Source organism: Aulonocara sp. 'chitande type north' Nkhata Bay, linkage group LG5, assembly GCF_057382095.1.
Source record: "Aulonocara sp. 'chitande type north' Nkhata Bay isolate Kocher_YH1m ecotype deep benthic linkage group LG5, A_spYH_male_GT1.1, whole genome shotgun sequence".
Taxonomy (NCBI): Eukaryota; Metazoa; Chordata; class Actinopteri; order Cichliformes; family Cichlidae; genus Aulonocara; species Aulonocara sp. 'chitande type north' Nkhata Bay.
In genome coordinates, this window is record NC_141348.1 from 16,138,230 (window position 1) to 16,412,700 (window position 274,471).

General features: G+C 40.8%; 2 protein-coding genes and 2 long non-coding RNA genes across 8 annotated transcripts; 3 read left to right on the forward strand and 1 right to left on the reverse strand.

Moving 5' to 3' along the window:
• The first annotated feature begins 1,126 nt into the window (after window positions 1-1,126).
• On the forward strand, window positions 1,127-39,117 carry tafa4b (TAFA chemokine like family member 4b). 2 transcript variants are annotated; one of them, XM_086291660.1, is made up of 6 exons: window positions 1,127-1,605; window positions 13,294-13,456; window positions 14,350-14,465; window positions 24,896-25,051; window positions 35,588-35,712; window positions 37,850-39,117. In XM_086291660.1, the coding sequence occupies exons 2-6, from the start codon at window positions 13,377-13,379 to the stop codon at window positions 37,859-37,861; spliced, it is 489 nt and encodes a 162-aa protein (XP_086147786.1). In that variant the 5' UTR covers window positions 1,127-1,605; window positions 13,294-13,376; the 3' UTR covers window positions 37,862-39,117. The 2 variants fall into 2 exon arrangements, with proteins under 2 accessions (XP_086147786.1, XP_086147785.1); XM_086291659.1 differs by lacking the exon at window positions 37,850-39,117 and having other exon boundaries at window positions 35,588-36,698.
• An 8,791-nt stretch (window positions 39,118-47,908) lies between these two features.
• LOC147330113 (uncharacterized) lies at window positions 47,909-48,553 on the forward strand. Its single transcript, XR_015129228.1, has 2 exons — window positions 47,909-48,186; window positions 48,284-48,553. It is a non-coding gene; the product is annotated as an uncharacterized LOC147330113 (long non-coding RNA).
• A 3,042-nt stretch (window positions 48,554-51,595) lies between these two features.
• LOC147330114 (uncharacterized) lies at window positions 51,596-98,211 on the forward strand. Its single transcript, XR_015129068.1, has 3 exons — window positions 51,596-52,187; window positions 52,292-52,442; window positions 98,018-98,211. It is a non-coding gene; the product is annotated as an uncharacterized LOC147330114 (long non-coding RNA).
• tafa1b (TAFA chemokine like family member 1b) lies at window positions 65,466-192,041 on the reverse strand. 4 transcript variants are annotated; one of them, XR_015129066.1, is made up of 6 exons: window positions 191,224-192,040; window positions 189,057-189,193; window positions 91,416-91,556; window positions 74,973-75,097; window positions 72,587-72,678; window positions 65,476-67,666 (listed from the first exon to the last, which is right to left on the reverse strand). XR_015129066.1 is itself a non-coding variant. In XM_086291661.1 (5 exons), the coding sequence occupies exons 2-5, from the start codon at window positions 189,178-189,180 to the stop codon at window positions 67,649-67,651; spliced, it is 408 nt and encodes a 135-aa protein (XP_086147787.1). In that variant the 5' UTR covers window positions 189,181-189,193; window positions 191,224-192,041; the 3' UTR covers window positions 65,474-67,648. The 4 variants fall into 4 exon arrangements, 1 of the variants encoding a protein (XP_086147787.1); XR_015129067.1 differs by lacking the exon at window positions 65,476-67,666 and adding an exon at window positions 67,679-71,392 and having other exon boundaries at window positions 191,224-192,041; XR_015129065.1 differs by having other exon boundaries at window positions 65,466-67,666; window positions 72,587-75,097; window positions 191,224-192,041.
• Window positions 192,042-274,471: the final 82,430 nt, after the last annotated feature.

The following is a 274,471-nucleotide window of genomic DNA, read 5'->3' on the forward strand; positions in this document are numbered from 1 at the left end:
TGTCGCGCAACAATGCTGGCAACAAGAAGACAAGGAAGACATCTGAGTCTGTCTGATAGCCCTTACTTTTGGGTCGTTAGCAGGCATCCACATCCCCAAAGTCTTAACGACTGCAAATGCAGCGCAAAGCAATCAATCGCCATCAACACACAAGAATATTCTGGGGATGGAATAATTGATAGGCTGTCTCCTGGTGCGTAACGGAGAGGCTGCGGTGATTAAATTCTGTTTAACATCTTGGTGGGTGAAAGGGAGGTGGTGATAGTGGGTAGTTTTACATCATCCGCGTGCATATCCGAGCAAGGAACCTATAAGTATTGACATCCACACACTGTTTGTAACATGAGCGAAGTGTTGGGGCGAGGTGGGCTATTATTTGACGAGCACAGGTCAGCGATTTTTGCACAGTCGCGCACCTGTCAGTCACTCGGGAACAAAAGCAGACAATCCTACTCACACACACACACACACACACACACACACACACACACACACACACACACACACACACACACACACACACACACACACACACACACACACACACAAGGGTACACGAATAATGAAGTGGCGATAACTGAAGTGTGAATGTTCAGCTTGTGATCCCTACTAGGCAAATCCATAGAAATCATTGATGTGCATTGTACGTGTACTTCGTACCTTAACAGACACCGAAACTACTGATCGGCTTAAACAAACAAGCCAAAGTGGGAAAAATGATCTAAAATCCTTTTAGGTCGACATCACTGATTTCTCATTCAAATATGATTTGCAACTTGTGCCATATAGCTTATGTCCTGAAGAAATTTCAGGACTTAATATAACCTCAGCGTTTAAAAATTCTGGAAATCAAAAGTGAGATGGAACACCTTAAGATTAACTAATGGCAATCCAAAACCCCCACAAACCAAACCAAACCAAAAAAACAACCCACTGACGTGTGTCTCATCTCTCCTTGGACCTATACGTACGGTCCAGGCTACTTGTAAACTACATGACATCAGTGAGGAAGAAGGGGTGTACTAGGGAGCTGGTGAACTGGGCGGGCGCTGTTGCACGTGTTCTGAATGGGGAAGACGGGCTCGCATCGCATTTCTCAGGTCCAATCGATCCCTGCTCGGGAGGAGCGACGGGAGAGCAACTATCACTCCTATATCACTATACCATCACTCTCATCAGCATCTCCCCGGCGACTATAACGCCTCTGTGTGACAGACTCACATAACGAGATGAACTTGTGCGGAGTGTCATCAACCCGGTGTCGCTTTGGGGGAATTACGCACTTCTGATGACTTTCTCCTCAGTCTGGTTCTGAGATGGGACTCAACGAGATCATGGCAAGTTGGAGCACGTCCTTATTACGCGATCCCTGTCTTCTAGCCCGGTTTCGGAGGGTTGGCTCTGCGGAGTGGCAGCATATCTCCTCACTCATTCTTTAGCGTGTTTGTGCGCGGGTACCCGGACGGAAGACTTACTAGGATTGCCCTGTTTGGTGTGAAAACAAAACGCCTTGGAGTTGAAACAGAAAGTGGCAAAGCTCTACTATCGCCTCACCTGGACTCTGTACAGCTACCAAAGATCATGCCATCGCGGTTATAGATTTGGGTAAGATGTTTTACCCCCTTCTCTTTAGATTAAATTAGTATAATTCACGTTTAAGTTCTCTTTGTCTCCTTCATAACGCGCGGTCTGTAGGCTAAAGCGTAAAGGCTAGGGTCGGAGGAGGACTTTCTATGTGGAACATTTTTCTATGTCGAGCAGGGAGAGAAGAGGTGGCGACTGACTGGCAAACTGAAAGCAACTTTGCTGCTGTTTGGCTCAGAGCGCAGCGGACACGCTTTGCTGGGGAACGATGTGTTATTAACAGCGTAATTTTCATAGAAAACCTCGCCGATCTCCTGATCACTCATGTCTCCTCATTTTCATAGCTTTGCGTAAAAGAATGGAACACGCGACGAGCCCGTTCAAACGGCCGTCCGTCCTGTGATAATGTGCAGCGCGTGCCGTTAGAAAGATCGCGGAAAAATGAGGTGAGATTGATGCAGTGTTTCATCACTGTGAGGTTAAATAAGCGATCGGTTCCGCTTAGCACCTATTGAGTGCTCCGCCAGGCTGATCCGCTGACCAGACTCTTTTTGCTCGCCTTCTAATCTCTTTGCATGGATTGAGATCGGCTGGGAATAGCGGGGCGCGCGCAGCTCAGACGTAGAAGAGAGAAATGAAGTGCCGCCGGGTTCTCCAAGCAGATTGCGCACGGAGCCAAGGAGGTGTGTTGCAGAACCTAATGGCCACACTCTATTGGGCGTACACGCACAGAAGCGTCTCTCTCTCTCTCTCTCTCTCTCTTCTCTCCCTTTCTGTGTGTGTGTGTGTGTGTGTGTGTGTGCACTAGACAAAGACACACACACACACACACACACACACACACACACACACACACACACACACACACACACACACACACACACAGCCCGAGTGGGGAAAATTACTCGGTGCATGTTAATGGGCGCAGTAATGAGACCCAACCCCTATCGTGTTGTAATTGTTAGTCATCCTTGTCTCCACCCTCCCTCTCCCTTCCCTTCCCATCCCATCCCATCCCATCCCCTCCGCCCTCCCTCCCTCTCCCTCCCTTCGCGTGTATCCCTGCCCATCCTGTGGCTCGGCTCTGCAATTTGTACTGTATTGTGTAATTATTTCCCCATTGTTTTGAGTGCGCCGGTAGTGGCACTCCACAGAAAGCGGTGTCATTAGTGTGACAGGGCCGACAGGCGAGGGAGAGGGGAGCCTGGTGGAGGGGATCGGTCCGGAGACTTAATTCTCATTGACAGTCACATTAACACAGGAGCAGCACTCTTAATCCTGTGGAGATTACTCTCTCCAACCTGACTCCCTGTCACCCACCCATCCTCCAGGGGCTCACTTACTCACACGCTGTGACAAACACCTGTAAGAGGGTGGCACTCTGATATCTGTGCGTCTGTCTGCAGTGGATGGCTTCTCCTCTGTCTTTGTCAACCTTTTCCACCCTTCACCCCCTCTGCCTCTCTTCCTCCGCAGCCCCCCTCCAGATCCACGCACATACACAGTTTTCACACACACAATTTTATCATCCATACCCTTCCCTTTTCTCCCCCTTCCTCTTGTAGCAGGTCCCAGTGATGGGACAACAGGTATCCTCTGAAGACTATTCTGCTCTACATGTCTCAACAACCTCCTATCTACTTACCCCACAGAGAGCTGATTGGGATGACTGGATGGGAATGAGGTGGGAGGGATGGATTGTGTGCATTTGTGATTGTGCATGAGGACACAGCCAAGCAGAGAGGCCACGACAGCGAGGAGGAGGAAAGGGAGAGCAGGGGAGGCGAGAGAAATGAGCTGGAGAGACAGAAATGATGATGCAAGGGAAAGATGTGTATGTGCGAAAGGGAGAAACAGAAAGCCTATATGTGAAATGACGTGTGTCTGTAATAGCAGGAACTCTGCACAATGGCATCTTGTAAATCTGTGTACTTGTTTATGTGTGACGGAGGGGTGAACACTGCATATTTGAGATGATGATGATGATAATCTGTGCATGTGTGTAAAAGGTGTTGTGGGTGATATGTGAATAAGCAAGAATTAGACATGTAGGACTGATGAGGTGACAGCAGCGTGACAGATTGGAGCTCACCTCCACATGTACGCACACACACACACTGGCATAAACAGATTTCTGTGATAAGTGGATTCTTCCTGACTAAGAGGAGGAGGAGGACAAGGAGTGGTAGAAAAAAAAGACCAGAGAAGAAGACTAGAGAGGCATGTCACTGTCCATGTCACCGGGAGAGGGATAGGGGAAAGGACCCTCATTTGTAAATGACAATGTCCTGGACAGCTTTTCATTTCAGGCAGCTTCTGGGGATATTGAGTCAGAAAGCATGAATAGACGTCATGTAACAGCACTGGAAAATAATGCCGTCACTCATCGTCATGAAACCAGGCTCAGTGAAAGCAAGCTCTAAGAGGACTATTGTGTCTTCTCAAAAATATGAGATCCATGACTTTAATGGAGGAAGGAGCGACATTAGATCAATAAGTAAGAGTGTGGTATGCATCTCACTTTTGTTTCAACCACAAAACCACAAGTGGACAGAAGTCATGACCTGTGGTGAAAAAAAGAGTAAAGTTCAGCTGGTGCTTACAGGCCAGGGGGATAACATTTGATACATCATTAACTGTGAAAGGTGGCTTAGAGTAGAATGATATCCAGAGTGTATCTATCGGTTAATGAACGATACATCAATTCAATTCAATTCAATTCAGTATGTATAGTACCAAATCACAACCTCAAGGCACTTCATATTGTAAGGTAAAGACTCAACAACAATACAGAGAAAACCCGGGCAATCAAACAAATCCCTTTGAATTAGCACTTGGTGACAGTGGGAAGGAAACACTCCCTTTTAACAGAAAGAAACCTCCAGGAGCCATGCATCACACGCTTCACTGTACTTTCTAATAAAAATGACCTCAAACAAACATTTTATCAGATTATGAAAGCATTTTAAAGCATCTCATGTTTTAACGTTTTCTTTCACACAGCAATCATTTTCTCATAGTAGGCTCCAGCTGGTCCCGGCAGTAAAGATCTCTTGTTGGAGGGCCACAGTTGTTCTTTACCTTTCATCCTGTCCTTTGTCAGACAGTCAATCAGTTGAAGACAACAAGGCCTTGGCTTTTCTGTGTGGTGTCATAACACCAGCCCTCTGACTAAGTCTAGCAGGTCTTGCATAGACTGGTAGCTTACACCGCCACATGAAAACTCCTGCTGTCCAGCTCAAGAGAAATGGTGAAAGACATAGCCGTGTATTTCAAACTTCTCACTTGTCTTGAAAATAGTAATTTGACTAGGAGTTATTGGATTATTGTCCACTTTGTGTCAGGAGCTTTTAAAGAATCTGTCATGTACTACTGAGGGGTTATTTTTTTAAAACAGCTGTTTTGCTAGTATATTTTGGAGTAATTCATTTATGTTTTAATTTGAGTCACTTCCAATTGGAAGAGAGTTTCGAGAATGCCGTCATCCCTTTGCAAACACTGAAAATAACTCCACCTTACAGCCCTCAAGGTGATATTCTCTGTAGCTCCGACTCACTTTGACCATGACAAATCTCCCTAAGTGATAGTAATGATTGTAATTGAACAGGCACAGTTGCAACCCACAGTGCTCTATCTATCACCTTGGATGCAATATGCTGCTTCCACTTGTGTGTGTGTGTGCTTGGATTTTTTTTTGTGTCCATCTGTGTGTGTCTCTTTGAGAGACTGCGTGTCCCTGTTCGCGGCCCCTCTGGCAGCTGGCAGATGTGCTGTTAACTGTGAGCGACAGTGTGAGTGTGTGAGTGGGATTATGAAAAGCTCCCACTGTGCTGTGCTGCCCGGGTCCACTGTAAAGCCGCTGCGAAGAAGCCGTGTGGCGACGGCAGAGCCTGGGGCGGTCATCACAGCAGCCCTCAAACAACGCAACAGCTCGTGAGGGGGAAAGAGGGTTTCACCCCTGCGGGATTGGAGCTTTAAAAGGGAGAAGTTGTGAAGAAGAGGAAGGGATAAAAAAAACAAACAAAAAAACCCCCACAGAGTTGAAAGAGAGGAAGTGAGAGAGACGGCCTAATGCGGGAGCTGAATGGGATGCTGAAACTGAATGAGTGTATAAGAATTCAACAGGGAGGAGCATGATAGTCATGAGACGGTCAGAGGAATGTGTGTCTGTGTGTAGGGAGTAATGGGAGAGAGAGAGTAAATACCCCAAATCAATTCAACTTAACCGTAATTTGCTGTAAATCATGCATGAAGTGGAATTGTGCAAGCGTGCTATCTGTTGCCCATATTCCCCTGTATTGAACAATATATTATTTTTCCATCGGATCTGGGGCCCTCTAAAAAACATAGCACCATGGGTTCATTTAAAAATGTGTTTCCTCAAATGCATTTTGTGGACTCAGAGACAACAGCTAACTCATGCACAAGGACACTAATACATTTGTGCAATCTAAAATCCTCCTAAAGGGTTTTATGTGTGGTGCGAGCTTCCACATGGAATCACAGGCACTGGTGTAATTGCATTAAAAATTTCCTTTGTTGGTAGATCTGTCCCTGATATCTGTGTATGATCCTCACATAGAATTGCTTTGTGAGAGTGTGAGGAGGTTAAAGGCCCCGCCTGTCTCAGGGGAGCACAGTGATATGGTGTCATGCCCCGAAGACTCAGAGACAAATTAATTCACTTATTGACACTGCTGACACGTCTCAGTGACTTTGTAAAATGAACAATTGATCCCCCCCCCCCACACACACACACCTCTCTCATACTCTCGGCCTCTCTCTGTTTTCTCTGACTTCTTTTCCTCCTTTCATTCCTTCCACTCTGCTATTTCCACTGTCTACAACTCTTTTATCTGTAAGCTGCTTCCTTCCCCCTGCTTTCACCCTACACGCACCAACCTCTCTTTTTTAATTTGACTGGCCAATTGACAGCCATGGCACGTATGGTAATTAATATAATTACACACAAGCTGGTCATTAACAGGAGTGGGGACTGAAATAATCAAGATGTCACTTGTCTGCATATCTGAGTTTCAGTGGGGATGTGCTCAGACAGCAAGAGAGTGAGAAATAACGTGTGCGTTTGCACGAGTGTGAGGGAGAAGAAGGGGAAAGGGAATGTGCTCCTTTACCTGTGTGTGTGTTTGTGTGGGCATTTAATTAAAACAATTGTGTGAACGAATCTAGCAGCCCAGAGAGTGTTCAGAGAGTGTTTGTCCAGTGCTTTTTTCTGGGTCAAAGCAGTACGCACAACTAGAGGCCAAAAGCTCAAAGAAAATCAAAGCCAGCGCCACATCAAGGCTGTTTATTTTCCATTAATCATAATTTGGGCACAAAACAAAATGAATGGCTGCTGCTCTCAGGGGACTCTCTGTCAGGGCCCGGGTCTCCTTTTGTTTGGCTCCAGGCCGCCGTTCAATACCAGCAGCCACAGAAGAAGGGTCCAGTCAGAGTTAGCAATACACTGCAGCATGCACACTCTGCTCTTGACTCTTTCATTTTCTTATTCTTTGCACAGAAAGGTGAAGGGTTCTGTCACTTTATTACTACACTAGGTCATGCTGTGTCCTTCCTGCCTCACTGTGGTTAACCAGTTTTCTTCTTCATATAAGGCTTCTTCTATGGCTTGGGGAAAACAAGAAGTATATAACATATACTTACAATGAAAGCGTAAAGAAAGAGAAAACAGACAAGGAAATATGTACACAAGACTAAAAAGTTGCTTTCCACATCATGCTAAAACCATGCAGACACACTGAGTGCACGATTACTAATTTGGCACTGAAAAAACCGCGACCGTGAAAAGCTACTTCCTATTTGTTTCTGTGCACGACACGATGAGTAAAATGTGAAAACCTGCTATGCAATCATTCTAGCACGAAGGCAGATCAGTTGCGGAAATGGAGAACTTACTGAGCGAGCAGAGCAGTACATAAAGATTGTGCTTCACCCCCCTAAATCACAGTCTCTACTTGTTTTTTTCTTCTTCTTTATCACAAAAGCAAGCTATGGCTAGAATAAAAGAGGAGTAACAACAAGAGAGAAGCATCAATACTGCAGATACCTAGTTTGTCTCGAGTGGAAAGGGGGGAAGAAAAGCTGCCAAAATGGGTGTGGGTGTGTACAATCATCAAAAAGTGTCTCCTATTCTTTCCTCCTTTCCATCCATCTTCCACCGCTGAGGGACACTGACTTTTAATGGCCTTTTATTGCTTTATTAGGGTGCGGCAGATTTACTGCTGGACCGTGCCTCTGTCTGTCAGCAGCTCTGAGGAGGATTTCTCTGATCTATGTTGGCTCAAGCTGGCTGTCTAGGTTTTAAATGACAAACTGAGGAAACCAGGGAGTGGGCCTTGGCCACAGACTTGTTGTATTAGTGAGCTAATGTTTATTAGCCTGTTAGTGCCTACGCTTCATCCCCTTTTGTAAAACAACTAACAGCGTACTCCCTCTCCCTGCCGCCCAATTCAGTGGAAGAGGATGCTAAAACACTTTAATGACACTTGTTAGCAATGTGGGAACATGACAGGTACATTTAGCAACCTTAGAAGTGTGTCTGCTGAGTTAATCTAACTGTACAACAGGTGTGATCTGCATAGATGGGTGTATCAGTAAAACGGCATGTTTGTGAATGGGTGACATGTGTACACCAGCTTATGAGCGGCATCCAGACTCCCAGGAGTGGCTGGTCGCCTGCTGCAGCACATGAAACGTATAGTGGGACTCTGATCATTTCTGGCTTTTATCTATGGAAGTGAAGGAGTGGAAAACAGTGAGGGAGAGGAAGTAAGATAAGTGCTGAAAAGAAGGGGATGTAGAAGTTGGCAGAGAGAGAATGAGAGCGGAGCCAAAGAACAACCTTGGAAAACACACCAAAGAATAGAGACACAAAAATAGATTCACTCTCTAGCTTGCTGCACATACCGCTCTAAATACACGTATATTTCTTGGCCGCCGGATTCTGAGACGATAGTTTGTGCAACAAGGTGGGATTTAGACTTAAGTGCAGGCCGATCAATTGAGTCATAATGGTACCTCAGTGCCAAGGCCATTCTCTGAACTCTGCAGTCGATACCAGTGCCAGGCAATGGTCCCAAACTCAAACTGTTGCTTACAACTCTGTCTCTCCTCTCTCTCCGTCTCCTCACCTGGCCATTTCAGCAAATGTGGGGTTTTCCATTTAATTGCTTGCTGATTTATTGGAGGAAGAAATACAGTGGAGGAGGTGTGATGTTGCGGGTGGATGACAGTAAACAGATTCAGTGTTGCTCTGTATCTTTCAGGTGCCTTCTGACCCCCCCACCATAAAATATTTATAAGAATCATGTGCTATGACGTAGTATTAATCCTCAGCTGCTGTGTACCTCACACAGAGACCTAGTGCAGATTTTATTATGCAGTTATGCACACTGTCATACTGATTCTGCCAAAGACTATACTGAAACGCCTGTTCATAATATGTTAACAGTACAAAACAAACTAAAACAAAGTAATTTAGGATTTTAGGCATCAACTAAAAATTCTGTAGACGCTGTTGTTAATGTGAAAACAAAACATGCCTCAGTTCTGAAGATTTTCTGAAGGGTGGCCTGGATTTTATGCGTGCCCTTCATGTGTCTGACTCACATGCGTAATGTCTGACATTTTAAGATGTCTTCTTCATTATGAGTTGAAGCAGAGAGATTGTTGGGGTGTCATTAGAATTTGCAGTTGGGAGGTATTGAAAAAAGCAGAGATGCTGATCTGCACACTGAGGAGAGAAACGAAAAGGCACAAACGCACACACACACACATAGACACACACACATAGACACACATGCACGGAGGCAAGAATCCTTTGGCGAGCAAGGGTGAGGAGGAACAAACAAGAAGCAGGAAGAAAGTGAGCTGGGCAAAGGAGGACAGACAAATGCAAAAGGCTGTGCCATATGAATGCATACCGCAGTGTTAATTTAAGTTTGTACATTGTGCCTCACTGTGTGTAATAAAGTGCATTTGTGTGTGGGCACACACCAGCTCTATCTGCCCAGCGACCCAGAGGAAATGGCAAGGAGCACCATGCCGTATTGGTTTTAGAGCTGAAAGCAGACAAATATATAGAAGCAGAACATTACACATCCTAACTGAATGATAATACTGTGCATATCGGCAGAAATCTGAAACGCTTCACGTAAGATTCCACTGGGCTTTGTGCTTTTGCCCGTTTCATTTTCAATATCTTTCCGCCTTAGGGAGATGCACTTTGTTTTACACTGATATGCTTTTTGTCTGCTTGGTCTTTGTCTGGGCAGAGAAAATCAGCATACTGAGATGCTGGTGTGATGCTTGTGTGGTCTACAATCTTATTGTGTTGTTTTTTTGTGTGTTCACATTTATTGGAGTTCACCCAGAGACCACGTTCATGTATCCGGTAGCTCTACTTTTCTGTTTTCTTTGAATTTTGTATTCTATTTAAATAGTTTTAAATTCCAAATAAACCACTAAAATCCAATACTGAAAACCAATCTTGCCTAAGTAAAAAGAGTCTCATGAAATTGAAGATATTCCACAAAAAAAAAAAAAAGAAAAAATAATTTTTTTGTTAGATTCTGTTCAAGGTCCTTGTATTATCTATTTGCTGAAGAAACAGTACACAAAGCTCCTGCTAAATATGTAATTTGCAAGGATTATTTCTGAAAAGAATCACAAAGAAACAAAAACAAGACAAATAATATACTGTTTTTATGTAACTGATCACGAGGATCTGTCCATACATTATTTGGCTTGCAGTGATGTATGTGCAAGCTATTCATGTAGCTAATCAAATAAACATGCACATGTAATATAAATGTATATTTTATAAATATATTTTAAACCCATAAGACCCATTCAGATCTTACACAGTTAAAAAATGCATATTTATTTGTAATATTGATTGCACAGGGACAAAATGTTTATGATCTGACAGCAGTAAATATCTAGCATTTAAAATAAAGCCGCAATTGGCCCAATACAGCCAACATAACACAAACAGTCAAACCTAAACAACTATCATTGCCTCTCGCCGTGTAGTGTTGGGCAGACGAGCAGCATCTTCAGTCTTGGGGTAGTGTCAGAGGAAAGGCCTTGGGATCATAAAAAATTTAATGTGCAGTTCATAATGTGAGTCTATGCTCATTTAATTTTTATGTTAATTTCATCCTGCTTATTTTGATTGTGTTACTTTATGTGTTAGTGAAATGTGCTCAGCAGCAAGAACGCTCAGCTGTTGTTAGTTGCTGAGAATTCCTTCGTCCAAACCACCATGTTTAATGGATCGCCATCATCTTTTTGGTGGCTGGCGAGGCAAACATCAGCCTGTCAGTCAGTCGGATGGCTAAACTATCCCGTCAATAATCTGAAGCAGACTTCAACAGATACAAATCTCCTTCTTGTTTCTCATTCATTTTTAAAAGACATTATTTAATATTACAGAAAATTTCACAAAGCCTGCCTATGAACACTGGTACATACAAAGCAAGAGACACTGAAGCTATCAAATAATGGTATGGCGCCTGTTTTTTGCAGTTCTGCCGAGCCGCGACTTCCTGTGCTGCCCTGACAAATGATATAATCTGTGAGTGACAAACAGCACGGTGTCACGGTAAACCCTTCCTGCGGGAAGTGTCTTAGCCTTTTATTTCTGATGCACAGCAAACATCTTTCCTGATGAGGTCAGAGACTGTATGCGGTATAATACATGCAAGTATAATTTTGCAAGTTCACGGGTGCATGTTCGTGATTGTGCACGCGTGCGTGTAGAGCACGGGCAGATGATGCTGTTCGGATGCAGGGCACACAGGATGTATTTGTGGCAGAGGTAGGATCGTCTCATTGCATGACATTGCGTGTCAGTCCTGTGTGTGTTTTCTGCAAGGAGTGACACAACCCAGGCCTCAAGACCTTGCAGGCGCCTGGTGAGGGAGGATGTGGAAGTGATGATACAGAGGCAGCGATTATTTTAGAAAGAGTGAGGCTTGATGTTCTTAGATAAACTTGAGGATGTCGTTACACTGTTTGCTAAAGTGTGCATGTCCTTCCTGCCAAACAACAAGCTGATGATGACCAGCTGAGCCCCACGCACACGTCATCTTGCTTTAACATAATGTCACCAGAGACTTTGGCCTTTTACTGCAGTGTGTATGTTTGCTGATTCACACACTTATTCACAAATAGATACAAATAGATCTAGATATACAGTATATATAAGGTACATTTATTACACAGTTAAAAGGCTACAATCTGTGATCTGTGTGAGACACAATAAAGGTGACAGTATTGCTGTTACTGATGGCATATTTCACTGAGTCCCAGTGGGCTGCATCTGGAGACCACACACACACACACACATAAACACACATTCATACATATACACATGCACAACTGTGCTCTCTTAATGAGTGTTTCAGAGAACAAAGCTGATAAAAATGCATGCCATAACCCAGCCTTTAAAAAGGAATGTGAAATAGTCTTGCATGCAATTGTACAATCATGCAGTGTGCCTGATCCCTCCACACAGCGCACACAACTTGGATACTGTACTAGAAAAAAAAACAACAACCCAAAGACACACACATACATATACATAGACAGGAGTATAGATACTGTGATACAAATATAAATTGAAAACACACAAACAATATCTGTTTGTGTGTATCTGCCCTCTTCTCTCTAACCCATGCTGCTGCTGCCTTCAATGATAATTCAATAATAATAACTCATTCACATGATCTTTTGCTCGCTTTCACTGCCCAGCTACTTTCTCACTCTTGCCAAAGCAACCTCCTGTTTTCATGAGATTCATGCCCTTTGCTGTTTGCTTCTTTCCCACTAGGGGGCAGTGGTACTACATAGATGGCTGCAGGTGTGGAGGGAGTCCTATCTACTCGGGAAGTTTCTCAGCATGTTAGCGGACTGAGCTGCATATCAATGAGTTATGATGAATAATGAAGGTTCGAGGAGGGAGAGAACATTTTGTTATTAATGTGAATGTGTTGTCTTTCATTTAGATTGCAGAGTTTGTCCCTTTGTAAAGAGAGGTGTGTTGACACACTCTTATGGCGGGATGGTAATTTACTCAGTGTGTGGGTATGAGAGTGTGCAGACAGCAACATGCATCAGTAGCTGTCACTCAGCTGTAATTAGAAGGGCCTCTCTTGCTGTCCTTAGATAGGCTTTGAATTTACTTAGCAAACACTGTGTAAATGTGCTCTGTGTGTGTGTGTGTGTGTGTGTAGAGAGAGGGAGAGAGAAAAAGGCTGTGTTCATGGCTTGTTTGATCATCTGATTTGTTGCAAGAAAATGTTTTAGACTGCTTTTTTTTGGCATGTTTCTGTTAAACAGACCTATTTTCTACCCAGTTTAATTTTTAGTGTGTTACACATGCACGTTTTGAGTTTTTTGATTAGTGTATTTACGCACATGACAGAGTGTGAGGGTTTGTGAGGGAGAAGGGGAGAGACGTGTGATGTCTAGAGTGGGGATCACATTCAGCCTGGGGGTAGGTGAACCTATTGTAAACAATGGATCTGACAGAATCTGGGCCTTCACATCTCCGCCCCCTGTGCGTGCGGGTGTATGCTTGTTTGTGTGTGTAGACCTTCATGCAAGGCCATCCGAGGCCACCGAGGAACTCCAGGGCAGCCTGGCCTCTCTGACTGAGCATGTCTTTGTACCTCCTTTCTCCAGAGCCTTCTTCTGTTTGAGGTGAGGAAAAGGTGGAAGCAGGAGGAAGAAGAAAAGGAGGAGGTCATTTGAGGTGGTGCGCGTGAATGCAGCCATGGCCTGTAGCCGCTGTTCATAAAGAAGCCACACAGTGGAAGCGAGACCAAAGGAGACAGATGACCAACAGGTGAGATGGTGTCCCGCATCACCTACTGGCAAGTGAAACACATCTGGTGCTGCAACTAATTACTGTTCTGTGGTTTTTGTTAACTAAGTCATTGTTTTAACAATAAAACAGAGTAATTATATGACTTGACAAGTTCCTACAATTCAAGGTAACATGGTGAGACGCTTTCATTTTTTTCCCTTAAATTAACTGATAAATAATTAATCAGTAGATTAGATAAATGAATAACTTTATTTTTTTCCAGCAAATCCAAAGTTTACTCAGTGTAGCAGCTCAGATGTGAAAACCTGCCTAAGTTAAAAGCTTTAGATTTGGGTTGTTTACCACAAAAAAACAAACAAACAAACAAGAAATTGAAACAATTCACCTTTGGCCTTTTTGGACATGTTTAACAGTATTAACCAGCTAATCAAGAAGCAACAGCAGAAAAAAAGTCCAATCATTAACATAGTGATTAGTTTCAGCCTCTTACCATGTATTACTGTTTCTGGGTTACACATGTTTCTCTGCTCTAGCTCTTGTAAAGTCAGCCCTTTTGTAATTTGCAGCTCCAAGAAGAAAATTTGAAAACTTTATACTAACAGGATGCTTTTAGCACACAGGTCCCGCAGTTCCTATATCTAAGTCTTCCTGTAGTATGTAGGAAGGACATTTTTTGCAGGCCTAGTCTGTTCTCAAGCTTCTCATTGCTTCCTTTGACCTTTGACAGTTACCTCTCACATTGTTTCTGCTTCTTGGAAAAAACAATATTTTTTGTGTGCTCTGCTGTTGCCTCCTGTTTTTTTTTCTCTTCTTGTTTTGGGTACAGGTTGTGACCCCTCACGATGACCTTTTCCTCCTCTTCTCTTCCATTTGTGCCTCTTTTTGCTCCATTCCCTCTCTCTCTCTCTCAGGATGAAACTGAGGGGGAGGTCAGCTTGGCCTTGGCAGGTGGCCTTCCTTGTTGCCTTGGTGATGCTCTACGTTGACCCAGTGTCTGCTGGCAACCGTAACCATCGGGGACCGACAGGTACACCAGGTCTCGATCCAAGCTCCCCTTCCAACACCAAGAGAGGTTAATTACACTGTCACTTCAGAGGTGTAACACATGTTCCCTGAGCCTGTCGCTGACTGAGCCATCCACGTCCTGGAGGAGGGGGACGAGCGGGCACAATTTGCTCCGTTTCCCAGCATGACAGAATGTAATCTAGACAAGACCTCGTTTTAGTCTTGGATGCAAATACGTCTCTATTTGAGTGATCCAGCCTGTACAGATACAAATGGCACTTAAGCTGTCAGGGGCTGTCAACACAAATAGATCAGTGTGGGTGAGATCTGATCTATTCAGAGTGCAGACATGCAGCAATTCGGGGCCAACGCTGTGGTTCTCAAGAGGCCTGTTAGTGGTTTAGTGTTCGCAGTGCCATAAAACAGGGTGTATGCCTCACGCTGAAGAGACCCGTCGGCTCATGACTTCTAATCCTCAGGCTTATAATTGTCAATGCTCACATTAATATGCACAACTCTGCAGCGCCCGCTTAACTAGAAGAAGAAGATAGAGACCATGGCAAGCGCTGACTTAATTCAGGCCTGCGAGCTACATCTCTACTCTAGCTTTAATTTCCATAAGTCATGGAGACAAGCCACCCTAAGCAAAAAAAAATAAAAATGACCAACACAGTCTTATTAAAATTTCATTGAGGCTGACAACGGGGACAGTTGTGCTGAGTCACAGCATCTTGTGCTACAACTTGTTGGCGGCAACCTCCCCTGTCACCTCTTCCTCGCTCTTAATTATGACAATTTCTTTAATTATCTCAGTTTCTTCACTATTGCTGCTCGCGATTTGCAAGGTGACCTTTATATGCCACAGAAAATGCTACCAGCATCCAGTCTGTTCACTGGCTGATGGCATTAGTTTCCTTTAGACAGAGAGGAGGCTGCCTGCTTATGGCAGGGACACTACTAATTGCAGGCCTTGTGTGTTGTGAAGGTCAGCATCGGTGCCTGCCCTCTTCTTAGTTTCTTTCTCGCGGTAAAACAAGATGTCTTCCTCTGAAACTGACTCGTGCTTTTTATTTGAGGGTTTCCTCTAATTGCTGGAAGTTTAGGACTTTTCAGTGATGAATACAACATGACACTCATAATGCCGAGGCTGAGGAATAATTGGCTGTGTGTTATGAGGGCTGTAAAGATTTTCCAGAGGCAGTTTTACTGCTGTTTTGTTTTCCTGATCATTCAGACATTTGCTTGTTCCTTGCGGTTGTACCATTTGCTTCCACATGGTGGCTCTATAGGTCAAAAAATAGCCAGTGTTGGCTCTCGGGCAATCGGTATTTTTTCAATCAAGCAGACATAACACGACTAAGTGTTTTTAGAGGAAAGGAAGAACATAATCTCTGTAGCTCAGGTTAACAGCACAACGTGCAGATGATTCATTTGGCGCGGTTAGTAGCCGTCTTCTTTGCACACCTGCAAGACACACTCAGCACATGAGAAAGATCATCTAGCATAAGTCTTGCCTTCACAGCTCATTTCTCAGTTTGCCCCCTCATGAGCAGAACAAAGCTGTGTAGCAACACATACTTGAACACAGCTCCATTTTTTAATGCTATTCCTTTGGACACACACCATTTTTTCTTTTTCTTTCTTTTTTTAAAAAGGCAAATAGAGAAATTCATAAGCTGCATTACAGGAGCAGTAAATGTGATCCAAGACATACCAGTGTCATGTACTGTTGAAACATCAGCCTTTCTCAATGGTAAAGTCATTGTCTGCGCTCATACAGCAGTGCTTCGCAAAAATATCTGAAATTCTCTTTTCTTTTCTCGGTTGAATGCTTGAAATTAGATTATTTGAGATTAAATTCAATCACTGCCTTGCAGAACTGATATATTTCCATACACTCTTATCACAGCTTGTTATAGCACACTTAATCTGGGAACCCATCAGCTATTGCCTGATATGCAGATATCTGTTTACAGAGATTAGAGGGTGGTTGGCAAACCACACATTTTGTTCTTGTGGAACAGTTACTAATCTGGCAACCCATCATAAATCAATTTATAGCATGTTGATGGCTCTTCTTTGCCCACCCTGTTCATGCCAGGAGCCTCCTTTTAGCTTTAAACGGTCTCTGTTAGACTTAAACAAACATTACGCCACATCTGCATGTCCATCTCTTTGAGAATACTGCCTGTTTTTGCCTCCCCTTTAGGCTGTTTCTAAGATGACTCCTCAAAAAACATACCAGGCAAGGTCAAGGGAGTAGGATTTATTGGGGATACTTTTGTTCCACAGAAGCACCTGTTGTGATATTTAACATAAATCTGTGTTGGGCCTGGTGTGGACTTGTGAGACATTGATCCTGTCAGGATTGATGGGTGGTGCAGGCCTGGAGTAGAGAGGAGATGGAGCAAAGAAGGTTAAAGAGTGGGCTCAAAAAGCAGAAAATAGGAAGATATGGAAATTTAAAAAAATATAATTTTTGAGTATATTTTGTAAAGGAGAAGTTATGAGACCTGGTCTTGTGAGCTTGCTCTGTTGAAACTTAAAACTTGACCTGTGCGCTCTACCAGAGATAGTCAGTATGTCTTTGCTAAACTGGCATTGCTGCCTCTGACAGATTTGCTAGATACCTGGCCTTTTATAGCAATGTGCATGCTTGTCAGGTATTGACAAGGGATAGACACAGTTTTTTTTTTTTTGATAAATTGTACAGTGCTGCTGCTTGCCGGTGTCTGTCAGAATACATCAATCGCCTCGCTAACCCATCAGTTCAAGGGAGCTCCGTTTGCCGGCCGCCCGGCTCTCTCCCTTTCGCAGGAATAGAAGCGTTTAGCCTTGCCAAGTCTTTTCATCTCAGGCTCTATTTAACCAAGATGGCCATAACAGAATGATTTAAAGGCAGCACTATGACATTAGATACACTGTTATTGTATGTATATAGCTGGAAGCTGGCTGCTCACCACATGAATTTTAAGCAGATAAAGGGTGAGAAGCAGAGGCTGAATGGGAAGGTAAAGGGCTCAACTCTGAGGGCTCACAGTTGAGCTTCAGTTGTTAATACTCTTACTGATACTGTTCTGATGATCAGACTCCTTTTTTTGGTTCAACTTTATTTTGTTTCTTCTCAAATTATCCTCTGAAAATGTTCCTTTTAGTGGTAAAACTCAAAGCATGCAAATGCAAGCTAACAAGTTGGGCAACACAGGACAGCACCAAAAGAATTTGATGATAATGAAGGCAGAGAAACACATTTGTGCACATATCCACATGCCACCGGTGATATGGAACAATAGGTGAGGAACAAAGGGAACAGAAATGAAGTGATGAAGCTCTAAAAGCATGATAAGTTTTTTTTGTGCAGTTAGTTTCACAGCAGCAGGCTCGACTGTAGGGTGCAGGTGAACTACATGATTTCCTACACAACTGTTGTACTGTCGCTTTGAGTCCTGTGAAACAGACTTGGTTTTTATATATGAAAGAAGAATCAAACAATTAAAGTTTCATTATTTTACTTTACTTTTTACATCAGGATGCACTATATTTGGTTTCACTGAATAGCTCGCACTAAGAGTGGCTGTCAGATTCAGCCTTGTGAAAACAGGCTTTACGGGAGACTTTTTGTTGAACTCTAACCTATGGAAGCCCGTTTCCGCCACTAAATAAAAACAAAAAAGCTAGTATCCATAACTCTAAATTTCGAGTTATTTTCTCGAAATTTCGAGTTAGCTCTGCCAATCAAAAATATACGTGAATGAGGTCGCTTTCTTGTTACCCGGAAGCATATGGCGCAGAGGAACGCGCACTCAAAAACGGATCCCAACAAATTGGCGCTTTCGCGAGTACGTTTGCTGATAGTAACACCATGTGATTCAGCTAATAACACAGGGATTTCATCATTTGTGTAGCCAGGCTGAAAACACTCAGCAACCTGTGCATTCACGACTGGATGTAATACCGGTAGCTTAGCTGTAGCATTTGTAGCTGAGGGCTTCAGCTTCCGGGTAACAAGGAAATGACGTCATTCACGTAGATTACTGATTGGCAGCGCTAACTCGAAATTTCGAGTTACTTTTCTCAAAATTTTGAGTTTATAAATCGAAATTTTGAGTTAATAAATCGAAATTTTGAGTTAATATGTCGAAATTTCGAGAAAATAACTCGGAATTTTGAGAAAATAACTCGAAATTTTGAGTTATGGATCTGTTTTTTTTTTTTTTAGTGGCGGAAACGGACTTCCATACTAACCAGATTAAATATTGTAATAAGATTTTGGTGACACGTTGGAAGCATTGTGTGGATGAAACTGTACATGAAATGACCAAATGTGAGCTACATTTTAAATAAAATTTAAATATGGCATTAGGTCTCGCCCCTAATGGGAAGCCAAATTGCCACCTATGCCCTAAAATATGCAATTCTTTAAAAGCTATTTCACTTTTAATAGTATCATAAGCAGACAACATAAATGTATATGGGAACTGTATCATATATCACATTAGGGTCATTTTTTTCATGGTATTGTGCTGCATTCTCCAGAGTGAGAAAACTACAGTGGCCCTATGAGGCCAAATGGACTGCAATTTAAGAAAACACCAGCAATAAGAAAAACACTGCAAAAAAACACAATACACAACGGAAATAGGAAAAACAAGAACAGAAATAGGAAAAACGAAAACAGAATTAGGAAAAACAGATTTCCAAAAGCACAAGGGAAGTGTTTCTGGGGAGACAATAACCCGACGGACCAGTTGCAGGAACCAAAATATGCCAGGTAAGTGTGTTTTAATCTCATGATTCATGTAATACTGATGGCGGATTTTCAGGCTAATAGTTAGGCTAACACACTTCCCTCTCATCCTTTCTTTCCTGACAAAACCGATAGATCCTCCACTTCTTTTAAGTGTCTCCCAGCGCAATTCCTAGCATATTTTGGTTCCTGCAACTGGTCCGTCGGGTTATAGTCTCCGCAGAAACACTTCCCTTGTGCTTTTGGAAATCAGTTTTTTCCTATTTCCGTTTTTCCTATTTCCGTTGTGTTTTGAGCACTTTTGCAGCTTTTTTCTTATTGCTGGTGTTTTCTTAAGTTGCAGTCCGTCTGGCCTCTCAGAGCCACCGTAGCGAAAACAAAACTACTGCAGAAGTACTAAAAAATGCAGTTCCTAAACTGGCCACTTGAGGTCTGCTCCGAGAGCATGTCAATCCCCATAGAGTACCATGTTAAAGGGCTCAAATTGATAGCGTTCAGAAGCAGAAAACTAAACACTGGTTTTGAGCATACTCACTGTGCTCAGATGACTCAAATGCAGATTTCGACTGACAGGTGTGCCAACACAAGCCTGTTTAGGCTTCACTAATCCCACTTACTATTCTGATCCTCTTCATCATGTTTTGTACCATCTGGGGCATTTTGGAAGTATCTGCCAAACCATCCAAAAAATTTGTGCTTCAGTCTTGGTGCGTCAAATTCTAGTATTTTATTAGTTTGTTACTTAACGCTAATTAAGATAACTAAAGATAACTAAAATGCTAATTAGCAGATACATGAATCTGTGCAGTTTGATAACTTCTCACTTCACCCTCTGATCTAAATATGGTTAACACAAAATCAGTGTTGATTTTGACAGCAAATTTTCATCTATAGTTTTAGTCATTATTGAGGCAAATCCTAAATATCATGCAATACAGTGGAGTAAATCTGAAGTATGCTATACATATTTTCCTTGACATCAAATGTTTAATCTGTCCATGTGTCTACTCTTCTTTCGTCCCAATCGCTGACATTTTGTCACGTTTCTATGAGAAACAGGGAGCATTGGAACTCCCACTGTGGAGATCAAAGTGTGCGCATCTAATCTTATTGCACAAGGAGATTAATTCTGACTGACTCACTTCCAAACTTGTCCCGCCTTTTTACACAACTTAATTAGTTCTGATTGGATATTGTCTAGTAGTTTAGTTATTAGTTTTTTGCTTCGGTATCGTCTTGTTTTCGTCAGGAAAAGAGGTCATTGATGAAAACTATGGAGAAAATTATTAGTCAACAAAATTAACACTGCATTTTGAAGCTAACATGTTAACCATATTAACATTGTACCTTCAAAATGCAAAGTCTAGAATTTTGGCGGTTGACATCATTTATACACAGTCAGTATTTGCCAGCAGTGAAGTAGCCCAAACGGACTATTTTGCAGCTTTCTAATATGTTGTATTATTTAATTTTGTTTACTTTGTTACTGTTATTACTGTCTTGGAGCAACTATGATCACGTAATATCTTGTGGGATTGATAAAGTATTCTGATTCTGATTAAAGCACCAGCACCTGCCTCACCTTTCAGACCCAGAGACTGTGTGTGCATATGCTCATAAACTCACTGTCACTAGGGTTGCAAGCCTGTTGTTTTCTGGTTGAACTGGGCTTCTTTTGACATGTTCCTGCAGTCCGCTGGTTGGATTAGACCCATTGTGCATGAAAATTGCATTCATGTCTATAAAAAGCAAATGTTTTATTTTACCCAAATCCCACCAAACTGAATCCAAATCAACACGTTAAACCACACTATCACACTTACTGTGCACACACATGCACATAAACACTCCAAGTGAAATGCTCTGTCCTCATTTAGTTATATTACTCCCCACAAAGACTATATAGGAACACTGTATGATTAACATTACACTATGAGAGAGTGAGAATGAGAGTGTTTGCAATGATACCAAATAAAAGCTTTACTTTCTTGTTTCTGGGCAACAAGAGTGGGCGATGTTGAGTTGATTCCTCCAGCACAGTTGTGATGGATTTATATAGCACTTTTCTAGTCCTATTGACCACTCAGAGCACCAAAAGGACGCATCCTTTTAAAAAAGATTTTTTTGATAGAACCTTTTCCTACGACCCCCACTTATTGATTCATTAGAGGTGCTAAAGTTCAGTGTCGTGACCTAGAGCACTTCACATACAGACTGCAGGAGCCAGGGATTGAACTGCTTTCTGATTAGTGGATTGTACTACTTGCCTGCTGTATGGCTCCCAAACCTTTTACTGACTGAAGCATTTTTATGCTGAATGGTAGAACCACAGCCAGATCTAACTGCTGGCTACCATACATGCTTACAAACTTATCAGTGAATCAGCTCATCTTGTATAATATTTTCCAGAATTCAAAAATTCAAATTCAAATTCAAATTCAAATTTTATTTGTCACGTACACAGTCATACACAGTACGATATGTAGTGAAATGCTTGGACAACTGCTCGTGACCTAAAGAAAACAAAAAAGGAAAAGGCTATGAATAAGATAGGAAATAAATATGAAAAATTAAAAAGGGTAAATTTAACTAGGAAGGAATAAAATATAAATTAAGGTTAAAAATGAAATAACTGTACAACACAAATTAGAATGAAGGGTAAATTTAACTGGGAAGAATAAGATAAAGATAAATATATAAATTAAAGTTGAAAATAAAATAACTGTACAACAAAATACACAATACACAATATAGAACTATATAAGAATGTATGAAGAAATCTAAATCTAAATAAATATATACACAATAACAGCAGCTGTACAAGTATTAACCGGAAATGAAGAATATAGTGACCAGTGTTGTGCAAAACCAAAGTCCAGAAAGTCCAGTGTGTGTGTAAGAACCATATGTGTGGGTCAGTACTGTGTGGTGGTGTGATTGAAATTAGTTTATTATATTTAAAGGCTATTTTACACCTAAACACTGGACAGTTTTTGCTCCTACTGAAGCAAATCCCTTCACCATTATATAAAAACTGTATTTTATTTTTTTATTTTTATCTTTTTATTGTTACATTTTAGCCACATAATGTTTCACATCAACAAACCACAGGCAGTCTAAGCAAAAATATGTTTCGGTATGCAGTGTGTTGTGTTGCTCCTCGATGAACGCGACAGTGGCAACATCTAAAATACTCTGAAGTTGTTTAGAGTGTCCTTTAAACTGTCTATGAAAGAAAGCCTCTTAAAGCATTTACTTGAAGAGCACCTTGGTCTCTTTTTCTTCTTCTTCTTCATTAAGCTGCATATGTATACTTTAAGAAAACCCAGCAGAGGCTTTCTGTCTCCTGTCTTCCTTAAATAATGGAAATCACATTAAGAGAAGGATGTGGGCTGTTCTCATACCTTACATCAGCCTGAATTTGCCTCATTTGCATCCATTTATACTTCGTTGAGATTTTAATTAGGGTACGTGCCACGGACAGACAAAAAGAATGTGCATAAATGAAGCTGGGAAGGGTTTATCATCCACTGCTCAAACATACCCTCAAAGCTTTAAAGTTTTCAAACGTAAACATCTTCTGCCCAGTCCTGATATAGGCAATAAAGAGAGAAGGCCAGTGTACCTCCTGACCTCATTATGCCAGCGGAAGGCGAGCTGCTCTTTGTTCTCTCTGCTGCCTGTGACACTGCTTTCCCTCCTCCTGCTTGACTCTCTTCCTCTCTTTCCTCTCTCGTGCTAACAAGCTGCCTTTTTCCTGAGATAAGGCCAGCAGATTGAGCAGTCTTACTCAGTTCCAGTTCTGCAACAGCAGCAGAATAATTTCTTATTTATTTTGTACAGGCTATAAAATTGTGCTTGAATTAGATTTTCTTATTTTTACGCTGTTACTTTGAGCTTCAGTTGTGATTATTGCTGTTGTAACTATGACTTAATGTGTAGTTCTTGTCCATTTGACTTGTGCTGAGTTTGATCTTTTCTTGATTTTTATCATTAAACAGAGCCTATATATATGTTTGCGTGTGTCAGTGAGTGCATGTGCAGTGTGCACGGGTGTAATCCGGCAGCTGCTCCAGCCTCAGGAGAGCCCGAGACAGAGGAGTGAGGGAAATGAAAGTGGAGGGATGATAGCGGAGGGGCGCCCTCGGAGAGCCAGGGATCATTGATGGGGCTCTCTGGAGAAGAGAACAAACAAACTTTAAATCAGAAAGGATGAGAGGGGCCATGGCCTGCAGAAATGGAACCCTCTGCTGAGTGTGTGCGCTGTATGAGTGTGTGTGCTTGTGCACACTTTTGTGTCTGCCTGCAAAGCCCATTCAGCTTACCATGAAAAGTTTTGGAGTCTGGGTATAGTCACGTACATAAATGAAATCTGGGCTTATGGTACAGTATAACCAAGGTTTTTCCAGGGCTGTAAAGAGGCTTATAGGTAGTTATGTCGCCAGCAGGGTTTGCTGTGCTCTGGAAACGGTGCCAGAGACTCTCAAGAGTGCACAACAAGCTTTGAGAGGGAAGATAAGGCAGCTGGAATCCATTCAGAAGCCATAAGCAAAGCTTAGATTCACTAAACATTGTACCCAACAGTTTTGGTTGGCGCATTTTCCTTTAGGTAGGCACAAAAACCTTTCTGCTAAGGGATTCATGGGTTTATTCATGTGCTGAGGGGAATGTAACATTAACACAGACAGTGCGCATTACACACTTCTATGCATTACTATGTAACATAATTTACAAGTCATCCTTGCTGCCTTGTACATGTGACAGATCAAGTTAAAGTATAAATGGTTGCTCTCGTGAGCTTACTCCTAAAATGAAGATACAGTCACCTTTTAGTCCCTGAAGACTCTGAAAAGAAATCATGTGTGAGGGGGCAAGATGTTCAGAAGGAATTCAACAAAAAATACTGAAACACTCACACACATAGTACCACATTTTGCCACTGTGCAGAAAGCTTTGGGTTTGCGCTACAACCCCTCAGGTTCGTTTGCTGTCCGGAGAGTCTTATAATTAACCAGACCAATGCCTGCTGGGAAGTGAGAAGCTAATAAGAGACATTAGAGGTGGCTGGTTTGTTGGAGGTGTCAGGTAAAAACAATTATCCTCACATATATCATGACTTTAAGAAGCACACACAAATGCAAGGAACCAAACACACAGACAGACGTGCATGGAGATGGAATGATAAAAACAAAAATGCGGATGCAAACGTGACAGCGATTTCCTCTAACTAAATAAAGTGCACACGTCTCTGCTTAGATCAAGTGCCTTGTCTGAAAGGAGTCAAAAAGAAATGATTATTTTTTCATATGCTGTTTGCTTTTTTTAATTTCCCTCCATGCACACCATCACGAGAACAAGAGTCACCTCTGTGACAGAGTTAATGAGGGCGCTGGGCTGAGAATAAAAGCAAAATATCACTAAAAAGTGTTTACTTATGAATCAAAGACTGAGACCGGAATAAATCGAGGAGTTTAAACAAAAGTAAATTATTCAGCAGATCTGTTTAATCCTCAGAAAAGCTGGCCCGTATTTGATTGTTATTTGCGGCGCAAATGTGTTTGAATTTCGACTCGATTATTTTCAACAACAAATGCCAAAACACCAACAAAATCTCCCTTACAGTCGATGAATTTCAAGCAAATAATCCCCCCACCCTTTTTTCCCCTCCTTCTCTCTCTCTCTTTCTCTCTCTCTCTCTCTCACAGCATCATACCAAGTGAAGCAGGGGACATGTGAGGTGGTGGCGGTGCATCGCTGCTGTAATAAGAATAAGATTGAGGAGCGCTCTCAAACCGTCAAGTGTTCCTGTTTCCCGGGGCAGGTCGCTGGCACGACCAGAGCCAGACCCTCCTGTGTGGAAGGTAAAACTACGTGTGAGTGTTAGTGTGAGTGTGTATATCAGGCCAAGCGTCTCTTCCAGTGGTTCCTCATTTATACCAAACAAATCCCGATGTGAGAATCTCTTGAAATGAAGTAGAATTAGTGATTCTAGTGGAGCTGATCACCGACCAACAGCCTGAGTGGATGTTTGGGCTGAAAATCAGCCCCGTCTTCTAACAGCGCACAGGCCTGAATTTGTTGGGCATCGTTGCTTTGTGAAACACATAAACAAGTAGGGTGTGCTTTCGGTTTCTGTGTTTTGTGCATCATATTGCAGACATCTCCCCCACAACACTGCAGCAGAGTCTCTCCATTTCTGCCAGATCTTTTTGGTATCTGTTGGAAACCTTTGCGAGCGTGACTGGAATTCCAAATGAAGATTTTGCAGGTTTGGACAGTGCTTCGCTGCACAACATGTTTTTGTAATAATTGACACGCTGCTGAATCCGGCGGGGTCACGAAGGCTAAAAATGGTTTTAATTATCTTGCATCATTAAAGTTTCTACATGAAACTTCTCACCTAAAACAAATCATTACTAGATTCATTTTGGAGATATTAGAAACGTAAATAGATGAGTTTAAATTTGCTGCCAGGTTGGATTCTGTCTGAAAATGACTTTTTTTTAATGGCACACTGCTGCTGGATTGAAAATGTATTTTCAGTTTATTTCCCTATAATAGAAGGAGTGAGATTGAGAGTGAATTCACACCACTGTCTTTACTTAAATTAAGATAGGATGTTTACTGGAAAATGAATGTAAAGCACCTTTAAGTGGGTCTTGAGTAATAGGATTTTTAATGTGTTAAAGTAAACCTGGATATATCTCGGTCCTCTTTCACCAGCGGTTTGGGGTTCATTGCATCCCAAGGAGATAACATGAAAAGTTAAAGCCACTAATGCCGGTAATGTTTCTCCTTGCCTTGCTAATTCCCCCATGCTATATGAAAGGAGAATCAAAAATATGACATCAGATTGGATGATTAAGCTGCGGTTTTAAAGGAATGCTGGTATATGGGACAGCTTAACGTTTCATATCCAGTCAGGCCGCGCGAGTATTTGACAGATGGTGATAGAGAAAGTATTTTCTTTGCATGTTTTTATGGGTTCAGACAGAACATTTGGGTGATTAGCGAGAGGAACGTTTTTATAAACAAATAAAAGCATGACATCAAACCCTTATGTTGGTTATGATTTTCAAGTCAACAGTTAAATAAAAATGTTGGATTCTGAAAAACGACAACAACAAAAATATCATCAAGCTAATTAATCATCCACAGACTTTCGCTCAGATACACAAATGTGTCTGTTTATACATGCTGAGTGTGCGGCTAGTAGCGAAGATGGACAGACGAAAGCTGAGGGTCGTTTTCATAGACCTCTGTTGCACCCGTTTGTCCGCATCGAGAGCTGCTGCCCAGCAAGAAACAAGCAGTGTCACTGACCCCTATCATCCGCAGACGCTCCACTGAGATCAGACACACACACACTGTGTCAGCCAACCTCATCCAATCGCACTGTATTAGCCCCCTACCAGAAGAAAATACACAGTTGTTTAATACGTGAGCGGAGACACTACCTCTCCAAAGCATGAGGGTAATTCATACTGTTAACGTCACCTCGGGAAGGGGACTGGAAGCTGATTCCGCACTTGCAAACAAATAAGTAATGAATCTACACAAATAGAGTCTTTGATGTGAGATCTGTGGGCAAACTTGAAGTGATGTCTCTTTTTTTTCTGTTTCAGATTTGGAACTAGATCAGATTTCACAGCGTTTGGTTTATTTTCCATGAAAAATAGCGTATTAGCCCCATTATCACTCTAATGCTGTAAATTAATGATATGGTAATTAACAAGAAGGGTAAAAAACGAGCCAAAACAAATCTCATTCACCCCGGCTCGCTGTTTGTTGACGTCTATTGACAGACAGTGCAGCACACAAACAAGAACTACTCACAGTCATTTAGTTTGGCAAATAGCAACTTCTTATTAAAACGCACATTATTTTTGACACGTGGTTCCCAATCCTACAGCTGTGCTATTGCTACATACAATCGGCTTTAATACAACTTCCCATTTTCATTTGAGTCTTCGTTTTATCTGACTTTGCAAATGCCCGCACGCTTTCCACCTTTACTAGTCAGGGCTGTGCACACACTGCCAGTCTGTGCCAACCTCCAGGCACTGAGTTGCTATTGCTGCGCGTGACCAGTAGACGGTGCTTTCCCCATTGAAATAACTTTAGTAACAAGCATACCTGCTGGTTCATTTCAGCACCATTTTCACCCAATAAAAAAGTAGATTTGTTTTTTAACCTCTTTGATGAGTTCCAAGATGGGAACTATTGCTTGATAATGATAAAACCAGGCAACCATAGCAAAGATGATTGGCTTTGTAATGAAAGCCAGGATAAACAAGGAATCACGTGAAACTTTGCTAACCCTTCAGAGCAGGCACTGCACTGATTCCTTGCTTTTATTTGTTTACTTCAAAGACGTGGTCTCGTTTGCTAAAAGGAGGAGTGACACTAATGAGAACCTAATGCACTCTGCGTGTGATTGAGAGTTAGTGATGGATTCTTTTTGATGGTCTTAATCACTTTTTTCGACTCACACGCACGCACAGACTGCGCGGTTCTGCCGTCACACCGGTCACGAGGCTTTCTAATTTTCTATTCAGATCTCACCTCGGAGTCTCACCTCCTCTCACTTCCAAATCCAGTGCTCAGCAGCACTTATCTCATGAGTCAGGCTTGACCTCTGAGTTCACAGTTCCAAAAGATCTCACCTCATCCAGGGTTTTCTTACGCACACAAACACACCTCAGTGCACGCACACATCCACGCGTGCTTCTCTCTCCCCTTTTTTTGGCTGGAGCACTGATGGAAAGAGACAACCCCCTCTCAGCAGGTAGCCTTTGTAGAAAAGCCATAGTGTAAATGGAGTTACATTATTGATGCTGGCTGAAAGAGGAGTTAATGGTGAGAGGTCCCATTACTGGGCTGCTGCACTGCATGGTGGGATACGCTTTTTCAAGTGAACTCTATTCATCACAACAACCCTGAAACCCACTTCTGTATTGGCTTCTTTTCTTTTTCTTCTCTGTTGGAATTAGCGCTGGTGGCGTGTGAGAATAAAGGGTTTGTCCTGCAAAAAGTAAGGTCATTTGGAGAAGCCTAAATCTGCGCGTGAAGAGTTTGCAGAGGTAGAATTGTTAACCGGAAAAAAAATAGAAGTCAAGCAGTGAAGCTCTTTTCGGGCTAACGCTGTAGGAGAAATGCACCCTGTCCACTTCTGAGTGGCTCACATATATTTTATATTTATATATCCTAAAAAACAAACAAAACACAGGTCGATGTCAAGAAAAGAAGTGCAGTAGCAGAGTTATGTTATGGAAATGTTTTCCTTGGTGTCACAGTACGCTAATCTATCTTTGAAGGACAGGAACAAACTGTTGCAAATTGTGAACAGTAACAGCAGCTTAGCCCAGAGCCTCTTTATACCAGACAGCTACAGAGGATGACCAGTTCCATCGTGAATGCTGACGGCCACCCCTTATTTGACGAGGTTAGCAGTCCCTAAATGCAGGACAAAGCTGTAAAGAAACAGCTTTGTCCCATGTTGCTATTCTTTATCTGAATAAGTAATATCGGTTCCATTGATTTTTAATTTGTGATGTATTATGATATTGTTTTTAGCTTCTTGGCCTTTTTTAAAATTGTATTTATTAGTCTGAAGGTTTGCAGTTGGGGTTGTAGTGAAGCCTGGAGCCCTCTCTCTTTTCTCTCTTTTATTTTTCTCACCATGTGTTTGTGAATATTGTCCAGGGTCTGTGTTTGATGTCTGGTAGAAGGGTTGTCTGCTCTTTTAACTGCAAAACAAATATGCCTAGAGGTGCCAATAAAGGAACCTTGAACCTGAAGATTGACCAGATTCACTAGATGTAAAGGTCCCAATTGTGAACACTATCACACAGTGTGAATTTATTGATGTAAGCAGCAATTTTAACAATATGTCATAATAAATAAACAAACCTCTGCACTTGTATCATCAGAGTAGCACCGGCATCCATCTGATCTGCTTTCTCTGGAGTACACTTCTGTACAAAAGCAGAAAGTTGCTCATAAAGTGAACTGCATGTTTTTACGGTGATTTTTTTGGGTACCAGACAAAATGACTTTAAATCTTTTCACAGTCACTGTCATTAAAGTATGTTTGGCGGTGGGGAACGAGAGAGAGCACGGCGACCTGATAAAAACGGTGGCTGAGTGAATTTTGCTCGCTGTGTGATAGATATGGTGACAGCCAAACTGTGTTTCATTGCTGGGCCAAGAAATTTAGTTAAGTGTTTCAGCACACATCAACCTGCTGTTGTTTACAATAATATCTGCTCCTTAATGTCATGCTTTTGAAATTTTGCCAATCTGTTCTGGTGTATGTGCATAACCATAAACCGCGTGCAGTCTTTGCCTGACAGTTATACCAATGTGTTTTTCACTTTTTTGCTTCTTCTTCTTGTTTTTTGTCCACATACCTGGGTGTGCTGGCATGGATGTGCGAGCTGGGGCAATGGAGATAAAGTGTGTTAGTAAATCATTGTAGAAAGAGATGGATGCCGCTCTCCAACTGCTTCTGCACTTCAGGATCACTGAGTGGAACTGTTACAAAGCCTGGGAGCATTCATATATGTGGGTCCACCTCCAAACTGCCTATGGGTGTGTATGGGTTTGAGTACATGGAGGTGCATCATATTCCCTTTAAATAGTGATGACCTCGGAGCAAGGGCACAGGAATGCTCTGATTGTGCATTATAGCTTACACTTACTGCACATTTGGGACTGTATAGATGGACACATGAAAACCACATTACATCTATAGTGCTCAACAGACATGTGCGCACATATAAATGTGTAAGCACCCAGACACAGACACAAAGAAACCCTCCTCTGCTGTAGTGTATATATTCAGCTGCTCCATCGTGTGAGTTCAAGCAGTGCCTTTGTAAAGTATTAATGGGGATACACTCCCACAGACACATGCTGTGCGCACAGTGTGATAGGATGTCCTGGCTAACATCAAACAGGCTACAGCATAGTTACACAATTGGATAGGTAGTCATTAAATTAGTTTTGTTATATCAGAGGCTAATTGGTTACTTTAGATGAAAAGGTTAGGAGTCAGGGAAGTCCCTTTGAACTTGGTGACTTTTTTGCATTCAATGTGACAGATACATTTTTTGCCCACTGATGAACTGAGGACGAGGTGGGAAAAGGCTCAATCCATCAAAAAAAGGCTGTATGGATGAAAATGTACATTTTTTACTGTGGTACATCATAAAAGTAAAGGTCATGAGAATAATGAATAATGTACTATAATATAGCTAAACTATATTCATTACCATATCTCACCCTTAGAGGGTAGACCCTGAGTAGAGGTGCTACATTCAAAGCAGCCAGTTTAGGTGTTTGGGCATCTGACCAGCATGCTGCCTGAGTGCCTCTTGGTGAGGTGTTTTGGGCATGTCTAACTGTAGGGAGGCCCTAGGGTAGACCCAGGATATGCTACTGAGGTTGAGGAGGAAAAGAAAGAGAAATGATTTAGATTATGCATAACAGTTTTTTTGTCTTTTGAGAGTTCGATTGTGTTGACCTGGTAAAAATCAGAAATTAAAGCAGTGTTAGAAATCAGGTTTATATTTTTGGCATCGAGGTGAATGGAGGTGGTGTTTTTTTTTTTTCAGTCAACGCTTGTTAATTCACCTGCTAAGCTGGAGCACAGCATGCATTCTTGAAGTGCTAATTGGCAAGAATCAAGGCATTGCATACAATAACTGAGCAGCGTTGTGCCACAGGGATGTGAACAAAACATCTTTTTGCTTTCATGCAGTGGAGAAGGAGACCTGCAATTTCAACTTTGTCCACTTGATGTCACAAACATTACAATATCAATGCAAGCAGTGGCAGAGAAGGCATGAACAGAGGCGGCGCTGGGATGAATGCTCGTACGGCTGACATGCTTGTTTGCACACACAAAAATGAAAAAAGTGAAGCTGCAGCTGGCAGAATGCTGAGTGACATTTACCAGGTGTGTGCTAGATTGACATGTTGTGATCAGTAGCAGGCGAGCAAAAGCTGTAGGCACCCTCGTAGCATAAAGCATCCGCAGACCTTATTTCGACAACCCAGGAGACTCAATGAGAGCCAGGGGAATAACATACTGTAGCTCCAGTCCCTTCTGTTGCCTAATCACCTGCACCTTAAACAAAGCCCTGTCTAGACGTTTGCCCTCAGCTGATCCCATGCTGAAAGTTTGCAGGAGAACTTAAAAGGCATTCTGAGTGCAGCTTCTATAACGACTGCGAGTAACTGTGATGAAATGTATGCCTGAGCTGCAAACCTTTTTTTAATTAGCATGGGCACCTTTTGTGAATATAAATGTTGAGTCTTAATGAGACTGATGCAATTAGAGTACGTAGAGCTAAGGGGGAGTTCATGTGTTAAATGCATTTTTCCCTGAAAAAATGTCTTTCTGTTTGACGAACTTGGCAGTGATTCATTTTCACTGGTACTTGTTGAACATTATTGTGAAAAAATTACAGGCAAGACTGTGGAGACACAGTGGAAAGTCGTCATTGTCACTTTAGCTTAATAATTTTAAAAGCAACTCAGCTGATGATTGTTTTTCCACTTTGTTTTGTTTTGTAAGAGAGACTTTAACTGAGACCAAAGAACAACTGTTACATGAGTCACGAGTCATGTGGTATGAAGCAGCAAGCAGTAGGTACTTAATGTTGCTCCCTTATTTCCTGTGGAGCCCCCACATCGGCTGGATCTGCCTATTGCTCAGGTGCAGAATTTTGCCACAGATGTCCTTCCTGATACCCTTATGTGCTCGCTATGTCTCAGGCCTCAGTCACACAGGCTGAGAGACCTGTTGGCGACCATCTGGCAGCCGCTGATCATGAGGGGGAAAATGTGCACCTCCTGACTAGTTGTGGATCATTTCTTCGGGTTTTCCTGCCAGTCACTAGCATGAAATGGATCACAAAGATGTACATGATGCTGCACTGAAACGCCTGTTGCAAATGCTTTGGATGGCAGCAGATTCCCACCTTTGTTGTCTGTAGCTTGCATGGAAGACACTAACTTGTCTGTGAACACTTGCTAATTCCTCTCTGAGCTAAAATGAAACAGTGTGATGCAAACTGGAAACGGAGACCATTTGTCTTCAAAGTAAAAGTTGTCCTTATCGCTGCAACCAACACATCCCAAAAGGCACAGATTTTCTTCGAAGGAAAACATTCTCCACTGCTTGGTGAGTAGTTTGTGTCTGCAGACAAGTTGGCGTCTCCCATGCAAACTACTGGGTGACAATAGCAGTTCCAAGGAACTTTTCAGTTCAGCACCATATACACCTCTTTCACCAGTTCATGTGACCAATTTCAGGTTAGCAAATGCCAACAACCTCCAGCAACTGAATTTTTCCTTTTTTTCTGATGACCAGTAGCTACCAGGGTGGGTCACTGACAACTGTGTGGGGCTTTAGCATTTGATTTCAAAGTGACTGCCAGCAGCCATCATTTACTATTGACAACCAGGGGAATGCACATTTTTCCTGGTGGTTGCCAGATGCTAGCCGACGGGTCTCTAGGCCTGTGTGTTCTGAGCGCTAAGACAGCACACAGTCTTCCATAAATCCATCATGTATTGCTTATATGCTCTTTTTTGTTTGTTTTTGTACATAAAAGGCATATGTATATGCCATGCAGTTTGAGAGTTTTGATAGTGATAGTGGACGAAGTTGATTATTTTTGGACAGGTCGCTATTTAAGCCGGTTTCTGGTCTATGTGCTAAGTTAAACTAGCTGGAGGCTGTCTGTGGTTTCATATTTACTGTAGAGGCTCACGAGGGTCAGTAGTGTTAATATAAGTGGATTAGTGAACTATTCAAGATGACTATCTAAATCTTCTAAATGTAAATATTGAATTTCAGTCATTCAAACCGTTGCGCACCTGAAAAGCTTCCTACTGGCCTCTAAACTTCCTCCATCAGTACAGCGAGGAAAAATACGGCTCCAGTGGAGATAATTTCAGAACTAACTGGTGCACAGTATTGCTGTAATCTTTTTACCATTGACCTGTTGAGATCTCTGTCTGAATGCCGTCCAGTACTTGAATTATCCATGACATCACAGGCCACGTACAAACTCGTGTCCATTTTCTCACTTGACAGGCAGGTTCTTATGTGTCATGCCCCACCCTCCTAGTAATAGCATGAGATAAGGTGCAATAAACACTAACTCCATAATAGCACTCAAAGGCCATGCCTAGTAGCTCTATATAACACTCGAGCAGTACAAAGCACTGTCGTTGACACTGTAATGGCCACATTAACAATCATTACACAGCCATTGGTTTTTAGAACCGCTTACTGCCACTGAGCTCATGTATCATAACAATGTGTTCAACATTAGCCTCATCATAGCGGCGAGAGGTTTTTTTGTGTTGACTGGGCAGCTTCAAGTTAGCTTTCTGCTTCTCGCCAATTTCCACTCCGCCTCAATTTGCTACTCTCCTCTTCCTGTGTTTTCTTTGTTTGATCTGCTCCTTTCACCACTACAATCAGTGATAGTCATCCTCAAACGGCCTCTTTCCTTTGCACCCTTCACTCTGCCTCCCCGAGTTCCTCTCACTGCTCATTTCCTCACTACAAAGATGTTTTCTTGGTGAACAGCTATTATTTAGTCTTGTCTCCCTCCCTCCCGCCCTCCTCTCCCTCTTTCTCTTAGTGGCACTGTTTTCTTCTCCCAGAATGCTTGAGAGAATTGGCCCATGTTCTTTTGCATTATGCAGTTGAAAGTCAATTTTCCTCACAATACCAGCTTATCTCATTCATTTGTTGGAAACAGCAGATATGAAAAAAAATTCTTTCTAAACACCATCAGTCCAGCAGCTTAATGATGATGAAGTTGGGGAGATGGGATTCTTTTTTTCTTTCTGCATTCACCTTTGAGACTAAAGGATGGGCAGATGATGAGTTAGGAGAGCGGGGACTGAGTTATTCTCTCTTATTCTGTCTCTTGTCTACAAGGTGGGGTCAAATGATCTGTGAGATTTGAGTGCCAGCTGCTAAGATGGAGGAAACTTTAGCTTTTAATAGCGGATAAACTATAGCTCAGCCCAGACTGCATCCACTTTCCTACCTGTGCAACAGGATCCAGTAGCTCAAGACCATATTTACCAAGTCAGGTACATTTTCAGTCGTGTGAGGACATGCTTGAAAAACTATAATAACATGACATTCACAAAAACATAGATTCTGCACTGTATAGATGTGCAGTCAAATATGAGCGAATGTGCGGCATTGACCATGTTACCTCATTGTTCACCCACATGAGATATTATTGCATTAATATGAACCATGGCACTGGAACTAAGTGAATATGTCAGATGTCATACCGTTATTCTACATATAAAAGTGTCAAACCACGGCTGGAATGACGGTGGGAAAGTGTTTTACCTTAACGTGATCAGTTTTCATCCGAGACTACAATAAGAGAAGAAGGGTGCATCAAGCTTTGTTCACTGAAACACAGAAAAACAGCTTTTTAACAGACCCAGGAGTTGATAACAAAGAACCCAACGCCACAGCAGTTCTGTCAAAGCGGCAGCTCTCTGAAACATCATCATGCTGGGATGATTTGAGTTATTAGATTTGGTTCAAATATGTCCTTGACTGGATGCTGCCATTAATCAAAACTTAGGTAATTCTAATAATTAGAATTATTTCGTTTAATACGATTAGAACAAATATGAAATCTCCACAAGTGTTTTGTTTTTGTGATCCTGCATGCATATCCTGCCGTCCAAGTTTTTCTTAGTTTGAACAGAATAAAAGTTGTTGCAGTCGATAAATAAAACACAGCTTCTAATTGTTTGCTTTAGTACAAAGAGCTCTTTTTGCCCTACAAAAATCATACAGCACTTCAGAATCAGCATGTTGTCTTAAATAAATGAGCCTTTTTTTTATTGATAGAATTTCTTCTTCATAATCCTATTTTTCCCTTGGTCTTATGCAATATGAATAATGCTGGTTCCATTCACTTAATTTGTTTTGCTGATTTTGCATGTAACAAAAGGCAATTAAATGATAAGCAGAAATTTCATTTGAATTACAGGAAGTGACTGTCAGCTCCTCATGCAAATTCACACATCTGCACAAGAAGCAAAAAAAAAAAAAAAAACACAAACAAGTGAACATCAGCAGTGTTGCAGGAGGGAACTTTTCAACTCTTCTCATTCTACTTATGAATACAAAAAAACCCATTAATCTTTATTCACAGTGTGCTGTCCATGGTTCTGGTGGTTTCCAGTGATCAGTGTTAATTATTGCATGGTGTGCTGGTCACGTTGGTGTTGTAAATTTGCCTTATTCTAGCCTTTTGCTCTTCATGTCATATAATCCATTTACTAACCCTCCGTCTTTAATTTTCTCTCTGAACATCCGCTCACTACTCCAGCGTCCATTGTAGCCCAGAAGTGGTGGTGTCAAATGCAGCCATGTATGGATGGGGAGGAGTGTAAGGTCCTTCCTGACCTGACCGGTTGGTCCTGCAGCACTGGCAACAAAGTCAAAACCACCAAAGTAAGAAGAATGCATTTGTCTGTTTGTCTACACCTGCCTGCTCTCTCTCTCTCTCTCTGATGTGAAATCACTGATCAACGCTTCTCCTTTTCATGGATTTCTTACCTGTGTTTTTTGCGCTTCTGCACCGTGACCTACGTGCAGTGTGTAACTCTAATTATAGCGTAGCCTTTGAAATCTTTTCATCAGCGTGCTACAACAAAGCGTGTGAAATTATCGGTGCTCACATCAAAAAGTCCCACGAGAATCATGTGATGCCCAAAAAAAAAAAAAAAAAATACAAAAAAATGCATGTATTACCAACCTAACTAACATTTGATGTAGATAGATATGACCTTGATCTTCAATTCAATTGATTTGTTTTGTCTGTGAAACATCTTGCTTGAATTAGTGTTGAGTAAACAAACTTTCAACTTGATGACTCTTGCTAGTGTTCGTATTGTATACGCCAGTATATGAAAAGAAAAAACTCAGAAGGGCTTCCCAAGAAAATTAAAGTTGATCTTGTAAACAGAGATTGTTTGGATCTTCAAAATGCCCACAGAAGACCGCAGTCTAATTTAATCACTTATTTCAGAGATCATTATAAATTACAAAGAAAATACAGCGCTAATCAACAGGCAAGCCTCCAGGTGATTGTTTGTGGAGCTCCTGTAGCCGTATCTCTTCAGGTAAGACGAATCAAAAAGAACAAAAAACAAAAACAACCATCACAGTAAACCCGAGACCTCTGTACAGTCTACCCCACACAACCGCCATGTGATGTCGAGTAAACTGATGCTATTCATATGAGATAAATTGATTTAAATGAGGGCCCTTCATGGCCCTTTGTAATCTGCTGAAGTGTGAAAGTTAATTTGTGGGTCTGACGACCGGGCAGTGTGTGTGCATGCGCCAGAGTGCGTGCCGTGGGATGGAGCAGGTGTTTATTTACAGGTGAAATATAAAAAGAGAAACAGTTGGACGGGAAAGCGGCGCAGGCGCCATAAGACTAATTGCTCAAGAGATGGCATAACAGAACAACATCTGTCGCATTCATTAGAATGCATTATGGCTGGGGCCTTCCACAGAGGCTTCACAATTAAGAGTCGTAATTAAATTGGTGAGTGGGGTAGACTGAGGAACAGAGGCACTGCCGAGCTCAGTCACAGGCAGTGGAATTAATGACCCTGGGCCTAACACCAACTCTGGGACTGATAGGTGCAATTATCCCTGTTTTGTTGCACGTTGCCGTCTCTCTTCTTCTTCACTCCCGTCCTCTCCTTTTTGTCCCTCCTACCTTGTCTGATGAGGCCTTTAAGCTAACTGCATCAGTGGACATTAATTGTGAATTTGCAAGGTGCTTTGGGACTGGCGAGCAGTTACTTGGAGACTTGGTGGCAGATGTCACTGTAGATAGTTGCAATGAGACATCGATTCCTTGGCAACTGCTCACACGGCCCTGCTCTCTTACTTTCTCTGCAGCTCTGCTCTTTACACTGGGTCTCTCTTTATTCCTCTGACCTCCTTGTACCACCTCAGCATATTATTCACCATGATGATCAGTATATGTCAATCTTTCTTTCACTCCCACACGGCGTAGGTGTGTTGTAGAAAGATGCATAGATTGCCTGACTGAGGCATCATCATTTAACAAGAAACAGCAAAAACACCACACCATGAGATCTGTATTTTCATTCTTACTTAATGTAGTTTTATTTGCAGGAGTGGAACAAGCAGAATTAATATTTTATGCATGAACATATCTGGTCATTATACAGCATAAACACACACCGCACTGGGTTTGCTGGGAAACAAGTTCTTTACATCTGCAATTACACTCCTTCAGCTCTCTGTTCAAGTGTAAACAAACCATTGCAGCTCCAAGACATGTGAAATTCAGCTTAACCAGTTGAGACACTGTTGGTTCTTGCAATCAGACCACCGGCTAGACTGCCAACAAGCTCTTTTGGTCCAATGAAAAGGACACAGAGGCTGAAATACAAAGGAAATTGTTTGACTTTAAATATTCACCCCTGACATCCGATTGTCTCTTTCAAATAGAAACATTTGTTCAGCCACTGTGAAGCACTTCATGTGATTAGATGTCTCTGCGACCCTGATTCTCTTCTCTTCTCTCTCTTTTTTTTCTTTTTAGGTCACCCGATAGCAAGAGAGCCACCGAGCCATGAGGAAACATGAAGCTTTCCATGTGGAAAGGATGGATGACTCACACATATTGTATTTACTGTAAGATGCGGGAAAGGAAAGGACTGCTGTCAAGATATCCATCACAAAATAATGGGATCAAACGTACTCATCACAAACTATGTTCACTTGGCAACATGGAGCCACGTGTACAGCATATGTAATATGCTGGTTGTTGAGACCAATGGACTACAATCAGGGTACCAGTGGACAATAAGGCGACTCTTTTTTCCAATAATGAACAGTTTGGATTAATCAGAAACGTTTGATTTCAAACTCCAATTAAGCATTTCAAAGTATATATTTCAACAAAGCTTTCTGGGACGAGCGTAAGATGTGAACTAGAGGCGGCGCTGAGAGTGTTGCTGGACACGGTTCAGACCTGTTGAACATATACTGGAAACACTGGCGGCAGTCTGGATGGGTACATGAGAGTTAGCAGCTTATAACTAGCAAATAGCAAATTAGATTTAAACGGCTCTTGTGGGTCAAGTCACTACCACAAAGACTGTTTTGCGGGAGTCATTTTGCAGTTCTAATTAGGAATTGCAATAGGATCATAACAACATATTAAAAATTCATGTAAGATATTTGCACTAGTCGAAGCCGTTTGGGAATGTTTTGTTTTTCTAGATATCTCTCATCTTTTTGCTGTGGATGTCACATGAAACTGAAGGTGAGCATTTTGTAAAGTGTCTGACACTTGAAGTAGATAAATATGTATATCACACCTCACTCATTCTGAGTAGTTATTTGTTTAAAAAAAAAGGCTCAGACTGTCGAGCTTCACTTACATACAGCTTGGTACAATATGAACTATTAAAGTGTGATTCATCCGTCTCATTTTTTTGCCCAGAGAAATTTTCCAGGCTCGGCCTTCAGAGTTATATATCTTTGATCTGTTTTATTCGGTACTGCGACATCTCTTATTTTGACTGTTGAAAGGAGGACCATAAATGCTCAAACAAGTGTGACCTGTTCTAATGTTGTTATTTCTTTCTTCCTTCTTTTTTTTTTCCTTGCTGAAAATGTTTTCCAAATATTCTGGTTCTTAATCTTTAAAAGCACCACAGATACAAACCCACCGCACGATGAGGTTTCTTTTTAGCTTCTTTTTATTAGACGTGTTAGTTTTTTTGCACGCACGTTGCCTATCCGGTCGTTAAGTCTGACGTCACAAGCCGTGTCTGGGCCTAAACTCCGCTGCAGGTCCATATATCAAACGATCACTATGGCATTACTGAGAGTTGAAAAACTGTCTAAAGTCTTTCATCTTTAATAAAATGATCAGCGTTCTGCTCTACCAGGTGTAACAATTGAGTTTAACATCCAGGCATCCATGAAAACGGAATTTATGACATAAGTAAAGTAAGTAAGTAAAGTTTATTTATTAAGCGCTTTTCATAGACAGGTAGTCACAAAGCGCTGCACACAGAGATTAAAATAAACAATACGATAATTAGCAAATGCATGATATACACAATAGGCCTATAGAGTTTAAATGTAAATCAAAAATATAAAAATGTAAAAAAGCATTGGTCAACAGAAAGCTTGTTTAAACAGTAAAGTTTTTAACTGTTTTTAAAGGATTCCACAGAGTCAACCAAACGTAGTTGTAGAGGTAAACTGTTCCACAGACATTTGACAACGGAGTTAGAAGTTAGCAGGAAGTTAGCTCGCTAGCTTCTATCTAAATACGATATAGCATGTCCTGACTGCGGGGTTTTGGAAACAAATTAAAACGTACAGCTCTGTTATCACTTCCAACATAAATGAAGACAGAAAACTAAACAGCAGTGACGTTTGTAGGGTTACTGAAGTTGGGCTAGCTGGTATATAATGATGTGCTACGTGACCGCTAGCGACACAGCTATGTTAGCATAATATTAACAAGCTAACTTTTTTTCCACTCGATAAAAGTTAACATGAGTGTTCTCGGTGGTCAGGAACAAATGTAATCGCATGGCAGGATGCTGTAAAAGGACCAAACTTCAGCCAGGAGAACAACTGAGATAATCCATCCACAATACGAGGTTAGTCATTCATATACTGCTGCATGGGCTGGGCTGTAGTTACATCCTAAGGTTTTAAAACTGAGCTTAAATAAATGATTAGCGGTAATAAAAGCCGAGGGAGGTCAACAGGGATCACTGACTGTTTTAGGAGCTTTTTGAGACTAAATAGAAGAAAATACAAAACATTAAACATGTTAACAACACAAAAGCCATATTAAACGCAGACTACTTTAGGCCCGGAAGTAGGATTCGTCACGTCATCGACCGGATTGATTTTCTCCAGAATTACCCTCCGTATCAAAGCTTGGGTGAGACATACTGAAATAATTGCCACAGATAATGGCAGTTCAACATTTTGCAAACATGTTTTTTTTCTGTACAAGGCTCGATCATTACAGCCCTGAGTGCAGTAGCATTGCGCCCTGTACAAACATCATAAATCTCTCTATTATCTTTGTCCATTCTCCCCCATTCCACCCCCCCCCCCCTTTCTTTGAATCTTTCTCTCCTTCTCTTGTGCCCTCTCCTTCTCTCTTTTTTCCCACTGTAATGTCTCTGAAACAAATGATGGCACAGATGAAAGTTTTCACGCAATCTACCCCACGCACTGTATCTTAATTTCTCAGCTGTTCGGAGTAGTTTGCAGCTTTTTGCACTGATGCTTTCCAAATCATAACCCCGCCCCCCACCCTCCCCTCTTGTGGACACACAACCAAAAGAAAGTGTTTTTCAAACTGCATCATTCTGCCTCTCTGATTTGTGAATGTCTTGGGTTAGTGTGCCCAAGGGTGAGCCTGGTGGGGGCTGCTCCTCTGTGAATGAGAGCCTCTGCTTTCAGACATGCTGCCTTGTGAGCTATGATAAATTTGTGGGAGCTGAGCAGCTAACTCTCCGGCTCCAATGCCGAGCTCTGAGCCAGAGGGAGCTTGGGGACAGCAGGGCTACCGGTTGCAGGCAGTTCCACTCTCTCATTACTGAGAGGCCTGGATAGCACTGGGCTTCTCTCGGGAACACTGACATGGAATATTTTTAGGCTTACGATGCAGCACTGCAGTTAGGCCAGTCACACCAAACTGCCCTCTTTCCACGAGCAGCGTATCAGCAACAATGGTCCTTTGGAGAGGGAAATATGATGGCATCCTGTAACTGCATTCACGCTCAAGCAAAAACACCTACGTCCACATGAGCTCATTCTTTTTTAAACTTTTTTCCGTTTCATGCATATGCACACGGGCGTGGGAGAGCTGGAATTCGCAGAGAAATTGGCAAGCCTTAATTACAGCAACCAGAAGCTAATGGAAAGGTCTTGAGATCTGTGCAACATCAAACTATATGGTGGATCTGTTTCCCATTCGCCCCTCCTTCCCACTCTCTCTTTCCCTCCCTCAGAGAATTCATGTTCTGTAGATGAGCCTGGCGCCTTGCTCCCCTTCGTCCTACATGGCTCTCTGCAGCAGAATCAATATTTGAGGACTATTTGCGCCGCTCCCCGGTGGCTGGGGTTTGACGCTCCAGCTCCACCTTCAGTTTCAACTGTGTTTAGAAAGACAAAAAAAGAGCTGCCAGGGACAGATTCAAACCTCGTCCCAGGTCACCAGTATTTAACGAGAAAATCACCAGAGTGCACCGTATGTACTTTTACTATTGCTGTGCTGGACAACCAACTCTGCAGCAGAGAAGCCACACACTACTCTGCACAACACTCCACTTGTGCTAGTTTATAAGAAGTAAGTCTAAAAAACCCACTAAGAACCCTTGAGGTATCTTGGAAGAATTTATATTACCATTTTCACCTTTAATGATGCTACACTGAATGCAAATTTAGCAGACATCAATGTCTATGCAAGGCTATATACATTATCCATTCTTTGTTTTTAAAAAAAGCTTAAACCCTGCTTCCAAAACCTTTGTTGCTAGCTAGCTTTTAAAAAATGATGAAAGAAATGTATTCTATGTATAAACTGTGCTTGCATCACATTATCTAGTGTGAAAAATAATCTTGTTTTTAACTGGAAGGGGATGTGTCTTAGTGTGTCAGTGGGGGTCTAACCTCAAACACCCCGTTGAGACTGGAAGCTTTCATCTCCATGGGTTAGCAACTGGTGGGACCCAGAGGGTAGGATCCTTAGAAGCAAACAAGCAGCATGGAAGAAAAGACTGCAGAATATCATACTAATGAGAGGATAGATAGCTGGAGTAAAAATGGAAAACAGAAGAATGACAAGATACCTACAAGAGATAAAGAGGTACAGCTGTAGTGTTTTGAGAAGTGGGGGAGAGTCTGAGGAGACTTTTAAGTATTTATTTGTTCATGTGTGAAGTCTGGTTGGTCAGCTCCAGAGAGGATGCATACATCATCAAACCAAACACCAAAAAGTCCATCGTCACACTTGTTGAAAATTTGTGCAATCATTATCTAACGAGGGAGAAAAAAATGGATGAAAAGCTTTTGTCTTATTCATCATACTTTGTCAAGTCCAATTTGCATTAGCCTCTAGCCACGTCTGACAAATATGGGTTCAGGATTCATTTTACGTGAGAGCTGTAATCTTCAGATGAAGTGAGTCGGTGAGAGGCAGGTGAACTTGACTCGGTTGTAGGAAAAGAAGAGTTCGCTGTTGCAGGAGGAAGAGGCTGGAAAGCCTCGCTGTCTGAAAGTGACACTGATTTAATATAAGTCAGAGGCAGATTAGCAGATGAAGAAGATCTGATTGGTTTTATTGTTGCTGGATGGCACTCGCTGGTCTCGTCACTGTCACTTCAGATGGAACAAATCAACCCGGGCCAAAGTGTTTCCTTCAAGAGAGCAAATCATTTTAGCCCAAAACCATATTATTCACACCACATCTAATTGCATTCAGGCCTTTTATTATTGCTGAGCTCACTTGAGAGCACAATGCAGTAATTTGCCTTCATTTTGAATCATGGGGTAGGATGTTAGAATAGTGCAACAGCAATAGCCGTCACGTGGTTTTTATTGGCCACCACAGCTGGTTGGCTGTCAGGTGATGGTATGGGGATTAATTGCATTATCTCCAGTCTCTTACCCAGCATAGAAAATGTGACAAAACACCCTAACATAGCCCATTAAAATTCTATGAAACCAGGAAAAAAGAGAGGACAAACAATCAAAAGCGTCTTTAATATTCATTTTGTGGCAGGCCTGCGACTGGCCGATATTGACGGTGGAGTGAACGGGGGGAGACATTAACATCTTCTCCCTCGCTGCTTCCTTTCGCTGAGCCGTCCCTTGCTGCGTCGTCAAACTCACTTATCTCTCTGAAGCAATTAGCCACTGGAGGCTCCATTGACCTGAGCCTTTGTTAGACTAACGGGTTACATTAGCATGGCCGTAGCCTGGCAGGCTTGGCAATGCATGTGTCGTTGCCAGTGCGAGCAGCACTGATAAAGAGGGGCCCTGCAGTCTGTGGGTGTGTGTGCACAGGAGGATTAAGGAGCTATTATTAACATATTAACTGTCCATTACCATTTTGGCACTTATACTGAATACCTAGTATATGCACTCTGTATATATGTATACTATACACGTGTTTGCTGCAGTCCTGTTTACATAAGGAAGGTGTCTCATATCTGAGTCAATATGGTTTTCTCTGCATTTATGCTATGGCATTCAAAAAATTGAGAAGCTGAATGCAAAGCAACACTGATAATGTACACAGTAGATATCAGACTTCAACAATATGCGTCCTGATGCACAATATTCCATTGTATTTGCTGGCGTGAGGTGCATACATACAGTAGAAGTGACAGATTTAATTCTGCCTACTGACACTTTAAAATTCCTCAGATATGCACATGACAGTAAAAACACTGCTTGCTCTCTCAGCTGAACATATAACAATAGAGAGACCATGCACTTATTAATCAGAATGTTTTTTTGTATGTAATTTGTATAGTATATTTTTTTTTCTCTCATTTCTTTTCTAAATGTACTTGTATATTGTTCACATGTTGAAATAAATTACCAATCAATCAATCACTTAGCTGGGGAATATGGTATGGTAACAGTGCTATTTAAAGCTCACGTCTATTTTGTGAATATTGCATTTACTTTACTGTCACACTGTATGACTGCCAGCTCCAGACCATATAACAACAGAGGGTCCATATTTAGACAGCACATAAATATGCATTGAACTCTCTGATAAACAGCCAGCATTTACGTTAAGCAGAGAAATGGGCTACTACTGCTAGAGTGTTTGCACCAATGACAACAAAAGCTAAATTTGCAAGCATTATTCATAATTAATTATCATAGTGTGATACTCCTTCCTTATTTACCAAATTAATGGTTTGTTTTCCTGAGAAATGTCTCCTGTCTGGCATGTTGGGTGGAGAAACAGCATCCTCATAAATTTCCCTGGCAGGTGGGGCATGGAGAGAGTGATGAGACAGAACAAGGGAGGATCAAACACAAAGAAAACCATTAGTTCCACTGACTCGCTGCTGATTTTTACAACTTTAAAGTCATTCCTTGCAGAGACCTTGCAAATTCTACCATGCTGTGGTACTTGTCATGTAACGTGGAGTCAAGCTCATCCCCCAGCTAGCCACTCTTTGCTCTACAACCATGTGTAAAACAGTGGGTTTTTCCTTCATTCAACTTTATGCATCATTGAATTATGTAACAGTGGTTTTGTGTCCAAATTGTCAACTATAATGGATGTCTTCTCTTGTCATGTCATATTTTCGATTAGGCTTAAAGCAGCACTTTGCCGATGCTTCTCGTGTAGCCATTGTCAGCTTTTAGAAAGTACAGCTCCAACAGAGCGTTAAAATGAGGTTGTTGTTACACTCAGCTTATTTAACCCTTGTATGGTGTTCGGGTCTGTGAGACCCGTGTTCAGTTTTTTTCAAAAGAAAAATTAAACAATTAATTATTTTTTCACGTGTAAATGTGTTGTGTCTTTCCACTCACTCCACTTGATTATAACTGATTTATTTATAACATTTTATATAAAAGAAAAACGAGAAGCACATTAATTCATAAATGTGATCTAACAAAGGTAAAGGGAAAAAATTAACCATGTTTGCTGTTCACATGTCTTGTAATTGGGATGAAGTAAACATCTGTTGAGTAATTTAACATAAAATTGTTTGATAGTGTTAATTTGGAAAGCCAAAACTCTAGCGGGTCCACCAGACCCATGAACACTGGCTGAGTAACAAAAATACGAACACCACACAAGGGTTAAGAAGGAATTTCACTCTTAGCTGTAAGGTCTGGTGGGCAGACAGAATCTGATATAAGATGGGAAGCATCCGAGCATTAAGAAAACCTCATTCAAAATAAAGCTCGCACTTTTAATAAAACAAATCACCTCGAAAAATTGTTACGGCCCAAGCAGCAAAGGCATAGATAACACAGGAAAAATGTCTTCAAAAATGGGCTTTTTAAAATTTTTAACCCCCCAAAAAAGAAAGTTCAAAATATAATTAGCAGGGCCATAAAAGAGGTCAACTAAACGCAATGCTACTCAAAAAGTAACTTCCAGAAACTCAACCAAACAAACTAAACACATGTTAACTCACAAACTGACCTAAACACAAAGACACAAGAGGCACAAAATAACATAAGTAAACTAAAACACCCCAGTTTCTGAAATGCACTTGGTTGGTCCTGCTGAGCAGGCTTGTACTGTCAAAATCCTCAGCTCTTGGCCACGCCCTTTCACCCAGACAGGAAACAGCCACCTCCCCAAACCAGGAAAGATAGAAAATTTGTATAACAGAACACATTTTTATGATATCACTGTTAGGTTTAAGTAAAGACATTAACGAATAACATTATTGAAATAAGTGCAAGCCAAACTAATGAGATATAAGGTATGGACTGATTTTTTTCCCATGTGTGGCAGATGCCATCGCAATAATAATGAAATGTTAAATAAAAATCTTTTGATTTGCCCAGACACGAGTAGTAGATTTAAAAAAAAAAAAAAAAACAGTGACAAAAACAATATAATTGCAGCCTGCTTTGGAATTTGCATACCTGTATTATAAAGTTAGCTCTAAGTTAAGTGTGCAAGTGAGAAATAACTGAAAACAATAGGTGCTCAAATTTTACGCTGCGGTATAGAAGTAGACGCCACTTTATCATGTTATGTGTGTACAGAAAAAAAACTGTGAGAAAATTCATTGACATATAGGAGCTGCAGGCTTGCTAGAGGAGGTGGCGCTTTTTTCTTTTTTTCTTTTCGTATAATAAATTGCACTGAGAAACAATGCTGGTGCTTTCTGTCCACCAGCTATCCTGGTGCTCTGCAGAATGATTTTTAGACATATATTTTCAGAGTCTTCTGAGCGTAGCTGCGCATCTGCTGGGACTGGCAGCCAGATGCTGTGCCCTCAGCCAGACCTCAGCCCAGATGACAAGCTCCACAAGCCGTGATTGGCGTCTCTCATCGCGCTCTACCCTGTTCACCCTCATAGCTCAGGGCTTTCTGCCGCTCCGGCTGCCTCTGTGCCAGCCTGACAGATGCCCTGTCGGAGCAGATGTGAGTGGTGTGGAAGTGGTGGGGGATGGCAGAATAGAGCTAAATCACTGTGTAATCAACGTGTGTGGCTGGGAGGTGATGGGGGCTCAGCGAGCACGCAAACATTTACAATTGGCCAGGCAGTCCTTGTAAACAGGAGTGGTTGTACAAAAGAGGCAGGTTGAATAATTGATAGCATGTAAGAGGATCTGGCTTTGGGGGATTTTGGAGCATTGATTCTGGCTGAGAGGGAGTGAGAAGGGGAGAAAGTGAAAGGCTTTCCTGGTGCCAACCTGTATAAATGCTTCTCTCTTTCCCTTAGACCCCACCTCTGCGCTTGCCAGGTATAGTTTTTCGTGTCCGCCTCTGTCTTTTTGTAAAGCTTTTCTGTATGAAATAGTGGGTAGGCCCTCATGCCAGTGCCTGACAACAGCATAGCCAGAAACAAACAAAAGAGCAGATGGCGGCAATGAGCAAGAGTGAGAGTGAAAGAATAGAAAGAAATGATAGAATGAGAGGGATGCGGGACAATTTACAAAAGTGAGAGGGAAACAAATGGGACAACCAGGCCCAACAGCGCCAGTGAAGAGGTAGAGGGAATGCACAAAATATGAAAAAAGAAAACCCAAACACTACTAATATAAATGTGGGAGAGTTAACCTAGATGAAAACCCCAATAATCAGATTTTACACACAAAATCAAAAATACACGCACCACATACTGTGGTAACCCCTACATCTCACCAGCTGCGGGGCTCATAAAAAGAGCTGATATAAATAAATTCACCAGCTTGGTTTCAAGCCCTGCTCTTAGTCTGCCAGCAAGCACAAACACACAGGCATGCACAATGCAAATGTGCAGCAACGAACGCAGACGAGAAGCACACACAAGCCACACACAGCCTCTTTTGACTTTGCACACTTCACATTCACAGCATGTCCGCAGACTGAGAAACAAGCTTATCTGTGGTTGTTTCGCTCGAGCTCTACTTTGCAGCAGCAAGAGAAAATGTCTTGAAGTCTTATTCTTGTCTCATCAAACAGAATAGGTATCAAGATGTGGCATTTCACAACACCGGTCACTTGTAAATGTGCTGCTGCCTTGTTATTGTTGTGTAAGTGATGGGCACTCACTCTTCAAATGCAAATTTGTCTTTGAACGAAGTTGCACAGCTGTACCATCAGCTGCTTTGACTGTATATTGCCTGCTTTTATCAGAATCCATCAGAATATTGCACTCCAATGTTGTGCGCTACAACGTTGGAATAATTCATACATCAAAGTCCTAACATATTCACATTTGTCTTCATACTCGAATGGCTGTGATTGCTGCGGTAATTTGAAGTCCTCGGTCTTAAAGTCTTCATGAAACTCTATGCAATTAGCTATTATGGCTATGCTAATGCTTCCCCTCCTCTTGGCAATGGTCTTAGCTTTCCTGTGAAGTTCATATATCATGGGGAAGGTATGAAAATAAGAACCTTTGCTTTTTATGTAGCCGGGTGGAAGTTCGATATTATGGGACATGCCACTGGATGGCACTGTTTTTCTTTTGGGGTACCTCTGAGAGCGGAAGGGATCATGGGGATCTACGGAGACATGCACGAGTGCTAGCTTGCATTGGTGTTATGTGGGTGTGCAATGCCTTTTTTTCGCTGCGTGATCTGTTTTGAACGCAAAGTGTGCAACAGTTAAGGCACCAGGAGTAGCTGCCACCAACTTCGCCGTTCGTCTCAGAGGGATCCATATTCCGTTTTCTGCTGGATTAATGCACTGTATGTATTTGAGTTCACACTTGTATTATACTATCTCTGTGGGTAAGAGGGAAATGTACCGTGTTAACTGTTTAATCTTGGCTCTGTATCTATGCAGGAGAAGCCACTACAGTTATTTTTGCACTGCTAAGTTTTGTTTTATTTATGTTTGGGTTTATATCAGACACGAAATGACGCTAGATGTCCTTGAGTTCCAGATGCTGATAAAGTTGGGGAAATAACCTGCAGTAGCAGTGGGTTACCAGAGCACAAAGCTGTTACTGGATAGGAGCTGTCTGTAACAATTTTATTTCTTTATTTTTACAACCTTGTTATTTTCTTCTGAGCACTTACTTTATCATTCAGATTAAAAGAACCCCAAAGATAATCTGTGTTCTGGGCTGGTTAATTTAGCCAGGCTACATTTATTTGCTTTTTATTTGCTTTATCTTTAGTTCAAGTAAGGCCCCCTTTTATGCATGAAGTAACTGAGAACAGTGGGTGGCTTCTCCGAGACAAGAGACATGTGTTTGTTTGGCATTGGGTGGGTGGGTTACATCATCTAACTGTCCGCCTCATGGCCATGCACTCCTCAGTGCCGAAACAAAGACAACGCGCTAAGACCATCATCAGAGGAAATTAGCTCAGTAGCACTGAAAGCGCTCGCTTCTCACAATAGCCAGTGGCCATGCTAAATCATTAGCCTGTCACTTCGTTGGGGTTGAGTCCAATTATTCTCTCAATCCGCCTCCAAACCAAATTGCATTATTGCAATTATATCCATTGCATGACATATTGTCATTGCAAGGGCGTATAAGATGGGAAAAGGAGGAGTGGGGCTAAAAAAAAGAAGGAGATGGAAGGGGAAAATAATTTTGGTGGCATTATCAAGCACTGAGGAATGTCTCCATCTTTGCTAGCTGGCTCTTTAAAAGGGCACATTGATTATGTTTTCTGCTTTAATGGATGTTTCCAGGCTATTTAAACTTCTCTCCCGATCACCCTTCCCCACACTTTTTTTTTCCAAGTAAGATTTTCCCTTGTTAGACTTTGTTATAGGACCAATCCATCTAACTTGTTACATAGATTTTTTTGCTCTTCTTCTCGCTTTCTCGTCACTCTCAGCGTATATCTGCACACTTTTCCCCTGTCTTCCTTTCACACATCTCTCAACACATCTTTTTCTCTCACTGCACCCTTGTCATCAAGCTGTCAGCGCTAATCAGGGCAGGGTGCAGTTGATTGCAGTGCATCAGATCATTATTGAGACCTTCCACTCTGATGAAGTCCGAGGTATAATACAGTGCAGTCCCGTCAGCCCCGTCGGCAGTCATGTTGGAGTTACCTGCTTGTACTGTAGATCACAGCTACTGCCAAGAGATTCAGCGCTGCCCCTGGGTGCATCATGCTGAGGTGTTCAGCAGTTACACTGACCGTCTTCATATTCCTACACTCCAATGTCTTACTTGCTACAACTCTACTTTCTTACTATACGATTAAGTACCCCAAGCGAAAGATATTCTTTTGCAGTCCCACTGTTACTTTTGAGATCGTTTAAGACATTTTAAAAAAATAGACTTTACTTTTCAGCCATTATTCTTGTGTAGTCAGCGCTCACGCTACCCTTCTCACTGTCTTTTCCTTCCCTATTTCTTGCACTGGATAACTCTGTGTATGTGTTTGTTAGTGCGCCCTTGTGCCTGTCTGCAGTGAGACCTTGGACCCAGATGTAATTAGACTTGGTAATGATGTTTACAGCTTAAGCCCTCTGCTAATGATAAATGCACTTGACGTATGTAAGTCCAGACTACACATGAAAAAGACAGTGTGGGACATGCCCCATTTCAGTTAGTCAGCCATCACTAATGTATCGTACTTTTACACCCTGGACCTTGTGCACATGAGAGGCATGTTCTCAGAGCTGCTTGGAGTAGCCCCCATTTTGACAGCTAACAAATTAGTCTGTAAATATTCAAACATTCAAACTACAGGAAACATACTGACTAATCTTACACATCACTTGCTGTTTGTGATGCCTGACATATTTATTCTGAGGACTCTTCACCAGTTGATGGCACAGCTCCAGAAGTTGTTGGTCAAATCATTCTAAAAATAATCCTTCTGTTGGTCACAGTGAAATGTCCCTAAGACAGGTGTGGAAATGGACCATGCATTTAACACTGGCATAAAGCCAGAGGCTTGACATTATGAAAGAGAGAGAGATGCCGTGCTATCGAGACTCCTAACCACCTGCTCTCTCTCCTTGCTCTCTCTCCTGCCTAGCGGGTCACTATGGACACACTTAGAAGACCTGCACTTAAACTCCTTGGAATCAGAGTCAAATAAAGGTCCCCACTTACTAATCCGCTCAGTGTGTGTGTTTCTGTGTATGGTCCTGCGTGTCCTTGTGTGTGCTGAATACACTCGTCTAGCCCCCGGGGAGTGAGATCGTGGGATGGTTGGGGCTAGGTGTATGGTGATATGACAGCGCTGGGGCGGAGCAGGGCCAGACGGTGCAGCTCCATCTGTGGCCCTTCTGTTCCTTCACTACCTGACCTTTGACTGTCTTTAGGTGTTACATGACAAGGATATCTGAGCCATGGCCCTTTAGGAACACTATTGCTTCACACTCACTCTATACACACAGGTAGCAGTTTGTGCATAAATAAATCACACCTCAGACACAAAGTCATGTGTATGTGTTTGTGTAAAAGGGTGCTTCTGGGTAAGAGGAGATTTTGTAGCGGCTCTGATTCACACTTGACACTGTGCTAAAGAGAGAGGGAAAAAAACTGTCACTTCACAGTGCTAATTTGGGTGTAATATCCCAAAGTCAGCCAATTCACAGAGGAGAGGAGAAAGAGAAAATTAAGCATCTGCTTCATTTCCCTAACTGGCCACAGCCAGACTCATTAACAAGAACTATGCTCATCCAGAGAGGCTCTACTCATAGAAACATGCAAACAGCCAGTTAAAGAACGAGAGCAGACTGTAAAAATCTGCATCACTGCTCACCTCCATTTATAAAGTCATAGAATCCAAGTGAGAATCTTTTAGAGAAATTACACAGCAGATTAGTGCAAACCAATGGTGATTACTTAAAGGAACCCTTCATAATCTAAAATTGAGCGATATTCCTGACAATGCTGTTTATGCGTGCTTTGAGTGAGTAAGAGCATCCTGCATTAACTTCCTAGGTGAGGATGGTAAGCTGCGAGGCCAGCTCAAACAAAGCTCTCTATCACACTGTTGTTGCCTGGCAAGATTTCTGGGTCACTGAATGTGAGAGCTGAGCTCATAACCAAATGGCTGTTGTCGCTGAACAGATGGGATACAGCGACTGTTTGTTGCCGTGGCAATTGCAAAATTTTCAGTTAAGGGGGTTATAGAGAGACACGAGAATCAATTAGGTTCGGATTGGGGCAAAGTTCTTACATTTCATTACTGACAGCCTAATTACAGGGGAATAATGTTCTGATAATTACATTTGCAATAATTAATACACTTACTGTAACAAAAGGAGCGCCGCGAACACACTCATCAGCTAATAGCTTATTACTTAGTTGATACAATCAGCCATTCTGTAACGAGGGATGACGGAGCTACAGAAGTAAGAGCAGAACAATAGAGTTTGCCAATGCAGATGTCTAACATCAGAATATATTCTGAAGAGTCTAAAAGAGTCTGAAATGCATGGCTGTCAGTAAGAAATACCAATGAATCTATTAGCATTTCATGTAAGTGATGAGTGACATAAGCACTCAGCATTAATCTGCGCTAACATGGATTGAAATATTAATGAATACATGAGTGTCTTCTCTTACCTTTGATTCAGCTCTCTGTGTGCTGTATGTGTTTAATTAAGCACCGAGTTAAAACATCTTTTTTGCAAAACCGATGGAATTCATAAGATTTACCCAAGGCTACCAGTAAACACTGCAGCAAACACTTCAATAAACAAAGCTAGCCTTAGCAAAACATACCCAATGATCCTAAGGGCTAAGACAAGCAAGATGTTTAAGGTTTGTTGAAGGAAGCAAGACTGTCCAATTATGTTCACATTTCATGGATTTCTTTGGGGCAGCGAGGACGGAAAAGACTGAAATAAGAACTCTATGTTCGTCAGTGATCCTACACATCCGTTCTATCGCTGAGGTCCCTGCCAGGCTGAGGGAAGTGTTCATTAGTACAACATGTTGGAGGGACATCAGTGCTGAAGGCAGACGCCAGACACGCCAATCAAGGCTGTGGGTGGACAAGGTCGTCCTTGACTCCAGGTAAGCTATCCTAGTTGTTGCTTTTTCAGCTGAGAAATATGGATCACAGTTTATACAGCTCAGACTTTTTTCAGGTTTTGTGGGAGAGAACAAGCAAATGTCAATGGGCTCCTGCAGAGGAGGTTTATATCGAGTCCTTAGTAAACAGATCATTGATTGCTTAGATTTTAATGTTTGTGCCTAGGTGATGAAAAGGGTGCAAACATAAAACTCCCTGACTGTGTCTTGAAAGTATTCCCTTTAATATCTGCATGCAAATAAACTGAGAAAAAAATAACTACTAAGGGGAAGGTTTTAACATATTTAACTGTTTTAACATATTACAGTATTTATAACTTAGCTTACATGTTCAATGATCATCGATCTGGTATTGATTTTGTATGTAAATAGCTGCAGTATTACATATATGTAGATGTGTCTCTCTACATATATGTAATACTGTTGCTGTTAGTTAGCTGCAATTTTTCCAGCTTCATGAAAATTATCCTACCATCCCACGCTGTAGCTGGTAATTTAAACCCATGAGAAAAGGCTACATTTTAATTAGTTTTTGCATGCTTGGCAGGTAATGCACAGGAAACCCTGGGTCATGATCAAAGGAACTATAAATGCTTATTAGAAAAAGTTAACGTCATCGATATCCACAGGGAAAGTCATAAACCATCTCCTTATTATTGCTCTCGGACACCTTTGCTTATGTGAAATGGTGTTGTCTGCAGCAGTATAAATGTTGGAAAAGCCCACGAGACCTGACTGCCTGCCCTGTTCTCAGCTGCCTTGACAGATGTCAACATGTGAACAATTGTCCTTCGGTAAAACTCCAGTGGGTTGGGTGATATGTGTCTATATATGATGTAAGCTTTGGGAAATGCAGAGTCCTTGAGAGTCTGAGGCTTTGTTTGAAAAAAAAAAGTGTTATGTTTTCTTGTGATCGCCAAATCTGGTGTAATTTTTAACATTCAAGAGGAAAAGGCTTCAAATAAAGACTAGACAGATGCAGATAACACAATAGGAATTTAACAAATTTTGCATCTAACAATCACAACATGAAAGATTACAGTTTGTGTCTATTACTGAATATTTACTTACTGCCCTCCAAAGATTTTCTATGAATTTCGCATAAATGCATTTTGAACTGCATTCTGAATTCTGCTCTCGCTGTGTGATGACCGTTTATGTGGTGTCTGTGGCAACTGTGTGTTTTGTCAGTGTCATGTCATGTGTAATGCTAGGCCCAACTTTAACTTGCATGCAATCCTCTCTTCAAATACCTGGGCCCTTTTTCAGCACAGCAATCATCAACCTGGGTATCTAAGCCAGTGTGTGCCAGTTGTTGGTGTCTGTCTTGTAGAATTTGAGATTTTTGTTCAATGTGTCTTTATACCTCAGGAGTGGGCACCCAGAACACCTTGTACTGGAACAGAGTATATGATCCTGTACTCTTTGAAAATGAACTGGTCCAACGCTGAATGGTGTTGGAAATGTTTCTAAAAAAGTTGTCATGAGCAATGATCATTTAAACCCTGTTTTGAATTTGATCAAAGCTGAGCATTTCAGAAAAGTTCACAGAGACAGAACTTCTTTTAACACCAATTTACTAATAGCAGACCAGTTGCAGGAGACCAGTTGCCATAATTTAGAAAGCCTGATGTTGCTTTTTCTTTCTTTAGTCTTTGTCATGCAGCAGTTGTGGGAATTTCTTGTTCTATCTGAGAATTGTTTGGCTTGTTGGTAAGTCCCACAGTAATAATTTTAATATTTTATGAACTAAATTAAATTTCCTAACAACAACTAAATACATGCCTAGCAATTAAATGTTAGGCATATATTTATTGTTTTGCAGGTTTTCTAGTAACTCGTGCACACTGTGCTGACCACTAGAGAATACTCCGCCTATATTCACGTGTCAGTGCAATTCACATCTAAAATCTGGTTTATTGCTAATTTGGTAAGCTATAGGAAAACAAAGTCTGACATGTATAAAGTACGGTATATGTTTTTGGATGCTATTTAGGTTTACATTTAAAACATATTAAGAAAAGAGTAATAGTTTAATTTTGGCTATCTTCTAGATTTAAAATGATGGTTCAACAAATCAGATTCAAAGGTGACTGTCAAACAGCAGAGGTAAAATAGGCAGACACATTCAGACACTTTCAGCCTGGTGCACACTGACTGCACACAGTAGCAAGGAAGATGCTTCCTATCAAAGGGCTTTAGACTAGTGCTTTCTTTTCAAATTATGGTCCCTTAAATCACGAGACATCATAATTCAAAACACACATCCTTATTTGAAGCGTCAGAGCTCTTCTCTTCACTAAAATGAGTTGCTTTTTAAGTTGACCTTTTAGTGTCTGCCAGCAAATCTTGTGCATCATTGCAGGAAGCTGTTGGAAGCAATGGAGTGAGTCCTGACTTGATCAGACTATGTGTCTGCCAGTCTGTCTGTCTAGCAGACAGGTATATTGACTTTCATTCATAAGACATATCTCGCCGTTTGCTCAGGGTAAATGTTAGCGCCATGACTATGCTTGACTGATGCTGAATATCTTTCTCAAACCATAAGTAAATAATACCCTCATGAGAAACCCTGGTTAGGTGGCTACTGGCTGTCAGTGGGGCATTCACACCTCTATTACATCTGGCAGGGCATGACACAACTCAGCCTGTTATTTACAGCTGCTCACATTCTGCATGCTGTATTTCTGACAGTCTGGAAGTTCTCCAGCGTCATCCATTTCTCGGGGAAAATATGGAAACAGACAATATTTATCTACTCAATAAATTTACTTAAAGTTACCATCACTTGCTGGACAAAGAAACCATTTTTTTTTCTGTACACTACCACAGTGGGTTTTAAATCAGCCAATCCAGATGTGATTGAAATGCAGATTTCAGCTTTCACTCAAAGGGTTTTACAAACATTTTCTATTAACCAGCCCAGAAACACCAAACGGACACAGACGAAACCCAAAGTGGATGATGACAGAATTATTTCTCTGGTTAAGACACACATGTTCACAAGAAGCAAATCAAGAACACTCTACAGATACATCTAGCACCTTCAGTCACTGCTGTCTACAAACAAGAGACACGGTCATGAATGGAAGTGCAATAAGGTGTAAACCATCGGTTACACTCAGGAACAGGAAGGTCAGACTAGACTTTGTCAGAAAACATCTAAACGAGCCTGCACAGGTCTAAAGCATTTTTTGACAGATGAAAGCAAAATTAATTTGGATCAGAATGATTGGAAGAGAAAAGTATGGAGAAAGGGAGAAAGAACCAAAACATAGCACATTATCTGTCACATATGTAGGTATCATTATTGAATGGGAATGAAGGGCTGCTGGTGGAACCAGGCCACTGGTATTTATTGATGATGTGACTGCTGCTAAAAGTAGCAGGATGTATTCTGAAGTGTACAGGTCTATACTCTCTGCTCAGATTCTGCCACATTCTGCAAAACTGATCAGGTTCTCAGTGCAAATGCATAACCTGAGTTTCTCAAAGAAATGAGACATTCTTCAATGGCTAAATGAGGCATGTTATTATCACCAACAACAGCAATAATAATAACAATAATCACCATCATAATCATATTGAGTATGTTAGTTTGTCTGATTCAGCCTCTGTAAATGGGGGACTGTGTATAAATAGGTCTGTAATTCTGAAACCTTGTCAAACTCTTGAATTAAAGTTGAAACTAAAACGTGAATCACATCTTAATTATTTGACTTAAAATTCAGTGTGACAGTGTACAGAGGAAAAACTTCATAATTTTGTCTTTGTCTCGCAATATTAGGGATCTAAATGTAAACCCATCTGTTTGTTTTTTATATCCTCTCACTAATATTTTGGATTATTTCTAGCTTGTCAAAATCAAATCATCAATCACTTTTTATTTAAACCCAGGTGTCATCCACATACCCTAAACAAAGACTTGCTGGTGTTTCAGGGTAGGATAACAGAGGACTCTTTTCTGCTTCTTCCATGTGCAAGTTGTACACACTGGGTCAACTGGGGAACCCATGGCGCACCCATGTTTCTTCCTGTAGTGCTAACCATGGTATGTGAAATAGGTGGAATGAAGACACAGATCCAAGAGCAAACACACTTGGTCAGTGCTGAGAGTGGTCCTGTTGCTGAGGTGGGGATCATCCTGTCATCTCTTACGCACTACCTCCACTCTTTCAGTGACTGGAACACAAGTGAAGAGAGATGTAACATCATTCAAGCCCATGAGAGTACATCTTTCACCATCTTACAATGCTGTCATTGCAGCCATTCCCCAACTCTCATTGATCAATTGCCAGTGATCAATGGTCTTTAATCAGTGGTTGTTGACGAATGGTCGTGACAATTTGCATATTAATGATCAAGAAACTGACCTCACAGCCCATTGTTCATCAGCGGTGCTAGATTCAGTCATTGTGGAAATGTATAAGGTTGAGGAAACCTGCAGTGAGCTGAGACTGAAGAAGTCACTTGGATGAGTGACAAAACACTGAAAGCGCTACGTCCAGATGAACAGAATCAACTTTTGGGGATTTACTTACCTGGATGATTGAGTATGCACCAAGATATGATCTCAAATGGGTGTAAAAAAACATCCCCTGTCATCTTAGATGGGTTTTAATAAGTTCTTGCATCTAATGCCTAAACTAAAAAAAAACACCTTTTTAATCTCTGCTCAGGGATCATTGTCAAATTACTCGTAGAATGTCCACCAAATGTATATTTTATGAATACGTTGGAGAAAGGCATTTGTGGTTTTCAAGTCATACTTTAAATGCTAAAGACATAAAACCTTGTGGGTGAATCCCAAATATTGTGAGTCCACTGTATTCATGCTTACAAAAGGAGGTTTTCTTATCGGCCTAACTGCAAAGACACTTGTCGGCACATCTTTGCAAGTAAGTGGATAAGGAAAGCATAAATGTGTGAAACCCAGCTGTTTGTGTAGTTGTATTGTGTTTTATTTTGTAATGTTGTTTAGTGGTATCGTGACATTGTTCTCAATCCAGAGAATAAATGGTCCCAGAACAGATAGGGAAAAAATGTAAAAAAAAAACAAAACAAAAAACAGGTAGGTAAATTATTCTCCTATTGCTTAAAAGAAGGATAAGTGTATTCAGGTTAAGCAATAACTAAATGATTAAGTCTTTGATTTATTTAACATGCAGATTCAGCTATCATAAACCCACAGAATTTATTAAAATTGCACAAAAAATGTATTATCTATATTGAATCGAAATGAATGGAAAAAAAAGCATATCCGCAACTTTGCTTGTGTCTGTTTTTCAGTGATAAGGCATGAAATAAAAATTAGTGGGCAAGTAAAAAATGTAATATTGTGTTGAATTCCGTCTGGAAGACTGTCATTGTCATTCTACTTTCTGAGAATTTCTTTGTGAAAAGTTTCTGATCCAAGAAATAGTCAATACACTTTCTGTCTACATCACACAGAAGACTTTGTGTTAAATCCTGAGAAATGTCTCTCTATCAGTATGTAAAGAATATGCAGCACTGTAGGTGTGTCTCAGCACAACCTTGAGATATAAAAGAAGGAAACTGCTTAAACACTTGCGACATGTGTACAATACTCTTCTGTTAGGAAATATCATTAGTAGCATCTACATTCAGTTATGAAACTTATATGACTTCCCAAGTTGGAATCAACTGACTTGGACTTTTGCCATTCTGAGGCTTCATTGCAGCCTTTTGGAGGGCTGGTTTCACTCTCCTGGGTCAAGCCATGGCCCTTCCCAGTCTGCCCATGTAGGATAAAACAAATGAAGGGGAACTAATGGTTTAACCACAATTGCAGTACTCTGGAATTTTTGGAAATTAGTATAGCAGTGTATTGTGGTGCATTTGCAAGTGAACAATAATTTTTCTTGCAGCTGCATTCAGTCCCCATATTTGTTTGTGCTTGTATGCGGTTGAATGCACGCGGCATAGACACACAATAATGCATTGTATGTAAATTCAAGTAACCCTGCATAGTGTGGGCACATACAAATGACAGACACAATATCTAGGACAGCTACACTGGAATTCAGAACACAGACTCAAATGAACTACGACCTCAAATATTATCATAAAGTGTAGATATTGCAAAATTGATCGAGTATTTCTCAGTCAGCCTCTGTGAGGCAGAGGGGTTCAACCTGAGGTTCATGCAGAACATCGCAGTTTTTCTCACAATGATCAAGTTAAATGCAAAGCGGTTGGGTTGCATTGTATACAGATGTTCTCGATATTACGTGTACTCTCTGCAGGTGTAAACACAATTACAAACACACTCGCTCCCCCTACCTGTCCCTCCAAATATAACACAAATCAATTAGAATTCACTTGAGAAATTAGTTACCTTCTGTTTGCTTCCCTCCACTAAGCTTTTCATCAAGCATCACTGGGAGAGAGCAGGAGGTGAACCGGATCTTATGATGACAGCATAGCAACATAGACATTATGGTCTGCCAGAACTGTGCTTTGTTTTGGATTGCCATTTTGACTTCACACAGGGACGTCTGCGCTCCCCATTGTTTACAACATTCAAAATTGGTGATCTGGCAGCTGTATGATATTCGTGGCACTTTTCATGTATGAAAACCAGGCATTATCTCGGCTTTTGGTTTACACTGCATCTCTCCGCTCCCTCCCTCTACTCTGTAATCACTGGCTTTTCAGTTGAAACAATTATAAACACACATCATTGAGCGTCATTGCATAATGTCGTTGGACATCGCGTCACAAGAAGAGACCATAACCCAGCCCTTAATCTCTAAGCATGTTGAAATCTTATGATTTCTTATGTTCCTCTGTGCCTGCGAGTAAGAACTGCGGCACTCATCTTCTGTTTTGGTGGCTCAGTGACTAATGCCTCGGCCTTATCTTTTCCTCTTTCAGTGCTTCGATGTGTCATACAGTGTTCCTACCTTCTTAAAAGATCACATTATATCTGGAATGTAGTTTGATTTTTACCTCCACCTACATAAATGACTATACTTGTTGCTTTATGATGGTGGTATGTCCAATTATGGATTAATAAGAATAATGTAACATCAGAGGCTTTGATTAAATTACACTCAGTCCCCTGTCAGCGACTTTGTCACAGGGCTATCTATCCAAAGTCTCCTTTAATCTGATTGCTTCATGTGGATCACAAGTGGATTTTCGTTACTCTCTCAGCCCCCACTTTTCATGTTTTATTAATGTCATATGCTGTCGAGTTGGGTTCTCCTAACTGACTTACCAAGTCATCCTTTTCCTTGTCACAAATCAAATTAGCCCAGGCTGTGATTAATCATCAGGCAGAGCACCCAGTGAAAGGGGGCTGACACCTTATTAATTTCCTTAATTACATCTTGTATTAGGTTTCAGAATCGTCCCGTCTAATTATGCCGCCTTTGACTCCCAAGTCTTTCAACCTGGCTACACAAATAATTTGTGCAACCAGGGGTATTTAAATGGATTTCATTTAATGTAGGCACATGTGATTAATGTAATAAAGATGGGGACAGGAGCGAGTTGTTGAGGTGGAAGATGGTGGAAAATTTGGAAAGGTAGGTTACACGTAAAATGGGCGTTATATCATCTTGTGAAGTTTGAGTTATATTTCCAGTAATCAGTCTTCACTATAACACTGATTTCATTGCTTTATTAAAGTGAATAAATCGCTGTAATATCGCTGGAAGGTTGTTGTTAAGATAGATTTGAATGTATATAAAAGAAACTATTATGATCTGTTTAAGCTCACATGTTATGTTACATGTTATTGGCTCCACAAGTGACAAAACACGTTTTTAAAGGCTATAATTTCCTTCAGATGTAATCTGGAAAATACTGGTATATTGCTTTTTAGGATGTAGTAAAACAAATATCTGTCTGATGCAGCAGAGAGCTGCGCTTTCGGGTAGCGGAAAATTATGAATCAGCTAAATGATCAACGCATTTTATATGAGCTCATGGATAGGCTTGCAGAGCTTTGCTGCCACTGTCATTATTTGTGTTTAGAAGGCAATTCTGGAGGTGCTGAAATGAAAAAAAGAGATTATGTGCCTGAGTGCACGCACTCTGCCTATGAATCATAGGAGAAGGACTGTGCTGTTTAATCGATGACACATTCCAGGCATTCATTTACTAAGTTGTTCATATGGGGAACGACTTTAAGTAGTTTTGCTCTGAGCACTTCAGGAAAATGCACTGCCAGTGTTACACGAAATGAGAGCAGTGGCAGGGGACATTCCTGTAACAGCCTACAGCAGACTGCACCGGGGGATCACAGCTTCTCTCTAGCTGAACCTTATGCACTAATGGTTCGCCGCACTCAAAAAACCCAGCTTTATTTAAAACACACATAACGGCTGATGTCATTTTTATTTTATTTTGGCTTTATGAAAATATAAAAACTGCACAGTAGATTAGACAAGGCAGTTTCACAGCACTGGTCGAGTGTGCACTGAATGTCTCTTGATTAGGATATACGATGAAACCCCCCCAAAAAAACCCTTCCTTCATATTTCAGCAGCTCTATTGACTTTGTCAGTTTGCATTATGAAAGCATTGTGTCACCTACAGGTATTATGTATACACAGGCCTATTTGTCTTCTATCTACTGTCTGCGAGGGAAGACAGACCGAGAGTTAACTTTGCGACAGCTCCCAGAAAAGCTAATACAGAATAAAGATATGAAGAAGCTATTGTAGGGATGGTGTGGTGTATAATATCAGCTGACATGTAACTAACTGTGAATGTGAAAGTGGTTGCAGCTCACTTAGATTATGAAACTATATGAGATAAAAACAAGATGTCTTAGTAGACGGCACAGAGCCAGAGGGCCACGAGCTGTTTCTAGCTAATAGATCCACGAGGGACAAGAAGCGAACAGGGCACTCGTTGGATGTTATGCATTGTGGCCACGTTAAGTTTGTCTGATTTTCTGTAGCTGTCGTGGTTGTGGTCAGTGGATTGCATTTATATAGCATATTTTTGGTGTTTTTCTTACTGCTCAAAGTACTTTAGGCTGCAAACCCCAATCGCATAGCACTATAAATCTTTAACCACTTTGTATATCTCACATTTACCTACAGGCAATTTAGAATCGCCAATTAACGCAATGCTCTTCCGACTGTAGGAGAACACTGGATCACCCAAAGGAAACCCACACAAGTACAGGGAAAGCATGCAAACTCCACACAGAATTGCCCCAAGAAGGTTCAAATCAAGAAGCGACAGTGCTAACTACTACACCAGTCTTCCACCCTGCTGTACAATACCATAAAGGCAAGCCATATAGAGACGTAGATCTTCCAAAATGCTATGCTATTTCATATGAAACATACAAATATGAGAGTCTATTGCTTAATTTATAGGCTAATTCCAATAACTTCCTTTTAAACCTATAAATATGTAGTTGGAAGCATTGGGTCACACACTGAGATGTTAAAGCTCAGTTGTATCACAACCATGTCTGTGTACAGCCAGCACGTTTGACCATCTATATCCAGTCACTGATGAAGTCTGACCAATAACAAGTATTGTGCCGATGGCACAAGCAGCAGTGTCTCACTTCCAGTGTGGATCAATGGCCGCCGCCTTGAGGCGCAGACACCATTCTATTTGGGATGATAGCTTGGGGGAAAAAAATCAAGGTGGGAAAGGTAACACAAAATAGAAAATACCCTGGCTAGTCATACCCAGGCACTGTCGTGGGAATAACATCTAAATTGATTTCTGCATCATGCTCATCTTAAAATTCCAATCTAGCAGCGAGGTTTGCAATACTGGCTGCTTAGGTAAAGGCATGTGTTCAGCCCCTTTGTGTACTTGTGTGTGTATATGTCAGTTGCCAGGTTAAGGCGATTTTCTGAAGAATGTATGCCACTATAAGGTATGCTTTTATGGCCCAGATAGCACATCATTCACATTCAATTATTAAACAAGATTTCCACACTGGACTACTGGTTGCAATCGTTTTTTAAAGGTATGCCTGCTTGTGTTCTCGGCACTGTATTCAGTCTGAGTTTAGCACCGACGTACTTCATCTGCCGAGGGGAAATGATCGTGTTGAATCTGAATGAGGCATCGTTGGCCCTCCGGGATGGCTCCGTCTCCTTGTGGCCTAAAGACTGTGTCCTTCACAATCCCTGCTTGCCCTTGTGCCTCTAATTTGCATACCAGAGAAAGAGGCAGCTCATTGGCTGAGAGTGGAATTGGGGAAAGTGGTTCCATCCTGCAGCCATCAGAAAATCACCTTTACCATTAACCCAGACTAAAGACTCTGCTGAGACTGTGCTATATAACCGCTCAGCTTGTACCTGACACAGGAGAGAATAGCAACAATTCACTTTCTGTCTAGTCAGTCCATGGATTTTTATGTGTTATTGTGGATTTTACATACTTGGTGTTCTGCGTCATGCTGTAATCACAAGGATTCACTTTCAAATTCAGAAAAGAGGAACTTTTTGTGAGACGGCCTTGAGACATGATATAATGTGGAAGAGACAGATCAGAGAATGAATATGAATTGTAGCAATTTATTTGTGAAAATGTTTTAAATTTATTAGATTATGGCTTAATCGAATTTTAGGATTTCTATTATTCGTGAAAGCCTGTGTGAGGACAGAGCAAGGACTAAACATGTATTTGGTATTTGGCCTTGGTGTATTACTAGCCTAACGCTAGTCTACAACAGTAGAACTGTTAGTAATTTCCAGTTTAAGATTCAGTTTGATCATCCAACGGTACTATTTGTTCAAATTGAACCCACATTTACAGGATAAACCCAATTGATTAGGAAACTCAGGTAACTTAATGGAGAACGAGAAAAATGGAAATTGCATGAACTCGATGACATGGCAAAACTTTTCAGGCAGTGTGTGGGCAAGACAAATGCTCTAGTTTGCCTTTCCATCATCCAAACTTTAGATAAGTTCACTGCAGATATTGTGTGTGTGGGCAGGTTTGGACTGACGGCACAGTGCTTTGTCTCTGGCAGGCAGCCTGGGGGCCAGGCCAGTTGTGAACTGTCTATACAATTGTGGACAAACAACATGAAATTGTATCTGACCTCTCCTTAAAAATGCCAAGGTACAATCTTCTCTGCAATCAAAGCAGCATCTGTCTGTCTATCTAGCAGATAGACAGACAGATAGATAGATCTCTGATATGTATGTCTTTATTTCTTTACTGTATGATGTAATTGAAGCCAACACCAGAAAATAGCTGTGTCGTATTTACTGGTCTGAATTATAGTACTCTGTGGTGCACTGGACATTTTATGAAAAAAATAACGCAATAAAAAAAAACACAAATTCAACACAAACAAACAGCCTTTTCAACCTGTGAGATGTGCTGTGTGTCCTCATCCTGCGTTGTGTCCTGCATGAAAACATTATTTTGCATTTTATAATCATTAAATTTTGAATACTGTGAGATGTACAAGCTAAACTCATGTGACGTATTCGTGTACTCTGCGGCCCGGAACAAGAAGTTAACTCCTCACTCCTTCCAGTTCGGCTCTTGGTCATTTATTCAGAAGTGGCAAACAATTGAGAAACTGTGTGTTTACAGCTGTCCCGCTGTGTGGATTCAGCACTATGAAAAATGCTCTCTGTTTAATGGGAAAGTGTGAACTGTGAAATCTCCCAGGGAGGCTGCTCTGTGACGACATCGGCGCCCCTTGTGGGACATGAAATGTCATCCTCAACGCTCGGCCATTCAGCATGTGCAGCATGATGGATTTTAGTTTGCTGCGTTTTGGGTTGAAATGGGAGACGAAATAAGGTGAAGAAGTGTAAAGGAGCACGGAAATAAATTATCATTATGGCAGCCGCTGACAATCATAGACAGGCTAGTCATTTGGCTGACAAGGGTATTGGTGGTTGGTGGGTACGGTTAAGTGTCATGGGACTAGAACAGTGATGTATTGCATACCCATCAGAGTATGTGCTCATTTGTTACAAACAATGGTGTACAGCAGGGGATTGGTGTGTTTCACTTGAAAGTATGCGGTTGAATCAGTTTCAGCTTTTGTGTGTGTGTGTGTGTGTGTGTATCAACTTTGTGTTTTGTCACCACTACAAGTTCTTTTTAAAAAAAGGTGTGATGAACATGTTAGCTGTGACAGTGCTGCCACTGCTCCCATTTGTTGAGTTCAATAATTAAAAGGATTAATTCTACTCTGTCTGATACTGTGCTATTACATTTCATAGAAAATGGGCCACTGGTAATAATGCCCAAAGTTGCAGAAAATAGCTATCATTGAGGGGAAGTTTTAGTGTCATTAATGATTTTCGAACACTCTTAGTTGCCCAGCTCTAGTGAATGATCATTATAAAGCTGATATTCACCGTGACTCATGGCCATAATGACTGTAATTATAGGCCACAAAGCCCCCACAGGTAAGGAGTGTGCCCTTTCCACAAATTATAGGTTGCTATCCAAAATGATTAAAGAATATGAATGTGATAAAGTGCGAAGACAGAAGTGCCGTCAAAGAGGAGTGAGGCTCTTTATGAAAGCTCCTGAAAGCAGCCAAGCATTTACCTTCTATGCAGGGCAAAAGTTTAGGTTTTACTTGAGATACCCTTGGAAGTTACAAGTGCAAGTTTTATAAACAACACTGGCCGACATCTTGCGCGCACATCTCGGCTGCATGAAAAGGGTTGTCCTTGCTGTCAGGCGTTGATTAGCCATCCAGCGTGATGTGGTCATGGCTGTCTCCCTGTCTCAGTGGGAGGTCGGCAGGACTTGATGGATGTCTCTCTTTTGAGATTGTACAGTCCTGTGGCGTGGGAGGAGGACCTGGCCCCGCTTATTTATTCATGCTGGGCTCCTTTCTGCTTTGTCTAAAATGGTGCAGGACCTCCCTCCACAGCACGACTCCATCATTTCTGGATAGAGCTAAGCAGTGCATAAAAGAGAATGAGAAAAGGCAAAAGGAAAAGCACCTCTTCCGTTTCTGATCCCCAAGCACCTTTTAAGCAAAAAAAAAATCCACTTAGAACTGCATAAGTAGGAAGGGAGAAATCGCTTGATTTCCTACACGAGCACCGAATTTGAGGATAATCTTCACAGTACGTCGTCGCAGGATGTATTTCTCCCAGACTCTGGGTCTAAAATACACACACACAGGGATGTGCGTGTAAAAAAAGACAAACGTTTATGGCAACAAAAAAGCACCCGCAGACAGGTCGTGCATATGCACAAACTCCTCTACTGTTTCATTTTCTTTAGTACAAGCTAAATAAGACTTAAGGACGGCCAATCCCAATAAATAGGAGAAAACAAAGACGGAAATGACCCATTCAGGAGGAGAAAGCAGTCTCTCTCTCTCTCCTTTACTATATTCCCTCATGATTCTGGCAAGACCACTGGGAGATTGATGTCTCTGTCTTTTTCATACCTTCTGTGACTGCTCAGCGAGGCACCGGGCTCCACGAAACTAGCCAAATTCCTAAATGATGAATGTACACTAGTGCATCCACTGGGACAAGAAACGAATCTAATATCTGCCGAGAGAGGAGGTTGATATTGAAAATCATCTGGAATTTTGCCTGGCCTGATATTGGAAATCCTTATTCTAATTGCATGAATGAATTGAATGCTCTGTTTTGATAAATCCACTCTGCCAGCAAGGGAATTGTATAAATGAAGCATCACAGATCCGTTTGTGTTTACCGCATGTGTGTGTGTGTGTTTGTGAGTGTGTCTGTGCCCGTAAGTCATTTTCATACCCGTCCTGTGCCGTTCTTGATTGCTTGTTTACTCAAGCAAAAACTCTGTTCACAATGTTAACATATAAAATAAATGAAACTCTGACGAGATCTTCCACCCACATATTACAACATATCAAATAGTCGTAAGAGGAACATTTTTCAAAATATCAGTCACCTTATGGAGAAATGGGAGGCAGCATATCAGTATAGAAAACCATTTTTATTTCTCATAAGGCTGTCCTGTAATGTACTTATAGCTACTGGGGGATAACTATGTTTCTCCTTTGTGACTAATACTTTCTCACTGTCACTTTGAATAAATCATCTCTCTGGTGTGTGTAAGAGGAACATCTACATTACAGACACTCTCACCCGTGACCACTCTCCGCTGCAGAAACGTAATTGTCCTATTATGGTCAGAGTTTCTCTGATGTGTCTGAGGGGAAAGGTCACGGGTGGGTGTTGCTGCTTTCTTTAGTGAGGCAGTTCTATACAGTGTTTTCCTCAGCTTTACTGAAACAACAAGCGCTTTCTGGAGTAACCAAACAACATTGCTGAATGACAAAAGTGAGCAGAACTTATTTTTATGATTCCGTTGTGGCTTTTTCCCCCAATGCGAAGCAGTCCTAGACACACCGCACCGTGACGACAGCCTCTGGCTCACGTTCAAGGGTTATTCAGGATTCCAACACGGGCTTGAAATCTGTAAATATATTTTTCAGCTTCTTGGATCTGTCAGCTTAACATGTAATGTATTTATATATGTGTATATATACACAAATTATCTTACATACAAAGAAAAGAAGTGCTCATGAATTTACACTGGGCATGCCCACCAATAAAAGTCAGAATGTTCGTCGTGGAGGATGAGCGTGAGGCCATGGGGTTGACCCTAAAGCCTCTCTGAGAGTCTTCATTAATCGACCTTTCTAGCGGTAACAGCTGACAGTTTCCTCGGTGCAGCCACAACAAAGCGATCAGCCTCAGGTAGTGAGTCAAATACAAATGCTTTCCACACAGAAATAAAAATAAACCGACGTAATTTCCCCCAATGTGCCCTCAGTTCCACAGATTCAGGTTCAGGTCTATGAAAGTTTGCCAACAAGTTCACCCTCAGATGGGCGGGGAGAACGTCTTCAAATTATGTTTTAACAACCTCTAAATAGCCCCTGCTAAGCTGCTTCAGTTCTGAATAGGGAAACAGAGTGAGGGAAGAGTAGGTCAGAAACTGGCCACAGCTGTGTGGAAGAGGAGAGTCACCAACATGGAGCTCATTGATCAAACACGGGATTAGTCTGGTTTCAAATCCTTGGCATCACGCGAGCAAAGCTGTTTTTATCTGGGTGGATATCCTTTCTATGGTCCCAGGTAATCCAGTCAGTAGCCGTGGATGTAATAGTTTTAGTCCATTCGATGAGAAGAGAAAGGGTACATGAGGGGAAGGAGCCTGGCGCTGAGCCCTGCAATGGGAGCTCTCTGTTAGGTCCTGGGATGAATCTGCAACACAGAGGAAGAAGAGGAGAGGAGAGAAAACACACATATGCTTAGATCGAACAAAGGCATACAAGTGTGTGAGGATTAGACCCCGAGGAATTGCTTCGTTCGCACGTTTAAAAAAAACAACCAAAAAACGAGGGGAGTCTTTTGAGCTGTGGAGGCTTTGTACAGCCCCGTCTCACCTCCTGATTTATGCTGTGACAGAAAACGGAAAAACAGACAGCTTATATGCTTGGAAACCACACTGAAGATGGAGGGTTATTTGGCATTTTTATGTGTACCAGGATAAATCAGCAAAATTCTTTGCATAGGAAACCCTGGTGTGTTTCCATGCTGTGCATGTCTGCTTCATGGTATAATTTTTAGCATATTTTTGCCTTTAACATTGAACAGTTTTGCAGGCCCCCTCACAGCCTGCTGCAGCACCTTCATTTGAACCTTAATAGTCAGCCAGCCAATTTCAAACGACCTGATAAAATAACGTTGGCTTTTCTAAATGGGATTGGGGGCCCCTGCTGTGGAGTCTGAGCTGTCTCGCCATGACTCTGGTTCAGGGACTCTTATTCAGCCCCAGTTGCAGATCTGGACACTTTTCAATGCTCCGTTGTACAGCCTTGAGACTGCTATTGAAAGTCCTGCTTTTCAGCATCCTGCTCATCCTGAAGCTCAATAAAAACGGTGCGCACGATGTCTGCAACAGTTACAGTTGTCGAGTTCCTTAATCTCTTTTTATTGTCGCAACAAAAGCATGAAAGAGTTTCATCACATTTCTGACTTATGTTACTGCTTTAAGAGTTTACATTAAAGAAACATCATGTTTCTCGCGCACGGCGGTGCCAATTAGAAATCCCATAATCCTCTTCAACAAAGAAACACACTCATGGCATTTCCAGCAGTCTTGGCAGGTGGCAACCAGGTGTATGAATTTAATTATGGAGGGTGCTGTGTTGGACTCTGTAATCTCTAACTCACAGTCAGAGCTCCAGTAACTTGTACATGCCAGTAAGCAAGCCATGTGACTTTGTTAGCTGTCCTTCCTCAGTAACAGTAATGTGCACCTATATTCACTCATTCCATTTATGAGGAGGTCTTATGATTAATATCTGAAACCATACGAAAACATGTGCATCTGAAAATATAATGCAGTGCAGCCATAGCACCGACAGACTTGTTATTGACTTGACAGAATAATTGAATGCAGCGGCAAAGTAAGAATTTTAGCAGGCCATTTATTTCATCTTTGAGCCGTAATTCAATTTTGTTGCAAAACACCGATTTGACACCAGTTGTAAATGAACATCAGCTCATTTATGCAATTTTCAAGAGCCAAGAATCATCCATTATTCTGCCTTTCTTCCCAGCAGAGTGGTGGATTTTGTCTTCAGGACATTTAGTATTTAAAAAATATATATTTAAAGATTTTTTTCTGGTTTCTCTGCAACATTTCTGGCAGATACCTTAGTCTGGGGCAGATATAGACAGTTTTTTGTTGACAGTATTTCAAGAAAATCTGTAACGTGTCTTCTTTTTAAAACATATACCAGATATTAATGCATTATCTGTATAAACTAACAGTAGAAGGAAAATATATTTAAAATGTCAGCTGAACACAGAATTGTTCATTCCAAATAATGTTCATTTTAGCATCTATTTTATCCAGTAGCATTTTAATATTTTGTTTACTTCTTTTATAACTTATATGCAGTCAGTTGCACAATTGTAAACATTTCATGTAAAGAGAATTTTATAGATTTTACTTAAAGATGCAAATACAACTTCTGGAAAAAAGTAGCGTGTGAGTGGTAACAATCACACTGACTTATTTGTGTTTTAGGGATTTTTTTTTTTAATGCAGTCGTTAAATCGTCTGACAGGAACAGCAGGATTGATGTAGTCACCTTTTTAACTCTTTTGAATGATTCACCGCAGCTGTTATTATGTATGCTTTAAATAGCTACTCGGATTTAATATTTCCTCCTCCGGGTCTCTTTCTCTGTATAGATTCTCAATTTTTCCCAATGATTTTAAACACTTCCCCCCCCCTCTGGGCTCATCTGTCCAGCATTTGCATATGTATGATCTACTGTCTGGTGACATATCAAAATTACCTCTGCCAGAACAAAAGCAGTAACAGGTTACACCACTGAGGATCACTTTCGGTCTGAAATGCAATCCACCAGAGGTTTGTTAGCGGGAAGAGAAGGGTTGTATGCAAATGTCGTCATTTCAACCCACATATGCATGTAAGAGCAACTAAAAGTGTCCTCTGTTCTTTTTTGTCCCCTTCAAGCAAACAGTGCAGCGAGCACAAGTGGAACGCTCAAGGATTTCCTGCCTGTTCCCATCTTTGCTGGCAACTTAGGTGTCTGCATTCTAATTTGCTGGGTGCATTAAATTGCAATTTGCTCAGACTTCAGTTAGTAAAAAGACCCAAGGACAATTGCCTTAACAAAAGGATTTAGTGCAAACACAGCCTACCCTTTCCCCTTTCTTGTTTAGTGCTGAACAAATCAATCATGCTTGCTCAGAAACCACTTGAAATAGCACTAAAGAGGACCCTCTGAAAACAGAAGACTCCAGACAAGAAAATACATCAAGATCCATTTAATGTGACATTGACAATGGATAAAGAAAAGCAAATGAACATAAATTAATCAGCAGCACTTGGAATGAACTCCTTCACCATTACTATGTACAAATATGTCATAAGGATGACAATCTGGGCACTTTTGGGAGTCTGAACCGCATCTGTCAGCTTAGAGTCTCATCCTTTAACAAAGTGGATATCTCAAACAATGCACTGTTTATGATTAGTTTATAATTTTTCTGTTTGTCATCGTGATGACATTATACAAAGCTGAAGGAGAAAGAAGCGTTGTCAGGCTCAGAGATGGAACGAATCATTCCTGGGTGAAGCTGGACTGTATGCGGCACGGCCGTTTGGAGTTCATTTTGATCAACTTCAGAGCTCGATCTCCCGATTTGACAAATTAGATGGTGAAGCATCTGCTGGCAGGTCACTTTTGCTCTCGGGCTATCTCACAGATGGGCTACATCCTATCACAGTGTGTTATTTTGCTTGAAAAAGTGCCCTCTGCTCCTTTTAATAAGGGACTTGCGGCACACTGAACAGCAAGTAAATCATGTCAGACTAGCTGGAGATGGAACACACTGAAAAGTGTGAAAGATGGTGCTCCACTTAAATGTAACGCTTTGCACTCACTAATCTGAACACTAGTGGAAATATTGTGTCTTTATACAGTTTAAACAACTTCTGTAGATGAATAAGAAACGTTTGCTGCAGTGTGAAATCACTAGAAAAAGTTCAAATTCATGGGATGCGGGATGACGCTCGTATTAGATATGTATCACATTCTCGCTTTGATAGTGACAACATATTGATATTCACTCTAGTACACTAACAATGAGGTTATTAAATGGATGTAATTTTTTTTCTCGCTATCATCAAGCGGGGAGAAGAATGAATAAGAGAAAAGATGCTTCGATTACAGCCTCTCTCATTCTGCCTGTCTCTTTTAAGGTGTGTAATTGTTTGGAGGGAGCAGAAATGGATTGATCTATTTAGCCAGTGGAGCGGGTAATGCAGATCTATGGTGGGCGAGTGTTTTGGAAGGTGCTCCCCAGCCTCGCTCTCACTGTGACTTCCACAAACAATAGGGCCTGCCTTGTCTGCTGATACAGAACAGGCAATGAAGGGCTCCCTCTCTGAAAGACATAAGGAAAGAAAAGAAGAAACATGGGTGTCAGGCACTGGCTTTTTGCTTCTTGCTTCTTACTTTGAATGCCAATTTTTTGTGAACGATGATGATGATGAAGCCTGTCTTTGGCTGTACATGTACGCACGCCTGTCTCATTGTGTTTCACTTGCGCGTTTCAGAACCAAATAAAAACTTCTAGGTGGAACAAAATGACTAGGAAAAAGAAAACACGCCGCTGTGTTGTGAGTTTGGTGGCTTGTAAAGGAACAAATACAAATGAGGCAATTTGGCCTGAGAGGCAGGTGAATGAGGAATGTTGATTAAAAAAGAGAGCAGAGTGCAGGATAAAAGCCCTTTCATGTAGCCTGTGGGCTATGCTGTGTGCTGATAGCTGCTTCAACAAGACCCTCTGAGGGGGATCAGGACATCAAGTGGCCTCTGATAAGAAGCCACACAACGAAAAGGGAAGAGATCTGCCCGCCAGCCTCAGTTGTGCACACATGAGTGTACCCGTACAAACACAGACATATCAAACACATCAAACATGTGCGTGCATACACAACTAGGAGCACACACACATGGAGGAGCAAGTAGCATGTCACAGATTAGTGCCTAATGGGATTGGCAGACCGGTGCAAGGCGCTGTAATCAAACCCACACAGTGGCCGATAGCAAAAAACAGGACATGGAACAAAGGAGGCAATGAAAGGAAGAAGGACAGATCCTGCCATTACACACTGATCACAGACAGCAAGGTTCTGCTAAGAGGCGGACCCGACTCTGTGTGTGTGTGTGTGTGTGTTTCTACAGTGCTCTGTGAATGCGCTGCTATAGCATGCTGTATGCATATGTATGTTAAGCCATCTGCGCACTAAACATTTTACTGATACATGAGCCACAGTTTCTGTAAAAAACTTTGCAGCAACTTGCTTATTATTTATGCGTGCTCTGCCTGCGCTTGGTGATAAATATTTACAGTGGGTGGCGGTGCGATCAGTATTTGTGTCACGCCTGCCTAATCATGCACGGCATGTAAACACACACTTGATTATTTCGCACTGAGTATTTGGGTTAATGGGAAGTCATTGAACATGAGTTGGTCCCACGCCTACTGCCCAACACTCAAATGCATACAGTGATGTGAGAGAGACGTGAAAACATAGAAGGAAAAAAAAAGAGAACAGCTTAAAAAAAGACTAACCTTTACAGAAGCAAGAATGCAGCTCAATTTCTGTTGACGCATCCTCTGCATTTTGCTTCCGGAAGCTAAAAAGGGGAGTATGGCTGGGTGTTCTGCAAAGAGAGGGTCAAGAAAAGAAGGACACGTGTGTATTCGGTAGAAAAGCACCTTCAGGCCTGACCTTTTTACGCTCTTCTCTTAAGATTTTGACATTAGACCAAAGCCATGTTACAGTATAGCTTTTCCATCTTTTGTGCGCAGAAATTAACAAACTCGATTTCTGCATCTCAAGAGAGTAAATAAATAAAATAGGATTCACTGCCTCTACTTTACTGTGCCAAAATCTTGAGCCACCCTGCATTGCTTTATATTTTGTTAGGAAAATAGCTAATAGGTGCAATGATTTATTGAAATCTGCAAACATACATTTAGGACAAAAAAAAAGCATTTTGTTTCTATGCAGGTATCCTTTTACTGCTCTGGCAATGTGACTGGGATCATTGTCATGCTCGAAAGTGAAGCTGTAATCAATCAGATGCTTTTCCAGATATTATTCCAACATAGATCAAAATTTCTCTTTTAATAATTCCAACAATCTCCAACACCACTAAACCATGACAGAGCCTCCACCGTGTTTTACAGATGGCTGTGGACCCTTACTGTTGTGCTCATTGCTGATACATACTGATGATAATCTGAACCAAATTTGGATTCAGCACTCCGTAAGACTTTTCAGTTCAGTTCTTGTGCAATTTGGCGTACGCCAGCCTCTTCTCCCTGTTTCTCTTCATTAAAATCAGATTATTGACAGCCACACTTCCACTGAGACTGAACATTTCTGATGAAGCTTTAGAGGACAGTAGATCAGCTGAATAGCCAGAGGCATCTCTCAGGTCTTGGCTGGATTTCTTTTCCTATTTCTTAAGGACATTAGATACTGTTCACCTGTCAGTTCTTTGTTTGTCCTCTACTTGCCTGGTGTCCTAAATTGTTTTAACACAATGCACACCATGTTGACAATAGCACTTTGGGAATGACCTTGTTGGTGCAAAAATATTCTATGCCTGTTAAACCGTGTTATCGTGTTTTTCATAGTTTTGACTAAAGAATTAGGAAGAAGTCACATGCTTTTGCAAAAGGCTGCTAGTCATAAAGTGTCTAAAGATATGATTTATAATTGGTTCTTTGCTAAGTTGTCTGCGATGTGGCAATATAATAATATAATACAGATGCGGTTCATATAATACTATTTGGCTGATTTATGAGTCAGTGTTAAGCGACTCATCCAAAACACAAAACAGAGAGCGCAGGTATAAGGGCTGGACTGGAGAATTAGTGAAAAAGAAATGTCAGAAAGCCTGCCCAAGACATTTTTAAATACCTGGCTCCTTTGAAGTGAAATGCAAAGAAATGACAGGTTGCTCAAGACTTTTGAACAGTACTGTTCATAAGATCATTTTAAATCGACTTTCTTCACATTATGCAGTGGGCTGCATTGATACTTCTAGATGCATTCTAAAGAGTAAACCAAGTACTGCACCTTACCTTGACAAGCTGGCAAGACCCCATTCGATCAACTTCTTTCTGAAAATTTTAAGCCTGCGATGGCTGTGAGGGGCCCCTTTGAAAGCTTTATGTCTATTTGCTGGCACATAAATCTACAGAACAACCTTGGGAAGCCCCATGACGTCTAGCCTTCACTGGCTGTTCCCCGTTTCTCTACTATCACATTAGCCTCTGCTGCTATTCAAAGTCATTGTCACCAAGCACTGGAAGGGAGAAAGGGGGTCAATTAAGTGAATACAAATCAGGTGATCAACTTGTCACAGTGCTGGACTGCTGGCTTCGAGGACTAAACTCTGCATTATTTTTGCATACTGCAATCGAAGTGAGTGCGCAAAGCTGAAAAAGCAGTGGAGGAGCAGAGCAGCCATTAACTTTATGCCGTTGACAAGTGTGGCTTGAGGCAGATCCCACCTGTTTGTTTACCACCTGCTTTATATTTATTTTTTTACTACTATGGGCCATTAGATAGGTTGCTTACACTGAACAAAACCAACCTTGTTATAGAGAGGGCACAGCTTTTGGATGAATTTCTTTACAGTGCTATTTCAGCACATTTATATGGGTTTGAAAATCTGCGTTTCAATGTGTGCAGCAGCAGGCAGTTGACAAGTTCAAGAAAAACAATTAAATTTTAAGTTGTCTGGCTATATGCAATGCATTGTGTGGAAACGGTGTAAGTGTGCCGTGTCGTATGGTTGGTTAGGTGTGCATTTCTACTCGCAGCACAGAAATGACAAACACATGCGTGTAAAGTATGCGTAGAATAGCTTCTCTGTATTATGAGAGTATGTGTGTGCATGCAGATGTAGGCAGCTGAACTTAAGTGTGTGTGATTTCTCACCCTTGTGGTCTTGATTTTGTTCCCAGAGGAGCACATCCATCCAGAGTTGTCAGGCAGAGTCTTACACTCTTCTCCCTCCAGACACGGTTCCATCTCACACCACCATTTCCCAATTACAATGGATGCTGTGAAAGATGAGCACAGACACATAACAAAGCAGCATTAGTTTAGACACATAGTTCCCTGCCCTCCAGCCCCGCATCCACTCATAAACTGGACTTCTCTTCTACTTGAAACATGAAATACAGAAGGAAAAAGAAATAACTAAAATGGGAAAAAGATTTATTTGTGCCTGCATGTGTTTCACTTCAGTACAGCTGTTATTGCTGGTTCCCTCCACTCCTCTGCTCTTTGTTTCACTGTGTGTGTTTCCTCTTCATTGTGTGATCCGTGTGCAAAGTTCCACACACAAAGAACAGAGCGGGACAGACAGTGACTTTAAAGTAAAGACAGCCACAGCTGAGGTGGAGAACAGGGAAAAATGAGTGTTTAAATAATAAGTCAAGTGTCAAAATCACAATTGCTGGGATTAAATCTGTAACATATGTACTGTATGTACATATGATTTATCACAAATCCCATTTCACTCCCCTGTGAATGTAATATTATGTTCTCTGTTTGCATTTGTTTCATGTGTCATGTTCAAAGTACGTTACTCATACCTAACTTAGTGGAACCATAGTGGAATTTTCACTAAGAATGAAATGAAGTCCTTGAAAAGGCACTGCAGGCTAGTAATGGTAATGACAAGACTTGAAGAAATGGAAGCAGGATGCATTGAAAAGCAACAAATTCAGTTTGTAAAATGTGGGGATAAATCACTGTTTAAAGGACTAATTAAAAAAAATTGTGTTATTTTCAAGATTGTGTTTTTCAAATGGAAAGCATAAAATGTATAGTAACATACAATTTAAAAACATAAGGATTAGTATTCGAAATGTGGGTGGAATCGCACATGCGGAAAACTCCCACACAAACATATTTGGTGTGCAAATTATCCACACAGGCAGAATTGTGAGCACTTACACAGAAGCAGCCACACATTATATTACGAGCATCTCCAGAGGAACATCCAGCAGTGTCTCTAAATGAATATTTTTCCTCCTCTTTGGCCTCAGAGCAATTGTATTGTTGCTGCATGGGTACTTTAGCTGTTGACAATAATGTCTTATACCAACAGAAATTAATCATTATTTTGTTTTGATATAGCTACATTGCATGAAGGGGAGCAATCTCATTTTTAATCAAAACTAATTGCCTCTCATCAACTGAATTCTTCCTCCAGCTATTTAACAAAAGCAAATATGTTCTCATCTTCACAACAAGATGTCTTTCCCTCCCCTTTTCCCATTCCTCTTTCTCTCTCTCTCTCTGTCTGTAGGTACATATATGTTTTGTTTTTACCCAAAGTATATATGGCATGTTAAAGAGCACCATACATGCACTTTCTAACAAGCAAATCTTTTTATGTAGTAATTATGGTAAATGGTAAATGGCCTGTATTTGTATAGCGCTTTACTAGTCCCTAAGGACCCCTAAGCGCTTTACACATCCAGTCGTCCACCCATTCACACACACATTCACACAGAGTGTTAAAAAATTACTTTGTTACTTCTTCTAATTAACTTACTTCAGTCCATAAGTTTTTATAGTTGCAAACCACCAGCCTCCTGGGTGTTTCATAGCTTCTGCGTCACTGAGCATTATAGTGCTTATACCATTGCTACTTGCCAACAAACTGCCATATGTAAAAATGCCATATGTAATACAACTAAAAATATCAGTTACTCATTTTCAAATATAGCTCATTTTGCTCTACGCTTCCACATTAAAATCCCTCCTGGTTGTCCCAAGTGCAATACACATTAAAAACTGCATAAATGGGTTTTTCACTGAGAAGCTTCATGTCTTTTGTTTGAGCTTGTCGTTGGTGGTTACACAAACAACTCTAGTTCTCGCGAACTTACACTGAGGCTCAGCTATTCCTTCCTTTGCCTACGCTTTGATACATGGATTAATCAGGTTACTAAATGCTAATCTTAACCTTACAACCAATAAGAATTTTAAATGGCCATCATCTAAGGCTGCTAAATTATGGAATTTACTTTTCTTTTATTGAATAATAACAAAATCACAAGTTCTTCGCTTGATCTGATTGATTCAAGTGGGTGTGAATGTATCAAATTGATTTTTAAACATAAAAGAAAATACCAGAACCAGCCCAAGCTGTAGTTTAGATTCAGTTGAGCATACGGGGTAACATCCTTCCCTGTGCATTTTATATAGTTTTGTAGTATTTTTGTCTTCTAAATTTTTAAATTCCACTCTAGGTTCCCACTGCAATTTGAGTGGGAACCTCTCTTCAAGTTACTGTAAATCCCAGCACAAATCAAAACCAGTCTTTCAAAGTCAAGCTGTGATTCATTTATTAACCATGAAGTTTGAAAAAAGAAACTTTTTGTTTTTCACACTCCTCCGTTAGAGCCTTCTGACAGAAAAAGTTAAAACTTCAAAGCAGGTTTTCAGATGACAAGTGATCTCTTGTCCCAACAGAATTTTTGCAGCATGCACTGTGCTTTCTTAAATTCACTCTTTAAAGAGCATCTTTCCTTTTATCTTGTTGACGCAAAGAGGACGTGAAGGTCAAATTATTGGGTAAGTACAATGAGTTAAAACTGTATCATTTAATTTTCCAAACCTTGTTTTTTTTTCTGAACCATTTGGAAAATATACTGTTTTTACCCTCCAGCATGTGTTGCCAAGGTTACAGACCAACCACCAATCAATTGTGAGCATGAGCAACATGCCGTCTCTACCTGATGGAAGAAGACTGTTAAAGTGCCGTCCCTCACAGCACAGAGTGTGCTACAGTTCAGTGTGAACCAACACACACATACATATACACCAGAGAGAGACTGGACCACTGCTGTTCAGTAAACTCACCATGTTATGTTGTCTCCTCCTTCATTTTTTTCCCTCCATGAGCCCCAAGAATACTAAATACAGGAACGAGAGCATCCACTAACCGGCTGTAAATTCTCCCTTTGGCTTCCCCTGTGGCTGTTTACCTTATACACTAATTACATGTTGGTCCACCATAAACTGTGCTTCCTTATCTTGGCTTTCTCCGTGTCTTAAATATTTCCCATGTTTAATTATGTTCACATTGAGCTGTTTTAGGTGTCAAATCATAAGTATGCATGAAGCCTTCATTAAGTTGCAAATCAGAACTAGACTTGAGGAGATGTGTGGTCAGTACACATAAACAAAACAGTGAAGAAGGCGCAGCAGCGCCTCTTCTTTCTCAGGAGACTGAAAAGATTCGGCATGAGCCCCCGCATCCTCAGGACCTTCTATCACTGTGCCATTGAGAGCATCCTCACTGGATACATCACCACCTGGTATGGCAACAGCACCGCCTACAACTGCAAAGCTCTCCAGCGAGTAGTGCGGTGCTCTGAACGGATAATTGGAGGTGAGCTTCCCTCCCTCCAAGACATCTACAGGAAGCGCTGCCTGAGGAAAGCGGGGAGGATCATCAAGGACTCCAGTCACCCCAGCCATAAACTGTTCAGACTGCTTCCATCAGGAAGGAGGTTCTGCAGCATCCGGTCCCGTACCAGCAGACTGAGAGACAGCTTTTTCCATCAGGCCATCAGACTGCTGAACACTTCATAGACACCTCAGCTTCACTACTGGAACTTCAACATTATGCACTCCACACTGTATATAAATGCCACTTGTTCTGCACATATTCAACTCTGTATATTTTATATATTTTATTATTATTATTATTATTATTATTATTATTTTTTATTTTTTATTTTTTATTTTTTTTACTATTTAATTTGTAAAAATGTGTATACACACACACACACACACACACACACACACACACACACACACACACACACACACACACACACACACACACACACACACACACGTAGGAAAATATTTAGTATACACATCCAGAAATGCATACACTATTATATATTGTACATATATTTATTAGTTTCAGGTTGGCCATTCTTGTATTTTGCTCGTTTGTGTTGTTGTGTTTGCACATCTCTGTTGCTTGTGGGGCTCGCACACAAGAATTTCACTCGCATGTGCTGTGCCAGTGTGCCTGCACATGTGATGTGACAATAAAAGTGATTTGATTTGATTTGATTTGATTTAATCATTTCTACTGAGTGATGATGATGTGCCGTGGTGTTACCATTCTGCTAGTCCCATCCCGTCACTCCAGAGAGTGAACAGGAAACCAAAAAGTTGTTTTTCAATACCCCAACAACCCAGGAGGATTTATAGCCAACAATGTGAATGCTGAGTTCACTTGAAATTGAAGAACGGTAAAGGAGTGCCTGGCAAAACAAAAATCAATTCCTTTAAACCAAACCAGGAAGACAAACAAAAAACAGGAAAAGGCAGAAAAAGAAAGATGAATAAAAAGAAGAAAAAACAAGGTGGGAGATTAAAAAGCTGCATCACATGAGAACTGCTTAGCAGTGAATTGACTTTCTTCTAACCCTGAAATGCTTCCACATGAAGTAGATTGTTCATACAGCAGTCTAAAAAAAACGCATTGAATGCAAAAAGTTTGTTTTTCTGTTTTTTATTCATCCCTCAATTTTCCTTTCGTTTAGGGGCAGCTGTAGCTCAGAAGGTCAGTGGCTTGAACCGTGGCTCCTCCAGCGAGGATGTCAAAGTATCCTTGGGCAAGCTGAACCCCAAATTGGCCCTGATGCATCTATTGGAGTGTGAGAGGGTGTGTAAATCTTAGACAAAAGCGTTCGAAGGAATAAAATGAAGTGCTATGGGGTGAATGAGGCTTGTGGAAGGCAGCAGTTTGAGCACACAGCTGGAGCAGAAAAGCACTATGCGTGTACCAGTCCACTTTATTAGTGACTAATGTAAAAATATGCAGTGTTTATAATTAGGGAAGAGCCATAATTCTAGCTGACTGTTCGCACTTGTTACTTGTTGATTATTAATGATTTTTTTTGCTAATTTGTAAATGGTTATTATATTGAAGAACATTTAGTAACACTGATATGAGGCCTCATTTTCAGTACTGTACAAAAGTCTTAAGCTACCCCTCATTTTTTATATTTCGCCAAATTAAAGAACATTTTCAGAAAGAAACTGATTGAATTGCCAGCCTGTCATTGTGAGATGAGGACTTGGTTTACTTTGAAATCCATCTATAAGTTTCAGTTTATCCACCCATCATTTATTTGCCTTTTGGTTTAAAGAGCCAGACTTTATTGCAATTCTTAAAGTGGTCTTTACTGGGTTTCCTGAAGGGCAAAGGTTTTCTTTTGACATTGGCAGCTTTTTCACTCATTGTACCATTTTTAGAAGATTTTTTTGCCTGTTTTTTGTTTGCTTGTTAAGTTACTTAACCTTAATCTATGAATCACTCAAGAATAAATAAGGCACCTTGCTCAAGGACTGAATCAGTTTAGTGTGTAACAGACACTTAAATTGTATCTTAGTCACTCTGTTACTTGTCACAAAAACACACAATTTCTTTCCATTCTTTAGTTGAACCTAGGAAAAATGCCAAAGATCAAACAGTTGGACAGGTATAAAATAGTGTTTTTGAAACAACAAGTAGAGGTAAAGAGGTATTAGCTGAAAACCTGGCATATATTGTCATGGTGTGCAGTGGGTTCTTAAAATTTTTTGATGAAAGTTGTAGAGGACGAACAATGACGCAGCAGGACTAAAAATCTACAGTAGAACAATATAAGAAAGTCTGAGAGATGCATCTGACCCTTCAGTTGGTCTACTTACTGTTCAGTTAAGCTTCAGCAGAAATGGTCTCAGCTGAGGGGTTTCTATCAAGAAGCCATTCTTCAGGAAGGGAAACAAGTAGAAAAAGCTGATGTATGTCAAATTACACAAAAATCTGACTGAAAATCAGTGGCAACAGGTATGACTGAGTGACTAATCAAAATTTGGCATCAATACTTATGGAGGAAGTCAGGAGAGAGGTACAACAGTGAGTGTCTACATCCACCTGTAAAACATGCAGTGATGGGAATAACGGCATTATAAGTAACGGCGTTATTTTTTCAGGAACGAGTAATCTGACTAATTACTATTTCTATCGTTACAATGCCGTTATCATTACTAACAAGAAAATGCTGTTTTTCAACAAACAGATGGTTGAAGTTGTCTTCAGCTTACTGCACCTTATATCAGTTGCACGGAAGTAGCTGAGCTACGTAAGTAATCTGGATGCTACAGCTTTAAGCAGCTGCGCACGCTCCCGCGGGCGGCAATCACTTTTTGGCACAACACCTGGAGCTAAGGGGCAAAACAATCGCATGAATGCTGCTGTTTGACTGAGGAAGAATAAAGTAGTCGTGGTAATCCAATCACACGACCACTTCAAGATGACAAAGCAACAAGGTGATATACACCAGTTTTTAAATAGTGTTGATAGGCCACGTAAAACCAGAGTCATGATAAACAATATATACGCGCATTTTTTCCTCAATAGTTTCGTCAGTTTACTGTCTAAGGACAGCGCTAGCAAGCACTCTCTGCTTATGACCAAAAATAAATAAATAAATAAAACAAAACAAAAAACAGTCCTTTCGTGTTGGTGAAAAAATATACATTAAACATGTTTGTGGTTGTTATAGTGAAAAATATAACTTTTTCTACTTGGATTTTATGTTTTTTGTCAAATTTTAGATCAGTGGTGTAAATATAGTATATCAACCATCAGTCATGTATGCCTCCTCAGCGCTGAGCTTCTTAGACTTGTAGAAACTCTGTTTTTGCCTTAAGTTACTTCCATGTATGTTTGCATATCAATAAACTGCTACATGCATTTCCGATTTTCCTAGCAATATAAAGAAATGGGTGGCTAAAAGTAATGCATATTATTGACCTTTCCTTCCACCTTCAGTTTGTTTGTTTGTTTAGTTGCTTCATTGTAAGCTCTTCTGTAAAAGACTTTTTAATGCTAAAATCTGTGCTTTTCATTTGAACTCTCTGATGTTCTTCTAACGTTAACTTAAAATGACCCTTACTTGTTTTGGATTGAACTTGATTGAAACTACACATGAAAGCCCACGGGTTTACATACTGAACTTGGACAATCTATTTCATATCTGTTTTTTTTTACTTTAAAAAAAGCCCCTTTCACTCAATAATTTCCATGTTGTTACATTACAAACATCATTCTGCATATTGAACTTCCAGTGTAACCTTCAATAGTCAGAATCATCTTTTATGTGTGTGTTTATGTGTGTTTTAAAGGAGACAAAAATTGTCTGTGCTCACATCCGTGCATCTTATTTTACAACAGATTATTGTTTGAAAGCCAATCATGCTCTAAAATAATGTATATTGAAACCTTCAGTGAAGAAATAGGTACAGTGATTGAACATAGAGAGAACGCTGCCATTTTTGGGTGTATCACTGCTGTGGATTAAAAATGTATTTAAAAACGATGTACATGTAGTGGACATGTAATTTTACCTTTGTTTTGAGATCAGCTACTACATATGTATATATAATATGTAAGGATTGAGGTATTAGAAAAATAATTGCCAACAAACTACATAGACATTGATAATTCTGGCACCTTAGGCATGTATTTTTTTTCATGGCCTTGTTGTTGGCACTCTTTCTTATTTTGCACTCCCTAGCATGCTCAACCATTCTGTTCTGTTCATTGAGCCTTGGACGAGGAGTATTCACAGTCACCAACAACTGCTTCAAGTTATAATTTTAAGTATCTTTCGCCATTCTTTAGCTTCAAAATAAATTTGTCAGCCAGAGAGAGTGCTAAAACATATCAGCATATCAGCAAACTGAAGCAGTGGTGCAGGGCTGTGGTAAAAAGTACACTCAACAAAAATATAAATGCAACACCTTTGTTACTGCTCCCATTCCCCATGGGATGGACGTAGAGACCTAAAATTCATTCCAGATACACAATATAACCATCCCTCCCAAACAGTGGTCACAAATCAGTCCAAATGTGTGGTAGTGGGCACATCTGCTATATTGAGATAATCCATCCCACCTCACAGGTGTGCCACATCAGGATGCTGATCTGACATCATGAGTAGTGCACAGGTGTACCTCAGACTGCCCACAACAAAAGGCCACCCTGGAATGTGCAGTTTTGTCTCACAGCAAAATGCCACAGATGCCACAAGCAATGAGGGAGCGTGCAATTGGCATGCTGACAGCAGGAATGTCAACCAGATCTGTCGCCCGTGCATTGAATGTTCATTTCTCAACCATAAGCCGTCTCCACAGGCGTTTCAGAGAATATGGCAGCACATCCAACCGGCCTCACAACCGCAGACCTCGTGTAACCACACCAGCCCAGGACCTCCACATCCAGCAGGTTCACCTCCAAGATCGTCTGAGACCAGCCACCCAGACAGCTGCTGGAACAATTGGTTTGCACAACCAAACAATTTCTGCACAAACTGTCAGAAACCGTCTCAGGGACGCTCAACTGCATGCCCGTCGTCCTCATCGGGGTCTTGACCTGACTCCAGCTCGTCGCCGTAACAGACTTGTGTGGGCAAATGCTCACATTCGATGGCGTCTGGCACGTTGGAGAGGTGTGCGCTTCACGGATGAATCGTGGTTCACATTGTTCAGGGCAGATGGCAGCTGAGAATGTCCCAGTTCTTGCATGGCCAGCATACTCACCGGACATGTCACCCATTGAGCATGTTCGGGATGTGCTTGACGTATACGACAGCGTGTACCAGTTCCCACGAATATCCAACAACCTCGCACAGCCATTGAAGTGGAGTGGACCAACATTCCACAGGCCACAATTGACAATCTGATAGACTCCATGCGACGATGTGTTGCACTGCATGAGGCAAATGGTGGTCACACCAGATACTGACCGGTTCTGGGTCCCCAGACCCCCAATAGCGCAAAAAACTGCACATTCCAGGGTGGCCTTTTGTTGTGGGCAGTCTGAGGTACACCTGTGCACTACTCATGATGTCAGATCAGCATCCTGATGTGGCACACCTGTGAGGTGGGATGGATTATCTCAATATGGCAGATGTGCCCACTACCACACATTTGGACTGATTTGTGACCACTGTTTGGGAGGGATGGTTATATTGTGTATCTGGAATGAATTTTAGGTCTCTAAGTCCATCCCATGGGGAATGGGAGCAGTAACAAAGGTGTTGCGTTTATATTTTTGTTGAGTGTATATTGGTATAGTTATTCCACCGCACAGACCACCTGATGTGGAAGAGTCACCATCTCTTAAAAAGGCACTTTATCATAATCTTAATTAACATCTTGACAGCTTCTCATCTTGCAATAAAAGTAAAAATTTAATGAGCAGTGACTATGAAATACATCTTATTAACGTTCATGCTTTAATTTATTATTGCCATCAGTATATTTTTCACTGTATGAGAACAACAATGGCTCAAGAAAACCTCAGAAAGCGCTCTTAATGACATGTCTTTACACCAGTAGCACAACGAAAAAATAGACAGTCCCAAGCCCAGTGGGAACACAGACACTACATGTACACGGCTGTGCACCGGCCAGGACATCTGGCTTTGACCTTGACCAATGGAGAAGAGGGATCTCTGGGCTGGGATCCATGCATCACTCTCTGGTGACCACTGACCTCCAACAGTCGTTTTACTTAACTGCTCTCTGTGCAGTCGTCAGCATAGAGGGTATAACCTTTGTTCCAACATCAGCAAACTTTACTCCTCCTCTGTGACGGTTGGGGAGTGAAAGGGGGGGGGGGAGACTTATGCTGGGCCACTGTCCGAAATCCTCCTTGGTGGCCATCCATTAATTTTCAGATCCATCTGTTTACAAGATGAACGCGCTGAATGTGATTTAAAGTACCATTACAAATTAAAACCATCCTCGCATATTACCATAAAATAGCTGCATTAGGGTGTCAGCGATAACAGATGGTCTTCGAATAATCAACACACGGACAGGAGGGGTGTTTGATTCAAGATGTCAGCGATGTAGCAAGCTGGAGTCTTTAGCTTTGATAGACAAACAACTGAGAATGGGACTTGATTGAAAAACATGAAGCGATGGACCTTTTTACAAGTGCATCTGTCAGATCACTGTTTGCGGGTTCGGTGATGGATTGAACTTGCTGACACGTCCCTGCCACGTAGCAGAATGTTTGAACACCTTGGCGAATGAGGAAGAGAATTGATCCCTTTCTGTGTCAAAATGTGAATACGTGTCTCTAGGTTCAATGAATAGTTAATGTTAGTCACTTGGTAGACTTTTATAAAATTAATCACAGCAAAAATGGCAGCTTTCCGTTTCGTGATCTATCTGTAATGCGATGGCATCCGGTATTTAGAGTTTGTGTGTTTTTCCCTTTATCTAAGTTAACCAGTGCTCTTCCAGCGCCCTGAATATTCACCTATTAACAAAAGAAAGATCCAATCAATCATGCATTCATATAATCATGCACACAAGCAAACAGTTGATCACAACCTGAGGTCAGCTTCAGATAGTCATTATTCTACATTAATCTTTGCCCCTCTCTGAAAAGAGAGAGCCAAGATTTGATTAGCTATTCAGAAAATATTGTTTAGCTTTCTAATCATAGCTTTAGTGAATTTCTGAATTTGTAATTCACCCTGGCACAGCAGCACCTGCAGACCAAAAGTCCAGGGTCTCCATATTTTTATTCTCAGCACGTGTTTTAAAACTCAAATTAATTCTCATAAATGCTGCAAACTATTTTTCTATGATGCGTCTCCATTTCACCAGTCAAGTGAAACTGGAAACCTCCCAGTTACAAGTACAAACATCCATAAAAGCCTAACGCAGAAATACTGGCAGGTGCTGGGCCGGTATTACAGTAATGCTGGTTAAAACTATTCCATTTATGACATAACTGGCATTAAATTACAGTATTTAATAACTTCCACTCACTATCAGTACTCTATTTTACAAGCAATGCAGTATCTAAATATTTCATTTCCATGTGTCTTAACTTAAATGTGCAGTAAGTGTAACTCTGTGGTTCTGTCAGTGAACGTGTATATTTTTATTTCCATTTCTTTATGTGGGTAAAAATTCGACTGCTGCTCCCACACAGGTGACATAGATCTCGCTGTGGGTCCCTTCTCTCAGCTCGCTGTGGACTTGTTACTCTGATAGTGAGACCAAGGAAGGCGATGCCATGTTGCTTAAAAAGCTGAGAGAAGTGGTTAGAGAAGGAAGAAAACTACAGTGACCTTTAAACCTCAGCTCAGGGTCAGATGCTTTTCCTTGCAGGTTACAGGTTAGAGCCTAATCACATCATCAGTGCTGTGAGAGCTCAGTGGGATGTGACAACAGTGTAGGAGAAAATGTTCTTCGCAATCATTATCTTCACTCCCCCCTCCCGGAAAAAACATATTTTTTTGACCCAGGAGGATTTCAGTGTTTGTTAGTCTTGCCTTGTGTGCGTTATAGCAAGAGAAAGATGTTTTTGTTGTACAGTACACTCTAATATGCTCCTTCTGTCCATACCCTCGAGCTCTATCTGCAGCAGGTTCGTGTCTTGGCAACCACATACAATTACAGTAGCAGGGGGTCTGTGAAGCAGTGAGACCTGAACTGTGGGAGCTGAGATTTTATAACGGGAAGCCTTTGCTGTTCTTGGGTGTCATCAGGTTGGACTTTGCTGTCCATGCAACCACGTGTAGTAGTCAGTCCTCGTTGGCTATTTTTTTGTAGGACTATCTTTGCCAACAAGGATGTACTTTGTTTGGAAAACAACCACCTTCCTGCTTATATTGACACCAGCCGTGCTTGTGAGAAGATGCTATTGATTTAAGAGTGTATCAAAGTACCCATGTTAATCTACTGTGTTTACTAAAAAAAGATTTTATTCAATTCACAAAGTATGTGAAAAAAAGAGAAAAACTTCAGCACTTACTGTCCCTTCCCTCAGGTAGTCCCCCCCAGGATGTATCTCTAATGTACCATGACAACCTGTTATGCTCGACTCTACACGCCTGCAGCCAAACAGAAGGGTTCATTCCCCACCAGTGATCAGCAGCGAGCGGGCATCTGGGTGCGTCTCCCGCTGAATGAGTGTACCGCTACAGCAGCAACACGACAATACACACGTATGCATAATTAGGCGTCAGCATGCATGTGTTTATTAAATGGGCGCATATGTAAGTGTGTACTCGGGTGCTTCGGCTGAGGGCTTACTTGTCTCATACACGGGGATAAAGGCAGCGGTGCAGTGATGAGCTCCTAATCTGAGTGCATGTGATTGGTCCGGTGAGGCTGGAGAGATATGAGCGTTTGACTTGTTAAAAGGGATGTTCTTCACTTGGAGCTTCGTTGGCCCTGACATAACTGGGACATAATTCTCCTTGTCAAAACTAATAATCAATTCCCACTATGAGGATAATCTGACAGTAGACCCCCAGTGAGCGTGACGCAAGCTGTCCTCACTTCCCCATATATTATTAACAGCCACAACGGTTACCAGTAGCAACTGAGATAACCCCATGTAGCCCCTCTCCACAAGTCAGTAAACACTTGACAATGGGACTGATCTTCACTGTGGGCTTTGATGCTGGAGTTTGACGCTAATGACCAATAATACAGAGCGCCAGAGAGACTGCCTGTTTCTGCAAATTTGGCTAAAAATAAGGAAGTGTTCATTCCTCCGGGCTTTGTATGTGTGTCCAGACTAAATGACCTCTGAAGGTTTTGACTTATATCAGAACACTAGCCGTTCTTTTTATATGTTATTATGTTTTTTTGGATTTTTTTTTTGGGTGGATATATAACCTGTGTATGGTACAGTGACAGCAGGTGTCCCCCAGGGGGTGGCAAGATGAGCAACATCGTTCCTCAACTGGATGGAACATTAATAACATGAGGACCTGGGGAGAAAGCTCCATCTGGGCCAGGCTGGTGCAATGCTGAAGGGACAGGCCACTGACTCCACAAGTCTATAATCCCTCACATAGTGCACTGGAAGCCCGCTGGGGCAAGTTGACAAACACGCAACTTTTCCAGATAATCGACACCCTTGAACGAAGTGACCTCCTCCTTCCAGTGTCACACTTGAAAAAGAAATAAAAAGCTCAATTTAATGGTGTTTGTTTGTCAGAACCTGACACTTTTGACTGCAAATGAGCTCTCATGAATAATCACATAATTATTTTGCGTGCCCTTCAGCCTTATTCCCTGGTAGGTGTTAAATAAATAACACTGAGCCGGATTCACTTTCAAGCAGGTGAAAATTATCCAAGTAGGGAGGCGAGGCAAGATAAAGGAAGTAAAATTATTAAAAGGTCAGGTCACTACCACTCAAAAGGGGCAGCGATGCTCAATATTGTAGCAGTGCAGCTCAGTGACTTGTCATTTCCATTTTTTATCACCACCTCTTCTGTAAGTGCTTGTTAATCAATACACTAACAACAAGGATTCTCTCACTGTGGGAGCTTGAAGCACAGAAGCATGAAGTGTTTACACCAGCCCCTCTTCTTCACCCCGGTGTCTCAGTCTGTACTTTTTAAAAAATACAAAAATTATATCTTTGTCCAGCTTTGGTGGAAAACTTCTTTGGATTTCCTCATCTCGGTGTAAAAAAAACAAACAACTACTACAAAAAACCTCCCCCAAAAACCTGAGGTTGTATTCACATTTTACACTGCATTCAGCTAACATTTTTTATCTTAATGTCCAGGGTGTAATTTGTAGTTGCCGATAACGAAAGGTCTCAGTCTGACATTAAGGTTTTCAGGTATTGTACGCTGCTGGCCTTGGATAGGAAAAAAAGGGAAAGAATCTTCATTAATATAAAATGATTGCCTTGTCTGCTAGATGCTGCAGAGGAGTGGCTCCATTTCATATCCAAAGATCTTTCTGAGTTTCAGCTGTGGCTGACTAATCTTGTGAGGCCCACTGTCCATGCCTGTCTGGCCCCCCTTTGTAATTTAATGAAGATATTTTGGTGTCACTTCTTTTTTTTTTTTTTTTTTTTTTTTGAATTGACAAGAAAAAGGGACCTTGTTTATTACTTTATTTTGGCAAGTAATAAATGAACATGTTTCTTAATTTCATGTTATCAATTTGTTTTTGTTATTTCAGGAATCTTAAAAGGAAAGAATATTGGCCGTCAAGGTATGATGTGACAAATATTGCAGCTTTTCTATTATGATGTAACTCCTGCTTAAGTTTGTACTAAATAAATTAACTATCTTAACTATGTAAATACAAAAAAATACAATATAATTAAACTTGTACTAACTATTAAACTAGTTACAGGCAGAAAACATGAGTAACATAGGCTGTTGTCAGTAAGCTCTATATAAATGGCAGTCCAGTATAGAGCACTAGAAATAATGGGGAAAACACAAGGAAGGATCTGGGAACAAATTGGCAGAATAAACACTAAAGACAGCAGTGCAGCACAACAATGAACAAACATTATCCCAGACACTGAGAGCAATCATTGTAAAATGGAAACACAAGGCTAGCACAGCTAAACTTAATCAGGGATAAGACAAGGGAAGTAAAGCTGAATACAAAGCATAATAGACAAAAGACTACAAAAATAAAATGGGAACACAAAAAGGCCTAACACAGAAACAGACTCTTAATGAGAAACATTTTACATAAAAAAAAAAAATCAATTCATACAATATTCTATTTTTATTGTGTTTTTACAAGAAACCATCTTGAATCTACAATACTTTTTCTTGTAGATTCAAGATGGTTTTTTGTCCTCTTTTTAAACTTTATTTTAGTCACGATTGCTTTGGGTTTATTTATATATAAATATAAATGAATATGTTTCTTAATTTTAATTAATCAATTTGTTCATTATTTTGTTGTTTTATGAGTCATTAGCATTCATGATTTGCAACATTGAGGTATGTTGTGGCACATAATGCAGGTGCTCTATTAAGACATAATTACTACTAAAGTTTGTACTGACTTATTCATTATAAATACACAATATATAAATGCATGCTAACTAATAAACTAGATACTGTGAGAAAACATGACTAATATAGAGTGCTGTACTAATGTTGTCAGCAAGTTCTTTTTTTTTTTTTTTTTTTTTTTTTTTTTTTTTGGTGTCACTTCTTTGCGGGAGGGCAGACACATGACTTTGATCGTAAATGAAGGTGAAGGTTAAAAGATCGAAACTGAGGAGCCACAAATGAGCTGCGTTGAATTAAGGGGCATCACAGTTCTGTCTCAGCAGACTTGTGATTTCCTGTCAGCTTTTTCCCCCTTTTTCTCTCCATGGAGCTGCCGATGCCTGATTGTTTTTCTCGACTGAGGTAATTCAAGTGCACTAGCCTGGAGCTTCCCTGACTTCTGTTTATTAGTCATTCATTTCTGAGATGCCTTGGGCAATGCGATCTGCAAATTTCTCTCCATTTAGGAGTTCTGCAGGCCAACTGGATCATCGTCCAGATGCCCAGCAGCACTGCACTACTGGGTTCTTAATAGTTAAACTTAGTTTTGTCATTTGAGAGTGGAGAAATTGTGTTTGAATATACTGTATGCCTTCATCTGAAGTGCTTATTAAAGCCTGAGTCAGACTTGAGATGGTAAATCTCACATTTGAAACGACTTTTGTATGTATAAGTAAAGTTCAGTAACAGAAGCTTTCTTAAGTAATAATAGCAAGTTCTCACAATTAAAAAAAAATATGTAGAAACTGTATATTTATCCTTTTACTTCAGCAAAAATGCAGAACTTTAATCAGTCAGTCATCCACCTCCTCTTATGTGGTCTAGCATAAAGTAGTGGATTTATATCTAAAGTTGAATTTTTATATGAAATTTGTAACTTTTAATGTGATATAATTCTGCAAACTAAATTTGTTAATCTCCTAATTTGGCTGATACTGACTGTGGCATTTTTACTTTTTGAACAAAAAAATCTTCACCAGAGAATAATGTGAGTACCACAAATATGTTGCTGCAAAATGAAGCAGATCCTGTCAGCTAGGCGAGGCAGGCGACCTGAGCTGCACTATGTCATGCACATTAACCTCACTCTTTTCGTGCCAAATCCCCCAAATTGGCAGTCTAATCAAGCCCCAGAATTTTCCTGTCGCTCCCTCTGACGCGTCAGTGCTGCACCTGCCCTGCATTGCATCCTGCTCTTTCAACCCCAGCATCCACACTGTTGGCTAAGGGGTTTGTTTACTCTTCACTCTCTATTTGCATCATATTTGTTATCTTCCCCTGTAAGAAAGCAGTCGTTTCAAACGTGAGCTGTCTGACTGAAATGCCACACATGTAGGACACATGCTCTCTGTACTGTCTCTGGATGTCATTTATACTGGGAGAGCGCAGGTAGTAGTATATCTGCTAGAACAGGTATCAGACGGACAAGGACTGTCTCTCAGAGGAGCATTTATAGATAAGTTTAAAACACGTTAGATGTTCTCACCATCCACACAGGAGGGTTTGTTGCGTGTCGTTCCGGCCACTTTCCCCGGTAAACAGGAGCACTTGACTGTCTGAGAGCGCTCCTCGATACGATTCTTGTTACAGCATCGGTGGGCAGCAATCACCTCGCACGTACCACCCTCTGGAGAGAGATTGAAAAGACACCCTGTCAGTAAATGTGAGATGTTAATAAGAAACGTTTAACAGTAAACTATCTGAAGCAACCATGTAATAAGTGTCCTTAACTCACTGCAGTTTGAACTTGAAATCACAAACGAGCAACAACAACGCAGATAAAAGATGGACATCCTGTATAGGGAGCTGCAATACAATCACTGGGTACTTCTACCATAAGTATATGAAGCAAATTAGCCCTCAAGGCATCTCAATAACGCCATCTAATTGCCTCTTACTTGGTGCTGACTGTTCTCACTTCATACCAATCAGCACATGATTGACTCTGATGCCAATACAATAATAGGCAATAGTACACTAAAGCAATAACTCCAAAGTATAGGTGACATCAGTCGTGACAACTGCTGAACAATAGGTCCCAGTCTGACAAAGGGGTATGTCTGTGGAAAGCGAAGGTGATAAGCACATATAGCAATAGTAGGCCAAAATAACAATAGGGAGGGTGAGGGGGTGATGGAGCTGAGGGACATCCTAAAATGAGTGAGACAGACAGAAAGAGAAAGCTAGAGGACAAGGTGTGTCTGGATACCAGGGACTTGGCATACCGGTGAGTAATGAGAGAGCCACTGAAAGTGCCCCCTTCACACAATTATAAAGCGTGGGGCTAATGCAGCCAGCAGAGCTGCAGGAGAGAGGCCCTCTATCACTGCTCTCCCTTTTCCTTACGCCCCAGGAAAAACTCTTTATCTTCTTTTGACAGGCACCACAACAGACACCAGCGTCCAGCAATTAAACTGGAGCTCATCCCAGGACAAGGGGAGAGGAGAGGAGAGTTTAACTTATTGTCTCCAATATCCAGAATAGAACAGATAGAGTGCAGAAAGAGAGGGAGACAACCAAATGCCACGTTTAATCTTGTCTGTGCATTATTTTTGTGGCGATATGGCTTTTTAAAGAGGACATCCTGCTGTGCTCAGACGATGCACTTGCTTCTGCTGGCATGACAATCAACGGTGTGTGCGTGTCTCTGGCCGGGCTGGTTGTGCAAATGTTTGAAATGGCTCGGGTCATGAATTACAGAACTGAGTTCCCAGCAGCCTAGACAAGTTTGGCAACAGTTTTCTTCTCCCATTCCCATCAATGTCTGCCTCGGCCAGACCAAAGGCCGATGAGATCTGGATTAAAAGGCAAACATTTGCAATCCTGCTGGACCGCGCTGTCGTGCAGAATTAATGTCACTCTCTCCGTGCTTGTTGTCTTGATATTTCTAGGCAGGAGGAAGCAGAACACAGACTATAAAAGTGAGGAGAACAATCCCTCGAGTCTGCTAAAACCCCAATCCTCACAATGTGTTGCCTTGTTGAATATTTTAGCGAGAGTTTCCTGACCTGCGGACTTACTTTTAAGTCAAAGCAGATCGCTAGACAAGAGAGGATTTAATGTTGCATCATAGAATATTGAATTGGCCTGAATCCCCACACCAATAATACGATACATGATCTGCAGGTTAGCGCTACCAGACTTCCAATGGAAAACCTCTGACAAGGTACTACCAAAGTAAACCCTAACATATTTGCATCTGTTATTTGAATGTGATGAGAATGATCTTGATCTGTGTCGCTGGACTTAGTTGTTCAGTGGAAGTAGAGTTAAAATTCATTGTTTCTCCACTTTGTGATTCTGTTAGGTAAGAAAATGGACCACTTATCCCAAATGGTAATACAGTTTCATTTAATCATGGAAGGGTGTAACTCAACCCCCGCCCAAAAAAACCAAACCAATACAAAACAAACAAACAAACAAGGTGAGGTAATGTTAGGATTAACTCTGGGTTTTCAGTATCATGTAGCTGGTTTACTTTACATCGCCATGGTAACTTGTGCTCTGCTCCAGCACAGATTAGGGATTAACAGGTCCAAAATCCCAACCTAAGGACTAAACAGTTCTTTAGAAAACAACGGCATCATCATTCCCGGAAGATCAATCCTAGCAAGAAGGTCTAAAGGATCTACAGTTTTTGTCTTCCCTGATGAGGATCAGTAATAAATACAGATTATTAGCAGGAACTCTATTCCCTGTGCATGTGTGAAAGGTTTTTTTCATGTTGACTTAATGTATGATCCTAAAACAGAAGTATTTTTACTTTTCGTCCTTAATTTAAATTTGCACGTAGATCCTACCCTTGAATTCTGTTTTTATAGATTATTTAGTCTTTACTTTCTCTCAGGCTGTTCAACATCACTGCAGCTGAAAGAATAAGAACTAAATCTGTAGGCCTATTATGCAGAATGGAATAACAATTTTAATCTGTAAAATTCAATCTGATAACCACCTTTTTGTGTCTGCTTATCCCAACTGCCAAGTGAAGCCAAATGAAAGACATCCTGTTGATGTTGAACTTTGCTTTTGTACAAGTTACAGTTCAGCTTAGGAAGTCAGCAGCAGCAGAGATTAAGTCGCATAATGAGATCATGAAGGCAGCTTTTATACAAATGGAATGTATATATAGTTATAGAGTATTTAAAAGTAGAATGGGAGGGAGAGCCTTCAGTTTTCAGGCCCCTCTTCTGTGGAACCAGCTTCCCGTTTGGATTCGGGAGACAGACACTATCTCTACTTTTAAGATTAGGCTTAAAACTTTCCTTTTTACTAAAGCATATAGTTAGGGCTGGACCAGGTGACCCTGAATGTCCTGAAAAGCACCTTGAGGCGACTGTTGTTGTGATTTGGCGCTATACAAATAAAATTGAATTGAATTGAATATGGTTACTATTTAGCTGACTAAACAGACAGAGTGCCAATGAACCAGCAATTCTGGTCATAGATTAAAAAAAAACAGCTGGACGTGAACTGTTGCAGAGTGCCAATCTAAATGTTGTAAGCTGTCTTTGTAGACTTTAAACTGTCATACCCATGCAAGTCAGCTATAAACATACATACTTGGTTTTGAATGACCAATGAGGAAGTGCTGTATGATCATATTTTTACATTTTGTCTTTGGGATTGTTTAGAAAAGTCCAGCCCTGGACAGATGTTGGAAAGAATCATCTTGACAGCTGTTTCACCATGAGGGGAGGATGCATTAGAAACTTTTGCCCAATTAATTAGTTGATGAATTTTGAAGATATGTTAACTCAGATAAAAATCTGAGCATTATCAATTGCTTGTAATAGAAATCCATAGTGTAGTATATAACAGGCTTTTGGCTCTCACAGTTGTTTTGCACCTTCAGTAAAATAAATTAAAAAGTAATTGTTGTCTGGAAGGACAGTGCATTACTTTGATTTTTTCTTAATGCGGTACATAAAATATAGTATGACTGACAAAATTACCAGCAATACAGCGAAGGCATTTGATTGACAAAGCAAAGCAAAACAAAAAGGAAAGCAGACAAAAACAAAATGAAAACAACTGATGTTGGTGGAATATGGCTGTGTGTTTTAGACCTGTGAAAGAACATAAGACATTTAGTGTTTTATCTTTACCATATTCATTTCTAAGAGAACAGACTGAACAAACATCCCTAACATGCACACAAGCATGTTTTGGTGCGATTCCCAGCAGCATGATCGCGATGAAGCATCTGGTATGTGGAGGAAAGAGCAGCTTCATTACTCTTCTGGGCCAGTCACTAGTGCCACTTAGACAACAAATGGCCATTTGGACAAGCCATATTGCCATTCAGGTAACTAAGAGCTCAGAGTGAGGTTAACGACCATCTATTATCGTCACATAAATTTGGTGGTTTGTGTCTCAATGCATATATTGTGTGGTATTTCATAACAGATTTATTCTGCTCACGTGCACAGTAGTAATCAGTGTGTGTTCTGGTGCAATGTGGGATCAGAACAGCTTAAGACTGTGGTTGTGATGGATGCAGTGCTTGGAGCCTGTCAGGCAACTAAAGGGGTTAAAACAAACTGCAAAGATGGAGTGGGTGACGGTGCACTCTAGCCTTTGGTGAAGGAAGGTGAAGGGTATCGATGGGACCATTGACCGGTCATTTTTCTCTCGGCAGCCTACAGTGACAGCAGTCATTAAATGAGTGGATGAGGTGATTATGCTTAAGGAAATCAATGCTTCATTGTTTTCAGCTTAGCCCAATGGCCAATTAGGAGGTGTTAATGAAGGAAGGCTGTAAAAAGTAGAGATATATATGAGAAGTAGGAATGAGAGTGCAAGATAGGAAGGCATAGATCATATCAGATATTTCCTCTGGTTATCAAAGTTTATGTTTGTGGAAACCACTCTGAACTTAACTATAAAATAACTTTTTACAGATATACAGTATGAATGCACCAAGTTAGTACATCAGATATTCTTTTCAGCGAGAAGCTATAGTTTAGAGATTGACTCCTACTGTGTATTCTGTGTTATAAGTCATGAGCAGCCTTAATGCTTCTAAAATAACTAATGTCTTTAAGACTATATTGGAGTATGGTGTTTAGTGTTAATCAAGCCTAAACCTTTTCATTAGTCTGGTTTAACCTGAGTTTCTAATGCTTGTGTAATGTTACAGTGCCAGAAATAATCCACAAGTAAAAACCGGTCAAAACTGACTCCCTGTTTACTTTCTGCAGAAATGGACTGTGGGTTGCATCATCTGTCAAACAGCATAAAATTACTCCTGTCACAGATGAAGACCTCAAGCTTACTGCTGGAGGAAATAATTTTTACTATCTCATATCGTCTGTTATGAGATATTGTAATTATTTCCCTGATGGACGAATTAATAATTGGGGATTATAAGTTGTACTTTATTAGTTATATTTCATGTTCAATTTCAGAAGAGAAAAGACTTTAAGGATGGGTACTCTCTTCTAAAAACAGATGGTTTAGAGGGCGCATGGCTGTCTGATATAAGCCAAAAAAGACATATAAATCAATCACATTTTGTTATCTTAGGCTGAATGGTAATAAATTATTTAATGGTATAAATCTAGGTATTTTTCTACCAAGTAGAGTTTTTTTGTCCATTTTGGTGGGAACTCAAAGCCATATGTGAGATGCAACAATCTTTAAGACAGGGAAACATTAAAAAAGGAAAAACAAACTTTCCTCTAGGTTTGTGGACCATTCAGGTGCCGAGTTTGCAGCAGTGAAACGGTGTCTTCCCAAAGTCAGGATATCGATGCAAATCAGCCAAATCATATTTTTGTCTTTTCAGTGCTCCCTATTCTGTTCTTTATTCATATTCTTACTCTCTTCTTTCAAACTAAATACATGTCATTTTTAATTCAGGGCACAAAATATACTAAATGTTGTTTTCCACAGCAGCAACTGTAACATTAGCTAGTTGGGTCCATACAGGCAGCTTTCGTTTGGGGGTGTTTGTAACAGTCTGTTATGTGGCATGTACAACACAGGGTTACAAGCAGCTGAAAATGTCCACATGTCTAAGCTTTTTGAACAGGTGGTGTCGAAAATTGCACTCATCAGGTTTTTACATGAAAGGTTAATGCACTTATAAAGCCAAGTCTAGTTGTGGAGGGCGCAGAGGTGTGGACCCAAAGGCAGGACGCTGGAGGCAGGATCAAATTGACTCATAGCTCACGCTAAAAACTGTCACAGTAAAACAGAAAATGAACAAATAATAACTGACACAAGTAGACATGAAAGATGAAAATAAATATTCACAATGAAAGAATGTGCAATGGAAAGGCAAAGTGAAACGCAGAGGGAACTAAATATTAATTTTGAACGGGATAAAACAAAAACAGAAACTAAAACTCAAATATGACAAGAAACAGAGACAATAGGAACAAGAATTCATTATCATTCAATTAGCAAGTCTTCTTTTCCATCCACCCTGTGTGTGCCTGACAGAGGTGGAAAAGATTACACTAAAAAAATGGCACCTAACACAGACAACATTTACCTTACTATAATGATCGCAGCGTATGGATGTGTATATATCTGGTGGGCCAGTATGAATGAAACTGAGCAAACATCATCACACATACAGCCATTATTAACATCTATGTTTTTAAAAAGTATTTAAATATGACAGAAACATAGCTTAACAGATGGCAATTCATTCTTTCATTCATTCAATGTGTTCATTCATGGCCTATGTCAGGGTCACGGGGGGGCTGGAGCCTATCCCAGCTACCAAAGGGCCCTGGAGGGGTTTGTCATGGTCCCCGCACCTCGCCAGCTGACATCAGTCAGACGCCTTGTTTGTTTATTCTCCCTCTCTCGCCTCTGCTATCTCTTTCTCTCTCGCTCTCTCCCGCTCTCTCTTTCTCCTGCCGGGGCGGAGCTCAGTGTGGGCTCCCGCCCCTGGCCCACGCACCTGGGGATGATCAGCACACCTGCCGCTGATTATGAATTAGAGGGCTACTTAAGATGGCGGACCTGCTCTACTCGCTGCTGGATCGTTGAGCCATCAGCGTCAGGCAATCTGCAAAGTTTAAGTCGTGAGGACGCCTGAACCTGGAGACTAACTGTTTATCTGTATGTGTGTAGATTCCCCCCTGGACCCGTTCCCTGTGCACTGTGACTGAGCGTGAGCCAGAGTGGTGGTGGAGAGCAGAGGAGCTGTTTGCGTTTAAGGAAGCCGTGTGGAAATCTTCCCTCCCTGAACTTCTGCCCCTTTCACTCCCGGACCCTGGAACCCTGGCCCCCTTTCCCCAAACACCCTTTGTATATATATATTTCACTGTGAAGAGCACTGTAAATAAATTCACTCTTGTTTGAAGGAGCTTGTGGTCTGCGCCTGAGTCTGCTTCGCTAGCCTTGACAGGGTTGGCACTCTGACACAGGGCTAACACACAAAGACAGACAACCATGCACACTCACAGCTACAGGCAATCTGGAATCACCAATTAACCTAACCCCACTAATTACATGGCTTTGGACTGTGTGACTGTTTATTTAAAATATAAATGAATTACTATGAACGCGACAGTTTGAGGTTAAATGAGGAGTGAATTTAGATCGACAGCCAGGATGTGAATCTGGTAGGGTACAATGTGTATTACAGCTGGGACCTTAGATTACTGACCACAGAGATCAATAGATCTAGAGTCCTATGCCTCTTAAATGTCTCTTTTATAATTACAGGCATGTGTTTTTTGGAGATTATCACTGGAAACACCAACATTAAAGTATGACATGTAAACATGAAACCCCAGATTTACAGATCACAGCAGGGTTGTGTTTTGTTTTTTGTTTTTTTCTCTAAATGAACAGATTTCTATGTAGCTTACAAGCTAGACAATAAATATATATCTGTATATCTCACTATTTTATATATATATATATATATATATATATATATATATATATATATATATATACATATATATATATATATTGTTGAGTGTTTATAAGCAACAAAAGCACTAAAGGCTGTCAACAAAATTTAACACACTGTACTTTATGGCATTGTTGACATAATCGGTGAAAAACATTTGAAGTGCTTTCATTTATGGATGGTATGTGTTTCTGCTGTTCTTTACAAATAACATGGTTTTGTTGCACACTATCTGACCTTTAAAAGTGTGAACAATTTTAAAGTAATTAAACTATTTTCATTTTATTAACCATGTTTTTTGGCAGTGTGGACCTCTATCGCGTTTCCCTGTGCCAGGTCAGACGTCGAGTGAGATGCGAGACACGAGTTGCATGTAAACAAGGGCTTTAAGAAAGAAATGTAGTGCAGTATCAAACTATGTGACCATAAATGTATTGAAAATATATTGATATAGTTTAAAAACATCTGTCCAATACCAAGGCTTAAAAAGGAGCCGAAATTTTGGCTGCTTTAAACCCATAGAGTAGATAGATGGATCACTGTCTTGCTGTGCATATTCTCAAGGTCACAGCAGCATGACAGCTTATTTTGCAACACCTAAAGGCTTCAAGTTCACAGGAAGTGACAGCTGCTTTCTATATTCAGAGTGACAAAGAAAGCTGGCAACTGACAGCCTTTTGATCACACTGAATTAGAAATTTTTTGACAGAAAAATTAAGGTACTTGTAACAATGTCAGCACCAGATGGAAAAAAAACCCTCTTTACACTACACCTTTGCTCAGCTGCAGTTCGACAACTGTAATCTATGCAGCGGCAAAGAGCAGTAATCACTGGCTCACCATCAGCAAAGCATTTCTGTCACCTCCTCTTTCTCAAGCTCTCTTGATCTCTCTCTTGCACTGCTTTTCTTGCTGCTACAGTTATTAAGTAATAACATATGGCCCAGTGAAGGGACACAGCAGTCCCTTAAGCTTCTCAAGGACTCATCATAACAACTTAATCAGCGCACACTTGCTGCTTCAGCTTGCGTGCCAGAGCCCCTATTTTGTTTTGTCAGGCAGGTGTTGCATCAACCACAATTTTCTTGCAGTTCTTTCATTTTCCTTAGCTTGTTGTTGTTGTTGCTCACTGGTGCTTCTGGGTAACTGACAGCTATCCACAGTCTCAGAACTTTTAATTGTCAATTTACATCTCAGGTGGCAAAAGGAATTATGGTTCCCTTTGTCAGTAAATAAATGTAGATGCATGTAGAGCTAAAATGTAAATTTGAGACCCAGTTTGCATTTATGAAGCAGAGTGAGAGCAGCATTTTAAATTAGCGCTGAAAATGATGCACATTTGGAGGACAAATTGAGACTCTTGCAGTCGCCTTATTTTTTTCCTCACAAGTGAACAAAGTTACCTTGTACTGTGAGCCAGAGAAGTCAATTCAAACCCTCACAAAGTTTTATCAAGCAGCAGATTGTTTGACAAGTTAGTGTCTGTCAACTTTTCTTTCAGTCAAATCATGCATAATGGAAAATGACCTCCTTTTAAAAAACAAAAAAACAAAAGCTTCTGATGCGCCGTTTTCAATCAGATGCATTTCATTAGATTTAAAAGTTCAAAGTATGCTTTGTCATGATTAGTTTTATGTTCTTTGGGAAATAAAAAAAAAGTGAGTATATTAATGACTTGTTTGAAGAAACAATGGCATCAAAGTGGCTGTGGGCCAGCTGTCCCTCTGATTATATGTTTAATGACGCTCATCAGAATTTCTTTTCGTTGCTTAAACATCAAGTTTAGTGGACTTAGGGTAACGTTTAAACACACCTTATGGAACATGTAAGTGATATGATAGGTGGTCTTTCATGGCCTTCACAATCACAGCTGGTTCCTCACCAGTATGTTGATGTTTGTGCTGATAGGAGCACTGGGAATGGTTTATACTGTAGCTGCACAGCCTTACATCCAAGGGGAGAGCAGCTACATTTAAATTAGAAATGTCTTTTACTTTTTATAATCCCAGTCATGGAACCATTTGAATGCACCTCATACTTCCATGCCTGAGCCCTAGTTACTTTCTTAGAAAACCAATAAGACTTTTACCAATGAATAATAAAAGTTGCCTCAAGAAGACAGGCTTCGAGATGTTGGAGCAGTTGAAGTATTTCCAGCTTTGGAACCTTTTATGAAGAAAAATTATAAGAAATTAATCTGAGGCATTGTTGACCATTGTTTTTCCAGTCTAAAACCATTTTGACCTACGTGTCACTGATGCATCAGGAGCTGGAGTGCATTCACCATTTATCAAGTGCCCATCAGCCCCTATTGCAGTGATCCGTATAGTTTGTCTGACCTCAGCCAGTCTGAAGGCTTTTGGCTGGTTTTCACTGACCCGTCTGTGGCCTGGATTTCACTTTCCTCCTGAGGCAGCATAACCCACAGTAATGGGAGAAGACAAACAAGTGGGCATTGCAGCTATAGTCTCGCCTGGAGCTACCACAAACGTGAGGGACAGAGGGGTAGCAAACAGGGGGGTGGGGTGCTCTAGAGCTCAAGCTGACTGACAGAACCACTGACCCAGTTATACTGGAGTCACATGAATGAATGCTGTTTTTTCCCCTCTGCTGGTATGGCTTACTCCTAAGTCTAGCTATGCCCTCACAGAATACTGAATACCACTCCACCACAGGTTGAATTTACAGAAACTGTATATGGATGGAGTTTGATAAATGAGTAGAAACCTAAGGAAAAAATAGAAATAAACATATCTAATGCACTCTGCTTTAACAGACAGACATTCTTCATGCATGAGTGCACCGAAATAGGCTCCAGTTTACTGAATAGGAAAAGTATATTGCAGTAATTGCACCATTGGTGGTAATAGTCTTGACATCTTTAACAGGTAATTCCATTAGTACAAATACGAGATGCAAGGTGCATGCTGGCCACGGCACAGGTCGATTCTTAATCACTTGTATGGGTTTCCTCTCGTGGGCCTGTATGACTCCAATGCTCACATCTTTATGGTTATTAAAGTTAACGATTGCTGCGTGCCTCATTTACCAAGGCTCTATCAATACCAGTTCAGCACCATGAAATTACCCCACTCCGGAGGGAGCAGCATGACAAACCGGATTAAGAAGGGCTCTGTAATACCCTGGCATATATAACTCTCCGTGTCATGGACCGCCGCAAGAAGACCCACTGCCAAGCTCAACCCCAGCGAAGGGGGAGGGGGGTGGGTACTACAGGGATGGATGACAACCGTTATAGCCTAAATGTCAATTCAAGATTTTATTACCCACATAGTTGTTGAGAAATGCAATGAAAACTAATAGCTGGTAGTTAAAAAAAGAAAAGGCAAAAAAAATAAACTAAAATCTCAGAAGGAAACACATTAAAAGTTGTGAAAAGTTACCTCACAGATTGATGAAAAAGGGGGGAAAGTGATTATGGTAAATATATGCAGAATGTAGCCTACTTCTGGTCTTTCAGGTGTATGCATATCTTTGGCGGATACTCTCTTACACGGTACTCATATTTTGCAAGGGCAGAGATGGTTGGCATTTCTTCACTTATACCTTGCTTATCTTATTTCCATGACAGGAGGGTGAAGCCAGAAATAGTACAGAGCTGTGCCAGAAACGCTATTGCACAAAATTTACTGTGTTTACATGCCTGTGAAAAAATGCATTGGATCAAGTCAGCAAACCTTGCTTTATCACATTGTGTTTCTCAGTTTATTCCTCTCGTCAGTTGTGTCCCTTGCATGTGTCTAACCCTATGTCATTACAAGTCAACACGACTGCTGAGTCTAGGCCCGCAGGTGTAGCTGTACCTCTCTGTCTTTTACTGCACCCAGCAGTACAGTTAGCGGTGCCTGACCTCCATTCAGTGTCCATATGACACAGGTCACTGCTCACTCTAAATGAGAGTCGGATGGTGAAATGAGCAACTAAATTGTCCATTCAAAATCACAAAACTGCCTTTTTGAACAGCACCATTGAGTAGCCTTCAAAAAGCGGCATTACCCAGACAAAACAATTGGATGCCATGATCCCTGCAGAATGGCCTGAAAGCAGACCATAAGTTTCAGTTCACCTCTTCCAAAAAAGGAAAAAGAAAACTGCTGAAAGTAAAGTTGCAAAACTCGATGGGATTGTTTTATAGAACACAGGGTGCGCCAAGAGGTCTATTTTGAATCCTGCGTGATACACAATGAGCAGTGGAGGAGTTGTGATGCAAGGAAGCCGGTAGCTGGCCGAACCAGCAATCAACGCCATATCCGGATTTCTGCATGAGGACCTTGAATGTCATCCTGGGTTCAGTTATGGTCTGCTTGAATTACACATAATGCATTATCTAATCTGCATAATGCATCAGCAGGCACTTAACATCAAATTATGGATGCATGCAAAAATTCCCAGAGTAGTGTATGCAGAAAAATGGCACTTTGCTGTGCAAATAATCTGCCCACTTTTCATGAAGCTGAGCAATATGGGCTTTGTATGATTTTGCACAAGTCCACCTTCTTACCGGCATGCTTGCACCATCAACTCCATGTATTTCATTCATTTGAATCTATGAACAACTGCTAGCTGCTCTTTCACATGTTCTACAAGCCAGGCTTGTGTTTGCTATTGAGCTCCAGCACCATTGCCTGACAAGTAATTTAGCCCATTATACCCATTATTAAATAAATATTGCCTTTTTTTAATGATACATTGGTAAGGTGATAATTGTACAGCAGAACACTGATCATTTTTACACAGACCAATTTCCATGTGACAATCAGCCTTAGAGCAAAAGAGGAAAAAAAATCAATGTGCTAACTTCTCTTCTGAATGACAATGCAGAGTAACGATGTCAGAATTGGCATTTAGCTGCTGACCTTGATCATGGTGGCAGCAAGGACAAGAGAGTGTGTGGACTATGAAAAACACAGGAGCATGAAGCTGTCACTAAGAGCTACAATTCACCATTGGGTTTTTCTTTCTTTCTTTTTCTTTTTTCTAAGTTACTACGGTAACAGCGTTTTTTTTCCATACCTGCTTGTAGATGACAGACCATAAACTCACACTAATTTTACTGCTGACAGTTTTCTGAATAAATAACTGTAGGTGTTACTTTTTATTTTACTTTTTCATACTGAGGTGAAAATTTGATAAATTAAAAACGAAATATCTGATATTTATATCATCAGATCATATTTTTGGTTATATTGTATTGGTATGGTCAGGATTACAGAGCAATTGTGTTTACGCCAATATTTTATTATCATTGTTTTTTTTCCTCATTGTTTTATCAGTTTTTAACATTTTGACTTGTCTGTCAACAACAGATATCTGGCCATCCTATTAAGTTTGTGTGTCCAACAAAGAGTAATTATGTAAATGTCTTGTAGCAAAAACACTGCCTGTCTGATAATGTGGAAAACATTTCCCAGCTTTTCTCCCTGCATTCGAGCATGGCTATTTAGTAAAAGCAAAAGTCAGCTTTTACCTTGTGAAAAGTTACATCATGTTACATCATGTGACATGTTATCATCGTTATTAGTATTATTATTTTTCAGCAGAACACATATTTCCAGTAGACGGAGTATCATAAAGAAAATGCTTTCTCCTTACATTCACCACTGTAGTGATTACAGTAATTGTAGCCACTGTGGGGAAATTGTACAATGAAAGGAGTCCCCACTGTTAATACTCATCATCCTTTATGATTTTCCTTTCTACTGTAGATGCTAATTATCCTTCTTACAAAAGCTTAGCGCAAAAGTCAGAGACAGGTTTTCAGTCCTATCACTGGAGCAAAATAGAGACTACTGAAAGTACAGCACGGTACACACTGTACAACAGATTAACTGTGGGCCAAACAGAAATCGGACAATGATGATCTATTTTTCTGTAACAGAGCACTGAAATGGGTTTTCAACCCATTTCTCTACCTGTGGGGAAAAAAAATTCAAAGCTATGACGAATGACGATAAGTGAGCTGAGAGATTGGGGGGGGGGGGGGCGCGAGGGCGAGGTTACGAACTAGCAGAGAAGGGCAGCGCGGTTGTTTGCAGGCTCTGAAATCGGCACAATATGAGAAGTGGAACACAATTTGGTGTCAGATTACTCACAGCGATATCCATCAAAACACACAATTCAGTCACTCAGCATCGTTACTGTTTGCTTGATAAGCTTTTAAGCGGGAGATAACATCTTGATGTGGTAACGCAAGTGGGAGAGCTGCTTCGGTATCATCCATTTCTATTGTTGACGCCACAACGCAGAAAATAAGTCATGTAGCAGAGCAATAAGTGAGATGATTTGTTGCCCAAAAATGATGGGCTGAGGCTTACTCTGCTTCCCTGCAGAAACTTTCCCAACTATTGACATCTTTTTGAATCAATGCTTTGCTACTTTTGAGTATTTTCATATGAATACTGTGTTTTATGCATGTGCAGAGATAATCTTGCAATTAAAGGTTTTTAGTTTCTCGTGGAAACTGACTGAATTGGCTTGCTGAATGAAGCCGGTGTAATGCAAACTCTCTAACTTTTGCGCTTCCCTATTGGAGTGAGAGTGGGTACTTCATCTCCCAAAGCAGTCCTCTACAAGAATCATGCATGGATTGAAACATGCTTTGATTCACTGACAGAAAATATTCCCTGTCTACGAGATTAAATATCAGCTGTAATGAATGACACAGCCTCTTGTAGCCATTAATTATAGAGATTAGAATCATGACTTGTTTTGAACTCGTGGCTACATTCGATTCTCAAGGTCATTCTCACTGACTAGGAGTCTTTGTGCAAAGAAACAGACAGACTAGATAAAAGCTTAGAAAACAGTTTTTCATGCTTTTTGTATTCTTGTTGCCCCCAAATTTGAATAATATGTTGGTACTGTGGCAAAAGACCAAACGGTTTTGGAATGATTGCATGAACATTAACACAGTGTTCACATACTGGGTGTGTGTATTTGAGCTTTTTACAGCACTGTAACTGTGAAAACCTTATGTAGTGATAAAATGAAAATCTGAATCTCCTCATCAGTCTTGCTTCTACATACCTGTAAATTTGATCTGTGCCACCGGGGTGGACTGTGAAATCATGTGGCTGCACATCAAATTGAGACTGAACTTAGTGTGCATACTAATGGCAGTGCATGCACTGAGCTCTGTGATGGAGTGAGAGAGGGAAGGAGAGGGAGAGAGCAAAAGCAGCTGCCAGAGAAAATCTCTCTTCAAAGAAAAAAATAAATATATTGGAAAAACGAAATCACGTTGACATTTAGTTAATATTTCATCCACGGGATAAAAAAAAGGTTAAATACAATTTTCAGGTACATAAAGGTTCACCTTAACTACTTCTCCAAACTGGAATCTGCCTTTCACCGGACAACTTATTGGACGAGGTATTGCTGATATGGTGCCAAAAGCAGCAGTGTGCATCCTCTTTATCCATCATGTCTGCTGCATCATTTCCCTGGTCATTGCCTGTGTACTGGTGGTGCTTCAAGTTGTGACTGTGGGATCAGAGCAAGCAGATAAGTGATTGTCTCCCGGCACACAGACACTGCCTTGACATGCAATGAAGAAAGGAGCCTCTGCACTGCACTTCAGTAGATCCTCTCCCTATTTCTCTCTGTTCTGTCTTTCTCCATCCATCTATCCACCCATCTGTCCATCCATCCAGCCGCTGCTCTCCAAGGTAGGTCAAAAGAAAGATCCTGCTTGGCAGCTCATTCCTCACTCTGATGAAGCTGCTTGTTAGAGACTCATCAGCTCCTCTTCGGGTCTCTCAAAGACACACATAACCCCCCCCCCACACACACACACACACGCCTGCACAAAATGCAGCACCATTTTTCACTCTAATACTTTTCTTTGAATGTCTCCATTCCACTTTTTTCACAGCCCGTCTTCCCTTCTTGTGTCTCTCGTCTCTCATTAAGAACGTCTCCAACAGCAGAGTGTATAAGCGTATGCAGCGACACTGCATCTGAACTGCAATGCTTTTGAAAACAGCATGCACTGGTTATCACTTCTCAAGGTCAGAGACTAGAAGTCAGTGAGGTTTAGTGACCACTCTATTTAAAGGGACTCTTGAGATTTAAAAAAAACCATGAAAATGGGACTAGATGAAGAACATTCTCATAGAGGAAATGCGCCTGCGTTCTGCTGCTGTTGACTTTCAGAATGGCACTGTTGGGACAATTATTGCAGGTGTATTGATCATTAAAAAAAAAAACACACCATCTTAAATGGCAACTAATGGAATTGTGGTTGTCTTCTGGTTGACACTGTTGCAAAGAAGTGTGTCTTTGATTAATATCATCACGAGGTAATTTGTATATTAATTTTCACATTATTGCTCTGCTCTGTCAACACCTATGCACTCTAAATGGAAGAAAATGCAATAACAATATTTGCCAGCTGTTTCTAGCACACAAATCAAATTAGAGTGCAGCTCTCAAGGCTCAGCAACAGATGGTTGATCACAATAAGCGGGAGGTAAATCCTCAATAGTTACTGTACTGTTCTATGACACTCCTCTGTTTATCTCCATGGACACTCTGAAAGAGCTCTATTATTTACCCATTTTCTCCACTGATGGCATTTTGCGACAGTGAAATGCTGTATTATTTGGGTTTTTTAAAGGCAGATTTATTCGGCTGCTTAGCTGCACAAGACGGCAGCTTGTTTAAATTTGTTTAAAACGTCTCCTATCTGTCTTTGTCAGAACTGCTGCAGCTGCGGCAGATGCCAACACTTTTCAGAACTGAAATGTCTTAGGACCCACCTGCTTTCTTCGGAATTTAATTAATCGCCGTCAAATTTGGCATGTGGCATCCTGAGACTAGTGCAGCCTTTTGTTGACGTCACAAATGGAGCTTGGCGTGCCCTCTCTTCCCTAAACACCTCTGTTAGCATCGGCTGGAGGGCTCAGATAAAAGGGGAGAACATAGCCGCAGCGTGTGGTCTAAGTCTTGTTTCTAATCCCCAGAATGAATGTACAGTACCTACTCTAAGCATCTCTTACAGAGACTATATGAGGTCAAGGAAGACACAGAAATGTTAATCACTTAATCTCTTTAAAGGAATTCAGTAGCTATTTTTTTTTTTTGCTAGCTGCTAGCTAGCATCTGTATTCCAGTTAGGGAGCACTTTTCTCTAAATGCTAAAATCAGTGACAATGTTAACACACATAATGTTTCCTTTACCTTAATTTAATGGCCTATTCATGTAGCACTAGAACAATACTTCTGTGCATGGTGTCAGACAAATATATGCAATAAACTTAAATGGTGAAAGTGAGCATTTGTTTGGCCAGTAGGCCAACACACAACAAGTATTGGTCGGGTATGAAAGATTAAGGGGAACGTACACTTCTGTATCAAATTCCATGGCAGGTTATATTAAAGAAAAAATGTGAGGTATTTCATTACAAATACAGAAATATCAATAGTGTGGTGCAATCAGATAAAAAAAAAAATCAGGAGACCAAAAAGTAATTGCACCTCATCCTCTGGTGAGCTTGTATGTCTCTGCAAGATTTTATGGCAACCCACCCAAATAAAATATTTCACTGACCAACTAATATCTAAATAACCACAGACAAACAAAATCTACAGTTATTTAGGACCACATTTTAGGGACCCCTCTTTACTACATGAGGGTGTAACCATTGGCAGAGGTGGTGAAAGTATAGACATTATTCTGTAGAACCAGGCTCAGGGAGATGCAACCATCCGGCTGTTTGGTACTTTTATGCACAGGTAACTGGACCTTCTGCCATATATACAAATATATTATTAGTACATGAGACTACAAATGTTATTTGAATCTAAATTCTAATTCTAATGAATGTACTCAGCTTGAATCTGTTTTTTAGGGAATAAAAATAAATGTAAAAACTTATTTTTTTGTTGCCTACATGGTAGAGGATGACTTTGCATCCACACATAAAATGAGAACAGCTAGTGGTTAAAGTGAGATTTGTCAAGTGAGGGAACACTATGATCTGTTGTAATGGTTCAACGTGGGAAAAATACTAACACCTCACAACAATTTCTGTTGTTGGCTCCAGTAGATTTTCTCACTGGACAAGCTGTGATCAGCTGACCTGCTGCTCTTTGTGGATTTACACAACATAATTCAAAAAGACATAAGCAGATGTTTCCCAGCTATCTTGGCTGAGTTCCATTTCCAACAGTATACTGTGTATTGTCTTTCTAGTAGACAGTATAAAGTTGGTATAACGATTGAATTCAGTCAATGAATGTAAGCGTCATCAGCTGAAATGTAAATTAATCTCTGCAACACTTGATGTAACCCAACACTGACGATAAGCACAACAGCCACCATGCACCAGTCCAATACAGTGTGTTGGATTCACCACATTAATTCAAGCTAACCTGTTTTAACCTGTACTAAACTACCCAGTCTTTTCATGCAACATTCGAATAACACAAAGTTATTATAGCTTTATTTATTTTTCAGGAAGTCTCACAAAATTAAAATATAAAATGTATATACAAATACAATATACAATTTAAATGCTGACATTACATGTAATCTTCAAATCTGCAGTTTATGAAGCATCACTGAGCAGCGCCTTACCTTGAGATATAACATCTCTTCTTCCTCTCCTGTCCTGTCTTTTCCTACATCTTTCTCCATCTCTGAATGAGGTGAACTCTCATTCTTTTCTCTTCCAGGAAATACAGCAGCTGGACCTTTAGCTAGCAACACAGTACTACTACAAACTGCACAAAAACAGTTTGTGTGTTTGCTGATGTTTGTTGAGTTGATAGAAATGTTGTAGAAACTTCCTTTATGCCCAATTCCTCTTCTGTAGCGCTAGCTAGATGCTGAACTTACACACACCTGCTCTTGTTCACACACACACACAACCCCCTGATAATAAATCATTTAAATGATACTGTTGTAAGGAGTAGAAAGTACAGATATTTGTGTAAAAATGTAACAAGTTAAAGGAAAAAGCTGTTAGAAAAATAAATACTCCAGTAAAGTTAATAAAACTCATTGTGAAGTACAATTTCACTAACTCATCTACACAAGGCATTTTATAGAGGTTAAACCTCCTAGAGCAGCGGTGGCAGTCTGACTTGAAACAGCAACTTTAATGTCCACATTTTGACTTTATTCTCAAGAAAGTAGCTCAACTTTTTTTTCCCCAAAATTAGATTTTTTAAAAATGTGGTCATATAAATCCTTTTTTTATTTGAGGTGCTCAGCTGAGATGATTTCCTGCATTTTGTACTCTACCGTACATTGAATATGAATTATGAGGTTGCCAGTGGGCAAGCTCAGCATACTGGTTTTTCTCCTTATATAATACAACATAATAAACCTCCTTTTCCCCAACATTTTTCATGAAGTCTACGTCTGTCACTCGCTGTGTCACAACTGTAACTAAAACATTTCAGGGGTTTTGTTTTGTTTTGTTTATTTAGAGGACAGATAAAAGTAAAATCAAACCTTTGCCACTGTGTTATTTACTTCTCTTTCAAAAGATAAAGAGGGACATGATTATGGGTCACTCCTGCTGGAACACTAAAACATTTCAATCACAGAACTATTGATGCACAATCTGGCTGCAAAGAAGACTGTAAAACAATTTCTTAAAAATAACTATCTTAGATAAAAACCCAGAAACGGAATAAAGATACTAACCCCATGTTTGCCTACTGGTGGTGGTCAGAGGGCCCGGTGGCGCCAGTGTCCAGCAGCCTCGCCTCTGTCAGTGCGCCCCAGGGCAGCTGGGGCTACAATGTAGCTTGCCATCACCAGTGTGTGAAAGACTGAATGTAGTGTAAAGCACTTTGGGGTCCTTAGGGACTGAGTAAAGCGCTATACAAATGCAGGCCATTTACCATAACTTAAACACAGTTACTCCTAACTTTTACTTTTTACAATGGGGCTGTTTAAGTACTGCATTCCAAAAATAGCCGGGACACTTTTGCAAAATGTAAATAAAAACAGAATGCAACAGTGTGAAAATCTCATAAACCCATATTTTATTAACAATACGTTATAATCTATTATAACAACAGTCATGGGTACGTCTTACACAGACCATAGAGTAGCTGCTGAACTTTTGGGACAGCAATTTTGTCCCATTCTTGTCTGATTCTAACGAGTTATCAGTCCCGAATCCCAAAAGGTAGATTCTGTTCATCTGGACGTAGCGTTTTCAGTGGGAGAAGCGTTTTGTCACTCATCCAAATGACTTCTTCAGTATCAGCTGACTGCAGATTTCCCCAATCTTATAAACAGTACCTTTGCACAATGACTGAAACTAGCACCACTGAAAGAACAATGGGCTGGGAGGTCAGTTCCTTGATCATTAAGATGCAACATGGATCAATAACCATTGATCAATGGTCTTTGAACAATGGTCGTGGCCATCAGTACCATTTGTTGTGGAAGTTTTCCATTTAAATAAAGCCTGCAGACGAGCGGTGAGCGGTAGCTAACATTCTTTAATCCAAACACACAAAGAACAGACAACCAAGCTTGTGGAGAGCCTGCATGACCGCGGGGCAGACGGTCAGCAGAGTCTCACTGAGCCTAGCATGGCTCTCAGTTAAATACCTTCTCCAGGAACAAAAGGCAGTACACAGCTGTTTCACACCTTAAGGTTCACACTCCCTTGCTACCTCCCAGAGTCCTGAAAGAGGTTCTTCCTGTGGAGTGGTCTGCTTCCCCCAACTTCCTACTAGACCCCCACCATTTGTCTTACTGTATGAGTGTCAGACATGTTAAAATCCAGTGGCACCAAGGCGTTATACAATAAAATAATGTGATTCATACATAAGTAAAAGAAATTCCTATACACATTCATAGAGAGTTGGGGAATGGCTGCAATCACAGCCATTGTAAGATGTTGAAAGATGTACCATTAGGCTCCCTCCTCGATTTGTTTTTAGTACAGTGCTATCAGAGGGCCTAGAGATCACAGGCAATGCCCTGTGTCCCTTACGCACATAGATCATATGAGCTCATATGTTTCCTGAAATAATAAAATGCATCAATTTTAAAGTTTGACATACTTTCTGTTTTCCACTGTGAATAAAATATGGCTTTATGAGATTTGAAAACCATTGCTTTCCATTTTTATTGACATTTTACGGAGCATCCCAGCTTTTTTGTAATTAGGTCTGTACACAAATCTTCTTCATGAAGGCACATAAACAAATCTTGACCCACACACTACACTAAACTAAATGCAGGAGTCAAGCAAAACGTAATCTTGCCAGAAGCAGCAGACCAGCAGACGCACTTGTGGTCCTGGGCACTTTACTTTTAGGATCTATTGTCACATTAAAACACACAGGCTATCATGTTGGAAGGCATATGGGTGAACTAATTAGGAACGCTGCGTTCTTCGCCACAAAGTACTGGCTCCCAGCTCTGGGCCACTGACCATACTTGCCAGTTAATGAGCTAAGCTTGCAATGCAGAAGCCCCCGCATGCTTTTACAGGGGACACCCAGCCGAAATCTCCATAAAATGTGTTCGCCCAACACACAGAGCGAGAGCGACACGCAGCAAGGTACGCAACGCTGCCCCCACAGCAAAAGCACTGTTCACTCAGTGTTAATGAATCAATCAATTTCTCCCAGATAAATCACAGTGAACGCCTCGCAATGGCCAACTGTCACCATGATGAATTCCTTCATTTCATGTAATAAGCTAGCTGGGAAGTGATTTATCCCTGTTGCACAGGCGGCTATATACAGCAGTGGACAGAGGCGAGAGATACAAAATGAAGTGTAATATGTCATTGAAATATTTCTCATGCAGTGAGTGAATAAGGTTGTGCTTTAGGAAAAACACTTAAGTCTAAACTTCAGTCGATATCATAAGATTTCACTCGGTCTCTGAGGCAGCAGGTTGGGAGAATGGCTGGTCTTTTGCTGCTCTAAGGGTTCCCTGTGGGCCAAGGCACATTTCCTGACTTCATACAGCTTGCTGACATTTGGCTTATATCATGCGCTAAGCTTTTCAAGGCTCCTCTTCTCTTTCTCCTTATATTTCAGAATGAGAGAAAGATAAGTGGGTGTAAGAACTACATTCTAATGCTATTGATTTTCCTTGCCCTGCCTTTGTTCTGGGCCAAGATTAAGAGCTGTTGTGATTTTCCTTTTTTTTTTGAAAAAATGCAGCCCTCCTCTCCGGTTAAGTAGGAGACTCTGCGTGTTAATCAATTTAAACCACTCCTGAGCTCAAAGCATCACGCATCACAATCTCTGCCCAGTTTCTGTAAAAGCATTGAAGCGAGTGTCATGGTTTTGTGATAATCCCAGTTAAGTGATGCTAATACTAACAAAGAGTATCTGCCATTTCACCTGCAGAGAAATGCGCAAACTCTATATCAACAGCAGGGCAAGTAGCGCATATCAGTATGTACTGTTTTCATATTGTTGCCACTTCTCATGTTTGTCTACATATTGTTTGTTTTGTTTTTTGTTTTTTGCCACACCCAGCATAGGCTTTGTTTTCCTATAGAATAAATCAATGTGCAAAAAAACCAAAACGAAATACAGTCAAGTAGATTTAAATGAGCATTATTAAACTAATGCAAAATGATATATGAGCAGAAAAAATGGCAACATCTGTAATTGTTAATCATATTTATGTTAACATTTCTAAAAGAATGTCCAAACTCCATTAATGATTCTATTTGCTAGAACAGGAAAAGGCTTGTGGCATTTCCCTCTTGGTTCCACATTTTTAAAATATCCTCCCACTTTAATTTAGCACTCATTAGGGATCTATAAAAGTGAAAGTAATATTGTAATAGCATTTCACAGTTTTCTGCAGAGTGAGACTAGATGGAAGACATGTGGTCAGCAAATGGAATTATTACTTGTGAGCACTTCAAAAGATATTCCAGTGCTACCCTGATTAATCTGTTTCAGTTTTATTTGTGGACTCGATGTTTCTACTTGTCTACACATTAGTGTGTGAATGGGTGGATGACTGGATGTGTAAAGCGCTTTGGGGTCCTTAGGGACTAGTAAAGTGCTAAACAAATACAAATACAGGCCATTGCTTGATGAAAGCTTGTCAAAAACATCCACATTTTCCCAAAAATGTGAGAATTATAAACAAACTATTTTTTCACAGCAGTGACAGAGTAGCAACTTTCTTTCCTCTTCACCAAATACTGAAAGTTACAAATTAAGCCCCTCTGAATTAGCCCCCGAATAGCCATGAAGCTCTTATCCATGTCATTACCATCACCTTTATGGTGCTAAGTGATAATTAATTGAAAATAAATGAGAAATTCTTAAGACTTATTGGCTGCAGAAATCGAAAGGTGATGCAGAAGGCTTTGTTTTGACGACTCAGGCAAGGTGATAATTAAGAAACTGTCACTGTTTGTTAACTAATTCATTGTATGCGTGTGGAGGCGAGTGCCCATAGCGCCAGAGCATGTATGCGAACGGATCCAGGTCCCCTAATCTCTTAAATATGCGTCTGAGGTCTCGTTTAGGTTCAAAGGTCACCGTTTAATTATACTGCGGCAAATACTTAATTTTCAATTATGACAGCGCCAGGGAGCTCACCTTGAAAAAAGGTTGACGCAGAGGCAGGCAGACGGAGCCCCTTCTAACCTTTTCAGAAATGGCTTTATATTTATTTATTTATTTTTTTGGAAACACTGGAGATTGTCAGCCTGGTTGATGTATGGGGCTGTGGCATAATGAAGGCCTTGTGTTGGTGACCCTTTGTAGTTCTTGCTGTGAAGAAATCTGTCTTTTTCTTGGGTAATTAGTGAACAGACCCTTGACCACAAACAGATATGTTTGCTTCCAGGCAAAAATCCTTATAAGGGAACATTTATAGCTATTTAGGAAAGATTAAATCAGGTTTTATTACCAGATAAGTGAATGGTGAACAAAAGAAAGCTGAATACAGGGCAAGAAAAGAGCAGAGCTGCGCAGCTTCTGTCTGAGTCATTGAAACCACAGTTTGCAGTACGGTGGGTCAGCTGTGGTAAAGCTGTTTCCCAATTAAAATGTCCCCGTGTCTGAATTGAAGTCAGAAACTGGATTGGAACCAAAGCGTGGTTAAATGGCAGGTTTGACAATACCCTTTCAATCTCAGCTCAGTTCACAGGTGCTGAGCAACATTAGCAGAATCACTAATGCCTGAAAGTGGTGGGTTTTTTTCTTAAGGGTTGAGAAGTTTAAGAAAAATTGTCTCCAGCAGAAATGAAGACTGTATTATGCAAATTTGAGCATTTTATATTTCCCCAAATCTTCTCGGAGTGGCAGCCAATAGACAGCACTCAGCAGGACACTTTCCTTCGAGCGGCTGGCATCGCCGAGCCCGAGCAGTGGGACAGTCAGGCACAATGAGTGATGAAATGGTTCCCAAACCAAGCTCAGTGCCTCGCTCACTTTCCCTTTTTCCTTCCCCTCTCTGTTTCTCTCTCATTCTCTCTTTCTCTTGAATACTCCACTTCAAGTGAAAGGTTCCCTTGTTCTCAGCATGGAAGAGCGGATGCAGGTTGAAAGACATTTTTTTCCCCCCTTCATCTCGGTGAGAAAATGAGCCTGTTCCTGGCATCAGTAGGCATTCGGCTTTCACAGCTTTCTTCTATGAGAGCAGGTACAGTATGTGAGTGCCAGTTCTCACACATTTCAATTTAGCCAGACATAGAAATGCCCCCTCCCTCACTTTTTTCTAACCTCCAAACAGTCACCTACTCTACTTAACTTTTACACAGAATGAAAGGTGAGTATAAAAAGGTGACGGTTGAAATAAGGAAACTTTTTACTGCCGAATACAGTTTCTCTGTTCTGTTTGTCCAACTCAGCTGCTGCTCATTTATCACAAAAAGCTACCTGCTAAATAGGAGAGAGAACCCACAGAGTCACAGAGAGGAGAAGGAGTAGGAGTAGGAGGAGGAGGAAGGTAGGATGGAAGGAAAGAAAGAAAGAGGGAAGGCAGCAACCAAGCCTATTTTAATTCTATCTCACTTTTGTCACAACTAAACCGGCCCTCCTCCTCCTCTCCATCTCTCATCAATAACACCTACATTTAAACACCTACACTCATTCAAAGGTGACATGCGTCTGCATCACAAATGCATCCTGCACAGAGACAGGAAATAGCCACGGTCAGAGATGCTGAGTAAGGTTTTGCATAGGCAGAGTCTGAAAATAACAGAGAGCACAGTGTGGGTGTACGGTACATGCTTTGTTATTACACTGAAGGATTTCAAGGCTGTTACCCTAGGTTTGTTCAGTCTTTTAATAATAATAATAATAATAATAATGGATACTTTATTGATCCCCATGGGGAAATTACTTGTTTTTCTCTGCATTTGACCCATTCACTCAGTGAAGCAGTGGGCAGCCCACTAAGCAGGCGCCCGGGGAGCAGTGTGTCGGGACGGTACCTCAGGGTAGCCGTTAAGTGGATTCGAACCGCCGACCTTCCGATCATGGGGCGACCACTTTACCTACTGAGCTATCCCTGCCCCTTTTTCACGTTTTAATGGTGTTTTCTCATGTCAAGAAGTAAACAAAACTTATTATTCAGGGGGAAAAAGAAGACAGACACACAAGCAAAATCTAGATGCTTTGCAGCAAGCGGGAAATAAAAAAAAACTCAGCTTTTGAGGGTATACACAATGGAAAAAATAGCTGAAAAGCTGGACCTCGACAACAGAGCTAAGCACAGAGTGAAATGTTTAGACTTGGATTCAGCAGGTGGGCAGAAACATGACTTCAAATGGATCTGCTGGATATAGAATAAGCAGCCAACTCTGAACTGCTAACATGCTATCAATATCAACTCAAAAATGTGTTGTTCCTGTGTTTTACTTTTGTTTAGTTTTAGTTGTTAGTATTTTTTTTTTAAATCACACACTGCATGTTCTTAACCAGTGGAAGGTAATATTTGGTTTGTGGTAGCTGTGGGTAGTGAAGGGATCACACCACCGGCCCGTGTGAACAGTAGGGAAATACAACACAAACATCTTCGGCGTAGAGTATGTAAGTATTCCAGACAGTTTAAAAAAATCTCAGGCCATCTCTTTCACATTTGAACAAATTTTGAATACATTTTTATTGGAAGAAGAGCTCAGCTAAATACACCAGCTGGCACTTTACCGGGTAATTTCAAGCATGTATAATATTGTTTTGCTTCACTTTGTTCAGAATTGTGTTTTTAAGCCAAACAATTTGGAGCATGCGAATCTCCTGGGATGCAACAATTGCCAATGTGTGTGCATGACAAAGCAGACTGTTACTAATTTCCTTTTTTTCAGTTTTCACCTGCTCCCTTTCTTTATCGCAAAGGAGACCTTGAGGCGCTGCCTTTTCTCCTTCACTGGGGAGAAGTTAGACAGCCAAACAGCACATGGATAGCATGCTAACCTAGGCCGCAAAGCATCACCAGAACAGCTTCAGTGTGTCTTGGCAGGGATTCTCCAAATCTCTAACTTTTACTGGAGGGAGGCAACGCTGTGCTTCTAAAAGAGATTGTTTGCTTTGATGTTTGGATGTTGCTAGTGGACAGTGATGAGTGGTCCTTAGTCTTTTAAAAAATATTCAATTAGGTTGTGATCTGGTGAGCAGAAAGACCAAAGAATATGATTCACATAATTTTTATTCTCCTCAAACCATCAAACTATTCTGGGATTCCTTATGGCTCATGGATAGGTAGCATTGCAGACCAATCCTATGAGGACAGGCATGTTTAATCAGGGGATAAATTTGCTAAGTAAGAACAACTTTGCATTCATTTCCACCGATTTGCCTCTAAAAAGACAAGCGAGGCCAAACTATCCCAGCAAAATGTTCCCCACAGTATGACAGAGCCAGGGGATAAGGTTTCATTTTTCCTTTACGTGATCACAAGTCCATGGATGTATCAAATGAGGGTTTTTTTATAGGTATATTTGGGGATCTAAACTGTACTTTTCCTCTGTGTAGCTTCCTCCACTTGATGCATGGAAACCTGCAGGCATGAGAAATTTTAAGAGGTAGGGGGTCTGACTGAATCTCAGCTGGACTGCAAATTGAAATGCACTGTTTAATACAATCAAAGCAGATCATTGGAGTCCATGAGAGAAGCACGGAGGATGACGGAGATGGGTGTGTGTGGGGGCTTCTTGTTAGCTTCCCACAAAGGTTTATCGCTGGGTGTTCAGAGCATCCCAGAGTGCTCCCTTTTCTCTTGTTAGTGGTTTAATTAGAGATTCAACGGCACTGAAGAGGATGGGGGAGTGTAGGAAAAGGGCTGATGTGCTATGAGATAGAGGTGGTTACTGTGAAGAGGAGCTGTTTGTGCTTGTTCTTGAGGCACAAATTGCAAGGCCTTGTTTGTACTGGATTAATCAGCAATTGTCCTACAATTGAGAGCCAGAATATTTATTCTGCAGACATGCTGATAGCACTAATGATGATAATAATAACAACAATAACAACAGTTGAGCCTCTTGGGAGAGCCTTTTCTGTGGGCATTACTTCAATAATTACATGATGCATACCCATAATTCAGCACAATGCGTTTAGAAAAATAGTGGGGGATGAGAGGTAGGTTACACAACTGAGGGAGGCTGAAGTCTGAAAATAAACTAGGCAGAGCTAACACGAGGCTTCATTGGCTCTGTGTATTTAAGAGATAAAACGGCAAAAAAAATAAAAAATCCCACTGAGACATGGGTGGTCCCAGAAAATGCAAATGATGCTGTTAATTCTGCAGATCTTGCTGTGGAACTGGGTGCCCGTGACCCACACACTGTCCCCGAGTTGAGCCCAAATTGCTCTGACAAGGGCATTTGCTTTTATCTTATGCTTGGCTTCTCGGAGCCTGTGATTGATGCAGGTCTTTCCAAGGCAGGAGCACTCATTGTTTTGAGACCACATACCTGAGTTATGAATGTTTCATTCAGGAGACTAAATATGAACTCGCCGGGTGAGAGCTTCCCCAAGAGCACTGAGAAATAGAAGACTCATGCATGCTAATAATGGTCTCTGAGAGCGTGCAAGATGGAAAGATGGTAATAGCAAGAAAAGCAAAAAAAGCAGAGCAAACATATCAAATAATTCAATGGCTTCAGTTCCTTTCTTCTACATGTTTCTGCTCTCTGTCAATAACTCTGAATTCTTTTTACCAGCAACAAAAATTCAGGAACAAGCTTCTGAAAACAGAGGAAAAAAACCACATGAATGGTTTTGACTAAACCAGCACAGCGATAGATCCATCTTGTTGACTTGGGAGATGCGAGGAATAGCTTTTGCCGCAGTGACATGCTGGTCTGTCTTATCTGAATTCGGGTGAAATTTATCAATATAACATGTGCTGCCGTAGTCGCTGACAAGTCCTGCTGTGGCCCATTGTGAGGTCTGGATAGGAAGGGGAGGGCGGCTGGCGGGGATGGGAGTCTGGCTGGGGTTGAATAAAACCACAGAATCAGTAAGTCACACTAACCCGCCTTGCACCTTCTGCACTGTTGATTTGACACCTTGTCCAATGCTGCGGTGGGGTCGAGGCACAGGCACATTGCATGTTGGGAGATGAGAGTAGAAAATATTGAAAAAGCAGTTATCCGTGCAACAAGAAATGTCCCATCTGCAGCAAGATGATGATGATGATGATGATGATGGCGACACACGTGTGGTGCAAGAGGTGACTTATGCAAAGTTTTCACTGGCTGCCCTGTAATGCTGGGACTGGAGCTGCGATGTGTGTTAATAATCGAGGTTGACTCTCTCTCTCTCTGTATGGAATATTAAACTAAATGTGACTCTCTGATCTTGAGTCGCATTGATGCTGAATACTTCTCTCACCATGAACAAATTATGATTTGTGGTGAACTGAGGCACGCTAGTGGTTTAATGGAGTCGAACAGGATGGAGGAGTCTCATTTTCACTTGCGAGTAAGAGACATACGCATAGGCAGAGAGAACGTAAGAAAGCGAGGAGAGAGAGGCAAGCAAAGACATAAAGGATGGGAAGGAAGGGATCCACTGGGATGTGTCAAATGTTGCATGAATCACTAAATGCTTCCTGCTCTAATTGGCTCTATTGAGTGCATCAGCATCCCCTGCGGTGGGGGCCAAATGCCTCCCATTGCATATGTGCGTCTCTCACATTCAACACTCAAAGTGATGGGGATCAAAGGATTGCCCCTGTGCATACAGTGAGCCATGAAGTGATAGTGTCAGCTCCATTAAGGCTCAGATCCTTGTATGAAAACGTATGGTGGAGCTCAGAGCTACTGTGCGAGGGATCGACAACATTTTATTCCAACAAACCTAGAAAGGCTGCTTTCAGCGTTATGTCAGTTGGATATAAGATACAAGTTTATGATATGAGGTGCCGTAAGGGACATTATTACTGAAACGCTCTCACACACACAACTGAAACGCTCTCACACACACTACTGAAACGCTCTCACACACACTACTGAAATTTTAGCTCTCACACACACAACTGAAATTTTAGCTCTCACACACACAACTGAAACGCTCTCACACACACAACTGAAATTTTAGCTCTCACACACACTACTGAAACGCTCTCACAGACACAACTGAAACGCTCTCACACACACTACTGAAATTTTAGCTCTCACACACACAACTGAAACGCTCTCACACACACTACTGAAACGCTCTCACACACACTACTGAAATTTTATCTCTCACACACACAACTGAAACGCTCTCACACACACAACTGAAACGCTCTCACACACACTACTGAAACGCTCTCACACACACTACTGAAAAACCAAGGCATTTCAGTTGAACAGGAAGGCATTTCAGTTGAACAGGAAGGCATTTCAGTTAAATAGGAAGGTATTTCAGTTGAACAGGAAGTTAATTCTTGACAAGGAAACTGAAGGAAAAAGTGTTAGATTTCAAACAAACCACTACACAGATGTCTACTCAGCAACCTGTTAGTTAGGGGTGGGTTTTTATAATCGATTTATTGATTAAAATCGATTCTGGCTTTGGATAACGTGAAATCGATTCATTAAAATCCTGAATTGATTTTTTAATATAAATTTATTTTGCCCGAAATGCCAGAATCTCTGGTGAAACCTCACAAAATTTCAAATTAATATTTAGGGAAATCGAATTTTTTAAGTTGCACCAAATACATTGTGTGATAGGGCATAGAAAAAAAAAAGATGTTCTAGGGTTTCATTTTCATCAGTACAAAAAGAACACTGATCCACCTCAAAGCCAAATCTTTTTTTTAGAAATTCTGCCACAGTATTAGTTTTGTTTAAAGTGTGTTTCTTTAACTTTAGGTAGAATAGGCTATTTCATAAATTTTTAGTATGCTTTATCCAGTGTATATGAAATAACTAAATTAGAACCATGCCATGTAACCATTCTGTTGTAACTATGAAATATTTTGTCTTTGAAGAAACTACTAACAAATTTCTTATTGCATTTTTATCAAACAGCTGACATTGCCCTAGCAATAAATTTGGGAGCACTGATGAGAAATTATTGTATATCATAAAAATTTTAATCAAATGAAGCAGAGGCAGTGGGACCAGTTCACAAAATTTGTTATATTCTCTTTGAGAACAGTTTAGACAATATTTTTCTGAAAAGTCTGTGTAACTTAGAATGACACCGTTATCATCCAACAAATCTGTTATGAATATACTCTTGAAAATTGATTTTTGATCAAGTGTTATTACCCTATTATTCCATAAGGTTGAATTATGGGGAGAAGTTGTGGGTACATCTCATTTTCCCAAAAATGCAACGTCTGTTTTGGAAAGTTTGATATCTTTATGGGGATTTTATTTGCCGCAAAATCACATTTCAAAATAAAGTCTAATCCTGTATACTATTTTATTAAACAAGAATCATGGGATGTGGAGCTAAGTAGAGTCTGGCTGTGACAGACAAGATTTTAACCATTTAATTCTAAGGGTGCCAACCATAAATTCTAATTCTGGAGTTTTGATACCACCTTTATTGTATCCCTTCACAAGCTGAGATCTTTCTATGTAATGGGTTTTATTCCTCCACAAAAATTCGAAAACATTTCTATTCATGGTTTTCATGGTATTTATCGTTTTTTTATTTTTATATCGTTTACGTGGCGCAAAAAAGGTTGGGGACTGCTGTACTAGCAGGTTGCTGAGTAGACATCCTTGTAGTGTTTTGAAATATACCACTTTTTCCATCAGTTTCCTTGTCAGGAAACAACTTCCTGTTCAGCGGAAATGCCTCTGGTTTCAGTAGTGTGTGTGAGAGCGTTTCAGTTGTGTGTGTGAGAGCTAAAATTTCAGTAGTGTGTGTGAGAGCGTTTCAGTTGTGTGTGTGAGAGCGTTTCAGTAGTGTGTGTGAGAGCGTTTCAGTTGTGTGTGTGAGAGCGTTTCAGTAATAATGTCCCTTACGGCACCTCATACAAGTTGTCCTAATCCATCATAGAGAATGAGCAAAATGCTTAATTGATGCAAACACAGGGAATCAAACTGTACGACACACACAATCTATATACTGCACATATACCCTTTTTTGAGCTCGTATAAGACTTGTGAGGATACTATCAAAAAGGTGAAATGGAGCAGAAAAAAAGGCTTCAGGTTTAGCTGTTCTGACTAATGGCTTTCAGTGGCTTACATCACCATTACATCAGTTTTACCAGACACTTATTAAGTATTCATAGATTCTCCAGCATTGTTAAAGTAACCATAATATTCCTGCTGTGTGTGCAACAATTGAAAGTGACAGAGAAAAATGCAAAAACAGAGTGAGTGTAACTCTAACATTAATATTTTAGGGAACATGGGAAACTGCCAAAATGACAGTATGTGTGACACAGTGTAATCAAATAACATCTTAAGCATTCATCATCTGTGTAATATATTCATGAATACATAATCAGTGTCATATTCAGTGACTTTTGCAATAACGACTGTGTATTGAGTTGGACAGTGGTTACTAATGCACATTCAAATGCTCAGAATCCAAGTGATAAATAATAATTTGCTTCTGCATGTGGAGGTCTGGTATTCTAATTCCAATTTTTTCATCTTGTTGAATGCAAGTTTTAGAGTAAAGCCCCCTGGCTGTCCCCATGGTTCATCTGCTCTCAGTGTTAAAGCTTATTCACCAGTCTAACATGATGCCAGTCATAATACGGCTCTGTGTGCGTGCTTGTGCGTGCGTGCGTGTGTACTGCTGATATAACAATATGCCTAGTAAATACATATATTTCCTCATGTTTTATATCATTCATGTTGCCGACAGTATACAATAAAAAGACCAAAACTAAAAAAACAAACAAAAAGATTTGATCAAACACGCATTCGCTTGTTACCTAAAAGCCTAATATAGCACACTGCTTTGTGCCATCGGCCTCAGTTGTCACTATTGCACCACAGTGATCCACACAGTTGCACCAGGTTGCTTCATTATGATGAGATGATGCCACTGGATTTTATTTTGAGTCAATAGTGCATTCTCCAGGCTGCTCAAAAGAGCACCTAATGTGTGTTAAGCCAAGAATACAAGTAGCCCCCAATGCTTTTCTTTCAAATTTTTTACATAATGTTTTTATTTTAGGAAATAAATGAGCCTATTTTGAAACTGTTGCATTAGAATAAATAGCCACACATGGGATAGGTCACTCATTAAGTTTTAAATTACCATACTGAATTAAGATGATGTTGACTACGGTCGCTTTTTTTGAATTTGTAGACAGCTGCAACATTTTTAAGTATTTCCAACCTTGTGTTCATACTTATAGACAAGACTTAACTAAGCTGTGCAGGCACGCGGCACATAGAAAGTGCCTGTTTTTAAATCAGCATGCGGCACAATCAGCTAATGTTCATCTGCTGGCGAGCACTTGTGCATTGGGAATGATTGTGTGGTGGTCATAAACGGGGTCTGTGTGTGAAACTGAGGGATTGGAGGTCATGAAAACAACATGGACATGAGAGGCAGGCTTGTAATCCACCAGGTACCTGTATGCGGATAGTGCTCACACACGAACAAATGACCAAATTTACATTTGCAGGAGTGCAACAGTTTTGCACACAAAAGTCAAAATCGACCACAAAAAAATTCATAGAATGACTGAAACTGACAAATATGTGTGCAAGTCTGGAGAAAACGTAACTACAAAGCAATAGCATCAGAATATGTCAAACAATTTTTATAAGCAATAAAGCTCCTGAGAGAATTATTTAGCGAGGACTGTGTTTACTTAAGGAAGATTATTGACTTTTTGCTGCATGACAGCAATATAGAAAATACAAATAGTGTATAAGAAACAAATATGGCCCAATACTGAAGAGAACAATTTGTAGTTTGCTTTTGTCTTTTGCAGGAGTTTCAAAAGAACTAAATTGTTAGTTTTGTCATCAAAATAGAGATGAATCAGAACAAAGAATATTTTGTGTGACTATTTATAAGGCTGATTGCCATCAAAAGATAAATGCCAAACATTGGACTGTGGTGCTCAAGGACTAAACCAAATAAATAAATGACTGTACTCATTAAAATGTTTTTATATATATTTCCTTCAGTATCATAATTTTAGTAACTTAGTAATAATCAAGCAAACATTGTGTTACATGAAAAAAATTCAAAATAGGCCACTTTTATGAACAATAGAAGTCTTGTCTATAAATATAAAGATTTAATAATGGAATGTTAAACTCTAATTTTTTTTATTTTGTTCGCATTGTAGGACTTTAAGCAGACAAATCCATAATGGGAAGCATGTGTGATGTTCTATCAACAGCGGGAGCCAGCTGTTACTGTAAAGACGCCATATCTGTGCTAATAAAGGAGAGAAATTCTGGGTGTAAATGACTCAAGAATCCAGTTATGACTGTAAGCAAAGTTTCTGTTCTTAGTTTTCTGGCTTTGTAAGGATGATCAAAAATGAGTTCAGTGATAATATGTGAAAAATCAGATAAAACAGATTCATGACTAATCAGACAATATTACTGCAGACATTAAAAAAAACAAACATTATGGATGCTAACTGAACCTATGAATCATCTAAACATCTTTCTCTAAGACAGATTGCTTTTGACAGTGTTATACAAACTGAAATTGCATTTAACTTTACATCACACACTCCATATGTGTGCAGATGGCGCATCGATCGGAATAATAAAAGAACACCTGAGCTCTTTTCTGGCTCTCGATTAACAGCATACTGAAGTCAGTAAAAAAAACGCATCATCTGCATCACCATATAGTTCCCTACATCTACCAACACTTACAAGGAATTGAAAAATAAAAAGCTTGTTATATACTGTAAGCCGTACTGTACAAAGAGGAAGGGTTATCTCTCTAACAAATCTCTGAAATTCTTAGTAATTCTCAACACTCTGACCTGTTCCCTTTCTTTCTTGGACCTCTTGAGGCTGCTGAAAATAAACCTAGAGGAGTCACGGTGTACCCTGACCACTCTGTTGGATCTAAAACTGCCAGCCCCTCACCCCAGGAGACACCTGGCATCCTCAGGGGTAAGAAAGCTAAACCCTCTAGGCATTTGGCTCTCCTCTACCTATCTGAAAGCCCTACAGTACTTAGAAATATTCACCAAAAACAGCAGCTGAGGACTGACATAACTGAGCTGGACTAACTGCAGCAAGCACTTTCAAACCATATGTGTACACAACGAGCCTGTGCTGTGGTCATCAGCCTCCAAGACTCTTTAGTCTAGCTTTGCTAACTCAACTTGGCTTCCCTCAAGCCATAAAGCTGGCAATGATCGGAGTGCAGTCATTAAAGAAATAACACTCGGGGAGCATCAATAAATGCCCAGAAGGCTCCTGGTTCAGGTCAATCATTCTAGTCAGTTAACGGTCTCCAAACAACAGGGCAAATTCATCATTGGGACTAATCACATTGGGCCGAGTCCACACTTCGCCTCAGAACAATATCCGCTAACGACATTAGCGAAGGGCTAGTAATATGATGTGATTTCCTGCTGTCACACAGAGGTGCTGATCGATGGAGGGATGAGCGGAGCATAATTCAGGGGAACCCAATGTTCTCATACAAATGTGTTCATTCCTGCACACACACGCACACAGAGCATTATAAGCAGCTTTAAGTCTTATATACTTTTTGACATGATTGTTTTTTTAAGACTGAAAAAGCAGGAATGCCGGTTTTCTACCTTCTGTCTAAAAGCAACACTAAATGCCACCCGAACATGGTTTGAAAATGTCGGTATTTTGCTATAAGTCTATCTATTTTGGGGGCTTTGTTGGAAGTGAGACTATTATGTTTTCCATCAATGGAAAAAAAATAAGTATTTCTGGGGTGAACAGATTCAATTAACCTTTGAGAAGAAAAGCTTCATACAAAAAGCAAAGGGAACCTTCAGTAAACTCATGGATGCACATCCAGTATACAGTCTTGTTGCTGTGCTTTTCTCCAATTAAGGAGTCTCTCCTGAGTCCCACTGGGAGTACATTATCACTCTATAATAAATGGGTGGGTTTCAAAATTTTCAAGGAAATTTAATCCGAAAGAATTTGCATTAATGAAAACACGACGAAAAAAGGAAAAACTGGTTTGTTTCACCAGTGAACTACATTGCTTTATTTTGCTGGGATAAATGAATATCAATAAGTGGTTTCTTAAGGGGAAAAAAGAAGAAGAAAAAAGCACAACAAAAAATTTGTGACTTGAATCTGAAATATTCTCTCTTTCTCTGAATAATGCCCCTGCATCTGCCTATTCCCCCCCAAACTTACATTATCACTGTTCAGCTACATCAGTTGTGGCAATAATTGGCTAGGTATGCACTTTGATTCTTGGGAGCTAAGATCAGCTACAAATCCAAGACATTTACTCAAATAACTTAACACAGACTAAAGCTCTAGCAACAAAATCCTAGTATATTCACAAAGATTGTATCCAAAGCCAGGGTTACAAGACATGAATTATAATGTCGCTGTGCTTTTTAAAAGCATCATTTTTCAGAGAACTTTTTCATTTAAAAAAATAATTGAAGCCTAGAACAAAGTGATCAGTTTTCAAAAGGTAAAGGGATCACTAAAATAATGTGCCTTTCTGTCATATGGGTATAAATAAAACTCCGAGGCCTCCTATTTTTATTAGGATATATTCAAAGAAAATTTTCTTTGTGGAGGCAAGAATTTTGATTTGACCTCTGCTCCGTGAAACAAAATGCTAACAAATCCAGCCATTTTTAGCATGGGCACTGGGTACATTTATTTATTATCCTATATTAGTTGCACTTTACTCTGCTGAGCCTGTGGCCTGTGTCTCAGATGTGCAGTTCTGTACTGTACAGTCACTGAGCAGCAACATTTCTGGCTGTTCCACAGTGTTAAAGGGTTTCTGGGATCTTGAGTGGGGTGAGCTCAGCAGAGAGGCGGTCTGTCCGCTCTGCCACCTCGATGACAAGCAAGCAATGGTCCCTAGATTGAGGCCTTTGTGGCTCCCCTCCTCCTCTTTTTCCGACAAAAACTACCTACGCCTCCATCCATATTCACAGCTGCCTGCTCCCTGTCATATTTGCTTGCTTAAGTTTCCAACTGCTGCCCAGCCTCATTGTTACTCAGCTGGGAATGAGTGACCAGGGGAGCTGGGAGAAGACCAAGGCCTCTCTCCTAGCGATACGATTGGAGGCAGTCTGAACACAGACTCCTGAGAGACACACAGAACAAAACAATTGTGACAACAACAGGAGCAAAAATCAAAACGGCGCAAAAGAAGGAAGCAGAGCTGAGAAAGGAAACAAAGGAAAACACATTTCTGCTTTAACTATACTGTTATTATCTGTGGTTCCGCGCAATTACCACATCACGTAAGTTATTCAGCAAATTAGAACACATAACACTACGATACAATACCGCAGAGCTAGTGTCAGCTTTCTCCTCACGTTCATGAAAATGCAGCAATGGTAGACACTTGGAAACAACAACAATCCAAACTTCTTAAACCTCCTGACTTTGGACTTCAGACACAGTAAGAACTATGGTACAGGATATCCCCTGTAGCGCTTGTCTGATCCTGCTCCATTGGCAGGTGAACACTGCTGGCCAAGTTCCAGCAAATGGGCCTACAGGCTGTGATCAGCTCATTATCCTCCCTGTAAACAACAGTCAATAGTGGGTTACCACCTTGGACTCACCTGAGGTGGACAACCTCTATATAGCATGGCAGCTTCCTTAGGTTGAAGCACTACATTTTATAGACCTCAGACCTGTAAAATAATTGTGGTAAAGCTTGCAGTGCTAGCAGTGCATGGGTCCTACAAATGCCCTCTTTACTATTCCAACTTTGTGCCTGTCCAAGCTAGCTGTCAGCTTTACACTGGTCAGCTGGGCTGACAGCTAGCAAAACCATGGGAGAGAGGGACACTGAGCTCTTACACATCCATCTTCAGCACACGTTGAGAAGCTGAGGTGTGACAGAGGGACTGTCCCAGCGCTGGTTAAAGGGCAAACTTAATGGAGGGTGCCCTGGAGCAGATGCCTCAGGAGGATAGGCTAGCTTAATGTGCTTTACTTTACGCTGGCGTACGTTTCCTTGTCAAAAGTTAAAACAGGACAGCTCAAGTGAACTTCAGAGGAAGAACGATCTGGACAGGTTTATACCTTTGACATTTTTCAGGAAAATGTGAGTTATCTGGTTTAGATGTCTAATCTTCCATTCAAGATCATTTTTTGTACACTTCACGTTAAGCAGTTCTGGAATTTTAGGATGCTCCCTGGAAGCTTCTTGCATTTTTGATCTGCAGTTTCAACATGAACCTCAAACGGAAACCTCAACTCCTCTGTTAAACTGACCTGATGCCGAGGACCACAACTGTCTCTCCATGTACAACTCAGAGAGCAAATAGCGGCTTTCAGTGTTTGTTAGGTCAGAAGTACAAGGGGGAGTATGCTCATTTGATTTTGGGTTTTTTTTCTCCCACTGTCAGTGCAGACCTCTAGTGAAATGTAATGTCCTGTAAACGTTAGGGATGAAACTCAGTGGAAGCAGCCTGAACAAAAGCAAACAGTACATTCAAAAGTTTTGAGGCCACAAAAACACAATCTGGGGTCACCTCCCACCCTACTTGCCAGATTTGGGTCCCTTTGTCGGCTTCTCCAAAAATAAAACCTAAGCTGAAGTATTGCAGTATTTACACAATGCAGAGAATTCAGCCGTCATCTCAGGGGGATCACGACAGGACTTCTTGGTAGTGATCTAAAAATAGCTGCAGTGCTGAAATCAGTTAAGAGCTGCACTTCCAGGTAACCTTGAAGACGAGAATAAAAATTAAATCAGGTATGTATTTAATTTCTAAGAATTTCGAAAACTTTTTCATTGTACCTCATACATAGAAAGTAAAAAGTAATACAGATAAGAAGTTTCAAATAAGGCTGTCAAAACTTCAACAGCCATTACTTCAACTGGAGGTTGAAAACCTCAGGTCTGCTGTCATTGTAGCATAAAATATAGAAACTATTGGCCATTTGGGGTTTCTGCTGCTTTCATTAGGGATCAGAACATCCTTCTTTAAAGAGTGGCTAGACAACTGTATGTTTAACTGACAACTAGAATTTACTTGGAAGAGCAGGTGGAGGTGTTGATGTGTAATTTTGGAGCCTTGATCGATTTCTATCTCTAAGTAAAAAACTGGAGAAGTGATGAGTTGAATACTCCAGGTAATAAACAGATGAAATGGTGACAGATTTCATGGGTTTAAATATTCAAAATATGTGCTGAATTATTTGCAATAACAGTGGAAGAGCATTTGGAGTCTAGTATTGCTAGCTTGCTAATACTTAATCAAGATGTTTACATCAGAGACCTGTTTTCTTCTTTACCGCTTTGATGCTCATCGTTTTGTCATTCTGTTTCTATTCTGGTCTTGTTGAACCGCTAAAGCATGTATCAGCTTGTTTATTAATATAGCTGCCAAAGCTGGAGCTATGGGTTAGCAGTTTTACATGAAGCACTGTTGCTCTTGATAGACCTCCCTGGGACATTCAGAGAAAAACATGAGTACAATGTTTCACTCTCAGATAGCTCCTCTAGAGAAAGCTGGTGCTAACATCATCATCATTATGCAGACATGCCCTGCTGTAAATTAACACAGCTGCAAGAGTGTAAGATGGGAAATGATGAAAGTTAACTTTGAACAATATACTGTCAGAGTGCCGAAATGGGAGACAAGTGCTGGAAAAGGGTGTATTTGACACAGTGTGGTGGAATATAATGGTAAATATTGCAAGACCGAGTCAATGAAATGGATGTCACAGTTGGGCTTGTGTGTCCACGGCTGTACCCTGAAGGTACAACAGTGGAGTTCAACACCAAACGGAATTCGCTCCCGCTCGCTTCACTCTGAAGTCCAGTCTGCTCTATATAAAGTACCGTGTCAGTGAAATTCACTTGGACAGCTACACGTTTTCTATTTTTTTCCTAGGGCTGTATCATACTCTCAGATCATTTATAAATGAGTTGGCGGGATGTCTGCATCACAAGACGTGCCTGAGCATCACAAAAGCACGCTAATAGACACACTAGCTCTGGCACGGCTTCAGTTTTCTCTAGTGAAGTGGGTTACGGTGAGTGTTATTATGTTGAATCACACCACCAGTCATGTAAATTTTCTCCTCGTGCTGGGCCTCTGTGCCAATTTTGAGTGTGAAATGCAACGGCACTCGAAGAAATAATGGGTAGGAAAAGATGCTTCCATCCGTCCTCGCACATATTTGCACACCCATGTGTGCAGCAAGCATTCAGCCGAATGGATAAACCATATCTGAATAACCTCAGCAGGTACTGCAGAGATGAATGGGTGAAAGATGAAACACAGCTGAAAGAGCAGCTCAATATAATGACTTTAACATAAAAAGTCACGAGGAGGAGGCAATAAGCTACCCTGAAATTAGTGAGTCTAAACTGTGCGTCTGTAAACATACAAATATACAGTCTGATAAAGATTCAGGCTCTTAAACTAAATTGCTTAAAAAAAATCTGTTTTTTATTTATTAGATCACTTAACACAACCTGCAGTAGACAGAAAATGAAATCTATAACCATTGACTATTTTGTGTGACCACCTTCTGCTTTTGGAACTATACATATATCGGCTTGCTTATTAATATAGCTGCCAAAGCTGGAGCTATGGGTTAGCAATTTTACAAGAAGCACTGCTGCTCATGTACAACTCTTGTAAAGTATATATTTTTTAATATACTTAAAAGGGAGATTGAATCAATCACCTTGTGGGTTTAGGCTGGGTGAGCTGCCTCTGTTGCCCCATGCAGTCCTAGATAGCCATGATGATGCCGATGATGCTAACAGGCCAATACCATTTTCAAAGATGACACATCTTCGTAATGGAAGATAACACTCTCAGCACAGTCTGCAGCAACTGTAGCAGAGTCACAGCTGAACAGATGGGCAGTGTCACCTGCAGCAAAATTTTGTGTGAAATGTGCTGATAAAAGTTAATAAAAATGAGCCAGTTGTTTTGCCTTTTCAGTATTAGCAAAGCTGCTACTTCTCCACATCAAAAGGAACCATTTGAGGTGGTTCAGGCATCTGACTAGGATGCCTCCTGGGAGCCTCCTAGGTGAGGTGTACAGGCCATGTCTGCCCCGGAGGAGGCTTCGGGGCTAACCCAGGACATGTTTTTTTCCCCGAATGAATTGGGAACGCTTCAGTGTCACCCTCAGGTGAGATGGTAGGAAGGTGGCTACCGAGGGGGATGTGTAGGCTTCTCTCCTTATTTTAACCCCCAAGACCCAGACTCGGACCGGTGGCAGAAAAGAGATGGATGGATGAATGAGACTATATGAATGCACATGTGTATATCTTTATAAATATCCATATACTGTCTCATATTCTTGGCTGATAACCTTTAATATGTGTATATATTAAAGAATATCAGGCAGTTTGTGGATATCCATAAGACAAGCTTACAAAAAAAAGCAAATCCCAATAACATAATTTCTTTTGGATTATCATGCACACAACATTATTGCCACACCATCTTTGCCATGAAAGCCCTGAAATCTGTCCCTATCAGATCACTTTAAATGTCTACATTCAAGGTCATTTGTACTGCAGGGGTTGTGAGGTGGGACAGTAAAAATGAGGGTCTTAGTCATCAGGAAATATGTTATGTTTGGCTGAAAATGCTGCTTGTCAGCGATTTGCTACATGGCGGAGGGGTCAGTGCATCCGGACCTGCTGCTGGTGCTACCACTAATCAAGAGGGGGGCAGGGGAGTCACCATGAAGGGCACACCGTTATTCATAAGAACACAAAGTGCCCAGGCTTTGACAGACAACTAGTTTTCTAACTGTGAGAGTAATGACCATTTCCTAGCTATCCAAGTTAGTAACTTTTTTAGGTTACGCAAACTCCAGATTTAAATATCATGCATAATTATTAACATCTTTGGCCAAAGTTTGCTCCTGAATGCCAAAACAACTCCTACAAACTTTTCAAAGAGCAGCAAAGGGCTTCTGGTCCCTTTGCACATGCTTTATTCAATAGAGTGCAGTGGTAGAAGAAATAAAACAGTTGCATAACAATTGAACAGCCCCCTCTCATTGTAAATGGCTAAGTATTGCTGATTGCCAAATTTAACTGGACGCTAGGGACTGGAGTAGTGGGTGGATGTAGGGCCTCCGCTTTCCCTTGGCTCTGACAGGGACCCTGTGGGTTGCCCTGGGCCACTCGAGATCATTTCTAGCCCTAGTTCTCTTTCAGCTCCATTATTTATAGACTTAGAGCAGAGAAACAATTTCCCTTGCGGCAGCTCACTGGGCTTATTTCTCTGCCTGCAGTCCCATTGAAAAGAACCTTTATTTACACAGACATCAGTGGTTAGGCATTGGCCTCAGAGGGACAATTCTGTAAGCTGTCCTTCTTTGCCTTCTGTCTAATATATTACAATAAGAGTGAAGAGGAAAGGCGGCTTAGTGTCTGAGCTATTCACTGTAAGCAACAAGAGAATTGATCAAGTTTTTAAAAAACGCTCTTTGTGCATCGCATCCTTGCAATAGCTCTCAACTAGATGTCCTCATCTTGCAAAGTCCTCATGTTTTCAAAGTCTATTATCCTTAAGGGAGAGCAAAATCACCTCTGAGAAGGAATCTTAAAACCTTAACTAATTGTGGTAGATTTTCATTTTGAAATTGTCCATCTGTCACATAAAGATATCAGAAACAAAAACACAATCGAGCAACTGTAGCAGACCTTAAAAGGGAAAAAGGAGTTTTTAAATAAAACTCCCGGGATAAAAAAGCAGGGGGGAGTAGGGGGATGCATTAAGGATGGCATTGCCAAGTCTCTTGGAAATAGTTTAGACAGCACAGACTTTAAAGCCAAAAAATGTGATGATGGCAGAGGGAGAGGAATGGGGTAAACAGACTGAGGAAAAGGGAAAAAAATCTAGTGTATGTTGTGCATCCTGCTTTATCTTCCACTGAAATATCAAAGGGTAATGTTTGGAGCTTTTGTCACCCTCGGTTTTAATACAAAGCAGCTAGATGGCTTGGTAGGAAAGCAGGAAGACACAGTTGTCCCCCTCAGGGTGAGACATCTGAAGTCAAGCCCATCAATCTCCAGACCCGATGCGTCTGGGTCTGCTGTTTGGGAATTCTGTGTGAATGCCAACACTGATGAAACCTGATGCTGAGCAATTTTACTCTTCTAGTTTGTATAATCAGGTAAAATTGCACGGATTGTGTGATGAATTGTTGGACCATCCAGCTTCATATGAATGTGTATGTGTCTGCATGAGCGCTTCCGTATGTGTACATAATGTTTGTGTCAGTGATGCCATGTGTTAAACCATGTATGAAAGTAATTACATCCCTGGAATGAACCAGTGTAAAAAAAACTTGAGGATGCAATTATGCTCCCATTGAATAACTCATCCTTCCTGGCAAGAGCTAATTGCATTAAAATGGATTGTGTATAGTCCTCTAGCATGAGGCATTAAGATTAACGCCAGGAGAGTTAATAATGTGTCATCTCCAACCAACTCCTCGCACCCCTCACCACCCCCTCCCCGCATCTCCAATATAAGATTAGAAGCAGGGAGAAAAAGACAGTGCAGGAGGATATAAAAACACGTTCCCCTCTCAGCATCTGCTCTCCCAGCTGGGAAAAGACCCAAGCTATTCATCAGGCTCCACGCTGCTGTCTACATGTATTCAACTCACTCAAAGGTCACACCGTTAAAACACCAATCTGAAATTCTCTGGCCTGTTTTTGGAGCGCCATCCCTTCAAATGGGCCAGACCTTTAGGCCAAACTTATTTACATACAACACACACAGAGGGGTGTGGGTAGATATATGCATTCCAGCATCATTTATCAACTTCCATTTTTTCCTCTATGTTTGCTGGCCCGGGGTCTTGTTTGCAATATGTTCTCTCGCGTTTATGAATTTGTTTCACTTTTTTTTTGTTTTACTTTGGAAATTCCACTTTAGAAAGCCTGTGATAGATGCTAAAGCACGGCAATACTGCGGCTCTCTCTTCTCTTAGAGGTGTTAGGTGTGTGATCTGGGTAGCAGCTTACACTCACCCGCCCACCATACCCCACCGCGCGCACACACACACAGACACACACACACTTGGGGTGGACAAAAACGTGTGTGTTCACTTGAAACACTCCCAAATGGCTCAACACGCTGTGTCATAGTTCCCTGTCAGGCCCTTAGTGCTCCACCAGGCAGCTAATGCTGTGAAGAAATGGGCTCCCGAGCTCAACATTAATCCCTACAGCATTTCTGACCTCACTTCCCTCCTTCCTTGCTGTCAGAGCAAATTTAATGTGACATATATTCACAAGAACACGGGCCCTTGTAATTGTTCGAGCTCAAGTCATGATAACGTTGGTTAGCCATTTGGCTGTAATGCTGGCATACCAAAGTTTCTAGCAAGTGCGGGAGGGATAGAGGAGTGCGTGAGGCGGGGTCTGGGGTCCTCTCTAATGGTTGCTGAGATATGTTAAAAGAGAAACACAATTTCTCAGTTAAATGATGTGTAAAACAGATCCCACACAGGGGATGTTCCTGTGTTTTTTTCCCTCCTCTCGCTCTACAGAGGGACATCTTAGAAGTTCTTGGCTCATATCCACAAAGCATTTTCTCACCCATAAATACTGCATATAAAACATCAAAAATATATGCTGCATGGTATTAAATTTAGGAACTAAGGCTTTCTCCGATGTCATGTGCATAGATAGCAAATCCTAACAAGTAGTTTTATTCTTAAAGAGTGGAGCTGACACTGAAAATTTAATCACAGGGTGATTACAGAGTTTCAGACTGACAGAGCCTCTAAAATGATGAAAGGGTGTAACTTATTCATTTTTCTTGGTCGCGGGTGTCAGATATTTTTTTTATTTCAGTATAAAAGCTCAGCTGTTGCTTAAAAGGATAACGATCATTTACAGAATTATTAACATTTATGAAATTGTTGATAATTGTGTAAACATCGTGTTAATCCAGGCACTAGATAGATCATCTAAAATCCATTAATAAGAAATGATGATGGATTGTACCAATATTGATTTCAACGAAAGTGTTACGGTTTAAATTTATCATCTCAAATGTTTATATGCTGATTACATTGCTTTATATAAGAAAGGCCTAACTCTGAGTACACTCTGTGCCAAAAAGTGCTGACAGGAAACTGCATGCTTTTGCAGCTAGAATGAAGTGAAAGTGAAACCAACTAGGCTGTTTGATGCACACTAGAGAGCAAGTATATAAATACCTAGGCTTCCGTTTGTGCTTCAGACCTTGGGTTGTGTGTTGTGTGCTAAGGTCTCCATATCCGGAAATGTAAAATAAAGATCATTTTTTAAAGTAAAAAGACCACTTTGAGCCGTGTATTTCTTGGCCCTAAGAATCCAAAAGAACCGGAATATAACAAAAGCTAGAAATTACCTACTGACAGCTACCTATTGACACTCAATTACTCAAAATGAGCAATGTTATCAGATCAGATATGTCCAAGAAGACCCCTTCAAAATGCGATCTAATAACCAATTAAACCAAAAGTCTAGAAAAGAAGGTGAAAAGGCTAAAAAGGAGATTTTTTAGAGGAAAAGGTTTAAGTTTGACTACAGCACGTCCGTTAAACTGTATTGTGTTTAGACAGTTATACAGACAATTTAGGCCAGGACAGATAAACGGGAATTTGTTAAATATGTAGGAAAATCTGTGAAATCATGAAAGTCTTTGGGAATTTCAATGAGCTTCTTCGTGTCACAATTTCAGTGGGCATTGATTTTCCATTGAAGTGGCCATTCCTTGAATAATTTCATGGTCCTGAGTCTGCCGACTCACTGCTTTCCGCGCGGCCGGCCTCCAGACTGCCTTCATCTGCCTCACCGCCGTTGCTGTCCGCACGGTTGGCCCCCGGAACTGTTGGCTAGTCGCCGCCGTTGCTGTCTGCACGGTCGCCCCCCTGAATTATTGGTGGACTAACGCACGTTGTGTATTCTACAATACAAATACACACGACTGCTGCCCCAGCCGTGACAAATAAAGAGAAAAGGGATGCTGTTTTACCAATATCAAGGGAACATGCAATAGATGCTGATGATATCTCTCTAAACTTATGGTGAATAAAATTACTAACACTTAATTAGATATGAAAGAGAGAGGATCTGCTTCTTGGGTGCAGATAAATATTGTGGTTGGAGGGATTTGCACAGTTAGGTTACGTTCACACTGCAGGTGAAAGCGCATCAAATCTGACTTTTTTGACCCAATGCGACCCATATCTGATCATGCTATGACAGTGTGAACAGCACAAATCTGATATTTTCAAATCCGATCTGGGTCACTTTTGTATGTGGTACTGAATCCGATACATGTCTGATGTTTTAGAATGTACGGTGGCCCCTAGAGACAAAGCACGTACAAACTCCAAAACACATGCAAATTCCAAAACACATGCAAACTCCAAAACACTTGCAAACTAAAGAACACATGCAAACTCCAAAACACGTACAAATTCCAAAACACTTGCAAAACCCAAAACACTTGCAAACTAAAAAACACATGCAAATTCCAAAACACGTACAAATTCCAAAACACTTGCAAAATCCAAAACACTTGCAAACTAAAAAACACATGCAAATTCCAAAACACGTACAAACTCCAAAACACTTGCAAACTAAAAAACACATGCAAATTCCAAAACACGTACAAACTCCAAAACACGTACAAACTCCAAAACACGTACAAACTCCAAAACACTTGCAAAATCCAAAACACGTACAAATTCCAAAACACGTACAAATTCCAAAACACGTACAAATTCCAAAACACTTGCAAACTCAAAAACACATGCAAATTCCAAAACACAACGGAAGTGCTCCAGGACGCTAGGGGCAGTGTTGAGCTCGATTTGCAAAATAAACGGCAAGTTTGTCTGTATGGGACGGTCTAGTCTCCGTCGCGCTTCCCAGGTTGCCTAGCAACCGTGATACTAACCGCTGGAAACGTGTCATACAACTTGGTTTGACAGAAATGAGGGAGAACATATTTTGTTCATTTGTTTGTTTGTTTCTACATGAGCTTTGTGTGATTTGATAAGTATCTGAGGCTGAGACCACAGGACAGTAAAACATGATTTTTGGGCTTCATTTCTGTACTGAACAGTCATTTCAAGATTAATTAGTAAATAAGAATTAGCTGATGTTGTTCATGAGACTAAAGTCATATCACTTTGGTAATGTAAATATAATATGGCCAATATTCTAGTTATTATATTAATCATTATTAGCTATTACAGCAGTGAACATGAACTCTGTGTCAAATACTGAGCTTCAGTACAGATTCAAGTTGCAGTTATGTCTTATCACCTTAAATCTTCACTCAAAGACAAGTATCTTTGACAGTGCATATATAGGTGTATCATATATAAGAGACAAATGTTGTTCCTTCATGCTGGCATTACTAAATTTGGCTCATTGCTTACATATATTTATAAAAAGAAAATGTACAAGCTGTGATAACTGTTTCTGATAAAATGAAGAGTAGACTGATATATGAAATATTCCTTTATTGGGTGAGAAAATCAGACCATGTCATAACTGCTTTAAGTCATACAGAATAGATATCAGAGCCTTAAACAGGCTAGCTTCTGCTAAATGGGTCAAACTGGGCAGAAAGTCTACAAACACATAACATCCTTACAGAATATGATGTAACACTATAGATCAACTTACCTCAGAATATATAAAGCATATAAACAATTACAGCAATATGATGCAACAAACACAGCAGTGCTACTGATCCAAAATACTCAAAGCTTCATAGAACTGAAACAAACATTTGTTTTTAGGTCCATTCTGCTGCTGATACATACTTTAGGTTTCTGAATATTAAACTTGTTTCTGCCTTTCATAGTGTGTAACTTGAAGGCCCTGAGTACTTTCTCCCACACTGAAAACACTGGAATGATAAAATTATTTGAACATTACCTAATAAGACTGATTCAGGACAGACAATTAGTTATTTTAAACTTTTCTAGCAGTCCTTCACAAACAGGGAACAGTCTGTCTATTCTCTCCATCTGTCAGCTGCTGCTGGCTCTTCCTCCTCCTCTTCCTCACACACTGTTGAGTTTGTCCTGGTGGATCATCAGGGGTGCAAAGCCTCACAGATGATGTGCAGCAGTGGGTCCCTCAGTCTGTCCTCACTCTGGACACTTGCAGTTGTCACACATGGAAATCAAATGTGTGATAAGCTGCAGGATTCAAACACAAGTGTGACTTATAAACACATGTTCATATTTTTATTACACAATCAGAGAGAAAGAAACAGAGAGAGAGTGCAGGACAGACAGACAGGTGACAGTCTCAGGTGTACACACTGCTACAAAACAGCACAAAAGAAGGAGGATTTAGTGTTTGTGTTATTACGAAACAAGAGGAGTTCCCAGATGGTACAGTGAACACATGTGTGACTCCTGTGATTAAAGCATCTTTCTTTCAGCTTAACGAGTGAACCGTCAGCTCGTTCAAACACACGTTAAAGTCCGTTTGGCTCGACACCACCGAACAGAGGCAGCAATATAACATAGCTAACATTAACAGTGCAGTGAATCTTCCTTGTGCTGTGATATTCAGGACTGCAAACCGAGCAGCATCACTGACTTTCAGCTTGTTGTGTTTGTGGATATATGACTGACTTTAATTATCCACAAAATCATCACAATCTCTGTAAGATTAAGATCGACTATATATATTTTTTTAAAGTAAAGGCTTTAAAACCAAGTTAATTCTGAAAGTACAGACATGACTAATGTCACATAACTTTCCCGACATGTGGCCAACAATAATGGTTTAATGTTCTTCATTAAAAAAATATTTGCGCATAAATAAGTGACATAATATTCAGTACTTACTTCTGAAAGTTTACACTTCCTCCGCTCCGCTTCCACCGTTTTTTTTCGGCAAAATTATCCACACCACCACCGCACTATGAAATCTGGGATATGTTGGGCCATGAAGGCTACACCGACCCATCCTTAAAATTCAGGGAAATTATGGACGCATTTGAGGGCCGCATTTCGAGCAGCCTTTGAATTGGGAAAGCCTTCTCTTGTCGCTGTGACGTAATCGGCCTTAAAATGCGGCCTTTAAGGCTGCAAACCCCAAATCCGGTCATTGGTACTTCCTGGCTTGTGTAGTTACTAGGTAACAAAAGCTCAACACTGCCCCTAGCGTCCTGGAGCACTTCCGTTGTGTTTTGGAATTTGCATGTGTTTTTGAGTTTGCAAGTGTTTTGGAATTTGTACGTGTTTTGGATTTTGCAAGTGTTTTGGAATTTGTACGTGTTTTGGATTTTGCAAGTGTTTTGGAATTTGTACGTGTTTTGGAATTTGCATGTGTTTTGGATTTTGCAAGTGTTTTGGATTTTGCAAGTGTTTTGGAATTTGTATGTGTTTTGGAATTTGTACGTGTTTTGGAATTTGCATGTGTTTTTTAGTTTGCAAGTGTTTTGGATTTTGCAAGTGTTTTGGAGTCTGTACGTGTTTTGGAGTTTGCATGTGTTTTTTAGTTTGCAAGTGTTTTGGATTTTGCAAGTGTTTTGGAGTTTGTACGTGTTTTGGAGTTTGCATGTGTTTTTTAGTTTGCAAGTGTTTTGGAGTTTGCATGTGTTTTGGAATTTGCAATTGTTTTGGAGTTTGCAAGTGTTTTGGAGTTTGTACGTGCTTTGTCTCTAGGGGCCACCGTAAAGAATGGTCGTGTCACATTAAAGCCGTCTTTTACGTCACTGACACAAGACAGACGCCGATTATCAGCGCCGGAGAAGACATCGCGATCGCTTCCTGGCCATCCAGTGTAGATGTCAGTGAAACTGTTGGGAAGACAACATTGGAGAAACGTGAACATTTTATTTGTACTGTATAATCTGCAGATTCTGACAGAAATCTGCAACTATCCTTTGAAGCACCGCTCCTCTAAAACAGCAATGAGGATAATTATTGAGGCCATATGTAAATGACAAAATAACTTTATAACTTAAAGCAAAATTGGGAAACGTAAAGTCCGAAGTCTTTATATTAACGGCCAACAATACTGTTTGGTCTGGGTCTAAACAGAGCGCGTTGTGTGTGACGTCTTCTTTTGCGCATGCGGCCGCTTTGAGGGTTCACACTAGAGAGCGTTTGCTGTCACACTTTATTTGTAGAGTGAACAAGCAGACAAAAAAATCGGATTTGATCAAAAAATTGGAATTGAGCATTAAGACCTGCAGTGTGAATGTAGCCTTAGTGTCCCCAGTAATGGGAACATTTGCCTTCAGGACTTCCTGCCAGAGAGGTACTGTAGGATATGGCTAAGGCCTGATGAAATGGTATACCTGTAGACATAGACAAGTTTTTTTTTTTTTTTTTTTTTTTTTTTTTAAACCAAACTAGGACTGAAAAATCAAAATAACAAAATAACAAGTCTTTCTGGAAAAGAAGGCAAAATTCATCAAGTAAGAGATAGTTTTCTCCTCATCAGGGTATCTGAGGGAAAGCCTGTAGTTTAAAGTGCTGTACAGTGCAGATCTTTTGAAATAAAACACAGCTGATCGTGTAACTTCACCCGATCATGGTGAATAAACACGGCATTCATCCAGTAATTATTTGCCATCTTGCAAAACTAGACTAACTAGATGAACTGCAGACAGAACTAAATGTGACACAGTGTACATCTGGTTGCAGCACAGAGCCTTTTTCAGTACAATGGTATTAAAGATATACAAAACTCAGTCAAAGCTACCATGACATAAGGGAGCACTGACTGCTGCGGCAGTGTATTACAAACATGTTTATGATCTAAGAACATACAGAAATATATTATTCATGGATTCTGTATGTGCGACTGCTAGTCTGACATAACTGTGCTTTAGGCTAAGACTGACTAGTGACTGCTCAAGCTGTTGCAAAAACACCAATCAGAATCATTAAGGCTCTGTGCCAACTTTCACAGGAATATGTAGGGGAGCGATCTATACTGATTGCCGTGGACATCGTGTGTGTTTGAAGTTCAAGGGAAGGGAGTACGTGTGCGTGCATCCAGTGCCAATAACTCAAGTGTATTAACCTCTTAAGCAAGACTAAAGTAACAGCCACGGGAAGTATTTTCTCTAAACTAATGTGTGCAAATTTGAAAGCTGTTGCAGAGAGACAAGCTTAATGATTGTTGTAAAATTATTTTTCCAGTGTGCAACAACAGCCCTGCGAAGAGAGAAACTGCAATACGCTGTTATATCCTGATTATTAAGTAAAGTTTGATGAATTCAGGTTATGCTAATGGAATGCTGCAAATCATTCTTTGAGGCTGTGTGGAAATAAACCACAGAGTAAAAATCAATCATTAGCCCTACGAGCTGGCTGCCCATATTTCACTGATTCTTATTTTACGCTTCCAGCTATGCTCTGCTGTAAAACCTTAGTTGGCCCGCTAATTGCTGGGCCACTGTGAGAGAGGTTATAAAACAAGCTCTATGCCTTATTTAAACCTATTGTTAGTATGATCGATTTGATACATTGTCCTCAGAGCTTCTAGGTTCATTGGCCCATAGGTGAAAACGCACTCGATACTACATTAGAACACGGGTAACATGCAGAGAGCTAAGTTTTTAGCACTAACATCAGCTTAGTAACCACATATGCTGAGTCCATGTGCCTTCACTGAGAGCCACTCAAAGCCCAGTCACACTTCACCCAGCTACTTTTGCATACATGTCACTCATTCTGAATCACAGACAGGTAGCAGATTTTGCACGATGGCTTTCCTTCCACAAGAGGTAAACACTGACTTTCAATTTAGAAATGCTACCGGCTGAACGAATAAATAAATGGTTAACACTTTGGTGCGGAGAAGTGCGGTAAAAAGCGCTGCTTTTTCTACGTGTTGATTTGAATGACCTGACAGCAATCACGCCTAAGCAGATACCGGGAGACAACAGCTGTAGTTTTAGGCAAGTGTTCCGACTGACGTAATGGCTTTTCGAGAAGACATTTGCAGCCCACGGCGTGTCACTTCAACGCCGCTGAAGCGGAGGTGCGTGTGAGTGTACTGCCATGAGCAAAGATCAGGCAAGTTTGTATGTGTTTAAGAAGATCTTGCAGCCAGAGCAGGGCAAATACATGGTCTCACTATTGATTTGGCCCTGGGTTCTCCTGCTGTGCTTGTTTATTGGCCCTTGACTGACGCTTTTGTGCTGAGGAGACACCTGCCGTGTCCTGACTGCTAGCTGACAGACCAAATTCCTGAACTCATGGCTGGATGGCAGCCCACCCAATAAAAACCACAGTGGATCACGCATGCTCTGGAAAAGTGTTAAGTTTGTGTGTATGTGTGTGTTTCTCCACATGAGTGTTGCTACCAACTGTGTCTCTTTGATGTGTGTGTGTGTGTGTGTCTCACGCAATTCTGATGAGTGTGTGCAGATGTGGACATCTGTGTGTGCTCAATTCATATTGATTAATTGCAGTGTGATGAGAGTTAAATCTGTGCAGCCCAGGGAAGTGTGGATTAATCGAAGGAGCCAGCAGACAAATTCCTCTACAGCCATAGACAACCCAAGTCAGACAGCTGGTCCTTCAATACTTCAATTTCAGTACATGCAGTCGTACTTCTTCGTACCCCGAATCCACTGAACAATAGATTTCTAACTTATGTTAGACCAGCTCAGACAATGTGACCCTGAATATATAAGATATGTCTATTAAGTTACACATAGTGATAATGCAAAATGTGTTTGTTTTTTAATTAGCATAGTTTGGAGGCTCGGTTTATTTAAAAAACCACAAGGTAGTCCTCCATCTGTAGTTCTCAACAGCCGTGAGATATGCTTCATATGCTAGTAAATATAAGACAACAATTTGATTTCACACAGCATTTCAGTGCTTTAACGTCAGGTGTCTTTTGCTGGCCCCACTGTACACTCACAACTTACTTCCTGCATTTAATTTTTAACAGATGCCTGCTATCATGTGCTATATTATCTGAAGCACGAAAACACAACCAGGGTGAGTTGTGGGATTATAGTTCCCTCTCAAATGCCTTTAATTATTCTTGTGTTGTACTTGTGTTATACATTTGTTTTTGTACGGTGACACCAAAAACATGTTGCCTACCTCAAATTTAAGCATGAAAGCACATTTATATGTATATAAAGGGAAAGTAAATTCCTTTCCTTCTCGCTCACTACCTTTTAGAGAAGAAACCCATTAGCCCTGGGACAAATGGCTGATGGGACAGGAAGGACTCAATAATTCAGCAACCATTGTTTCCTGTGATGTGCTCCACGCTCTCAATTGACCTCTGCTTCTCTGTTGTGTTTTTCCTGCACCGGCTTGATGGATCTCCTCACTATGAGACAACTTTAGGAAGACTCCAAAGACCCTAAGTATATAAATAAAAGCATAGCTACAGGCAGCAGCCGTAGTGGCTGCATTATGTATAAACACACACACACACACACACACACACACACACACACATGCATGTCAGCTAAAATAAAGCAAGCAGACAGAGAAACACGCAGAGATAAGCACACATGCCCTGGACTTGAACATAAATCAACTCCTATCTGTTTATCCACAATGGCCAGGCTTCTGCCCCACAGCTTAACTGTCACTCAATGATAAATTAATTACTTGAGTACTGCTAGTTTCTCCACTGTAGCTACGGGCTTATCTGCATCATACAAAGAACTTGACATGCGTGCATACGTGAACACCCAGAGGTCCAAAGCACTGGGAGAGATGGAGAGAGTCATAATCAAATTGCTTTCTCTTCCATTAAAAAGCTCATTAAACAGGGGAAATACTTGATTTCATTCCTTTAACAAATGCATTAGCCTGAACACAACTCACTGTGTTGGTGAACTGAAATAAAACACAGGTGAGGGGACCATTTATATGCAAGACCCATAGCTCGACCAGGGAACGCTCTTACATTTTTACTCATTTATCCAACGGCCATAGCTGCCTGCTGACAACTTTGTCTGAATTAAGGGCTGCTGCACAATAATCAGCTCTGCTGAATTACAGGATGGATGATTTGTGCTTGTAACATTTGACCCTGGGCTGTCACGGGAAACATGGGCTTCTGCAGGGCAATTGGGAAACTAGTAGTGTTTCGTGCAAGTATTTTTCCACTTTGCATTTCCTTGTAGGCACCCAAAACCAGATGTTTAAGGTATATTCAGGTAAATGCTGACCTCTAACCTCAACCTTATAACCTTCATTCATCTGTCACATGCTCTTTTTTCATAGTGACACATGCAGAAAACAAAAACGACCTGTGAAGCTCTTTACGTGTCCTTCAACTTGTACGTTATTCACTTCAGCATCTTGAAAATTAAATCTTATCAACCAACTGAGTGCAATTCAGCATGGGGCTGGAGTAATTATCGCTTTGAGTAATTCTTTTTTTCTCCAGTAGGCAAAGACTAATCCATCATATTGATAGTCCACATAGATCCCCAATGGGAGTGCGCGTTGACTGAATATTTATACCCTATGAGGTGAGCCATATTTTACTGAGTCAAGGACTGAAACTGTGTGTTCTGTGTTTGACAAAGACTTTCGAAACAATAGCCTGAAACAAACTAATAGATTTTCCCCCCATGTTGTATGGCTTATTGATAACTCTGGGGCTGCGTAAACAAGGGTATGAAAGAATCAGTAATTTGAAAAAATTGAATAACTCTTTAACTGTTTGACTTTTTATGAAGTTACTCCTACAGTTTTCTTGTTATTAAATAGGAGGGCAGAACATTTAGGAATGATTTCAAGGATTATTCAAAGCTCCTAATAAATGAATACTATCACTGGAGCACATGAAAGTACTCTCTCCCACACGACCCAGAAGTTGAAATCACTGAAGTTCAGAGTACTGTAAGATAAGGCAGAGACATGTTTCTGCTCCTGTCTAGCCATGGAAAATTGGATTAGTTAAACCAATGATAAACTGAAAAAAAGTGAAGAGCCTTTCACTATGTAGCACCAGCATGTGTTAGGCAGATTAAAAGCCTCTTCCTCTTCACGGGAATGCAAAAAGGCAAACAAGTCAGACAAGTAAAAAAAAAAAAAAAAAGATCCTTTTAGTATGAGAGGTGCTGGCAGTTCCTTCAGTGGCAATAAGCCTGCATAGACCACTTGGCTCATAATACATAATGTAAAAGTAGTTGGCTGTGGAAGCCATGCTATCATGGAAAGGTGATGCATGATGGATGGAAATGCTGCTCTGGCCTCAAAGACCGAACGCTGTGAGGAGAGGAAGCCCTGCAGACAACATCTTAAGTTCTATCTACCACTTCGCTATCGACTAATGTTTTTTTCCCCCCCTCCCTCCATTCCTGCGGGAACTATCAGCTAACTCGAGATCGAGGTCAAATTCTATGTCAGTGTTTCCCTAACTCCTAAATGTGCAGACAAATAAAACCTATTATGATTGAACCTAGAAGAGAGTGCTATAACTGCACATTATTGCTCACAGTTTATGTCTGCTGAATATTTCGGCTTCAAGGTTTTTTTTGTTTTTTACTGTGCGCATCACAGAGTGTGAAAAAGCTGGATGGTGCTCATTGAATTTTGATTTTGTTTAGAAGTTTTAGAACAAAACTTCATTTTATTGAGACCAAGCTTTACAACTTTACACATACTAACCATATGTAGTGTATATGTAAAACCATTTTACATGAGCATTATTATAAAGGAATTACATCACTATTTTATATAACATACCTATATACTGTACCTATAGACCAGCGAAGGAAGCAGATAACTACGCAGTCCAGACACACACCCACTCAACCTTTTCCCCAACACATCCAGGCTTTGTGAGTTTCCATTACACACTTTTGTTCCCATCTCCTGTTCTGTTCTTTGAAATAATTGGAAAGGCAGTGAAGGCATTCTGGGAAACATGACCATGTAGTCAGAGGAAAGCATCCAGGCAGAAGATATTAAAATGTATAAGTTTCACCTTTTTGTTTTTTTCCAGTGGCAGTTCAGAGCGGGGTGGAGCGACGCCACCCACGAGAGGGGACACTCATCTTCACACATAGCCCTCCGGAGTCTTCCCACGTCTGCCCCAGACGGTCATCTCATAGGCGAGCTAAAGTTTAACACTGATGAAAGCTGACTGACATCATAAGAAATTAATGTTACACATCAGTGGGAGTGCTCCTGCAGCGCAGAGTGGAGAAATTTAGATGTTTAACGTCTCCTTTGAGGAGCAGTTGTTGGTTGACAGTTGCGTTTGGGTGAAGTCGTTGGGTATGGGAGGTTGAAAGTCTCCGGAATGGCTCTAATTTTCACAGAAAGTTAATTAATTCCTGCTTGTTCCAAAAGCAGGGAATGCCATAAAAGCACCTTCCACATGATAAAATATGCCATTTCTGAAAATACATAGATTCATTAGTACAGCTGGCCACAGCCATGTCAACAGTCTCTACAGATTAATTAGTGTGTAGACATCTCCACCTTCAGACTAACACCTAACTTTGTTCTCGTTATGTGCCAAGTCTTTAATTAGCCAAGAGGCTCTCTGTTCACTGCTATTTATATTGCCAAATATTTTTGTTTTGTTATCTTCTCTTTTATGCAGTGTCAGCCGGCGCAGAAGCCACACAAACAGTTCAAACAGCAAAGTAGCTGCTAAAGATGTGTCGGAAACCTTAATGTGTGTTGCTTGATAATTTTTTTTGTTTGTTTTTTTAAACAGACCTCATTTCACAGAGGAACAAGTTATTTTGTCGAGCAGCTTAAAAGCTTGACTTAATTGCTGCTGTAGCCAAACTGCCCATCGTCAGCATTCAGCAGGAGAGATCAGAGAACTGACTTCTTTGTTCTTTAGGCTAATTAGTATATATATATATATATATATATATATATATATATATATATATATATATATATATATATATATATATATATATATATATATATATATATATTCATTTCAGCAGTGGAAAATGAGTGTTGTGAAAATCATTATCATGATTATCATGAGGAGCATAAATCTCAGAATGCATGATTATTTTACACAGTGCTCCACTCTACATAATCGTGATGCTGATTTCTATGTGCATGAACAAACTTTGCGTTTGGGCGATCGTGGCTCAAGAGTTGGGAGTTCGCCTTGTAATCGGAAGGTTGCCGGTTCGAGCCCCGGCTTGGACAGTCTTGGTCGTTGTGTCCTTGGGCAAGACACTTCACCCGTTGCCTACTGGTGGTGGTCAGAGGGCCCGGTGGCGCCAGTGTCCGGCAGCCTCGCCTCTGTCAGTGCGCCCCAGGGTGGCTGTGGCTACATTGTAGCTTGCCATCGTGTGTGTGAATGGGTGGATGACAGGTTGTGTAAAGCGCTTTGGGGTCCTTAGGGACTAGAAAAGCGCTATACAAATACAGGCCATTTACCATTTCTTTGTTTCTGTCAGTCTTCCTTCTATCTTTAATTCAGCCACTTGGAATCGCATACTTAAAGAAACAAAAAAAAAAACCCCAAATGATTGGAACCCTCTTTTTGCCTTATTAATTCATGCCATGCTTTCTAGTGTGGCAGCTGGTGAGACAAGAGGGTGGGGACTGCTATCGCTTCTGCTCACTGTGTAGCTGTCTGTGTATTACTTTTTAATATGTTGTTTTTTTCATGCCATCTACAGCAGGGTGGGGCATCAGTATAGAGGAAGTGAGGAGAAGAGGGGGGGGTTAGATGAAAGCTGGTGGAACAATTTATCATTCTGTTTCTCCCTTGTCAAGTCAAAACCCAAGACTCTTCTTTTCTGAGCCAAAGAGCAGTGATAACAATAGGCAAACAGTGGAGCCATTTCTAACATCTGTATTTCACACACAATCCCCGCTGACTGAGGTTTGAACATTCCCCCACAGCCCTTGACACAGCAAGCTGCCTGCCTCCTGACTTTGGCAGTTGCTGCACGCAAACACACACAGAGATGCAAGCCAGGAGCTCACACATACCCCAGCAGAGATGCAGATAAACAGTTGAATAGATAAGGAGCCAACAAGATGAAATGTAAAAACAATTTGACTTGACATACCAAGTGCGCACATGCACTCCGGCTCCTCCCTCTCCCCTCCATCCCTGCAATAAGAGCATCATCTTTGCTGTTGTCTTTGTCAAGCTGTGGCGCTGTGAATGGATGTTTTTTTCAGAAATTAGACGAGTGATCACAAGTAATTAAGAGTGAAGAGGTGGAGGAAGAGCAAAAAAACCCAAAAGCTAAATAAAATAGAAAGACCAAAAATACTCCTAGCGGTATGAAAGGAGGATAAGGAGTGAAAAAAAAAAGTTCAAAGACAAGCAAATCAGTGTGGATTAAGTGTCAGACAAGCACCTAAGACCGACCGCAGAATGAAAAACACAATTTTGGCTGGATTTATGTATAATTTCGGCTTTTCCGTGAAGCTACGTAGGTTTCCAGCAGGCATCATTTTATCATTCATCTCACAAAATATGCCTGGAGACATTTTTTCTCCCACTTGAACACACACAAGTTTCTTTCTGTGCTGGAATATTCAGCACTGAAAGTCTGGATGTTTGCGGCAACTTACCCATGTCAATCTACAGAGGAAACTTGTACTTGCAGAGGAAAAAATCCAACTCTGAAACTGTGATCCAACATTTGATAAGACAGATAAAAGTCAAGCTAGATAAAGCCTGCTGCACACCCTACTGACTACTTTGGTAACTTCTGTAGTTTGTGCTACTCTGTGATTAACTGAGTTACGTCTCCAGAGGGCCAGTAAATCTGCCACACTTATGATAGCTTGATAAAAATGAATAAGGCACACATTTATCATTTTTATTCAGTCATATCCGTTCCACCAGGCTGGCATAGCCCATCGTCAAAGCAAAGACATTATTAAATGTTGTCAGATTCATTTTATTTCTCACATTTAGTCACCAGACAGCAAGTATTTAAATAAATGGACACATTGGTTTTAAATTGGTCCTGCACAACAAGTTATGATAAATGACAATGTAAGAGTGAGTCCCAACTGAAATCAACAATGTAATAAGAAGAGAAACTAAAATAAAAAATTGAGTTTTGAGGCATCTGTACTCTGTTTAAAAAATCGTGCCGTATGTTATACATTCAAGTGATAATGAAAAAAACTATCACTTGTTTAAAAGAAATTAGCTTCATAATGTGTTTTAGAGTTTATGAGAAAGATAACACATTATAAATTAGCACAGCGTACCAGCATATAAGACTAAACTCTCAACCAGTCACGGCTGATCCTGCCTGAAGGTTCTTCCTGTTAAAAGGAAGTTTTTCTTTCCCGCTGTCACCAAGTGCTTGCTCATACCATGTCATCTAATTGTTGGGATTTTCTCTGTATTATTATTGTAGGGTCTTTACCTTAAAATATAAAACACCTTGAGGCAAAACTGTTATTAGGATTTGATGAAATATAAACAATATAGAATTTGATTTAATTTAATTACAAACGTTTATGCTTATAGTGGTTAAAAGATATACTATGAGTATACCCATATAGTCATTAGCTTCCCAAGCTAGCCTATTGCTTAGCTTGGCAAGTGAAAGGTTCAGTTTCAGTCAGAGACACAAAGCCCTTTGGGGTTGCATCAGGAAGGGCATCCGACATTAAAAAAAATAAAATTCTGTCAACTCAAACATGTGCAGCTACCTTATGTGATAAAGTGAGCTGCCAAAAAAAAGGCTTTCTCTTTTGATGAGATTCTTCCAGCATCATTGTGTACTTTGTGTACTGGAAAAAGGACAAACATTACCTCATTGACTTTGTATAGCCAGTTCTGTATTACCACTACTTGTGAGAATCCCTTTCCTGTGCCTCACCAAATATCTCTATAATCAAAATAAAATGAGGAGAAAGTAACCAGCCTGCTCTCCCAACACTACTTGACCCAGACTGACTGCAATGATACTTTTTCCTGATCTCTTAACATTTAAGACACTTTTTTTGTGTAATTAACATGCTCCTACAAGACATTACATCAGAGGGAGAAATGAGAAAGCAGAAATCTTGTGTCGCTTTCCTCCACCTTAGACTCTATCATCTAGCTTTCTTGGCTACATATTCCCTGCTTAGAGGTTTAAAGAGAAATGACACTGACAGCACTGGTGCATTTAGTGGCAGCAGATCTGATCCATTAGGAAACAAAGAACTCTTTTTCTACAGCTTCACTCTGTTTTTCTATCCTCTTTCACTTTGCCAGATCCCGCCAGTAACAAACAGACACTCTCCTCTTGCTGTTATTCTCTTCACCATCGCCCTGTTTTAAGCTACTTTTTTATTTATATTTTTTACTTTATATATTTATAATTTCCCGCAGTACCCAGACTATGCAAACACTTCACTACCTCGGGCAATTCGGCTGGAGATTGTCTTCTTTCCCTAAAGTGAAAAAGGCTATATAGTATAAGTATTTGGATAATTTTTTTTCCAAGTTGAAGGATGAATTACTTAACTCATAAATGTGTAAATAAGTATCCTTCACCCATGAGCGATGAAGGCCAGCAGATTTTATATCAACTGCTCGAGTTGGATCGTTTGTGGTTTTGTTCATATACTCATTATAAAGACGGTTATACCCAGCACCATGCATTATGGCTATTTTAATTTAAACTCAACTTCTTATATCCTCTTCAACTCTTCACGTGCCATAGCACCATTAAGTTCATAAATATTCATCGGGAAATCAAAACACCCTTACAAACTTCCTCCAGCTTCATCTTTTACTTTTACACATTCCAGTTTCCACTACAGTGCATTATTTTGAAGTCAAATAAACAAGCAGAAACCTCCAGTTAGCTTTGTGAAGTTGTCCCATCAAGTGAACAGGCTGTCTCTGCCAAATAGATGAACAACGCAAATGGTACAAGTTTCTGCCAATTTGCATGATGAGAAAATGATATGCTGGGCAACGGCCCTAGTGTTGATGAAAAGAAATATGGAAAATGGTTTCTATATTTAGCATCCCCGTGAGCATTCGGTTGGGGGTGGCTCTGGCTCAAACTCATGTTGCTTTCTGTGAGCACTGGGATGAAACATAGTTGCTGTTTTTAAACACCATCATTTGACAAGCATGGCAATCTACATTTTCAAAAATTGCTTATTTGTCCTTAAGTGACACCGAATCGAATGCCAGGGATATCCTGGGGTATAAAATTGGAAAAAAGGGAGGTGGAGGTGTATTGATTTTTGTTTTCAGGTTGGATGTGCCTGGGAGTTTTAAAAGATGTTCGGCACTAAGGTGTAGGCCCCAAAACGCGAGGCATATGTGGGACCCTTTAATACCGTCGGGTAACGATTATCTTTCAGGCAATCTTCAATGCATTTATTTTTCTGGCCTAACCTACTCTTATACTCACACTTGGAGAGATGCAAGAGAGTGTTTGTGCTGTGTGTGTGTCCATTATTAATGTCGTGGGGACCTAGATCTTTGTAGTTATGTTATGGGGACGTGCTGTTCTTGTGGAAACACCAAGTCCCCATTGTGTAAATCAATGGGCATGTTTTAGAGTTAGGTTCGATTCAGGTTAAGTGTTAGTCAAGTAGCAGTTACGGGGACGCAGACAGAAAATGAATGTAAGTCAAACGGAGAGACCCCTGAAGCCATGGATACATGACTGTGTGTTATTGCTCAAATATTGCATGTGTGTGTTTACACAGATTATAGCGTATACTCTGCCAGTATACTGCTGTGGCCTCCACCTCTGATTAACTCAGTAGGTAATGACTGTGAGAGCTGCATGGGGACTGGAATGAAGAGGGCTCAGAAAGAAAAATAATAGTACAGAGAAGAAGTGGGTCTGGCTGGGAAAGTGGATGGACAATTTGATGAGGTTGTCTATTCTGTGCATGTACAAATGTGTCTACTACTATTTGTTTTTGCAGAGACTAAACAGAAAAAGCAATATGAGTTAGAAAAACTGAGAGTAAATTAATCCTAAAATATATTCAATTCTTCTTAACCTGCAGCATATTTGGCACTGCTTTGAAAAAAGAAAAAAATGTTTTTATCGAAAATTTTTTAAGTTGTACTTTTGTTCTAAAACAGCCTTTTCATGGAGGCAGAGCGTTGCAGAACCTTATAAATATTTTCTGTTCCTTTGACTGTGTAAAACCATCGCTGCAAAACTTGGCATTTTCCATTACAGCTTTGACAGCTTCTCTCTGAAGTTTGAAAACATCGCCTCATATTTTTCTCAAGCCTTCTGGTCCTCAGCCTCATAAGTGTGCTAAGAAAATCCAAGGCAACAAGTTAAACTTAATAGGCAATTAGCTTTCCAATAAACCCTACTCACTGTGATTACAGGACTACATTAGTCTGTTGCTCTGAGAAAGAAATGGCTGCAAGCTAGATAATCATGGCCATGTTCTACTATAAAGTTTTGGTGCAGCCAAAAGTACTTTCCATCTCAAGGTACAACTTATATCTGTGGAGAATCCACTGCACATACCAAAAAAGTTCTACGAAGCAAATAGCATAGAGTACATTTTTATAGTAAGTTTACTCTAAGACCGAGAACACAGCATTTCTCTAGAGGTGTTTGGTTCAGGTTCACTACACACTCTTTGCGTCTCTACACAACAGTCGCTGACACGGCCCTTCCTGCTCTCATTTGGAAAGACTTCATAGTGAGTGCCTCTGCTTCTCAGTGTCCCTGGCCTCTCCTTGGCCCTCATTTCTTCCCGTTTCCTTGCATCAGCTCCATTTTTGTCTCAGAGTGTCTGCGAGAGCACCGGTCATTCTCCCGCTCTAGGCTGAGCCAAGGAATCGATGAGTGGCTGGGCCTCTTACTGTAATCACTGACCCATTCCCCAGCCACCGTTTGGCCTCCGACCTCCTTTTCCTCAGCTCTGAGTGCGGAGCTTTATTTCTGCAGAGCCGGGTCCAAAAGGTCACAATGATTCCGGTTCACTTGGGTTACACCCCCTGAGCCAACTCAAACTCCAAAAGTCGAGACAGATTTTCCTCCTTTTATTAGCTGCTGCTCTGACTTTAAAGTGCTGACATACTTCAATCATGTCAGCTGCTTCAACATACAGCATAGGTCACAGCAGGAAGGATGTCACCTTCATTTTAGTCCCCTGATACCAAAGATGCTAAACTCCTTATCAAACTGCAATCCATCACAAATGCACCGACGGAACCAACAGTTTGTATAAGGTTTGTTCATCTAGGAGCTTCAAGTATCTAGGCTGCATACCTGAGGGTGTTCAGAAAAACCATAGGTTTGGAAGTCCAGATATCTGTCTCCATGGTAACCCTCAGCCCTTGTGCATGTAAGCTGAAAACTGCACAGCATCATATTGTCCTTAGCATCTGAAGGCAACAATTATAACCCAGTTCCTTAGTGAATATGGAGTGATTAGCACACCCACATTCTTGCTGTATGTCACAGGATCTCAATCTGCTTCTAGCTTGCTAAATCATGGGGGTCAGACCCCTTTGAGAAACAGTGGATTGTTTCCTCAAGTCTAATGATCCAGACGTCTTCTGAAAATATGTATAGCTGCTGAAATCAGATGGCATTTTTAAAAAAAAAGATTCCAACCGTTTTCGAATGAGAGCACATCTGCTAGAGGAAGCTTTATTTGCATTTTAACAACATAACATTTAGTGTGGACATTATTTACAGTAACAGCCCTCTCCTTGAGATGTTGAATCATCATCAGTATCATCAGTGGATCTATACAGAGTGATTTACTCCTCAGTGTCAGTTTCCTGCACGCCCTCTACAGTGACAGCTGATAGCGTTCTGTCAAATCCTGCTGTCTCTAGAGTATTTATGAAGGTATGATGATAGTGTCTGTAGCAAGTACAGTCAAGCCCTAAACTCCAGCGTGAAGTGGAAATATTTACTCATGTCATATGCACAGCCTCATATTGTCTAAGCGTGGAGTGATCTTCAGTGAACGAAAGCTGTGCATGTGCTGGTTAGCTTACACACATTTACTGACAGCATATGACTTAATTTAGCCGAAACTTCAAACAGACTTAGAAATATGTGCTGAGAAAGCATTGATTGACTTAAAAGGCTTCGCTTGACTTTACTTATTGCAAAGTCAGAAGGCAAAGTTTGCCTCACCTCAAAACACAGTCTGGTCCAGTACTTGGCTGCTGTTAAATTTGGAGATTTTAATTTATTTTTTCATGCTGTTATTTCTCATAATAATATAATCTCTTGTGTTATGCTCCAATACTGTAAAACAATATCTGTTCTTTAAGTAGCCAGAGGAACTAGTATAGGGCAACTCCAGGCCTCAAGTGCTGGTGTCCTGCAGGTTTTAGATGTGTCCTCGAACCAACACAGCTGATTTAAATGGCTAAATTACCTCCTCAACATGTCTTGTAGTTCTCCAGAGGCCTGATAGTGAACTAATCATGTGATTCAGGTGTGTTAACCCAGGGTGATATTTAAAAGCTGCAGGACACCGGCACTTGAAGCCTGGAGTTGCCTACTCCAATCTAGTATTTCTAAAGGTCTAAAACCACATTCATGACGTTGATTTCATAATAATCATGTTAAATCACCACCTTTGCACACTGACCAGTAAATTCAGTATCCATGCAAGGATACATTTAAAAAGACAGTAGACAGTAAACTTTTTAAAAAGTTTTACTTTAACTGCTATTTTATGATGTGCTGAAATATTCATGTGTTGAATGAAAATGTTTTCTTTCCGAAATAGAAATAAAATCAAAGGAGTATTTTAATTCAGTCGGTTCCCCTTTCATTCACATGGTATGAGTGAAAGGCGATCCCTGTTTAGCTCCCAATAGCCAATGGGCTGTCATGTCCTTCAACATTAACATCATCCACTGGGCCCTTACCCAAAGGTGATTCAGAGTCAAAGCTGCCATTTGTCACAGTGGTGCTATAAATTTAATCGTCTTCCCATTTGTATTTAATTTTTTTTAATGCTTTCCATCTACATTCATCCAATTTCCTCTCTTCCTCTAATGAATAAGTCACATAATTGCAAGATGAACACACAGTTCCTTGGAAGTATGCAGTAAACAGCAAACACAATGGGTAGGAAGTGCTTAAACTTGAATGGCTAAAACCAGCCGTTGTTTACTCTCCAAGGAGACGAGCTTAGAGGTTGCATCAGGTGCTTAAAAAAAGATTTTGTTTATCCCGGTGTATAGTCAGTAAATAAAAATAATGAATTAATTGATTCCTTTCTTCAGGGGTCCTTTGCTTTAAAGCAGGGTGGGCTTTGAAAAGTTTGGCATCAGAGGGAATTTTGCCAGGTAGATGCCTAATTACACTTCCAAGGCCCGGCTGTCTAATAGATTTTGATTTTAACTATCACAAAAGCTGCAGTTTGCCCTCTGAGGCACGTATGTCCTTTCAAAAACATAGAAGAGATTAGTAACACTTTTGTTTTCCAAAGTATTATCGTCAACTGATTGTGAGTACACAGAACGTCTGGATGTTTTTCACCCAGGGTTTTTTCTTTGTGTGTGTCTGTGTGTGAAGAAAACGTTGGCATAATGGAATCTTAGCCTAGCATACAGCATAATGTGCAGATGTTGACAATTTATAATCTTAATGCTGGACACTTGGAATATTCATGGGTGAAGCAGGTCGCTCCCGCAGGCCGACAGTGACACAGGCAAGGACACATTTGATCAGCATCACTTGTTCTAAAGTGTATAAACCACTTCCTCCTGAGTCTGAACCCTCTCTTTTCCCTTGCCTCTGTCGTCTTTAGCTATTTTCTCTTTTAACCTGATACCCAATAACATTTTACTCCTATAATTTGTCCCAGTCAATCAGGAACCAAATTACTCTGGAGTTTTCTTGTCACCAACAGGACCGATCTTAGCATAATGGAATCAGAAAATTCATAGTATCCTCTCCGGATAATCAAGAGTTATTTGTGCATTTTTGAGTGGGAGGATTGTCAGCGTGACTACTAGACTGACTAATAAATTCTGACATTCAGGCGCAGTGGCTGGATGTCTTAACAGATATGTATCGCAATAAGAGGGTAAAGTCATCTGCAATTATGACTAATTGAACGTAACACTGCGTCAAAGCGCATGCCTTTTAAAGTAAAAGCAGGCGGACAGTTGTAGTGGTTTGCATAAATTACATATGATAACAAGTAGGCAGGGGTTCAAATGTGATGACTCTAATGTGACAATAATCTAGTATAATTACATGTGGATGAGTCATTATTTGTGTTTGCTTCACTCTTAGATAACAAAAAAAAAAGAGACCGGCACATTTAATGAGCTGGGAGGAGTAGACAGACGGAGGATCACGGACTGAATGAGAACAAGATTTTTGGAAGTTAGGAGAAGGGTTTGCTGCAGAGAAATCTTGCCGTTTCTACGGATGCATGCGTTAGTATGCAAAAATGTGCAACATTTACCATGAATATGCATCCTTGCACAGGCGCGCCCACATTCAGACTGGCACAGGCAGCATCACACGAGACAGAGAGCGCAGCACGTCCACTTGCAAGTAAATGAACCAGCAAATGTCTCAGCATGCGCACATCAGTGTTAAGTGGCTTTCTTCTACAAGAAAGCTTACGCCTCCTGTCTGTTGTAATGCACGGATGTCTCCAACTTAGTCGCACGGCAGGGAAAAAATCTTAAATGATACGTTGCTGCATTTTACAACGGCGCCAGACATTCCATTAAAGCTAACAAGTATTCTTGACTTTCTCTTGACATTGCCCCATTCTCTCGTCTGAGTCATGGTAATGCGAGTAATAGTGAGTATACCACTGTGGGTGTGTTTAATGTGGCAGCAGTTAAGACTAGTTGTGTAAACAGGCGGCCTAACACCATCTGTTTCTTTATGAACCCTGATTTGATTGTCTCCAACTTGCCATCTCCTTTTGCTTCCTTCTTAATGGCCACTCTCCAGGGACAAATCTGAAACTGAGGACTACTTTTAAGAGAAACACATCCACCGAACCGTAAAAACTTAAATGTTGATTCATCCAATATGCTTTCATTAGTTAGCCGCATTTGTTAAAGCTTTATATGAGGAGGACTTTGTGTGTCCAAACCTGGAGAAGAGAGTATGCTGCATGACTTGTAGCCTCAAGCTGTGTTACCTCTTCTTGATATCTCTCCTTCATTATCCGACTGTGGTTCTTATTTCACTCATGTATCCTGTGAAAGTTCTCGCCACTCACACGTTGCGGTGTCTGACTGTCCTGCTGGTTGTCTCCTTTTAAAATCGATCATTTGAGACCGTCAGTTTAAAAAAGGATCAGCTGTGTTTATTTATTTATTTATTTTACTGGAGCAATAAAAGTCTGTCTGCTGTAATCTCTCACCTTTTTCCGGAGGTGCTGGGTTAAGTATATTAGCAATGATTGGGTCCTTTTGAGTGCAGAAACAGGAGACATTAAAAGCTCTCACTAGAATGCTACATATTAAGATTGGATTCCTTTAGAGTGAGGCTCATTGTAGACAACCACAGATCAGGGGAAGAAAATATGGAAGCACTGAAAGAGGAGCTGCATATCCGGCTGTTGCTGATTATCCTGTTGTTCTGTTCGGATTTCTCATATCAAATGGATTTGCAGCTCTGATAGCTCTGTTCATAATATGAGTGAGCAAGCATGACTCTAAAAGTGCTCGGGTCCCAGTGTGCAGTTTACATAAGTGCATGCGTCTGACTGCAAATAGGTAATATCTTTGCTTTCATCTCTGAGGGGCTTTAGCAGCTCCTGTGTGTTCAACATGATGGATAGTGCCCAAGTGGTTTTCCCTGCGTGCAGCTGATCCCGTCACATCAACATGAAATGTTGATAGTGCGGCAATCGGGAAGTCGAAGGCTAGCTGGGTGCTCCTTACGGGCCCATTGATTTGCGCTTGGGTTTTTAAGAGCTAGGATTTCCTAACGATTCACCTGCGGTTCTTTCCCTGTTTGACCAGAAGGAACGTTCCCTTGGGATGCTACAGTGTGTTATATCAGTCTAGTTGTTTTTTTCTTCTTGGTCAATCTCTACTGCTGTGTCATCCACGAACTACTCGACACTGTAAAGTATTGATCTGCATACACAAAACGCCACTCGGCGTTATCATCTCTTTCTACCTGTTAATGAAAAGGCATGCAAAAGGGGTCGCTGACCACACATGGAAAGAAAACCATCCTCGCCAATCTCTTCTGTTGTTTACAACTTTGCTGAATACGATTTGCACGAAAAAAGAAAAATCCTATTACTTGCCAGGTTTTTAGCCTTTTCAAACACACAGGTCATAAGCAGTCATATGAATTGGAACGCCCTGCTCTGAGAAGCGTGACTACCTTTCATACGAGGCAGCTGTTGTGCTTTAATAATAACAGATATGACGTCCAAGTTGAAAGTGGAATTAGGTATCTGGGAGACGGGAGACTGATTGGCACAGCCGCGAGAGCTGTCTGATAATTGAATCTGACTCCTTCAACAAACACAAAGAAGACAAGGTGTCGAGTGGGAGGATAATCGTAGAAGACATCAAGGCATTAGTGGCAGCTCTGCAACTTTGTCTACACAGTGCTTTGCTAGGTTGTGTATCACTCACAAAAACACTCACACCATTAACAGCCAATCATACTATAAGTAATACCATCATTTGAGATGAGTGTGTGGATTATTGACTTCAAAGTTATCACAGCGGAATACTTTAAAAGAGGAAAAAGAAATGCTCCATTGAGTAATCCTGTAGCACACAATAGCCAAAATAGCCCTGCTTGGTTGACACAACCTCGGAGACCAAAAAGGGTTTTTTTTCCCGTTTTGCCATTATTTGTGTAAAAAGAAGTCTGATATGAGTCTGTCTGCTTTTATAATAGCTTGCTGCCACAGGGACATTGCCTTGCTCATTGGAAATCTTAAACAAAGCACAAGGTCTTTTGGCCTCGTCTGATTTGGGATCGGGGAGAGCTGGATTGGCTATTATCTCGCAGGGGCTGCTGCCGAGGAGCTCCGGGAGGCTACAACTAGACCTCAGGTGCACTGTCGTACACAGAGGAAATTGAGCAAACAGGAGATAAGTGAGATGGAGGGCTGTCTCTTTTTGTAGGGCGACATCACAGAACTGTCCCTCACTATTAGGTTTCCACTCGTTTCTGCTGCATGTCTCTCCTTCCCACCCTCTCTGCTTCTTTCTCCCTCTCCTCTGTTATCTCAAACACCACGTAAAACATCGGCCCAGTCAGACAAAGTGATGTGATGAAGGACATCTTGCTACACGGGCCCTTTTTATATTCTCCCTTTATACATAGCATCAAGTATGTTACTCTGAGACATCAACCTAATCAAAAGCTAGCACTTTGCCGTCACCCTGTGCAGTGCATTGTCTAAAGATGACATACTGCCACGGTTGGTGGTGGGAGACAGCAACAGGAACAGTAGGGAAGGCATTTACAATCTATATAGCAGCTTGTGCTGAAACACCCCGAGGCGAGCAAATAAACAGACAATGCTTAGTCAATGCCTGCTTTGGCATTGAAGAAATGCTACAGACAGTCAAGCCAGAGTGCAGACAGACAAGCAGCATTACAACGGTCTACCCCTGTCTGCACTAGCATTTAAATGAAGTGAACATTATTAAAAACAGCACATAAATAAACATGCACATGATTTATAGAAGCTGGCATCCGGGAACTCATTCTCACCCAGAGGAGATGGCTGACACAGGGACATGGGACGAGGGCTGGCCAGTACGTGGTCACTACTGCAGTGCACGATCGTGCTGGAACAGAGGGGAAATGGCATTCTCCAGATGCGGAGTGGCCCGGGGCCGTTTCTGTCCATCAAAATATTGTCAGAGATTCAGCAGAAAGACAAAAAGAGGTGATATGACTCCAAGAGTATTGTGACTGACTTTGAGAGAAAAAGATGGAAAATATGTGGGCTGGTAATGACTTGTGTGTTATCTGCATTTGTATACTCAAGTGATCACGATCTTGTGTTTTTTTTCTTTTAAAAGAAGATCTTTTGTTAAGATAAGCAAGAGTTTGATGAGTTATTTCAATAGGAAAAAAAACCGCGCGTCTACAATATTCAGGAACAGCTTATGTAAGGACAGATGATAAAAAATGTCACCATGTTGCATCACACTGGTGGCCAGCCAACCGTTGCTTTTGTCCTCCTGATAAAAAGCCATCTCCATGCAAGCTCCCTTTTCTCTTTCATTGCCAGATCCTCTTTCAGCCTAATTAAAAACAATTACAATGAAGTATTTTTAAAAAGACAAAATTCTGAAAATGATGGGAATGGTGCACCGCATCCATCTACACGCATGCCCAGAGCCCAGGAGAGACTCTTGCCTGTTCAGCTGTGCAGATTCTTGAATGTGTAGATTAATTGTATGTTTTATTGTGGGCAGTAGTTATTACTTTTTTTCTCCCCTCCCTTGCCTTGCTTGTGTGTGGGTGAGATTATTAAGACACTGAACACGTGGGAGGCTTAGTCTGCAATGACATGTGTAGTGCAATGACAGACTGGTGATGTGCTCATTATAGCAACCGTGTGCTGCTGCTGCATCCACATGACAGACCTTGACAATATTTCATTCCATTTCCTTCTTTGTGAAACACACTTCATGTTCAAGCCTGCGGTAACTACCATCTTACATCACACATAACCCCAGTAATGGCCTCCAACCTATGTTATCCAAAGGAAAACACCTGCAGCAGGAGAAGGGCAGCACTTTTCCACCACTTTCTTCACTTTTTTTCCTTTACTTATCAGTTCGTCTTTTCATCTCCTTGTCTGTCTGTACAACCCCGCTGAGAGGATTTAGTAGCTCCTGAAAGTCGTTATGTCTATAATATACTGGATCAATCTTCATTAGTCAGTGGTCAGCGTAGGTTCAGGCAGAGAGGGGGGAAATAAAAAGGCTCCTGTCACTAAGAAATCTAGACCCAGTCATTTCAATAAATTCTCAGAGGAAGTGACCTTTGCTGTAGTCATTAAGTTTGGGGGTCTGATTTAAAAGCCGCTTGATCCTGGCTTATTGACTGAATCTTTTGGCTGATTTTTCCGTTATTGTCGCTTTTGTGAACATGTGATTATTCATGTGTCTTTCATATGAGATGTAACAGAGTGCATAAATGACTGACTCTGTGTATTCTTTATTCATGAAATATTCCAGCTGTATCTACGTGCAATTCCTCATGTGGGAAATAGAGACTGGCAGACTGTTTATAGCAGATGGCCATAGCTTAGAGGTCTAAAAGGTTAAGCCAGTGTAGAAGTGCCTTCAACCTGCAAGCTTTCTCACAGGGGGCAAATCTTCTGGTTGCAAGAAAAATCTATGACAAAGTGGCCCTTTGGTTTCCTTGATTGAGGGCCTCAGTATGACCAATTTCTCAATGATTGCATTCACTAGTTTCAAGTCTCATAAAAAACACAAAACGTTTTATGTTCCTGTAACATTTGGTTCCAGTGAGACTCATAAGAGATGCTAAAGTAGACTATGGTTCAGGATAGGCCACCTTGTGACGGTCATGATTGTTATGAGTTTGCAGTGTCCCTCAGTTTCTTGATTAGATCCACTCCTAGCTTATTACATTCATTTTCAAAACACCAAGGTGCTCAGAACACTGAGCTTAAGGCGGTGGTGTCAAACATAATGCCCGGGGGCCAGAATCGGCCTGACAAAGTCTCCAATTTGGCCCACTTAACTGCTTTGGAAAATGTGATGGGACGAGGAATGGACATTTAACAGTACTTTCATAGGTTTAACAGCTTTTCCTACTGATCAAGACTTTCCCCATGGTTACTCATACTACACCAAAATAAATAAAAATTAAATTACAGTTTTTTTCACTATCTGATGTAGAAATTTATGGTTTTTATAATGGTTCCACAGTAAAAAAGGGTGGGAGCTTTACTGGTCGGGCCTATTTAAGCTTGTATGTGGCACATGGTGTATTTGAAATTTCAACTGAAAGCACTTGTGTAAGATAAAGACAAATAAAGCACATTACAGTATCTGTCACTGTCTCTTATTTATGAATTTATTTTTGTTTGATTCCTCTAATTTTGCAATGGTGACCCACCTGCTACAAAAGCCGTAAAACTTTACCCCTCATTAAGTGTACATGTGAGGGACATAATGTTAAAGCTCATTTAAAACACAACTATACTCTCTCACTGAGCTGAAACGCATCAACCAATCAGTATTCTAATACACTGTAGGTTTATTACTTCACCTGTTATCGCAATCAGGCATCCAGCTGCTCCTGCAAATGAGACAGTTTTGCCCCCATCTGGAAGAGTTAAAGGCAGTGAGAAGGAGCATCTAAGCAGGCAGTTTCTTCCAAATGAAAATGTTCTCCTATCCTAATATTAATGTTGTTATCTTATAAAGTGCTACTGAATCAAAAGCGAGGAAGGTGTAAAGCAGGGGATTAGGAAAAGGTGCAGATAAAGAAGGCACAGAGTAAGAAGCTCATTTTCTTTTCATTTAGTCCCAAGTGGTGATTCTGGAGCTCCGATCGATGCTGGGTGATAAATAAATAAATAAATAAATAAATAGAAACATAATGCAAATCTGTTTTCTTTAAGATTAGCCGTCATTAAAAATGGAGCCTTGCTATATCTCACTGTGAGGAGGAAGTGAAAAAAAAACAAAAAACCTGGACTTTCTTTTGATAGTGGCGGGTTTATATAAGTAAATAAAGCAATCCCTTGTTTCCTGTTAGCTAAAGCTGATATTTTGTAAGGTGTCACAGGCAGTCTGCAGCAGTTTTTCTAGCAAAATACACAGCACAGTTTGGTGTTGCTATGAATGCATAAACACATCCCCTTGGAAAGCATTTGTTTATAAATACTATTTACTGACATTATGATCCCTTAGCACTTGCATGCAGCATGCTGAAGTGTGGGATGAGGGAGGAAAAACTTCATTTTCACTGCATTCTCCAGACTTCACTCCACACTTGTCTCTTACTCGCTCTTATATATATATTTTTCCCTTCTTAACCAAGCCAAGAGGAGAAGCAGAGTGCAAGTATTGGAATAAAATTTATGAATCATTAAGAGAAGAAGCGCATTAATATTTTACGGCTCTTAGACCACCAAGTGTTTGAGTGGAAACAGGAGTTTGCCCTCTAACACACATATATGCACGTTTCACAGTCTCAACTGCATTTATGCAGCACTAGATAAAAACCACGCACAACCGCACCCTTCACCATAATGCACATATTCAACACATGCACACACAGACACGCTAACAATAAACACAGACTAAAATTCCTCTGGAGAATTTTTAATTGCTGTCTGTGAGGGTGACGCGGTAAGCACATCTGAAATCAACCCTCCAGCAAAGTCTTCCTCAACCCTGTCCTCCTCCTCTCATTGGTTCCTACTCCAAAATGCTCAGCCCTCTCTCTCCTCAACCCTTGAGCATAATTACCCCTCTATCTACAGACAGAGTATTGGTTTCCTCTAACTAAAGAGCAGCAGGCTCCTGCTTCCTCCTATCACTCTAGACCTTAGTTCGGTCGCCTCGCCTAATCATCCACTAAAAGCCTGGAACTATATCAAAGGGGATTTGTGTGTGCGTGTGCATGTGTATGTGTGTTTTTCTGTGTGATAGCTTTTGTGTGTATGAAGGTATATGTGTTTATATGAGAATTGAGAGGGAGCAATGCGCTAATTTGTGTATGGGTGTGTGTGCATGTATGCACAATTTCCCCCCTCACTCACAGGGTATTGTGCGTTAGATCAAAGCTATAAACCCCTCTGGGCTTGACACACTCTAGCAAGGCTGCTGCAGTGTTGAATCCAAGCCGAAGTAATTCTGCTGATACTGTATGCTGCTATTTAAAAAAATAATAAAAAGTTCTTTTTTTGTACAATGGGGATCACAGACTCCTCTCATTGTTCTGCAGAGGTAAGTGTGTGTCTGTGTGTTGATGGGATAGGAAAGATAGCGCGGTCAGCTGGGGAAAAGAAAGTGATATGTGTTCAGTTATAGATTTCCACTCTCTTTCCTGAAACTTTCCCCTGGGAAGCCAGGACATCAGGATTTCTAGAGAGGCTGGATAGTGCAGGTCATTGTTCATTGATATCTTTACTGATGGCCATTGCTAAGCCTGAGCCAACATAGGAAGAAAAAAAACAAAACAAGCCGGAACAGTGTATGCTCCACAGGGAGAACAAAACAGAGTGCTGAAAAAAAGTGCAACAAGAGCTTGGGACCTGCATGGACAGGAAAGTGTGACGTTCTTCTGCGTTCACTCCATCTTTGGGTTTGGAGATTGGAAAGAAAAAACGTGTTTTCACTTCTTTCTTTGGGTGCAAGCTTTTTTTAAGTTGTGAGATGACCCCATGGCTGGTATGGTACTGCTGCTGCTTGTGATAGGGGACGACTTGTATTTCAGGGGAGCACAGTTCCAAGGAAATTTGTTTCTACTCCTGGAAACTCTTCTCATCTTGGCCAGTGGTCGCCCTGCAGTCATCAAGGTGGCATAGTAGGTGTCAGATTTGGAGACATTAAAGACATCTTTTTATTTTGGATTCATATCTCAGTTGAATATATATATCTCAATTTAATAAACACTATGGGTCTTTTAGCTAGTGGCTAGACAAGGGGAAAGTGCTTTAGCTGTCTCTTTTTTTCCTGTTGGTCCTTCATTTATTTTGCCTCCATCCTTTGTTTCTTAACCACAGGTACAGACAGGGGAACTCCTTTCAAAATACATTTCTCTGTTTCTCTCCTTCTCATTTCTTTCCTAACATTCCCCAGCTTTAGCACAGAGGCTAATGAATAATAGAGTGAACCATGACCCTTGCAGTGTGGGTTCAGGCCTGGCATCCGTCTGATCTGGTGACCATTTTTAATCCAACACACAATAAAGCTCCAAGATACCTGGAAAAGACCTCACAGACAATACTGTGTGCACTCTGAGCCTTAAAAATCACAGCGTTTAGCTCAAAGCGACCACTTCAGGAGAAACAAGAAGCCAAAAATGTACAAAGGCCTTTTAGTGTTGTTTGTTTTCTGTCCCGCTGAATTGCTAGTGAAAAGCTAATATGACAGCCTTGCACCTCTAAATGAAGTGTCACAGCAGCATAGTGTGAACATAAGCTAAAATATCGTGCTTGTGTCTTTAACTTTAGCATCCCAAGCCATATGCCTTTTTCACAGGTGTCAGATTCTGTGTCAGGGTGGATATCAGAATGAAAAACACATCCGCAGGGGTAAAACAGAAAGCTGTGATTTGGCAAAAAGATCTATATTTTTTGCAAATGATTTGCTGTGCTCAATTTGTTTGCATTGCCCGGGGATAACCCTCCACCCTGCATCGCCTCACTGACCTCTGAGTCAAAGCTATCTTTTTTCACACCTTGCGCTTTCTCTCTCTCTCTCCCTTTTGGCCCGGGGAAATCTCTCGCTGGGATAGCTTAAATAACACGCTCACACTTCTCGGAAAGCGAGAGGTGCAGAGAAAAGTGCAAGACAAAAGGTGATAGAGGGAAAGTGAAAAGGAAGAAAGAACACCTGTCTCAGCAACCCCTCGAGTGGGGAGATGATATCCTGATTAAAGGGTGATGTAGAGTCTGGGAGACATTGATCACACAAAACACTTGACCATGGAGGCCCAAGATGTGGTAGATATTAAAAAATCATGAAGTATCTCCCCCCACCCCCTAGTTATGTCAGGGATGAAGAACACAAAGGTGTGAGAGAGGGAGAGAGAGTATTCTGATGGATGGAGCGAAAACTTAAAGTGTTCCTGCCAAGCAGCGTGTGAAGTAAGGTCAGGAGAGCTGCATGCAAGAGTGCAGAGAAGAGTCACTCATCCCGTCACTTTAAGAGAAGAACTCCTACATCCTAGGCTAATTCTACCTTTGTGGTCTGCATCCACGCTAATATACGTTTTTAAATGGGGGTTTTAAAACTGTAATGCACATGGCTTAAAACACATATCGCACTGAATATTAAAAGGGCACACACAGGCAAGCTTGTAGAAAATACTACACCAATGACAAAAAGTAACACCAGAGATAAACACAGAAGCACACAATAATCCAGCGATGGTGGCGGAAAACATCGGATTCGCGAATCAAGCAGCAACAAAATAGAGAAATACTTATGGCTGGAAAGTGCCTGCACAAGAAAGATGAAATCACAAATGATATATGAGTTAAATTTTAATGACTAGGCTTTTATTTCCTTGCTACTGACAGAACTCGGCTAGCATGTAATCATATGTGTCTGCGTCACTGTTTAAAAAAAAGATACTCGAATACTTTCAGTCATCCTACAATATGTTTCAGTATTGCTGATGCTTCATATTAAGTTCCTAAAACAGTGAACGTGTAAGTGTGGAACGTACGAGCTACGCTTTGCATCCAATATTAGAGGAAGTTGAGCTGTGAAAGGTGCTGAAATCTGGATTTTGAAAGGGACCGATGAGTCATTTTGGTGCAGATGGGTTCATTCTCTCCCACTCTCCTTTCTGTTTAAAATGCACACGGGAAAGCACGAGCAAGCGCGATGGCCTACCACCTGTGTTAGCCTTCTTCCTAAAGTGTACTAAGTAATCGGCTGTAGCGAGGGGATGGTAATTTGACAGCTGGCGAGAGTGCAAGCAAACTGAACTGTGAAACAAAAAAGTTAAAACAAAAAAAAAGAGTGAAAGAAAGACTGTGGGGGTGAAAGAGTCCAAAGTAAATGGTCCTGTTTAAAAGCTTCGATATGCATCTTTCAAGAGACTCCTGGATTCCCTTTGTGAGAAACAGTTTATTTGCTGGCATGTACCGATACACGCAGACATAAACACACATCATTCGCAAATGGGATCAAAGATCTGATGGAGCTGAAAGAGTGCCCAATAAGTGCTGCTGCCCCAGACTAAATGAGTGACAATTTACCAGTGTTGTTGCTGCCGCTGCTCTTGAGCCCTTGTGATCATGTTAAAAATGCAGGGAAGTGGAGGAGGAGCAAAAGGATTTCAGGAGAAAGGACAGCTCTCAAATGTCCAACGCAACACTCACAGATGAAGCGTCTGGCCGCTGAAAATTGGTCTTTGAGAGATTCACAAATGCACCTATAATTTCAGTTGCATGTGCAAGGAAAATGTGCGCAGTGACATCCAGCTTCTCAAATACCACATTTGCACACATTTGTACGACTCCTCACAAAGTGTTGGAACAATGCAAGAATGGGCCAAATGCACAGAATCAGACGTGGAGAACAATGCAGACACACCTCTGGCACCAACATGAAAGCTCATACTAAACCAGCAACGCTACTTGTTTAGCAAATAAGAGTGATTTGAAGACTTTCCCCAGAATCCCATCTGATTTAGAAGCCTAAATCTAACGGACGTGCCCTTCTTTCTTTAGGGAAAAAACATTTTAATTGACATAAAAACATGCAAACTTTGATGTTCTCACATGTTAACGATCTGCTGCACAGTCTCTGAGCTCCTGTGCTGTGCGCCGCATGTTTCCACTCTAGCCCCGCTTAGTCCATCCACTCCTTGAGTTAAGATCCTAGAGAGACAATTTGTGCAGTCCATTAAGAGCTGATGAATTGGATTTAGACCAGCAAACTGGTGTGAATGGGCGGCCTAAACACACAGGCTGACAGCCCCCACTCCCCAATCGTTTGTGCAACTCTGTGAATAATGCTGGCCCAGCGTTCGCTCCTGTTTCAAACACACATACAGTTCCCTAGCCCAGTGCTTATGGCTGTATTCACAGCAGAAAACATGATTTCTATTGCTGTATATTGACTGACATCTACTCTACGCTATAAAAGGCTTGTGCAGGGAGCTTTCTATTTGCAGAGGAGACAAAGCACACTCGACAAAATTTGAGTCGTTACGCTAATAGAGGCGTGTACATCCTGTGAACAGCTTTTAATCTAAAAATCAAGAATGGAAAAGTGCTTGACACTTTAATCCCTTTTTGATATGGAAGTGTTACATGCTGCTCTAAGCATAAATATGGGGGTGAGCGGCAAAAAAGAAGAGAGTTTGGTTTACCACACAAAATGCAAGCATCCCCACAACAATGTAATGCAAACGTTCGACACAAAAACAAAACAAAACAAAAGCAAAAACCACACACGCACACACAAGGACTTGAAAACTGGCCATAAGTGACTCAACAGATCTTTTGGTTCAGTGCGCCGCATTATTGCATTTTGGTATTTTATTAGTAAGGGTAAAGTCTTGATGGTAAAATTCAGATCTAAAAAACTGCGATCCCTCCATGTAAAAAAGTGTGAGCTGCTAATGAATTGGATACGTGTGATGAAGGCTGAGCAAATTCCCTCCTGGCTCTTAAAAGTGCAGTCCTGTCTCAGTTTCATTTAAACAGAGTGAACAGTAGTTACACATATTTAAACACCGAGGGTGTATTTGATACTGCTTCAATTATTAAGATTGCAAAAAAAAAAGGAAAGCTGCCAGTGGAAAAGTGCCAACAATGTTCATGTGGTTTTCTATTCTATTTCTACCCTAATGAAAAAGACTTAATTGAAGAAAAAAAATGTATGTTTTAAACTGTTTTTATGCACATTTCCATCATTGGTAATATTCCCTATCAGCACAGCCCTACTGAACTTTTATTCAAGTCTGAGTTGAGTGTTTGTTTTGAAACTGGCCTAAAGTGTTGCCGATTGTTGTATTAGAGCTTTGGTTCCTGTTTTTTAACGCTCACTTTTTTCTCCATGTCTGCTTTGTGTCTCAGTTCTGTTTTAATTGCTCTTCTCGTGCAGGTTTTCTTGTTGTCCTTACCACCTGCGATTCCTTGATCATTTCCACTTGTATCTTCCTTCCCAATTACCCCTGAACATATATGATTCAGTGTCTCCCTCTGTCATTGTCAGACTCTCTACACTGTCTGTGTGTATACCATGTGCTCCACACCTGCGCTTTTTGGCTTTCCTCCCCGTGCCATCATGCCGTTTGTCTCAAACATATCTTTCTCACTCGATCAGCTTTGTGTGTGAAGCTTGTCTTTAGTTTTGTACTTAGTTTCTCACATCTGCATTTGGAGCCTCATTTTGTACCACCCTGAGCACAAATGTATTTAGCGCCGGACATGACATTGTGAATACCATAAGTACTGGAATGTGTGTGCAGTCGTGAACTGGCAAAGCACTGCAGCAATTTTGATTATTATTTATCTCAAGCTTTGAATAAACAAATTCTTGCAAAATGAAAGTCAAAGGGTTAGTTTGATACCGTCAAACCTACTGCAAGTTTCATGCAGTCATCCAGGAAGTGTCTGTAGCACTCTGCCAGTGGTATTAAATATTAATCTCTCCACTTAGGATCTACTGATTCAGAGAGAATGTGCAGGCCATAGGGAACTTAATGGGACACTTATCACACTTACTGTGATAGGCCTAGTGCATGTCTCGCTATTTAACATTTTGCAGTACTCAAAGTCCCACAATATAGTTTTTCATCGGGATTACGATGAAACATCTGTTTTGGCTTTGTGTGTATGTGTGGTAGTAGATGGTTTGAGCATATGTTTGTAATTTTTTGTGGTTCTGTGCCTTTATTTAAGCACGCAGGTAGTGCAATAAGCAAGTGTGTGGGCGGGTACATCTGCGCAGGGCTTAGTGCCTAACTGAAGCTGGATATTTACTGTAGCCTGTTAAACGCCCAATATCAAAAGTTGGTCTTGCAAAACTGTCAGCCACATGGCGGCCACTGGACTTGAATCTCACATGGACCTTGGATTAGTTTCTGTCTATTGCTCAGGGTGAAATGTGTAATCCTGATTCTGAGAGGCGGGTGAGAGGAGAAGGAGTGGGGAGGCGGGGATTCTTGCTATTAATGTCTAACCTTTTAAAAAATGAATTTGCAATTGTGACAAGATACGGGGGCAGATGTGATCCCGAAAATATTTCTGCCCTGTCACAAATACCTTGGGAGAAGAGAAGAGCATTAGAGCTTTTATGATAAAAAATTAAATGCAGTGTGCTTAAGATGTTGCCTTTCATCTCATATCACATAATAACAGCGTAGAAAGAAACAACAAAAGTTGCTGCAATTAATGTGATTTCTTTTTAAGTGCATAGTGTGTTTTGTTTTTTATAAATAATTACTTACCTCCGGTGTGTGTGTGTGTGTGTGTGTGTGTGTGTGTGTGTGTGTGTGTGTGTGTGTGTGTGTGTGTGTGTGTGTGTGGGTGGGTGGGTGGAGTGGTGGGTAAACTGCCAAAGAAAGCTTGCTTTATAAAGCTGCCCAACGCCGACATCTTACTTTGACACGAAACTTCATACTTTCTTTGAAAGTAATTTAGCAATTACAACTGTGGCTATACTGGTGAATTTTCTCTTTAAATGGGAAAAAGCAAAAACAAAACATTTAAAAACACCTACACCTATCCATGTGTACAGGTCTGTTCATATGAAATGAATATGCATTTATATGCTCTGAGACAATGATCTGGCTCCTCAGCAAACCCATCAGTGAAGCGGCAGGGCAAAATAAGGAATCCTTTTAAAAAAGGTTAAAATCTTCACTGTCTGGCAGATGGGGAGTGTGGCCTGCTCGTGAAGACCCTATAACAACCTCTCTTAGCTGCTCCTGGCCCACCATTACAGTATCTCCCTGATCAAATGGATGCCATCTGTCTGGCTGGGGTTCAGCAAGAGTGCTACAGCAAGCTGGTTTGCTGGCTCAGCCAGACGCATCCTACCTTGTTCTTTTGCATACACATAAGCTCATTTTCTTATCCCACTCTCTCTCACAAACAAACACAGGCGAACACAAAGAGGTGAGTTCAGCCATGCAAATGTCCAGAGGAAACGGATTTAAGATGGCAACTGGGATCTTGTGGCAAATGACGTGTAACAGGTAAGTGGTAAATGATGATCGATGGTAGTGTAATCTTTGGATAGGGACGTGAAATTGACTGTCAGAATTTTCTGTTAAAATACATCGTTGCCTCCTCTAGCTGGCACTCGTGAACAAGAGCCGCACATCCATGAATTTTAATTCACTCTTGTATCCAACGTCAAAGCATGAGGGAAAGCATTCTGCCTAGGTAGCAATAAGAATTTAACACAATTACTGAGTCATTCCCGTGTGCTTCCTAAATGTTTCACACTGTTATCAATATTAAACCTACAACTCCTGCCTCTTATTTTGATTTCTATCTTTCACATGTCGAGTACACATGAAAGCCACATTCCTACTTTAAGGCTCATACATATAAATGATTCTATAGGTGGTTTTATTGCAGCTCTCCCATGTAGTTTAAGAGTCCTGGCAGAGAGCTGTGGCACCTGAAATCATTCCCTATCACATTCAAGTTGTAGGTGTGTTCACAAAAGCTTGCGATTCCTAACTAGAAATTTGTATTCCATTGTGAATGCCATCAGTATCGCTAACATTAGCACAGTACACCTTTGGGTAGAAAGAATGAAAGAGGTTAGGGCTGCTCGATTATGGCAAAAATGATAATCACGATTATTTTCACTGAAATTGAGATCTCGATTATTTGACGATATTTATTTAACCCTTTAAGACCTACCATAGAACCAAGTCCGCCAGAGCTTATATTATTTTTTTACATGTTGTAGTGCCATTTGTGGGAGCATTTCAAGTTGCTATACAACTGTTATAGCCCATATTTTAATAATATGTATGCATTAAGTCCATAGTAACTACATTAATTGCAAAAAAGTGCAATAAACTACAAAAAAATTGAAAATAGTTTTTGTTTTGTTTTTTACATATATTTCTACTTGGAGAAATTTAAGAGGTTTATCCCTCAAAACTTTAAATACAAAAAAGTCGCAAAAAATAGTTTACAACAACAGGAAATTTATTTGGAGTGGCTTCATAGTTTTATTTTGGAGATACACAAATTTTTATATACTGCAGGAAAAACGAAAAAACAATCATATGATGCAAATTTGCAAAGAAAACAGCAGGTGCATCAAAATAAACTATTTCCAGCAGTGCAATTTGAGTTCTAAGCATCCCAGAAACTATTCAGAAAAGTCAAACATGGCCAGTATAGGTTTTTAAGGCCTACAAGTAAAAAGTACATTTCCGCGAAAATGACGTCACTTCCAGTTTCGGCCAGGAAATTGCAGACGTGATAGTTCTCGCTGACGTCTGTTTCACTGTGGGAAGTGTTACGAACAGCTGATCGGATCGGCAAAGCGTGTTTCTGGAATATTATGTTTTTGTTCCTGCAAGGCTTTTTATGCAATTTTTGCAAAGCTTTATGTGGAAGGAAACCGTGACCGAGGACAAGCTGATGGCATCAGATGTAAGTACAACTCCTCCGGTTTCATATGCAAAACAAATTATTGCGCTAGCTTACGAGGTTCCGGTTCTACCGGGATTTAAAAATAGTTACACAAAACTGAGCGTGCTGCTCTGACTGGATCTAAAGGGTTAACAATGACTTTAAAAAATAATATAAAATAGTGTGCAACACCACTGAAGTTTTTTTTAACCTCTCTTTTCAACCAACGGCAGTCACTCTCCTCTCCAAATAACTTCTGCTTAGCTTTCCGAGCTTCCCTCGGGTCCTCTTAATCAGCGGTCTCCAACCTTTTTTGCGCCACGAACCGGTTTATGCCCGACAATATTTTCACGGACCGGCCTTTAAGGTGTCGCGGATAAACGAGGGAGGGGCTAATAATCGGCTCAGTCATTTTTAATGATCATTGAAAGCCCAGATTGTAATCGTGATTAAAATTCAATTAATTGAGCAGCCCTAAAAGAGGTCCCCTTACTTTCCGTTGCTGTCATTGAATAACATCTGATAGGTTCAACTGTTGAGCTTTCATCTCCTCCAGATCCACAAAATCTCCCCTCATTGATTCAGTGCTGAAGTGGGACTCAAGTTAATTCCACATGTGTTTTTCCTACAGGTAGGTGATACATTTATCACACACACTTTGGAGCTAGAAACTTAAAATGTGTATCCGCTTTAAACGATTAAGGTTGTTACATTTCTCTATTGATCAATACATTTATTTTCTTTTAATTCTTTACATTTTATTTCTTTAGAATAGAATAGAATAATCCTTTAATTGTCCCACAAGGGGAAATTTGGTAAAGAAGAATTTGTTTGGTGTAAATCTCTCCATTATTCCTCCTAGTGTTTTATTTGTGTCTAGTAAAGAATCTCAATAAAATACTATTTTTCATGTTTTTATAGGTTCAACTATTTGCAGAATTAACTGGATCATAGATTACTAGCACACTTTCCCGTAAGCATGCTGCGTGTTTTTGTTTGTGAGAGTCTCACATGACAATGGTGTAGGCGTGTGTGACGTCCGTAGCAGCACCAGACGTGTGTAGATCAGCAATGGATAATATGGAGTTCGGGAGACAGTACGACCATGCAGCGTTTAAAGCTTGGAAGTACTTACATTACTTCAAGTTTTATTCCGTAAGAAGTGACAAAAGCATTAGCGTCCGCAGTAAACTCTGCGTGGGAAGAAAACTTCTTCTTCTTCGTCTTTGATTTTATTTATTCTTTGCTGTGCTTTACTTGCATCCGTTTACAAAGAGTGAGTGTAAACACAAAACATTTTATTTTACATGCTGAAATACGCAGAAAATAGGTTTAAATGTTAAACAATTTCAACTTCAAGTCAAAGACCGTTGCATATAATTTAATTTTTGCTTAATGCAATGTGCATAAAATTAAAAGATTAAAGCTAATTTAAAAAGCATTTTGAGTTTATTTTGTATTTTTGATTTTCATATGTTACATTGCAATAATGTTACGTGCTTGTTTTGTTATTTAGTTAGGGTCTTAGTTGAGTTTTAGTCTAGTTTATGTTTCTTCTATAGCTCCTGACTCATGAGTCTTTTCCTGTCCCCTGTGCAGTCTGTCATGTGTCATTTCTGTGTTAACATTGTCAAGCTTGTGTTGTCTTGTCTACGTTCTGTTATGTTTCCTGTTTTACTTTGAAGGGTCTGGTGTTCCATGTTCAGTGTGTCTAGTTGTACTTCCGCTGTGTCGTTCAGGTTCATTTGTGTCAGCTGTTTCCCCCAGGTCTTCTCATTTCCCTCAAGTCTTCCTCCATTCAGTGTCGGGTCGTCTGTTTTGTCAAGATTCATGTACTTAGTTATTTTAATTATTTTAAAGCTTCGGTTCATGTTCAGGTCTCTCGCCATAGTTTTTGCATGTACCTGTTCTGATTCATGTTCAAGTTTTCATGTTAGTGTTAGCTTATCCCAGTTGAGGTTTTAGTTTAGTTTCACCTTTGTTCACCTTGCCTTGTTTTTCTGTTTCGGTATTCAACCTAATAAATGGCTCACTTTTTGTAATATTTAGTTTCCTCTCTTCCATGTCTGCTTTTTGGGTCCACACCACAAACACACCAGCTGCTCAGCCGTGACAATTTTTCCTTCCCACTGTCACCAAGTGATTGCGCATGTCTAATTGTTGTAGTTTTCTCTGCATTATTGTACGGTCTTTACCTTACAATATAAAGCACCTGGAGATGCTGTTGCTGTGATTTGACTCTATATAAATTAAGTGAAACTGAAATTAAATGAATTAATACTTTTGTCCATATAGTGCAATTCATCTTAAATTTAAAATATAAAAGCAAGCAAACACAAAATAAAAAAAAATACAAATACCACTGAATGTTTTCACAGTTCTGGGACTGTGGGTAGAAAGCTAGGAAAACTAACTTCTCAAACTTTACTGTGCAAAACAAGATATGATTACACCTAAGCTAACCTAACTGGTTATATGCGACTGTACCTGAATGGTAATGTTAGCCAACATCTGTCTTAGAGTAATAAATAAATAAAAAAAATAATGATGCATAATAAATAATGAACATTGGATTAGTATTTCCTAGTTCCATCTTCTTCTGCTTATCCATTTCACGGTCACAGAACAGCTGGAGTCTGTCTCAGGTATCATCAGGCCAGAAGCAGGGTACATGTCATGTCATCAGCTGGTCACAGGGCTAACACAGAGAGACACTCTCACATTCACATATTTAAAAAATCAAAACAAACAAACACAAAAACCCCATTCAAATACAGCTTGCGCGTTGATGATTACCATAGCAATGAAAACAAGTTCTTCTTATTTTTTTTAAAGGTGTATAACACTGAAAATTCCTGTGAGTCACAAAAGGTAACAGCATTTGATAGAGCTGGAAGCTGTATGACACACATCTTAACACCTAGATACCATCAGACTAGGGCACTAACAAACAGAAGGTTCAAGGTTGTGAAGCCTTGTTGCAAGTCAAAGGGTGCTGAATGGAACAGATATATTTTCTGTTTCCATCTCAACCAACTAATTCCTTTTTCGGAGGCTTCCTTTCACACATTTCCTTTCCTTTGCCTTCACTAAGTATGTCTTTACCGCCGCACTTTTAGCATTTACTCGTCTACCCTTTGGTATATACCACCAACTGCATTATGCCAGTGTAACAAATAGTTATAGCTCTTTGGATTTGTACTCCCTTAATCCTGCCCTCGCTGATGCTTTGGGTGACATTTCTCATTTGCTGAACAGTTTAGAAAAAAAAAAAGAAAACGCTGTCTGCCCTCTCATGTGAAACATCCAAAATTGTAATAACATCACTATAGCAACATTCTGCTGCACAGAGACACAGTCTGGCGTGACTGGCTGCCAGCACGTGCACAGCTCATCACCACCCCAACAAACTGTTAAAAGCAGCATCCCCTGCTTAAGCCATGTTTCATACTAAGGTTATTCTCAGTCATGCAAAGAAACGTGAACAAGATGTGAACTTATCCAATATACAGCCAGATGGAAGAATAATGCACTGAAGTGTTGCTTAGGTTCATGGTCCTTCCACACGTTTGCCTATCAAAGGTTTAGTACGACTTACACTTTTTTAGAATAAATACACTGTAAACAAGATTTAAACAACTTGCATTTGCACAATAAAATCGTTTTTAGATAATTGCATTAAAATGCTTCAAAAGGCACTAAGGTCACAAACATGGTTTCAGCATAGGGATGGAAATTAGCTGAGTGCCATCTAGCAGACAGCTACTGGCTACAGCTGCATGTGTCACTCTCAAAATATCAATACAGGTGTGCACAGCCCTAGTAAAACATATATTTAACCCTTAACACTATTTAAATTGATGTGAAGCTACAAAATTAGCAATAGAAACCAAATGCATTTTTAAACTGGGGAGTAAACTTTTCATTTCTGCTTTAAACTTGTGCATTTTAACATAACCATATGGAGACCGACTTGCTTTTGGAGCTTTTCAACTGGCCATGGCTTCCTTTTTAAGCCCCAGAGGTTGCCGCCTGGTTCTGCCTCTTTCACGCTCTACCCAGGCTCTACCCAGGCTCTACCCCTTGGCTTAAACCAAACAGTGGTTTTCCAGTATGAACGTATCTGACACAGAGACTCTCCTGTTGCGTGCTACATCTGAGAAAGGGCAATTTCGGACAAAGCCCAGGCTTGATTCTCTCTTTCGTGTGTGAAAACGGCTTAAGATAGTGATTGAATAGGCTAGTTTTATCCCTTTCTGCCAGCTCTCTGCCTGACATGCATTCTGCAAAAAAAAAAAAAAGGAAAATGTAGCATCAAGCCAGACAAGTTCTTTTCAGTCCACTGACTGTATCACAAAACATTTTCTGTATTTTATTCAGCTAAATCAAAAACCGATGCTTTGATTGCACCCCAGAGAAGAGGGGGAGTTGTTTTGAGATATGAGCGTAGCTCTATGCAAGGGCTGTACCCAGTAAGACGAGGGAAGAGGTGGAATGTAACACTAAAAGGTAAAATACAGTATGTTAGCCAGAGGTTCTCCTTCTCTGTTCAGCAAAACACTACACAGATACGGTGATTCTTTGGATCTGCTGAGAGTGAAACTAAAGCCCTTTTTTTTCTTGACAAGAGCGGAGCACATTGGCTCAGCTATGAGTAGAATTTTCATTGCATGCTCTTGCCAAGTCACCCACATATACACAAATGTGGGACATAAATGGCTGAAATACAAAATGACTTGGGAGAAATAATGCAGCAGTTAGCTTGTCAAAGGAAATCGTGTATACAGCATGAATCGGGTAGAGCATTAACTGCATCAAACCAGAGTATCTAATACAGCCGCTACATTGTTTTAGTCATTAACCTTAGGTCTATACATTGACCTGCACAGTATACTTGTGCACTAAATCCTTAATACAGACGTGCATCCTCTGTGTAGATATAAGCAAGGAAATAACTTTGAACCCGATCTTAGCTTGAATATCCCACAAAAACTCATCTGCAGCATAACAGTTGATGTTTTTGTTTGTCTTTCACGAAGGAGCTTAAGCTCACAGGCCTTGATGTGGACTCCACAAGGACACGGAGGGAAAAAAAATTGTATTATCATAAAAGATGAGGTGAGGGAAACTGTTTTGCATCGGTACTGTTCCAGCTCTCTTTATTTAGCATGCATGTGTGCCTCGCGGTGTATGCCTTGGAGAGGGCTGAAATCCACAAGGATGGGAAAAAGATGTTATGATCAAAGAGAGCATGCAAAGGTATTCCGTTCTATTAGCTCGGTTCCAATAACACTCTTCTTTTATACACATGTACGGCAACCTCATACTTTTGTTGATGCCTTTTGGGAGAAGGCTGAAAAAGTTCCTCGGAGCAGGCATTAATTCTCATTTAAACTCAACTCACAGAACTTACAGAAAGCAGGTCAAAAGGTCTTTTTGTTGGAAAAAGCTCAGTTCCTCAAACCACTTAAACCTCTGGGATGTGAGACGAGGAGGAGAAAAATCCTACACAGCCTGCCTGGTTGCCTGAGGTTCTAAATATTATTTCCTTGCAAACGCACACTGCAAATTTTAAGATAATTGGAGCTAAGCACAGCTTTTTTGTTTCTTTTTTGTTTTTTACTAACACCTCAAATGAAACTGACATATAGGGGAGCCTGCGTCTGTACAAATAAGACTAATGTGCATAAGAATAATAAGAGATCAGGCAAATAAATAAAAACAGGATGTCCGGGGCAGGAGAAAGAGAAAGGGCACAGAAGAAAAGAATGAGGCAGCGAGTGAGATGCGCAGCTCCGCTGGGTCATTAGGCTAGAGACAGACACATGCAATTGCCACCTCATCCTTCATTCTCTGGCTCTCCTGGCCAAAAGGCACTGGGGTATTGAGCCATGTTCAGTGAACCTGACATGTGCTGCAGATACTGTGGCAAATGAAGATACACTACGGGGCCCATGGACACTAATTCTCCTCCTCCTTTTTCAGCAGTCTGTCACCATTGTTACTGTGTACAGTATGAGTGACTGGCATATTAATACGAGATGCAAAATAGCGAGAAAACTCTAAAACATGGTGGCTGGAGCAGATTAAAATGTGATTTCCTGTCTGTTTATACAAGCATTTGGCTGTGTCCATCTCATGTGTCTTACTCTGTACAGCGGTGATAAATAGTTAGCTGTGACATCTCAACCTAACTTCCATTATTAGAGCGTCTGCTGTCAGATAAAGCTCTGATAAGACAATACGGTGGTGCCTCGGCCCAGCAGTCGCATAGATTCATCCAGACACATCAGACAAGACAAATAGACCTCAGCTAATGCTGACAGAGCATCCCGGGTGGAAAATTTAGACAGACTTTCAATCATTTGTTTGACAAGTGGGGACATATTCAAGCAAGAGATTTCTGTTTCCATAATTCCAAACCCCATAATCCATTTTTGTCCCACAGTCAGGGCTCGAATGACTGGACTGGACTGAAAAATGGAGTCTCCCTGGCAACAAATATGCAACTGAAATTTCATGTTATTAGAAGTGTGAAAGCAATTTTTGAAACACAGAAGGTCTAAATATGAATATGGCATGAGTGTTTAGAAGTAAGGTGTGCATATAAAAGGCAACAAGATAGGTTTCATTCAGAGTGGTGTCCGTGTCCACCGGACAGTGTGCGCACCGCGGATGACGTCAGTGCGCACACTGTGTCTGAGGAGGATGTGCGGAAGTGCTTCAGGAAGGTGAACGCACGCAAAGCTACTGGTCCGGACGGGATTCCCGGCCGCGTCCTCAGGTCATGCGCGGCTCAGCTGGCTGGAGTGTTCACGCACATCTTCAACCTTTCCCTCTCTCTGTCTGTAGTCCCAGCCTGCTTCAAAATGGCCACCATCGTCCCTGTACCCAAATCCTCCACCATCTCCTCATTGAACGACTGGCGACCTGTAGCCCTGACCCCCATCGTAAGCAAATGCTTCGAGAAGCTGGTCAGGGACTTCATCTGCTCTGCACTACCCGACTCACTGGACCCTCTACAGTTTGCATACCGCCACAACAGGTCCACTGATGATGCCATAGCCCTGACACTACATACTGCCCTGTCACACCTGGAGAAGAGAGACACGTATGTGAGAATGCTGTTTGTAGATTACAGCTCAGCATTCAATACCATCGTTCCCTCGAAGCTGGACAGGAAACTGCAGGATCTAGGACTGAGCAGCTCCCTCTGCAGCTGGATCCTTAGCTTCCTGTCTGACAGACGCCAGGTGGTCAGACTGGGCAGCATCACCTCATCCCCCATCACACTGAACACTGGTGCTCCACAGGGGTGTGTACTGAGCCCTCTCCTGTACTCACTCTACACCTACGACTGCACAGCCACTAACAACTCCAACATCATTGTGAAGTTTGCGGACGACACTACAGTGGTGGGTCTTATCACCAACGGTGATGAGACGGCTTACAGGGAGGAGGTCAGCGCCCTGACCCACTGGTGTCAAGACAACCATCTCACCCTCAACGTCGCAAAGACAAAGGAGTTGATAGTGGACTTCCGGAGGTGCAGAGAAGTACACACCCCCATCACCATCAACGGCGCTGCTGTGGAGAGAGTGAGCAGCTTCCGGTTCCTTGGCGTACACCTGGCTGAGGATCTTACGTGGTCAGTACACACAAACAAAACAGTGAAGAAGGCGCAGCAGCGCCTCTTCTTTCTCAGGAGACTGAAAAGATTCGGCATGAGCCCCCGCATCCTCAGGACCTTCTATCACTGTGCCATTGAGAGCATCCTCACTGGATGCATCACCACCTGGTATGGCAACAGCACCGCCTACAACTGCAAAGCTCTCCAGCGAGTAGTGCGGTGCTCTGAACGGATAATTGGAGGTGAGCTTCCCTCCCTCCAAGACATCTACAGGAAGCGCTGCCTGAGGAAAGCGGGGAGGATCATCAAGGACTCCAGTCACCCCAGCCATAAACTGTTCAGACTGCTTCCATCAGGAAGGAGGTTCTGCAGCATCCGGTCCCGTACCAGCAGACTGAGAGACAGCTTTTTCCATCAGGCCATCAGACTGCTGAACACGTCATAGACACCTCAGCTTCACTACTGGAACTTCAACATTATGCACTCCATACTGTACATTAATGCCACTTGTTTTGCACATATTCAACTCTGTATATTTTATATATTTTACTATTATTATTATTATTATTATTATTATTATTATTATTTTATTTTATTTTTTACTATTTAATTTGTAAAAATGTGTACACACACACACACACACACACACACACACACACACACACACACACACACACACAGGAAAATATTTAGTATACACATCCAGAAATGCATACACTATTATATATTGTACATATATTTATTAGTTTCAGGTTGGCCATTCTTGTATTTTGCTCGTTTGTGTTGTTGTGTTTGCACATCTCTGTTGCTTGTGGGGCTCGCACACAAGAATTTCACTCGCATGTGCTGTGCCAGTGTGCCTGCACATGTGATGTGACAATAAAAAGTGATTTGATTTGATTTGATTTGATTTGAAGTCCAATATTCATTATGTTTTGGTCTCCTCTAATATCTGAAGAAGATATCTTATTTTTAGCAGGCAATTCCTTCACTACATTCACTAGCTGGTAGCAAACATTGTTTGTTTGTTTGTTTACTGGTGCAGAGAAAGTAGCATACAGTAGTTAAGCCATTTCCTGATGCAGAAACAGCATTATTAGAACTTAGAAATTTCAGTTGCAATGCATATTATACACACATACCATAGATGAGAATGAACAGACTGTTTTGAACTGACAGAAAGGCAAGATTAACTCAAAAAACCGCTTGTTAGAACCAATGTACGGAGAAAAGCATCTCAGAAAGTACAACCTGGCAACCTTTCTTTTTACCCAGTTAGCATCGGACCTTGAAGCAGAAGGGCTACAGCAGCAGACTTAGGTTTAGAAACTGTGGTAACAATTTACACTGATTCACCAAAATTGGACAGAAGACTGGAAAAATGTTGCCAGGTCTGATGACTTTTGATTTCTGTTGAGACATTCATATAGTAGCGTCAGACTATGGCATAAATAAAAAGAAACCAGAGATCCTCGTATCAAAGGTTCAGGCTGGTGCTCTTGGCATTACTGTGTAATGGTACAGGGGATATTATTTTCTTGACACACGTTGAGCCCCTTGGGACCAACTCCCCACCGCTTAAACGCCACAGCCTACCTGAGTCTTGTTGTTGACCATGTCCATCTCTTTATGACCACAGTGTACCCATTTTCAAAAGGCTGCGTCCAGCAGGATAAAGCACCGTGTCACAAAGCTCAAATCATCTCAAACTGGTTTGTTGAACATGACATTGAGTTCACTGTACTTAAATGGCATCCACAGTCACCAGATCTCAATCCAATAGAGCTCCTTTGGTGAAATGGGAGATTCATATCATGGATGTGCAGCTGACAAATCTGCAGCAACTCTTTGATGCTAACATGTCAAAAATCCTAATAGACCATGTTTCCAGCATTTTGTTGAATTGATCCCACACAGAATTAAAGCAGCTCTGAAGGCAAAAGTGGATCCAGCAACTTTTATTAGGTGTACCTAATGAAGTGTCTACTGAGTTTATATATTAAAATAAAGTTGCATGCTGTCAAATGGAAAAATAGGATAAAAGAGCCTACAAATCTTTATTGAGCACCAAGAAACTGCAGAAGTTGTGTAATAATTCTCACATTGCCTTTCATGATGTGCTTTAAAGGAAGATTTTTAAGTATAACTACTTAAGACACTCAAAAGGTAAACTCCCTCACCGCTGCTCGCTCAATAAAACGAAAACAGAATTGATTACTTCAGACTAGACGCAATGTTTTTATCTGTGTACACTGCAAACCATCAGAGGGGGAACTGAGGGGGTGGGACGAATCAGTAAAATGGCCCTTTCCCTTGCATGAGCTTCAAGTTCATTGCTAAAACAGTGATGATGACATCATGACAGAATGAAACTCGTCTTTAGGATCTGTTTGCTGTCTGTTCACATTTGCCGGACAGTGACGACAACGACATGTACAAAGCAATGCACGATTTAAAAGCCTCACTGGAATGGCTTACCAGAAGAAGACCTGTAGCACGGTTAAGACAAACCTAATTTGACTGCCACTGGATAAATGAGTTGCTCGGGCAAAGTGAGACCTCTGCAAACAAAACACTGAATGAGTAACATTTGTCCCCTGCAGTGGTTTTAACTGATGCGGCGGAGTAGCTCTTTTGCATCACAATTACCTGGCATTGTGTCTTTTCGCTCCATTAGCATAAGCAACCCATTTCACTTCAGTGAGATGCTACTGAAGGGCTCGAGGAGCCCGGAGGCAATCGGGAAGCCGCACGTAGCTACTGTATGAATAAAGATGGCAGTGATGTATGATATAGTAACTATATGCTTTGTATAAATAGAATGGATGTGCTACATGTAACTGGACTACTCTGAGATAAACATGGGATAATAAGACACAGATGTGTATCTCGGTATGCTGCTAGACAGCTGGGCGATGTGAGACCTGTCTATTTTAATGCTCTTCACATTCTTAAAAATAATTGGTGAAGTGAGCCACCCATGCTCGATAGCACCTGCTCACTCAGTGTGTCACAATTATCTAACATCAGAAAAGAACAGGATCTAATCTACCATCTAATCACTCCAGGATTGTGAAAAATACTCCCGAGCACACGCAGTTAAAGGCTTCAGATGGAAAAAGACCGCTCGCTGAGTAAATAAATCCCAATGACACGGCAGAACTGTCACAGGTGAATCGGACTACGTTTGTCGAGGGGGCACATGAAGCAGTGAATCTTCATTCATTCATTAATTAACAGACGCAAGTGGCATTTTCAATAAAGTCACAGCTGGTGACACATATATCAGTGCGACTGTACTGTGCAAAAAAATAAAAAAGTTTGACAGTTACCTGAGATTTGGTCATTTTAGAAGTGGTTACTCAGGAAAGAACACAGAGAAGCTCATCTACTTTTCCAGTTTGACACATTAGTGAAGCTCACCTCTAAGTGAATATCTGATTATGTGTGGAGGGGAGAAAAAAAAGTCAAGAAATGGTGCACAGGCGATAGAAAGCACCAGTTCAACCTATAGTCCTTTCTCCCCTCTTGCCGGCCATAAAACGCAGTGTAATAGGATTCCTAAGCTTTTCCAGTGACTGCTTCCACTATCACACAGACATTTAAGTGCACTAATCCATGACAAATTGTCTCATCTGATCCATGACAAATCGTCTGAAGGGCCGATAGAGACGAGGAGATGAAGGAGGGGTGGGCTGGGGAATGGGCGGCAAGAGGATGAAGAGTCGGTGGTGGCAGCGGCGGTGGTGGGGGTGGCTGGTGTGAAGAGAGTGCTGCTCGGCACCTAAATGATCAGACAGTTATTGCCTAGTTTTTTAGAAAGGTTGCTTTCATTACCTTGAAGGGCATGCTGTGTGATAAAATGTGAGTGATCACATAGCGCTGATGAGCTCTCCACCTAAGCCTGCCATTTTCAAAGCAATTATAATCCCATGTGGAGGTAGATTATAGGATTTCACTTCCTTTGTTGGCAAAAGGCCGGATTTGTAGATGTCATGTTCGCAAAACGAATGGTTCTAATTGAATTTGTGTGATATGTAATTTATGATTTTCATCACCCGGTAGTTACATTTTGGTTCTTTTTTTTTTCTTTTTCTTTTCTTTTAAAAAAGACACACACAGACTGACTAAATATTCATTTACAAAAAAAAGATAACAGATAAAATTTAACAAACAAGAAAACTGAGCTTATTCAGAGGTCATACCAGAACCTTGCATATTATTGATTTAAATGTGTGTGTGTGTGTGTGTGTGTGTGTGTGTGTGTGTGTGTGTGTGTCTTGTACTGTACTACGTTGTATTTCAATATTCACCAATGCACCAACGCTGCCAAGCAGATAAAAAAAAATCCTTTTCATCCACTTTGCAAAAATAAGATTAAGGCATCATCCATTCAAGTGACTGTAATTACATTGAATTTTCTTTTGCCATAAATTCTCACACTAATTAGTCCCCATCGTCTAATGAGGATGCAAATAAAGCTGATTCGATGACGAGAACGCAGCCTATGCGCTCCTACCTTCCTGTGGGTAGCACGGATGGATCGGCTGTTCAAAAGCACCAAAGTGACGAGATTGCCACTGTGCGTTCCTCCGCCTGTTCGCGCCGCTAACTCCGAGCTATTGTAATGAGGAGTGTGACAACTACGGAAATGAGTTCCAAGTTTTTTTTTTTAAAAAAACTGTGTGTGCGTTTGGTTCTTAAATCTGTGAAGTTAATTTCTTAGAGTTCCAAAGTGCTGCAAGAGAAATCGTATATCTTCTGAAGTAAAAAAAATAATAAAAAATCAGTTCATACTGTGTATATGTACAGCTTCCAGATGTCAGTGCTATCCTCATTTACCAATCTGGCAGCTTTCCTAAATCCGTTTCATAGTTTAGGTTTAACACCCTGTATCCTGTCTGTTTTTTATCTCCCTAGAAAACTCCATACAGCTCACTGTTACATAAAGTTAGAGTTAAGCTCTGTGGTGTTTTGACAGGATGTGTTCTCAGAGCTGGAGACATGCTGCCTAATTTAACCAACATCCCTGCTTACGGTTATGCTGTTGCCCTTACTTGACCATGTGATGCATCTTGGCTAATCAAAGTAATTACGTGGAGGGTTTTTTATTTTCCACCTCAAAGAAAACTTCTACAGCGACAGAGCATTATGCCACATTGAACAATGAGCTCATTAAAATGCATTCCAATCATCTGGGATTAGACTTTACAGTCCATTTCAGATCAATGGATAAAAACATAACAGCAGCACCACTGCATTATTTATCAGCCTTTTCAGTTAGATCATAGCCCCCTTTTGTGTTTTTACATGTAACATGTTTCACGTCCATGAAAAAAATAAAAGAAATAAACTTTTTTTTTTAAAATCAGTGCATTTACAGCTGACACTCACAGTTGATTTCATATTCCAATTGTTTTTTTCTCTGACGAACACCAGATAACGTAATTAGTACAAGTGCAGTTCTGTAACAATGCAGATACACCGCAACGCTGCGGCTGACGAGGAATTTGGAGAATAAAACCGGATCCTGTCAGGGTGTGACAGCCTAGTTAGTTTTACAGCTGCACCTGCTCTATTAGATCCAAGTCTCTCTTAAATAATAATAAATAATAAAACAAAGCAGCGGCTAAGGTGCTGTTATATCAAGACTGCTCCTCTTGGTATTGATATATTATAAACTGTACGCTGACTTCATGCATGCAGCAAGGGTAAATAGGTAGAGCACCTGCTAAGTATAACTTAATGACAAAACTCTTATCAGACAACGCATTAGGGAGCGTGTTTCATTTTATCATTAGGAGGCACAAATTCTCCATTAACTTCTGCCAGCAAATGCACTGACAATGTAAATGCAAATTGGTTACACTGAAAACCAGTACTATTTATCAAGAGTGGCCTGGTTTGTGCAGCAGCACTCTTGGCAGTGAGAACTTGTGCTCACTGTGCTGGCAGGTGGGGAGAGTGCATAGCCAGGCTTGTGTGTGTCATGTCACATTCAGCTCATCTGTCAATGTAGTGGATTATTTCTTGAGAGACCAGAATTGGCTTCCCAGAATCAGGGCACCATCAATCTTCAGCCGCACGAGCAGGACACGCGGGAGGCTGTGTGAAGCGGAGGCTCGCGGGAGAGAGTGCGGCGCCGCGCTTCCCGAGCAGGTGACGAAGCAGTCGGGCAACTCGTTACTCAATCGCAGCATCAGCCGTGTCTATGGCGATTTGTCACTGAAACGTTTGGAGAAATAAATAAACAAACAAGTGCAATGTGAAATCTTCGCCCAATCTGTGGTGCCTTATTTTAACGTGTGCTGTGAGTTACTGTTGCAGGAGGCAGAGAAGCTGATCTCTCAAAAACTGTTAGCTGCTTCAACAGGCTGGAAGATAACATGACCTTCACTTCCCCTCCTCATATATATACCCACACAGCCCCTTCGCTGTGGGTTTTTTGTTTGTTAGCTTTTGTACCACTCAGTTTCTCAGGCAGTCTGCCAAGCTGCATTCACAGAGCCACACAAAGTAATTTCAGGGCATGTTTTCTTTAAAGGTACCAACCTCCAATTTCAGCATCATCATCTCAATGAAATGTATCTTTTAAAAATTGTGACTTAATAGCAAACATAAAGCATGTTAGTCTAATGTAACATTATACTTCTGTTCACAAAATATGTTTCAGTGCTTCATGAGGAAAGCTCTACTGAAACTTAACTTGCAGTAGGACCATGCAGCACATGATATCATTCTTTAGAAACACAGAAACATCCGCTTATGGAAAACAGCAGAGCGTGAAAGCCAATGGATTTTTCAAGGCAAGACATCTCTTTCTTGCCACGTCCTACATAGCCATATCTATTTATATCTGAGGGTTCTGGCCTCAATGAAACCAGAGAGCTTCTCAAATTATAAAATCAATTCTAATTCAAATATTCATCATAGCATTTCAATTCTGAGAGAGGAGTTCTGGTTAGATCGGTTAACGCCACTTCACGGATGAGTAAGATTGATGTCAGCTTAATCCTCTAAAAAAAAAAACCCAAAAAACATGATATACAGTAAATTGTCCAGTCAGACAACAGCAGCTGGAGGGGATGCATTCTGTGAGCAGTCAGATGTGATAGAACAATGCCTGCTGGGAAGTCTGCTGATTAGGACTGTAAAACTTCATAATACACTGGCAGACTAAGATTATAAGTGCATTGTTCTGCACTTGTCTATTTGTCTCTGTTTGTTAAGTTTTAAAGTTTTCTAGAAATTACTCATTGCACCCGTCTCAGTGAGAATCCCAGAGATGTTATTCAAAATTGAGTGGCCCAACCAGAAACACCCCAGTAACATGAATTAAATCTGGGTCAATCACCCATCTCTGTGTTTGAAACTTGCTACTGAAATGCACCCTAAACACAGCTCCAGTATCCCCACAGCACCCATGAGGAAAGGCCACAGCATAATGGCCTTAAAGACGAGACTTCATTTACATCCCTGTACCCTCCTCGGTGCAGTAAATGCATGAGTTGATCTGTCTGACAGGAAAAACCCTTCCCTATCACCATCTTGTGGTTGGATGCCTCTTCTAAATGTACAAGGAAGGGTGTGGAGGCCAACCACTACTTCCCCCCCCTCAGCCCCTTTGGGATCACTGCATTATTCAAAAAAGACATTTACTGAGCCATGCACTTCCTTGTACATCTTTGGCACCAAGCTTGACTTGCCAACCAGTCAAACCCAAAAAAAAGGGAGGAGGAGGAGAAAGGAAAGGGGGGTAAAAAAAAGAAAATGAAGGCAGCCTTTAAAAAATTCATTCTGAGCTCTCTATTGCTCATCCCTTACTGTCTTGTTCCAATTAACGGGGCTGGGATACTTTGAGAACTTTCTATCTATCATAGCTGGGATTTTCATGTGTCAGCTGTTCCACAGAAAAAAGTACGCCAGCTCTCTGACATGCTGCTTAAAGCCACCAATGTTCAACACAAGCATAGAGAATTCAATGCTGGATTTTTTTTCCCACTTGCTGTGCTTCAATTACTGTCTTTTTGCCTGGCAATGCAACACACACAAAAGGGAACCAAGCAGAAGATAGCATCAATGTTTAACAGCCGCTTGGCATCCACAGAAAGCTCCGCTCCACACAAGAGTTCAGCACAGAAGTCGCACTTATTGTTAGAAGCTTAAGGAAAGCACTTGCTTTGCTCTAAAAACCTTCGCCTCCAGTGTAACAGTTCTACATACACTATAAGCGATTCTGGTAAGCTTCTCCGTAATCAGTGAATTAGAGCCACCTCTGTGTCTACCTCCCCTTTTGCCCTTACAGTGCAGCAAGGCGTCGGGCTTAATTGCCAAATGTTTCCAGTGCAAAAGAGGGGAACATAATTGTCATTTCTATCTAAGCCGCAGTGATCAAAGCTCCCCTGGCTACCAGCACAGTAATGGGGATTTCTCTCTACAGCTTGGCCTATTCGTAACAGTGTGCCAGCAAGATTCACGCTGCAGTAGTCAAGAATTCCACATCGCGACTGTGAATCATCGTTCCACTAGCTAACTCGGAGTGCTGAAAGGATGTCGTCCTCGTTGAGGTCTACACACAGAGATGGGGCGTAGCAGCCATATTTCTCCAATAGGTTGCAAAAAATGTATATGGGTAGGTTTGATTAAATTAACCTAGGGTAATGCATGATTAGAGGTAGCTGTCTTTGCTTATCTTGTATGACTGCGAGCACAGTGAATCATCTTGTACAGTACCGTGGCAAATCATCCTGACATACTGCAGCAGTGTCTCGCTGTTGCCTTTTAAACAGCCAAAGCTGACAACTGCTGCCCCATGGAGAGGGCACCATGTTTCACTGTAACAGGGTGCTATGAAGCTGAAATCTGACAAAGAGGGACACGTACCCAGGGTGAGAATGTCAGTGCGACCAGGCCGGGCCACATGGTGCTGTTGGATGGTCTGGTAGAGAGTTGCCTGGCACAGCAGCAGGAAGCCGAGGCTAATCCACATGGCCAACAACCAGGACATGGTAAGGCCGAGTCTGCAGGATGGCACGCCGCGGGGGAGAAACAACAGGGGGACAGGGGCAGAGTTGTATTACAGCATGTCTCCATATATATTTACAACACACACTGTGTTTATTTCATGTGCCAAAAAGACAAACAATGCTGACATCAACCACACACATCAAGACCACCGCGTCGAATACTGTCACCTGTTCTTTTTTTTTTTTTCAAAGTAACACAGCTAATGGGAAGAAAAAGACGACAAAGGGGCTTTGAGGGAAATCCCAGCGGTCAAACACAAACTTTAACATGCTAATATCACACCACAAAAAGGAGAGCAAAGAAACACGGGGGGAAAAAACACCCTGCCTCCAATTTTTTTTAGACTGTAAGAATGATTCACCCCTTTTTAGGAAAACCAGAGTTATTAAAAACAACAGCAAGACTGTGTTTCTAAGCACAGGCAGCCTTCTTGCAGATTTGTGCAGCGACTGCCTAATGGCTGGTGAGGGCCAGCATATGGAGACACGCCTTAGCCCTTATTGAATAATGAGGCTCTCCTCCTTTCCAGGTGTTATTAGGGCCTCTCTCCACAGCATACCCCCCACCCCCCACCCCCAACCAAGAAATGTGTCTTAGTGTGTTTAGAATTAGTACATATAAGGCTGAGGAGCTCATTTAGTATATTCAGCCAAATGACAAATCACATGTTCTGAAGTGATGTCATGACTCTAATGTAACTATGAATTTAGTAGTGTTTGATTCTACCTGTCCTTTTACACTCTTTACCAACACTAAACCTGCCAATAAAGGAAAATCTAAATGCTCCAGTTTTCCAAATTAAGTGCCAATGATCTGTTCTGATCTAATAATACACTTTCAGAACCCCCCACCCCCTCCTGGTTTGATGTACATCTGAGATTAAAGCCATTAAGGTATTAAATGTTACCCATGTGTTCTTTACCCTCAGTGACATTGAGGCTGCTTAATATTCAGCGAAAATTAAGCATATAATTATTAACAGCACATTGTAAATCCCCACCCCTGCACTAAATCCATCATAATCCGGTTTTGTGGAAATATGAACGGGTCCTGTGGGTTTATTTTCCTTAAAAAAGAAAAAAGAAAAAGAAAAAAAAACATTAAAAAAAACTATCGTGTTCTTCTTATCGGGCTGCATTTATTATATATTCAAACAAAAAATTGCGCTTGTGTGCTTTGCTGTTTATTACACAGACTTGGAGGGTGCACGTTCTGACCAAAAAAATAAAAACATCACCTGATGTGAACACACACAGTTTATCATCGAAAGGAGGAGGAGTATTAGTATCATTTTAAAGGAACTTAAGAAATAAAAACACACACAACCAGCTTTGAGGAAAAGCAGACAGGAAAACTCACGTGCATCTCGTTTTCCTTGCGGGAAACAAAAGAATTCACAAGAGCCGGTTTGGCTCTCACGGTTTTATCGCCTTAAAAGAGAGGCAGCCGCTCATCTGTGCGTAACAGGTAAGTCTAGCGTGAGATTTTAAATGCGGTTCGGAGCAGAAGCAGCAGACACACCTGCGGGCGCATAACCCCCTGATGCACCTGCGTGCAGCGTGGATTTAACAAAGTAAGGCGGTTTTATGAGCCCGCTCGTCTTAATGCTGCGGAGACAAGTTTAAGCAGTGACTCCCTAACACATAGACCTGTCTACCTGATTGCAATACACCGGGAGGAAATCACTCACCCTTGTCCGCTGGCTTGTAAATAGCCCACATCTTTCCAAGAACTATATTTGTTTAGTGCTTAGCCTGCTACTCCTGTACTGTTTATCTGGGGAGGTCACCTACCGCTATGTGGAACTATTCATTCTAATTCTAAACATAGGTGGAAACTTAGCATCTTGGTTCAAATGTATTCTTGAGGCTAGAAAAGCTTTTCTACTTGGACTCCAGCATATCTTTACATAAACCAGATGCATTTTTCAGCAGGCAGTATACTGTGGGGAATTAAATCAACAGCCCTCCTACCCCATCCCCAAACACCAAAGGTGCTCCATTCAAGCCCCCCACGCCCTTACCTGAGCGCTGCGTTCAGAAGCAAAGGAGTTCAGTCAGAATCACTGCCTGCCCAGCAGACTCACTCCTCAGTCTTAAATCCATCCATACTTGGGAGCCAGGGTTTTCAGCCTGAAATTCCACTAACAGATAAGCCAAACACTGCACAAAAGGGAGCTAAAAAGGCTGTTCTTTCCTTTCTATATATCCTTTTGGACCCCTGCTGCTCAGGTTCTTTTTGAAATCCTTTGGCAACACAAACAGTCACCAAAAGCAAAACACCCAGGGGTCTTTGTTACAAACTGGCCAGGATTTGAGGGATGGAAGGCTGATCATGTCACTGCTGTCTCAGCCACATTCGTGAAGATGTGCTCTCCTTCCTTCAGTGTCTCTTCTCCGTCAGTAAAACTCCTATGTTCTGTTGACAGGGAGCTAATTTACCCTCCTCACTTGTCGTCTTCTTCTCACGCGTGCAGCGGAAGGCTCCAGTGGAATGACTGCTCTGTCTGCTCTTGGCTGCATCCCCCCATTGAGAAGCAGTGCTGATAGTGTGAGCTTCAGTCCTCTCTCCAGCGCTCTAAGTAGAGAGTCTGTGTCAGACAGGCAGAGCGAATGTGAGTGAGTGTGCATGTGTGTGTGTATTACAATGTAGCCCAGCTGGAAAGCAAGGGAGAGAGCGAGAGAGCGAGAGAGAGCTGAGAGAGTCAGATCACACGTCTTAAAGCAAGACTACCCACTTCTGCATCAAGACTTCATCGGCAAATGAGGCATGCTTTATTAACCCACCTCTCTTTACGTCCCGGCTTCCCATCCAGAGCACTGGGAGACGTGCGAGTGTAGCCTTCAGCTCACTTTGAATCTGTTTGCGTCCACGTGCACGCCTGCGAGTGTGAGTTGGAGAGAGGGAGTGTGCGTCTGTTTTAGTCATCGCCCTCCAGCAAATTATCGGTCAAAGTGAAATGCTCCGAGCACAGCACTTTTAATAGAAGGCAGGGTGCCTCATCTCAGCTCTGCAATCACCATATTACATGTTGTGAGCTGGCTTTGCTCTTCCTCTAGTTTCCCGGTGATCAGCGAGGATTTGTTTTTTCCTTCTTTTAAACCACAAACCCTTCAGAAAACATCTTGCCACCCCTGAAACGAATTGAATGGGAAAGAGCCATGACAATAAATCTATTCCCTTTAAAGGAAACCCATCTCTTCTCTTCTTCTTCTTTTTTTGTATGCGTGTGAGTTGGTGTGGGTCACGTGTGACACGTGTGTTTGTATGGAGTGTGTGGAGTACCATTTCCTCCAATATACTGAATTTTCCTCTACAAGCATGAGTTCCTCTTTAATTCATCCTAATGTTAACCAGAGATTTACTGTATATGCCACTCCCACACACCTGCCATGACTGACTCACTCATAGTGTGATATTTCAAGTGAACCGTATGCTGCACACAAGAATACTCAGAGGGGCTAAATAAACTTGCAGACAGTGAAGAGAGTGTTGTTACTGCGGAGGAGTAATACAGATGAACTTGATGATGACTATCTGGATAATTCTCAGATCCGTGTTCCTACACTTTGCGTTCTGTGATGTGCGAGCACAGTGAAACAATCTATTTCTCTGTATGAGAGCTTTGTTGCTAAAAAAAAAAAAATCAGCTTTCTGATTGGCTGTGATTTTTGGGCTATCTTTTTTTTTTTTTTGTTTCAGCTGCTGGTCAGGGTGCCATGATTCGGGGCATCCTGGACTTATTTGCGCTGCTGTGTTATCACCTCTGCTTGTTCTTTACACGCCATAGTGGGATGTGACAGCCAGATGCACACAGCCCCACAGAGTTAAAATCTGCAGGAAAAGGGCTGAAGTCAAAAAACACACAGTGTGACAAAATGCCACATGGGGATATTATTCCTGCAGTGCAAAGTGCGGAGCAAGTGGGTAAAAAGCTGTTAAAATTACTCGTCTTAAGACTGAAAAATGTCGTGGATGCAGTTCAAGCCATGTGTTGCTGTTGTTTTTTCATAGTTCTGTAATAATCTATTGGGAAGACAGTTATGAATAGTGGCGCTGCCATCTGGATCTCTGTTGGGTAAAGCACACCACATGTTAAGTGACCAGATTCGCATTAGGCAGAAACTGCAGCGTAATTACCACAATGATTAGTGCGTCTACATTGTAAACGCGTATTTGCACAAAGTGGCTTGATTACTAATAAACAGGCTCATTTGTACATCTTTGTATTAGCTTATTTTTTTGCATGCGTGTAAGAATTATTAATAGTACCCATGCTTGGATTTCATTTTGTCCTCAGCACTTAATGCTTTTATGATCTGTCCCATTGGACTAAGATGAAGGCGTGAAATGAAAGTCCTACAAACAAGCCTCAGTGGAGAACTTAGGACTGAAGGCATCCAGTTATTATGGGTTTCTTTTCGGCGTTGTGTAACACAAGTCTCCCATTTATAGCTTTATTTCTCTGTCGTTGTTATTTTGTCGCTGCCTCCTGTTTTTCATTCTGTGTCAGTCTGAGCTGTGCTGGAAGAATGGACCAGGACAACAGAATTTCACAGTAATTCTGGATTGTTGTCGCAGTCTCATTCCTTCCTGTCTCCCTTCTCAGGGGTTTCCATAATTTCCAAACAGCTGTCGCCGCAGCCCATGCCAAGACCTAACCACAACCGACCAGTCGCTGGCCAACTCTGTGTTTGGATCTGGGCAGACCTGTTAAACACCAGCGTTTGCCAGTATTCCTCTCTCAGTCCTCTTCTTTTTCATTCTGTCATTCTCTTTTTTCTCCCCCGCCTTTATGTTTTTCCCTCTAGCTAATAAAATTCTTCCTTTCAGATCAGCCAACAAGCTTCAATATGCACCCGCTAGCTGTACCAAAATGCCAATTTAAGCCCCCACCACCACCCCAGAAGCTTTCTGCTTTTCTTTATTAAATGAGCTTTGTGCTTTTCATCATTTCAGACTAGGAAAACAAAGAATTTCTTCATCTGATGTGAAAAGTTGTCGTGTTAGTAAACCTTTTCTCCAGAGTTATCGTAGAGTGACAGAGAGAGTCAGAGGAAAGAAGGGAAATAAAAGAACAGGGGGAAAAAAGAAGGAGATTAAGGCAAGCGGGAAAATTCATTTGGAGGAACTGTGCCGCAGCACTCTTGCTCACTGATGGATGGTAATGGGAAGAAAATGATTAATGAAATAAAGAAACCTGATATATAGTAATAATTTATTTCACATTTATCAGAGCATCTTTTGTGTGCACTTCCTCACATGGGTACCTTACTGTAAAAGCAAAGTGTAAAATGTAAGGTTAGTGGATATACAGTTTTCCAAACATAAGCCTTTGAAGCATTAGGTTTATCCTGTTTCTCATGTGTCAGCAGAACCGGTGAGAGTAAACACTAAAATGTCAGCATGAACTCCGCGAGGAAGAGAAATACTGGTTCTCACAAGCAAATTATTTCGTATCTACAAAGATGAATGTTTTGGGTTTTTTCTCATTTTCACTACTAGACAAAATCAAGTCAGTTAGACACATTTGAATCCTGTAAAACTGAGCTATTTTTATTGATTGTCTGCTCCTGTTCAGTAGCAAATGCATACAACTGTATGTTGTTAGGAGGCGGTTATATAAACAGCAGATTATAATAACACATGTGATTCTGGAGTAAATTACCATCATCTATCCAATTCATTTCTATTTTAAGCTGTGTTTGCCTAAGCCACTTATTATGGCCTGTTTGCTTGTTGGGGCTCTTTTGAGTCACCAGCTTTGATTTGACCTTATACAAGTTTTCAGTGGAAGGGTTGTAATTTTCCATCACCTAAAGGCGATAGGTCAGCTGAGGATCAAGACCAGTTTTTGCAGTCTTCACGGTTTGAGACTGTCAGCCTGGAGTTCCTGACGTGCTGATAGCTAGCATGCCATCATTTGCAGGCAAGCGACACAGTGCAGTAATATTTCTTTTTTTTCTTTCTTCTAAAATGAAAATCAAATTGAAGAAATGGCATTTTGAGTGTAGATCCAGCATGCAGAGACATAATTACAGGAGTAATCAATGAGACTTCCATTGAGTGATCTTAAGGTAGCAGCCACACTGAAAGTTTCTGGACATGCCCAGATGGGCAGATTAGACTAATTCAAGGTTTAGGGTTAAGACCTGTAATTTTTATTGGCCTGGTTCTGGAATATTTTCATCATGGCTTCTAACTGGCATGCACAAGTTAGTATTCAACATTTCCTTAATAAGATGGATCTTGACTCATTGGCCACACTGTATTTGTTACAGTACCAAACATTTTGTCTACTACTGAGCTTTCAGTCCATTCTTCTGACATCACTCCATCCCTATATTTGTCAAATTTCCTTTTATAGCCGGGCATTTTTAATATTATCCTCCCAAGGCACGCTGAGCTACAATATGAACCCCACTTTTGAGGCTTGTGAAAGCAGGACACCAGACCTCACTGATGCTGATGAAAAGGTGCCAGGGAACTTGCCCAGCTACTTGCCTTTGTTAACAGTTGAAGGGAAATGCTCTGGCACATCACTCAGATGTGGCACCGATACCACCCCGTGCTCCACCCTGTGCTCTCAGCCACTGTAACATTGTAACTTCAGTGCCTCAGTTTATGATGTACGAAGTTGCTTTGCAGTACACCCACCTGGTGGTCCATGTCAAAACTTTAAAAACTGATCAGAATGCATCAAACATGATCTCATTTGGATTCTGTGCTGTTTAGCTAAAGATCTAATGCTGATGAAGGGTCTAAATTATTTCTACTTGACTTTGAGACTTTAAAGGAGTGTCAAACATCCCTGTCAACTGATCGATCACCTATCTCTGTAAAACTGACACTGAGCTTTGGATTTGTTTATGTCTCTGCCCCAGATCTTCTACAGTTTTGTATTGGTGTGCTGCTCCTTGGCTAAATAATCCATAGTCAGTTGCCCTTACGCTGGCACTGCAATCATTTATCTCTGATCACCAATTAGTTTCATGCCTTGTAAGGTTTTCTAAAATTTTGGTTATCCAGCTCCCTCCTTACATTGAGTTGTTTTCTATATCCACATCTCCCCACACACACAGAGACACACATATATATGATTATGTATCATGTCCTGATGTTTGGGAATTCTCATGGCTGTCACTCTGTATTTGTGACTAACAGCATGTAGTAAGCTGTGACAAAGCAGGCTTTTACATCAAAGGTAATGGCATTGGTAAAAAAAAGAAAGAAAAAAGAAAGAAAGAAGGAAAGAAAAAAATCACTCATAAAAATAATACGTTTATAATTAAGGCTTATTCATCACCATTTTTTACATAGGTATTCTGTTGTATAATGCTGATAACATCAGACAACATAATCGAATGATCTCCATAAATGCTACACATATCTACACACTTAAAGTTAAATTCCTTTTTAAAGAATCTCTGTTAGTGCTGCTATAGTCAAACTCCTGGGGAATATTACTCCCCACATATTTAATCATATACTACAGGTAGAAGTGAAAATAATTTGTGGGATTTTTTGTGTTTTGAAGTAGGTCAGAAAATCTGGGCTGGTAATGTACTGGGACTCACCAAGTCTCAGCAGGGCATAGTTTCCTTCTCTTGCCGTTTCAGGCTGTACGAGTAATTGAGCACTAGGTGCCTCTACTCCTGGAGACGACGGCAGCCATGGAAATGTCCCCTCACAGACTAATAAAAATGTCCTCTCCCTCTTGCTGTAATTGGACCAGGGACGGTGGGGTTGGGCTGTGGCCCAAGGAGACCACCTGTGGAAATGCTTTGCTCAATACACCACTATTAAACTGATGAGGCAGGGGACTCCCTGGGAGGGAAAAAAAAAAGCACAGTAAAAAGAGTGATGCTGATGAGAACAAGGAGACAAAACAACTGCAACAAAACTGGAACATTTCAGAAATGCTCACTGCTTACTCAAATTGACAGCTGCCAGAGTTCTACAAATCTACTGAAAATCTGTCTGCCACCACAGATTGGGATTGTGTAGTGACAAGAGCTATCATCGGAATACAATTTCAATATGAACAATAGAATAAAAAACAAAACGCCTGAATACAGCCAGTGAGAAGTCAGGCAATAACAGTAACATTAACAATTAGAGCATCAAAGTTAAATAACCTAATGTGAAAAGAGAACGAAATATGCTTTCCTATAAAAGTAACACTTTGATTACATTTTTTCAGCTAGGTTTTGGGGTTTTATCTTCCAGTTTTTTATTTAGCAGTGAAAAAGAAAAACCTGATGTCAGGTGTCTTAATTTTTTAACTACCCATGACCTTTATCAGTTACACCCTATCTTTAGATTACATGGTAACATGATTAAAAAATACAAGACTGACATTTTTTATTTATCAGGGAGAATGATTCATATCGAGCAATCACCACACTTCTATACACTGTATGGATATACTGAGGAGTTTAAGTGCTACATGCTCTGCAGTTGTGCTTCAGCAACTGTTTCAAATAAAATCATTCTAGGCTATTCCCACAAAATATCACAATCAGTGTGAAAACGCTGAAAAGAAGCGACATCGAGAGCATTCCAAAGCAGCAGGTGGTGATATAATCCTAACCATATAAAAAGTTTAGCTAATGAAAAACCTACAAATAATAACACCGGTTTTACGTTACAGTATAACCATGTATGCATCGGCGCTTGTGATTGGCCATTAGGGGATTCAATTCAGTTCATAATAATTATTCAGAATTATTTCATTTATTGGTTTTGCTACGTGTCATGCACTTTTTCATACATGCTATATGTCTGCATCATTTATGTTGCTCTCTCTTTAATCACTGATCACATTGGATGATAATAGCTGGAATGTAGCAGTGGACACCTACAGCCAATGATAATGTAACAGATGATAACAACCACTCTGTCAGGTTCTACAGGATAACTTCATCCTTCTTGTTTTTATTGTCCAATTCATCCATCCATCCATCCATCCATCCATCCATTCTCTGCCATTTATCCTTTTCAGGGTCGCAGGGGGGAGGCTATCCCAGCTGTCTTAGGGTGAGAGGCAGGGTACACCCTGGACAGGTCACTAGTCTATCACAGGGCTAACTCATAGACACAGAGTTTCCAATTAACCTATCTCCAGAGTACCCAGAGAGAACCCACGCAAACACGGGGAAAACATGCAAACTTCACACAGAAGGACCCCGGCCTGATGGTGGAACTGAACTCAGGACCTTCATGCTGTGAGGCTAGAGTGCTAAATTCTGCGAAATTCTGAATTTACCGGATTTGAGCTTGCCATGTAACGTATATTCACACTAAATCCACTGAATTTAAAAAAATGAAGTCAACATCAAGCTATGATGAGGTGGCACTGATGTTTATAAAATAGAAAAGTAAGAAACTGAGTCAGATCTGTTTATTCTGATCTGAACAACTGGAAAAACTGACCTTGGTTTAAAAAAATAAATAAATGCTGCAAATTTTCCCAGTAAAATTATGTGAACAGCTGCATTAAGAATAAGTGAAATATTTGGACTAAAGACTTTTAATTTGTTATTTCAGCAACAGACATGTGGCCTGGCCACCGAGACTGGTGGCTATGAACCTGAGTGATAAAACAGCTTTGAAGCACAGTCTTCTTATTTTTATCTCTTTATCTGGCAGGACTTTGAAAATGTCACGCGTAAATTATAAGTGCAAATTTAAAAGCTAAAACCGTTGTGAGACATATCTTAGATGAGTTCAGCATTACTTTAATGGTCTGATCTGTTTCTTACTGTATTCATCAGGATGATGATGTAGGTCAGGCGTTACAGTGTCACAGCCTTTCAGTTACAGTCACCCAGGTCACACATGGATCAAAACCAAGGTGTTTTAACGCTCTGCATACAGGGCTGAAGAAGGTATGGAAGAAAAGGTTGAGATAAGAGGAAGAGGAGAGAGGGAGCAACAAGAGACAGAAGACAGAGAGAAGCTGCAGGCAGACAGAGTAAAAACACTAAGGCATTCACACTCAAAGCCCATTTAAACATTCATCTGGCTTCTCTCTTCTCCTGCATTCATGCTGCACAGCCAATTCCGGGGCGATAAGCCAGCTGTGTGCTTCTCAAGGTAATAGAGTGAATAGAGCAGTACAATCTCTGGCTGATGCTGAGGAGGGACAGAGCCTACACACTTACCTTCCGTATGCTAGCTTTACTTCAGCAGTAGAGGAGGGTTTCATAAATGGATTATTCCGCTCAGTCACCTTTGACCTGTCTGGCTGCCTTCCATAATGGCTCAAGCTGCCTGTCCATCACTCAAAGAGAAGCAGAAAGAGAGGAAGATAAGAGGGGAGATGGTTTCAACCTGTGGGAAGGGATTAAACCCTCTGTTGCTTGGCTGTAGAGACACAGGGGGGCCAAAGTGAGGGATCGGCAACTGAGTTGTCAGAAACTGCAGCTGCCACCGTCTGTGCTGGTGACTCAGTAGGTCAGGGTAATATGGAGGAACTGAAGTGACCTTTTTCATCAACTGTGAGACAAGGCTGTTCAACATTTTCCCTCTGCTGACAATTATGATCTATCAAATGTGGCAGAGAAGCCCGAGGAGAGCCACTGAATGCCAAACATCCCGAGTTCCACCCACAAAGAACTGCATTTTCCAATGTGATTCACAGGAGCTGGAAAGGAACTTCCAGCCCTTCATTGAAAAAATACTGAGGATGACTCAGCCGTATTTGAAAGCATTGTTATAGAACACACATTTAGCAACTGACTCACCAGATCTAGATAATGACTGCTATTTAATTGAAAAAGTGAGTATAACCTGGAGAAGAATTATAGAAGCACATTTTCTCATTACTTAAATCAGAACACTGGATATGTTGGAGTGAAAATCCTCTGTAACGTGTCAAAAGGAAATTAACATGTTATATCACAAGTTTATATAGAAAATGATTACAAAAAAATATGCTCTTGTTGCCAACTCTTTGTATTCCGAAGGACCGTAGCTGGCCGTGACTGACAGTTGATGTTTTGGATGATGGTGAGCCAGTGAGCTGTAACAACTCACTCCAACAAAACAAAATCTCCTACAAGTCTCAAAGGAAAGCTCTTTGAGGGAGGCATCCAATTCCACCTTCCTTTCAGCAATCATCCACCAGGCACGCAGGAATAAAAGAAACAGGACTGAGAGGGCAAGAAAGTAAAGGAGATTGAGACGCACAGAGGAGAGATGAGGGGGGCAGAAGAAGGAAGCGGGAGAGAATGAATGCATGAAGTATTGTAAGCAGGAAGCTGAAAGAGAAAGAAAGGTTGTGCGAGTACAGGGGATTTTCTCCTCTCTACTCTCTCCATTTCTCCCTCTGGCAATGTAGCGGTTATTTACTGCGGCTTCTCCCCTCCCGGTGGAATGGGAGGGAAATGGGCTCTTAACTGGGTTTCCATACATCACCTGCTGACACTGATGCTTGTAGTTTTGGAATGCCTACATCTGATGTTTCTCTTTAAAATCAATTATTTACAGAGTATCTAAGAGCCTTACAATTCATCATAGCTAATTGCAGTGCATCACCGCGGCCCTAGATCATGTCAGCGGCGTCTCGCTCTGTTTCGAATTTGTTTTAAGTGGCAGAAAAGTGGTGAAAGCTTCTGACGTTCTCAGCTATGAAATTATAGAAACTGAGCTCAGCAGCTGAGCTTTCATCAGCCCACCCTTGATTAAAAAAATCTGTCAATCATTTGCACCTCGGATGAAAGTCGTTGTTTTTACACTGTTTATTGTGCACTGGCAATGCATTTTAATAAGACTTGTCAAGCCATCAGACTATTAATAGAACAGAATAAAGTAAAACTGAAAATAGTTTCATCAGGCACTTATGTATTTAGTATTATGAAGCACTGATCCCCATGCTGACATGTCACATGTAGTCACAAGGCTTTCACCTAGAGGACAGAGTTAGTTTTTGACTTTCAGATTTCATTTTCATTGCTTTTTTTTTTTTTTACATTGATGTTCTCTGTCTCAGCTGGAACAGGCTGCAGATATTTCCAGAGCGACAAGTCTCTTCCCATTTGTCTGTGTCCTTTCAAAGAAAGTGACAGTAGAAAAGCAAGTCAGTAATTGGCAACAATATAGTAAGGTGACTACAAACACATGTGTGATATGCTGCAATCAATCACAATCAAGGAGAAAACATGTTTCAGTTTGGTTTCACGAGAGTCAAAACTTTAGACAAACACCCGCATTTAGTCAGTTTGATCAGTTAATGGAAACGTCTTATTAACAACAGACAATCGGGATCCGTTTTTAAAATGCTCTGACTTTGATTAATCACACCTTTAAGGAGGAAGCACGAATACAATTTTGGGTTTTTAAATAACTGACTGCTGACTGATCAGCAGTCAGTGGTGTTTGGTTGTTAGAAATGTTGATGGTTCTTCAACAACCTTGGATGCCATGAGGACATCCCACAAGGGTCCTGAGGGATTATACATGGTGTTCATTAGATATGATGGAAATAAAGGCACCTGCTGGTACCCAGCTGTGTTTAGATACGAGGTACACATCAGTGAGATTGCAAGGACACCCCAGCATGTGTATCCCTTTAGATCTTGTTGCTTGCTATTGACACACATGATGAAATCCTTCCACTCTGAAGAGACCTCAGCACACAGAAGTTGTCATCCACTGTGGAAATTTGTTTGAATTTTCCCAATGTGGCTGCCCCCCTCCTCCACCACCACCACCACCACCACCAGTGTTCACAGTCTGATTGCTTTTACACAAATCTAAATGAAATACAACTGCATTATGAGCCAATCCAAGAAATACATTAACCTTTACAAATCAAAACATGTCATATCCTTTGAGCTGGTGCTGTTTGCCTAAAACGGTTGGATTAAAAAGAACATAATTATGTTTTTGTTTTTTTACTTGTGTTTAGCTGCCTATTGTTTATTGAGTCAGTGGACCTTTTAGTTACTCTCTTAAATGGAAACATCCATGTACAGTAAAATCTTGTGTTTATCTTCCCATTATTAGAGGAAGGATGTGTTTCCCTTTTTTTTTTAATAATTAAAATGCCACAGGCATTAATGCACCGCAGTTATTCAGAAGTTGTTTGGAGATGACCTTCTTCGCTCCTTTTCTGAAAACGAACGACATTAATGGCAGCGTGTAGGGGCAGATCAAAACAGGGATAACAGAGAAGCAGGAAGTGGAGATAATATGTAAAATGCCGTGAGAAGATGAATTGGGGAGTGGGAGCAAGGTGAATGATGGCAAGATGATCATGGGGAACGAGGTGAAGACAGCAGCGAAAGATGGTCAAGCGCGGATGGGAGAGAGAGGACTGATTGACAATTTGCATCCTCTTCAGAGGGTATCAGGGGACATGATTGAATCCAGTCAGGCTGAACCCATTAGGGGTGCGCTGCTGTCGGAGGCCGAGCAGAAAGCCATTCACTGACACCCAGTCCCTGCTCTTCACCGGTCTCCATTTATATTCATGTCAGGGTTGAGTTATTGAGGGACAAGAGAGAGAGAGGCAGGCCTCGCCCAGCCATCCATTTGCTGTTTGTAAGCCATAAAGTTCTTACCCCCTGCCTAAATTGCTCACTTAACCTGTGCACAACTGATCCCATTTGCATGCGATTTTGAAGGTTCAATGTGTCTATAAATTGGATTCAAATTGCGGACGTATGACATTTCAAACCACTTAAAAGCACTGGGAGAAACTATTTAAATACCCTGCAGAAAATGCAAAGCATATTTGCATTTTAAGCAGTTTATGTGTCTCTTCTCATTAGCCCGGTTCGACAGTGCTGGCATAACTGAAACCTAGATGGTGCATATTCTTGGGAGATGGCCATGCAAGAGATTTTTAGTTGAACCGAAACAAGCGTTTTGCTGAAGGTTCTTCTTTGTGCTTCTCGGTAGTCTCGGGGCATGATGAAAGCAGCGGAGATATACAGCACTTGAGGGTGTGATAAGCCACAATGGCCGAGGGCTGCTGGGAACAGTTCCTGACAGCTGTCCTGCTGCTCGTGTCTCCATTCACCTCAGCCAGACAGCAGATCCAGGGCAGCCTCAGAGTTTGACTAGGTGACAAAGGAGGTGGAGTGTTGCGGAGTGTCGTCCACGTGTCGCCATTTATCTCACAAATACAGCACACACGCCCAAAGCTACAATATTACAGCAAGCTTGGTTTTGTTACAGCTCGGTTGTCAAAGCAGAGATGATGGAACCATGCCGACAGACTTCTCTTTATTCTCTCGAGTGGAAATCAGACGCTAATAGAGAAGATTTCTTCCTTTGTGTGTGAGTGCTTTCAGTGGACCTTTTGTGATATTCTGCAGTTGTGAGTGACTCAGACGTAAGTACTAAAAAGGGACACTGCGGCATTTGAAAACAATTGTTTTCATATTTTAGTTTGTACCTTAGAAGTGCACTCAGGATGCCAAATTGCCTATTAGGCTGTTTTCATAAAAGCTGCCATGGCGCCGCTAATCCAGTTTTTATACATTGGCTCCTTGCTTTGATGTAATTATCTAAACACAAATTTGATAAGTGTTTTCTGGGTATTTTAGGAGTCCAGCAGGAGTGTAGCTGAAATACTGTTTAATGTCATACAGTCGCCATATAAAGATCATGAGAAAGAGATGTGGTTAGTTGGTTCCTCCTGGGACTACTGTGGAAGGGACTGGTTATATGGGCACAGTCATTTTTGCTGCACAGCAATACGTTTGTTTCCAATGTCTCTTGCCCCGCCTTGCCTCGCCCGCCTCTTCGTTTGTGTCCCTGAAGTTTAAAATAGTCACAGAGGGATCATGTTCGAGTTATTAATGTCCTAATTACCAGAAGGTAGAGAGAGAGAGAGGGTCCTGAAAGTGGTGCTCAAGTGACTGGTTCAAAAACATTGCCAGGCCATAGTTTTTATTTAGGCAGGCTTAATGCAGGCTATTGACTTCTCAGTGAGGACCAGGATTAGGTCAGATATACTTCACTCACTAATGCATGCCTAATGGTTCTACTATAGATTAGCCATAAAAATGGATGAACATAAATATTGTTAGATTTTAAAACATTTATGAGTGAAATCCAATGCCCCGCTTCGAAAACTGAGAGTCACTAAGCAGAGTCACTGAGTGCAGATTTATGCTTTATGTTTAAAAAAAACAAAAGTGGTGGAAAATGTTTGGACTCAGCATAGCTGCATTGATTCCAGTACCACTCTACAAGATGTGTTGTGTTTTTGTTTGGCTGCTGTGTTGCACATTCTCCAGCTGGCATATCCATCACAGAGTAATGAAAGAGCAGGAACGGTGGGTCTCGGAGCTTCCAGAGTTGACTTGTTCGTGCCGGCCTGCCACGGTTACTTCGGCGTCTGTGGCACAGCTGTTGACAAGTGCCTGCTTCACCTGTCACAAGCTCAACTGTCACCTTTGACCTCTGGCAGGATTTTATGGCAGGTGTTGAGATCTGCCTCTGAAAACTCAAACACACATAACGCTGTCAGTGCTGTATGAGATGATTTCAGAGCGAAAGCAATAGTGAAGACCACAGCACATGACAGGCAGGTAGTCAGCAGCAGAACTACCAAGAAGTAACGTTTTCCTGCTGACGGGATTGAGAGACAGTCTTCCTGATGAAGACGTCACCGCCTTCACTGCTAAATCTATTAAAACAAAGTCACCTTTAACTTTAATAAGACTCTTTAAATCAAACTACCTTTGTCACTATCATCACTGAACTAATCAGTAGTTTTTAGCAGTGGGGCTCTTCTCTTCTCTGAGAGTGCCATTGTCAGTTCAGCCACAGTACATTACCTTCTCATTAAAAGCTTATTAAAAGACCATGAAAGCCACAGAAACAGTCATAATATAGCTCAGTTTTTAATAATAGGCTGCTGAGCTTTAACCTTATGTGCTGTGCAGATGTAGTTTTTCTACTAAACTGAATATTAGAGTCTGGGCAGGCAACCGACTGAGCATACCCCTGAAATGAAGACATTTACAATCAGGACAGAGCACAGGGTTGTTTGAAAGATGATGATGATGATGATGATGATTTCACCGACTGATGTGCTGAAGTGCATTTCTGCAGTGATCAGAATGGCATCATCAGTTACTAAGAATCTATAGACCAAACAAGTAGACCATGATTGCTCTACAGTCTTCGAGTCTTCTTCTTAGTTGATATATATTTTAAGCATAGATATAAGCATACACTGTATAAAAAGTATATAGTTGAGTTAACCCACTGGTTTGTAGGCACATGCTTACATTAGCAGCTTATCAGTCGAAGGATAGTTTCATTCTAAATCATGTATTATCATCCATTTTCTCTAAATGTGACTTTCATTTGGTGAACAAAAGTAATTCTATTAAATATAAGTGTCTTAGTTATTGTTATTCTCTGGCTCTCTTAGACAGCGGGTCTTTTTTCTTGTCTTCCTCCCCTCACCCCCCACCAGTCATGGCAGATGGCCGCCCATACTTGAGCCTGGTTCTGCCGGAGGTTTCTTCCTGTTGAAGGGAGTTTTCCCTTCCCACTGTTGCCAAAGCAGTTGCTCATATGGGGTCTGATAGTTGGGGTTTTCCCTGTATTATTGTATTATTGTAGGGTCTCTGCCCCTTAGGATGATCTGATATCGTCGTGTTGGTGTTGTTCCCAGCTCAAATGTTGTTCCAGGTTTAACATTGCAAGTGACGTTATTCTTTTGCACGCCAAGCCATTCCTGCATTTATGAGATTCCAATGTTGCAAGGACAATATCAATTCTGCTTACCGTTTATTAAAGGGTTAGGGTCAGGGTCCGTTAATCGGCGGGCAGAGGTGGTTTCTCGCAGCTTAAGTACAGTTTTTTGTTTTACGGTGGTTTTCCCCAAAGTCGCAAAAGTATGACGTCGCAACATTCTGATTGGTCACTTGCAATGTTGATCCTGGAACAACATTTAGTATGATGATCTGGGAACAACACCAACACGACGACATCAGATCGTGCCTCTACCTTACAGTATAAAGCACCTTGAGGCAACGGTTGTTGTTATTTGGTGCTGTATAAATAAACTTGAATTCGATTGAAGCTTTAGGACTATAAATTAATTAGTTAATTAGTGTTTAACAAAGTCAAAAACAAAGAAAAAAGCAGGGGTCATTTTACATATACTTACTGTATATCTTTATATACGAATACTACAAATGGACTTCTTTTTGCAACCGAAGGATTCACCCTGCTCACCATTGGAATTCTGATTTAAGGCACTTTTTCCTTGCTTCACTTTTCAAGACCCAGAGGCAAAAAAACTCCCCTCTGAGCTCTGCAACGCCCCAGCAAGGAAATCTTTCAAAAAGCAGTCAAAATGTCACCTATTGACTAGAAGCCTTTGGCCTTTGACTCTTTTCCTCCGTGTGTGTGTGTGTGTGTGTATATGTGTGTGTGTGTGCGTGCGTGCGTGCGTGCGTGCGTGCGTGCGTGTGTGTAAAGCCTTGTGTTACCTCGTGTTACCATAGTCGGCCCTTAATAAATCTAAGTTATTATTATTAGTAATAGTATTAGTGGTAGTTTTAGTATTAGTTTTATTCAAGTTTTTCATGTGAGATTGTGCACACATTGCTCAAGAGCTGTCCACTGCCTGAAGTTTGTTAAGCTTTGTGACACAAAATGCTGACAAGCATGCAAACGTCTATAGGCCTTGAGATCTTGCTGTGTATAATTTGAGGGGTTGTTGAGAACATAATGATACAAATTGTGTGTCATGAAGTCAGAGAGAGCGTCAGGGCTGCACTTCACTGCACCAGTAAACAAACCTGGCGACAGTAAGTAAATGTCCGACATCAGCCCTTCCATGCTCCATTTCATCACAAAATGCTCACCCTGCAAGTGTTTTTGTCAGAGAGGGTGTATGCATTTTTTTTCACACACTGCAGACATAGTTTATCTTGTGTACATTTAATGTATTGCAGGTTTATTCACTGTGTCACTATCACTTGGAGAATAGTTAGCAAGCGTTTGCAGATAATTCAATGTCTTCCAAGCAAACTATAGGTGGCTGTGGTAATACAAAGTAGCGTGTTACTGTACTAAATCAAATAATCACATTACAGCCACAATTATTTCAGTACTTGTACTACAAAGGTTCTTCAGTCATTTGCACGCCATTCGGATAGAAAGAAGAAAAACATCAAACATAAGCACCTTTTTCTTTTTCGTATTGAGAACTACATACTTATATATCATATATCATAACTGGTGGTTTCTAAATTTTTGCTGAGGAGTCTCTAGATCCTGCATTCACGTCCAAAATGACAAGTTAAGCTCAGGAAAACATATTTTATCAGTGTACTTATTTTACACATATTCATCAGAAAGTGTTAAAACAGAAGTATGTTGCCTATGTGTCATAGATTGTGCATCACTGAGCAACCTGATCTTTACAAGTGCTTCTTCATAGCACTGACGACACAGTCTCACACTTACCAAACAGTCAAATCAGTGAGTCATCATTTAGTCCCATTGAATTCTTCTTCGGTTCATTTATGCAGTAAACTGTTTAAAGTCATTGCAAACATAAACAGAGCCGGGGTTATCGTGGGTTAACCCTTTCCCACTACACCAGTGCTTTCACACAGATGAGTGTTGCAGCTTCTGTCTTTGTCACTCGTGCACCTGATTCTACGACTGACGAGCCTGGAGACATGCTCATCGCATATTTCTTTCTTTTATAGAGCTATGAATCAGTGCTGACTTGTATTAAGCACATTTTCCAGCTAACATCAATCGCCACTCTCACTCTCGTACTTTTTGCTGCTGTTCTCATCCTCCCTTTACTTGCCTTGCGCCCTCTCCAAGCAGCAGATAAATACATGTTGCTGGCTCGTTCTCTTCTTCTTTGTCCCTGTCTCTGTTTCATACACACAGACAAAAACAAGCAGTTTGTTTAAACAAGTGCTGCTCTTTTGTTCTCTGCTGTGAGTGGGGTCAGCAAAAGGTTGGCAGCAGATAGTGTGTGTCCAATGGATCGCTGCTCAGGAGTCAATTAACGAGGGTCTTTGCAAATGAACAGAACAAGGGCATAATCAGCTCCAGTCTCCTGCTAAGACCTGCCTCCTGACTCATCTGTTAAAGCATGCTGGTAAATTGACTGCTCTGGACTTTAATGGGATGAATCTTAAGTGGTGGAGGTTGGAGGCTCTTAAGACAATTGGTCCAGAGTTTTTAGAACAAGCGCGAGTGATAAGAGTAATCGAGATGCAAAGAGAAGAGCCTTCTGCTCTCACCGTGCCGGTGTAATGTAATGGGTTTCTGGACATGCTCTGTTCAGATACATTGCATAAAACATTATGAGACTGAGCAGGGTGCGTTACCAGCGATTTTAATTAATTACCTTCCCATGGCCACAAACAGCCTCAACCACTCCACACCACTGCCCCCAAACACTAATCCATGAAATCCGTGCTGACAATCCTCTCAAGGCTGTCCTCTTCTCCTACCACTCGGTTTCCCTGCCCATTTTAACATGTGGAAATTCACTGGTGACATTTTCAAATCGAGATGATTTCCCAAGTGGGCAGATCAATGAGTTCACTGCAATGCTACATCGAAAGGTGCAGAAAAGTATTTGCTGCTCACTCCCGGTTTAACAAGCAACTCACACCTCTCCCTGTACATTTATGCATTACTAATCAGCTATAGTGTACAAATAACGGAGTGGCCCTGAGCAAGGTCAGGTACCATCTACTGCTATTAAGATCATTTGTGTATATTTATACTGAATAACTATCTTAATATACAGCTTTGATCAGAAGTTTACATACACTCATCGTAGGCATGAATATCATGGTAATTTTATTGTTTTGATGATTTCTTTGAACTTTTTCAAGGGTGAAATGATTATACAGTATACATCTTTAACGAATTTAAAAAAACAAAGCTTATGTGGAAAAGTTTGAATTAATTCTCTCTAATCCACACAGGGTCAAAGTATACATATAGGTTCAAAAATATACATAAACTTACTTAAATCTTTTAAAAGGGTTGAATATTGTCTTTTAACTTGACAAGGCCAAGACCCATTAACTTCTCATTAATGATAATGATTGCCCACAACTGGTAATTTCTCTTTCCCAACATAAAAAGGATCGTTTAATATCACTCAGTGGGTTGGCCAATACTGAGAGCAATGGGGAAGTAAAAGGGACTCAGAGAAGAGCTAAGAAGAAGAATTGTAGATTTACAGAAGTTGGGAAGGTCTCAGTTTCTAAACAGCTGTAGCCTCCGAGATCATCAATGAAAACACGCAGTTGTATCAAAAATTTATGCTTTCATGTCACCACCAATGTCTGGAAGAAGACCCAGGCTGTCACTCCCACATGCCAGGGCAGGTCAGGCTCTTAAAGAACAACCCAGACTGAGTTATTTGGCACAGGGACAAGAGGTATGCTTGGAGGCTTTCAAACCTAAGAACACTGAACCAACTGGGCTGTTAAGCTGTTAAGCTGTTAAGTGGATAGAATAATTAAAAAGGAAGTTCACCTCGAATAAAAAGCTAGATGGTTAAAATTTGGACACCAATGGGTGTTCCAACAAGACAGTGATCCCAAACACACATTAAAACTGGTTTGGGGATGGATAAAGCAACTGACATTAAGCTTCTGGAATAGCCTTCCCAAGTCCGTAACCTCAAGCTTACTAAAAATTTGTGGAGTATACTTAGTGTTTGTGGATTAGAGAAAATTCAGAATAAAACTTTAAACTTGAGCACCCAGTTCTTGTTTTTTACAGTCATTAATGATGTGCACTGTACGATCATTTCACTCTGGAAAAACAATCGCTCAAATAAAGAATTAAAAACCTAAAATTAGCATGATACTCATGCTCATGAGCATATGTAAACATCTGACCACAACTGTATGTTTGTCTCAAGTAAATCCATCATAACTGAATATTATTGGCATCTTGTCTACAATGAATCTATATCTCGCCTCAGTCTTTTTCCTGCTGAGCAAAAGTGGCTGGCCTTTTTTCTTTTTTCTTTTTTTTAGTTCATTTTTTCTAGGCAACTGGTGAAATGACGAAAGAACGCTGTGAACTTCACACGACCATCAACATTTCCCAGTGTCCTTTAAAAGTCAGGCTGCCCATTTCCTTTCTAAAATAGCAAAGTGTATTTAAATAGCTCGAGCAGAAACAAGTTTAAAAAATGAAACAATGAAAGTCCAGCCTCACGGTGCGTACCAGCTGTGACATTAGAAGCAAGTAAAACTTTCAAATAAAATATGTCTGCCTCGTTCCTCCTATATTTCATTTTAGTGGTGTTGTGTTCACTGAGCAGTGCAATAAAAGTTTGAATCATTTTTAAAGGCCTGTAAATCGAATCTGTGGATTGAACACAATGGGGAAAAGGGGAAGAAAGGGCACAGTCATCAGCCGGCTACAAGGTATTAGAAGCTCCTCTTATAGGAAGGCTTGGGGCTTCTGTCAATGTCAGCTGGCACAATGGAGCCGGATAGGCCGGAGAATCGTCAATTATTTCATTGTTATTTTGTTCAGCCTATGTTTTTATTCTTCTCTGGCCATATATCTCCAAAGACATGAAATGTGCAGCTTTGTTGTCCTTGTCTGTCTCATGTTGTGTCTTCCTGTCATTTTTTTTCCAAGTTTGTTAATAGCGTTGCACGACTGTTTTTAAAATGCTAACGTTTACAGTTAAATTTGACTAAGATATGTGACATATTTTTGGCTAAATGTATTTAAGCAAGAGGTTTGTTTTTTATTTGAATCTATTATCATCATAATTAAATAAAGAGAAGAAGCCATTGCTGTTGTTTTATATTAGAGCATCTAAATTTGGAGCACATTGTCATATTATACTTATACATATACATATTATACTTGTCATATTATACAGTTTATACCCTCAAAATAGTCTAGCAAAAATCTACAGTAATTTAGCTGCCTGCCTAAAGGGACCAATTAATGAGAGCCCTAATTAACACATTTGCACACTGTATTCTAATATATTTGAATAATGGCGATACTTAGAAATGGATGAGGAAAAATACCCAGACGTGTCAGTTATTATTTATTAATTATTGTTTATTTATTTTTACCTCAAATGTTCTGGCCAGTAGTAAGAATGCCCTATAAGGTCACTGCTTACCTTAGCTGTCACTATGCCTGGTTTGAAGCGTCCATGTCTATTCGCTCTTGGGGAGGCTGTAAAACTTTGTGAAAGGAGTCTGATAGGGGTCAATGAGTAAATCGAGCTCATGTCTGACCTATGACTGTGATTTTGAAGTGAATTGTTAAGAATATCCTGAACGTTTATGTCAGAAAGCACTGCTTTTTTTGCCGGTGTTAGTCAGTCTTACTAAAGCTTTCTTTGAAGTGGATCAAACATTGTCAGACTTGAACAATTAGAAAAAAAAAAACTCCTATATGATGTGAGAATGTAATGAACCAATTTATCAAAGGAAAAGTGGGATTTTTATACACTCAAGCTTTGAGTTAGCTGGCCTAATGTTAACTTACATGTACATTATAGATGGCTCATTTTCAGCTATCCAGACTAATCTGCTGACAGTAACTGAGTGCAACAGAAGACAAGACTTCAGGTGGATTCAGAGGCAAATGAAGAGAAGAAGAAAGAGACGATCATTAAGAGAGGAAGAAAATATAAAGTACAACTTTTTAATGAGTTTTGTCATTTGAATGAAGTATGTGTGACCATTAAATATCAAGGCTCGCATATTTGAGACTCTTCAATAGATTTTTAGCTAAATGTAAGTGTGCTTGATGTTTATCAGATTTCCCTTTTCTTTTGGAGTCTGGAATAATCGAATAGAATAACAGTGGGCTATGGATGGATAAAACTGGGCCGTGCTTATACAAGAGGATGAGGGTGACTACTGTCAGCTTAGCTAACATTTAACAATTAACATTATGATGTATTAAATAAGAGCTGGAGCTAGTAACTAAGACCATAAACACATTACGGAAATGTTTACTGGGGTAATAAGTCAAGTGTAAGATAAATTTTTATAGGCCTCCGTAGATCTTGCTTTCTACCAAATGAGTTCCTTAACATTAGAAAGAACATAAATTAATATACATTTGACATGGAAAACTGTGACTTAGTCTCTTGCTTTTTCAGTGAAATGCACGAGCTTTGAAGTAAGAACAAGTGCTGGTTTCCAATTTCCCACCTGGAAAACTCCAGCTGTCAGTGCGCTGTCCATTTAGCAGAATATTATAATGAAAATCCACTTTCACCTGCTCCCTTGTTATAAGAGGTCACCATAGCAGGAAGCTCCACATCTTTGCTCTGCCAGGGTTTTATGCCAGATGCCCTTCCTGATGCAAAATGAAATGGGATTCAGGTCTCCAGCCAGAATTAAACCAGCAACCTTTTGCTTACAAAGTAAACGTGTAATCCACTATAGTATAGTATAATAGTATAGTTTGCTACATAGTACAATAGTATAGTATAATTATTATTATAGTATCATTTTATATCTGACCCCTGCTTTTCTGCACTACCAATAAAAAATGTTTAAAACTGTGTTTTTAAATTTTGGTGTCACATTTCTAGGATGTAAGGGATCTGTATTTCTTTTCCCACTCAGAGTACAGGCACAATCTTACGTGCGAGAAATTCTTCACATATAGTACCTGTTCTTATTCAAAGAGCACAAAAAGATGGGTGACAAAGTTTAGAGTGCGTTCATCATCGTTTACATGCAGGAAAGAGTTGTCAGACAACAACTAAAGCAACACTGCAGAAATACCTATTGAGCTTGTCTGTGTTGGACTGCTGTACACGATCCCCACAGGATCCATCTATCTGCTACTCCAGCTCCCTGATGAGCTGTGCATCGCCGATCCAATAAAAAACTCATGGAACTCCGCTGACAGCTCTGTGCTGCTGCAGGCTCTGATCAAAAAGAGCTACAGCCATTCTAATAGCCACATCTCATTGCATTATATTTCACACAGTAAATATGGCATCAACCTGTCAAGGCCCAGTGAAATTTAGGACACAGAGCTGGCAGACATTTTTTTTGTCCTGGCAGGAGCTTTTCCATGTAAAAATGGGACAGAGTGATAGACTTTAACTTACTTTGTAGAAAATACCTCAGGCAGTAAGCACCAGGTTCATAAGACAGGCATCCCTTTTTGGCAAAATATGTAAGGAGTAGATATGTACACATACGACAGACATCAAGATGTAAAATAGTGTGTTGCACACATGTTACCCAGGGTAATAAAATCCCATTGTCTGCCCTTGGAACATGGGAGAAAAATGGACTTGGGCAGCTAGCACCAGCTTCTTTGGATTTCCCAAAGAAGGATTTGACACAGTTTATCTTTACACACCATATAGCAACCTCCCTTTACCTTTTACTTCAGTGGCAGCATGAAACCATTTCTTTTGCGTACTGTGTGTCATCATCAGTTCATTTGGCAGCCGAGTCACACATAGCAGATACCAAGGGCATAAGCAGATAACCAGATAATCCCACTTCAAGCGTCATTCCGGTGAGGTAACACACAAAATGTTCAACTGTCTTCAAGAGATTCAGCTCTGAGGGAATCCAACGGCTCTTCTGACAGCTTGGCTGATACAGCTATCTTATCTGAGGAAGGTGTTGCTGGGGTTCATTTATTGCTGGTACTTTATTCTATCAGAGTGTTCTAGTTTGAGAAACAGTATGCCATTGTCTGATATTTTAAATGTAGAACGCTGTGCAAAAGTTGTGAGTCACCCTTCCTTTCTTTATATTTTGCTTCCAAGGAGCCAGACGTTCTTGTAAAAGTAGTATTGAACATTAGTTTGCCAGGATTTCTGAAGGTAATTCGAATTTTTTCTTTGGCTGCTTTTTCACTCATTTTCAACCCATTCCTTGCACCTGACCATTTTGAGGACAAGTAGGAGGAATATTTGGTCTGTTTTTAAGCATGTAACACATGTAACAAACATCTTAGCAAAGAACAGATTTTCAATGTTATCTTTCAGAACTTTGTTATTAGCAACCTGTCGCAAAAACACATAACTTGTTCCCTTTACTTTAGTTGAATCAACAGAAAATGACAAAGATAAAACTGTTTGAAAGACATCGAATAGTATTTTTGCACCAACAAGATGATTCCCAAGGACTTACCCCAAAACCTGGCATCCCAAAGCATGGTGTGTAGCGTGTCCTAAAGAAATTTGACAAGTGGAGGACAAAAGAAGAAGCAGCAGGCCCAAGAAACTTTCTACAGCGGATGAGCACTATGTGAAAGTCATGTCCTTTCATGGATAAAAATCCAACAAAGGTCTGACACAGGACCTGAGAGCTGCATCTCACCCTTCAGTTGATCTATTGACTGTTTTCCAGAGCTCCATCAGAAATGGTCTGTGGACAGGTGGCTGTCAGGAAACCAATCTTGTGGGAAACGGGCAGAAAAAGACTGAGGTAGAAGTTTGCTAATGTGATTTATTACAAACAGATTGGATGCAGTTTCCAACTTGAACCCATTCAGTTGCTTCAGTTGACTGACTCTAACTTAGTCACTTTGAAGACAAGGAAAGGAAATTTTTTGGTGATCTGGCCCCTGTATTCAAAACAACCATTTCAAAGGAAATGGCACTGCAAGTTTATTGAACACTAAAATATTATCCTCAGAGTTCTGATTACAGATGAGTTCATACTTGTAGGGAGTTTTACTAACAGTGATGCTAGGATTCATTGTGACACTGGACGATGTGATGCCTCCAGTCTAACTGAATGATGATAACTGTTCTACGGTTGAAAGGATATGCCTGTCCAAGTCAGCCTTTGTTCAGGAATCTTTGCAGCAATATTCCCACACAGTTACCTCAGTCATAAGATGTGAATTCTAGGGGGTTACGGAAAGCAGTGGCAGCATGTGAACCAAGTATTGGTTAGCCATAGGATTCTGCAAATGAAAAATAGGCTGACAAAGCACATGAGAAAACAATAATAAGTAAATAATAAATATTTTCTGGTAGGCGTTAGCAAAAACCTTTATTTAGCTTTAGTGTTATTAGTATGCTGAACATTGTGTTTGTAAAAATCACTCAGCTGCATCATTGCACCGCGTTATTAAAGCATCTATGACTGTCTTCCAAGGCCTTAGTTGATATGTGTTTATCGCCTTTTGCTTATCTCACTTGAATCTCTAAAAAGTTTGATAGAAGCTTCAACTGAAGATAATTATTTATAAGCTATGATCTGGCTCACTATCTTACTTGTGAACATTATCCATATATGTTTCAAATATTTTGAGACTGCACTTGTACATAAAAATATCGTTGAGTAAAAATATTGAAACCCTGACAGTGAGGATCTAATATTTTCTAAATTAAGCAATTTTAACCTTTAATGCATGCTGTGAGGAGGGCATTCTCTAATGAGGTAGGAGAAAAGGAATGATGGAGGCTCAGTGAGGTGTGCTGAACTTTGTGGGAGTCTGTATGCTCTGGATGAGACGAGGCGATCTCTTTGCTGGAAATGCTGGAAACATCTCTTTAATTAGCCAGCTGCTGTATTTTCTATCTTATCAAAGCCATTTGCTTCAAAAGCAACAATTAAATCAGAATTTAAACTTTTTTGAAGTTGTCGCTGCCCTCGCTGCACATCAAACAAGCACATTCTTTTTGTCTTCCAAGCTAAAACCCTACAATATATGCAACGAGCTAGGACCAAAAGAACCAAACTGATTTCATTACTCGCAGAGACGATATGACAAGCCGAGAAAGTGGCACTTAAGGAATCCCACGGGTGCCCCACGTTCCGCTGCCACGTGTCCTGCACACTTAATGGAATCTGTGCACTTCTCGGTTTCCATATCAGTGGAGCTGAAATGTCAAAGGACTAATGTGGACTTCCCCTCCTGACACTGCAGTCTTAATTAAAGACCCTGGACACATCATTATTTTGATGGGGATGTTTAGCTTATATGAAGGTGGCATGTTGGTCTGGCACATGTAATTGTAAATATAGCATTATACGTGAATAATAAGCCAGTGTTGTATTCGTTATATCACTAATGATGTCTCAGGGACACCAAAGTCCCAACTTAGACTTTCAATTTTAGGTGTGAAAATGCAATGCCGAGGACAGTACATACTCTGCATGCAACCAGGTTGTTGCTATCATAGTGAATATGACTTGTAGACATATCACGTCCCAGCCAATTTCATCCTTTTTGTATGGAGCAGCAGCAGCAGCAGCAGCAGCAGCAAAGGTTTAAGTTAATGTTAGGTTTTAGCATGAATCAATCCCAGAGATAAAGTGCAAACCATTTTCAGATTATGGAGATTTTTGTACATGTTTCTGATACTTTTGCCTTGGTGTTATCATTTTGGATAAGCTCTGACTGAGCTAGCCCCTTGTTGTTAAAGGGCAGCTTCAAAGAATGAATAAATCTGCAGGTCTCTGCTGGATTTTATTTCTCTCAGACTGAGTTTTTGCTGTGGCCAGTATTAGACAGCTGGATGGCTGACCAGCTGCTTAACACTGGCTGTACTGCAGGAAACACCCCAAGGTTTCTATACCCAGAGTGCCAGCTGATAAATCTGCAGCTACATTGATATTCTTCCGCTCTCACCACCCAGTATGCCGAAACACCTTTCAGCATATGGTGGGAGACCAGGAATAGTTCTGACCTAGTTGGAGCTTCTGTGCTTCACCATCCAACTTCTCTCTCCCTCTAGATTCTGAGTTCCCGTGGCCTGGGCATCAGAGCCAAAGAGCTTCACTAACTTTACAAGTTGTTGTGTTGTGTGTGTGTGTGTTTTAGAAAGACCTCATTTTTACATGAAATAGTTACATTTCTCTAAATGTAAACAAAAGAGACATTTTAAGCAACTGCCCTGAAGCCCATGAATTTAAAAACAGGCTGCCATTATTTAATCTGTCATATTGTATTGTTTATCGTCCATCTTTTAGAAATGTGAAAAATAGTATTAAGTTCAACATACAAATTTCCTGCCATGGCCACACCACCCCTGTTGAGAAAGAAATACAGCTTGCAACAATTCCTATTTTTTTAGTGTATAAAAGGTCTTGGGCAGCACAGCTGTTCCCCTCATGCACTTCACAATATGACTGAAGCCTATTGATTGACAAGCCAGGAGTTCTAAGAGCTTTGACAAACAGATACAAGTGCAAATAATCCATAGCTGGCCACATTAAGGATAGTGTCCATTTATATACATGAAGGTCAGTCAATCGATGGTTGGTATTAAAACAAGAAACACAAGGCAATGCTTTGTCAGATCAATGGGAGAGCAATCCATCGCAGCAACTCCACAAAGTTCTGACCTTTGCAGTTAAATTTAAAATCTCCTTGGATCACTCACTCTTTCTTTCTTTGTTTTTTTGTTTTTGTTTTTTTTGCCTGTTTGTAGCTTTGAACATGTTCTCTGGAATCATAATTTTTTTAAATTTGGCTTTACACATAAAATATTTAGAAGTATATTTAACCATTCAGATGATCATAGATTCAAACAAAGGAAATTAAGTATTCACGAGGCTTTCATAATCTAAATCTTCGCTTTGTTGCTTCTGAAAGGGCACCTGTGCCCAATAGTTGGACAGCACCAAGGAGAGCCCTCCACCAATCACTCGGCGTGTTGCACTGAGTTCAGCACCATGGACAGCTCCCTCTGCTCATTCTGCTCATGGAGGTGAACTGCACTCTCTTTTCTTTGTGCGGTTCTCATGGCCTGTTAGATGACTAAACACCATTATCAACAACCTTGCGGCTAAACTTTCGATTCCTACTTGTGTCCTGGAACATTTCAGCCTTGTGCGCAGCCTCTGCGTCGCCATCAACATGACCTTTATGCTGCAAATGCAGCACCTGTTTGATGGGCTGCACCTGAACGCTCATGAGACAGCCTTGTGAGATGTTAAATTGACAATTGTCTAGTAAAAGTCTGAGAGGATTCTGAGATAAAGCCCAGGCAGAATATTTCTATCCTTGCGTGTGCTGTGAATGCAGTCTCCTTCACAGCACTACAGCCTTGTCTGATTCTGATTCACTGTCTTGCCAGACACTATGAGTCACACAAACAAGCTCACTGCAGGTGTTTTCACTCTTGGTTAGTTCAAGCTATTGGTGAAATTCTTAACACACATATTTTAAGTTAGCAATGTGTGTCTGTGTGTGTTTGTCTACCTGTGTTGCATAGTAAATCTTCAAATCTATACACTTTTGTAAAGCAGATGGGAGCCCAGGCTCCCTGGGGGCTGCTAAATACTATTCCAGGTGCACATTCTAATTTCCTGACTTCTTACTGAAATGCTAACTAAGTGTTTCTAAAGACCCAACGGCTTGTAGTTAAAGAAGTGCTTTGTTGTGGATACCTTGTATAAATAGCCAATAAGTAACCTGGAAAGGTGAAAAGAGGTCTTGAAGTTGATGTAAACCCCAGGTGTAATGTCTGCTGCTGTGATAAGGACCTGTTTGTTTTTCCCCCCGTACTGCACTAAGCTAAAAATTGACTGGCACTATCTAAGCCTCTGGCGATTATCTGACGTGCCAGAGGGTTCATGCCGCAAAGACTAATTAGTTTCATTAACTTGCACTCCAGATAAAAAACAATTGCTTTCATGTAATTGAAATTCGGATTTTCTTATCCCGCAGCTCTCCCATCACCACTGCCTTGTCTCACTTTTCTCTGGATTGGATATCTGTGCCCTGACCTGCCCCTCCATCTCTGTACTTAAGGGGTTGATCTCACCATCAACGCACTCTTAATGTTTTTGCTACTTAATTTTATTCTACCGTCACACTTGAAAATCACTTGAATGTGTGAGTCCGTTTTCTTTGGTCATCTCGCCAACCAACTGGACAAATCTGTATTAGTATGTAGACAGTATATAACTTTGGGAAAACCAAACTGATCATAGTTTGGCCATATATAATGATTTTTGTGAAATTTTACCCTTATACATCAAATATTTTCAAGATACATTGTTTTGAAAAATGGGCCGCTGACCCACTTTCAGGGCATGTTTTGGAACACTGAATTGTTTGAACATGAATATTTTAAAAAGTATTAAAGCCAAGAGCCTGAAATTTTCAATGGTCTTTCTTATCAACATGAATCAGGATCTGTAATTTGGCACAGACACAAACAATTAAATGAAAATATAAATACATATATAAAAAATAATTAAAACTTAAATTTTTTTTACTGCATTCATTATATATGTCCAAACTTTGGATCAGAAAAAGGGTTGGACCAGAAAACGTTCTAAAAATTGGCTGATTTAAGAATAAAAAGAGGCAAAGATTCAACAATCTGCAAAAAAACTGCGTCTGTAAATTCTGGAAAATTTTCAGAATAATGTTCCTTACCTTAAAATTATGAAGACTTTAAATATCTCATCATCTACAGTAGACATGGCCTGGGCCATTTTGACCCAGCATTTTGAGTTTAATATTTTGTATTATGGTTTATGCTCGGGTTCATTTATAGTCCTAGTTGTTGTATTTTTGAGTTTCCTGTATTCCATGTTTAGTTCCTTGATGATTAGATTCCCTCTTGTGTCTTATTTGTCTTGTGTTCAATTCTGCTTCCCACAGCCCATCATGACCCCTCTCGTCTGCCTTTCCTCCACTCCTCTGTCACACTCGTGTGTCAGTCTTGCATTTTTTCATTTCCTGTTTTATTGTGAAGGTCGTATGTTCCATGTTCAGTGTGCTTAGTTTGGCTTCCCTGGTCTCATCATGTCTAATTTGTCTCAGCTGCGTTCCCCAACTAGTGTCTTTTAGGGAAACAGTAGAAAGTTGTTATTGGATGTCCGTGATCTTTGTGCCATCCGACAACACTGTATTAAAAACAGGCATGATCCTGCCAATGAAATCACTGCATGAGCTCAAGAACACTTTCAGAAATTATTGTCTGTGAACCCAGTTTGCCATGCTGTCCAAAACTGCAGGAAGAAGAAGCCATATGTGAACATGAGCCAGACATCTTGCCGTCTCTTCTGGGCCAAAGCTCATTTAAAATGCCCTGAGACAAAGATGGAAAAAAACAACTATTGTGCTGTGAAATAAATCTGAAATTCTCCTTTTGGAGAACATAGACATGGACTAAAAAGAAGAGGGACCATCCAGCCTGTTATCAACGCTCAGTTCAAAAGCCTGCATCTCAGCTAGTACAGAGGTGCATCAGTGTTTGTAGAACTGGCAACTTACACATCTGGAAAGGCACGACCAATGCTGAAAGTGTTTTCCAGCGAAGCCCTTGGACACTTCAGCAAGCCAATGCCAAACCGCATACCTCATCTATTACACTGCTATTTTTGTGTATGCATACAAACCCCCCCTAACCATTTTAAAAAATAAAATATATAGAACAATCAATCCTTTTGTTATGAAGCTTTATGTTTAATTACCGTTTTGTTTAATTTTGCGCAACACAGCAGCAAACCGATATTTCAAAATGGATGTGAAAATGTCACAGATTGCTAATTGCATCAGCAAGCATGTTATTGTCACATTATTAGATCACGTATGATTGAAAGTCATTATTGTTGCTATTACCATCGCAACCCCCTCCCCAGCTAGCAAGCCCATCATTAATCATCATCATCATCGTCATCATTACTGTCTTCATAATGAACAAAAACACCAGCAAAAGTTGCAGCTTCCACAGCCGCACCAACTGCACCAGAAGCAGCATGATAGTGGGTGTTAACAGCTGGTGTCTTCATAATGAAATGTCACTTTTCATTCAAAAGAAAATCCAGAGAATCCAGCCAAACAATGGTTCAATAATACAGGCTGAATAGCGTGACATGAAGCACACAGTTGAGGAAGTGCTTGTCAAAAGAGCCGTAAATATCAGCTGTGTTGTATTCAAGGTAGCTGTAAACACCTGTTTTCACACCACAAAGAACAGTGAGAATAGTGTTCTCCCCCCACTACTGTTCCTTTACACTTTTACCCCTCTCCTACATTTTCTTAAGCTGACAACATCTCTTTCACGTGGTCGCATGTACTGCCCTTCTTTATGAGAGCTGAATGGCAGAACTGCAACCTGGTTTTAACTGGATGCATCTTTGTAGTGTATACTGGTATATGCAGTACTGCGTTCCTCCACTTAAAAAAATAAAAATTGACGCTGAAATGACTGACATCATCTCAACCTGCAGACGTCCCTTTGAGACAAGGTGCACATTCCTCTTTATTTTCAGTGTATGCGATTTTCTGATAAGACAGTCTATTACATACACACCAGGATGACAATCCAAATTGGTATTTCTCAGGTGTGGTCAGAAAACTCCTATATGAATGTCAGTCTTGTGTCCTTTATGTAAATTTACAATCTACCTATGATCTCCCAGAGAAAGCCCACCTGTGGGCTACGAGTCCACATAAAAGTTTTTGTTTTTTTAGTTTAGCATGCATTTGCTCTTTACTCTGTACTCTCTCTCTCTTTCTCTTCAGCAGTTTATATAAACGATGGTAGGTAATATGGTCGCAAAGACAGAGGCAGTCACAAAACTATAATTTAATTAAAAGGTTACTGAAGTACACGGCATTTGTTACTCCCCACCTCTGAGTGGCTTCAGGTTAAAAATTTCATTTGCTGGAGCAATAAAATCCCTCAGTTGCACCCAGCTGGGGACCTTTGTTGCATATCTCTTTCCACTTTTCCCCCTTATAATCTCTCTGTTGGTGCCATATGATATGTTATAAAAGGCCCAGTGAAAACATACCTTAACCCTATGAAGCCCAAAGCACGAAATAAAACTCAAGTGTCTATTGAACCTTTTGACCAAACTGTTTTACAGTTTTGGTCATTGCATTTTTTTGCAAATATGTGTTTTCAATTTACACTATTTTTGCTACATCTGCAATTTTTATAATGAAATGTATTGCTTTAAATTGTTTTGTGCAACTTATTTAGGTTTTATGGAGGCGGTTTCGATTCACACGGATGACGCAAAGGTGTCAAAAGCTCATGTGTCAGATACGATACACTTGGCATCAAAGGGTTAATATTGGAGTTTCTCAGGCACGTTCATGAATAACTATTTCCTACAAAACTAACGGCGTTCCCGTCACCTTGAGCTGCACAATGTGTTTGGAGAAGACTTACAAATGTTGGCACATCATTTCTCATAACACCCTTGCAAGCAGTGTCTTGTTTCACCTGCTGTATGAATAAAACTCCATTTGATAGCCCCAACCTGCACATGACTCTTCACCCAGCTTCACCTGCTCTCGCTATGTACTACATGTACATGACTGCAAACAGGGCAGATATTGTACACTATGGAAATAAGCTTGCAGTTTACTGAAACAAACACCACCTACGCCACCCACCTTGCATATAAGTTAACTTTTTCTTCTCCTTCAGGGCTTCTGGTCTTTTATAACAGTGTAGGTGAGCAATGACGTGTGTGATATTGTTTGATATTGTTTGGAAAGTGACACACTCCGGGGTTAGACAGAGAGGCGCAGCAGGGACTGGATCGGACCCATTCGCTCTGTGAAGAGATATTGGCGTTTTGACCGAAGGGGTCCGTGCCCATCATTAATGACCTTTTCAAACACGCAGACTGAATACATTTTATCGAGTCTGCACTGTTAAACCTCACGCTATCCCAGGGCTGCTTTGTTCTGTGAAGAGTTGGGCCCGCATAAATCACAGATTCAAATATTTTGATGTAGTTCCTTTTAACAACAGCACAGCAATGATGGGAGCAGGCATAAATAGAAAGAGAGCCGCTGTAGCTTTTCTGTGATTAGTGTGTGTAATTTGCCTGTAGCCATAAAGAAAACATTATCCTAAATATAAAGGAGGCCAGCTTGTGAGAAGATGAGTCATTATTTATTAGCAGCTGCATTCAACAGTGTATTTGTAATTTTACAGTTTGCACTAAATGACTTAACGGTACGTTGTAAATGTTTATAGGCGTTCTATGAGGCTGGCTATGAGGATAATTAGAGTTGCTGCTTTGGATCAACCGAACGTCACTCAAACAGCATTCTCATTAAAGTGTGTTCAAATGACACTGAGCAGCCATATTCATTAGTTTTTAAGCACTGTTAAAGGAAACAAAGACTTTCCTCAACATAAAGCTTCCATAATGACTGAAAAAGTCTCGGAAATCCTCAAACTTTTGAAGCTTATGGATTTTAGAGCCGAGCCCGCAAAAGTGATTATGTGCCATGAATGATTATAGGCTAATGTGAACAGAAAGTGGCAGTAATAAAGCACCACAGGATGAACAGGGAGACTGACTGGCAGGCAGAGGAAGACACTTCCTCCTTCTGAAGCGTTACTTGCCGAATTTCCATTTCAATCATGGGCTGCCTCCAGAGAGGCCCCCAGCCCCAGAGCCTGAATGGGAGGAGTCAAGCCCCCTCTTTGCCAGTGGCGCTTAGCATCGAGCAGAACAGCCTGATGCTTCTGCTTTGTACACCTCTATCGCACCTGTGAAGAGTTTGCATGCAGCACAGGCTCCATCCTCCACTTCGCAGTCTCACTATCGCTCCCTCTGCCTGTCTCCCTTTGCAAACACCTCGGTATCTTCAAGCACAATGTGATAACACCAACCCTTTCTACCATGCTCCACAAAGAAGTTGGCAGTCTTTCCAAACTTTACTTTCACTTTCTTATAGATGCTATAAAAAGAGAAAAATAATTGAGTGCATCAAATCAGCAAACTTTTGTCCACCTTAAGTCCTGAGTTTGGAAGAAACTCAGGAGTGGACAGAAGTGGATCATCTGAGTTTCTCATTGGACGCTGCATCCTTTCATTGTGGAAATGAAGATCCAATTTAGGGGTTTAATTTTTTAATACAATCTTGGTTGAAATGTGAGTGCAGCTCTCAAAACGTCTGAATCTTGTGAAAAGTTCTATTTTATTTTATTCAAAAACCTAAACTTTGATGTATTCTTTATTCATGGTAAATGAAGTGAAATATTTCAAGCTTTTTTTGTCGTAATTAGAGCTTCTAGCTTGTGGAAATCCAGTAACTCAAATATCTGAACATTTTCTGAGATCGATCAAACAGAAATGTCTGCCTTCTCATGAGTATGTTATTTATTCACTATATAGTTAATTGTGACTCCTTTGCCATGAACTACTGCCTCAGTGTGGTGTGATAAGAGAAGCTCAGATTGCCGTGAGCAGCCTAGTGTTTCTCATCTTCCTATTTACAATACCGCACAGCTGACTGACTGCTTCTCTATGGGGTTCAGCTTGGGTGAGTTGGCTGGCCAATCGATGATGGCGCTACCATATTCAGCACATATTTAGTAGTAGTTTTGGTCCAGTGGGCAGGTGCTAAGGCTTGTTGGAAAAATAAATTCAGCATCTGCATAAAGCTTGTCAGCAGATGAAGTGCTCTAAAGTCTTCTGATAGCCATCCTGCTGCCTGAACCAACCATCAACATCAGCAGGTGACATGATACCCTAAATCATCAGAGAATGTGGAAGCTTCATACTGGACTTCTAACAGCTTGGATTCTATGACTCTACACTCTTCCTTCAAACTTTCAAAATGAAATGCAAAAGGTTTTTCTTTTTCTCCCTCCTGACACTGCCTCTGGTTCAGGAGCAGCTGATTGGATCAGGCCACTCTTGCATGTAATGTAAGAGTTGTAGCCCCTGTTTAAGAGCCTTTACCTGGCTCTTGATGCACTCACACCAGCCTCAATCCGCTCACTGTGAAGTTCTCCAAAGTTCTTGAATTGACTTTTGTTGACAGTCCTCTCAAGGCTGCTCCCATTCTCACTGCTCGTGCACATCTTGCCACACATTGCCTTCCCAGTCAACTTTCCACCTTTTCAGCAGTAACCTTGTTTGCTTTACCCTCATTTTATAGAGCATCACTGATCGCCTCAGCGCTATCAGGTCAGCAGTCTTACCCACGTCTCTGGTTAAATATACTGAACTAGACCCAGAGATACACAATATACTGTTACTATAGTCATTTACTCATAATTTGAGATATTAGTTTTTTGATTTTCATGAACTCAAAATATTTCATTTTACATGCAATGAATGCAGAATATATGAAAGATGTTGAGTTGCTGATAGCAAGAATATTTGAAATAAAGATCAAAACGGGAACTTTTTCAATCTAATCTTTTGAGATGTACTAGTATGTGACATGCTGGCTGTGCCGAGGAGTCGAAGCAGCACTTTTTGTCTGTAAGTGGGATGTACTGATGCTCACTGACATAAATAGGTCCTGCATATTTGGTAACACATCGCCTGGGTATATTTGGATGTGTTGCAATAAAACCTCTGTTTGCTCTCTCTCCCACTCTTTCTCTGTGTTTTATGTTTTATATAAGACTGTCACAACTAAAATGTTTTATCTTTGTGCAAATGAATTCTGGTGCAACAACTTCTTAGGGGCAGTCACAAATAATATCCTCTTGAAAGCAGTTCTGCTTTAGAAGAATGCAGATAAAATGATCGGGGAAAAATTAGGCTCGAGTAAGTGGCTCACTGGCTTTCTCCCTCTGTGTCTCCTTCTCTCTCCCTCTGTGCTGTCAATACTGTAAGTAAGATGAAAGGGCTGTTTAGGTGAAATACAATAAAGACATTTCTACCTCCGGGTCCACTGGCTCAGGATCGATGGCTGCCAGGCATGTTTTACTGTAACTAACATGCACGAATAACATCAGATGATGGATCTTTCGTTTGTCACAAATATTTTTTTTGTCTGCCATGACACAAGAGAGCAGTCATCCATGAGGAGAGCATTACCTCACTGATCTTGATTTGCCTTTCTGATATGACTGGAACACGAGGGTATCTTCAACATGTCAGAGAACAGATTCTTTACTGTGATGCCATGTGTCTGATTATTTCTGTTTGCTCTGATAACCTCAGAAGAAATGAGTGAGCATTCTATAACACAACAAACGTGCACTGAGACTCAGTGAGAGCAAGGTTTTTAAACAAGGTTGCTTATTGCAGCTTTGAAAGAACTCAGAGTGTAGGTCATGCCCTTGATGACGTTTTAATACTTTGACAGTCTGACTACATTAGATTTATTGCCAGTTATTAACTACAGTTCTATTAATTTTTTAAACAACACATCAGGCAACAAAACGAGCTCACCAAGGCTGAAAAGTGCTATGCAAAAAGATGCCAGAGGAAGGAATCAATATCTTAAAGGACGGCAGACCTGCATGGGTGAAAGATACATGGAGGCTCCAAAGCTATTGAAATGCACTGTACGGTAAAATGATGTGATTTTACAAATCATGATCATTATTTTAGGAGAGAAAAAAATGCAAGTTGACCAGTTGGGCAAATCCATGTATTTTTACACAGCAGTGGTAATGGTGCATTGCACTTGAACATTCAGAATGCTGTAAAAATCAAGCGAAACCACCAAATAAGTTCATCCGTAATAATATGTTCCACTGCGCAGTTCTTTTAATTTGCTAAACTTCATTAGTAACAGTTGCATGGCTGCATTTAATAACGTGACATAATGCATTATTTATTAAACAAATGTGGCATGAATACACACATCTCATCCTGGCTAACTAATAGTAAGTGCTTGTGTTAATGTGCTTAACCAGGTTTCACTGTCCTCTGTGGCTTAACGTTTTCAAGTGTGCTCCTCCTCTGTGTATATATATATATATATATATATATATATATATATATATATATATATATATATATATATTAGGGGTGCAACGATATTCGTATCGATATTGAACCGTTCGATACAGTGCTTTCGGTTCGGTACGCATATCAAACAATACAACATTTGTAATTTATTTTATCAATTTTCCTTCTGACGATGCTGTCTGTGTTGAGCGCTCAGTGAATCTGTGTTCGACTACTCCGCCTAGGCTGCACTGTCCAGCGCAGATCCACTGAGCGCTCAACACAGACAGCATAGTCAGAAGGAAGAGCGCAGGGCAAGCTAGCAAGACAGAAGTTAAGCTCTCCTTGCAACAGGCAAATTGAACCTCATTCAGATCTGGCGTTTGGAATTATTTTGGTTTTCATGTGACGTATGACCCTGAAGGTAAGCGAATCATGGACTAAAGTAAAACAGTATGTTGGATGTGCCATGCAATGCTCAATTACATTGGTGTGAACTAGTGTGCTAGCGCAGTTAGCTCGTTAACGTGTTGGCCGTCTAGCCCCATGCACGGAGCGATCGGCGGTAGCTCGTTAACGGAGATTTGCCGTGTTGTGGCGTTAAGGTCATTTCAACGAGATTAACCTGAAAGCACTAGTGGGAACACAACGAATATGACTGCACATTTACGCCGACATCATCCTAGTGCAAAGACAAGTGGAAGCAGAAAAAAAAACAAGCAAGCATGCTACTAACTTTAGCCGAGTCATTTAGACAGCTGTTAGCACATGATTCTCCTTATGCTGCTGAGAATATAGCCCAGAAGAAGCGGATAGTATAGCTTTTATTTGGGAAAGAGCCATTTCTCTGTAATAAACTCTCTTTTCCAAAGATGAGTGATTCCTCAATCAGATACAGGGCTCGCAATATCGCTAGCCCGACGTCCCGGGGCTAGAGATTTTTTCAGTCGGGCTACCAAAATCTATCTCTTCCCTGCCCGTCGGGCTATTGTAGGAAAAATATATGTCAATGCTTTTGCATTCTTTCAGAAATGTAGCTGGGTAATTATGTCATTGGCATCGGTGAGCCACTGTCAATATGTGACATATTGAAGTCGCGTTTGAATTTGCGCTTGTTTTTTTGCTTTCACTTTGCAATCGCGCGAACTGTGTATAGAGAGCGACAGCACTGATCTGTGAGTGATGATAATTTGTGCACCAATTCCTCTGACATCGTCTTATTAATTGTTAGCTTACTATGCAAACATGACAAGTGAAATCTCCCGCAGCTTAAACATGTGAGAGGTTGATCGCGCAGAGAATCGCTGAGCTTATGTGAGTCCATGTGTAAAAGCATTTCAGTTCTGCTGAGCCAAATAAGACAGGTCAGGGTGAAGAAGTGACAGCCAAAGAAAAGCTTACCACAAAACGGAGAAGTTATGACAAATCAGACTATAAGGCAAAAAGAAAGTGCAGCTTTATGGTTTCATGGACAAAAGAATTTCTGTGGCTGCAATATGACAAGCTAAATAACCAGGGCTGCACATAAGTGGTCCGCAGGTGCGCATTCGCTGTCAAAATAAAAAACACGCACAAGGGTTAGGGTTAAATTTAAAAACTGTACTTTTGAGTTAAAATATATATTTATAATTTTAATAAATGACAAATTAAAAAGGCATGAATATATATATATATATATATATATGCCTCAGTACTACATGGAAGCTCCTGTCAGGTATCATATCGGCTAAGATGAACAGGCACATGGGTCAATACATGAGCGGGACACAGAAAGGAATTGGCAAGAATACCAGAGGTGCAAAACACCAGCTACTGGTAGACAGAACAATCAGCCGAGACTGCAAGACCAGACTGACCAACCTGTGCACTGCCTGGATTGATTACAAGAAGGCCTATGACTCAATGCCCCACAGCTGGATACTGGAATGCCTAGAATTGTACAAGATCAATGGGACCCTAAGAGCCTTCATCAGGAACTCAATGGGGATGTGGCGTACAACACTAGAGGCCAACTCCAAGCCCATAGCACAAGTTACCATCAAGTGCGGGATCTACCAAGGAGATGCTCTGTCCCCACTGCTGTTCTGCATAGGCCTGAACCCCCTCAGTGAGATCATTAACAAGACTGGCTACGGATACCGACTACGGAACGGAGCAGTTGTCAGCCACCTCCTGTACATGGATGACATCAAGCTGTATGCCAAGAGTGAACGAGACATCGATTCACTGATCCACACTACCAGGCTATACAGCAATGACATTGGAATGTCGTTCGGACTGGAGAAGTGTAGTCGGATGGTAACAAAGAGAGGGAAGGTAGTCAGAACTGAGGGGATTGAACTACCAGAAGGCAACATTGCAGACATAGAGGACAGTTACAAGTACTTGGGGATCCCGCAGGCAAATGGGAACCATGAAGAGGCCGCTAGAAAGGCTGCAACCACCAAGTACCTGCAGAGGGTCAGGCAAGTCCTGAGGAGTCAGCTGAATGGTAAGAACAAGATCCGGGCCATCAACACATACGCCCTGCCCGTGATCAGATACCCTGCTGGGGTAATAAGCTGGCCAAAGGAGGAGATAGAAACCACTGACATAAAGATAAGAAAGCTCCTTACCATGCATGGAGGGTTTCACCCCAAGTCCAGCACCCTGAGGCTGTACGATAAGCGGAAGGAAGGGGGCCGGGGACTGGTGAGTGTCAGCACCACAGTCCAGGATGAGACAAGGAACATCCAAGAATACATTGGGAAGATGGCCCCAACTGACCGAGTGCTCAGTGAATACCTCAGGCAGCAGAAACCCAAGAAAGAGGAGGGAGACGAGGAACCATCATGGAAGGACAGGCCCCTGCACGGTATGTACCACCGGCAGATAGAGGAGGTGGCTGATATCCAGAAATCCTACCAGTGGCTGGACAAAGCTGGACTGAAAGACAGCACAGAGGCACTAATCATGGCAGCACAAGAACAAGCTCTGAACACAAGATCCATAGAGGCTGGGGTCTATCACACCAGGCAAGACCCCAGGTGCAGGCTGTGTAAAGATGCCCCAGAGACAATCCAGCACATAACAGCAGGGTGCAAGATGCTAGCAGGCAAGGCATACATGGAACGCCATAACCAAGTGGCCGGCATAGTGTACAGGAACATCTGTGCTGAGTACAACCTGGAAGTCCCGAGGTCAAAATGGGAGATGCCCCCAAGGGTGGTGGAGAATGACCGAGCTAAGATCCTGTGGGACTTCCAGATACAGACGGACAAAATGGTGGTGGCTAACCAACCGGACATAGTGGTGGTAGACAAACAGAAGAAGGCGGCCGTAGTGATCGATGTAGCGGTTCCGAATGACAGCAATATCAGGAAGAAGGAACACGAGAAGCTGGAGAAATACCAAGGGCTCAGAGAAGAGCTCGAGAGGATGTGGAGGGTGAAGGTAACGGTGGTCCCCGTGGTAATCGGAGCACTAGGTGCGGTGACTCCCAAGCTAGGCGAGTGGCTCCAGCAGATCCCGGGAACAACATCGGAAATCTCTGTCCAGAAGAGCGCAGTCCTGGGAACAGCTAAGATACTGCGCAGGACCCTCAAGCTCCCAGGCCTCTGGTAGAGGACCCGAGCTTGAAGGATAAACCGCCCGCAGGGGTGTGCTGGGTGGTTTTTTATATACAGTGGGGCAAAAAAGTATTTAGTCAGCCACCGATTGTGCAAGTTCCCCCACCTAAAATGATGACAGAGGTCAGTAATTTGCACCAGAGGTACACTTCAACTGTGAGAGACAGAATGTGAAAAAAAAATCCATGAATCCACATGGTAGGATTTGTAAAGAATTTATTCGTAAATCAGGGTGGAAAATAAGTATTTGGTCAATAACGAAAATACAACTCAATACTTTGTAACATAACCTTTGTTGGCAATAACAGAGGTCAAACGTTTACTATAGGTCTTTACCAGGTTTCGGGCCTGGACATGCACTGGCTTCAGCAGCGGAACACGTCTGGCACTGCGGGATTTGATTCCCTGCCGTTGTAGTGTGTTACTGATGGTGACCTTTGTTACTTTGGTCCCAGCTCTCTGCAGGTCATTCACCAGGTCCCCCAGTGTGGTTCTGGGATCTTTGCTCACCGTTCTCATGATCATTTTGACCCCACGGGATGAGATCTTGCGTGGAGCCCCAGATCGAGGGAGATTATCAGTGGTCTTGTATGTCTTCCATTTTCTGATGATTGCTCCCACAGTTGATTTTTTCACACCAAGCTGCTTGCCTATTGTAGATTCACTCTTCCCAGTCTGGTGCAGGTCTACAATACTGTTCCTGGTGTCCTTCGAAAGCTCTTTGGTCTTGGCCATGGCGGAGTTTGGAGTCTGACTGTTTGAGGCTGTGGACAGGTGTCTTTTATACAGATGATGAGTTCAAACAGGTGCCATTCATACAGGTAACGAGTGGGGGACAGAAAAGCTTCTTACAGAAGACGTTACAGGTCTGTGAGAGCCAGAGATTTTCCTTGTTTGAGGTGACCAAATACTTATTTTCCACCCTGATTTACGAATAAATTCTTTACAAATCCTACCATGTGAATTCATGGATTTTTTTTTCACATTCTGCCTCTCACAGTTGAAGTGTACCTCTGGTGCAAATTACTGACCTCTGTCATCATTTTAAGTGGGGGAACTTGCACAATCGGTGGCTGACTAAATACTTTTTTGCCCCACTGTATATATATATATATATATATATAGATTGCTGGAAAGAGAGCCCGAATGCAGAACACTGAGGAAGGTTAAATAAGCACAATACAAGCTCTTAATGGCTGATACCAAAACTAAAGGTAACACACTTCAACAAGCAGTTAGAACAAAACAGGAATCTGAAAGGGGATAGAAGAAGGTCAGAGGGTGAGTAAACAGACTAACAGCTGACAAGGGGAGAAGCAAGATGACTATAGTAAGCACACGCACAGGCCAGACAGGATACAAGTGAACACAAACATGTGAAACTAGGTGGCACAAACAATCATAACGAAGGGGAAAACAAGCAAAAAACCCTGGAGATGTGAAATATAAAATCAGAAGTAAGAATCAACAATACAAGGAAACAAATACATTAAACAGAGTGGGGCAAAGCAGAGACACAGGTGGCACTTGGAGCTCTTCTTATGTCATTAATATGCACTTTGCTCCTTTTTCATCCCTGCTCCTGCCTGAGATGCCAAAAATCAATCACAGTCTATCAAAAAACTAAGTACACCTTGTGATTCAGTAGCTTGTAGAAGCACCTTTAGCTGCAGTAACCTGAAGTAATCAATTTTTCTGTATGACTTTCTCAGTTCATCACATGGTTGTGGAGCAATTTTTGGCCCAGACTGTTATAGTTATGCAGCTCTGTTTGGGATCATTGTCCTGTTGAATGAACCATTTTCATCCAGGCTTTAACTGTCCGACAGATGTCCTCGCATTTGACTCTGGAATACTTTGGTATACAGAGGAGTATATAGTCAGCTCAATGACTGCAATTTGCAGCTTTAACATTTGACATGCTAACTGAGGCCTGTAGACTCTGAGATGTAGCTCTTGGGTTTTTTTCTAATTTGTGTGAGCATTGCATGATCTGACCTTGGGATGAGTTTGCCAGGATTTCAATCCCTGGTAACACTGTAGTGGAGTCTTAACACACCCTTTAGTTGTCCAGACCAGCAAACTGCCAATACTTCTGCTTTTAGTCTTAATCTAGTGCATCTGATGAGCAGTAGCTGGCTGTTAACCTTCCTATGGAAGCAGTAAGGGTGCACCTAGTTTTTCACAGCACTTGCACAGAGTCCTTAGAAAATCTTTATTTACAGGAGAGAGGAAGCTTACCAGATAATCAAGGATGCACAGGTATATCTTTTTGGAAACCTCGAGTGTTTAAAAGAGGTGTGGTACACAGGTGCAATATACGAACCAGAGTGAGATGAGGACTCTTTAAACAACTAGTCCTTTTCATCTCTGTGAGACAAAGTCATTTAGCATGACTTTGTCTCATTGTGTGATTGAAAAAAGCTGTGCAGATATCTTTTCACTCTGTCTATGTTGTGAATTCAATTAAAATTAAATATAACCATAAGCACTGTTACCAATCATAATATAGAGTTACAGCTGGGCTATAGCTAAGCAATTCATGATGCTCTTGTGTCAAATGTCATGTTTAATAAAAATGATTTTAAAATGATGGCTCCAGGGTAAGGCTGTCTCATTTTGTTGAACGTTTGTTGCCTCAACTCTTTGCTCCTTGTGTCTCTTCCTCACCTCCTCTGCTCACATCTCTAGGAGCAACTAAGACACAAATAGAGGAGTCAAGGAGAGGAATCACACAAGAAAGGATGCAACCAAAAAGCAGCCTAAAGTTAACCAGGAGTAAAATTTCTTTATTTTATCCCAAACGGACATCTGATTTTTAAATAGGGAACACCATTCTTAGGTAAAGAACACACAGAGTGCACTATTCAGTAAATCCCACCAGTGGTTATTCACACATACAGCTTTATTTCTTGTACTTTTGCCATTCCTCTGCACCAAGTGATACAAATCTGGAGGGAAGGGAGTGGATGAACCCTATCAAATGTACAGCAACAACACTCTTTACGATGTAAAGAGGATGTGCCTGCGAGGTGCTGATGATTTCATTTGGTCAACACCATAAAAACAATTTGAGAGCGAGAGGAGAAATTTGACAGGAGACATTTCAAGTGTACAGAGGATGACTGAATGTAAGTGGCTGATTTAAGATGTGTGCACAAACCAACTGATCTCAGTGCAAGCATCACGTTTGAGGCACCTGAGTGCACAGAGAGAACTAAAGAGATCGGTTATAATAATAACACTAATAATAATAATGAGCCTTTTAATGCACAGAACTTTTTAAAAGATATTTACAAAGTGCTTTACAGAACAATAAAATAGATCCCAATCAAAAAGAATCTCTACAAGAACTGGTATCAGTTCTAAATATTTACTTGTATGTTGATTCTGTGCACATATTGGGATTATTCTGTTCCTGCTCATGTGGATTCTCCACGGTGTTCGTTTGTTGTTGTGTGTATGTTCTGTGTGGAAATATGCTAAAAAGGTCGGATTACTGTTTTTATTTCCCTTTCTGTTGGCAACAGAAGACATCTTATGAAAACACATGCCTTTTTAATAAACTGAGCAAGTGTTTGATGTGTAAATTTGTATTCCAGGCATGTAAATAGAATGCTATCAGCTACTCAACATCTGTCTGTCAGAGTTTTGACTTGTCACCAATGTTCTTCTTCTTCATCTATGTGCAGTTCTCTCTTATGTACATTTCCTTTCTGCCTTGACAAGAAAGCAAACTGGCAAGTGTAGCCTGAGGCAGAGCAACAGAGCCTTTGTTTAAAAGGTTATACATTTGTGCTCATGCTGATAGAGAACTTGCAAGCCCACTGGCTTAGCAACTGTTTCATCTAGGACAAAATAATCACATATGTGCACCGAAATTAAATACAGTCATGACAATAAAATAATATGACTTTAAGGACTTAACAACATTACTTCAGTTATAGTACACCAACATCTGTTATACATTAGCACTAAGGGAACACTGAATGACCTGGTGGTTTTTGTCCATCTAAGATTATCACAAAGTAAAAGATCTCTCAGCAAAATTATGCAACATTTTAGTCGCACTATTGCCCCGATCAAATCAGTGAGCTGGGATTTTTTATTCTAAACATGAACTACTGTTACAGCAACAGACATGGACTACTGGTGCCCCACACAACAACTTAATGTCCAGTATTTGAAGGAGCCAAACACAGGCCTGCTCCTCTCGTTAACTGAGATAAACTGCTGGCATATTGGTTTTATATCTATACTGTCCAGTCTCTCCTGGTGGACATGGCAACACGTTATTCATGGTTACTGTGAGATTATTATATTATCTTATGCCACGCTATACCCCCCAATTATAGATTGTGAAATTATTATGTAGTTTTAGTTCACATTATTCTCCTGAAGAGGTGATAACTATTAGATTTATTAGACTGATTTGTATTACATTAGACTGCTGATTTATTGTGAATGAATGATATTGTTTTATGCATAATAAAACAATAATGATGCATTATACTGCTGAGTTGTAAGAAATACTGTTTTCAGAGAATCATGGCCTTATTTGTCTGATTAGAAGAGAACAGAACATACCGTAGAGGTTTTCTGCCCCATCTCATCAGGAGGAGATAAAACAGGAAACCAAGGCCGTCACTTAAGACGAGAGAGAGAATGTGAATGCTTAGTTTGGAGGGGGACAGAAGCTATAAGAATGTGAGACACTTCGAGATCAGGCGGACACCCTCCCACGCTCATCTCCCCTCTGGATGGTTTATGCTCAAAAGGGTTGTTTGGAATAATGAGAATTGTATGGAATAAAATGATTGTTGATTGAGCATTTATACACCGAGTGTTGTCCTTCCTTCAGCCCAAAGATCAAAAGAATTGGAGATTTAACATTACATACAATTTTAGACTGATGTGGACCAAACCTAGCACATACTTGCCATACTTGAGACATCAGAATTAGGGAGACATTCAAAAGGGCTGTTTGGGATATATATATATATATATATATATATATATATATATATATATATATATTCCCCACTCGCCCCTGTAGGTGGTCAATCCTTCAAGCTCGGGTCCTCTACCAGAGGCCTGGGAGCTTGAGGGTCCTGCGCAGTATCTTAGCTGTTCCCAGGACTGCGCTCTTCTGGACAGAGATCTCCGCTGTTGTTCCCGGGATCTGCTGGAGCCACTCGCCTAGCTTGGGAGTCACCGCACCTAGTACTCCGATTACCACTGGGACCACCGTCACCTTCACCCTCCACATCTTCTCGAGCTCTTCTCTGAGCCCTTGGTATTTCTCCAGCTTCTCGTGTTCCTTCTTCCTGATGTTGCTGTCATTCGGAACCGCTACATTGATCAGGGCCATCTTCTCATGTTTGTCTACCACCACTATGTCCGGTTGGTTAGCCACCACCATTTTGTCCGTATATATCTGGAAGTCCCACAGGATCTTAGCTCGGTCATTCTCCACCACCCTTGGGGGCATCTCCCATTTTGACCTCGGGACTTCCAGGTTATACTCGGCACAGATGTTCCTGTACACTATGCCGGCCACTTGGTTATGGCGTTCCATGTATGCCTTGCCTGCTAGCATCTTGCACCCTGCTGTTATGTGCTGGATTGTCTCTGGAGCATCGTTACACAGCGTGCACCTGGGGTCTTGCCTGGTGTGATAGACCCCAGCCTCTATGGATCTTGTGCTTAGTGCTTGTTCCTGTGCTGCCATGATTAGTGCTTCCATGCTGTTTTTCAGTCCAGCTTTGTCCAGCTACTGGTAGGATTTCTGGATATCAGCCACCTCCTCTATCTGCCGGTGGTACATACCCTGCAGGGGCCTGTCCTTCCATGATGGTTCCTCGCCTTCCTCCACTTTCTTGGGTTTCTGCTGCCTGAGGTATTCACTGAGCACTCGGTCAGTTGGGGCCATCTTCGTGATGTATTCGTGGATGTTCCTTGTCTCATCCTGGACTGTGGTGCTGACACTCACCAGTCCCCGGTCCCCTTCCTTCCGCTAAGCGTACAGCCTCAGGGTGCTGGACTTGGGGTGAAACCCTCCATGGTGAGGAGCTTTCTTGTCTTTATGTCAGTGGCTTCTATCTCCTCCTTTGGCCAGCCTATTACCCCAGCAGGGTACCTGATCACGGGCAGGGCGTAGGTGTTGATAGCCCGGATCTTGTTTTTACCGTTCAGCTGACTCCCCAGGACTTGCCTGACCCTCTGCAGGTACTTGGTGGTTGCAGCTTTCCTAGCGGCCTCTTCATGGTTCCCATTTGCCTGCGGGATCCCCAGGTACAGCTTGATGTCATCCATGTACAGGAGGTGGCTGACAACTGCTCCATTCCGTAGTCGGTATCCGTAGCCAGTCTTGTCAATTATCTCACTGAAGGGGTTCAGGCCTATGCAGAACAGCAGTGGGGACAGAGCATCTCCTTGGTAGATCCCGCACTTGATGGTGACTTGTGCTATGGGCTTGGGGTTGTCCTCCATTGTTGTACGCCACATCCCCATTGAGTTCCTAATGAAGGCTCTCAGGGTCCTGTTGATCTTATATAGTTCTAGGCATTCCAGGATCCAGGTGTGGGGCATTGAGTCATAGGCCTTCTTGTAATCAATCCAGGCAGTGCACAGGTTGGTCAGTCTGGTCCTGCAATCTCGGCTGACTGCTTGGTCTGCCAGTTCAATACAGTGCTTTCGGTTCGGTACCCATATGTATCGAACAATACAAAAGGCTGCACTGTCGAGCGCAGATCCACTGAGCGCAGTGCAAGCTAGCAAGACAAAAGCTAAGCTCGTTGCAACATGGCAACTGCCTCAACCCTACCTGAAAATGAACCTCCCCCACCCTCATTCAGATCTGGCATTTGGAACTATTTTGGTTTTCATGTGAAGCATGACCCTGATGGTAAGCGAGTCATGGACAAAAGTAAAACAGGATGTCTGATGTGCCACGCAATGCTCAATTGTTGGGAGCTAGTGCATTAGCGCAGTTAGCTCGTTAACATGTTGACGCTGTCCAGCCCCACGCACGGGACGATCCGCGGTAACTCGTTAACGGAGATTTTCCGCATTATGGTGTTAATGTCATTTTAACGAGATTAACGCTGACAGCACTAGTGGGAACACAACGAATATGACTGCACATTTACGCCGACATCATCCTAGTGCAAAGTCAAATGGAAGCAGACAAAAACAACAAGCACACATGCTACAAACTTTACCCGAGTCATTTAGACAGCCGTTAAAACATGATTCTCCTTATGGGGACCTGCTATGTTTAATATGCTGCTGAGAATATAGCCCAGAAGAAGCGTATAGTATAGCTTTTATTTTGGAAAGAGACATTTCTCTGTAATAAACTCTCTTTTCCTCTTTTCCACATGTCAAATGTATCCCTTAAATGATATCAAGTCATCTTGAGCAACAAACAACAATCCTGTAACAAGGTAGAAGCCGCAATCAGTTTTTGGCAGTGACTTTTATGTATGCTTTATTTATGCAGTTAAAAAAAATTCTTGTTGACTTTAAAAATGTCTCTCTTAACAGTAATCTGGCCAAGAGGACAGCTGAAATTGCAACACATGCAAAAATAGTTCTGTAAACATATTTTAAGTGGACAAAAGGGAGCTGATTGATTATAATGTAGGTACAATAACACAGTTACAAAGATACTTGAGAAACAGGTATTTTTAAAATTTTATATATAACCCCTTTGTAATACCTGTTCACAGAATTCTATTTAGGATCATATGTAACGATATTACACATAAAAGACACAGGGAAACATTGGAAATCACTTTTTGGCACAACACCGGCTCAGATATTTGAAGTTTACACAGCTACATTCTCGCCTGAAAATATGTTTTGCGACCCAGAAAGAGTAATAAGAGTAATATTAAAACTAAGTAGCTGCAGTGGTAGTAGCCATTGTTGGAAACTGGAATTGGCTGGGCCAAGCTGGGATATTTTTCAATTTTGTTGTCTGGGTGGAAAATTGGGATAAATTGGGGAGAATGGTGGCTCCGGGAGATTTTCAGGAGGGAGCCCTGAAATTCGGGATTCTCCCGGAAAAATCTGGAGGGTTTGCATGTATGGCGTAGCATAGCCTGTAACATTATTTTGACGGACACATGAATGAACTTGACTTTAAGTGACTTACAGGTTTCTTTGAAAAATACTTTCTTATATCCAGGTTCTTCCTTTTTGCTGCCATCCTCCTCTCCTCCTTGCAGGTCCTTGCAGCCGCTGCTAAAACTAAACATAGCTGCCTGAAAGGCACAGCCAATCACATTGGCCATATTTGTCACATGAGGTAGGACTCCAGTAGAGAACATAATTTAACTCTTTCTGCACCGTTGGGTGAATGAGATGTTGACGGATTGTCTTTTTTCTTTCTATCGGGTTTGTTTTTCTTTACTCGAAGAGATCAAATTATTGGTGCGGACAATTCAATAATCGCTGGATATTGGTGGGGACATGTCCCTTCCATCCATGCCAAATCCACACCCTTGCCTGAAACACTTCAGCGGGCTCTTAGCAGTGCAGAATTGCAGCAGCTCAGCTGTGAGCCCCTGCTGAATAATCAAGCACCCTTTCTCTAAGTATGAACCCAGCCATCCTGTGGAGGAAGAGTTATGTCACTAACCACAGCTCATGGCCAGTGTTGGGGTTGTTACTCACAAAGATTAAAGTACTCATTACTTTTCTTAAAAGTGATGCAGTATGTTACCTAATTACTCACCATAATTTTTTACAGTACTTTTGCATTATTCCATAAATTATGTGAAACACATTGTCTTGTAATTCCTTGTTCCACACACCAACACAAATCGCTATCCTAATGATGACACACATACAATCTTTCCTTTAGTGTTTACATGTGAACACAAAGCCGACAACACAAAGCAAAGTGATTTTCCTTACAGGTAGGAATGAAGGCCACTGACTGCTCCGCTTGTCTTTTTAGCCTGTTGAAATTCAGCTTTTCTCGCATTCACTCAGCTTTAGCATCACTCTGGTTTCTTTGCTAGCTTTGTGTTAGCATGCTGTCTGTGCAGATGCTTTTGGTAAAGACAGGAAACGAAGAGGGACCAATAAACTGACTGCCTTAGCTTCAGATTCCTGCTTTCTTTTCCCTCCTACTATGTCACTAAAGTAAGTTTTGGTAGCTGGGAACTGGATCACCAAGTTCAGTCTTCTGCCAGTCCAAAACTCACCAGACCCGAACAGTTCATCCTGCAGGTGGTGGACCCAAAGGAAAGCAGCCCCATGTGGTTTTTTTGACAGCTGAGCTGGCTAGGCCTCAGGAGAAGGGTCCCAGTTGTTCATCTCGTAGGCGTGTGTGGTCTCTCACCAGCGACCGCATTCATTTTGGGAAACGCATCATGGACAGAAGGCCTCTGAGAGTATAGCTCCTGGGATCAGTCAAGCAGCACTCAAACCTCTCCACCATGATAAAATGCAACTTAAAAAAAGTGTGAGTTTACAGTTAAACTACTAAAATATACTGTAGTCCCCAATTTTCAGAATTTCAGTATGCTCCCCGCAGAGAAACTATAATGGAGCAGGTAAGTCACAGCCTTAACTTATATGAAATGGAAAGTTCCGCATCTATAGATCCACTGCAATTCAAAGAAGAATGTTTAGACTGTAGCTTTTTACATAAAACATATATTTTTTATCCTATTAAGCACACACTTTTTCATACTCAAACAAAGCCACATTTTATTTTTAATCCTGACAATATTGTTCTATAGTCTTACACCCAGTTGCATAAAGAAAAGTCACACACAGCTGACATTTCAAAGAACACGAGTGAAAGGAAATTGTTGTACAGTTCAATTCAGAATTGCTTATCGCTCGGAGGCATCTGTCTGTACACACGTTCTTCAAGATACAGAACTGCAGAACACTAGGAGAAAAAGGTTTGTACAACATCAACACATTCCTTTACATTAGCAGTTTTCCTGCATAGCACTAGTTCAAAACATATATGCATTCTGAAAGAAGATTAAATATCCATTAAATAACCTCAGGACATTATGTGCATGCTCCTGGAAAGAGTGTGGCTAGAAATATATATGTATGTCTTGTGTTTTCTTGTGCTTTCAAACACTTTGTGTTGTAAAACTCAGCCACTGGAAATAGCCTCACATGAGCTGAAGCCCCCCCACTGTTTGATATAACAACCATCTAAAGGTCACAGTCGGCTCAACTTCCCTCCCAAACCAAACTCCCTCACTCCCACCACTGCTATTGACTTCATAACCAAAAACATTTGTTCATTTCATTTGTGGCTTTTGTAGGAACTAAATATCCCAGAGACGTTTTAGTCCATTTCGATGTCTGATCTTACCATGAGCTCATTAAAAATACATGATCAGCATTCCAGCTTTGGCACTTGGATAACTGCTTTTTTAATTCCCCTCGCCAACATCTCATGGAATTACAAAGTTGGTATTAACACGACTAATTCCATCCTCAGGGGGATTTACATGCACACTGTATTATGGCAACTTGTCAGGACACACTGATTAGTGACCACTGTATACAGTATGTGCAGTGATCTATTCCCAGCCTCGGAATGTCTGTGAAATGTGCCGTGAAGTTAAATCAGACATTTAAAACTGCAACTTTTGTTAACATTACACATACAAACAGTTAGTACAGATTTGCTTTTTGGTCCTCAGGCTAAATCCTTTGCTTCTTATAATTTGATAAAGCTGATTTAAATATTCCAGGATCTGAATTTCTTTTTTCTTTTTTTTTTTGCACCTCTAATATTCAACAATTTGGGATCTTTACAGATAAATTAAATACATTTATACAAGGAAAATGGATAGATGAACAGTTAAGGAACACTCACAAGAAAAAGTAAAGCTTTAAAAGGTTGGATCCTTTAGATAAGATGCTAAAGGCAAGCTGAGAGGAAGGTCATTGCACCAGCAATAAATGAGATTGAGAAGGTGCAGCAATGCTAGCAGTTTGCTAAAACATGCATAAGTGAATATATCAGAGAATCACCAAAACGCTAACCTGGTGGTGGCAGCCAATGAAAAGGTATGAGTTTAAAAAAATTTGACATCAATACAGACAAAAAACATCTGTGCAAGAATATACAGCAATCCATCTGCTAGTTGTTGAGATATATTATAATGTGGGTCATGCTTTAGACTGATTAACACACACACACAGTTACTGCTATCCTTCAAGAACTTTAGCTAAAGGGATTGTTTGTTTGTTTTTTATTGTTTTTTTATTTTTTTATTAATTTTACAGTTGTAGCATCAGTAGCCATAGTTTCAATAAAGTAAACCTGGAACATTAGGCCTGAGCAAACCGTTCAAGCTCATTGTACTTGTCTCCTGAACTGTCTATGTGTGTGTAAGAGACAATGAGAGAGCAAGAGAGGGAGCGAGAGAGTCCAATTTCAGTATTGATATCGCAGATTTCACACACCAGGCACCAAACTGTCTGAACACTTTAAAAGAAGCCCCTTGCAGCAATAAATTGTCAGTCTTATGCCAGCAGAGACACATACACGTCCTATCAGTGACTAATCGTTTGAAAGACTTTTGCCACACCACCGCAAAGGACAGAACCTTTGCTTCTACCATCGATTTGAAGTAATGACCTGTTCCTTTATTCGTCATGATCTTTTGGGGTTGTTTATACTGCCTGTCCAAGATACCTCACACAAAAAATACTCCTAGGTCAAAGGTCTGAGATCAAGTGTTGAACGATTAATAATACAGTGGAGGACAGGGAACTCTTCTCGCTTCCTTGTGCTGTCGCATCTATAATACATGACCCAATATGAAGGACCATCACAGCTAAGAGGGACAGACTTGGTACAGAACAACGGTCATTCCAGGTCTCAAATCCAGTAATCTATATTTCAGGAGTTATCTTGTGAAAGCGAAACTGCCCCCTCTGTTCTTTATGATGAGTTATAACGGATTCCTTTTTTGTTTTCTTCTATACTTCTTTTAATCTTAGCTTTACGTGCCTGATCAATTTTTTACACAGCTGGTCTTCCTGTCTTTTGTGTGGTGGCTTTTGATGTTAGCCTGCACTTTTTCCACCTATGTACAGGGAGTGCAGAATTATTAGGCAAATGAGTATTTTGTCCACATCATCCTCTTCATGCATGTTGTCTTACTCCAAGCTGTATAGGCTCGAAAGCCTACTACCAATTAAGCATATTAGGTGATGTGCATCTCTGTAATGAGAAGGGGTGTGGTCTAATGACATCAACACCCTATATCAGGTGTGCATAATTATTAGGCAACGTCCTTTCCTTTGGCAAAACGGGTCAAAAGAAGGACTTGACAGGCTCAGAAAAGTCAAAAATAGTGAGATATCTTGCAGAGGGATGCAGCAGTCTCAAAATTGCAAAGCTTCTGAAGCGTGATCATCGAACAATCAAGCGTTTCATTCAAAATAGTCAACAGGGTCGCAAGAAGCGTGTGGAAAAACCAAGGCGCAAAATAACTGCCCATGAACTGAGAAAAGTCAAGCGTGCAGCTGTCAAGATGCCACTTGCCACCAGTTTGGCCATATTTCAGAGCTGCAACATCACTGGAGTGCCCAAAAGCACAAGGTGTGCAATACTCAGAGACATGGCCAAGGTAAGAAAGGCTGAAAGACGACCACCACTGAACAAGACACACAAGCTGAAACGTCAAGACTGGGCCAAGAAATATCTCAAGACTGGTTTTTCTAAGGTTTTATGGACTGATGAAATGAGAGTGAGTCTTGATGGGCCTGATGGATGGGCCCGTGGCTGGATTGGTAAAGGGCAGAGAGCTCCAGTCTGACTCAGACGCCAGCAAGGTGGAGGTGGAGTACTGGTTTGGGCTGGTATCATCAAAGATGAGCTTGTGGGGCCTTTTCGGGTTGAGGATGGAGTCAAGCTCAACTCCCAGTCCTACTGCCAGTTTCAGGAAGACACCTTCTTCAAGCAGTGGTACAGGAAGAAGTCTGCATCCTTCAAGAAAAACATGATTTTCATGCAGGACAATGCTCCATCACACGCGTCCAAGTACTCCACAGCGTGGCTGGCAAGAAAGGGTATAAAAGAAGAAAAACTAATGACATGGCCACCTTGTTCACCTGATCTGAACCCCATTGAGAACCTGTGGTCCATCATCAAATGTGAGATTTACAAGGAGGGAAAACAGTACACCTCTCTGAACAGTGTCTGGGAGGCTGTGGTTGCTGCTGCACGCAATGTTGATGGTGAACAGATCAAAACACTGACAGAATCCATGGATGGCAGGCTTTTGAGTGTCCTTGCAAAGAAAGGTGGCTATATTGGTCGCTGATTTGTTTTTGTTTTGTTTTTGAATGTCAGAAATGTATATTTGTGAATATGGAGATGTTATATTGGTTTCACTGGTAAAAATAAATAATTGAAATGGGTATATATTTGTTTTTTGTTAAGTTGCCTAATAATTATGCACAGTAATAGTCACCTGCACACACAGATATCCCCCTAAAATAGCTAAAACTAAAAACAAACTAAAAACTACTTCCAAAAACATTCAGCTTTGATATTAATGAGTTTTTTGGGTTCATTGAGAACATGGTTGTTGTTCAATAATAAAATTATTCCTCAAAAATACAACTTGCCTAATAATTCTGCACTCCCTGTATTTTTCATGCTCTCTGACAAGCAGTTAAGCATTTACAATGCATTGGTTTGTGATAATCAAATAATAGACTTAAAGAGAATGCTGCCATTCACTTTTTACAGCATGGATATGCATCTAACTTTGAAAGTTTTCATACCTTATTAAAGCTAAAAGAGTGATCATGCTAAACAGTATAGGCCAATATTGCAGCCATGAATTTCATTGTCTCTTTTCAGCTCCAGGATGGAGCAATGCCAGGCAGGTCTCTGCTTGAGGCTCACACCTCTCTTATTGTTGGATGTACAACTCAAAGTAGCACAGGGTCAGGTGGGGGCATCATTAATTAAAAGCATGTGCTCCACAGAAGCGCCTCTCTGCAATGCAATAAAGCAAGTTTATAGGTCTCAGCTGCCCACATTCTTTTCCCCCACTTTTCATCTCTGTGACAAAATGCCCTCTCCCCGCTCAGAGAATAACTCTCCGCTCACTGACAGCTCCGGGATTATGACTGTGGGGAAGAGGGTGAGGTGAGAGGGAATGGGAGGTAACAACTTGGCTCCTCAAAGTCATCATGCCGGCTGTAGATTACCTAGTATCCTCTCCCTCACTCTCCCTGGCAGGCGGACAGCGTGCAGCAGCGTGCATGCTGATCAGTTGTGGGAAAGATGAGGGAGGAAGGATGGCAGGACAGACTCGTGTAGCTTGGGCCTTAGGAAGAAAAGCCACCTGATCCCACAGCTGCCGGTGCAGCCCAGGCGCCTCGCACTATCCCACTCAATAGGTGGAGACAGGAAGGGCTGGTAAGAGCTGAGTGATGTGACTGGAGCCTTGGCTGTGTTAAGATCAGCTCTTTGTGTCTACATTCATACTGCTGGCTGCTCACATCTGGTTTCTGGACTAGCCAGTCATATCTATCCTAGGATATGTGGCATCACTGTCAAACGTCATCACAGCTGTCAGACTAATCCTGCATTCCCGCACAAACAGATACTCTTTGCTTTGAGCAGCGGGCTAAACTGCTGAGGCCCCAGTGGAAATCTTCTTTAGGCTACCCTAATCCTGGTGCTTACTGGAAAGGTAAATGCTTTAGAAAATAATATGTGGAATAAAGGTAACAGATAATTTCTAGCTTAACTAAACTATAGACAGTATATAAACAATAGATCATTTAGCATGATGGCATTTGCTGTCTTACTTATTTGTTTTCAATGTCTTTTAGAAAATCAGCTAGTGCATATTATTTGTAATGATCTTAGTGTTATAAAAATAGTTACCAAAAGCTACATAGATGAGATGCTACACTAGGCAGTTTATATAGTAACTTTCATCCAAATTGATTAACATGTCTTACATTAGGGAACAGACACAAATTATAGTGAGATTTACTAAAGTTTATTTTATGTCATGGCTGAGCAGCCGGTGTGTTTGTGCAGTGAACTCAAAAGCAGACACGGGAGAAATTAACTGATGATCAAACAAAAAGCATGCCTGTATTATGGCTGATACAAAAAAAAACCCCAGAAAAATAAGGAGAGGCAAAACAAGGCTGAAACTAAACTGAAACCTAAACAGGGACTGAACTAAACTAACTACAAAGACAATGACATGAGACATAACATGAAACCTGAACAGGAGCATGTAAAACCTTGAACTTGAAGTAACTTAAACATGAAATGAGCATGAACCTGAACAAGTGAAAGCAAACACTCTGTGACCTGACCTGACCTGACCTGACCTGACCTGACCTGGAGACAAACAGACATCCCAACACTAAACAGAGGAAGACAGAGGACTTAAATACACAGAAGGGTAAGGAGGGAAGTGGAAACAACTGGGAAAAGGAAAACTAAACACACTCAATATGGAAACTCCAGACCTTTCAAAATAAAACAGGAAACATGGAAAACATGAACTAGGACACGCAAGCATGACACAAGAGGCAGAGACAGAAGCAAGAGAGAGAGAGCGAGAGAGAGAGAGAGGAAACAGACACAAGAGGAAACATAGGTGACATAAACAAGTAGACATGTGTCAAACATAAACTAGACTAAAACTCAACTAAATCCTAACTAATAATAACAACACAAGAACTTAGCATATTTCCAATATAACATAAGAAATCAAACATATAAAATACATTCAAAATGATCCTGACACTTTATTTTTTACTTTACTTTCTCACATAGCTTAATACAGGGCTACCACATAACACAAAGGTAACATACTGTCTCTATTCTATCATTCTGTTCAAAAAAGTTTGACTGGCATCAGTAACTTGTCAAAGAAATAGAAGCAGTCCCATGTGACCAGTGATTCTTCCTTTTACAGTGTGATACATGGTGTCATTATATCAGCCTGCCATATTGTCACAGTTCTGAAACATCTCGTTTGGCAGTGCAATTTAAACTTTTCATTTTAAAGTCTGAATGTCCTACTGAGTCATTCAGCAATTCCTGATTTAAAGCTATAACTTTGCAGACACTTACAAAATATTATGTCAGCTGCCTACTGGTGAATTGTATTGCTCACCTATTGTCATGTTGGCCCTGTCAATTTCCACATTGTATCAGAACCTGATTTCCCTAACCTGGATTTTCCGTGGTCTGTATGAGAAGTCATGCTGCATGTATCACATTTAGCAGAAAATATCAGATCTGTGTCACCCATGACGTGTGACAGAACTCCAAATGTGGAGCTTTTCAGCTGTAGTGTGACTGTGCCCTTGTCTTTCCATCTGTCTACCCTGGCTCTCTCTCTCTGTGTACCCTGTTGGTTGTGTCTGTCTGCCTGATTCTGTCACCTTTCTATCATTTTCTCAGTGTCTCTTTCTCCCTCGTCTGGTCTCCTTGACTGCCCCATTTAAACTACTTCTGCTTTCCCTCTATGCTGTCTCTCCCTCTCTTCTTTCCTTGTTCCTTCTCTTCTGACACCATCATTTTGTCCCCTCAGAATTGGTCTCTGCCTTCAATCCCATATGGATTAACATACATTACACATTTCACAGGGTGCTGTGTAATAAAAGACTGCATTCAGCTTGTCACTCCGAGAGCAGAAAGCAGTATGTACCTTTCCCCAAGGTCAGGACAGACCTGAATAGCCCACCTTAATTCATTTTGGGGGTGTGCCAGTATAGGCTACTTTGGCATGCCGTCTTTTTTTGCATCGCCTAGTGGCCCAGGTGTTGCTTTTAGATTACACTGTATGCTCACAAAGGGGAAGAGGAGGCCTGTAATCAGGTTAGCTGGATAAAGACACACTACACCTCTCCTTCTTCATAAAATTACACCTATTGTCAACACTCAGGACCATTTACCTCTGAGGCTCTCTGACAAACAATATGGAGTAGTGCCTGACTATGTCTGGCTATGTGTGCAAGGGTAGACATAAGAGTGATGTGGCTGGAGGTGCACTGACTTTTGGAAGAGACAAGACAGCAGGCCTCTGTGAAGGTGTAAATAGGTAGCTGGAACAGCAGCACAACATGACAAAAGGATACCATGTTTGAACAACTACCTACACCCTTTTCCATCTTCCTGGGATTCTTTTTTATTTTATTTTTATTCTATCTATCTATCTATCTATCTATCTATCTATCTATCTATCTATCTATCTATCTATCTATCTATCTATCTATCTATCTATCTATCTGTCTGTCTGTCTGTCTGTCTGTCTGTCTGTGAAACTATCAGAAAAAACTCATTCAAATAAACTGGATCAGTGCCATTTCACACCATTACTTCACCACCCCAGCGGTCAAAAAATAATTGATAGTGTTATAGGAAGACCAGGCATATATCATTAACTTTTATATCACAGTGTTTCTGTGGGTGAATACTAAATTGAACAGACCTAAGGGCAATGTACAGAAAGACATAAATATTGCTCTGCTTTTTGGAGTGTAGGAAATTCCAATTATTTTTGATATTCCCATTGAGTTTGATTGCTCCATTACAGTTTTTTCAGAATGCTTAAACCCTAACTGTGATTCCTGTAGCACAATCTCTAAAACTATTCAGACTTATAGCAAAACCACTCACTGAGTTTGCAAAACTAAAAGCACAAAAACTGCTTTGCACTCAGTTTGCAATTTTGTAACACACACTTTGCAAAACTGTAGGCACAATTCACTGCACAACACTCAATTACCAAATTTCCAACACACTCCTAGCAAAAGTATACACATGTATGGCTATCATTAACACTAACTTGCCAACTGTCTGGCACACTTTCACATGTGAAAACTTTTTTAGATAATTAGTTCACTTTGCAATCAGCCTAAGCACTATAATACAGGTAAGCTGTGTGTGCGGAGTACAATGGAGGGAGCAGAAAGAGTGAGAAGTAGAGGAGGCCGAGGAAGAGGACGTGGAGGTGAAGAAGTAGGATGAAGAGGACGACAAGGACAAGGAGGAGCAAGAGGAAGACGAGGAGGAGGGAGAGGAAGATGAGGAGGGGGGAGAGGAAGGGTAGGAAGAGTAAGAAATAGAATTGCTGATGACATCAGAGCTACAATAGTGGACCATGTAATCAACCGTGGAATGACCCTGAGGGTAGCTGGCCAACGGGTCCAGCCTAACTCGAGCCGCTACACTGTAGCAAGCACCATAGGGACATCTTGAAATGAGAATCGGTTAGTACAGTCACTTCGCACAAAGATTTGTAGCACTGCCATATGCCAATGAGAAACACACCAATACCATTGATGTAAAAATACTGAAATTGTTACTTTACAGAATTGCTAGATGACCAGATGCTGGGGGCAGAGGCAGCATGTTCACTGCAGACCAAGTAACCCATATAGTCATTATGGCGATTGCAAATAATCCTATACTTGGAAATAAACACTTGTGTTTGTTTTGATGTACTTGAAGTTTGGATCCCTCTATGCTTATGGATCTATGACAGAAGTATGAGCTCAAACTGACATAGCCTACCTTGTGCACAGAGAAAGCAAAAGCCAGATGTGTTTTGTATTCATACCATCAGTGTGCAGTTGGCGCATTGTGTGCTTAGTAGATGATGGCTTGTGTGTACTGTTTGATACGGAAACACCATTTTTACGAAGGTGTGAAGAGTTAATCTAGCTGTGTTTGCTTTTGCAAGAGAACTACAATGTTTTGATTATTGGGTGACAGGTTTTCTTATTTGTGTGAAGAGTTTTGCAAAATTAGCCAATAGTTACAAAAAATGTGCTTAAGCAATCAGAAAAAACTGTAATACATTTTTCTGTCATTTAATTCAACCGATCTTAATGTTTAATCAATGAATCTTTCATTATGTCCATGGATTTTCAACTTGACTGATTGTTGTCTGGTCATTTGTAAGTTCCTTTTGAGAGGAACAATGTCCAGGTGAAACAACTGCGTTCAGAATATATTCAGGTACAACACTAAACTGGCATGCAATTACTGTAACAGAGGGTGATGGAGCTGGACGCTGCTGTGAATCATCACAAGTATATTTTTGTTGATGAGGCCGCTTTCAATCTAGCAAAAACTAGACACAGAGGACGTAACCTTATTGGGCTACCATCCACGTCCCTGGACAACGTGGGGGGAACATCTCAATGTGTGCAGCTATATCTGAAGATGGTGTGGTAGGCTGTAGACCAGTTCTAGGGTCATACAACACTGAACACCTGATAGTTTTTTTTTAAATGAACTGGAGCAGGCCTGTCAGGGAGAAGACATCGTCTATGTTGTTGTATGGGACAATGTCAGCTTCCACCATGCACAGCTGGTTCAGGAATGGTTTCAAACACACCATATTCCCCTTTCCTCAACCCAATTGAGAAATTCTTCTCTACATGGAGGTGGAAGGTGTATGATCGCCATCCCCATGAGCATGTCTCCCTTCTTCAAGCCATGTGTGGAGCTTGTGGTGATATAACTGCTGAGCAATGTCAAGCCTGGATTCGTCTTGCCAGGAGATTTTTCCCACGGTGCCTGAACAACGAAGACATCCACTGGGATGTTGATGAAAACTTATGGCCCAATGTTAATGACCGGCTTGATTAATTGTATAAAAGTGATAAAAATAAAATAAAAAAATATATTGTGCTTATGTAAATGACTTGTTGTTTTTTCTCCCTTTTTCGTGTGTGTGTGTGTATATGTGTATATATATATATAAATATATATATATATATATATATATATATATATATATATATTTTTTTTTTTTTTTTTTTTTTTTTTGGTTATGCCTGAACATAAGTGTAATATTTGCTGTGTAAAGTTTTACAGTTCAGTTACACTCATTCATCACCAAGGACAATTTGAAACGCTTACCTTGTATTATTTGCTCCTGAATGAAATGATTGGTAAAAGTACTACGTTGAAAAAAGATCTTACTGTTTTGTCTGGGTGAGTAAAGCAAATGTTCTCAGAATATATCACAATGATCATATGTTCTGCAACAATGATTAAGTGGAATGAAAATATGTGCAAATACAATGAACTCATGACATCAGATTTGAAAGAATGACTAGTGGTGTTACAAATGTGATCAAATGTGAGTTTTGTACTGAGAGATTTGAAAATGCACACTTTAGTTGTGAAAATAGTACCAAACCAATTAAAAAAAAACTGTAAAGTAAATGTAGAGCTTCGATTAATGGACAAAATAGGTAAAAAAAATATTTTACCTGTCAGCAAAAATGACTGAACCCCAATGCCAAGCAGACACTAAAACTGAACAAGAAGGATCCTGATGAGGGTACAACACCTTTGAACTACTTCCCTCCTGTCTCTTCTCATTGCAGCAAAGCTAAGTAGGAATATTAGTCAGCCTACGAACAAAGCTTAGAAAGAGCAACATCAGCAGATCAATGCACAAATTACCGGTTGATGCAGTTGGCTAAGACTCTAAAACTAGGTAGAACAAGCTGAGCATCACCTGGATAGATTATAAGAAAGCCCCAAATACCCCACACATTCAAGTGCTTGGTACTATGCAAGGCTATACAAGGTTACTGATAACCTCCATCAAGAACTTGGTGTGGCAATGGAAAATAATGCTGGAAGCCAAGGTCAATATACTAGTCATCTCCAAGTGCAGTAGCTCCTGTACACAGATGACATCATGCTTAAGTCCTGACCCATTTTACCAGAATCTACTGAATTCACAAAGAGGGTGAATGTGATCAGGACTTAGCTTATAGTTACCAAGTTAACATTACCAAAGGGAAGGATAATAAACTTACAGGACTAAGTTTGCTAAGAAGGAAGAAAAAGATCTAAGCTATGAATGTGTTTTTCTTGCCAGTCATCAGATACCCAACTGCAGTACTTAAATGGCCACAGGAGGAGACAAAACCAACTACATGTCAAAGCAAAAAAAAAAAAAAAAACCTCCTCATGATGCACGGAGGGTTTGTGAGGAAGTAAAATAGGGTGGGAGAGGATTAGTGAGTGTCAGAGTCACACTCCAGGATGAAACAAGAATCACAGGCTACATAGTAACAGGCTGTAAGATATAACCTGAGACAGCATAAACTCAGAGGCATAAGCAAGTGGCTGGGACAGTGGACAGAAACATCTGTGCCACATATGGATTACAAATCCCCAAGTCCCAGTGAAACTCACCTCGGAAAGTGGTTAAAAAGAGCAGAGCCAAGATCCTGTGGGACTTGTTTCAGACAGAAAAGAGGCTGCTGGCTACATATTGTTTGTGCGGGTATATATACATAAATAAAGCAATGTCAGCACCACCTATGTGTGTTTGCCTGATATAATTTTGTTGATGTTGCACTCATTTTATTTATTTTATTGCTGTGCATTGTAAGATTTCTCAGGGTGTTCCATTTCCTTTCGTTTTTGTCCCCCGCATGCTAATCCTATTTTACAAAAACAGGTGAGGCTGCACGATGTAGGCAGGGAAGCAGGTGACATACATCTGCACCATTAAGCCTCATTAAACCTCTGGGTGTTCGCTTTATGCTGTAGATGTTTCGCAGCTCTTGTTTTTATTAGAGATGGCACGATACCACTTTTTTATGTCCGATACCGATACCAATATCATAAATTTGGATATCTGCCGATACCGATATGAATCCGATATAGTGTTTTTTAATCAACAAAACTGTTTTTTAAATATCTTGCTGCATTTTGTATAAGTTCATACTCAAGTTTAAAACAACAACAACACTAAAGCTATTCTGTTATACCTGTATGCAAAAAAAAATATTTCATAGTTCAGCAATACTGATCAATCTAATAAACTTAAACCTACACCATCCTCCCTATTCTGGTATTTTAAAGAGTACTTAACGGAAATATTAAGCAACCTAACTAATAGGGTTCCAACTCCCAGCAACAACAAAAATAAATAAATAAAAAATAGGGAACCACCCCTCACGCTCCACCTCATGATGCTTAATCGACGTAATCAACCTTAATTTGATGCAGTGTGGAAAAAAAAATGCACAGAAATCAATTGTTTTTCAAGAAATATTAAATAGATTCAACATCTTTCTTCAACAGAATTGCAGACTGCACAGATGGTACCTTCCCAAAGGAAAAAGTACTATAGCTTACTAGGGTATATATATTAGACTTAATAGTTACTATATACAGTAATTGACTTCTATTCATTTTGCATCAAATTAAAACTTTGGGTGTCAGATAATTATTTATTAAAAGCTCGACATTTTAAATGAGAATAAGAAAGAAAAGTATGTCTTTGTGCCCCCTTTTCCCTGTTAATGCCCTATCGGCCCCCCTGGCTAAACTTTGCTAGATCCGCCCCTGTACAGTTACAGCCGTCAGCTACGTAGAAAAAGATCCTCGAGTAGAAACTAATATTAAATACATTCTAACAACAGCTGATCAAGCTTAAACGTGCTGCTGTTGTTCAGCCGCTGGTTTCCTCTTTCTGGTGCAAAGTGGGCCAAAAGCAAACAAGAGAGACGGACTCGCGACAGAAAAGCCGATCAGCTGATCGTTAAGCAGTTTCATGATTGAAGTAGCAGCCGGAGAGGCAGTCGCTTGTTAAGCTTAACGCAGGAATGCTTTACAAACATTCAGAGATGGACTTACACACTTGCTTTACTTCTCTCGGGGATAACTTTGTCGGAGATGAAATGCCGGGTTGCTAGCAAGCTCCAAATGCTATCCAGACCACCACAGGTCCCGCATGCCACAGCCGCTCTATCACCTGATGCATACTGCTCCGACGTGCTAACGTTCTGAGGTGAGTTACGGGTGTTGCAAGTTTTGTGAGGTGCTTTCGTGATATTTAATGGATCGGATTACATTTTTAATTTTTCTCCGATATCCGATCCAGTAATTTAGGTCAGTATCGGACCGATACCGATACGTAATATCGGATCGGTCCATCTCTAGTTTTTATACATCAAACCTTGTAACCACGCAAACAAAGGAGCTCACTAGGATTTGTTTTGTTTTCTGAAATAAAGATATGGTGGGAAAAAAGGATTCTTATTGAATATTTTGATTTTTTAGGAAGTTTTCTGATTGATTAATTAACCATAGCAACAATTGAAAGTAAAGTCTGAAATGGCAATCTGTGCATTTTCTTATTTTTGTAAATATGTGCCAGTAAGGCGTATCAATTATGGATGATGAATAATGTATGTAAGCGCTAGATCTGTCTGCAAACTCCACATCCCGGAGTTGCGTATTAATTGATTTCATGTAATCAAACTTTCTTTGCATGTTTGCAGCGACTCAGTGTTACCAACTGACAAACTGACTGGATTGGGGATTTAAAATGAATAACACAAATCAGCTTACTCACAATAACACAAAGGTCCGCTGAATACAGAGAGGCTCTGTCAGCACTTTGCAAGAGGCGGCAGCAGGAAACGAGTTTCACTGACAGTGTAAATCATAGATCAGTTCATTAACAAAATGGCACTGATGGATTTACACTGGGGTCAGAACATTACCAAGCGCCTGGAGGATCCTGGCTCTTTTCTACAACCTTGTGCAATGTTCCACCTTTGTATCCTTTTTCGCTGAACATTTTAATTCTCTGTTCCACACCTCAGGCACAAGTAGAGGAGATTTTCACCTACAAAGGCCACGAGTGAGAGAAGCTTCCTTTAACTGGAAGGATGGCAGAAAACTTCACAGCCCAACAAAAATGTAAAAAAGGAATTAATGTGGCAAATACACCACCTTACATCGGTCCATCCATTTTCTTGGGGTTGTGGGGGTGTTGGGGGAGAAGGGTGGGATTGAGACCCTGGACTTTCTGCTAATGGCTCAGTCACGCTAGAGAAAAATGGGACAGCAACCTCCTTGCAGCAAGTAAAAATCACTGATTTTCCAATTATCGCATTGAATTTTATCACCTTTGGTTACCGTAGTAACTAGTTTCAATTGCAAGGTCACCTGGTGGGAGACAACTGTTTACTGCTATGTCACATCATTGTCAATAAAGATTTCAGATCATTTTACACATTAATTCACCAGTTATTGACAGATGGAATCAAACTGTGCACTGCCAACTTAATGCATATATTTTTATGAGACCAGGTAAAGCTGAGCAGAGGATGAGTGGGCGGCATCGCCTCCACATTGCCAGAATGTTCATGCCATGTGCATTTCAATATAAACAGGAGGCCTTGAATCTTACTGAATGCAATATATGGATAAATAGTCAAACTCCCAAAGTGCCTTTTGTAAAGTGCATCTAATGAGCATAAATAGGTGAAAAGACAAAAAAAAAACCAGACTGATGGAATGAATATGTGATGATTATCGTTTTACGCATTCAGTAATAATGTGTGGCTCACACATAACATATGGGATATGGAGCTGTGCATGAGTGATTCAAGTGAGTGACGAGTTTTTAGAAAAAAATCATGTGTGCATGACAAGCTGGAATAGTAACCGGTGACTTACAGAATACTTCTGCCTCCACAAAAGCTTCAGCTCTGGCATGAATTACCTTTGTTTTGAAAGTCAAAAAGGGCATTCATGATGTATACAGAAACTCTTCAGTAGCATTAGATTTCTATTATGAGATATAGTATAATGGTTTGATCTCTGGGCAATTAATTTATAATTTATTTTGCCGGTTTTTACGTAGCCTATCTGGCTGTGACTAATGACTTGCTTAATTGCTTTACTTTCATGATGTCACATTTATTCACATCTCTGTGCTTGCACAATCACTGTGTTATGATCATTTATTTATAACCTTATTTATTAGCTGTGTCTAAATCCAGCTTAAAATAACTTCCAGCCAACCCAAAAAGATGTGTGTGTTGTTATCAGAGCTGCTCAGTGTTGGTTGTGCTGTTATGGGCCTGCTGTTGCTTTATTGTGGCAGCTTTTTTTTTTTTTTCTTCTGAGAAAGAAACAGCCACTGCCCGTAGAGAGAAACTCGGTCCGTGCAAGGTCAAATAAAGGTGAAGCTCTTGGCCGTCTGGCCCCAGCGTAATATTCTGCTTCACTACTGTGTGAGAAGTGTATTCTGGGCTGTGCTCTCACTTCACCAGAGTGGAATGAGTGTCACTCCTCTGAGAGGAGCTGTCACAGGCAGGAAATGTGCTCCAAGAGGACAAAGGCAAAGTGTCCACAACTGACGGCCAATATCTGACACAGAGAGCTGTGAAGAAATGAACGGATGCACGAAAGAGAAAAGCAAAAAGGCAATCCCTCTTAACTAGAAAGCTGGGGAGGGGGAGATTTTATCAAATCTTGCGGCAGGTATTTATTCGACATGAATTAAATTCTGTTCACAGAACAGTTTCTCCTTCAGGATATACAAGAGCGAAAATAGATTTACAGTTTACGCCTGGAAAATTCTGCACCAGCAATAAGTAAACATGATTAAAACCCATTAAGTAGAACGTGGTTGGAATTTCAGCTGTGTGTTTTTGTTTCTTTGCGTTTGTTTTCCAGATTCATTTAAATGATTGAGGTCTGATATGGGGAATGTTTCCATCATTATAACAGTTTGATTTTGTTTCTGAGCTTTGCATCTCAACTCCTGTTCAAGATGTACCTTTGGAGCAAGATGCCCATTATTTCTGATCTGTTGGGTAAGAAGAAAATGAACAAATTACAAAGTTTCCCCATATTTATTAAATGTAGAAAAGTAAGCGAACATACACACAATTTATAGCAGTGATATACCACATATCTGATACCACAATGTTAGGGTTATTCCTATAATATTATATTAATGTTGCTCCTGAACTATCGCCACAGCCAACCAACCTCAGTGTTGGGATGTTAGAGCTCTGAAAAATATGAAATGCAACTTTGTAGTGCAAACAGTAAACGGGGGTGGTTAAAACAGAACATTAACCCCGACACTGGTGTCTGTGTCCTGTGGAGGGGGGTTGACTTCGGACCAAAAGAAAATGTGGAATTATTCATTTGTGCTCAGTGGATGTAATATTTTAAAAAAGATTTGGTTGTGAGTCAGAATTTGGTTAAGTTTAGAAATTATAAATTAAAATACAACATAGTACAACAAAACTAAATAAGACTAAAAAAATAAAACAAGTTGGGTTTAGAAAAAGGTCATGGTTTCCATTAAAATAGTCTTTTTTATGTTACCCATTTATTAAAAAATAATTGTCATTATAGCGAAAGGCATAAAAACAAACCCCCACGTGCAGTCTCTTTCTCCAGGTACAAACCTTTGTCAAAAGAGTTATCAGTAGAGATGGCACGATACCACTTTTTTATGTCCGATACCGATATCATAAATTTGGATATCTGCCGATACCGATATGAATCCGATATAGTGTTTTTTAATCAACAAAACTGTTTTTTTTTTAAATATCTTGCTGCATTTTGTATAAGTTCATACTCAAGTTTAAAACAACAACTACACTAAAGCTATTCTGTTATACCTGTATGCAAAAAAAAAAAAAATTTCATAGTTCAGCAATACTGATCAATCTAATAAACTTAAACCTACACCATCCTTCCTATTCTGGTATTTTAAAGAGTACTTAGCAGAAATATTAAGCAACCTAACTAATAGGGTTCCAACTCCCAGCAACAACAAAAATAAATAAATAAAAAATAGGGAACCACCCCTCACGCGCCACCTCATGATGCTTAATCGACGTAATCAACCTTAATTTGATGCAGTGTGGAAAAAAAATGCACAGAAATCAATTATTTTTCAAGAAATATTAAATAGATTCAACATCTTTCTTCAACAAAATTGCAGACTGCACAGATGGTACCTTCCCAAAGGAAAAAGTACTATAGCTTACTAGGGTATATATATTAGACTTAATAGTCACTATATACAGTAATTGACTTCTATTCATTTTACATCAAATTAAAACTTTGGGTGTCAGATAATTATTTATTAAAAGCTCGACATTTTAAATGAGAATAAGAAAGAAAAGTATGTCTTTGTGCCCCCTTTTCCCTGTTAATGCCCTATTGGCCCCCCTGGCTAAACTTTGCTAGATGCGCCCCTGCACAGTTACCAGCCGTCAGCTACATAGAAAAAGATCCTGGAGTAGAAAGTAAGATTAAATAAATTCTAACAACAGCTTATCAAGCTTAAACGTGCTGCTGTTGTTCAGCCGCTGGTTTCCTCTTTCTGGTGCAAAGTGGACCAAAAACAAACCAGAGAGACGGACTCGCGACAGAAAAGCCGATCAGCTGATCATTAAGCAGTTTCATGATTGAAGTAGCAGCAGGAGAGGGAGGAAGAGAGAAGAGGCAGTTGCTCCATATGTTGTTAAGCTTATCGCTAAAATGCTTTACAAACATTCAGAGATGGACTTACACACTTGCTTTACTTCTCTCGGGGATAATTTTGTCGGAGATGAAATGCCGGGTTGCTAGCGAAGCTCCACATGCTATCCAGACCACCGACAGGTCCCGCATGCCACAGCCGCTCTATCACGTGATGCATACTGCTCCGACGTGCTAACGTTCTGAGGTGAGTTACGGCGTGTTGCAAGTTTTGTGAGGTGCTTTCGTGATATTTAATGGATCGGATTACATTTTTTATTTTTCTCCGATATCCGATCCAGTAATTTAGGTCAGTATCGGACTGATACCGATACGTAATATCGGATCGGTCCATCTCTAGTTATCAGTCAAAAAACTGATGTTGTAGAAGCAAGACCATTAAATATCTGATATGATAAATAATTTTGAATGGCGGACAAGGATGTTAGGAACAAATTATTTACAGTCCAGCTATGAGGCTCCTTAAGACCCTCCAGATGAGGCAGTTTGCTCGAGCTATCAGCAACCAGTGCTTTTCTAATACAGGTTTCACAATATCCATCACACTGGTTCTTCTTTTGTAGGCTGGAGAGATTAAAAGAAAGTCAGAATTTCAGTAGTGAGCAGGCTTTGGTAGTTCAGAAGAATATGGGGATGATTCACATGCATGTATACCTGCTCTGGAAGCACCACGTCATTGCCAGCGGATGCTGAGACACACAGTCACCTGCTGAGGGGACAGAGATTTTTAGAGTGAGTCAGCGGTAACAGAATGTTTTGAATGAATCAGAGCACAATCTGTCCTCTGTGCACTTGAGAAGCTGAGTGGCATCAATAAAAACTAATCCAAACAGGGCAGTGAGTCAGTGGGAGATGTCTGCAGAATCTCTCTCTGTCTTGGACACTGGTCCAAGCCTGGATAAAATCGATGGTCTGACTGATGTTATGGGTCAAAATATTCCATGAATAGAATAGTTTAATTTTGATCTTCTAAACCTGCTGCTAATAGGGCTACAAGCACAATCACACTACCCTAGCGAGGATTAAGATTTTATTTATATAATTTTCACCAAGACTTGTATTTTTTAAACTGAGGTTTTCTGTGAGGATATTGGTCCGAATAAAAAACCTGATGAGCCTTGCTCCTATCTATGTCACCTATAGATGGAAGAGTTTTTTTCTCCAATCAAATGAATATAAAAAGCACTCACTGTAAACCTGCATAAAGATCTTTTACACCAGCGGCTCATGTGGAAAGCAGTTATCAGGGATTCTGCTGTGTCAAAGTAGTAAAAAAGTACTAGGACTTTGTTGCTAAAGTTACAGTAGCTCGTTCATGTCCTGCCAAAATATGTAGTATTTGCCTCGTGCTACCATCTTAGTTTAGAAAGCTTTGTATGATTTCTCTCTCACATAACGTCCTGATCCAAAGCAAAGTGCAATGTAATTATACTAAAAGTTTGTTTTGTGAAATATACACAGAGAACTATTTACATCATTTAGCGCTTTTTTTGATTAAAGGGCATGCGCACGTGCATGGACTTACACGTGTGCTCGGAGATGCACATGTGCACAGTGAGTGCATTTCTCTTTGTGTTCCTTATGTGGTTTCGTATGCTCAAGAATTATTGTGCGCTTATACGTGTGCACTCGATACTGAAGACAGAGAAACGTGCATTGGAAGCAGAGTGGTGGAGGCAAGGGCAACATGACAGCACGCTTGGCTTGTTCAGCTGGTGACCCCGCTCATCACCTACCTCCAGGCTCTGCCTCTTCAAAAAACAATAGAATATTTACTGTGCCTGTCCAAGCAGTGGGCTGTGTGGATTGGAAGCCGCCCAAAATTCAAGTTTATTAAAGTATCTGTATGTGGGAGACTTGGTGTATATAGCCAAAAAATAAATAAATTCTAGATTCAGCACCATCAAAGGCGTTGAACAATCACATTACTGCATGCTTTGTTTTGGTGTGGGGGTTTGTACATGACAGGGATTGTTTCAGCCATGCCTCCGTTGTAATTTAACAGGAGTTTATACTATTTTGTCATTCTTTAGCTTATGTATGTTTTTTAAAAAAGGACAGAGAAAACTTTTTAAAAAATGCCTGTTTGGCTAGTGTTTACAGTGATGTTTTAACTGAGTTTGATGTGTTTTCTGTGGTTTATTTACTCCAGTTTTATCTGAATAGAATCATCGAAGCATTATACTGTATTCAATTATAAATTCCCAGATAACATAAAAGTAATCCATTAGTTGCACTTATGAGAATATGGTGTAAGGTGCTAATATAAAAATGAAGGCACTAATGTGCTGCCTTTAATTTGATACTTCCCTGCAGGACCTGTTATGTGCTCTAAAAGCATTTACTACTCTACTGTAGGGTCGTACCTTTGTTGCCTTGGGTGCAGTTTATGGTAATCAGACATTATCTTACAGATTAAATGGTGAGATATGTTTGGTATTGTGTAGTAAGTGTGCCACAAACTCCGTAATGCCATAATCATGTATGTGGTAGGATACAGACTTTGAAATTATGACAGTAAGTGATAAAAGACAAAATTCAGCTTTGTTTCATCTTGCTTTTCATCGTCACACAACCTGTACCAAACTGTCACAGCCTTAGAATAGCACAGTTTGCTGTAATATCTTTCAGTGTAACAAAAGCTGAGTTTGCACGAATACAAAAACCTGAAAATTTCAGGCAGATAAATTGTAAGGTGAAGCGTGAGTGAGAGTGTTAGGGGTGTGTGTATCTGTGTGTGTGTGTGTTTGTGTGTGTGTGTGGGGGGGGGGGGGGGGGGGGTGCAAACAAAACAGAAAAATGATAGGACTGAAGTTCAGTTTAGAGGCCCACTCAAGGCGATGCTAAATGAGAGAGACAAACGGCGCCGAGTTGGAAAGGCGTATCTGATGAGATTCTGTGAGCATACACCACTCAGAAAACCTCTGAATGGTAGCAAATTGTTAATACAAAAGATTCATTGATATGACTCAAGCATTGAATTATACACTGTCAGAGAAAAATATAGCAGAAGTGTCTCTTTTGTAGTAAAAAGCCAATGCATTCTCTAAAAGTAATTTATTTGGGCATTCATTTTGCTCTTTGTTTACACAGGGCAAGTTAAAAAAACAACAAAAAAAACGATAATAATATCCAGAGGATATTGCTGGCTTCTCTAAAGTATTTTTTTTTCTATTAAAATATCTTCTGGTTTCAATTCAAGTCAGTTTAATTTATATATCGCACAAAACCCCAACAACAGTTGTCTTAAGGCACGTTGTATTGTAAGGTAAACACAATAATACAGAGAAAAACCCCACAATCAGACCACTCCCCATGAGCAAGTACTTGATGAGAGTGGGAACGAGAAAATCCCTTTTAACAGGAAGAAACCTTCAGAAGAAAAATACTGTGTGTTTTGTTTATTTTATTGAATAAATGAAGCATTTATTCAATAACAATGTCAATGAAATTAATATTCTTTTAGTAGTAAAAGCCTGGCATCAGAAACTAATGTTGGCTGCTCAATAAATCAAAGCTCATTGACCAGAACTGGATATTATTCTGATCAGTTATGGTTCTTGATAAACTTTTGACCACTCAACTGGAGCTTTGTTTTCCACTGCAACAGCCACGCTGGATAACAAGCTTTAAGGCAGACTTGTAAAACTGAGTTGGGAGATAGATTGTACATGTTTTACTTTAAAGAGCGACCCATGAATCCATTCGCCATGAGACATTTGTGTATTCAAAGATTTTTAGTTTGTTTTGTTGTTTTCTTTACACATGCCAGTAAAGCTGTGAAGTCAATAACAGAGAACTTCAGAAAGTCTAAGAAATGAAAAGAGGGCTGCAGCTACAGTGCACCATATATTTCTTCATCCAAAGCTCAATGTGATGGAGCTGAGATGGAATCGCTGAAGCACTATACTGTATTAAATTATGAATTCCCAGATACCATAAAAGTAATGCATTAGTTGTACATATGAGACTACTGGCCTAAGGTGCTATTATAAAAACAAAAGCAGTTATGTGTTGGTTTTAATTTGATACTCCCCTGCAGGACGTGTTATGTCCTCTAAAAGCTTTTACTATTCTGCTCCAGGTTTGTATTGTGGGTGCTTTAGATGCAGTTTATGGTAATCGCCGGGAGTGGCTACAGACATTCTGTATGTTAGTAGAAGTACAGATAATAGCGTTAAAACATACATAAATACATAAAGTGCTGATTCAACTTCTTTACTCAAGTAAAAGTGAAAAAGTACAGGTTCTGATATGTACTTAAAAGTATGAAAGTAAAAGTAGGATTATTCTCAGTCAGTTTTAGTGGCTCAGTGTGGGGAAAAGACTCAGTTCACAATCATTTCTATTTAAAGCTCCAGCAATCCTCTGTCTCTATGTTTTTACATGCTAGTTTTTATTTTGTGGCCTGTGTGCTTGTGTAGAAAACACTACTTTGTGATGCATGAAATAACCTGTCAATATTTTAAATGCTAACATGTAGCTAAATGTACTTTTTATATATTCATATTCGTTCATTTTTATTGTTGCCATAGGATCAAGGGAAGAAAATGATGCAGGACTTTGTCACGGCACTTTTATTGCACTCTTATAAATGTGAACTTGAATATAGGTGAAATCAGAGCCGTTCTTGTAAGTGTGCCCTAACCTCTGTTAATGTTCTTGTATGTGTCTTTCAACTCTCCTGAAGCCCAGATCATATTTCATGTTTTTATTGAAAAGAGCGCCCATTTGAGTTCATAATCGCCTCTGCATTACGCCAGGGGCTATTTCTCTCTCACGCACGTCTGATTTATGTTTTAGTGATCTCTGCTTGTGGGCTCACATACTGTGTGAGTGCCGCTCGTGTCTGACCTGGATATCTCCGAGCGTGATAAAGTACTACAGGGAGTCTCGGGGTTTGAGAAATTGTGTGGATGGGGCAGTGCTGTGAGTATACATCTATTGTTAATAGGCCCTCAGCCCTAAGGGCCTTCTTCAGGGCCACATTAGGGGCTTCAGTAAACTGTTAGCCTCAACTTATTGTCAGTAAAAGAGCAAACCGTGGATACTGAAAACCAGGCGCAGTGGTGATTTCTCCATCTTCCATGCATTAGATATACACCGGTAGCCCCCTGAGGTTGATGGGGGATTTTGTCTGGTGCAGTGAACGCAATGCTCTTGGTTAACCACGTCACATTAAAGTTTTTGGTTGCTTGTTTTCTCATCTTTCCACAGTCCATCTGAGGGAGGTACGGCTGCTCTGTTAAAGCAGACTTACTTGTGGTTGTTTTCCAGAGTGTAATTTGCACATCAGGGAGAATGTTCCAGCTGTGATGAAAGGAAACTGATTTATAATTCATGAAGTTGTAAATTACTGTGCAACAGGCTAATGGGATATGTGCTGTTATGTAATGAAACGCAGCATAATGAAATTTAGGAATATTGTATGACCCTTTAAATGGCAACTCGAGTTTTTCAATAAATTTGGGCGTTAAGCTATGCGTGTCGAGTTTGTTCCGCTTTACTAGAAATAAAATTAGAATACAGACAACCACCACTGTGTTCAAAGTAAGGTGCTCTTTAAGAATTTATATCTACCTGGCAGCCTGAAAATAAATCAGTGGTATTATAAACAAAACAGCCTAACTCCGTTCTGAAATATCCAGTGCTCTCTTGTCACTGTCAGTGGCTACAATGGAAATAATTGACACTCTTTTGAAGTGATGCTTAAGACTCGGTTCCAGCGCAGGTCAGACATTCTTGAAAAATAAGTCATTAAAACTGGGAGATAAAAGAAAGGTAGAGGAGCAGATAAGCAGAGAAAGAGTGGACCAAAAAAAGACAGCACAACACAAGCACAAGCATGCTAAGGAAGCACGACTTCTTTGTTCTAACACCACGCTTAGGGAAAAAGGCTACATCAATGATGTTGGCTGTTTCCCTCAAATAGCATAAAAGAGAGGGGGTGGGGGGGTATGAGAGCCAGGCGAGAGGAGGGAGAAAGAGAGTGTAATCCATTTGAGATTCTGGAAAGGACTCAGTCCTCCCTGTCACTCGTCCATCCTTCCCAGGAAACACAAAGAGCATTATGCATGAAGCCCAGAAGGTCTCCGAGCACGCACCATGCTGTCGCCCAGCTCCACCATACAAAGTCACTCTGACACCATTTCTCCAGGAATTCACAATGCTGCATAACACAATGAAATACATCCAAATCAATGAGGGGTTAAGAGGTGATAATTCTTACAGCTTTCAGCCTTGACCACCTCCTCAGCGCTCCTATTGAAGTGTGACTAACAGCCAGTCACCTTTCAGATATGACATCTTTTTCCCTGTGGGTAGAGTTTGAATAAAAAATAGCATGGGGGAGAAAGATATGAAAGATATTTAAATCCACTGTCCTTTTCTTTTGAAGTCTCAAAGTGCTGTCTTGGGTTTTTTAGATTTCTGTGGGTTTTCTCTCATGTGCAAGTGCAAAACTTCCTTATTCTGCTCTAAAGTTGAGCGAAGAGATACAAGATAGGGATGTGGCAACCACCCAAACATTGTGCAGGTACCTTTTACAGATAAAGTTAGAGTAAAATCCACAGAAGGGAGGGTAAATGAAAAAAAGATAAAGGCTGAGTCAGATCATATGCCGAACAAGCTATGTGATGGCATGCCCCGATAAGACGAAGAAACAAAGAAGAGCTGCATTCACCTTTCTCTGTGTGTGTGTGTGTGTGTGTGTGTGTGTGTGTGTGTGTGTGTGTGTGTGTGTGTGTGTGTGTGTGTGTGTAAATATATATATGCATACACTTATATAAAATGCCGGCATGTTAGGCAATCTGGGACTGAATCAGTCGTAGATCCTAGCGTTCCAGACATCCATGCTGATGGTAACATGTCCTATTTTTGACTGCTTCCCATAGTCATCTCAATGCTTAACAACCATGTAATGTTTTGTGAATCAACTTCTGAAAAAGCTACCCATTTTATAACACCTGAAAGACTTTTGATGGCTTAGTAATGATAAGGAATAAGATGTAGTACTGATTAGGCAAACAAAAAGAGCATGCAACAAATGCAACTGTCACTCACTATTGTGTAAGCATATGCAAACAATTTTACCATACAGTAATTAAAAAGGAGAGATTTATATGCAAATTTGTATTATTATTAAAATCAACATGAGGTCAGTCCATCTCTTTAATCTGAGCATGGCTCCAGAATACCATAATCACCTCCTGAGTTTTTCAGATTTATAGTATACTAGAGATGGCACGATACCACTTTTTTATGTCCGATACCGATATCATAAATTTGGATATCTGCCGATACCAATATGAATCCGATATAGTGTTTTTTAATCAATAAAAATGTTTTTTTTAATATCTTGCTGCTTTTTTAAGTTCATACTCAAGTTACAAAAACAAACACTAAAGCTATTCTGGTATACCTGTACTGTATGTAAAAAATACACTGCACCCAAAATATTTCATAGTTCAGCAAAACTGATCAATCTAATAACCTTAAACCTACTCCATCCTTTCTATTCTGGTATTTTAAAGAGTACTTAGCAGAAATATTAAGCAACCTAACTAATAGGGTTGCAAACTTCCAGCAAAAAAAAAAAAAAAAAATAGGGAACCACCCCACACCCTCCACCTCATGATGCTTAATCGACGTAATCAACTTTAATTTGATGCAGGTTGGAGAAAAAAAATGCACATAAATCAATTATTTTTCAAGAATAATTAAATAGATTCGGCATCTTTCTTCAACAGAATTGCAGACTGCACAGATGGAAAAAGTACTATAGCTTACTAGGGTATATTAGACTTAATAGTTACTATATACAGTAATGGACTTCTATACATTTTTCATCAGATTAAAACTTTGAGTGTAAGATTCGGATAATTATTTATTAAAAGCTACATATTTTAAATGAGAATAAGAAAGAAAAGTATGTCTTTGTGCCCTGCTTTTCCTGTCAATGCCCTATCGCCCCCCCTGGCTAAACTTTGCTAGATCCGCCCCTGCACAGTTACCAGCTGTCAGCTACATAGAAAAAGATCCTGGTGTAGAAAGTAATAATAAATAAATTCTAACAACAGATTATCAAGCTGAAACGTGCTGCTGTTGTTCAGCTGCTGGTTTCCTCTTTATGGTGCAAAGTGGGCCAAAAACAAAGAAGAGAGACGGACTCACGACAGAAAAGCCGATCAGCTGATCATTGATCAGTTTCATGATTGAAGTAGCAGCAGGAGAGGAAGGAAGAGAGAGAGGCAGTTGCTCCATATGTTGTTAAGCTTATCGCTAAAATGCTTTACAAACATTCAGAGATGAACTTACACACTTGCTTTACTTCTCTGGGATAAATTTGTCGGAGATGAAATGCCGGTTTGGTAGCGAGGCTCCAAATGCTCAACCACAGCAGCTCTATCACGTGAGAACACTGCTCCTACGTGCTACGGTTATGAGGCGAGTTACGGCGTGTCGCAAGTTTTGTGAGATGCTTTTTGAAATAACGGATCGATTACATTTTTTATTTCTCTCTGATATCCTATCCAGTAATTTAGGTCAGTATTGGACCGATACCAATACGTAATATCGGATCGATCCATCTCTATAGTATACCTATTCTTTATTTTCAACTTTGTAACATTTTAATGATTGTAACCTTATTTTTTCCATCTGTGAATCGATTCATGTCTTTTACACACTTCAGAATATCCAGATATCAGGTTATAGAGCCTTTTCCACTCCATAAAATCCACATTTTGGCTCCTTAGATCAACGCATCGTCCACGCAGGAAACGAAGTGCACATGGGCTGCGTTTAGGCTACTGGATTTTAGGGGACATCATTCATCAACCACAAAACAAAGATTTAGATTAAAGGGATTACTTTTCCTGGTGAACTCCAGTTTTACAGCCAGGTGATGCCTGTTCCCGTGTTATTTTGTGACAGATGAATCAGACATAATATCAGAAGTGATTGAAGTGTTGAACTTGTGCTTTTTAGCTTTTCACTATAATTGTAAATTGGAGGTCCAAAGAGATGTTAGTGCAAGTGAAAGAGGGCATCATCAAGCTAAAAAAAAAACAAATAAACCTAACCCTCTCAGAGACAAAAACTGTCTGGTGCATTGTTAGAAAAAAAATAATTCACTCAGCAAGACCAAGATGATTGAAAGACGACAGAAGACAACTGAAGTGCATGATGAGAGAATTATTTCTGCCAAAAAAACAACTTCACAACATCTAAGCAAGTCATGAATATTCTTAGTGAGGTAGCTGTATCACTGTGAAGTTCTACGATGTAAAACCACTGGATGCACTCAAGAACAAGAACGTGAGTTTGAAAACATCTAAAAGAGCCTGGACGGTTTACGTTAGTAATATTTTGACAAAGTAAACCATTATTATCTTGTACCAGAATGATGGGATGAGAAAAGTATGGAGAAGGAGAGAAAAGTTATGATCCAAAAAGTAACATATTGACTGTCAAACACGGTGGAGGCAGTGTTATAGCATGGGTGTTTATGGCTGCCAGTGGAACTGAGCTACTAGTGTATACCTGACTGCTGATAGAAGTAGGAAGAAGAAAATATAGTGAAGTGTACAGGGCTATACTCTCTGCTTAGGTTCACACAAATGATGCAAAACTGATCAGACAGCACTTTACAGGGTACATGGATAATGATCCAAAGCAAACTGCAAAAGCAACCAAATCTTAGTTTCTCATGGTAAAGAAATTGGATATTTTTCAGTGGAAGGTCAGACACCTGTTCCACCTAATAGAGCATGCTTTCATGTTTTCATTAATAAATACAAAACTGAAGGACCCACAACTGAAGCAAGCTGCAGTAAAGGTCTGGCAAAGCCTCTCAAGGGAGGAAGCACAAACACACTAGTGATGTCTATGGGCTGTAGACTTCAGGCTTATGTTGACTGCAGAGGATTTTTTGATATATTGTTGGATTGTTCATTTGAGCCTCTAAAAATAGGAGCGTATGTATTAACACAGCTGAAATTTTTAAATGATTAATGTAAACTGGCTTCTGTAAGACTGAAAGCTGAAAGTCTGCACTTCAGTAGCATCTTGATTGCTTGCTTTAAACTCCACTGTTATGGTGTCGAGAGGCAAAATTACAAAAATTACAAAATTGCATAATTTGTTGGACAAAGCATCTTTACCCAACAGATTTTGGGCTTGTATATCTTTTTTTCTTCTTTACTCTACATAAAAAGCAGTGTGTTCCACTGCTCTTATATGACGTCTGCATTATGCTTAAAATTGGCCTGAGATGCACTGTTGTTAGCTGGTAATTACACATAATTACCAGCTAATAATATAAACTGCAGGCTGCGCTGCTTCACAGGAAACTGCTTTTGTTACCTTTTGAGAATCAGTCCTTTGTCTGCTTGACTGGGCTTATCATACACGTGGCTTTAAAATCAGTCTGAAAGAAAAATCTGGTGTTTGTTGCTCGAGGCTCTGTGTTGTCCTGACAATGTTTACAATGGCTCATTTTGTGAAACTGGTAGTAGACAGTTGTCCCTGGCCTGAAAGTAAGGTAAGAAAGAAAAAAGTTGTAGACCCCTTTACTATTTTATCTTCCCTCCACAGCATGTGAAGAGAGCAGACTGTAATGCCAGTGCGCAAGAAAATATTTATGATTTTATTCTATCCATCCATTCATCATGCAGATGTTCAAAGAAGTTGAAACTAAGGAACGGCGGCTTGAAACACACATGTCAATTTAGAATTCTTCTGTGTCACACCACAGCCCGAGCCAGTGCAGGCAAATATTGGTTTTGTGTCAAAAAGCTACTTGAAAGTTGGATGTGTTAATCTTCCTGCTAATGGCCTAGCAAAGGCCTCCTTATTATTCTAGTCCCAGCCTCCCTCTACTGAGGGTGTCTTCACAAGGTTAATTAGTGGAGAGTCCCCCGAGGTTCCCCGTGCGATGTGGGCTTAGGATAGTGGAGGTGCCTCTACACAAACAAGGTTAATGGAGCCTCAGATAACTCCCTCCTACTTTTTCCCTCATCCACATGCATCCACATGGAGAGTGTTACTGTGCTTTATTCATTCATCTGCCTTTGAGGTGGAAGGGCTGTTTGCCTGGGAAGTCTGAAGTATAAGGTATTAGCCATTGAAATGACATTTGCATCTGCTCGTGGTCATTGCTTATTTAAGTAATGTTTCAGCTGGCAATGCGAAATGGCAGTATGGTAAACAGCCAACTGCTGTTTCCAGCAATAAGAAGTTAAATCATCATGTGTCAGCATGCAGAAAGAGCAGCAACGGGAGAACATTTTCAGGGCAGAAAAATGCATTTGGATATCATTTTTACCCGGAAAACCATTTCGGGAACCATCATCCATCAATGATCTCGCAGCGTAGCAGCTTTTCTGATGTAGGCAATAATGTTCTATTGAGCTAATCCCAAGCCCACGGGTGTATATGTCATCATTTCCCGAGAGACAGAGGCGGTAACACAAGGCTTAAATCAAAGAAATAACCCAAGAGTGGAGGAGGCCCTTCGAAGGTCACTATGTCACAAAAAAAACCTTTGCATCCAGAGTAAATGTGAGCCCACTCCGAATAGCACCCCTGAATAAAGTGTGTCTTTAAGTCATTCCCTACCGGCACGCATATCTGAACGTCTCTCCTGGGATGGCAGGCATGCAACTGCAGATGGTAATCGCAACGACTCGCACTTGGATGATAGCTCATGTGCTATTAACGTGTTTACTTTACATACCACATGCTAAGAGAGCAGGCCAACGTAGATTTGTGTGTGTCCGCCTACACATCTTGTTGTCCAAGTTGAGATAGCACCTCAGAGGGAAAACGACGGCAAGCGCCCCGCTGCTTCTTTGAGGTCACAGGCGAGGAGGGTGTTGATATGCTGGAGGTCTGTAAGGGGAGTGAAAGGCAGCAGAGGAGCAGGTAAAAGTTTTAAAGCATGACCCAGTCCTCCTTTGGTGACGAAGGTGGCACAGCAGGTGGTGAGGCTTGTGAAGGGATCTGGCTCCTCTTACACTCATATGCACATCTAAGCACTCTCTCTGCCTCTGCTGGCCTTGTCACCACTGAGCTCTGAGTGTTGGTGTTTGTGTGGGGAGGATGTGCAGCTTTTTGTTTTTTTCTGTGTGTCTATGCATGTTTGTGTGCTTGGTTTTGTTTGGACTATGAATTCCATGCTCCCCAGTGCACTGAGCCATGCTGTGTGTGATACTGAAGCCTGAAATAAAACAGGGCCATCTATTGAAGCCAGCTTTTTTAGATGTCACCCCTCCTCGTGCTGTTGAAGTTGAGAGTTTGTCAACATTTGCTTTCCTTTGTGGGAATCCAAGTAAGCCTCTCTAACTCCCCGCTCCTTCTGCACTGCAGCAGAACCCCTTAATGCAAAGGATCTACTTAGTATCGCCGTTGCTACATGCATTTACTCCCAAGCATTTATGATTAGCAGATCAATCACCTCCACGAATGCTCGGACTTTCTGCGCTATCGCAATATTATCTCGCTCCAGCTTTGATCAAAGCTAGTTATTTCCACCCAGGAAGCAAATGCAAAACCTGCAGGAGCATCACGCGCTCACAGGCCCAACACTTCACAAGCTTTGTTTGATGCATCTGTCTCTAAGCATGGGACTGACTATGTTATTCCACAACACATTAATGGAGGGCCTCCAGCTGAGTATGGCTGACAGACATCTGGGGGAGAGAGACAGCTAAGATGTGGCAGCTTCTGTTGCTGTATTGATTCCCTCTCCAGCTCTGACATTCAGAGCAGACACAAGCCAAGCTTTGGCAGTCTTATGTTCTTGGGCTGTTATGGATTTTACGGTAGAAAAGTGAAAGTTATAGAGGGTAATGCTGAGGTATGTCAGTCGACCCTTGGGAAAAGTCTACCCCGCTTTTCTTCCGGAGTAAAATATGTTTGCTGTGTCATAATCTTTCCAAACTCTCTGGGAGAAATGAGGATAAAAGAAAGGTCTTGGACTCATGCATATGCATTGTCGTGACATTGTGAACTCTAAGGGTTAGCACAGAAAATGATGAGTAACTATGTTTGCCGTCTGTCATATCAAAAGATGTGCTGAGCACAGGGTGGCAATGACCCGATCCCACTCTTTCACTTTCTCTCTTGTCCGATCTCTGTCGCTCTCAGCTCTCCGTAGCATCTTCCTTGCCTATTTTAATTTCCCTGTCAGGCAGTCTGCTTTCTGTCTGTTTGGCTAAGCTGCAAGATTCCTTGCTTGTTGACTCAGCAGTTAAGTGCATTAATTCCCCATCTCTCTCATTACTTTGGCATTCTGTCAGGTAGAAAACAAAACTCTCCTCTGGCTAGTCAATGCCACATGATTCTGTACATAAACATAGTATAAAACAGCCTTTAAAACACGAGTTTTCACTGAGATCGCCGCTCTGTTACAAGCCTACTTTTGGAACTTGTATGCAAAGTTAGTCCCTTACTCTTAAATGCTCGGCATGGACTTTTGGTCTCACTGCATATATATATACATTTATTCAGAGAGGTCACACTTAGTAAGTTGGTGCTTGTCCATTTCTGCTTTGTGTGAATGGAGACTGAATAAAATGAACACACTGATCTGCATTCAGTCCAAAAAATAAAGGGTCATTGAAGTGTCCAGGTTCTATGTCAGCGTGACACTGACAGACAGCCAAGCAAACCTTCTGGATGCTTTTAGTTTCATCTTTCTCTTCCGTGTGATCTGCTATGCTGTCCAACCAGTCACGTTAATGAGAGGGGCAAAGTGTTGCTGAAACAGCCTCATTGACGTTTGAAGAGGTATAGTCAGGATCACTGTGGAGAATTCTCTTTTGAGCTCACATGCGGGAAGTGTGGTTAACAGACAGCTCAGAGATAAGCAGAGACACACAGAGAAGAAGGGGCAGAGAAAGCCGAAACAAAGAGACACTGGAAGAACAACAAGGGCAAGAAACGACTTAAAGTAGCACGGTCAGTGCAAACAGAGAAAAAGAGAGAGGCACCTGAGACACGAATTAAAAAGAAAAAGATGGCAGAGGAGCAGAGACTGACAGTGTGGTCCAGACTCTGGGCATGCTCAGTGTGTCAGCTCCTCGCCTGATCACTGCAGGTTGTTAGCCAACCACCCCTCTGCTATTTTGGTGACAGAAGCATCAGGGCTAACCGCACAACCTGTTGGGAACTGTGAGTTTTCATCCCTGGTATTTTCATGGCTGTCAAGTTATTGAGTGGAAACTGACAATGGATAATTGAGTGAAACCACAAATTAGTTGCCCTGCCTGCACACTTACTCATGTTGCTCCCGGGAGAAAAAAAAGGGTGGGGGAAAAAAAGAACGATAAGACAAGATCACATATGTTATAAGATAAGATAAGATAAGACTTTATTGATCCCACAACGGGGAAATTGTTGCGTCACCTCAGCTCAGGTACAGATATCAGAAGGAAATACAAAAATACAAATAAGTACAATAAACTATATAGCTTGATATAGCTATTGTACCACTCACCACCCGCTGGTGCAGGGTCCGCTCTTCGGCAAAGGTTTCTCCATTTGGTTCTGTCCAAGGCGTCCTCAGGTTTCAAAAATAAAACTATGAAGACACTTAAAATAAATTTCCTGTGGTGGGAAACTATTTTGTGCAACTTTTTTGTATTTACAGTTTTGAGGGATAAGCCTCTTAAATTTCTCTAACTAGAAATATATGTTAAAAAAACAAAAAGGATTTTCAATTTTTTTTGTAGTTTATTGCACTTTTTTGCAAGTTATGTAATTACTATGCACTTAATGCATGCATATTATTAAAATGTGGGCTATAATCGTTGTATTGATGTATATCATCTTAAGGGCAGGGATAGCTCAGTAGGTAAAGTGGTCACCCCATGATCGGAAGGTCAGCGGTTCGAATCCACTTAACGGCTACCCTGAGGTACCCCTGAGCAAGGTACCGTCCCTACACACTGCTCCCCGGGCGCCTGCTTAGTGGGCTGCCCACTGCTTCACTGAGTGAATGGGTCAAATGCAGAGAAAAACAAGTAATTTCCCCATGGGGATCAATAAAGTATCCATTATTATTATTATTATTATTATTATTATTGAAATGCTCCCAAAAATGGCACTACAACATATAAATTTATAAAATATACTCTGGCGGACTTGGTTCTATAGGTCTTAAAGGGTTAACAGAGTCCTGCAGACTCCGAAGGACCTCAGTCTCCTCAGCAGGTGGAGTCGACTTCTTATACAGGACGTCTGTATTTGTAGTCCAGTGCAGTTTATTGTTGAGGTGAACACCCAGGTACTTATAAGAGTCCACTATCTCAATGTCTTTCCCTTGGATGTTCACCGATGTTGTAGGGGGTGACTTCCTCCTGGAGTCTATGATCATCTCCTTTGTCTTGCCAGCGTTGATTTGGAGTACGTTGGTCTCACAACAGCCAACAAAGTCACTGACGACCCCCCTGTATTCCTGATCATTCCCGTCTGATACGCATCCAATGATGGCTGTATCATCTGAGAACTTCTGTAGATGACAATCGTCCGAATTATAACAGAAGTCTGAAGTGTAAAGGCTGAAGAGGAAAGGTGAGAGAACCGTGCCCTGTGGTGCCCCCGTGCTGCAGATTACCACCTCGGACACACAGTCATGGAGCCTCATATACTGTGGTCTGTTGGTAAGGTAGTCGATGGTCCATGCAGTCAGCTGTTTGCCTACTCCGGCTCCCTCCAGCTTTCCTCTCAGTAGTGCAGGTTGGATGGTGTTGAAAGCACTGGAGAAGTCAAAAAACATGATCCTCACAGTGCTCCCCGCCTGCTCTAGGTGAGAGAGGGATCAGTGTAACAGGTAGATGACAGCGTCATCCACCCCCATTCCAGAATGGTAGGCGAACTGCAGGGGGTCCATCACTGAGCCCACCAGTGGCCGAAGGTGGTGCAGGATGAGCCTTTCCATGGTCTTCATCAGATGAGAAGTCAAGGCAACAGGCCTGAAGTGGTTGGGCTCCCTGGGGTGTGCAATTTCTGGCACCGGAACCACACAGGAAGTCTTCCACAGTTCAGGAACCCTCTCCAGGCTCAGGCTCAGGTTGAAGATGTACAGGGCCACCTGACAGAGCTGGTCTGCACAGTCCCTGAGCAGTCTGGAGCAGATTCCATCCGGACCTGCTGCCTTCCTTGCCTTCGTCCTCTTAAGCTGATTTCTCACCTGATCAGCTGTGAAGTAGATGTGAGGCTGGGCTGGAGTGGGGGGTGGGGCTGGCTTTGTTGTGGGTAGATGTGTTATGTATCTGAAATGAACACAAGCTGCTTTAGTCACACTGTTTTGTGCTATAAAACATTCAGCCATTTTCTTCCATTTATCCAAATCAGAGTAAGTGGAAGGGAAAAAGATGAGGTACACGGTGGGCAGGTTGCTAATCTTTCACAGAGCTAAAACTTAGTGTTAATTTAGAGTGACTAGTTATCCTAAAGCCACTAATTGCATGTCTTTGGACTGTGGGAGAAAGCTAGATTACTCAGAGAGAACCCACACAGACAGGGGGGAGAACATGCAAGCTCCACACCGAAGGGCCCCAGACCTTCTTGCTGTGAGGTAACAGTGCAACACACATCCTACCTCACGATTCACCTGAATCCTAGTGAAACATTTTAAGAATTTTATGTGTGATTAAAATGTTTTTTTTTTAATTAACTTTTGTTTTAGTCAAAGAAAGGAGGCACAAACAGCAAATACCCTGC

Coding starts and splice junctions, on each gene's coding strand:
- tafa1b (XM_086291661.1), bottom strand. CDS start 189,180: ATGTCCTGGTTGTTGGCCATGTGGATTAGCCTCGGCTTCCTGCTGCTG. Junction 91,557..189,056: donor CACTGACATTCTCACCCTGG/GTACGTGTCCCT, acceptor ATCTCTCTCCAG/AGGGTGGTACGTGCGAGGTG. Junction 75,098..91,415: donor CAAACCCTCCTGTGTGGATG/GTGAGAACATCT, acceptor CATCTTTCACAG/CATCCATTGTAATTGGGAAA.
- tafa4b (XM_086291659.1), top strand. CDS start 13,377: ATGCAGCCATGGCCTGTAGCCGCTGTTCATAAAGAAGCCACACAGTGG. Junction 13,457..14,349: donor AGGAGACAGATGACCAACAG/GTGAGATGGTGT, acceptor TCTCTCTCTCAG/GATGAAACTGAGGGGGAGGT. Junction 25,052..35,587: donor CAGACCCTCCTGTGTGGAAG/GTAAAACTACGT, acceptor TCACTACTCCAG/CGTCCATTGTAGCCCAGAAG.